Here is a 288207-nt window from a genome sequence, read left to right on the forward strand (position 1 = left end):
CCAACTGCAAACTGATTGAAAACCCAATTCCGCACCAATAACAACGTAGATATTTTCATAGAAAGACGCCGTCCCGAACTAAGAACATAATCAGAGGTCTTAAGCGACTGCACGGAAGCCCAGTCTTGTTTGGTCAAAACTCACCGACGTGTTTTGAAACAAAAGACGAATGTTTGGCTGGCGGTAACATTAGGCTTACTTGATTTTTTTTTACCTTCCAAAAAAGGCTGCTACCACCTACACAGCTTTGTATTGACCTGTTAACACTTTATGGCTGCGCACCCTTAACGCGTACGCCTGAGTTTGCTGCCTTGGAAACCAGATCGTGTGTGCTTGTTCCAATAAAATTGTATCTGGAACTCTTACGGTTACTTGCCTTATACCAGTACTGTCGCACCTGTAAAAGTTCTTCACTATAAAATATGGCCCAAACAAACAATTAGACAAACGAAGGAAAAAAGGAATTTAATACTTCTCGCCTCTGGACCTCACGTCGTTCCTTGGACCAGCAGTTGTGCAGGGAAACTCTTTAAAGAACTCTCGGGTGTGAGGCTAAACGCTTAATCTGTTAAGTGTGGCGCCCCAGGCAGATCGCGTGCGTCCTCCATCATCTCGTATTTTGACTATGGTATGGACTTGTCACATTTAACCAACATTTATGTCACACGAAGGAAAGTCATAAGCACGACCAATCGCTAAGAGATGATAATAGCCGAAGGGAAAGCCGATCGGCACTTTGATCCTAATAACATTTCTACTCATTACAATTTTGACGGCCAATTTGGTTCACCGGCAGGAATGGCACGGGACGTCTCACGATGAATATTTAGGAATCAGCCCGCAGCATATAGCCACCATACATAGTGTGCATATAACAGAACTCTATTTCTGGTTTGCATGGCTGAGATCTTGCAGGCCCGTGCTTTTGTTCCACAGGATATGCACAACGGATTTCCTAGGGAACAAAAGAACTGCCCTGCAAGATGGCTACCACGCAAAGCCTCTATTGTTGCATGGAGTAGGGACACAGGTAATTTCAATTCCTACACTTTTTATGCGGGAAGATTGCATGTACCGTTTTCAGGACTGAGCAGAAGATTTCTTCTCTAGATCTGCATATAGAGCTATTTGTGAAGTCAAGTTTTATGCAGCATCATCTGCAATTTAAAACTGCAGAAAAATGGCTTAGTTTAATTAAATGAAAAGTTGTGTTCGGACAAGCTGGCGCCCTGTTTACTAATTCTGGTACAAGGTTATGCTTTCTGTTTTACTGTTACTGTTTTAAGTCCTTAAAGTTTCGTTTTTTTTCCCCTTGAGTCTCTCCTGAAGAAAAATGACTGATAATGTCTTTCTTTCTACTTTTAAAAATTAACCCAAGAGACACAAAAGTCATCTTCATCTGCCCAAGTGGGAAACAGAGTTCGGCTTGGGATATCATGCGGTCGAATACACTGAAAACTGAATCCTTTGATTCGTTGCCATGCAGATATGGTAGGCCAATAATAATCAACATGAACTCTGCCAACAACTAGACAAGCACGGTCTAGACGTCAGAATCCCAGAAGTTGAGTGACGGGGGAACTTTTTCCCTTGACTTAGTTAGCCAGCTCATTAGAAAGAGCACACAACACAATACTTGTTTAAGCCGTTGGCCTGCGAGACGGTTTGGCATCACGAAGCCAAGTGAGTGACAACCAACGCAAACCTTTAGTCATTATAACTTCTTGTTGGATTAGACAGCATTTGGCCTCAATGAGCCATTGTTTTTTCCCTTCTCAGAAAAGGAGACAGGAAATGAGCAGACGCGTGGGCGGTAAAATCAATTATCTACAAAATGGGTTTTTCAATCAAACACGTTAAGAATGTGATGTGATGTGATGTCTGCAAGGATTAAGAGTTAAGATTAAGGACGAAAATGAAAATGTGCTGTTTCCCGTCGAAAACGATAATTGAAGTCGAATTTAAGTGAATGAAGAATGTTAGGGCAAGACTGCCGGCTATGTATTCTAGTCATACTCGCCCCCGATCGAATAATAACCCCAGTTATCAACATATTTCTTCACTTTGCCGGAGAATGCTCAAATAAAATTTTTTACCCTGAGCAGTCCCTTTAAATAAAAACATTAAGGCTGCCATGAAGATTCACCAACGTTTCACAAACAAAAACTTCGGGCAGCAACTGACTTTGCTAGGTATAATTGAAACATGCGCTGTCGATTCTCAGAACAAAATGTCAATTAATAATTTATGATTTTGTTAGGCATGCAAGCTGCAAACTTACTCCGAACTTTCCTTGTTTTTGTTAACTAACAGACAGTCACCCAAGGACTTGTAGGACTACTTTTTCTGGCTAAACTGAAAAGCAAGGTTGATGTCTGTAAGAAGAATGTTCAGTGGCGCACGAGTAATACTGAAAGGAATATGTTAAAGATAAATTCTTGCCCACGTGAGCACGAACATAACGTCTGTCTGTTAGGCACGCGTATCCACTCGTTATACTTTCTTATCTGTTGCATGGCATCCAAAGTGTATGCTGTAGTTTTTTCACAGTTGACGCTTCCAAATGATGTATAAATTTTCGGGTACTAGGAACGGCAGCAGCAGTGTCCAAAACCACTTACGCTTTCCATCGGTGGTGTGCATTGCAGGGAGGATGGATTACGTGTAGACGAACTGGGTAGGTTTCCTTTCGGTCAACATTATTCGGGCAATCATTATGAACTCATCACCTACCCCTGATTTGCTTGCGTTTCTTATATGTCAATATTCCGTACGCTTGCTCGCTTCTTCGCTCGCACAACGGAAGAACCTCGGTGCTAATTTCATGGCTAACGTATCGTATTTGACCCCATCATTAAACTGCACGCTGTATTTAAGGCTATTTCGTGACGGCACACCTGAACGGGAATTGGCCTTGCTTCAGCGCCACCTACTAAGATCTCTGAAAACATACTATGGCGGACGATTACCCTCTTCTTGGAGGGAAACTTTGCCCGTTTTGTTTATAAACTACCTGAGATACATGTCAAACATGAGTAGTTGTGATGATGAACACAATTCTATGTATTAAATTATTTTATCACCTGCAATGTTTTGTTCAAGCATCAAGGCAGTTTCACTCTTTGCTCCTATGTCTGTTTGTTCTCTATATTGTCTGATTGACAATACATCTGGGGACACAAGCCTATCCCCGTTGCATGTTAATACTCCTAGATTGACAGTTCAGTTCCACTTCACCAGCCTGACCATGGTCTTTATTTACATCGATAATTATCTTGCGGATGTTGGGCCCACTGAACCTAGTGCAATATTCAAATCGACTGCGTTAAGGTGCGTATCTTCAGAAATGAGGGGCTTATATCGTTGCAGCTATTAAATTGGATTCATTGGAAATTGCATGCAATGTTGAACTTGTTCAGAATGACTTTTGTTACGGCTTAGTTTTTGTTCACTGGCCATTGCTTGTCGAGGAAAGATGGTGTCAATATTTTAAAGGGGAAAAAGTTGCTTTCGCTCTCATTAACCCTAAGGGGGCCTGCAAAATTATACCGAAAACCAGCCCTGCTAAGATTAACGTTCTGGTGCAAAGATTTTTAAAGATGGAATTCTGAAGTTAAAGTTGGTTTGTGCTCAGGTAGTTATTGGTATAAAGTTACGCGGTAGGAATATAAGGTACTCCCTTCAATAATGGAAAAATTGAACAACCTGTGGTCAATTTGATGGATGGTCTTGACTTTTGAAACATGATTAATCCAATTTGGTATACTCATCCTATGAGCTTGGAAACTCTATTGAAGCAGTTTAAGAATATGAGAGATGCTTACCCCCGACCTGTAGATGTATACGGGTTTGTTCGAGCCCCGTCTACCAGTCGTCAGCAGATCGTTTACCAAAGATTCCCCCGCTCTGGAATACGTGGGGTACACCTCTACGTCTCTGCCGCCCAAACTCACTCTCCTCCGCCGACCGCTTCACAGTCCACTTGGGAAGAGTTTGGTCCCTGCTGTCTTCCCGCTTCCCAAAGAGGCCAGACTGCTGATTGGCCCAGAGTTGCCGCTTCTCCGGGCTCAGCCAATGGCTGCCGCGCTTACCAAACAATCCAGTCTGAGTGCCCGGTAACCAAGACCTCTTGCTGGCCGCTGAGTATCGGGACTGTAAGCTGTGCTTCAGAGCGGTCAGACCAGCGTGCAATTGCCGCTCTTTCCAGTCCGGGATCTGGGCCTCGTTATCCCCGTCTTCAAACGCCGGCTCGTCTTGCTTGGGTTCGCCCCCTGGCCCGTACTCTGGTGGTCCAGGTTTTGTCTCATCTCCGCTGCTGAAATACACGTGTGCTCGGGTTGACGAAACTCCAAGTAGCAAGAAACACGCGACGAGAAGCATTCTTGTCAATTGTCCATTCAGTGCCATCACTCTGTCGGTCATGCAGGATTCGCGTAGGGCATAAACTTCGATTCTCACCAGAGGCAAATTTACCGCCAACTTCGCACTCCTTTCAATTTTATACACTTTTTAACGCGTGGGGTTCCCAGTCGCCGCGGACGTCATCCACCGAAGTAACGGCAACAAAACTGACTCCTCCCCCTGAAAGTAAACTGGCCAATGGAGTTGCCATTCCGTAGTTGCGGCGTGGTGACTCTGAGTCACGTGCTGCAAGCTGGCGTACCATTGGTCGATGGTGATCAGCACGCATCATAATGCGCACTGACGCATTTGGACTTCAGGCAGTCTCTAATACAATGTAAGCTTTTGTACCTTAGAGACCCTTTCCGGAAGCCGTGGTGGGCAATGATTTCGTTAAAGTTTTTTTTCTTTTAATTGTGGAATAGTGTGACTTGTTGGAGTGTAATTATTTTCCTCCTGTAATGAATGAATGACGCAAAGTTCAATTACAATTTTGCAGCAGTGGTACTTAAGCACTGTTTCTGAAATAGAACGATGGAAAAGGAGATTTTTGTATGACAATTTCACCCCCCTTCTTCCGAGAGCGAGTAAAAAGCCTCCCTAATTAGCCTCGCCCATCTGACAAACCATAAAACTTTACACCAAGAAACTCCCGAATTCCTCCCTCCCAAAAAATAGTTCGGATTCTGTTCTTTTTCACAAATATCTTTCAGTAGTGTTTTTTAAATGTTCCGCCGGCAGAATCTATCTGTAATCCACATGAATCTTCTTGTAATTCCTTCATTTTGTAATCTTTTATTTTTCGTAAACTGGCTTGGATGTTCAATTCAATTGTTTTTTTTTTTTTTTCAAATTGAAGAATTGAAAGGGCCAAACATGTACTTAACAAATCCAGGTTTCGGATACGGGACGGAGTTCGTTATTCAAAATGTAGCCTATTGTTTAGCGTCTTGTCGTGTTTTGCACAGCTTGAGACGTTAAGAACGACGGATATGAAGTTTGCAAACAAATAATATATTGGTTTCTAGTTGCCAGAACTCAATATAAAATATAATTACTACAAAACAATTGGGACGTTTTTTCTTCGAGGGCTCCGTATAAAGAGGCATATGGCTCCCTGAAATAGCACAACCAAAAGTCAATTTCAGGCGTATCGCTAAAACCAAAGGTAACCAGTTCTATGTCGCAAGAAGTGTACACCGCATCCATGAATCCATGTGACACCACATGTATTACTACAGTTATCGTGGCGACAGGGTTGCAACTCCGCACACTGCTTTGGGATGTCAATCTGAAGAGCGCCCTCTCTAAGTATCTTTGTCCATGTCGCCTGATTCTCCACATTTCACAGCAAAGCGATGTACAGTACCTTGTAGCTATGAATTCACATCAGACATGGGGACTGTTGACTTAATTACATGCCAGAACAATGCATCACTGTTTGAATAGCACGGCAAATGTCACAATAACGTGATTAATTCACAGAATTTATTGTTATTTTGAACTTCGCCAAGCATCATTTAAGTCTCTAGTGAATTCAGGAACAGCTTGCTACAGTCCCGCACTGTTTTTTTAAAAGTCATGATAATTCCCCATTGTTCAGACGTACAGTTTTTATAATTAAATTCAATGGACAGGGCAGTGCACACCATTCCTGCAAAGCAGTATAAAAGCTTCTGTACATGCAGCATGACTCTCACTCCTTCGCTGTGTAGTAAAGCTTCAATGTAGCCAATGGTCCACCACTGATTTCAACTAGCAGCCATTTTTTACTTCCACTAAATGTGGGAATAGGATTTGGTGAGGCAGTGTTTGCTCCTTAAGGTGACTATCCCCACGAAAGGACACATTTTCTTAGTATTGGGTATTGTAAATACCCATCTACAACTATTTTGCGGAGTCAAAAAGCGGCCGGAGAAGACCAAGGCTCAATCTTTTCATTTAGGGGTAATTATTTCTATCTTACTTAATTTAACTAAAAAGCAATCCCCTAAAAGTCTACCAACCATGCTAGCAGCAGCAATTCATTCGAAGCTTCATTGTGTGCTTGTGAAACAACTCACAAAGAAACGTTTAGCACCAGTCACGTTAAAGCTTTACTATTTAAAACAAAATATCCAACTAAACAAAATCTATCAGCAAACGAGCTTTGCTTCCCCCCTTGGACTTTTACAAGATGTTGAAATAATTGCTGAAATGGGTTGTCAGGTTCATTTAAGTATTCTTATATTCTTCTCACGGTTGGAAAATGTTTGACACCGGTTACAATGGAAAATCCCGAACTTGGGATTAGGCTAATCAAACGGAGACATTCATACTTAATCAACGACATGCAGTTTGCCTGTTATCTACATTTGGCTGCTGTGTTTTGTAATTCTTAAGTGGCCAATAGCAAATGAATTATGACTCTTGGCTCGAGCGGAAAAGAGTTATCGGAATAAAGCTAATCTTCTGAATTTCTGTACTTCACGAATTCCAGAAAACCATGGACAGTGTCACAGTTATGCTGTGATCAAAATATCCATTATTTTTGTGCCAAGTCACCAACTTCTGTTCACGGTGCAACTAGCTTTTTGTTAATGACGGCTGCCAACAGTAAGCTTTTGAGCGTTGTACCCCGTGAAAGATGGGAAAGGTTTTTACACTTGAAGTTGTTCGCTACTTTACTAGATTGGCAAACCTGTGTGCAAATTTCACAGCAAAGAGACCGACAGACACAGCTACATATTCTCTTTAATCTCAAAATTACTGAATCTTTTATACTTGCGGTAGCTGAAGGAAACCTGCTGGACAGACGCAAAACAAGTTGTTTTTATTCAAATTCACAGATTTTTTGCAAAAGGAGGTATTTTAAGATTCACTGTTTTGTCATAGAAACCGCATAAAATAAACTGGATGGAGATGGACTCTAATAAAAAACATGTTTTATTCATTGGGGCTCACTTGAGGAGGCATTTAGATTAATTGAAAACGATGGAAAAGAGCCTTTCTTTTATGAAGTGTATCTTCGGAGATCACATTTACAAGCACAAGCTGATAACACAAATCTGTAAGGTTTTCTCTGAAATTTAACGGTGCGCAGCGTTTGTTGCGTGAGACGCTTTGGCCCGCCTAAGAAAATCTCTGAAGAATACCTGAGATAAAAGGTGCAAACAGGAACTCGTACAGGAAAAACTGTACGAAATTCTTGCTTCGCTGAAGGGAAAGAGCGCCCTAATATTTAACTACGACATCATGTCCTTATCTCAAAACGTAAAACAAATCAAGTTACATTCTTTTACCACGAGAGGGCCGAGCAATTATCTACAAAAATGAGATTTCTCAGTCACATAATGTTTAGAATGTTTGGAACTGGTGTGTGCAAGGATTAAATGTGATATTTGGAAAGTCTGTCCCCAGATGAAAGGACAAATAATTGGAATAATTTATTGGAATGAATATTTGCAATTTTTTTCATTAAAAAACTGGTCGAGGTTGACTTGAAAGAAAATGTTTGCGCTGGACTGATGTCTATGTTCTCATGTGAACCATGTCACTGCTCTGATAATTTACTACCGTTGTCAACATTTTTCTTAGCCTTAATATAGAATACTCATTAACACTTTACCCTGAATAGTCCCGAAGCATGTGCATCAAGGCCCTCGTTAAGATCTCTCGCTAAACTTTTCACGGTCAAAATTTTGGTCAATAAGGACACTTTCAAGGAGCAACTCAGTGGCTTTGCTGGATGTATAGAAATGTGTATGTTTCTGATTTGTCGACTTGTAAGACAGTTACCTAGTTGACTTAATGGTGGTCTATAATTCTATAAGAAGACTTACAAAGCTGTAGCAGGGAGACTGTACAAACTGTTTCCTCCTTTTGCTAACTCGCACAGATAGCTTGTAATTCAGTACGGATTACATATCTTACGTACGACTTACATCTCGCAAGTCCGATTCATCAATCATTAAACGAGTACGTTCGATTTATATCCCACGCATACAACTTGTGTCGTACGTACGACTTTAAAAAAGTCATGCACAGGAGTTATTTATCGTATGTACGACTTACAAACCTGAACCGTTGGGCATCCTGAGTAAGTTGTCTCTGCCAGCCGGGCCTGCAAAAGCAGCACGAACGAGCAAACCATCACCCGTATGCCGTTTGTGTGTTTGTATTTTTCACGATTCCTTGAATTTCACGCTTTACGGCTCGGTGACTTTGCCCCGTGGGATACGCCTAGTTACACATTTTCTACACACGCTGTACTGGAGCTAACGTATCAAAACACACCTTTCCATATGCGCGTCAACATCGCTCTTGGAGGGAATTCGACGGCTGAACGCAACACACACGTGTGTTATAAATGGAGTCGATTTTTGTGTCCGTGAAAGTGAAACGCATGAACGCATCGTTTACGTAAAACACCCCCAAACGTACATAATTATATGGAAAGGCTCCGTGTATTTTTCAAAGGCTATTAGACAGAAGAATCTTTTTTGTATTCGAATGATTATGACCTATGAAACGACTGGTAATTCATTATAGCGAATCGCGTCTTAAATGGCACATATAGTACGTGATTTGCAGGTAATTTCCTGATTGTTAAGTACAGACATGCCATGTTCCCACATGTCCAAGAAAGAGCTCTCCAAAGACATGGTGGGCACGCCGCACACAGCGAAGAGTGTTGGGCAGATTGTAACTGCCGATGTTCGGTTCACACCCGCCCAATACAGCGCCCTCATTAATTCCACATAATTCAGGAAGAACTGTGTGAGGGCGCTACACACGTTTTAGAGAACCCAAGGCCGAGTTCGGGCGGCTTATTCTCGTATGTTCACGAACAGCTTGATTTTTCGTTCTTGGGTCGGCCGCTCGAATGCCGGGAATGTACAATTGGTCATCACTGGTAGTTAGTGACAAGCAACATGGCGGCGTCGATATCGTAGTAAACTATTCGAGAGTTAATGCTTGGACAACCGGGCTGAATTCTGTTCTTTTTAAACAGGAACCTTCACTTCTGTGTCGTGAAAAATAATTAACGTTAATTTCTATTGTCTCCAACTTTTAAAACCATCTCTCTATTTTTTGCAGCTGTTCAAAAATAAAGATTTCACGAGTTTTTCCGTGTGTTCCTGCAAAACCCTGACGAGGAGGTGGTGTGTGATCCTGTACCGAGACAAGTGTTGTTGAGTCGTGTTCCCGCCGTTCGAGCGCGAGAACAAGAAACCCGTGTCAAGAAACACGGAGCCCGAACTCGACCCAGGAATGTACGCACAACTTAATGGGAACTGGCCGCGGCCACTACCGTAGACTAGTGCGTAATTTTCGGTCGTAGGCAACTGATTCGGACACGGCCCAAGGTGCATAATCTGACATTTTGTAAGTAATTTAGGCTGAAAATGGTTGATCTTATCAAGCTAGGTACGATACGAATTGTGCCATGAGAGTTTATAGCCCCCTAACAGTCTCCTCGATCCTGCAATTTTAATATGATTTTACATACACTCTAGGGGTTAGGGTTCCCCTTAAATATTCCTGTTACTAGAGAAAGGCCCATTTATCTACGAAATGGTATCCAAGCTATTGAATTTTAAAATATAGTAATAATTCGGTGATTTTCACGGTAACCTTGCTTTCAAATTAAATTCCATATTCTTCAAATGAAAACCATTTCTTTTAAAAGACCAAATTGCTTTTGACTCCATCATGATTTCAGAACTTGCAATCATTTAATTTATCACAGATCACTTCTGAAGAAGGTCTTTGTACAGTACATGTATATGCTTCCCTATTGATTTATTGAAACTGACAAATTTCCCGATCGGGAAGAGAAATTCGTGCCAAAAATTGACCTAGGCTTTCACTTCCACAGATTTAAAATACATGACGTCCAGTGTAACTCGGTGTACGCAAATGACAAGTTAGACAATTATTTTTTGGTTTAGTCTTCAAGTAAAAGGTGAGGTAAAAAGAGAGCAAAACAAATTTTAGCAAATAACCTGAAAATTAAAATTCTGAAGTCTTATTCAACTTGACAAGAACTGCATCAGGCAAGCGCCATCGACTGAAGGTAGGTGTTAAAATATTTGGACCCTCGTACATCTCTTTCTGACGAAAGAACATGAAGTGAATACAAACGTGCATAAACAAGGTGACTATATACGAACGTTAAAGCCGGAAGTGAAAGGTCGTGATGAAATTCGTTTTTAACCCGTCTTCACACAGTGACTTTCAAAAATACTATTAGAAAAACACAACTTAATTCTGACATAAGTGTTTCTGTAGAACGTGATTGGGTGGTCTGATGTCCTCATGGATCGTGCAAGGGTTCCGGAATCTCGTTGAGTGAACTTTTTTACTCTCGTTCTCGACTGGCTATCAGTTGAAAAAGAGCCACGTTGGTCGGGAGTGTTCATTTTCGTTGGTAGCTACGCGACTGCAACGGGCGTATTTCATAGTCGTTTGTGAACCAGCGAAGTGCAGTTTCTACGTAAGCGGACTGGTCCCCGTCCTTATTATACATATATAGGAACCGGTAGCTGGCTGCGGTCCAACGTGTTCGATTAGCCCAGTCAATTTGGATGCTGAATATTTAAGGTTTTTTAGGCCAAAGCAATGTTTTAACGTGAATTACGTTTGAACTGTAAGATGAATAACGCACAAGTAACTATCCTGCTAATCATCTGTTGATCACAATTTATTTTTTTCAATGGATATCATCGATAAATAATTTTACGGCAATTTATTTCAAATAAGTAGTTATTTTGTTAAAGTTTCAGATAAAACAATTTCTGGTGAAGTAATTTTGGTAACAAAAAAGAAAAGGCAAAATATTCTATAAGCTCCTGCTTGATTTGTGCATTGAGCAGGCATCGTTTCCTTATTAACATAAAACCGGCAGGATTCCTCCGGTTTTATTACCCGCTGCCAGTCCCTGCCTTCGGTCAACGTCATAAGACGTCTGGAGAATATGTACGGGACGGGAACCAGTCTACTGCCAAACGAACCATCGTTGCGACCTCTCTTGGTCGCGCCCGGGGCCTCGCACATATGCCATCTTCAATAGGTCAAATCCAAATAATGGAAAGTCCTTGCGGACAGTTACACCACACTGGCTTTTCTGGTTGTGCATGGCGCTGGAAAACAACTATCTTTTATTTTCAATGAATAGTGTACACACACGTGCCATTGTCAAGCGAATGTAATTGCTGTAAACCTGCTCCTGTGAAATAGAAAATATCACAATAAGATGTCTTTATAGACCACTCGCATTTTGCCTACAACTTGTATTGACGGCCAGAGGTTGCAGAAATATCACCTTTTGATTTGCTTTCGATTTTACTTCAAATTTGTCCAACACGGACATTTGTCCCATTAATTTTCGATAGGGGTGTACTTTCATTTAGTATTTAGTACCACGTGTATTATTATCTCGTGGTCTGAAAAATGCGTAGGATTTTTAACACTTTGCAAATTATTCTTTTACTGTTAATTTTGCACCGACGGCCAACCATAGCTTTACCAGCCACTTGTGGGAAAACACACGCTACATACAATGTATAACAAAAAATACGACTTATGTGTGTGAGCGATTCGCAAATTCTAATCAACTAGGTTTAAGCTTGGAAATAGTGGGTAAAACTTTACTAGTATCACTGTGCTGAGCAAACTTACGACTGTTTTAATTAAGGCCCAAAAATCTTTCAAGTGGGCCACGCTTCACTTACGTCGACAGCCGTCTGCATAGAGCCTCGCACGTACTGAGCGACAAATAAGGAAATCACGTACTGTTTGCTTAAGCGCGAAATGGACGTGTTCGGCTGTATAATTTAGTTATTTAATTACCGCTGAGCACACTCTAGTGGTCAGTAGAACACAGAATGGCGCAATGTGCGAAGGATAATTGAAATCTTAATCCACTGTAAAGTTTGCCTCAATGCAGCAAATTCTGTTTTCGTTTTATTATGAACATATTTTGTTTCATGTTTAAGGGTTTCTTCGAGTAAAAAGATCGACAACAATTGTTGAAGTTATTAATCCCGTTTAATTGAGTAAGATGAGAGTGCGAAGAAACCAAATACAAAGAGTCCGGATAGCTATTTCAGTTGTTGGGATTATTAGTACACTGCTTACTTAACCTACTTGAAACTGCACCGAAAACCCATATAAAGGCTGGGCGTTTGATGCCATTTACTTCTGACTGTTCGACTCAAATCGGAAATTCGAAATGACGAAAGGTGTTGTCTTCTGCGCTGCAGTGCAGCTCTTCCTGGCCGCTTCCCTGCTACTCGCTCATGCGGACGAGGGAACGGCCGAACGCGACGAGGGCGAGCTGGCAAGACGGTTCACTGGGGGCCACATGAGCCCCCAGTTCCTGGCTGGTCACCACGAGGCGGAGAAGTCGACGGGCCAGCTTAAAGAAGAGCGATGGTGCCCTTGGTCCCCTGCGTTGTGCTCCGCCGGTGGCCTGTTTGGGAAAAGGCAGGAACGGGCCGCCAAGAGCTTGAAGGAGGCTGACCAGAGCCCAGAATAGTAGGGAAACCGCGATCGACGACGACAAAATTCACAGGTGGGTAGTGACAAAGTGTCCAAAAATCCAATCCTCCGATCTAGTTTTGCCCAGATAAACCCAGATAAAGGGCAAACGACTCTTCATAAACATTTAAAAAAAGTAATGATTTCATTGTGGTTTTAATTTTGAATAATTTGTTGTTCCAGCCCTTGTCTGCTAAAGATGCAAAATTTGCGCCCTCGTTTTTTTTTTGGGGGGGGATTAATAAGGCAAAAGGTCCTTTTTATTTGTTCTGCTTGAAGAGCCCAATTTTTTCGCGAACAAAACACTTCTATGTTCATGCTCCTTTAACGCGCGCTTGATGCGTACACCCGTGTCCATGCCAAATCATGCAAGCATTTAACAGAGGGCATGGCACCTTTCCATAGCGCGTTAACACTTGAACCAATCGTTGTGTATCCGTCAAAATCGCTCCCAGGGCGATTTTGACGGCAGAACGCAACGGGCACGATTGTCATGTTAATGAGTCGATTTTTGTGTCCGTAAGAGTGAAACGCATGAACGCATCGTGTACGCAACGCACCCCAAGAACGTACATATGAAACGATCAGCTTGAGCTTCACTTATTAGCATTAAATCCATACCACAGAATACGGGTGATTTATTACACTGCGCCTCCAGGAGTTTGTAACGCGTTGGCCAATCACGATGTACGAAATCTGGCTACATAATGCGCGTTTAGAAAGGGTCGACAGATTTCGCGCGTCGTGATTTGTCAATGCGTGGCAAACTCTTGGAGGCGCACTATCCGGTTCGTAAGTGACTTTGTCACAAAGGCGGAGGCGCCCCGATATGCAGGCTTCCGTTGGACGATCGCTGAAGTTGTGCGTTTACCTCCAGTTACATGGTTCCATGTAAACGGCGATCATTGCATGTAACGCTACTTGTAGTGCACGTGTGCAGTGGGCGTGGTTTAAACTGAAGTGACGTCACACTTACGAATTGGATTATGAATCGCTCGTATTAGGTGATACTACTTTCACGTTCCGCAAGAAAAAGCCTTGTTTTATTATCAGTGGTAAGTTGTTGGACCTGGTGATATTGTCTAGAAGAGAATAAAAACTGTCTAGAACAGAAAAAAAAAAAAAACACCGCACTCAACCACACCAGGTTGCCAGCCGAAGTGTTATGCAATTCCTGCTCATCGCCACTGGTTCGCGGCGAATATCTGTCAAGCGATGTTTCCCTTTGAAAGCAGCTCTGTCCGATGGTGGCCAGATTCTTCTTCCTGTTTTGTTGATCACTTTTTGTTAAACGTGGCCGTATCGTAGTACGATCAACGGGGTAACCTCCTGCCGACAAGCTCATGAAAAAGTCACGCCTGACACATTACGATTTTTCTTTCGAATTTTGCAGAACCGAAGCCTTCATCCAGACAACCAGACATCACTCCCAACGTGTGGCAAACGCCCGTTATACCGATTACTTCGAAAGCTAGAAGATTCTCCACGTTACAAGAATCCACAGCCAGAAACTAGTCAACAAATCCAAAAGAGTCTTCCACGAAAGTTCTCAAGAAATTACCATGTTGTTGCATTTAATTAATGGAACAGTAAACATTAATGCTCAAAGGAAATTGAATGTGAACTGCTTATTTCTACTCCATGATAATTATATTCGAATTCCAATACCATAAGTTTAATCCACAAGGCTAAACGCAACTCGACATGCCTGTACATTAGTGCATTAGTACTCGCAATAGGGTGTTTTTGAAAACAGATTCAGCCTTCGTAATATAGAATATACTTCCAACTTTCTTTGAGCATAACTTTATTCCTTACATAAGATGCCCCGAATTTCACGTAGTTTTCTTAGTCATTTTGATCTGCAAATCGCTCCCTCTGTTTGTGTCTGTCAATACAAACCATAAATATAACTGGAAACAGTATCTATTGCAGCAAATGTAGAAAAAAGTGAGGCAGTATTGTAGCTGTCAAGTTGCTTATAGCTTATATCCAGTTAAAAAAACAGTAAACACCATTTTTTAACGAATGGTGCTATGGGTACCACTTCATCTCGTGTTGTTCCTTTGAAAAGGAGAATTAAAGTTAACAAACAAGCAGTCCCAGTTTTTGTTTCTATTTATATATCCGCTGGTATTTTGTGTCGTTACTCAAATTACATTTTGTCGCCAATTTTTATCCCTACGATGATTTGATTTGCTTTGTGTGGTTTAGTGTCTCCAGGAAGCGTTCGCTCCCTTTGATATTTAATAATCTTCGCTTGGATAACGTTTGCCGACAAAATGCATGATGATGTAATTCTTTTTGTGTTTCTCCTGATTTCTTGCATTACTTCACTTTACGGTGGCGCTGATGGGACATCACAAATCGCAAATAGTTTTGCATTAAACATGCAAAAATATTGTGATGGTTCAAATTTCATTGCAACTATACCTTTGCAAAATACTGAAAATATTACAATTTTTGTACACGTCGCAACGTTGCAAAGTTTATATTTGTACTGCCCCTTCCTCTTTTTAAAAAGAAGCTACGAAATTTTCAGTCTTTAGTTCCAGCCTTCCTTGATTTAGATTTGTATGTGTGAGATTGGTTGGGTGCAGTTTGTGGTTGCTAAGTGCGTGAGTCAATGAAGTGCGTAGACTAAAAAAGGGTACCTAACTACAATTTTACGTGCATATGTTAACGAATATATAGAAGGCTTGAACTTAAACATGAAGCCCTCTAGTTTCTTGAATAATAGCTTGGTGAAATGTGCAAACTATGCGATAACCTTAATTCTCGTAAATGATACTTTAAGTACTTGTCTGCAGTCGGACCTTGATGTTTGTTGATGCTAGGTGCTTGCTGTCTTCCCTCTTCTGAGTTATGTTCTCTGTATAAGGTGTACACTATGGCCGTTTCACAACAGTGCGCCACCAATAGTTTGCAACATGTTGGCTAATCACAATGCGACAAATCTGTCAACCCACTGCGCGTTTGGAAAGGGTCGACAGATTTCGTGCGTGGTAATTGGCCAACGTATTGCAAACTCTGGGTGGTGCACTGCTGTGAATGGCCCGTATTGGATAGGATTTTCATCTTGACCTGTCTTTGAACTGCCTTTTCATGACCACAAGACTTTATACTAACTTGCAAGCATTATTTTCAAATAATCTTCCGGCCATTCACGAATGCTACTCACAAAATCATTAGAGACCTGTTCTCTTCCTGAATGATAACGCAGTATTAAGACTTTGGCCTTCGCAGACATCTGTGGCTTAATTACATTCGAGCATCTGTCGTCACTAAGCCCAAAATGAGCATCCCTGAAAAATGTGTCATCTTACTCTACCTGTAGTCCTCTGTCGGTCCGGAGCATAGACACGCTCAGAGCGGATAAATTCCAGTTCCGTCGCCAACTTATACCCGGAACGGACTGTAAAGCGAATACATTCGTCGAATTCAACCATGTTTAAATTAGCGTTGGCCATCGCATTTCAGCAGAGTGATTGACAGTTTCTGATCTCAGATTCACATGATCACGTTTCATCTGAATTTGTACATGTACGGTTACTTTAGCTTTCCGGCTTGGGATGAGTGGTTCAAGAAATTTCAGTCTCACGTCAACGATGCAACGTAGCCAGACGAGTAGGTTGAACAAGAATACATTCTGGGAAATGGTTCGGTGGCATGTCACAGTATTTCAATAGTTATGGTCACTTTTCATTTTCTTGGTAGCTGTCGCTCAACAGGGGAAATAAACGCATGCGTGCCGATTCATGTACTTTCATGCCTGGTCAAAGTGTTACAATGATACGTCAAATCCAACGTAAACACCATACCGATTCAAGAAGGCCGTGTTTTCAATAGATTTTAGTGTTAAGGTTGTCCAGGCGCATCTCAAGCGTGTAGACAATGTTGTGAGCTAACTAAAATTAAGAACAATGAATAACAATAGGTAAAATAATTAAAAATGAAATATCGAAAAACCTAATGAAATAAAAAAATAACTAAATAAAATGATAAAGAAAAAATACAGAATGAAAAATAAAACAAAATTAGATTTAAATATAAATAAACAAAATAAAACTAAAAATAAAAAATAGAGAAATGGAAATAAAATACAAACAGGAAAACACAAATAATCAATTTGAGGCAAAATAAATTGCAGCTTCAAGTAATTTATCATCACGGGACATTGGATGATCCTTGTCACTAAGTGGGTCAGTAGTGGTCACTCGCGGTTGTTAGAACGATGATTTAATGCCTTTAACTATTTACTGGCGTGACCTTAAGATGCTAGTAGCTTTGGAGTGAACTCCTAGTCAATTTTGCTTGAGCAGCTGTGGCGTTTGTTTAGAGAAGAGATAAATCTGTCTGTTTTTTGCAAAAGCAACTTTACTTTACTAGAGTATGATACCCAGTTTCGATTGCACCAGGCGCGTTTGCCGTCGCGCTCTTGGACAACTATTGATGCCGAACTCTGGCTGATGCTGCTTGGTGCAAACTTTTTGTCGCTACAGCAACGCGAGCGTGCCCCCTCCACTGCCGCCAACCCCTGGTCCGATTTCGGGCCTTGTCGACACCCTGTCGCCGGCGGTGGTCAACCCACATGTAACGATTTCAACCGCGGTCAATGCAATCTCACCATCTGTCGCTTTGCGCATCGCTGCTCCACCTGCAGAGCATTTGGCCACCACGCAACCCCTTGTCTGGGAAACCCCCAGTCTCGCGTCGTTGCACGGGTGCCAGCAGCTGGCGCCAATCTTGGTAAAACTATTAAAGTAGTATGCTCTTTTTTTGCGCGTTTATCCCAATACTCAGGACTCCCACATTTTGCAAGAAGGTTTTTTGCACGGTTTTCGCATAGGTTATTCAGGACCCGTTAGTACGTGTGCTCGTAATTCTGAATTTGCTCACAAACATCCCAACAATCAGCAGTCAAAAATTGATCGTGAAGTTGCTTTGGGTCGCGTTGCTGGCCCGTTTTTGTCCCAGCCTCTTCCTCCTTTCTGTTGTTCACCTGTGGGCCTGGTGCCCAAAGAGACTCCGGGTGAATTTAGGTTAATCCATAATTTGCCATCCCTATCAGCAATTCTGTGAATGATTTCATTGATCCCGCAGACAGCACCGTTTCATACACGAGTTTTGATGAGGCAATAACTATGATTGCAGGTTTACCACGAAGTGCCCTGATGGCCAAGTCGGATATTAAATCAGCCTTTCGTTTACTTCCCGTCCATCCACGCGATTTTGATTTGCTTGGTTTTTCCCATAACGGCCAATTTCTATTTCGATAACTGCATGCCTATGGGCCGTGCAATATCCTGTATTACGTTTGAGCGGTTCAGTACTTTCCTGGAGTACTGTACTCGTAAGGTGGCAGAATCCCCTCACGTTGTCCATTATCTGGATGATTTCCTCTTCGTTGGACTAGTCATACCGAGTGCGCACAGCATTGAAATTGCTGTCCAATCACAGCGTTTGATATTGATAACTAAGGATGGTTGGCACCAAAGATATTGTATACTGGAGTAAATCCTTGTTAATTTGTTCATAAGAATTGGGTAATTTTGCATTCTGTCATTTGTAATTGCCGTTTGAACCTTCATATCGAAGGCTTTGTACCGCACAGGTACATTCCAAAATGATTTACTGCTCCATCTGCTTTGGGTGGAAACAATCGCTGATTGCCACAGTACCAGTTCTTTGTCTAATTGCAGTTCTGCGTCACCGGCTTAGGGCGGGAACAATCTCCGTAATTTTTGCTGAATAGCAATACTTTGCCTCATGGCAATGTAAGTTATTTACAGTTCCGCGTCACCGGTTTCAGGCGGGAACAACCTTAACTGTGTGTCACAGACCTTTTTATTTTGTACATTCCTTTTTCCCTCTTACCTGTAGGAAAATGGTTGAATCTAAACTTTACTTTCCTTTACCCCTGAAAAATGGTCAATTCCAAAGTTTTCTCACCTGTAGTATTCCATTGAGTTTCACATCCAATTTCCTTTTGGCCATGACGAGAAAACGAGATCGGTGAAGGAGCTGTCACCGCAATAACGATAGCAAGTTGATGAATACCCGTACAAAATTTAAGTTATAATCTTTAATTAATTTTTTTTTAATTTATCAATCGACAACGTATCTCTGCGATGACAACTTTGTCTATGGCTTCGCACGCAACGAGATGAAATGGTGAAGAAATCACGTACAATAATTTGCCTAGGTGCAGAGGGTTCGTGGCCGACGCGTTCCTTATATATTTGAGATCACCCCCTCCCCCAATTTTGGTAGATCTACCCTGAAACGAACTCTCCATACGCCCGCTCAGAAATTGCACAATGCTTTCATTACAACTAGAGCCTTCTGTGGATCGTGATGCTTACCCAAGGCAGCGCGTGTATCACCATTATACACGTAATTATTAAAATAATAATTTGTCTTCATGGTATTTGCATTGGCCCTGTTTAGGGAAGATATTATTGCTAGAGCCGCTTAATTTGCCAGCTCTGTTGCTATCAACATTTTCGAATCTCTGCTGGGAGGTAACAGTTGATCCCATTGGTTAAAACACCTGTTAGGCAATAGCGAGGTGGTCAGTAGTAAAATACCACACACCCTTTAATAAGATATCCCGACTCCCCTTTTTGGTTGCTCAAAAGTAATAGTTGCCTTCAGTTCCACATCGTGGAGTTCTGCGAGCTGCTGTACAGGTGGTTGAAATCGCTCTAATTTGTCTCAAGAAAAGATATATTTTGTCATTGTGGCTTTAAAATTTGTGTTTTGTGGAACACAATCTTGCTGTCGTTTTATTTAGGATGTGTAGATGCTAGACCTTGTGTTCTCCAGTTCCTAGACACCATTGCCTAAATGCTACACACCGTCCATCAGGACTAAAAACAGGATTCAAAAGTGTTTGCCGACTGGTAGCAAGAAAGTGTTCAGACAGGTTTTTTAATTGCTATGGCTATACACAGTTGTTGAAGGGATCCGAAGTCATGAGCATTTTGAGATGATCACTGTGGCAGGACGCAGACTTCCTGGATTTTTAGGAGGATGCCATCCTGCTCCGAATCATAATTGGATGCGGACTTATCAAGTTTAAGAAGAGGACATCGCTTTTTGCCAGCAGTCGTCAAACTCCCAGTGGATCAGGCCACTTGCGGAACGATATGCCAGGGTTTAGCAACTTAAAGTTTACCCCTCGAATACAGTAGTGACTTGACGTTTTAAGAAAAACTTATAACGGAAGTGAAAGTAGCAAATATAGCAACCTTGCATTTTACGTCATACTTATATGGCTGTTTAGATATCAAACATTGGCTCACGGACACGCACAATTTCATAAGCTTAAATAAATAAGGAAAATTGATGTGTATATTTTTACCACCTGAGTGTGGTTTCCAAGTTCTGTTCCGATTTTATTGTGAACTGCACGCACATTCCAGAAGTGGTTGAAGCTCTTTGTGTTGGAAATGTTTGCCCTGAAGTCCGTCTTTTTATTCATCTATCGAATTGCTTGAAACTAAGCCAAAAAACCCATATAAAGGCGCGGCGTTTCCTTATGCGTAGGACGTTCGCTCAACATCTGTTTGTTTTGACAATGGCGAAGGGCTTTGTTTTATGTGTTGCAGTCTGCTTATTTCTGACAGCTTCGCTGCTATTCGCTCGCGCTGAGGACAACGATTTGGTTAACAAATTCGAAGCTGTCGCCAAGTTAGCAGCCAGGCGAGCCCTGGGCCGTCTGAGCCCCGGGGCCTTGGCGAGTCTTCAGGAGGCGAAGAAGTCGGAGGACCTGCTCGAATCCGAGCGTGAAGATGACTGTCCGTGGCCCCCTGCGCTGTGTAAAGATGGTGGCATGCATGGAAAAAGAACAGTGCGTGAAGCCATCGAAGAGGTTCAGCAAGCCCCTGAATAGCACCAATCTTGTACGATTAACGAGGACTGACCAACTAAGGTGCGTATGGCCAAAATTATATAATACAACCCTTAAGCTTACCAATAGGCCTACTGCACTTTCGCTTTATTACTAACGTACATACAGCGGTACTTTACACAAATGTCTAAACCAGAAGTATAGCTAGGGAAGGTAAAACAATTACTTGTAAAATTCATGTAATCACACCTGCACATAATTGTGTAAAGATGTCAAAGAAGAGAAGGGTGAACTAAGCCGATCAAATTGGATTACATACGAGTCTCCTTATCTGGCATACCTTGACTTTCTGAAGCTTTTGTCACCCAGAATATTTTTGGGAAAGTGATGCACTAAAACCCGCCCAGCCCAGTTTGACACGATCAACCCCAAAGAAAAGGAAAAACAGTTGGGGCAAAATGTAACCAATTTAAAAAAAGGCCCAATATTTGTCAAACTCTGATTAGCATTACATCGTTGAAACAATATTAGAAAAGGGTGAGATCAAGTCTGGGTTCAACCTCGTATATAACTCGTTATAAAAGTTGAAATGTTGAAGATGAGCGTGTTGAAAGTCCGTCGGCGAGCTTGGGATTGGGTCCATTTTGGTTGCTGAAAAACTAGGGTCAACACCGCCACACAAGCATCGTGTCGTGGGCGCCGACCTATACAGTCGTGCATGCAGGGAATTAATGCACTAAGTGTGAGACTGCACCGCCTATTTAAATATTGGTCACGATGTTGAAGCCTGGTTTCCCCATGGGGCTAACATGCCCGCCTCACTTCTCTCTGGAGTAAGGGCAGCCTTTTTGAGTTGGCGGAACCCACAGGACACATTCAGCTTGGTATAACATCTATCTATACAAACAATATACTGGTCTGCTTGAAATGTTGTAAGACAGAAGCCAAAGATACAACCTTCAGCTGAAGGCCTATCATAGGTGATTTGTATTTAAATAGAAGGGATTTTCAGGTGTGCTCCCTCTTTGACGTGTCGAAAAAAAAATCAATGTTTTTATTTAGATTTCTGTTACACTCTCAAGTTGGTATCAAATGGAAATGTGGCTTTGATTAGTAAAATACACTTGAAAATTCAGTACTAGATGAAAGAAAATCTGTTGATAAAATGTGTGTCCACACCTGTTTTGCTGCGTGCCCAATTGTGAGTAAAAATTATTACAAAAGCCAAAAGTAATTGGTATCAGTTAATAATGTCCATTTACTGTCATTGTAGCAAATCACCAAGGTGGCAAGCAATCTTTGTCTCTGAATCATTACCTTTGTGTAAAAGATCGATAAGCGTATCAGCATCACTCTCTACATCACCTGTTTATAAAGAGTGTTCATTGCAATCAAGAACAATCTAGCAGTAATCAACTCTCAGAATTTTACTTTGTAGTAAATTGAAGTCAGAAGGGGCTATTTTGAGAGACACGGTTTATGCATTATAGGCCTAATTTTAAAGCGTTTCATTGTTCTCGAAAAAAAAATCGTGAAAAACAAAACTTAAAAATTGAGATATACCTAGACCGTAATGGAACTTACGTTAAAGACTATACTATCAGAATTCAGTCTCACTGTGATGGAAACTTTACGTGTAACACTAATTCTGCTTTGTTATTTTTCCCATTGGAAAGTACTCATCTCAAATATTCGTCTCTGAAGTGTTTTCGGCCTCCTGGGGCGTGAGGCAGATATCTGTTTGATTTTTCCGCCTCGGAAAGCGAAATACTCAACTTCTGAGGCCAGAATACTGGCCCACCTATACTGTGAAATCAACAATTGGCCAAACGTGTGTACACGTACCAAAAGCGACGTGTGCTCGTGATTGCGAATTATAACATCTTTCTATGAGAGGATGTCATCTCGAAATCACGTGAAAAGACAGTGTGGGCTTACATGTACGTTATTAGTGGTTAGTGGGGGGGGGGGGGCTCAGCTCATCATCTTGTTCACACACGGTGATTTTTTTCTCTAGAAGCGAAAAATTAATATCAGTGGCCATGCAAGGCAGAACACACGTTAGAAACGTTTTGAGAAAATAGCCTCGAATGACTTTGTGCCCAGCCGAGGCTGATATAACTCTTGTGTTCATGAGGTGGGCTTGTTGGGAACATCAACTTTTCTGGACAATCAAAGATACACAGTAGATACACGTGAATGCTGTTGGCTTAAAAACTGCCATGGTTGCGCCGAGGGAACCAGAGCACTGCATAAATGCTTTGCATACAGGAAATTGTCGTGGTGCTGTAAAGCGCATAGCTTTCTTCTGTTAAGACTTTCTAGTCTTCCACGCTGTATAGTCTTCTGGGTACAGCCGAAAACCATTACATTGAATCAGGGAAGAATTTCATATAACGCAGTATTACAAGCTTCCATACATAGATGAAGTGCTAGATTGTGTTCGAAGAAAACCTATAGAAATTTTGCATACCTAAGTGTACCATACATCTTCAAAGCACATCATGCACGGTTGGTTTTTGCGTTTTGATTTCCGCAGAGCCCGTGCAAGACTCAGACGCACTTGCATTATTTCCAACCGACATCGCCGATGCTGACATCCATACTACAGAGGGGCCCGTCTACACCACCACGGAGTAGTCAACACATTGGACGGCGATTCGCATGAAAGATTCCGAAATCTGATAATAAATAAACTTACACTTTGATTCGAATAGGCCAAGCATATTGTGCGGAACAACAGACCATAACCATGGAGACATTGCTAACTTAAACATAATCTTTAGGTTATTTTCAAAAGTATGTAAATTATTTAGTCGAATATCGTGTTGCCACTTTTCTTCGCACAAATACTGAGATTTTTGTGTTTTATCCATACCTGAATGTCTCGATCAAGTGATTATCACATTTTGCGGTTAATACACTTCGAATACTACGACGTAACGGTCCAAAAGCTGTTCTGTTTCGAACTGAGGAGTACACCTTCCTGTTTTATTGTGTCCACATTTGGGCTCCAAGAACGTCGTCAAAGTATAACGCCAAATTTTTCTCAGCAGAAAATTGACATTTTGACACTAGTTCCCTCTCCATGTAAAAAAAAATTCAAATAAAACTTACCAGCAGAAAAATGGGGTGATCAGATTGACTTTTTTGGCGCAAGAGAATGTGTTTTACTCAGGCTTACTTATTATTCTAATCACATAATTAACTATTAAGGATTTTGAATGTTGGCAACATTTTGCGGGTAAAGTAGCAGCCTTCATCTGAGGTTCCTGCGCTCAAGGCATGTATGATTCTATGTCGCTTGCTGTATTTTTAAAAAATATGCATTTGTAAAGCACCAGAGTAATTATGTGTGGTTATTGGAATAGCTGCTTTGCTCGGTTATTCTTATTCATTACCTGAATATTGAGCATGCGCTGCAGCCCAAAGATGGCTCATCGTTATACTTGAATCACGATCTCGCGTGATAACAATTAAAGACAGCAAGACTTCATTGTTACTGAATATAGCCGCTTTCGTGTTTAGTATCTGCAGTATGAAAGGTTTTTCCCTGTCACTTCGGCCAAATTATCTACATCTAATTACTGTCCATTATTTGACGTTTTTATTTTTCCAAGAGACGCCCAATCGCAAGGAGGGTTCGTGTGGTCATTTAAAAAGTGTTTATTGCGTGCGGTCTCCACGTCCGCGCCTTGTTCATTCCTCCATTTACCTTCAAGGTTATCGGTTTTATAGGGGGGTTTAGCCAAATCACATGCACAAATCGGTGGACAAGTTGGTTGGGAAAGGGCACGCAGTGAAACACAATAATAGATATTGTCGTCCATCGCACCAGAGAGGATGGAGGCCTTAGCGTGGATTCTAATTGTGTCAGCGTTGGCAGGTAGGCGTCAGCACTTAATTCGTTTCAAAACGCCAATCTGAGAAAGTGTGGAAAGGATTGTAGTCGTAACGGTGGTCTGCGAACGGCAATCTCTATACTCTCTTTTCTCAGGCGCCTAGTGTAGTTCGACATACCTTGTGAAGTTAGGATTAAATAATTCAAATCTATCTCTAATAGGCTAAATAGAGTGCAGTAGACCAGGAATTCGCCAGAATGCAACAACAAATTAATTGTAATCAATGTTTTAACACCCGAGGCTAATTTCTGTAGCGTCGTTTTCATTTAGAAGCAGATTAAAACAAAAGTTCATTCTCTGTTTTGCACCCAAATCGTTTATGACATAGGTCTCCCCGTTTTTTTTATACCTTCAGTTTCTGCTGTTGGATTGCCTTTTAGTAGACTCTAAAAATTAGTTTCAAGGTAGCAAAGTGTAACGCAATAACTATCCTGTGTTTTTGCTGCTTGCAAAGAGGTGGTAACGACAACTTTGCTTTATTATTATTGCCAAACCCCGATAAGTGTTGGTTTCCGGTCGTCACGTTTGCTACATTGGATCCGATCGCAACACGCAACCTGGTACCCCGACGCTCCGGTTCTTGACGCACGAAAATCCATGTGAATGTTTCACCATCCGCCTCGCTGGAATGACTGTTTCCGCTTCACCATACTCCGAGGCTCGCTACTATCTGGACGAGCTTATCCTGAGCTCGGATCCTGCCGAAATTCAGACCTACTTCGACTGTTCGCCTAGAGGTAATTTCTTTCAATTATTCCAGTTTAAGAATGATAGTACAACAAACTTACTTTTCAACGAATCCAATTAGGTTTCAGATTTCTCAAAGGCAAAAGAAGAATCAAGAAAGTTGACGATATGGTTCCCAACTGATCGGGTTACAACTTTAAGAACCTAAAGTAGCAGTCCACACGTCATTTTGTCAGCATTACTGGCATATGCATAACGTTCAAATTACAAACACGGCGAAAGCAACACAACAAATTCAGCAGAGGTGGATGTGACAGTCTTGGACGACTCTCACTGTATGCTCAAAATTCAAACGAGGGATAACCGTATTTTGAAGTGCCTGAGCGCTGACCATAGAAATGACTTCATCGTTCAATTTTTACCAACAGTTCAAAGTTCGAGTCCAGAAGCCTCAGATCGAGGGGATGGTGCCACGTCCGACGTTCCGCTTGTTGATCCAAAGGATAGTTTCAAGCTGGACGATCGGGATAGACGAGAGGAGGAAGACTCTTCGGACGAGGATGACTAGCCTCCGTGGCTAGGACGGTTATTGTAGCCAAGGTAGGTATGAAAGGGAAATACCTCACCACGACACACCGCCGCCTACTCAATGCAATACTGCAAAACTGTGCTTTATAAAGCACAGGCTTACTCGAATGAAGTAAATCACTATACAGAGGACTGTACAGGTGAAAAGATGACTCGCTTTTCAAGATGGCCAGCCGACCCCGGCAAGCTCGGTGGTCGAGTAGTTAAGACGTCTGCACTCGTAAGCAGGAGGTCGTGGGTTCGAGTCCCACCCGAGTAAGCTTGTGACTTTTTCGCAAGTTCTCGGACAAGCACTGAAAGCACTGACAAGCAATGAAAATAATATGTACGTTGGGTAAGGGCAAACCCCGTTATATTAATTCAGATAACTCTCATAAAATAACAGTTTCACGATCGTCATCACATTGTAGCGATGTCTGTCGTGGCACATGGTCAGCTTTTAGAAAAAAGTATTATCTAAGGTATAGGCAACAGCATGCACCTATAGTTCGTAACACTTCAATAACACCTTAAGCAGTGTTCATTGGACGATGAAAAAATGGCCAATGAAAGCGAATAGAAAATAGTTTTCATTTGACCTCACTCTGAACGTGTTATGTTTTCTCTCGTGGTTGTCTTTGCTTTTATGTGAAATGTATTGACCTAGGTTACATATTCCCATAATAATGTGCTGAACCAGAACCTATGTTTCGACGGAGAGGGCCAAAAATGTTTTCCGCGGGGGTCCCAAACATAGGATTGCTTTCTATAGCCTATGTATTAAAATTGAAACGGCCTTTCGGAGAGGTTTGGCTACCTTTTGGACATATTTACACGCTTTGCGAAGGAAGGGAAATAAAAGCGCCTGCCCTTCCTTATATTTCAAAACTGGACCCACCAATGATGACAGTGAATCATTATCACCCATAGGATTGCGTTCCGCCAGGAAATTATACTGTTGACTTTCTCACTCTACTCATTGAAATGTCTTCAATATCGCGCGATAATTTTGTTTTTTCCATTTTTGAGATCAAAAATTTAAATTAAGTGAGTCTCTTCGCGCGGCTGTTTCAGTTCGAAGAAAGTTTCGATTTTTTTTTTCAAAATTATCCAAATTGTGGATTGTGCTTTAAGTTTTCACTCTCAGTATCTGTCAGCAGCTTGTAGTCGAGTTTACCACCAGACTTTCTTTCACGGTTCCGATCACAAGTCCTCTAATTCACAAAAGCAGCTGCAAACTAACTGCACTGACGACGACAAAGGAAAGTTTCTGTTACCATATAATGTAGCGTGTGACTATCCTGTGACTTGACTTATTGCGACTGGCCGAATACAGGCGTTTCACAAGTCAGAGTGCACTTCCAAGAGTTTGCAACGCACTGGCCAATCAAAATTCTCACAATCTGTCGACCCAATGCGCGTTTGGAAAGGGTCGACAGATTTCGCACACTGGGATTGGCCAACGCGTTGCAAATTCTTGGAGGCACCAGCCTGTGAATCGCCTGTGAAGGACTTTTGATGGATTTACAGGAACTAGTCACGGACTAGACTACAACATCAATTACACCAGCCGTTCATTTTCCTTTTTATCTGTAAGGTTCCTTCCCTTCCCCTTAGTGTTGCCGATATTCAAATCTGGGTTTGATACGCTTTTGTTCCAGGTATACCTAACCCTAGCACCACGGTAACACCCCTGTTTGAGAGTATGATCACCACAGGAGTTTGTGTTGGAACGAGATATTGCATGGAACACTGTTGCTTGAGTGTCTCCTTTCTGATGAATTTAACATCTGCAGCCCACGACTCACTGCATATAGAAACAATGAAGTTATTAAAGGAGAGTATAATTTACAGTTTACTGTAATGTCGCAAAGAAGACAGGTAGTTCCAATTAAACAGGGTATTTTGCTGTTATTGTTATTTGTGTTTTTCTAGTTTTTTATGCGCTTTGCATCATTCTGGGACACAGGTTTTTCGGCCACCTTCAAGATGACATCTGCTCAGAATGATTAGTATAGGCCTATAAAGAGCACTTTGGCCCATTTGCAAAGCACACTGTCATGCTTGGGATTGTTCTGGTGATAGCGATCACAATAGCTATTTGTAAGTAACATTTGTACCCGACACATGAAACATTGACATGGGCGTCCCTAGGAAGGGGAGGGTTAGCTCTTCCGAATGGGGGAAGATAGTAACAAAAGTAGCAGCAGTAATAAAATAAAAAAATAATAAAACTTAAGATAAAATCAACTGTCAGTTGTTTGGAAGTATTTTTATTGGTGATTTTCACCCCAGTACCCCCCCCCCATTTCGTCCCTTTTTGGTTCTTGCCCTTTTTAAAATCCATATTTCTGGGAGGGGAGAGCACCTCTTGCCCCCTCCCCCGCGGACTGACGGACCATAGATCGCATTGGGATGTCTCTCTGAACGTTATAACGTACATTAATTTCTTGTGCTATGTCTGGAGTGGCAACATTACCAAATTCAGCGATGAAAACCCCGTACTATGTCGTCTCTCCCCAGTCCCCAAGGGTGGTTCCAGAACCATTTTTTTTAATGGGGAGGGAACGGCTTATTTGAGAGGGGGGCCGAGCATTGGACATTTTTCACATAACTTTTATAATCCTGTTTAAGGCTTTAATTCTGAGAGGTGAGGATATTAAATGAAAATTTGTGATGGGGGAAACAGCCCCCCCCCCAATAATTTCTCATTCAACTTTAACTTCAAGAAAGAACTATGCTTCGGGGAGGGGGTATGACCTCCGTTGTGCATCACCCTCTATCTCACTTCCCGGGCCATATGAACCGCAGTCGGCCGGACTCTGATCGGGAAATGCCCATTAAGCCCGTCGCCGATCACAGCAAACAGCCGCTTATTTACGCTACGCACTACCGATTGGTGGCGCTCTGCGTTTGAACAGTATATATACTGTACATGTACAAATCCTGATAGCGCTTGAATGCAGTTCTTCTGTCATAGGAGCCAGTCAAGAGTCGAGTTGTCTGCTTTGAGAAATATGACGGGTGAGTAGGCCTAAACTAATGCCCTGAAATTATTCGTGAAAACGATAGCTTCAGGTAAAGTGCGTTCTCTATTACTGAGCATAGCGTAGGAAGCATAACAGAAAACGGGATAGAATCGATTTAAAATCCGCTGAATGGGTAGATGTTTTTGCTTGTAGCGAGGCCGAATAGGGAACTCGCCCCACAAATACTAGGGCTGTAGTGGCTCGCTTTTACAATCTGTCTCTTATCTGTCGCCACCACAGCCTACTTCAAGGCATGTCTTAAATGCCTGACATGCCTGAAATCCAAACTGCAGGATTGTCACAAACTTTGAATCCCAATATCTTCCGAAATGAGAATGACTCAACAATGTTACTTACACTGGCATAGGCCATGTAGGCCTATTCCTCAGAGTTTGGACTTTTATATGAGCACCCTAAAGCTTTCCAAAACCGTAAATTTTTCCGATGTATGGCGGCTTGAAAAACCCGGCCTGTACTATTATGCTGACCACGGGCGGTGCCATTTTTAAAAACGAAAGCAGCACTACTTTCGTCGAATTTCAAGGCACCCGACAGACGCTCTGGTATACGCGGTACCATACAAAACTGGTTCCCCGTCATACCTTGTATGACAGACGAACAAGGAACCGGTGAAATTTAATTTGAATAACATTAAAATGCATGTCACTGTATCATGCTCCACACACGTGCTGTGGGCGGACTGTACACTAGCAAAGTGCATGCGCAAGTTGTTACCAAGCAATACTGTGACAACATGAATTATGCGTCTACAGTACCTGTCGGGTGCCCTGACGTCCCACGAACGAAGTGCTGCCTTCGTTTTTCTAAATGGCGCCGCCCGCGGTCAGCATGTAATACTACAGGCCGGGTTTTTCAAGGCGCCATACATGTGCATCGGAAAATGAACGATTTTGAAAAGCTTTAGGGTGCTCGTATGAAAGTCCAAACTCTGAGGAATACACCAGTGTAAGTAAAATTGTCGAGTCATTCTCATTTCAGAAAATATTAGGATTCAAAGTTTGTGACAATCCTGCCATTTGGATTTCAGGCATTTAAGACATGCCTTGAAGCAGGGCTGTGGTGGCGACAGATAAGAGACAGATTGTAAAAGCGAGCCACCACAGCCCTATTTGTGGGGCTACTAGGGGACATGCTATGTCTGTCGTTTATTACTAGGCCTAGGCCTGTATTCTTATGTAAAGTCAACAGTATTGGAATGGAAGGCCTTTAGGTCACAGTTATTGAGTTGACTTTTTCTTTTCCTGGCATTTGCTGATTGTTTACTTTGTATAGTCCTTGTTCTTATATATTCTGTCTTTGTGATCTGGTATTGTTTACCTGTATTTAAATAATAATAGGGCCTAATGAAGATTTCGACCATCAATCAAATAGACTTGTCAAGCGTGTGCACGTCGTATCGGGTCAGGGGCTGTTGTTGAAAGCAAGGATTGGGTGAGAGTCACCACCAGGGGAGAGAGGAAGTACTGTACATGTAGGCCTTATTGCTGTATTGCAGAATACCCTGCCATGCAAAAATACACCCTAAAATTCAATGGCTATGCAGTCAATTGAACGACGAAGTCCATTTGCTACGCAGTGGGGGGGGGAAGGGAGACGGAGCAGAGGGTGCTATTTTCCCTTAAGAAAGTTTCCTTGCAGTGTCACAGCATCCGGCTGCGTGGAGCATTTAAGTCATTTTAGAGAACGAAGTAACTATCTATATAATCATACACAGCTGATCTGGGGAAGGTTGAAAAATATGTGGGTTCCGGGAGTGGCTACGGAGATACGGAGTCAGGTGGATTGAGGAGGAATCAACAGAGGGTGCTGTTTTTCCTTAAAAGAAAATCTTCCTAGAGTTTGCATGTGTCTGTGAGTGACCACGCAAGTGAAACTCCGTATCCGTGTATCCGGATACGAGGTGGACTAGGTGAGTGGCAGGGTATTCTGCAATTGTGCCGGAAAGAGTTCCATATCCAGACACCACAAAAGTTGACACCTGGAGCACAGACCCAATGAGTCTGGTCTGAAAAAAAGTGTTTTCTAAGACAAGTTACTGGTTCAACATACTGTATTCAGTGTTAAATTTGGCTTTTTAGGACGTTATTACTTTCTGATGGATAATGAACTACTGAAAGGGAAAATTAATGATACATGTCCATGTACAGAACTCTTCTGGAAATGTGGCTCATTTGCACATTCTGCTTAAAAGAATTAAAACACTTTGAAAAATAAAAGGGATTGCAGCTGCCTGTATTCATTGAAGTACATGTTCATGTAAATCCAACGAAGAGTCAAACTACTAGTCTGGTCAAAAGATTTCACCCCAGCCATGCCAACAACCCACCCAGTGATATTCATATGAACAGGGTGAAATTTTAAGGGGGTGCCTGGGGGTACGCGCATTATTTCAGAGGGGGACAAAAGCTGGCAAACTGCAGCATGCCATGTACATACTGTACATGGACGTACATGTAGGCCTACATGTACATGTAATTGTACTGGTGTACATTTCAAAATTTCAAGATGTGGAGATGGGGGGAGTGGGGGGATGAGGAATGGGAAGCATAGACTTCACGTGCAGACCTGCACGGGGCACAAGCTCCCATATGGTAAAGAGCTTTGTGTAGGGCCAGCGTGTACATGTATTTTAAACCTCATGGCATTTAATAAGAAATTTACAACTCTAGTTAATTTCTTTATGCACATGTGAAGGATTGGCTTTGCTGAGTGGGCCAGAGGACACCCTGCCCTTCATCTGATATCTCTGATGGGCCCGAAGGAGGAATTGATGAAGTCTATTGTTTGTGATGATGATTTATGCATGGCCTTTCTGCAAGCCCTGAGCTGGAGCTATTGGTGAACAAAGGTACTGCAATCTGTGTCCTGAAAGACTGACAAAGTGTATGTGAATTCTCAGAGTCGCCTGACTTGATGTTTGCTATTTGAGCAAGGTACATGTATGTGTACGCGTTGGCCTGGTTTTAGACTTACTCTAGTTTTGGCCTCATGGCAAACTTATTTTCTTTTTAAATCGTGTTTGCATTATTTTGAACAAAAGTGCTCTAATATGGAAAGAGATCAGAGCCTTAAAGTGTTCAGTACTGAAAATGGCCCGTCTGGTAGTAGGGATTATGGAATAGCATCAAACCAATTTGATGATAACATTCGTGAGGTGAAGCACCCCACCAGTGGGCGGCAGCTCTTTGCCTGCAACATCTGCGGCAAAGTGTTCTTCCACCAGCGCTCCATCCGAACCCATCTGGAGATCCACCACAGTGACCGGTCATTCGTCTGCGGGATCTGCGACAAGGCGCTGTCCAGTCACAGCGAACTGGTGAGGCACCGCCGCCTCCACACGGAGGCTCGGCCTCATGTGTGCCAAGATTGCGGCAAATCATTTGCTGACAAGAGCAACCTGGCCCGGCACCAGCTCATCCACAAGGGGGAGAAGCGCTTTGTCTGCGGCATTTGTGGGAAGGCGTTTCTGCGCCGCTGCAATCTCAACCTGCACCACTTCACCCACTCTGCTGAAAAACCGTACACCTGCGAAATTTGCGGGGACGGTTTCACAGTGAAGCGGTCCCTGTTGTTCCACCAGCAAACGCACACCGATGAAGGGCCCTTCGTTTGTAGCGTGTGCGGAGTAAATTTCTCTTCGAAAAGGAGTCTGGTCAAGCATCAGTTCACCAGCCATGCTTATGAGGCAGAAAACAAGGTCCACATCCCTGATATTTGTCAGAAAGTCACTCATGATAACCTTCCTCTGCAAAACCACCCTTTGACTGACACTGGGGCTGAAGAAGCAAAAACTGTAACTTCATCTACAATCCAGAGTTCTCAGACACCCTCAGCTCTGGACAATGCTCAGCCTGGTGAATTTGAGTGCAATGTCAGAGGAAAAGCCTTTGAAGATCCCAGACATCAAGAGAGCCACCAGCAGCAGGCCCACCTTGAAAAGGGACAGCATGATTGTGGTGTGTGCCGAAGGGCGTTTTCTGACAGTAGCACCCTTCAGAGACACCAGCAACTGGTGCACGCCGCGCCACAGTCGCATGCGCACCTTTGCCAAGTGTGCGGCGAGTCCTTTGAAACAGCCACCAATCTGAAGCGCCACGAAACGATCCACAACAGCCGGGACCAGCTGTTTGTCTGCGGCGTCTGCAGCAAGGGCTTCACGCGCATGCAATTTCTGCAGGCCCACCAGCGGGTCCATCAAAGAGAGACTGGGCACAAGTGTAGCGACTGCGGAAAGGTGTTCACCAAAAAGCGCTCTCTGCTGTCCCACCAACGGGGCCACTGCAGTCAGGAGTCATTTACTTACGGCCAGCAATTCAGGTCACAAAATGCTCTTGAATCACAAAGCTCTGTTAGCCAAAGCAGTTCTTAGATGGCACACACTTACAGTAGTTTGTGTTTAGGCTGAATTTGTTATCAAATGTACAGTGTGAGGACACTTATTTGGTACAAGTTGTCCATGTTTTAATCAAACTGTACATTTGAGGTACAATGTACATGTATGTACATGTTCATCTGTTGTTTTTATCTGAAACAATTTGACATCACTCAGACCAGTTAGACACAAAAAACAGTGGTAGATATACATGTACATGTTCTGTGATAAGGGGTTGCCCTTTAAGTGAGTTTTACTAAAAGAGGTTGTTTTGTACATTTACAATGTACTATAACAATATGTTAATAGTCAAACTGATTATGCCAAAAGGACTGGTTTTCATCCAGTGATGGAGAGATCAATTGTCAAATTTCAAATGTACTTTGAAGTCTGGAAAAAGCCAGCTAGGATTATGGCATGACAAAATTACCAGGGGGCTTGACATCATGAAGCGCTGCTGTTTAAGGTGAAAGGGTAACACCATTTTTTTTCTTAGTTTTTCTGCAACTTTATGCTGTTCATGCATGTATACATATATGTACATGTAGGTTTTCTTTGGAGGGCATCATCATTTTGCTCATGAATACGGAAATGCACATAAACCTGAAAAGACAGCAAAATACCCTTCTAACGTAGGAAAACAAAATTGGAAATCAGGTTAACTGAGACATAAACGTGCACTTCAGATACCAGGTGGCGCTGTTCACAGTGGCCTCTTCTGTTTGCCAACTGCCTGTACATGTACATCAGTCTAGAGTATTACCATGCTGGCATAGTGACCTTTCCCTTCTGATTCAGCAATTTTTGTCCAAATTTTATTTTAAACATCTTAAGTTGGCAACAACGAATTTTGAAATATTATCGGCACAAACGTGTTTTAGAAATTCTAGCTTACATGTCTCTGTAGTCAGGTTTTTTCACAGCCAATCAAATTTTTGCAATTGAAATTTTTCATTTAGTGTTTTTGTTACACATGCTGCAAGATTTAAGAAAAGCACCCCGTAACATGGAAACACCAATACAATCCGTGGCAGGCTGCTAGAAGAAGGCTTTTGATTGGTCAGATTGCGCTAGATTTATGACGTAATTTATGAGGTAATACTCTAGACTGTACATGCAACTTTGCCAACAAAAACGACAATATTTTTGCCAACAGCAAAGGCAAATGGCGCTTGATATTTGCCATTATGGGCAAATGGGAGAGATGTGATACCTGCATATCTCCCCCCTACCTGTTTGTAGTGATGTCCTTAACATATGTACATGTACACACCCACGTTGAACAGTACAAGTAGTTCACGAATGTGAGTGTTGAAGAAATTACTTTCAGGACGGTGCATCCCTGTTGAAACTGTTGAGTGAAAAAAACCTAAGCTCCCCGCAGAGAAAATTGTCAGGGCTTAGGAAGGTTAGGGGTAATTATCATACATGTATATGGGCATGATTAACTGCAAGTTTGACCAATTTTATAGTGGACACTTACAAGCTTAAGTTAAGTGCTAAGGTGAATGTCGGGCTTTTAATTTCCTATTATAAAAACATCCTTCAACCAACTAATTCCCCACCAAGAAAAAAATACTACATAGACTCGAACCCTCGGCTTATTGGTTCAAAACATAACGCGCTTATTCTAACCGAGCTCAGCTACTATGCAAGTCGGCCAGAAAAGCAATTTTGTTGTGTCCCATACTTAAAAGTGTGTGTACCCCATTCATGATAATTGCCCCCAACCTTCCTAGACGAAAAAATAATTACAAGCGTGGTCTTTGGGAGTACGGGCATTATTATTCAAGAACTTGAGTATACCAGGCAAGATATGGGACGGAGGGGTACCCCCCTTACCTGTCCAATCCCTATACACACTCTAGAGTAGGCCTATTGTTGCCTAACACACCCCTCCCCCAGAAGACTGTAAAGAATTCCTGAGATTACGATCAAGCAATGATCAACACAAAGGCGGGGGGGGGGTTCTCTCCGTCCCGTATCTTGCTTCAAATGAACTTGAGCGCGTGAAGTATGCTCGGAATTTCTCGGATAAGCCTGCCAGATTCTACAAGATTGATTTTCTGGCACATTTGATGCAACCTGTGGGACAGAGAGACCCCCCCCGCCTTTGTGTTGGTCATTGTTATACTGGTATCTCAAATTCCTTTCAGACATCTGGGGGACATGTTAAGTAGCAATAGGCTGGAGTGTGTATAGGGATTGGACTTGTTTGAGGGATACCCCTCTGTCCCATTTCGTGCCTGGTATATTCTGAAATGTCGTCTCATGTGAATATAGTGCCCTCTATTGGTAGTTGTTCGGATGACCTCGCCAGCGCATGCCATCTGCACAGTGCTCCGGCCAAAACAGTAAAACCAGTCTTGCGGCAAGACTACGCGTACATTACTGGCCGTAATGTGACAGCTCTGAGGCCTGTTTACACGGCGGACGATGAGAGACATTCTGTGCCGAGGAAAAAAATCGAGCACATGCAGTATTTCTTGCGGGGGCTGCCTCCACTGGGAAATGGCAAAATGCCCGGTAACGCGGTGATCTGAACGATTTTTCAAAAAATGGCGTGTTCTCGCCAATCAGCGGTCGCGTTAAAAAGTATGACGTCACGGACTGGCTGGCGTGGTGATCGCTTCCACGTGTCCTTTTTTTCGTCACCTAGTCAAGCTCTTACTATGGAGACACAGTGATTGACATACCAAACAGTGTCTACTTTACGTTTAAGCATAAAACATTGCTCTGTAAACTATTTTCCATCATTGCATTCGGTTACCACTCTTCTCTGTGAATGGGCGCTGTGATACTCTGGGTAGTATTAAAGTTTAGTAGCTTTGCAGCTTGAACATGTATTTCCGTACATACATGTAGTTCAAATATACTTTTCCAGGCCCATCTTGCCACTTTAAATTGCTACTGTATACATTTATAGAAATGCTATTTAAGAATATAGAATGCATGTAGTTTATATTTTGTTTTTTTCCCATACTATTGTTATATTGTGTGTTGTATCTCGATTTGTAGATCTAAACGTAGTGTTGAAAGACACTTTTGCATATTAATTTGCAGTTTATGTATTTGTACTGGATGCACCGTATACAAACTGATGCACTGTGTGTTTGTCTGTTTGCGCTAATTGGGTCACTTTCAATAACGTGTCGCCGTGCTTCAGCGTAATACGGGGGATTCGCAATAGTGCGCCACCAAGCGTTTACAACGCGTTGGCCAATCACAACGCGCGAAATCTGTCGACTCTATGTAAACGCGCATTGGTTGACAGATTTCGCGCACTGTGATTGGCCAACGCGTTGCAAACTCTTGGTGGTGCGCTGTTGTGAAACGCCCGTATTGTTTCCCAGGAGTGGTTTACCTGTGTGTCAAAATGTTGATTGTCCTCCAATAACGCAAGTTCATTTCCTTAGCGTTTCCCCATGGCACCTTTACTAGCATTCCGGAGTCTGTGTGACGTGGTATAAAATATAGAAGCTTCAATAAAGTTGTGCAAATGTGATAACCTTGGTTTCCACTTTCGATGAAAGCGGCCCGTAGCTTGTATATGTGTACTTGGCTCAAACCTTGTGGCACAATTTAAATGGAGAGGGTGTCGTTATCTTAAAAGACTAACTTACAACGAAAGGAGCCTGAATGCATGTATATATTTGCATTTGACGGAGTGACAAGTTCAGAAACGTGATACTAATATCCTCACTTCAGCTGTGGCTATCGTCTCTTTATATTAAAAAAACCACAACTTTGAGCACCCTCTCTATCGAAGGGTTTTTTCAATAACGTATAGGCCCCGTTTTAAAGAGGCTACACGATTCATTTCAAAGTTTTTCACAACTTTGAATGGATGCTCCATTTTGAGCAAGCACAGAGGTCGTGACACAAACCAGTACATGTACGTGTACTTGTTTTGAACTAACGTCCCTCTTTTTAAAGAGGACATGGCCAAAGACAATCGGTTACTATGTAATATATTTGAAATAGTGGTACGTTATAATTACGTGAGATCAGGTTATGGCAAGGTGTATTCAGTCCGAGAGAAGAATACTATATTTAATTGAAATTAGTTGAAAATAACAGAAATGAAAATACAAACCAACGGGGAAATTAAAAACCGGAAACATGAAACCATGCAGTAGCGTGGCTATTTATTTGATAAAATAATTTTCAAAAAGGAAGCAATTCATGAATTCGTGTATAAACAAAATGCAATCATTACAAAAATTAGTTGTGCTGTTAACTGTAATAATTGTCTACAATCACCCAAAATTTGATAAAAATTACATGAAATATTCAATTCAGAAAAATACAGAAATCGTTACATTGACCTGATATGGTGGGATCGAAGCAACTCGAGTAGTTTTTGTCATGCATTGTATGACATGAAAAAGTAGTGCGTCATATCTCACTACAGTCGTAACGTAGAAATTTAAATCAGTTGAACCTTTTCCTTACGCACATTGTAATACATACGGGCGATTCACAGTAGTGCGCCTTCTAAAGTTTGTAACGCGTTGGCCATTGTGTTCATGTATGTAGATAATCCGGCGCGCTATGCAAACCTGGCTGGCGGACTGTAACTGCCATCACATTAGACTAAGATCCGCCAAGAACACAAATTGAACCAGATCCTGTGACTGACAGCATGGGAAAAATACACTGCGTGTATATAGCCAAGAGTTTGGTGGAACAAAGGTCGGCAAGGTTTCATGTCAAAGAGACTATTACGAGACAAAGGGATATTCTTATCAACAGAACTCGTAAAACTTTTCGCGGGTGGCTTCTTAATACAAAATCCACGTACAGAACGACGAATACATATCAGTCTTTACGAAATAATTACACGTACAATTTAAACGTTTAAAATACTAATTATATCCGCAATGTTCGCCGAAGAAGTGTAGTACAGATTAAAATAAAAAAACAACAACTTTTATACAGCAACAAACTTTAAAAAATTAAGAAAGCTCGAAAATAGTTTATCGGCATGCATTTACACTACCCCGAAAATTTTAAATAACATGTTGATGTCGTAGCTTTTCTTGAAGGTTACCACTTCGAGAGGTGTCAAGGTTGTTTCAAATTCACAGCAAGTGAAGTTCATTGTTTTTTAAACAATATTTGAATAGAGTAGCGTGAAATCATGCATGTCTTTTACAAGCTGGACTGCTAGAGAGTGTCCAAATGGCCACATATTGTGCTGCTTTTGATGGATAGTTTATAAGGCTGTAATATGATCATGTTACTTTAATATTTCTGAGAATTTTAATATTTTCCTATTGTACAAGACAACAAGTGCAGTACAATTTTTAGCTTTAAGCACTAACGATAGCTCAAAAATGTAATCAATACCAGAATCAAAACATTTTAAAAGATAGAAGAATTTGACGTTCTACTTTACGCGTCTTGTCATCAAGGGTTCCTCAACACGTTCCCAAACTTTGCTTATGGCTCTCTTGGCATCCTCAGTCTTCTTTCCAGGACCCACGAGGCGATAGATACAAGGCACGTGAGGGCCAAACAGGCAACGGAGAGTTAGTAAGGGCTCAGTAAAGAAAAGCCTCCAGAAATTAGGCTTGGCACCAATTTCAGAGGCAATATAGTCTTCGTAAGATATGGAACCAACGTGATAATGGAATGGTAAGTAGAGCCCTTCCATTCTTTCATCTGACTTTTGCACCTCTGCCTCCATCTCGGGCTGAGCTGGTAGCGTGGCCAACCCGGCGAAGACTCGCGCAGCCCAGCGAGCCTGCAGTTCCAAGCAGGGGATGACTGAGCCCAGAGGTTTAATTGCCCCGTTGACCGACAGCGTGCTATGCCTCATGCCCAGCGGGAACAGAAGCTTATAGAGAGGTACCTTGCCCTGCTTCGTCTCCAAAGCTGGGCAGTCCACTTTAAAGGGAAACTTAAAACGGTAGCCGGTGGCCATGATGACAGCATCGATGTCATCCTCACGGGTGCCGTCTTCGAACTCAAGACCCGTTCTCGTGAACCTTGCCGGTGCTGCTTTAATGATTATAGACCCATTCAAGATACAAGTTGGCAGCTCGTCGTTTACCACAAATTCACAGCTCAGTAGAGGATGGGAAGGTATGATTGATGTTGTGACAAAGTTAAATTGACGCTTAAGTGACATTTGGAAGAGTAAAAATTTCAGCTTGTTAGGGATCCAGAAGTACCGTCGAGTAAGCTGCAAATCAAAAGGAACGCCGTAACCGCCTCTTCGACCAGTCAACCAAGCCCCGCGTTTGGTACTTAGATAAACCTGTAATATTAAAATGTAAAAACTGTATCGGACGAAATCAGACTTCTTGATTTGATACCATGAAAAGAGGTCTAATTATTCTCTCTTCTTAAAAGGGCTTCTACACCTAACTGCCTTATCTTCATCAGCGAGAAACCCTTTCCTAAACTAAATTTATTGTTTTATCACTGCTTACTGACATCATAATAAGCAACCAAACATTATCGTCATCTTTTAGCATCCACTTAACGTGGAGTGGAAAAGGGAATGGCTGTAGAGACTGTAGATAGTAGCCATCTGGCAGGAGAGGCGTTTTGTCCTACAGGAAAATTTTCTCCATTAGCATATCCTGTTGAATAAACGCGCTGGCCTGCAAGATGGCAGCCATGCATACCCTCAGCTAATTGCTAGTGATTAATCCTTACCTGCGATGTCACACGGCTCACATCTGTGGCTGCGTCTACTGCTGAGTTAGCAATCCCAACTACCACTACTCGCTTGCCTTCAAACTCCTCTGGCCTTCGGTAATCCCGGCTGTGCATTACCTTCCCCTGGAACTCATCCAGACCTGGAAACTCTGGGATGTAGGGGTTGTTGTACATCCCTGTACAGATCATAACAGCGTCAAACTCTTGGCTCGTCTCCCCTTCGTTGCCAGCTGCTCCTTCGGGTCGAGTGGTGACGACCCATCGCCCGCTATGCTCGTAGTCTGGAGCCTGAGCCAAGCGGGTGACTCTGGTCATGAAACGAATGTGCTTCTTGAGACCAAACTTGTCAGCGTACATGTCGCAGTACTGCTTTATGTACGAGTTGTGGAGATAATTCGGCCACTCCTTGGGAAAAAGGAAGTCACTGTAGCACATGGTTTCCTTGCTGGTGTTAGTGACAGTCGACCTGGCAACTGAAGCCACCATCTCTCCTTTGTTATTGTCTCGATAGTACCAAAGACCACCGACGCCATCCGATCTCTCAAAACATGTTGGTTGAAGACCTTCCTCCACGCAGCTCTTTACAGCTCCCAGACCGGCCACGCCACAGCCGATAATGGCAACCGTTTTGTTTGTTATCCCCATCTGCAAAAATTAACATAAGTATGGGTGTGCATTTAAAGGTATATAGTGTAATTACCACCATCCGAATTAGAAGCTATTACTGCGGTGGCACAACGCTCGTGGACAGGTAGTACGCCAGCGTTACATGTCTGTTCGACCAATAGGCTGTCGTGATTTGCCAAATGCACGCGCGTGTCAAGCTGAAGAATGTGTGTGTGAGTGCGGTGCCACCGCAATCTTATCGGATTAGTCTAAAGCCGGCTCTTTTATGCCAAAAAACAATTGTGTATCCAGTGTCCCCCTCCACATGTGTACGCCGTAAACATGTCAAGTTGCCAAGGAATCAACGCGGTACTTTCCACTTTCACGGGGGAGGGACGGAGTAATGTTACTTGAATTAATGGATGAAAATATTTCCAATATGTTATTCAGAAGAAAAATCCGTATTTTGCCATCCCCTCCACCAAAACTCAATGTTTACAAGCTATCTTGCTTTAATTTAACTAACGTGAATTGGAAATGCTACTTGTTTGACTTTCATCGTTCAAGATGTTTGCAGAGTGGAAAGACTGGAAGCTGTGTAATTTCAGATCTGTTTCAAAATATTATGTGCATACTCATTTACATACACGTTTTGAACTGTATTTTATGTAAGCCACTAATAAGCGTGAGTGGGATAACAATTCCTTCTCTCCTTATGCCAGGTAATTGCGTGTACGGATAGAAGTCACTGAATAATATATTCTAGAACTGCTAGAAGCGAAGCTGAGTTTGGAAAGTAGGCTCAGAACTTAAAAGTAAGGTTGTTCAATAAACAATTCCGAAATGAGTGTGGGTAAAGTAATTTGGAGTTTAATCTTAAAACTCTAATAAGGGCAAGTATGATCCGAGGCACTGGAAATCCTGAATATTGTGTATGGGGAGCGTTCGTCATCAAGTTGAGCAGAAGAGGACCGAAAAGAGAAGTTCCAGTTTCCGTGTCATTACTCTCACTAAAAGGGGTCACAGAAAAGCAAGATGCTTCAAGCTCCATACTGACGAGCAAGGCCAATCACTGTTGTCCGTGAGGACAATCAACTTTGGAATTTCTGTCAGGCTGATGACAACCGTGTTTCTTTTTCGAAGGAGGTTGATGAAATTAAGCAAGTTGATGTAATCTATGATGTTTTTCTTAATTGTGCTGATGTGTCGAGTGCATTTGATGAAGCTGTCAGTTCAGTCGTTATCCCAGGGAATACAGGCGCGTCACTGTCAGTGATATTAATTGGAGGATGTGTTGTTATGGTCTCAAGAGAGTTTGCCGAATGTCAAAATGTTGATTCAAGGTATTAAGAGTGGTTTTGTCATATTGCATGGGATAAATTGGAAATGTGTTTTATTCACTGGCTCTGTGGTTTTTGGAGCTGTTTCTGGTCTGTTCAACAAAGGTGTTGGGTTTTGCTGTAAAAGGGCGTTGCGGGAGGTAAGAGTTGAGATGTGCTTCCCCTTTTGTCTCGGGTGGACCCGTAGATTAGCAAGAAATTTATTTTTATAAACAGGGTTTATATATAAACAGGGTTCTCCATATGGCGTTGGATTCCCGACGGAATGGATGGCAGTGAAATTACCAATTTTACGTGACACAAGGGACGTGTACCCTGAAACTCACTGTATGGGATTAGATAAATGTATCCGTTGGACCCATTGGATGATCATATGGAGGGTGTTTTAAGCCTTCCTATCCGGCTGACCGAGCTAAACGTATTGTTTAATTGCCACAGGTCAGTTTTAAAGAGCTTGGCTTTTATATTGACTTTATTCCCAATGCCAAATGTCTCAATGAAATGTGTTCAATTGATATATTAATCCTTCACGGAGAGATACATGTATTTACTTGTTTAAATTTTTTTTGTTGGATTTAAGAACCCGACCCATGGTCAGTATGGTGTCAATTAGCACTTCAATTGCACTCGAACACCATCACGCACCCCTATATCTATTTGCCCCGTGTTGTTTACTTTCTTTGCCACTTTGGCTTCTTTCGAGGTTGTACGTATTGTTATGACGATGAACGAGGATGTTATTGCACACAGCACAATGGCCCACTTTTAAGTTACAAGACCTTTGGAACAGTCAATATTTTAAAACGTATATAAAAAAATGGACGGAAGTCAAAGTTTGTCAATTTATTTTACAGCAAAATCATTTCTAAGCGGACAACGTAGGCTATTCAGTGGAACACTGGTTCGTCGCTTTTTCGAGATTGCGGTTGCACGAAGCCCACGATATCGTTTGAGCGGTCTGATCAGTCCAACGAGCTCTGGCCGCGGGGAAATGGCATGATCGTTTCTTGCAGTTTTACTGACATCTGACCTGTTTTAACAATCCTATACCAGTTTGAAGGCAGTTACAACGTTAAGTGTAAGGCGCCCAGCATCATTTGTTTTATTTATTTATTTTTTACATTTAGACATCACACCCGAAGAACGGTAGATTGTAATGTAATAAAAAAACTTTACCCCTTCTACAATAAAAAAGGGAAGTTAAACTGGTTGGAAAGACACCCGGCCGAGATGAAAGCCGGCTACCCCTGTTGGAATTTCTGCATTTACATGTATCTGAGCGCAGTTAGCGTTATAGTATTATCTGATGCTAACAACTTCGTGACGTCATTTTGACCGAATGTATTAAAATCATCCAAATCTTGATCACTAAATGCGCCAAAGTTGTGTTTTTCTCCCACGAAGGGCCGAACTCCATTGATATTGCGTTAAGTGTTGAGTGGCAACCCCTACCCTCACTGAGATTGCCTTTGCTGTTTTTTCAACGAAGATTTGAATTTGGCTCTCGAATGTAGCGAGTCCACATGCTCCTGTCGCGCGCGATGGCATTATTAGAGATGGTGTAGCAGATGCTCTTTTCACAGGGGGACACAATTTTAACGCTCAAAGAGCCAGGTTGTTTTGGTCCATCGTTATCAGCTGGGGGCGGATTTCGTCTCCCCCCCCCAAAAAAAATCGGCTACATGTCAGGCGCGAAACTTTTACCTTGGCCTGCACATAAAGACATTCCTTGACAAATGTAAAGTTTGCACTTAATCAGACATGCGATTTTGTTGTTAAGGTCACCTTGAGTTCAAAGTTACACACCTGCCAGCCTGCGTGCATTGAGCACGGCTGTGGAAAAAACACACATATTGGCTTAACTGTCTCGGGAAAAATAGGTGCTGCACAAGAATGATACCTTCGATTTTCACAAAATTGGTGTCAACAAGACTCCAAAGAGATACTCCTTAAGGCTTAGCTCCTGAAACTTATGCTCTGCGGCGATATCAGAAAAGTGTCGAGGGGGCGGACTTCGCCCCCTGCTCTTTTAGGATTAAGAGACCTTGAAGACTGGACGAAAACGAATGTGAATTTAACGGCCTAGCAGAGCGGTTTCTTGATTTCTCATTTTATCAAACCGGGAGACTCGTTTCGTCATCAATATTCAAATCAACCTTTGCAAAGTTTGATTTCCAGTCTGTGTATCGACAGCCTGAGATCCGCTCTTTTGTGCAATTGAATTCATCACGAACTCCCGCGATTGTCTGGAAAGTTAAGTGTTGCGCTGCAGAGTGAAATTCGTCTTTTCATGAAAAATGCTGACAGGCTAATGCATGGCTATACATATGATTTCTGGTAAAAATGGATTTGTACACTTACGGTCGACATTGAACGTGCTGCGTGAGATAGCATCTTGATCCGTGTGTTTCTCGAGAACAAGTCAAAACGTCGGAATCACCAGTATGCTTGTTGCTGCGGATTGGCTGAAGTAGGGCCCACTAGCTGTTGGCTTTAAACACGAGATGGCCATTTGGGATCATTCCCCATGGCTGAATCCACTTTGTTTAATAAACACTCCAAAATTCGAAAGAGTCTCACTATTGTTGCCATTGATGGTACGTTCGATTTGATTACACGTGTGAGTGACAGATGGATCAGCCATCATATAGCTTATGCTTTGCAGGCAGACGTTTGCATGATGCTGCCCCGGAACGCATGTGCTGTGGAGGGAGCAAAATGGCTCACTATAAAATTCATTCTCGGTAGCCGCAATTAAGCCCTCAGATCTGGAGAGGTACATACCCACATAGACTATATGCACCCATGATGGCAAGGTACTGGGCCCGTCTTTATTTTAGCCCACATAATGGGGTGTAGTATAGGTTATGGACAAGTCTGACCATTATGGTAACATTGACGTGGCGTAGCCAATAAAGTTTGAAAACTAATGGTAAATAAAGGCAGTGACATCAGTTCTAGTAAACAATCGTAAGTTGCCCCCAAAATTCAACTTATTGCAGAAGAGTAACGCTCAGTGAAATGACAATAAATTTCCTCAATTTTCCAAAATTTTCGAAACATAATCCACTCTTCTAATTTCAAAGTCGAAAACCCGAGGCAAGTTCGAGTGACGACTATATGAAAATAGTTAACTTATACAGTCCGCCTTACAACACCGCCCTGAACATGGATGCTCGACCATCATTTGGAACCAAACCTTGAGCAGTGGTCGCACCGCTGGCGATCAATGGTTGATTTTATTTCACTAAGGAACCATTCAAAATAGGTTTCAATGTATGCTACAAGAATTATAGACCTTTTAAACGGGGCCCACACTCTTCCGTCGATACTGGTCGACGAAGGAGTAAACGAAGCAGTGGTGTATCCAGGGGGTGGGGACGGCGGAGGGCAAGTTGCCGCCCTGTTCCCCGCAGGGCAGCAACTTGCCGCCCCCCCCCCGCGGATTTTTTTCAGTGTTTTTGTTTTCCTAAAAAAAAATACTACACGGGTTAATAGAAAAGAAATTAATCGGTATAGTTATTTATCTGATAATTAGCTAGCACCAAAACGCTAACAAGACAACACTATCAAATAAAAGCAAGGATGTCGAAACCGTGAATTAGGCTTTTGATATTTTGTCTCCCCCAACATCACGTTGAATGAACCCGAAGCTGCATTTGTTTGTGAATTTGCCCCATGACACCGAAAGCTGGATACGCCGCTAAGACGAAGGGCCCTATTTATGGGTCGACGAGAAGTGCAACCAACGGTGAAAATGTAACGATGATGTTTTAAGCCCAAACTAGGCTAGATACATTCAAACGGCTCAGTCAGTTTTCTTGTAAGAAAAAAAGAAAAAAAAAGAAAAACGGTACAACAAATGTTCCATTTTGTTGGTCAGAATAAACTAACTAACATAAAAGGTGAAATATTCAGCTGTTATTTTCAGAAAAGTGAAAAACGGAGAAATGAAGAGCAGAATGTTCTTTTTACACACAGGAACTGACCAAGTACTTAGACAAGTTTAATGTAGTTTCCCTGTTTAGACTGGTGCCTGCTGCGATTATTCACACTGTACTTGTTCGTTCAGCCGCCAGAAGGTCGTATTGTCATATCATGCGGTGTACATGGTCACTGGACTGCTGCATTGGGGTACGAGTACGGATACATACTGTACGTGCAGTATCGGGCCTGCTCGTGATACGGTACGTTAGATTTGCAGTTATTTGACTAGTCCCACTAGTGTGGCACGGACTCTCACACCCGCTTCATCCTTAGCCACGCAATTTCGTGTCGGCGTACTGAATATTTTTGGCGCACCCACGTATCATCGTGGGCGCAATTTTGTTTGCAGACGGACATGGTCCTTGACCTTTCCGCTGTGTAAAAACCATTTATTGAATGATTTCACTCTCGTTATTCAGGTATTTTCCAGTCTTTTTGCCTTTATGCATTCAATCTAAAGGGCTCACTCTCTCAGTCGCCATCTTTAAAATAAGGTCGTTGAGCAAACGTCACTTGACCCCTCATCGTCTCGACGGCTGTTCCATGTCAAGATATCTAAACTTCTGCCAAAGCTTTGGAAGAGCCCATTGGCACATGTAGTATCTTATCACTCAGTCCGTGTATTACATATGTCGTGACATTAAACAGTCATCGAGACGATGAGGGGTCAAGTGACGTAATTTTCAAGGACCTTATTTTAAAGATGGCGACCGGGAGAGCCGGCCTGTTAGATTGAATGGATAAAGGCAAAAAGACTGGAAAATACCTGAATAACGTGAGTGAAATCTGTCAATAAATGGTTTTTAGAAAGCGGAAAGGTCAAGGATCATGTCCGTGTGCAAATGAAATGGCGCCCACGATGATAAGTGGGTGCGCCGAAATGTTCAATACGCCGACACGAAATTGCGTATATGGATGTGTGGCTAAGGATGGATCGGGAGTGAGAGTCCGTGCCACACTAGTGGGACTATTGTTTGACCATCCTTCCTCCATGATTTGACCAAATGTACTACCGGTAAGTGGACCAGCTTAATTCACAATCACTCACTGGATTGTCGCGGCACCTAGACTCTATTTTTGACGTCTTAGAGCTTCTTCATTTTTCGTCTTCATTTTCCAGAAATTTGCTCGTTACAATAGCCTGCCTAGGCTGAAGTACAGTAGGCCTATGTAGGCCCCTTGCTTCATGTACATCATCAGATCATGGAGGAAGTAAGAACTAAGATAAATACATATACATGTACATAAAAAGTAATACTACATGTACTCTATCACACGTATGTGTGTGCACTTGTTCATGGGGGTAATATTTTAGATGAACTGTGTCAAGTGTAAGATGCATAAACCTGGATAAGGTCGACAAAATTTCTGGAGAAATAGGCCTAATCAACCAGAGTTGGGCCGAATCCCGGGCCGAAATTGTGGGCAGGTTTTTTTTTAAAAGGAAAATAAAGCCCAAATGTTATAGGAGCCTAATTTCACACGTTTAGTTTTTATGGTTGGTTGACTGTAGATGTCATGCATTGTGCATTGTTGTGAACCGTGATTTGGCTTCATACGTGTGATTGCGTGTATAGATCTCTTTCTACAGTGCCCCGACTTGAACTCTTTCCAGTGCCCAACTGTGGGTGTTCCTACCTTTACTTCAATTCAGCACCCTGTTCCTGTGATGATTAAACAAAGTCCACTGTTACAAAATACATGTATTGACCTTAAGCGTCTGTGTAATCCTAGTCATGTAGCATCTCTAGTTAAGGTAATTTTGACAATATTTACTCGTACGTTATAACCCCACAATGTTATCACCTGTGTTTGGCAAGCAACAACCTCACAGTTGATTCACCACTAGTCTGGTTACCCGATCCAGCCATTGTGAATATACTGAAATTCAACAAGATTCATCAAATATCTTCATCCAGATGAAGGAACCAGATAACCTTTGCTACATGTAATTCGGTTCTGTTCACACATGCTCGTCGCGTCATGCATGCTGCTGTTTTACCCTAAAATTTTCCTCAAAATCAAAGCCCTGTCCCCTTTTCACAGTCACATTCCTTCTGATATAAAAGGGGACATCACAACCAACTTACATGTATGGGTGATTTTGTTTTTTTGCAAAGTAGACTTTGTTTCATTATTATAGGAAGACGCCGCTGAAAGTAATGAACACCCAGTTTTGTTGACAGTCGCAGTTGCTGGCGTGCCAAACTTTGCTGGGTCACGTATTGACATGGTTATTCAGCACTCCATTCACCAGAATGCGTGTATATATAACACTTTTAAAAAAGTGCTGTCCAATCAATAAGCTTGCTTCAATAAGCTTGCAGGCACTGCTTTATCATGACCAATACTATCACCAGTTCTTAAAAAGGTTTTGCCACATGTTTTTATGTCACGGTTAGAGTGATTACTGTTTTATTTAGGATCTATAACTGCCATCACTGCAATTCACACATGCTCTCTGCCTGTTCTTCTCCTCAAATTCTTCTTGCAAGCTGCCATTCTTTAATTTTGTAAATTTTTAAATGCTTAATGTATTTCCGCTTTCCCGTGCTACAAATTGGTGCATTTGAAACAGGAACCAGTCTAACGTACCGTAACTCTAGCAACTCTGTTCTTAGCAATCAGAATCTGCTCAAGGAACAGAAGATGAATAGGAGTTACATGTACATGTAACTCCTATTGTAACTGTAGGGTGTGCTTATAGGTTCAATAATGAATGCTTGAAATACGTGTACACTAGGTAGACAGAGTAGACACATGCACTTCTACGCTCATATCTTTGGGGTACAGTGTACATGTACAGTTGACTCCCGTTTTAGCACGGGGGCCTTGGGACTTGCTAAATGAGCTCGTATTATCCGGACCTCATCTCACGCGAAAGCTGTCGTCGTACTCGACGTACATGTATGTATTCATGTACAGTCCAGTACATGTATCCGAATCAGCATACTGCAATTCTTTCAAAAGTCAAAAATAAGGAAAAATTTTCCAATTAAAAGCATTACATGTACATGTATTGATTTGTTGGCATCTTCCACCGTACAAGCACCATTATGATTGCACAGATGTAGCAGCTGTTTGTCTCGAAATAAAAATTGCTGAATCACGTACACACATATTGAAATAAACTTGCTTATTTTGTAAAATCAAAGCGTCTCAATTTTTGTGATGAGCCCAGTCAAACAAATGTAGTATTCCTTGAAATGCATATGTTTGTGTGTTCCTCTACGTGCACGTGTAGGAGTCAAGCATATAACAGGGCTTGGTTCATACTAATGTTTCAGAACTCTACAGCCCTTAAAAATTAAATACATGTAATTATGTTCTACTTTTACACCAGCATGACTGGTAATATTAAAATCTTTTTGATATTTTTGCATAGGAATTCAAAGTGCAAACCACAGCAGCACTGAAGCTGAACAGTGATGGGGGTGTGACGACACAGTACTGCTGCAGGAACGCGAAAGTCTACATTTACGTACATGTAGTTGGACCTCATGGTCATCGTAGTGTGCTTTGCTCTAAAGAATGATGCACATGTACAAAGTAATCCTAGACACGGTAAAACACTAGCCTGACATGACAAAGGTTGGCAACAACAGTTGGGAAGCGAGAGTATCAATGACTGTCATGTAAGAGGCAGTGGGTCATATAGCACCGGTCTGACAGCTGGAAACAGATGGCAGAAGCTTGGGCAGAACATCCAGTTCAGTCATTTGTTTACCACACTATCCAGAAGGCTGCATGCTTTGAGGTGTGCAAAACTACATGTACAGTACATGTATCTCATTTTCTGTGCTATACATGTACATGGACCTAAAATGGATGAGACATATTCGAAACAAAGCCACTGACTAAAGAAACCTCCTGGAAGATAATGTGTCAAGCAGAAGTCACGAGGAAAGAATTAGAGGAATAACTACCGAACCAGATTCAGACGTCTTGTGCATTCCAGGAGTACTTGAAACTGTACCATCACCTCTTGATCTAGAACCCGTGTTGACCACTGTACAGGTACATGGTATGTACATTGCGAACAATGGAGGACTTGGCGTGCTTCAAATGTAACAGCTACATGTAAAAGTGGTTGTTTGCATCGTATGCTGCAATGCTTTCTCAGACTGATTTCGTCTCAATGAACCATTCTAGTCAGAGTAGTTGTAGTCGGGAAAAAAAGCCTTCTGACAGTGCATTTCCTCAACGTTGCCTAGACCTCTCAATTCCCAAACCGATTCCTGTTTCACTCATTGCTACACGTACTTTAGATCACAGACTTAATATTGCTGGCATCACTGATGAGAGAGTATCGTGCATTGACAGTATTAGTAGTAAAGTTCGGCAAAAAGGCTTGGATCTGTCAGTTCCAAAACAGATTGTGGTTTCTGATAGCCCTAAAGCAAACACTGCAGGTTGCTACCCTGCATCTACTGAAAAGAAACTACCTGACCGTGATGTTACGAGCAGCAGCAGTGTGTCACATAATGACTTAGATCTTTCAGCCCCAACTGAGACTGAAGACAGCAAGAGGCCATTCATTTGTGACATCTGTGGAAAAGGTTTCACCCTGAAAAACAACCTCGCAGCACACAGGAGGATTCATACAGGAGAAAAGCCTTTTGCCTGCAACCTCTGTGGCAGAGCCTTTGCGCAGCAGCAGCACCTGAAGAGGCATCATCGCACTCACACTGATGAGAGGCCCCATGTCTGTGACGTTTGTGGGGAGAGGTCCACTACCAAGAGCAACCTTGACGCCCACAAGCGGATCCACACAGGAGAAAAGCCTTATCTGTGTGGGGTCTGTGGTAAGGCCCTTGCGCAAGCCAGCGATCTGAAGCGGCACCTGCGCACACACACTAAGGAGAAACCGTACCACTGTGACACCTGCGGCAAGTCGTTTGGCTATGCCAGCAGCCTTGCCACCCACCAGCGTATCCACGCCGACCAGAAGCAGTTTGTCTGCGGCCTCTGTGGCAAGGCCTTTGCCTGTCCCAAGTACCTGAGAGTGCATCAGCGCACACACTCCGACGAGAAGCCCTTCAAGTGCAGCACCTGTGGGAAACAGTTTGCCAGCCGGAGCAGCCTAGAGCCACACCAGCGTACCCACACAGGGGAGAAGCCGTATGTGTGCAGTATCTGTGACCGAGCGTTTGCACAGTTGTGCAGCCTGACGAGACATACTTTTACCCACTCCACAGAGCGGCCATTTCGGTGCGACACTTGTGGAAAGGCATTCGCTCAGAAAGGGCACCTGGCTGCCCACAAGCGTATTCACACCTGCGACAAATCGATCAAACCATACAACTGTGTGTGTGGCAAAGCTTTCCTGCATTTCAGCAGTCTTAGAACCCACCAGAAGACTCATGCAGCTGAAACCCAGATTCTACGTGGGACGAGCTCTCTAGACTGTGACTTGATAGAATCGCCAAGTAACTCAGAGTTTAAAGATGCTGGACATTTCTCATAAAAATGTGTACTTAGTGTAAGGATGCAGGATAACTGAATTCGCACTTCCTGTTAGGAATGCACACAACATACAGGGATATGAACATATTCCGTATCAAGTAACTCATTCATTTCAGACTTTCAGAAAACAGAATGGATAGGGTTATTGTGAAGGAAGAATCTGATAAAACGGAATCTGACTTGCCAAATGAAATGTCCTCATATAGTGATGAACAAACTCCCCACAAAAGCCACTTGCATCCATCCGGGGGATGTGAAGTTGGCGGCAGTGAGTTGATGACAAAGTGTGACCTGAAACTACATCAACTCATTCATACTGGCGAGAAGCAATACAAGTGTAAAACTTGCAACAAACTGTTTGTCTCGGAGAGGAACCTGAGGAGACACAAAGGGATCCACACTGGAGAGAAGCCGTTCCGCTGTCAGATCTGCGGCAAGGCTTTCCACCAGGCCATCCAACTAACAAACCACCAAGCGGTGCACTCTTTGGAAAAGCCGTTCCGATGCGACACCTGTGGGAAGTGCTTTGGCACCAAGACCTCACTGAGAGTGCACGAAGTAATTCACACTGAAAAAGGGCGGGTAGTTTGCAACATCTGCGGTAAAGATTTCAACAAGACATACTTATGGACTCACCAGCAGATTCACTCCAACGAAACAAACCACAGCTGCAAGATATGCGGTCGGGGATTCACTCTCCGCTCCCATCTTAAACGCCACCAGGAGTCCCACATCCCGCTAAGTGACCGGGAGAAACCGTACAACTGTGAAATCTGTGGGAAAAGTTATGCCTCCCTCCCCGGCCTGAAGAACCATCTGCAGACTCACTCGGGCGAGAAGCCGTTTGTTTGTGGCGTGTGCGGGAAAGCCTTCTCTCAGAAGGGTAACCTCAGCTACCATCAACACGTACATTCTGACAAGAAGCCATTTCTCTGTGAAATTTGTGGACGGACATTTGCAGTGAAGAGCATTCTACAGAACCATCAACTGGTTCATTCTGAGCGGCCTCAACCTCCATTCGTTTGCAAAATTTGCAACAAAAGTTACAAGTATGCAAAGCGTTTAACTAGACACTCCCAAACACATTCATCAAATTAGGCAGCCATAAGGAAGTGTCTTGTGTACTGAAGATTACATCTATTTTGCTTGTGTAAGGGCAGACTCAATCAGGCTAAAGTATAAAACCCTTGTACATGTCTCTTCTTGGCCGATGTTTGCAAGTAACCTGAAATAACATTGAAGGCACCTTTTGCTCAGTCCAGGAATATTGGAACTGTGCAACCACTGGACCAACAACGTCTTCTCTTTTCTTTTTTTTTTTTTGAGGAGGCGGCGCATTGCTCCCTGGATTCACAGGTGCACTCAACCCGTCTCGCTCTGAAACAAATGCATGCACATAAGCTCGGTGGTCGAGTGGTTAAGACGTCTGCACTAAGCAGAGGGTGATTGGTTTGAGTTCCACACGAGTAAGCTTGTGGGTTTTTTGGCAAGCTCTCGGACAGTGCTGAGCACTGTGTTATGAGTATATGTGTACGTCGTTGTAAGGGCAAAACCCATAATAATAATTTAATACAAATATGCATATACAGACACTATACATACTCAGTAACCTCTATAACTCAAGGAGTACCAAAAAGGATCTTTTTTTTTTATTTGATTCTGCATGAAAATCTGAGAAACCGTTCAGTATTGAACACAATACCTAGTCCTAGTCAGTATAATTGTATTGCCATTTAAAATACATTTTTCGTTCATATCTTGCAAGTATTAATTGATCAAATGTTTGCTGAGGACTTGGCAAATTATGTCTACCGTTTGCTTTTTTCTTGCCGTGACATGCAAGTGTCGCTGCGGAGTTCTTGAGAAGTGGAATCGTGTCAACGTTATTGAATCAGTAAAAATTAATATTCATGTATACAATAAATTTTGAATTGCATCACGTGCAGGCATGTGAACATTGAACAATTGTTAAATACCCTGATGTGGGACATGATGTTTTAACACCCGAGGGGACTGACTCATAGCACGCGAGGCTGTCTTGAATGAGCCAGTTCTGTATTTATTAAATGTAAGCAAAGGTCTTTCAGGACCAGGCGTGCGCGTGAGTCAGTGTATGGCTGTGCTGATAGGACAAACTACGATACTACATGTATCGCGCACGCGCCCTGCTGTATCTGAATAGCCTCGTACCGGGCGTACGCTGTTGGAATATCGAACTATCCCATTCTTTGTAATATTTCTCTTACCTGAAGGTCGCTAATTTGAATAAAACGCAGTCAGGTTTGTTGCTGCACTTTTAGTTTCACCGACTCGATGCATCGTCGTATTGATTTAATTGTGTTGGCCTCACGTGTCTAGCTCGAAAGTAGTATCTTTACATGTGTATTTATTCAAAACTATTTCAGACGAAAAACTGCATGCATCGAATAATCGTCAAGCAAAGGAGACATTATGTTAAGGAACATTTGTGGAGTAATTAACTTCGACAAAATGTGCAGCGGTCCAACAGCGGATCGTATTGTGTCATTTTAATGCTCACTTCCAGGATTTTATCAACTGCATGGTAATATTGTAGCAGATGGTGGTACTAATGAATAGTCCGGTTAATGGTCCCTGTATTGTGGTGTGGACTATGGAGTACATTTATAGGGAATGGTCATTGATATCACGATGTGATATCCACAGGTGAGGGTGACGTACGTTTTTGTTCCCTGGCCACGTGATGAGCCAATAAAAATACAGTGTACGAGTGTGCCATGTTTTTGTTCCATGTGGCAAAGTTGTTGAGTAGTGAGCCGTCTGCAGCACAGATATAAAATGAAGCGCATCCGCGATTTTTCGGGAGGTCTGCTTTGCAGGCCATACGCCGACTCAACACACGTAATTTGTTCTTGAATGACCTTGCTTTTAGAAATACTGAACTGGCTAACTGAAGCAAGGTTGTATTGTAATTCTTGTACCGTAGATACAGCAGTACATGGGAAGATTTCTGATGAAAAATTGAGTGGTGGACAATTAAGGTGCTAGGTGTGTAGATGTTCAGTATTTCAAAAGCTGCCAACTTCAGGTTGTCCGAGCAGAGCATCATGGGCGTCGCTAATTTTTGTTCGGGGGGGGGGGCTCCCAGTGGCAAAGTACTCACCAGCAACGAACTGATAAGGGTCATTCCATGAGGTTGGGGCACAATTTGTGACGGTGTCCATTGTTACATGGGTTCCGTAAAAATGAACAGCTATTTCCCTGCAAGTGGATTCCAAATTGACATTGTTAAACATCTTGCAAGGCTGAATACAGAGGTGTGTGTTGTTTTTACAGAGTAAAATAATGACCTACTCTACAGGTCATGACAGGTGGTAAAAGTTTACCAATGTAACAAGGACACCGTCACAAATTGTGCCCCAACCTCATGGAATTACCCATAACCCAATAACAGTGCTAGGGGTCATTTTGGAGGTTTTTTTAAAAGAAAATTGATGACTTTTCATCCCATTTCACCTCTTTTTCTCATTTCTTTCATATTTTTTGTTACTAAGTTCTTTTTATTTCTTTTTCCAGGGAAAGGGGAAAGTGCCCCTCCCCCTTGGCACAGTTGCACATCAGTATTTGAAATGCTTTCATGCTCAAACTAACACCCTCTAATAATCTGCAGGAATTTATTATAGATATGGCCTACGTGTATTTAATGACTATATAGCATTAATTTTTTTACAAAGACTGGGAGAAAAGTTTCTCCGGGTAATCGTATGCATGCACATTTACGAGTGGGCAGGCAGAACGCAAAGGGAACGAAGGATGTTCCCCTGTTCTCTAGCGGTGGTCTGGGGTTTTTTGTTTTTGCTTCTGTGTTAGTGCCAGAGCTCGAGTCTATGGGACATTCTCATGTCGTAGAAATAGGGAAGGTAACGCCCTCCTTAGTGGTACATGTACTGGTATCATAAAACATGGATACAGTCAAACACAAGGCTCATGGGACTCTACTAATTACCTTGTTATTACAGGTACATTGCATTATCAGTATTAAATGGAAAACAAAAAGTGACTCAAAATTGTCCTTTTGACAATGATATTATTGCTGCGCTTCGTGTCAGTGTTCAACTGTACCTACATGTACTTGCATGTACACTGTGTAAACATACTGTGTTTAAAACATGTAAACTGGATCATAGAGGAATAGACTCTGACATGTTGACCTGTTGGGTGACCTGTGTGCATTGAAGAATGCACACAACGTGTCGCATGCCATTTCTGTGACTCGCATGACATTCTGTGACTCGCATGACATTCTGTGACTCGCATGACATTCTGTGACTCGCATGACATTCTGTGACTCGCATGACATTCTGTGCCCCCATACATTGTGTTATATAAATAAAGTATTACTCAACAGATTACATGTACATGCATCTTCTAAAGCCAGCTTTGAACAAAAGATTGATCGTAGAAGATAGTCCTTAGCCCCTGAAAAATATAAAAAAGAAAGTAGGAAATGTATTTCCCTTGTGACTGTTGAAGTGCTCATTATAATATAAAAAAGAAAGTAGGAAATGTATTTCCCTTGTGACTGTTGAAATGCTCATTATTTACTGCCCGAAATCTGCCATCTTTAAACAAAGGTGAGTCCAATGCAGTGCTGCATGTTTCTATAACATCACCAGTCATCTTTGAAACAAAAACCCTAGTACCGTAGCAAGTGGTCTACTGATAAACGTTTGCGTGTAGATTTGCTTGTGCACAACAGTAAGAAGCACAGACACACCTTTCAGGCAGTCAATCTTCGTGTCTTTATTCACTGCTTTTCACTAGCTAGTGGTAAGTTGAATTAAAAAACTGTGGACTTTGTCGAATCACACTTTAAGTTCACAGGTATCAAGATGGTAAAGTTAAATTCCCTCAAGTGAATTGCTGCCATTGCTGTATATCTTGTTCAACAGCATGCTCGGAATAAAGGTTAAATCTTTGAGGTTTTGCAAATGAAACGGGTTTCTTTCACAGCCAGTTTCGCATTGTACAGGTGTATTAAAGACTGGCACCACTTTTGGGGAACTACAGTGGAATACCGTTATCATAAGGTCCTTGGGACTTTACCAATTACCCTGTTGTAACAAGTAATTTACACTATCAGTAATAGGAAATAAAGACAAAAAACACTTGAGACCTGAAAATTGTCCATGTCATGAACATGAGTTTGTGTTAATAGTGCCCTTATCTGTGTTCAACTTTGCATGTATTATGTATATTTCACACCATGAAAGCAATTACATGTACATGTATATTGTTTGAAGTATACCGGTGTGTCAAAGTTGTACATGTCAATTATGAATTAAAAGCAAGATTGAGCTTTCTTAAGGGTTAACATTGAGTTAATGAAGAACTTTCCTATTGTAAATCGTTTTTTGGGGGGGGAGGGCGGTAGTCTTTTTTACCAGCATTCTGGTAAGTGTTTGCACGAGGGAAACCCGCAGAACAGAATTTTTGACGTGTTAGTCCTTCGTGATGCACCGTTACAGTGCATGACGAAGGACTTGGTCTGTTCATTGCTGGGTGAACTCGGTAAATGCCACTATTCTGGTTGCACTTCATGTGCAGCCATTTACACGTACATGTCGCATGCATTCTTAGGTGCTGTGCATTTGACAACTTGCATGTACATGTAGGAAACACCTAATTCGTTCAAGATGCATTTAACGCACATGTACATTGTACATTTAAGTTACCACTGCAGCAGTGGGTTCTATTTTCGATGCTTGATTAGTCGTAATTTTCATCCTGTACTCTACTGGTGCTATTACAATGATAAAAATTATTGAAAGTACATGTAAAAAGTAATAAAATAAAGATTTCATTCTCATTGACATGTACATGCAGGCAACATCCACATAATTACATTTCATTGGAAATTACTAATACAACTAGGGTAATGGCGAATCACGAAACGTGTGCCGCCCAGACGTTATCGTAAAGACGTGAAAAGCCATCACTTCCGTCCCATATATACTGCGCTGATTCTTTCATGTACAGGCACAGGTGCCCGTCTTGGGTCACTACTATGAAGAATCTGAATCCTACTTTGCTTGTTTTGCATCATGACTTACATAACTGTTCATGTGACGTGTTCTATCTTATAACCAGTGGTTCAGTTGGAGTGAGCCAACAATACCTTCCCTGGCATGGGATTTGTACACCCGGACACCTGCAAGCTTCCTACGAATAGTCGTCCGTACTGGTGATGTGCGTTGTTCAAATGTGCGCTTTCCTGTGGAGTTTCAAAACCCTCAAAAAGGGCTTCCATAGAAAAGTCCATGTGTAAACAATGTGTGTTGTCATCACTGCATATGCCTACTGACGTCGCAGTATTGCTTAAGAAGGCGGCATTCACGTCTCTGTTCTCAAGGCATCAGGATGCATGAGCTACACACAGCAGGAATCGTGTTCACTCATGTTAAATGAGTGTTGCAGTCAAAACCATCGCAAGACCAAACACGAGATGATTCACAAGACCCATCACAAGTAACAGGGTGGGCGGCGACAAAGAATGCTGTTGCTGAAGTGCATTTGAACTGCTTGTGTCTTGAATTCAGACTTGCGATCTTATGTCGGGCTAATGGGGTCTTGTGAGGGCCTTAGAAGGTCATGGCTACAACACTGGCTAGAGACAGCTACCTGGGATCTGTCCAGTTTGGACTTAAAATGACGAGGAGGGCATAGGGGCCCCCTTCCGAAAAACGTTACAAGGAAAACCAGCAGTGGTTATACCCCTCTCAGTTCATTGATTTTCTCCAGGGCCTCGTCCGCATCCTGGCCCGTCTTGACGCGGACCAGGAGTGCCATGGGATCAGGGCTGCAGCCGTTGTCGCAGGCGTTACTGTCCTGTGGCCTGGGGTACTTCTTGTTGCACTTCGGGCAGGTGGTCTCTACCGGCGGGTTGACGGGGGTCACCAGGAGGAGGTTGTTCTTGCCTTGCCGGCTGATGGGTAGTGTGGCGGGGACTGTGATGTTTAGAATGACATTACCTGACGGGAGGAGGGAAGGGATGGGACATTTAAACAAAAACAGTTCCAAATCCGTTTACTGCCCCTTTTAGAGGTTTGACGTTTTGACACAATCTGGTGTTCGTTTTCTATTGTAAACGATGCCCATAAATATAATCTGAATTTTGGAACACGTTACTGCTTGGTGACATCAAAGGAACACCAAGAATTCATCACTGGAATTTTATCTCAACTATCTACATTGTATACAATTTATTGTGTTTAAAGCTTTCGATGACACTGTGGTAAGGGTGGGACGTTTACACGTTTTAGAAAATTTTCTAAACGGTTTTCAAATTAAATGTCAATTTCCACCTCTAGATGAGGAGTTTGTATAGTGTTACTACACTGTACTTGTCGTGTCACGTCGCCAATTGCTGTTCCCACAAAGCTGCCTCAATCATATATTCTTTTTATGAACCCCTCATCTTCTTTGAATACTCTCCTCTCACTTGTGGACACTGCTACATGCAACATTCATTGTGCAACCACCCGTCACCACCGTTGAATTTAGGAGAGATGGGATTAACAGGGGGCTTCAAAGAACGAAGACTGTGCCCGTTGGGTTCCTGCTGGGGTACAGATGCCAGGGAGATTGCAATGGAAAACTTTGAGATGCTCGGTGGCGGTAGTCACAACAATTCTTTTCCGGTTGATTTGGGTAGGCACAGGCACAACTGCGGAAAAGGACCGCTCCGTCTGCTGCCACCATGCATCTCAAAGTCTCCCACTGGTGTACTGCCATGCATAAGCCACTTCACTTACCAAGGTTAGTGTCTGCTCGGACCAGCAGCTGAAGACTGTCGGCCGTTTTCTTCAGATGGAGCATGCCCACCCCTCGGTCCTTGTACCCATCTCCTTTCTTGTAAAACAGCTTACACCTGTCATTGCAATCAGCAAATAACATCAGGGAGAGAGTCCGGTAGAGACAACTATCAAGGCCTAGATGGTCCACAACCCTACATCTCTCAGGAGTTTTCAAACACTCGGCTTTGTCTTCATTTCCAATTTCACGTGATTCATAACCTGCTGGTTTTGAAGCTCTTGGCTCAATAATAAGCCATATTTGTGTCTGGAACGTGAAACTGCATGTATGTATATGCTGCCGACCTAACAATGAGAGTATTTGAAACACTTGATGGCAGCCCCGTCAAGTCCTGCCATGGTGCCTCCAAACTCATTGAGCTTCATGAAGACAGCGTGAGCTGGCCGTGCATGGAACTCTTCGTAATGCACTGTACTGTAGGTTTAACATGCATACATGTAGGTGGATGATCTCATACTGCAACGTATACAAGATGTTCGGACACGTCTGATGTCAGAGACAAAGCCTCAGAGGAAGGCAAAACAATACCACAAGATGGAGAGATTAGTTTGGTACTTCAAGAAGCATGTCAGCTTAGGTCTATTCAGTGTGTGCTTGAAGCGGTGTACAGCTGCACCGATGGGACCCACTCGCCCCGTACTGGTGTTCTTAAAGGACCTCTGACATGCTTCATTATGGGCACGCGCTGTTGATACTTTTTACCAAACAGGCTCACTGCTGTTGAATCCTAGAACATACCCTACGGAAGGACTGATGATGCTTTGCTGGAGGCACAACTTTTATAGAGTACCGAAGTGTGACGTCACTGTGGACCAGAAAGTGCAGTGCACACGAATGGAGTACGCGCGCGTGTTGGTTCACGTGCTGGTTCTCGCGCTAATGCCTTTTACACATTAATTGTGGGCGTGACGTATTCACTTCGGTACTCTATAAACACTATCTGAGGTTGGGTGTTCAGTCTCAGAACTTTTCTCTGAGATCATGCAGTACTTCTGCTTGAGTGTTGTGCCACGAGCTGGAATGTTCTTTTAAGATTACACTTGTCCCTACCTGACAAGTGCACAGACACTTACTTTTTAGAGTAGAGAGAGTCCTTTTCCTGAACCGCCTTGACCTCTACCTTTGGCGGTTCATAGTTGTCATCATTGGCAGTCTTTGAATCTTCAGAAGCTGGAGTAAACAATATTATGAAGCATTTCTTGAGCAGATACTTAACAAGATATTTTTAAACTATTTATATTCACTTCTTTCTTTAGTTCTCTGAGAAATTTAAGATCAATTTTTGAAGCACTCAAACTTGTGATGTTTAATGTTGGCAAGTGGTTGTGATTTACTTATTTCCCTTATTTTTTAACGGAAAGAGGGCTGGGTACCTGTTGTAGCAGCTTCTGACGATGTAGTGACATCTGAGGATTTGCCGACACCAAACGAGAATGGCTTGGCTGATCCAAAGAGTGACCCTGTGGTGGGATTGCCAAATTTTCCAGCAGAAAAACTAGGGGCCACAGGTGTAGTGTCACTTCTGCCGAACGAAAAGCTTGAGGTCTTGGCATCTGTGGTCGCGGCAGGCGCAGTCTTCTTGAAGAAGTCAGCTTTGGGCAGACTGGCACCCTTGCTGTCTGATGAGCCGAACGAGAAGGTGGAAGTCGTGGGAGCGGCCTTTGAAGAGTCAGTTGCTTTTGCAAACTGGTCTGCATCTGAGGACTTTCCGAATGCGCCCTTCCCGTCTGAGGACCCAAACGAGAAGGTAGAAGTTGCAGGACTGGCCTTCATCGAGTCCGACACTTTGGCATCCTGCACAGTGTCTGACGACTTCCCAAAGGAGAAAGTCGAGCTTGTTGAGGGAGCAGATGCCTCCACTTCTGAGGACGTCTCCATCCTCTGAGACCCAGCAACTCCTACATTGCCGGCCCGAAGCTTCTCAATCTCCCGCAGGTGTTTCTTGTAGTCTTCAAAGACTGGGGTCAGATCACAGACTGGATTCTCGCCCACATGTTTCTGGATCCAGGCGCTGACGGAACGGTTCAGGTTCTGCAATTTCTGGGAGTACTGCTGGCTCAATGCAGTAGTGGGTGGCAGCTGTGGTGCCCCACCCGTGGCCACACCCTGGGTTCCGTTCGTGCTGGCTGGGGATGCTGACTGTTTCGTTCCTCCAAAGGAAGACGAGATGCTGCTGGATGGCCCAGAGGAAATGGGGATAGTGTCAGCTTTGGCCAGTGCCGGAGCAACGTCCGAAACAGAGGACTTGAAGCTGAACGAGGGGGCTGTTTGCGTGTCACTCTTTGTAACTTTGAAGCTGAACCCCGCGGATGGTTTATTGGTGCCAAAGGCAAACCCCACAAATGGGCTGGGCTTGGTATCACTATCCTGTTCAAACATATAAATGAAAGCAAAATAACTTCAGAAAACAGCAAGATGGAAATGATCTCCATGTGTTGGTAATTTATCATCTGAGCATAATTCCCTGAAATACAGTATGGTACATGCATCGATAATTGAATTTCCCCATTTACAAGAGGCGTTTACGGAGGCATGCACATTGCGCACAACAAGTGTAATGTTTTCAATCTATTTACTCAAAATGCAGCCAGATGTGTACCTTCAGAAGGGTAAGTCTTCAATGTGAAAGAATTCCATTAGTCCTTGTTCCAATAGTGTCCAAGACACAAAAAAGATGACTGTATGTAAACTCAGCATCAGACTTCTCTCATGTAAACGGTGTCTCTTATCTGCATATCACTTTGGGGTGCATCGCTGCCTTTTGCACAGTACATGTCCCCAGTGTTTTTTTTATTTGTCAACAATAAAGAATCTATGTTCAATGACCTTTTATTCAACATTCTCATAAGGAATCTCTAGACACACAAGGCCTTGACCACCGAGCTTGGCGGGGTCAGCTGGCTGGTCCAAGTCAGCTGCTGCCAGCGGGTACTGCAAACTACAAGATGTAATGGTAAGCTTGTGAATTTTTTCGCAAGCTCTCTGACAAACACTGAGTCTTCAGTGTTACGTGTATGTATACATGTATGTCGGTGTAAGGGCAAAACCCATTCTCAGTAAAAACCAAGACACCCTATCTGCTCCGAGCTGAACAAAAGAGGGTGTATTTTGGGGGGTACTCACCGCATATGCATACCATGACGCACACAAGTATATACGCAGAGCACGCTGAGTACGTGTAAGTAATTTATTCTGGCATGTATGGTCTTTACCTACACGCAGAACCCATGTAAGATCCAACTTGTAACCGCATGTCTTTCTTTCGCCGTTTGGGGATGCACTTAAGCTCAGAACGGATTATGGAAGAGGCAAATGTGTGCTTACGACTTGAATGTGAGCGTAATACAGGTGCAGTAATGTCTTTTGAGTACGTGTATCATCGCAAGATTAGTCCCCACCTACATGTACGTAATGTACATGGCCAATGGGTTTGAGCAAAACTTCAAACACACCTGTCCGCCATCGTTGCCTTCTCCCGCTTGGAATCTGCGCTTGGCTTTCCGGATGACACGCTGGGCTAGGACATCATCACCTGCAGCCTTGAAAGTGCCCGCCTGATTGAAAAGAAAAAAACAAACAGATTTTGCCTGTTGCCCATATCGCAATTTATTAAAACAGACAATGAAATATCTAGTCTTGTTCAAAGCCGTTACAATGTTATCAAACATTGCGGTAAGTTGACTGGCTATCTATTCATGGTTAAAATGTAGCTTTGCCATAGAATCTCATTCAGTGTGAAGTACATGTACATGTACCTTTTACATACACTACAATATACATGTACATCACAATACACATGTACATTTAACCTCTTCAAAGCCACATTTTACATTGTTTTTTCCCAGCTCAATTTCAAGAGACGCAGCCAAAAAGCACCCGCAACAGCAGCATGAAAAAAAAAAAAAGTAAAGCAAAATGTACCCGAAAGTGACATTTGACCTTGTACTGCAAAAGTAACTACCGGTACCTCCTCGGGCACCTCCTCCTCCTCCCAGTTTCTATCGGTCAGTTCAGTCCCCGCCCTCCGCTTCGCCATTACGAGGAGAGTTACAATTCTTCAGCTTCTAACGTTGACCTCTCACTAGCTGTAGACTGGTGTGGCCGTGTTGCACTCTGAGTTCACGTACCTGCAAAAATTAAGCACTAGACATGTATAAATAACACATCCATGTAAAGGTTTGTTTAAGATCATAATCAGAGAGATAAGAGTAAAAACGAGTCATGTACTGTATGGCACCTGATAACACTGTAAGATGTACCCGGACATGTACACGTACAAACATGTACATGAATATGTGTACATGTGTATGTGGGTAGAAACGGGGACGCTAACTTTGATCTCATCAAGTGCAGAGAGTGTGCACTTGTAACTAAATTATAGGTAGGCCAACTTTACTAAGTTTTGAAGCTTACAAAACTCTCCACAGAACACATGAAGGCCCGTAGTAAAAAGTGTACATGTACATGTATTTAAACAATCAAGGCCATGTCCGAAACGGGCCTCCAGAGCTACGGCTAGGTCTATTGTCTGCGCATCTCCACGTACTTTCAATGGAGTGAAGACCTAGACCTAGCTCTAGACAACGGATTCAGACATGTCAGATGCAGCCTGAGTCTGGGATCTGTCAATGCGATGGAGGAAGGGGGCAGGGCAGGGACAACAGATTTTTTTTTTTTTTAACAAAGATAACTTCAGAGGTGAGTGACACAGCTTCTACCTTTTCCTTTTGTTTTCCTCACCCCATAAAAAAAAAGTTGAGCAATGATTGGTCATTGGAATGGAAGCAAATTGGGCCAATCACAGTGCAGCTTTCGTCTGTGGGTGACAGGAATACAAAAGGAAAAAGATAGGAGCTGTGTTGCGATTGGTCAAGCTATCATACAGCTTGACAGTGATTGAGAGTACATGTACATGCTGCTGATTTTCTGTTGAGTGGATGGGAAAAAAGCTCAAGAATGTCACCATTTTAATGAGGATATAAGGTGAATAAACGTCCCCATCAGGCAGCTAACATCACCAAGAAGGCATGTATGAAATTTGGTTGCAAAAATAGCTGTGATGGAAGGTTAGTTGGCACATTCTAAACAGCCAAAATGTGTTCATGGGAGTTTGCACATGGCTATCTATAAGGTTTGTATAAACCTTACAGTTCTGAAAGTACATGTAGTTATACGTAGGCCACATGCAATGTATGCCTGTGTGTTCCAAGCTAAAAGACGAGATTACTACATGTACATGTAGAAGGAAGGCAGACGCTTTCACTACTAGTTTAAGTCAGTGGCATGCATTCTCGCAGTTGGGACGACGTCACTGAGTCTTGATTCTTGTCTCTGATTGGTTCATTGCTGGCTAGGCCTATTCCGTACGTGTAATGCCCACTTGAAAACTCAAAGGAGCAACAATAGTGTTGCAGTCAATGGGGAAAATCTGAATTACTGACTAAACTCTTAACCTTTACATTAAATTTGCCTGAAATTTGACTATGTGCTATGATAAGTATGAATTTATCCCACACTGTATCAAAAAGGTTTCTGTTATTTTTTATTATATTGCAGCAAAAAAGGAGGCAAACATGCAAATCCCTGTAGACTGTAGCTGTACAAAGTGAATGGCGACTTGCATGCATGACCGAATTGGCGATTGTAAATTTGGGGACCCTGTTCCTATAATAGAAGAGAGAGTTACATTTTAACATTTGAATTCACCTTGATAGATGAATGTGACATCATGCTCATTTTAACAGTCGTGACTGTAGGATTGATGTTGTCAAAAAGGGCAGGGTTTTGAGTTTTGAGACGTTTGAGGAAAATTATGAGGGGAAAATGTGAGTGTTTTAACACGTGACACATGAAGAATTCAAATTTGCATGGCTGGTTTATCAACTGGTAAGGAAGTCACGTGTTCTCACAATTTAGGTCTACAATTTGAAACTTCCCAAAAATTGGGTCAGCACAATAAAGAGAGTGTTGCCTTTGTCCTGTGGGGGGACTTACCCATTTTGCAAAATTAAAATGACCACAAAATGGGGGGGGGGTCCTAAAGTATGTTTTATCCCTGTCAATTGTAGGTCAAATTGACTGCACTGTCAGCCCTAAGTGTCAGTGTCACCAGGTCATCGTTCATGTGGTTATGACCTACCCCCAGACATGACGTCCGCCGCGCTGTATCGGAGTGGGGCGGACGTCGGACCCCATAGTTCTGGGGGTAGGCCCAGTTAACTGACCGTCATGCATGCATGTCAGTTTCACCATGGACACGCTGATGGAGGAACTTAAACATGTTAACACTTTGACAACAGGAATTTCTTTCCGAAAGCCGACTCCAAGAATTCCAGCCTCGCGTGGCCACGAAGGCCACCTGCCAAACCGCAAATTCTCGGTTTGTGGCCCTGCGTGCTCTGTACGCTTTGAATTACACAGTGAAAAGGCTCATTGTTCGGTGGCATGCGGCTCTACTCACGCTTCCACATTCCAGTTGCCTCTTTTCAAAGTGGGGACTATTGTGGTGATTATGATGCAAATTTCATCTTTTCATTTCTGGGCTACACACAAAGGCCATTCACCATATTTAAAAGAGCCAGGGTCTTCCTTCTTTTACTGTGTTCGCTCAAGCAGGGACAGGAATAATAGCTGAAAAGCGGGCTGAGGATCTCAAGTTTTACGACGGCTCTTACTGTCTCCTGGCGCGAAGGGGTTAAAGAAAGGAATAGACTGTCCTCTATCATGTCCATGGTCAGGGGGTTTCACTGTCTGTCATCTGGTCATGTGCCACTGCTACTTCGAGAACTCGAAGTCACTACATGTGTAACTCCATGATACTCACATGAAGTATCATGGAGTTAGTGACTTCAAGAATTTAATCCTCCATGCTTCGAGTTCATGTACATGTACTACATCACGTAATGTAGGCCCCTACGTAGCCCCACTAGTGTGGCACGGACTCTCACTCCCGATCCATCCTTAGCCATCCATCTGTATGCGCAATTTCGTGTCGGCGTACTGAACATTTTCGGCACACCCACTTTTCAACATGGGCGCAATTTCTTTTGCACACGAACATGATCCTTGACCTTTCCATTTTCTAAAAACCATTTACATGTATTGAATGATTTCACTCACGTTATTCAGGTATTTTCCAGTCTTTTTTCCTTTATCCATTCAATCTAACAGGCTCGCTCTCTCAGTCGCCATCTTTAAAATAAGGTCGTTGAACAATACGTCACTTGACCCCTCATCGTCTTGACGGCTGTTCCATGTCTAGACATATGTAATACATGGACTGAGCGATAAGATACTACATGTACAATGGGCTCTTCCAAACTTTGGCAGCAGTTTAGATGTCTTGACATGGAACAGTCATCGAGACGATGAGGGGTCAAGTGACGTATCGTTCAACGACCTTATTTTAAAGATGGCGACTGTGAGAGCGAGCCCGTTAGATTGAATGGATAAAGGCAAACAGACTGGAAAATACCTGAATAACGTGAGTGAAATTATTCAATAAATGGTTTTTAGACAGCGGAAAGGTCAAGAATCATGTTCGTGTGCAAAAGAAATTGCGCCCACAATGATAAGTGGGTGCGCAGAAATGTTCAATACACCGCCACGAAATTACGTATACGGATATGTGTGGCTAAGGATGGATCGCGAGTGAGAGTCCGTGCCACACTAGTGGGGCTACTGCCAGTCATGCCATTGCCAGGTTGTGCTGAGGCCTACTCCGTTTTCATGAAATGTAACATAGCTTTTATGAAGGTACCGTCATTTTGTTTACTTACGTGTACAATGCATTTATCAAGGATATGTGGGAATTGAAGTGTACTCCACGCGCACGATTTCGGACAAGAAAAATTGGTGGCACAATACATGTACATGTAATGTCGGAGCAGTGTGGAAATTTTAAAATCTTACAGCAGATGGGACCCAATATACATTGTCGCACCAGAAAGCGTATAATGAATACGGGGTACCTGTTTTTTTGGTGAAGAACAAATCCGATGAGGGCGCACTTATTTGCAAAGGAAAGCGAGGGCGCCCTTTCCGAAACTGATCAGTGAAATTACACGCATGTGCATCGTTTGTGAAGGCTTTGATTAAAAAAAATCGTTCTGGTCGTTCAACAACAATTCGGATTTAAGTCTATTTCACCATCTATTTTTGTTCATTTTTTCCGTGGGCCCAAGTTTGCGCCGTGGTCAACAACTACATGCTCAATGTACTGTGCGTTTGACTGAATTCACACTCTGTTTATTGGCTATTCGTCTAGTGATCATGGTTGGTGTTGTTGATAGTGATTCGCCGTGTGATGGTTTGTCCTGCTGAATAAACTACAGGAAGGTCTTGAAACCAAAACTATCCCGGCCTCCATTCTCTTTGAAGAGTACTTTTCTCGATTTAAACACGGAGGAAGGAAAAGACGAGTTCGATTTTGGAATATATCGTGCTTTACCAGTAGATACGTTCTAGTCAACTCTCAGAAAGAATTGGGATATCTTACAAATCGATGCTTCACATATGCCTTCCCGGAATTCCAGGAGATCCAATCAGCTGTTAAGTTTGAGCCGCGACTTGGGCCCAATATTATGTACATGTTCACTTGATGCAAATGCAGGCACGAAAAACTCCCCGACTTGCCAGTTCTAGTGCCTCCAACCCACACCCCAGGGTATGCCACCGAGTCTCTATTGTTAGTCAGTGGTGTAGCAAGGTTTGAGTGGAAGTGGGCAGTCATATAAGGTCAGTGGACATTTTTGCTGAAAGTATGAATGGGGTTTTTTTCCAGTCAGCTGGCCTCTCTAAAATCAGGACACGGGGAAAGAGTCGGCCGGGATTGGGTGTTCAGCATCTTTATTGGCAGCTTTATTTAAAGCGCTTTTCACAATATTTGTGCCGCATGTCTGACGTTTTGACGTGACAATAGCAAAGGACAGTGCAAAAAGTGCACTCGTGATATGGCACTCGATGCCTTCAGGGAAAGAGAAGTATTATCGGGGGACAAGCTCCGTAGTAAAAGGCCACTAGTGTTATAAAAAAAACTGAAGGCGAATTTAAATACCCCCCCGGCAACTGCAAAACGGCTAACAGGGGACCAGGCCTAATTAGTGCTGTTGGTACTAGAAACTTCAATCATGGAGGTATGTTTCCAACGCCCATACTTCAGTGGACATGATATTTTGCGTATTATTTTGAAGAGAGCTGCGACCGTCTCACTCCACTATCTTTTACAGGCTTATTCACGACGCCTTTGCTCCCATATTTTTCGTGGCCGAAGCTTGCTGTCCACAACCTTGTTACTGAGCTGAATAAGGGTGATTCACAATTATAGTGCGTCTCCAAGAGTATGCAATGCGGTGGCCAATCACAACGCACGAAATTTGTCAACCCTTTCTAAACGCGCATTGGGTCGACAAATTTCGCGCATTGTGATTAGCCAACGCGTTCCAAACTCTTGGAGGCGCACTATTGTGAATTGCCTGTATTGGGTTGATCAATACATCATTTTTGCAAGATAGCCTCTGAACCTGTTCGCGTTTAAAGCAAAATACACTATACTACACAGTGTACACATGTAAACCCATTCTACTGAATAAACGGCTATGTGTTCACAAAAGGAGTTACATGTACTACTTTTTCCAAGACCACCTACAAACTCATGCTTTGCGGGCTGGACACTTGATATAAGCTGCTCCCTCCAGGTATTTGAGGCTATCAGACTTTAGTCCCCGAGGTAGCCAAGGGAACTTTCTAAACTTGAACAGAGCCAATACGCCAGTGCTGTTCACGACGGTGCCTTGATCTAAGATGTCGCTCGGCGATGTTTGTGTATACTAACTTACCTTTTCATGGACAGCTTGTCTCACAATTGCTGGATTGTTGCGCAAGACGGTGATCATGATGGGTCCGTAACTCGGCAGCATCATGTGGCGGACTGTCTTGAAAAAAAAAAAGGTCTGCAGATGTCCCAAAGGAAATAATCCAACGGTGTAAGATCAGGTGACCTACTGCGAGGTTGTAGGAAAAGAGTTCCCTCATCAGTCGGCCAAAGAAATGCAGCTGTCGATGTGAAATTTGTGTGGCTAGGGAAGGCAGGCCTGTCTCGGGTGTTTCTGAATTAAAAGGCACCTGTAGAGCATAATCCTCTTTAGTTCATGAAGGAATGATTATTCTAAAGATATTTATAACTCTTATTTACGTTTTCAATGTCAGAATGCGTAAAAACGTTCAGGTGGGCTTCAGCCCAATTTGGAACAAGGGATGTTTTTACCTAATGATTTATAAATCATGGTGCCCAGTCACTCGTAGTGACTGCAGGGATGTAACACATGGTTAATTAATAGTAGACGTAATTGTTCTACCGTCCCAACAGAGAGCTGAGTAGTGTCAAGGTCGAAGTGCCTCGTGATAACATGTAAACAAGGGTCTGCTTTTTTGTTTTGTTCCGTTTCGTTTTGTTTTGCTTTGTTTGTTTGTTTGTTTGTTTTTTGGTTATCAGTTGGTTGTAAAACAAAAAAAAATTCACTACTTGTTCAACTTAACAATCCCACATTACGAAAACGCCAAATATTAAGCAGTACTCCTAAATACCAATTTATACGACCTTCTTTAAATGGGGTAACTTTTCCAGGTACAATTTGACACAAACAAACTAGGATGATATTTCTGCAGGTGTTGGCCCTCCTGGGAATGGAACATAACGAAAGTGGTCAAGACGAAAGTGTTGCCTTTCTTTGGAGAGATGGAAAGTCTGATTTCTAGCTGTTCTGACTCGCTAATGGAAACACACTTCCGTCCAGAGATGTTAGCGCCCGGGGGAGTTCATTTGGAGTGGATGCTTCCTGGTCCTCATGGCATTCAGTCTGGGTTTGCTATGGGGAGGTGTCGTTGAGTGGATGAGTCTTTTTCTTCCGACTTCAGCGAGATCAGTTTACTACTTCTTCTCGGATCGTTGGGACGATGGTTTCATGCGCCACAGCGGCAGACTGACTAGGTAAGTACATGTACAGCAACCTGGCAAGTGGGGGTGCTACCGCCATCAGTGGTGGGGTATTAAGTGATTGCATTGTAGGCTAGTTCCCTGACCAAAGATTCCCGGACGATGTTTGATAGAAATCTAGGTCAGGTATCACCCACGGATGCAACTGTCATGACTCAACATGTTAAGGGTCACAAGGAAAGCCCTGGGTGTATCCCATGTTTAGATGTTGGCCGTCACTTTGAAAACATGCAGGGAACTAGAAAAAAATGTAGGACGGGAGCAACATTGTGTTGAATGTGCGCAACAAGCAAACGATAGACCTAAATCTCATTATACGAACGGACACAGCCGGAATGATACCCAAACATCAACGATGCTATCCGAATGTGGACGAGACAAGTTCGGAATACTTCGGCTGTATTCGGCAACCGGAGGAATCCCTCCGGCTTCGGCGACGTGGACATTGAGTGATACTGGACCCTTGATTCGACGAGAATAGTAGGAATCATCAGGTCTAGTATCGAGACTAACTGCATTGGGCCATGGCAATTCGTCGTCTTTCACGAGACCCAATTTTGAGGAGGCTACGTATACGAGTGAAGTTCCCGACTTCTTTTCCCCCTAATTAACAAATTAGAAACAATTGAACTCCAACTTCGTAAAAAAAAAATAAACGTGTCACTGTTTGCTATTATGTGACAACTAATATTTGCTAAGCAGTTGGCCTAATAACAGCAGCTTGGAGTCATTTTGATAAATATGGATAAGGTCGTGACCAATGCCCGCGACTGACCGAAAACGTGGTCTGAATGAAAAAGCTTCGGAAACTGATGAAGCACATTTCTTTTATACCCAGCAAGAAATGAGACCGAGGGGTACCCCCCCAACATGTCCAATCCCTATACACATTCCAGACTATTGTTACTTAGCACACACCCCCCAAGATGTCTGAAAGGAATTCCCCAGATTCCTGCGAGACAATGACTAACACAAAGCAGGGGGGGTTCTCTCCGTCTCATACCTTGCTGCATATGGGGTCAAGGCACTGTCTGATTTGCTGTGGTTCCCCTGCTCAACAGCTGGGCAGGTTTCATTGCCATGGATTTGCTGACGCTTTAAGGCCAATGTGTGGAGCAGACGCTACCTGCTGCCCTTGCGGCGGAGATTAAGGTTTCCGTTGTAGGCCCTGAATGCAAGTTTCTTCTGGAAAGTAGAACCGGGGATGAAATCTCATGAGACGCAGTCGGCTTTCATTCCAAGTTTTTCTTCATTGTGCAATGCTAACGGAATCGACGGATAAACGTCCGAGTAAAACCCGATTAATCGATTCAAATTTTGATGTTCCATTTGTTCCTCAAGGTAAGTTGACTGTGTTTCTGGAGGACGCAATAGGCTGCCGAAAGTAGTTTAAGGCGCGTTTGGTGTGGGCATGGGCCTGTTTTGACACCCCAGTGACTGTCTTGAAACATCAAAGAGATCGCTTCCACTGCCCTGATCAGTAAGTGACTTCACCTTGCCTCCATGTACTTCTATGACCAGAGAAATGGTCTAACGAGAAAGAAATGCAAGTTAATTTGACTGTTGTACCGCTGCCGGTAAGCACTGCTTTGGCCAATCCAGGCTATGCATTTTGGCAGCATTGCAACACTCAAGTGAGCCAGTCCAAATGGTATTGTTATGTCCGCCAGCATCCGTTCAGGTAAACCCACTGTTTTTAATAAAATGAGAGAGGCGTTTACAGCCAAATGATATACCGCATTGCACGCATAGGGCCATATAACGCATTACACTGTACGACATACATTGCGTGTATGTGCCAGCGCGCTTAACAAAAATGCCCCATTCGACATTAAATTAGCGTATTTCCTTGAAAAAAAAAGAAAAACTTCAGTTCTTGCCACATGAGTACTGCGCATCACTTCGAGCTGCTATTTCAATGCACTACCGTTAAGCGTGGTTGGATCGGGTGCCATTATTAAAGTTGTGCCAGACATTTGCAGTTCCTCTAAATATGCAGCCAGCATTCCCTCCGTATGTTTGACTTGTTGGTTCTTCCAATATTAACTTTACCGTCTCGTCTTCCCTCGTCTCAGGACCTGGGCCTGGCAAACCCGACGTCCTTTGTATATAATCATGAGCCGAGTTGGCGCGCCACTTTACCAACCGTAACCCTTTGACCAACGCCAGGGCGGTACCACAAGAACCCTTCTTCTTTCTCACGCCAATGATCCAGCTTAAAGTTCCTAAACGCTGGCGGCTGGAGAGAGGCATGTGCTGCTACTGAGCGGCATCACCGTGCATGCTGTAGTGTGCCGCTGCTCTTGTGAAAGACAACAGACCGCAGTTTGAGACCTTGAAAAAACAAGACACTTTCCAAAGACGTATGCAGTAAGGTATGAGACGGAGAGAACCCCCCCGCTTTGTGTTGGTCATTGTCTCGCAGGAATCTGGGGAATTCCTTTCAGACATCTTGGGGGATGTGTTAAGTAACAATAGTCTGGAATGTGTATAGGGATTGGACATGTGGGGGGGGGTACCCCTCGGTCTCATTTCTTGCTGGGTATATCCAAAGAGGTGACAGCCGTTGTGGTGGGGCCCGGCATTCTCTTGGCGACTCTGGATAGCTTGAGATCTGCACATTTTCCATGAGATCTCCTTCTGAATGGTGAATTCTGAAATTTACATTGGAGTAACTCGTCTATACAATGTCTGGCAGTTGTTTACTTCTCATATATAGTCAAGGGTGTCTCGGCTCAGGTGGCTGGCGATCTTTGTTCCGTTGCAGCCGCTAGGTGCTTCTTTGGGGCATTTGTCTAGGCCCCATTCATCGATAAGGACATCTCAAGGCGTCCACTGGGATCTTCCTCATAGTGATCCGGCTTTGGTGTTCTCGTTCCTCTTCAACCCCTTGGTGACTGCAGCCTTTTAGGGATAGCCGGTTATTACTTTCTTGCCCGATCTGTCCTTGTTCATCAATCTCCACGCCGAATGATGTTATTATCTAGGAACTGTTTGAGTATGATCGGCTTACAAGTACTTTCGGATCACTGTGGATGACAAATTTCCTGCCAAGACCTTTTGCTGGCTTTTTAGCGGGTAATCCTTAAAGTGTAGCCGCAAACAAATTCTTGGACACAGTTCTTCTGTAACCGCATATACTCGTCTTCAATGTACGAGAGCAAACGGTAGTTTATATCCCAATTTGGTGCCATTAGACCATTTTTCTATAGAAACTTGGGAGTCAGGTTGGCGTGGTATTTCTTTTGTCATCTTCCACCTCTGGGGCCTGGGTTCGAATTTGGCTCGGTCAACGTGTGGATTGCTTTTTCAGTCCTTACCTTAGCCTGTGGGTTTTCCCCGAAACATTTATCCGGGGTTTTCCTTGAACCTCTATAATTGAGCATTCCTTCATTGTATTACTCATTATCATCCTGTAATTGGCGCTAAATGCGCTGTTGGATGATCAGATATGATAAATAAATAATTAAAAACAATTAAGTTAAAAAAAGCCTTCTAAAATTATCCATGCCTTCACGGACAATTGAGGGCGCTTTCGCTCTGATATATCATCCAGGTAGACATGATTCAGTGGTACACTTCACTATGTGCATTTCGTGGTGTCATTGATAGGATGGGCTTATTAAATATGCCTGATATGATTACTTGAAATGAGCCTTCAAATATTAGCATCAGTCACCTGATTACCATGTGGGATGTAATTTTTTTTTTCTACAGATAGAGGTAGTTTTTCATCAGCAGCCATAACATGTGGAAACACTTACTGATTTGCTCATGGCAGTGATGTATAATAGGACTAAGGAAGGAATAACCCAGTAAGCCGAAAACGGACAAAGTAACTAACCAGCAATTAATAATTCGGGGAAACCATGGTTTCAGATCAAAGAAATCAATGTGCATGCTTTTTGATAACAGTCTAATGTAATTCTAAAATCACAATGAGAGTGGGAATCAAATTAACATGACATTTTTTAAATACAAGTTACAAAATTGGTCGATTCTACCAAAGATAAGGAAAAGAAGGCGCTTGTCTCCTGTAATGCCTAAGAGAATGGGGTAGCCTGTCGTATAATTATTATTGTTATGGTCTCCCGTCGCTCGTTGCAGCCTTGGCCCTCTAGGTCCGCCGGCTGGGCAATCGCTGGCCCACAGTAAACCATTCTAAGTGTATATAGTTTAATAAAATAATTAGTGCTTCGTCGATCAATATAATATATCATAGGTATTATTTACATGAAATATTATTTGTTCAACCAGAAATAAGAAAATGAAAACACAGGCGTTACTGATTCTTTTCAACGGGAAGACCTAGTACGAAACTGGGCTTCTTCAAGTTGCCGCTTCTATGATGCCGACTTTGTAAACCAAACTGAGCTGAACCAGACGGTAGCACTTGGCAGGCCATCACACTGGTACGAAAAAGGTGCCGCGCCGGTGTCCGAATGTAAGCATTTTACGACTTAATTTTAAATATAATCTGGTACACCGAGTTGGCTGATTGCACATAAACAACAATATGAATTCCTCAGACTAAAGATACTGTTGTTATACTTCATGATTCGGGGAAAGTTTTTCCCAAGCGACTGCTATCTTTGGAACGGACTGGTTCCTTTGCACCTTTCGTATCCATTTGGAAATAGTGAGTTGATGCAAGGCGTCTCTTAATATGTAACTAGGCAAAAGTTGCCCCGAATCACGCATTTATGTTCAGGTCAATTTAAAGAAATCAGTGTACCAGGTGTTATTTCAAATGTAACTTGCAAAAGGCTTAATCATGCCGTAGTACAGTAGATTGGCGAAATATCGATGCCTTAAATAAGTTAAGCGCCCAGCGTGTAGAAAGATTTTCACTGAATTGTGGGGGCTAAGTACCGGAATGGATATCAGGCAACAATAGTATTGAAAACTAATGAGACTACAGTATCCAAATCGATGTGAGCACCTTAACAAGTGAATACCAGAGAAACTAAGAGCTCGGCTGCATGTAATTTCTCTCTTTCATGATGTTATATATACCCAAGAAGGTGATTTAGTTTGGTTCAGGGCTCAGTGATTTCGTTTGAATCTGTAAATAAAGAGAATTATTACACGTATCAATGATAACACGTCTCAGTATCTATGGTTAAATGTCTTATGTTTTGTGTTCTTGTTTTTGACGTAAGATTTTAGTGAGTGAATTGCCGAATGGAACACAGTTATCTGTATTTTGATAATGTGGACTCAATGAATTTGAATTTGAGTTCTCTATTATGTGTTTGTTAAAGAACAATTGCATCCTGTTTGCTCATAAGTAAATAACACCGTGTTGTTAATTAATAACAATGCATCACCACATAATGAAATGGAACACACCCAATATCTTTTGAACACTTCAGTCGTTTCAGCCTTGTATAAACTCAGTTACACCTGTCTAATGCAGTAAAAATGTCATTGTTCATTCAAATTCTAAGGACTGCAAACACGTAGATTTTTCATACAGTTCAACGACACCGACTAATCAAACTGGGACCTCGATTTCTTTTAATGCCCAAAATATTTGCCCAGTTCGGTTGGCTCTGCCAAATATGTAGCTTATTACTGATACATGCCGGTTACCTTTACACATGGATCTGTCAGCTGTAAAATTTAAATTTTACCCATTTCCGCCTAGGAAAGCATTTATTTTTGCCTTCTCAATCTATCGTCATGAATCTACACAGCGGTCACGTAAAAAAAGGGTTGCCTTTGTTGGGCACAGATTAACATCACGAGCGAAAACAAGCTATTATTGTGCCAAGCCAGGTCCATTGTCGTTTGCCTCGTGCACAGAATAGTCACTCGTCCCCCTCGTAATTCGAAACAGATTGAGAATTGAGAAAAAAAAAAGTACTTGTCTTTGACATGGAAACCAATTCGCCGGATTACTAAGGGGAGGTTCTTCTTTATTGCGTGAGGTGTCTGAAACTGGTACTTCATCACAAGAGTAGTATGGTGTATAACTCGAGGACGAAAATAATAATACATAGGTCTTCTTATCACATTATAAGAGTATAATTTCGAAAGGCGCTGATTAAATTTGATGTGGTTACATAGTCCATTGGACCGTCACAACAAATTGTCCTGCGTCCTCCATAGTGCCAAGGCTACAGAAATAAGATTAATAGTTTCATTGTTTACACGGAATGTGATCCCCTGAACATGTATGATGATAGCTTGTTGTACGTTGTACAGCACTACATCAGTGTACACTTCACATGCAGGTGCAGGGGTGTGACATTTATTCATTTTTTTTCTAGGTCCGTATCGAACACTCAATTCTCTCCCCCCCCCCAATATTGCATGGTGAGCAGGTAGATAGCCTTTGAATGAAAAATGAATGCAAGGGTGAAAAATATAAAAAAGACCACTTTAAATTTTGCATTTACACAAATTCAGCCGAAACCGGTATAAGAGAGCCATTTATGGCGGAAATGGTGGGATATTTGTCAAGTGTGACACTTCCCTGGGCTCGTCTCTGCATCGTTTTGTCGCGAAGGAAAATGACCTTTATCGTTTGCCTCTTGTCAAATACGGGAGCTGACTCCCTTAACATTGTCACAACACCGCGAAGTAAACGGCCTGCGAGCGGAGCACGCAGGCGTAACTTCCTGCCCCGGCTCATCGATGGAAATTATATTGTCCGATAAACCAAAAAAAAAAAAAAAAAAAAACACGTAAATGTGCTTAGTGCATTGTGAGTGTTAATTAATAAAAACAACAAAGCCTTCGTGCCTGTCTCACGGAAAGGAAATTGCTATTTCGGACACAAAACAACGAACACAAGTCGATATGGAGGTTGGGTAACAGGGTTATTGCTTCTTGGTACGGTGGTGTATGTCGACCAGATTTCAAAGCCCCCGCTGTGTTTGTATTTCTAGTTCCCATTTAAAAATCTGGCATAATAAAAACACTGTTCTTCAACGTTGTACTTATAACCAGTAGTTAATTTTGAGTGAAAGCAGCCAGATAGATTCTAGTATGGCGATTCCACGCGAGGAGCAGTTGGTTCCCAACTGAGCACTTGTGCAGATTTAAGTAGTACCAACTATTAACAGTATCCATTTTTCGCAATGGCGTGTGTGACCACTCACAAATGTGCTAAATGGGCAACCCACATAGCACTTCTTTGTGTGGCCAAACAGAAGCACTAAGTAGGTTGTCGACGGAGCTCTTCCGTTCTGTTGGCCATATGGGCCATTGCGTAAAAGGGAAACAGGCGTGCTGTAGTTGGAATTACTTAAATTTGGAGAGAGCTGCATGCGTTTAAATCGACGTCATTAATGCCTGCCCCCTAATTTTCAGTGATTTTGGGGGGAGCTCAGCTTCATTAGTGCAATTAATTTAGTATTCTTGTTATTACTTGTTTCTGGTAATGAAACCAAGGACAATTTTAGAGGTGGGAGGAAAACCCCAGAGGAATATTCCTGGTAAAACCCACGGAATCAGGCAGCAACTGAAAACCCAATCCACATGTGGACCGAGCCGGAAATCGAAGCCGGACCGCAGAGGTGGAAGGCGAGGAAAGGACCACTACAGCATCTCGACTCCCTGTTTATAACGGTGGATGGGGAAAACCCTACATAAGTTCCTCCCCCCCGAAAAATCTAGGTGGTAGTCCGCCTTGCGGTGTTTCGACAATGAACAAATCCACTGTGTATAGGCTACCCAGCAAGAAATGAGACCGAGGGGTACCCCAACATGTCCAATCGCTATACACACTCTAAACTATTGTTACCTAACACATCCCCCCCCAGATGTCTGGAAAGAATTCCTCAGATTCCATTGAGAAAATGACCAACGCGCCAACACAAGGGGGGTTCTCTCCGTCTCATATCTTGCTTCGTATGAACATATCCCCCAGATGTACCAACCAATTCCTGAGATTCCGGTATAACAATGGCCAACACAAAGGAGGGGGGATTCTCTCCTACTATCTCGCTTCAAAATGTCTCAGCTTTCCCATCAAAATAATAGTCTTCAGACAATGGTATACACGTGAGAATTCATCGTCTTTCATGCCTTCCTGCACTATACCGATTGCGCCCGCTAGGTCACGTGACCTATAGTGGATATAACATCAACCATGGCGGAAGGACGCGGAAGGAGTTTTGCACTGCCCGGCTATGACATCTGGCCAATAACTGCTGTCTGGCATGCCCCGTATGTCCATTGCCAGAGCGCAGCGAACACTTACTACGCACCACGTTGTTTCACAACCACAAGACCCCACTTTGATCATCACCGCAATTTTTCGTTGGTAATCGACATCCTTCAAACTGTTGTACTGACCTATACGACATTAAATATTCAGGCCATCGTTGGTGCCTCCTATGATCCGGGCAACAACATCGAATTTAATGCCGGTGCAGTTGCTTGTATTAGGCTGTGTGCCATAAGTGTTCAAGTGCAGTTGTTGCCCTTTTCGAACGCTTTCTTCCTGTTTAATTTTTGGAGTAAATAGCAAAGCTGTTATAAGATTTTGTGTTTTATTTGAAACAATTTTATAACGGCATTTATACAAAAAGATAATATTATGAGATCTCATGATCACTCTTTGTGATGAAACAGCGCGTTGCGTTTTTCATGAACTTAACTATCCAGTTGTGGTCAACATGTTTTCGGCCAGTCTCAGCCATATTCGTGCAAAGACTTAGAAAACTGATGTTTTGTAGAGAAAAAAAATACAAACATTGCATGGATAATTGAACGGTGTATCAAAATAAAGTTTTTTATTTATTTATTTATTCCTTTATTTATCTGGGGTAGCCTGAATAGCAATAGCGGGTTTTCATTAGGGCCCAGCAATAAAAAAATAAGCTTATTAATAACAGATTTTCAAAACCATAAACATTCTTCCTGTAGCAATTAAGAAAACAAGACAATTATTAAGCAAAAAACTGAAAATGGTAAGAAACATAAAATTCATGATGGCAAAAGTATATCTAATGTTAAAGATTTTCCCTCTCTATTTCCTGGTCACTGCAAGAAGTTGTAGTTAATTGCAAACAAAACACCGCAAATATTGCTAGGATATTACTGGCCCCACTTGACCGGCGAAGCTGCAGGCAGTAATCGGGTATTATTGGATTTTTGTCACTATTATTCGTTTGACCGGGTGGCTATGATCATCGAGCACTTTGAAGTGCCAGCGTTGTATCTCCCCCTGTATTCTTGCTCCATGAATCAACACGGCCTCCGCCAAAAGCAAAGTGTTTCATAAGCATCATTTACCCCAAAAGGCTGACGGTACCGTACTCAGACAGCTGATGTGCTGGGTTCTGTACAGAAAATCGGCTTTATTGTTTGCAGACAACATTCAACATACGCTTTGCTATGGGAGTGATACCCACAATAGGCCACGTGGTTTAGCGGGAGCAATCGGTCTACATTCATACACCTCCGTTGTTCCATAATGTCATGCAGCCTACATTGTTTGATGAAGGAACGAACTGAGCGGCACAGAAACTATCAAGCCTGCCAAATTTATTGTTATCGTCTCAACCCTGTACTCTCTCTCTCTCCTTCAGTGGCTTCAAAACTGATCCTCGATAATGTTTTCTGAATGAGGCCTTGCGTTTTTGAACTACCGAACTGGTGTGACAAACGGGAATATAACACAGGGAAACATGAAACATTTTTTCGGTGTGTGGTTATTGTCCTGTATTTCCGAAGCGAATGGAACATCGTTGTGGTAGCAAAGTTCGTTCAAAGTACCGCTCCCCTTGTAGTCTGTTTCCCAGGCTTGACGATTCTGCCATACCTAGATCACGTAGCTGCCAGTATCGCGTGACCAATGCCTAAGGAATTCCTAACATACGTTTATTACCACGGTCTTGTGGTCCTGCACACGGGTTATTTCGCCTACTACATCTGAAAATACCTTGTTCTTGGCATGTTGTACTTTAAAATATGACGGCTAAATCCTGACAGTTGACCCCGATAGCGTGCTTCTGGAACCCGTAGATAGGAAATATAACGTGCCACAATTTTCCGATGTGTAATATTGTTTCGTTCAGATACTTCTTAAAACTTAAAAAGTCAACACGTATCAATTTTTAGAAACTGGAAAATTACCTGAACTAAAAGAGAAATATCAACCAAAATTGACCTGTCACTGCTGACAATATAAAATACTTCACGACCACTGAGTCCATTGCTGTGGTCTCGTATGCAGATGAACTGTTATCGTATTATACTTTATGGTAGTCTTTCGATAAAGCTACAATAAAAATCAGACCAAAATATTCAATGGATTTCGTACTTTATAAGCTAAGAAACAATTTCCTTTTATGAAAGATTCTAATATTTAACCTAACCTGTGCTGACAAGAACTGCGTCAGGTCAACTCAACGGAATCTAGAACCCATCGACTGCAAGTAGGTAAATCTTTGCAACGTTGTACAATCTCGTTTTCACGTAAGCATGGGGAATGAAAACAAATGTGTATGAACAAGGAGACCTATAGGACCGATATTGCCGGAAGTGAAAGTTCGTTGATGAAATTCGTTCTTTACTCATCCCCAATTGACTTTTCCAAAATATTACTTGAGTAAGACAAAGGAAAGATTCCAACGTGTGTTTCCTGGGGTGGTTCAGTTAGAACTCTTTCTTCCCCAAATTATCGAACATGATATGAGGGCCCCACGTAGAATCCCAATAGGCGGACCGTTCGAGGGTTCCGAAAGCTTGCTGCGTGACCTTCTACTTCCAGACTTTATCCCATGGGACGCCATATCACTGAGGTGACACAACATTCACGCGCGCTTTCTGAAAATCGAGACGTTCGTCCAAGTTGGAAAGTCACAACCTTCACAACACGCAAGTGATCGACGAGGTGTTCATTGCCTGTCCGACACCGCTGCAGCCTTTTACGTCTAGTCACCCGGTTAGTCTGCGCGATTTATCAAGAGACGTCGGAGCTATGAAGGGTCAAATAGGCAGTTTACACCGTGACTACTCGCCAATGCAGTAATGGAAACATTTGGATAACAAGTCTTCATGTCTCATAATGTGATTCAAGACCCGTCTGCTCTCAGTTATTGGCAGTGTGGCAAAAGAATAGTGAGCCAATGCGGTATTGCAATAGCGCTCGCCCAAAATGAAGCGATCCGACGTCTTTGGGAACCGCAGCACTCGGAACATCTGCCCTATTAGATCGGCAATATGCGGACTCGTACGCATGTTTTTTTCTCGGACGGCATTGCCTTTGTGAAATACCGAACTGGCTCATTACTAATATTTGGCAAATATATATTTCAACTGGTGTTTGCCTAGTCGAATAAAAATTGCTCGGTTATGAATAATTCAGTGCCTGTTAAACCTTAAAGTGTCGTGGTTTGGGGGCGTGTGTCACGAGGAATATCGCCTAAATATTGGCCTTGGTGTCGGGTTTCATTGAGGCGTCTTCCTCGCATTAAAAAAATCTGAGGCTATACTAAGCGCAATCCATCTTGATGACATCCCATAGGAAATAGGGCTGCCAGGGTGTCTTTTTTACAGAGAGCGTGCGAAATTTTCTCCTCTGCGCGCGTCAGTCGAACGTTGGTCTGAGACAGCACCTGCTTCAGTCGGTGTCTCATTCCGACGGTTCATTGACGTTGGGAACATACTTACAGATGGCGTAGGGAGATGTCTTGCCTCGTTAAGGCTATCTCATACGGTCATTTTTCGCTTACAATTCAGTAGTGTGTCGATGAGACCAACAACACGTTGTATTCAGTGGTTAATTTTGGATCACTGTCTTGCTTATACTAAGCAAGTCCAGGAATGGTGCATTAGCCAAATCTTCAACGCAACTGAACACATTTCCGTGTTGAATATTGCTGCACTTGGATATCTGCACATATTTGTGGGAGAGATCGTTTCATACGTTTAATACACCAGTCACTCCCCCCTCAGACTTCTCAAAGTCCACATAACCTTCTTGTCGGAAATTTCATTCTGGAAGGGAAGAATGCAAATGCTCATTCAAGCAAGTTTCGTGTTTTGCACTAAAAATGCTTAGATTAGACTTTGATCCAATTGAGGTTGAAAACTGGTTTCGGCAACCCATTCTTGGGGGTAAGAATGAGTTTCTGTGTTGCAGCCCGTGGTTTTAAAGTTGAATCATTTTACTTTTTTTATTTCCTTGATACACGCTGGATTTCCTTGGTAAAATATTTTGGTTTGTTTCATTATTACACAAGGGAGATAACGAGTCTTACCTGAATTGTTTTGTTAAGTTGTGAAATATAGCAATTTCCTCTATAAGAACCTGGGGGAAAATTAAATCCGGAAAAATATTTAGGAAAGCCCAACAGGACAATTGCTGCTTGGAATATCTAAATATGTACAATTTAATGCCACTGTATCTTTACCAAATTTTTATTCAAGGGTTTCTGTTTTCAATACTGATTAAAAAAAAAATCGAATTTTGGACATGGCAAATAAACCAAAGAGCCAAGAGGACTGAAGCTTTTAAAAAATGGAGCTACGATTCTTTTGTTTCATAAATGTCACTGTATTGTTGAGATGCTCTATCAAGGATCTCTATTTGATGTTAATATGAAAATAATACATTTCGAAAAATAATAACTTGCTCCTTGCCCCCATCCCCCCACCCGCTGGGTATGCCATTACACGCCCCCTGGTGTAACTGAGTGGAAACTGTTTTTCATGAGGGTGATCGGCAAATAGGACAAAAAAAGATAACACAACATTAAAAAAAAATCTAAAATCATCAATTCGAAAGGAGCAGGTGACCATGCCACGTATAACCTTTAGCTTGTTTTGTGCAATGGGTTTAATGATCTAATAATGCCGACACTGAGTATCACCTGAGCGCCAGGGTCTTTGTACCGTCGTGAGTGGTTCGGTTTGCTGCCTGAAATCAGCGACGCTGGCTCACACTTTCGATCTCAGTTTAACTGCATCTTTCTTACACCAGAGCGTCGGAAATGCACTCTCCTCGGACTTGCGTAGTGACCAGCCGTCGGGGACTGGAGTTCAGGCGAGCTTTGATATATTAGCAGTTGTTTATCCCCGTTAGATGTTCCACATCGCCATTGAGGCAGCCCATCGATCAAAAACTGCAAATTTCTCAGCCCCCCCCCCCCCCCAAAAAAATCACCTCTTCATTCCCGCTCTGGCGGTTGCTATTTGCTTTCTTCTCCCACACCTCAACAGGATGATGGTCAAACCGAATTTAACTGGGTCATGATCATACGTTATTTTTGACGACAGTAGCACAGCGACCGTGTGCAAGATAGTACGACAGTTTTACCAGAGTGTTAAACTTTATCCTCGAAGTCATGTAAATGCGTTTTATGCAGTGTCTACGGATGCATACAAGGGTGTCTGCATCCTTGAGGCCACAGTAAATCTCTCAGGAAAGTCAACGTGAACATAGATGAGAATCAACCTTTCAAAGGTAAAACGAAAAGTACCGCGATTCTCCAAAAGCATTTATAAGTTAAAATATATATATATTTATAATTATATCCTGGACCAGGACAGTGAGCTAACTTTGTGAAAGTATTTACATACAGAGGCAGTTTCGACAACCCAGCTGTATACTTCAAACAATACAGCAATTCAGAATCAACTAAAGCATTCTGGTATTGGTTCTTAAAAAACGGCATTAAGGCCTATACAAAATTCATGAAAATTACTCACCTCATTTGATATTCCATTAAACTCAGGACACATGCCTGACAAAATTTCAAAATATTCATAAAACACCAAACAGAAAAAAGTCCAGAAAAAACGTGCACTTAATTTAATTTTTAAAAATTCAGTGCAGTTTTTAAAACAGGAAAACACATTAGTGTCGAACATTCAACTCCGTAATTTCACAGTCTGTTCTGAGGTCTACAATTGCTTTTTAAACTAATTGCCTGGGTTGTTTGCTGAGTGGCATTGCCTTTCTCTTTCTTTAATGCGAAAATTAGATAAGAGCAAAAGTAGAAGAAAAGGCAACTGATAGAAAAAATGTTGGCAAATTTATACACTGCGTTATATTTTGTCCATTGTGATTCACATTTCAACGTTGTTTGCTGTTTTCTTCTTATAAGCTTCTGCTGTGTGGGAAATGCTCTCTAGTTTTATTTCCTCAGCATGCCGTGCTTCATGTTTCCTTGATTACAGGCCTACACATAGCTTTCTAACATAATACAACAGATCCATCTTTTTAAACGTGCTCATGCAGTTGCAGCCTCATTGGCGCCTATTTTGCAATGGTTATCACACAATAGCGTTTCACTAGCAACAAAATTATGCCCAGAAAGTTGCCATCGGCTATAAGTCCTTTAGAATCGTAGGTGTAACCGTTGACAGTTTAAACGACAATTTCCTTGCTTTACAGAATCAAATCAAAGCAGGTAAATTAGTTCCCGGTGTGTCGAGTTGTTTGTGTATCACCGGAGATTTAGCTTTTCGTCTCTTAATTATTAACCTTTTTAGCATATAAATGAATCTCAAAATTGTACCGCGATATTAAAACCAACGGCACACTTCCAAGAAGACCAAGGTACATGGTCTAGTGAGACGCGAAAAAGTCAAAATCTTGGAAATGAATTTTAAAAATATTTACAGGGATACTGTCGTATTGACTTGAAACCACTTTGGACATGTGCTACCAAAAAAAGAATCATCATTGTGTTTGTGGGTGTGGGCATTTCAATTCATTATTGGCCCACTCACTTCAGTTTGTTCACGTGAAGGCACTGGGCTATCTGTTTGATGGGTTCATCCCACCCAATCAGACTGGGTAAACTTTTTTCAGACATCATTCCGGTGGAACCTGGCAGTGGGCAATTTCTGCTGTGCGCTGTCACATCCGAGTGACGCTGATGTGGCAACTGAAAAGTGTACGTATATACGCGATGTCGTGCTCACTGAAATTTGCCGCGCTGCGCAGTTGATCGTGCAATTACGAGACCATAACTTGACAGGCTGTCCAATCGGTCCGTCAGTGGTCCCTGTCATAACGTCACTGGCTCAGCCCATGAGGGCACGTACCAGTTAACCACGCGCGCAAGCACTTATATACATATGCGTTATCACTCTCGCTTCAGAGCGGACGTTCGCACGACTCACTCTGCTGCCACAGTTTCGGGATTGCATTGGCGACCAGTCAAAGGAAGAGCGGGGGAAGAGAAAACACGAGAAGCCTGGTTCAGGTTCATTGGCACGTACCGGTCGTGTTACACCAGGCGGTCGGCAGAGAATTGGCAGGAAAATACACTTTTATTCGTTGGCAAGCAGGAGACGAAGGAAGTGCAGGGATTTTGGCGCTCGGGGGAAGGGAGTTCGGGTTTTAGGTATCGCGAGTGACGGAGAGAAGAACCATGCGGCGTGTCGTGGTAGTGTTGCTTCTCTGGCTATGCTCAGCCTGCGTGTTAACAACAGGTAAGCACCCTTTCTTTGCAGTTTCCCCCTCCCTTTTAATTACAGTGATGTTGCTTGGCGCACCCCGAAAACTGTTGTTTGGAAACGCACCAATGTTATTGCGAGAGGGGAAAAGAACGATGAGTCAAACTTGAATGTTTTTGCGGGAGGGTGCGTGATACGGCGTAGTAACCCAGCAACCCTATGCTTGAACTTCCAAATATCAGATAGAGTTACGACTGTACTTTTTCAGTTTATCAAGCGAGGAAAGAAAGTTACTTAAAAGTGTGATTAAAATTGCCTGGCAGAACGAATACTAAACACATTATATCCACCGACAGATATGCTCCAAGAATAATAAGCTTTTCGCTGGAGCTTCAGTGTTGAGTATTTTAAGTTGTGCTTTTGGTAATAATTAGATGGGTATGTCAGAAAATGTCTGTTTTTCTTTATCCCTTGACCATTCGTGTATAGCTTCTGTGGAGGTATCTAACATGTTGACAGACAAATTTAATTGTTAGACACTGCAACCAAGAGACACAGAGGGCAAAAAAAATCCCAAACCAGACGTCATACATTTTGTGTTAAGGGTAACGTAACGGAAGGAAATATAGATGATTTTTTGGAGATAAATGAATGCAAACGTCGCGTTCTTTCCGTGTGCCGGAACCCAGAATTCGAGTTTCCAACAATGAGGCATGGCATGGCTGTGGTGAGGATTATTCGAGATGTTTCTTAGCGTTACAGCGTCATACCAAACACAAGACAAAAGAAACGGAATGGCTTTTGGTTATTCAGTGTGCACGTGCTTCGGCAAGGAATGTGGGTCTCCATTGAAAGATCTCCATAAAGAATTTCCGCCCCGCTTTGTTAAATAAGCACAGCGCTCAATCGTTCCTTTGTTTTGGCCCTGCCGGCACTGATAAGAGAAAAGCATCATTTGCCAAATTGTTGTGGCTATGTTTAGCCGCTGTCTGCAGTTGTTAAATTTTAAAGTCTCCCTAGACTGTGGAATGCGGTATTTATTCTTCGGTGAAAGATAAAGCACCTCGTTTGATAAGATGTTAGGTCGTAGTGAAACTTTTCACTCTTTGACTTCAGAAAATGGTATCGTTCATGTCATGGAGCGAATCACTCGATACGGTCTACTTTTTTAAACGTTGCACTTTCTCGTTATCAACCTGATTTTGGCGTTGCTGGTCAGTATTAAAATTTAACAAAAATTCTTGCATAGAATTGCTACGTATCCGATGTGACAACTGAGCAAAAAAAAAATTAATTATGAGACTTGAGATTAATGCAGTAAAATTACTTAAAAACGCAACATTTCTAGCAGGTTTTTTCCGGAAGTACTTGTTAATGACTCTCCGCTGTAAGTTTCAACTCATTTCTGTCTTTAGCAGGCATACAGAGGGGGCAGTGGTGGCTCCTTTTTTTTCAAAGAACAAAATCCTTTAATTAGGCACCCTGTGTACATAGCTTTGCATGGCAAACATACTGTCAGGTATACTAATTATTGTCGCACTTACACATGTCGAAGACAATGTTTACGTAATAGTGGACAAGAAAATTCTGGAAGTTACATTTGATCAACATTTTCGTTTCCCAACGGGGGGTCTTGATGGTTTCACCTCTTAACAGCTTAGAGGCAGTTTCTCTTCGGCTAGCAGTAACATACCCACAACCGATGCCAATCATCCTTGCCTTGCGCATCTCTTGCTGTTACATCGACCGTGTTCCGGGCCATCTAACACCCGATCGATCGACACAATCAACGGCAGATTTTGTTTGCTTGGACCTGTTTTAGGCCACATTTTAAAGATGCTCACGCCCGAGTCTGGCCCGCGGGGGACTTTGGCATTTCTCTATAAATTCCAACCGAGCCTATATGGCTATGCTGTTTGATAGTTCCTAACATTTTACTACATCTTTACTCTGCCCTTTGCAAAATTTCGTTCGGATTCTATTTCCACCACACCACCTATGAACCCCTACTCTGACGTGCAACAGACACAGTCAATTTTATGATTTTCACAGAACTGCAAAGACACCCGATCTGGGACCCGGTTCAGGACCACGAGACTCGGAGAGTAAGAAAATTCTCTAATCTTAGAAGTGTTAATTGCTAAATAATTGACCAATAACTGTGCATATATTTGGGAAAACAACTTTGAAAGTGGGAAGAGTTAATACAGATGGGACAGCCTCTTTAATGAGGATTTAGTTTTAAGGCGGTGAATCTCTGTCGAGAAATGTTGATTGATTATAATCCAAGTGTATTGCATATCAGGTGACAGGTGGCTCAACGTGTGCACCGTCTTCTGTTCCCTGTCTCAAGTGACCCATATTTAGTACGCGTAGCCTCATTCAGTGGACTTGTGGTGTTTGTGTCACAAAGATTTATCGATACTTTATACGTGTGTCTTCTTTTATATATCAAATCTCTGACGAAAAGGGGAATTACGCTATTTTGAGTAAATATCGATTTATTTAAGTACGGAATGTTGGATAGATTGTATAACATTGAACACATTGGGCTTATTAAAGTGTTTACGTAATTTTAGGATGTTTGGCTCCAGATTGCTTCATGGCAGAGTTTGATTTCTTGAATGGAAACTAATAAACGGAAAGTTTTTTGGTCATTCAATATTAAGTACAAATGGCAACCCTTTCATAATTTTGTTACCAAGTATTTTGGTATGGTGTTCCATCTTTCCATACACGCAGGGCAGTCTGTCGTTTTTTGTTAGCAACTCGTTTTGGAAATTGGAAGTTTAAATGTCTGATCTATTGCTAAGACCTGAACTCAATGGTAGACCTAATGTTGAAATCTTTTGCCGCCTATCCTATTGAAATACCTTCTTCACAGGGAAGCAATTTTGGATTTTGTTCCCGGAATCTGTTATGCTTAATTTATTCTGTTGAGTGAGGCGGTGCACGACTATTCTGGATTCCAAGCCTCATTATCAGTTTTTTTTTAATGTACCGGTATCTTTGCACATTTAGATATGATTCATCAAAATCTTTCTAACTTATTCTGTATTAAATATTTTAGATTAGTCTAAACTGCCATTAATTTGTAAGGAACTTTTATTTCTTTGCTCTTGTATTCTAAGGTCCCCCAAATGAAAAGTAAAATCACTTTCAATTCCAGATTTTCGACTCATAAATACAGTCAATTTTAATTGTACCGTATTTATCAGTTATTATGTTGTTTCTCTCCTGCAATGTTTTTACATTCTTTATCATCCAATAACTTGGGTGACCATTTGTAATTCTTTTTTCGACATCAACTGCCTTAGTAATGACTACGCACGCCTGAGTGTACACGAGACCGCTTGTCTCGACCTCGCGCTGGGACTTGCGCCATTTGTCCAAGAAGGGGAAATATGCGGCGAAGTGTGAAGCACCTCGCAACGGCTAATTTGATTAGCTGGATAGTCACCCGCCCCAGACCCATTCACCCTCTCTTTTAATTTTCCAATCTGTTGTTTTCCGATTCCTCCATATTCTCCACTTCAGCACGCATGAATAGACAACCGTGACTGATAAAACATCAAGGTTAGTATACTCATGTTTCTCTGCTGAAGAGGAGATAGCATGATGTAGCTTCGGAGAGAGCTTTTATGAGCATTTACATTGTTTGAGGTCCTAGACGCCGGCAAGTAAGGCGTTACATATCACAGGAAATTACTTAACCTTCTGGCTCTGTGATGTCTGGCTGGTCGAATATTCTACAGACCTATTATATCTACATGACTGTGTACGTGCCTAGCGAGGCAAAGTTATCAATGCCAACCAGATTGGTACGTCACGCCACGACTCTTTATAAATTAAACATGGCAAACCTTTTAAAAAGGGAAACATTATATTCAACGGCCGCCTATCTATAAACGTTTGGTAGCCTTTTTCATAGAAAGTATCGGGTGTGCCTCCTCGGAGGGGTACAGATAGTAGACTCAATTCCAGCCTGACTTGCCAATAATTGTAAACACCATATTTTGTCGTATATAGGAGGCTTAACATTTTTAGCTTTCAACTGAATCGATTGCCACAGACTTTTTCAGATTCAAGTATCAACAAAGGTATCTAGGACCTACATAAAATAGGTTTGCGAACTTAAAGCCTTGCAGTGACATTTACTAACACCACCAGAACCATCTGCCTAGTTTATATCAGATAGTCGTGTGGTAACACCAAATGAAAGTTTCATCAATACTTATTAAAGGCCAGCTGGACCGTGTGCAGCAAGTGACTTACAGAGTTGATCTACCTCGAGGTATTAAAGACAATAAGGATTATAATAACCTGACGTCCTATGTCAAAAAAAATCAAGTGACCCTGGATGTCACAGTCTTGTGGTGCTTACATTTCCATCGAGATCTTTTGACTTAAAATCTTGAGACCTAGAACTGTTTGAGATATTACATTTTTTTGTGCGAAGAACGTCATAATTGCAACGCATGACATGTTCTTCATAAACATTATAAGCCACAAACGGAAACATTATCAAAAATTCATTGATTATTCGACGGTACAGTTGCACCACTTCGTACTCAATTTTATTTGTCAAAATGTTCGCTTTCAGTTCCACATTTCTGTGGTGATAATATCACGTAGTGCGCTTGTCGAATGAAAACCAGAAAATAGAAAAATCAATTTTTAAACGCAATTTACTTAAAAGCTGTACCGTAGTAACGCCGGATACTCCGAGACTGCAGAACCGCATACAGTTTCTTGTATAACGTAATTCACTTTGTTGCATTATCTGTAGTGATAGAAGGAATGGCCGTAACACCAAGATTAAATTGCTTTCTCTGAGGTTATCACACGGTAAAACTGCTTCTTTGACAAAATAAGACGGAACATGTACCGTTTGTACTGGACAGCGCACCATTTTTGAATATTCCAAACAAAGCGAACTAGTATGCAACGGCGCATTTTAAATTTTATTACTTTTTGAAAATATGAAGCAGAAATGTACACAAATGTAATTTTCTCCAAGCCAATTCTTTTTAGTTAACAAATGGACAGGCTTTGGGCAAAAAGAAGCAAACGCAAATAGACTGTGGGCCGGCGGGAAAAAGGCCGGCACCACAAGCCCGTAGTGAGCCGGGAATACACGCTCCGGCCTAATTGTATTGACATTACCAAAGTCGACATCACAACCCTGTGAGGCAATCCGCGTTGTTACAGTAGGGTTTATGGCAATGCTATTGAGGTGGGCGGAATCTAAGTCTAAATCAAACGAGTACCCAGCATGAACGCATGTATTTGACGTTGTAGCATTGCTGAATAAAGTGGAAAAGCTCCCAAAGTCATTGCATTAGAATTACTTGATAAATTATATTTCTGGTTCTTTATAAACATACGTCTACTATGGCATTATCAATTGAAGACATTTCTCAGTCCATATTGGCACGTGCCTCTGTTATACCTTTCGCTTTTTCTCATACTAAAAGGAAGAATCGGAGTATAATGCTACTTTTTCGTCAGTTTTTTCCCAGAGTTTTTGTTTTGATCCGTGTTAAATTAGTGCTTGCTGACGTTAGATGAGATCTATGAGTGCTTTTGAAGTTTAAGCGAAATCGCGTGTCCTGTTGAATGATCTCTGTACGCTCATAGACGCGGACAGGTCTACCCACTTAAGTTTGATTGAAGATGCGAGGAACGTACGGTAACCGGAAAGAAATAGGTACCGATAGAGTTTCTCTGTTGATCGGTATTGCATTGCTCTTGATCCCAACGCATTTAGCATTTAACTGTCGCTTTTGAAACCTGACATTTGTCTTTCTGACAAACAAGACTTGAAGTTTGATTTTCCAGTAAGAAACAAATTCTGAATGTTTAGATTTGATAAATTTATAAGACGTAAATCAACCTCAACTTAGCATGAAAGAAATACCTGGCTTATTTGTTTGCAGAATCTCTTACATTTTTTACAAATACACTAAATATGTTTTCTTTCAGCCTCTGAGAGTTTAAATTAAAAGAATTGAAAGAAATATAGCAGAACAGAATGCAATCGAAACGAAAAGTCAACTTACGTTTTTCTTCAGTGAGTCGATGACGTAGTTTTTCCATATTTAGAAAGTTGTATAGTTAATTCTTCCTTCACATTTAGGAATGCAGGAAGTAATCTTCAATATCCAGCCATTTCATATTTGATTGGTTCATTTTTAGTATGCTTGTGACCATTTGCGGAACTCTAGGCTTCGAGTAGAATAATCAGCTACGTGCCCTCTGATTAATTTACAAACTCCTGTTATTTGTTCAGGCTACAAGTACCCATTTGCTAGCTTGGTTGTCTCATTCGGGCTACTCCAGCGTGATACGTTGTACAGCTATACCTAAGTAATCTGTAATCTTTGGGAGATCAAACGGGGCTGAGTAAAATCTGGCGTGACAACAGCGATGCACGTTTGGCACGATGGATCAATTTTTATAATTAGATCGAGAGGGGATCGGTTGGTATAAATGGCAAGTACAATTACGTCACATTGGACAGAGAAATCGGCAAATCGATTCCTGCGTGTATGCTCGGACGACAGCGAGCGTAAACGTCGTCACACCCACCCACTTAAGTTTCCAACCATTTGCTTAATGAGTATAGCACTACTGACTGTTCAGGAAAAGTCAGAAAAGTTGAGACGGATAACATCGCAATACAGTTGCATTGGGAAGATATGTGACCTCGCTCAGATTAATAAGGTACAAAAGTTAAAATAGAAGTTGTTATAACAAAAAAAGGCCACTGGGGGTCCCCGACAGGTGCTGCTTATGTAAATTTAGACAAGTGTTCTATTTGCCTCGTGGATCTGAGAACAAAAGATGTCCTTACAACGCATGCTGATTGAGACATTGTGTGCACTTGCGGAGGCCCACGTAATGTATTTCATATCTGCGAGAAACAGTATTTTTGGTATTTGGGCGTCGGCATTGTGGCAAAAGGAACCGTCAAAAAGCAGCGCAAAATATTGTTCACAGTGCCTGGGTAATAAGTAGTTTCATCGAGTTTTCCTAGCCTTTCGGAAAAGAGGATGCCCACACTAGGTATAACGCCAATGTGAGTGGGGTGGAATGTATACACAGCAGTGATGTTTCTTGAAATCTGGCGGCCTAATAACGGTGGGACGGTACTATATCATGCGTCGAATTTCACAATCTCAATCTTCAGCAACGTTAAGGATTAACTTCCTGTTAGGAGGCCAATTTCTTAATTTCTTTGCCCGTTAAACAGAGCCTTCGAACCACCTTTGAACCCCAGCGTAGTAATGAATGCATTTGTTCAGTTGTCTATATGAAAAGAAAATATTTACTTAAAAGGACAGAGAATTATATTTTAGAAGGCGTAATTGGACAAGCACAATTTTCCAGTGCCACTACTTGCTTGTAAACGTAATCTATAAAGTACCTTTGTGGTTATTCATTTTTTTTTCATCGCTATCATGACCGCAAAAAGAGTGCTTTTTTCTGAACGTCCTTCCCCGACGTATGAACTGAAGAATTCCTGGACCCCCATTCACAGAGTACAGTCTAGGAACAGAGATTATTTCCCTGCTTGGCATTATTCTTTTTATTCTTATTATTTTTACGCTTACACGTCCTCCAACCGCCCCCAGCGTAAGGCTTTCACGGCAGGGAAAATGACTGTGTTTGTAAATACAGCCCGTGCGCCCGTACATGCATTATGCACGTGCGTTGTCTCCGTAAAATATTGACAAAAATCGAGTTTACCCGTGTTTATTTGATAGTTTGCATTGTATTCATCGACTGGCGGCCTACGTACCTCTGCCTGCGCTTGTCATAAGTATACCAACCGATATCCGATTATTTGTACCTTGAAATTTTTCCATAAAGCACATAGGGCATTTGCGGTAGAAATGGAAAATATTCCCGACAATGTTCATGAATTACTTTCTTGCGTGCTCTGTCTCTTTTATGCGATCGATAATATTGACCGTTGACCTGTTCTTTTAATTAATCTGCGTTGATTTTTAGCAAGTGTCCTAAATATATAGAGTTAGAGCACACAAATGAAAATTAAACCTGTGTCTTACCACTTCACCGTAATGAAATTAGAATTAGCATGACACATGGGTCGCATTTGAACATTGCTAAACACCTGTGAAAGGGTGGGCAAGTAAATGGCGATGGACCGGACGAGGAGGCGACAGTAGCTCCTACGTGTTCAATTACTCAAAAGGCCACCGCCCAGGAAGGTCAAAATGTTGCAATTTGCCGCTCATTTTGCGGGATCGCCCGTAGAAATAGGTGTGCAAACAGCAATGTGATCCGGTACCCGTGCAGAGCTGCTCCGCCAAGAGCCATAATGGCCACTGAGCGCGCATCAAACTAGGTAATCCCTGTGAAGAGAACAGAACTGGGAGATTCGATCAGATCCTCAAAAGGCTAAGAGGAGAATTTGAACGGTTATAGAACGCCGCTACGCGCGTTGCGTCGTAAGGGGATATACCCGCCGTGTTTGTAGTAGCAGCCCCCTTTTGGAGCGTCCTCAAGCAAGAGCCCGCCTTTTCAGTAAAAACCAATTAAAACGTGTTTTCAAGCAGTGGGTATTCAATTCAACAATGGAAGGGGACATCTCTTTAGGGCTGGTTTCTTCAGAGAGGACAGAGAAATCGATCAAGAGGAATGTACGAGTGCGTTCATCATATTTCCGCCCAGGCTGTATTTTCTTAAGGTAAAGAATGACTACTAACTTGCCTGTCTCTGCTAGGGGGTTGGAGAAAATGGTTCAGATCTCGAACCAAACAAATCGATGATTTGAGCGATGCTTCGATTAGCTTTCAAAAGGAAAGTTTGAGTGGGCGGTTACCTGGAACTGACCATTATATTTTAGGGGAAGAGTAAGGTGACACTTTGGACTGCCATAAGTTATTAAATTTGCCAAGTAAAATAGGAGTATTGTGCGAAAATTTAGAATAACGAACTTCTATCGACAGTACAGCGTTCAGATTTCTATAATTTGTTTCTCGTATGATATTTTGTCAGGATTTTAACTTCAGAAAGATATTAGGATGTACATCGTTTTCGATGATAATCTAAACTCCACGACTATCCAAATACGAACCAACGCGTCTTGCCCAATTACCAAACATCGCAGAAGCTGCACTTAATACAATAGTATTACAAAAATTGCTTTGTTATGCAAGTTGGAGGTCATCCACGTATGTGTAACTGTTGTTCAAGAAGGGTTGGACCATACGCGGAAAGATATATACTTCCTCATCGATGAACAAAAGGATGGGTCAACCGTCAGCTTTCGGCCTCTGTAATTAGCGTTTCGTATAATGGTGGAATCATGAGCATTCTTCCATCTCCTCTGTTATAGAATGTGCATGAAACAAAGACCAGTATGCGTCAATCTATGCCGAGTACCCATGTCGTCAGGCGGATTCTTCCCTAAGACAGTCGTTGCCAGGTGGCAATTGGCGCTCTTCTCCTTCACGTGTGGAGAACGAGACACAAGGTGGACACCTGGACAGCTTGGACACCTGGGATCATGAATTCGGGACCGACTCGAATTCATGGAAATGGAAACAACTTTTTGAAATCAATGAAACGCAGAGAGTTGGATTATGCTTCGTGGCGAAGCCAATTCCGAAGCAAAAGTACGCCTGCTGGGCGGTGTTTGCCTTAATTTCTCAGGTTCCAGTAGAGAGTGCTCCTTACTCATGCAAAGTGAGGCGTCAAGAATCGTCAAGGATTGTGGTTGTCAGAAGTTACAGATTTCACCTGTCTTTGTAGGTGTCGAATGATTTCTGATGGAGCTGCGCAACGATCTGGAAGAATAGGTATTTCAGAATGGCGTAATTGCCAACAGCTGTTTTGCACGTCGCATACGCTGCTCGATGAATGGTGATTCTTGACCTTTTGTTCTGTGTGGCATCTCAATACGGCAGACATAGGGCCTCTTTCTATACGGGTTTGCATGCTGAAAGAGAGCTTCTTATTCGGGCATCACATCCTTCACTAACTGACAAAGCAAGATAATGTTCCCAGACCGTTAAGCGTCCTCGCCAGCCTAGAGATGATTGTGGCCTCCTTTTCCGATACCTGTTAGACCCGAGATAGCAGCGAAGCAAAGGTGATTCAAAGACACCGAGTCAGGTAACCCGATCAACCTCTGAGATAGGCGAGTTCATGAAGTAGAAGTGAGGTTTTTATCGATGTTTGAAATCCATTTAAGGCGACGTAACCATAGACTTTGTTGTGGATGCTGCAATAAAGGAAGCGTATACCGATCATGATGAACCTAGGAAGAACTGTGAACCTTATATTATCTAATTAATTGCTTCATCACCGTAAACGACCTAGGATATTACTGACTTCAAATGGGATATTGAATTTGCATCAAGACCTGGCACGGTGACCATGATAAAGAGAGCCGGAACAAGTGTGCTAAAGCCATTAAATCACCGGCTAAGAAAAATTTTCCCCTTCAACAAGTTTTTTAATGAACGAAAATTCACTGTTTAGCGGTTCATGGGCCATTTTGGACGCGATTCATGCCGCCGCTTTCTGTGTAACCGGAAATCCGCTGGTACCGCAACCGCAACTACTCCGGTGTGGTTTGCACCGGAAGACGGACTTTCCTTGCAGTAAACAAGGGTGTGTCTATCTCTTAAGGTCCGGCTCCCACTGGATCATTTTCGAATGTCACTGCGGGAGTATTCCAGTTCTTGCTGAATGCCTTAAATGCCGCAATCTCTTCTAATAATCCAATACGAGAGACAACAAAAGTCCTTTCTGCTTTGTCGTCCTCACAGGGGAAAAAGGTGCCGAAAAAACGAATGCCCTCACATGCGCGCCGAGCGGACCTAATGCGAGATGGAAATGTATACTCGCCACTCGCTAATATCGCTTTACGAATACGCGTGCTCGCCGGCATTACCATGCGATTACGAATCTCGATCGCCGGGCGGCTCGTCTTGTGATCCGTTCCCCCCACGGGACAAGTGCTGTATGGTCGCGCTTGAGTGAGTGACACTCATCACGGACGACTCCTAATTTAATACGGTGCGGCATTGCACCATCCTGGGACGGTTGTGATTTGCTAACATCTTGGGGCATGTTTTAAAGCTCGCCCTTGTCAAAAATGGACGTTTAATCATTTTAAAATCTCAGCAGGGTTGCTTGAGAAGACCATTCTTTCTAAACAGTATCCTAGTTTATATGTGTAATTGGGCTTCAGTGGAGCTGTATTTAGTACGTAAGAATGTGTAAATTTGTAGAATATATTTTCGTCCCTAAACCACTGCTAAAATAGGCTACACAAATATCGGGAAAACTGCATTTCATAAAAAATAAATGTGCAATTAATGTGGAATTAAACCGTTGTTTACAAATTGTAGACACTACAAAATGAAAGTTAAACGGGTCACATGTATGTAAAAAAAAGTCTGTTTCGCCCGTGTCCTTCTATGTTTTAAAGGTATTTTGCATATCCCTAATAGCTAGAAGTGATACACACCCTCCGTCTTATATTTTATGCTTTCCTTTGTGTTACGGTCAGGGGGCCTGATAATTTTCCGCTGTTTGCCATCGCCAGTGTCTGACGCGTTTAACCGAGTGCGTTTTACACGCTTCACCTGCATGTAGTCTTAATCCGAATAAGTATTGTGTAATCTAGCCAGGTTACCACCACTCGTAATTTCATTATGCTAAAGCGTCCCCACTGAAATCAATAGCACTGGAGAGGACTACTCACTAGTTTGAACAGGGGACTGCGTTTCATTCGTAACATAAATTGCAGCTTCACTAGGGAACCTTGGATATCAAAGATCAAACATTGTGGAAATGTTTCTATCCTTTGAAGGTTTTTGCTTTTAGTGTGAACAATTCGGATAAAACATAAAGGTGCCCCACAAAAGAAACATGTATGAGGTTTAAGTGCAATATAAACAACGTGTTCAACCGTAAGTTGCTGTTTTGGCATCCATGTACTTTTCAACTTGTGTACAAGGGCTAATTTGGACTCGGAAAGAGTCAGTTCAGGATCAACGGCGCCTGGACTCTCTGTCAATTTGACCCAGGAGGTTTTTTTAGCATAGCATCAAATTACAGGTTACTGTGACATAGCTAATCGTTAGAACTAATAAGTCGGTATCCAAAAAGCCCCTGTTGACAAGGCTCAAACTTACGTTAGGTCACAGCTGCCTTCTGTGCCACTAACATTCATTTTATTAGGGATTAGCTGATGAACGCTTTTGTTACGTTCATAAACTTGGCTCGTAAGGATAAGACGTCTGTCGAGTCGATTCTGCATGATTTCATATTTCCGTTGACGCTGCAAATTTCGAACAGGTGCACCCATAAATTGAAGCCCATAGTAATTGTGCTTCTTGTGTAAGGGTAACACCAATTCGCTTTAATTGTTGGACGCTCAGTGCGACGAGAGGCGACATGCTTCGCTTGTGCAAAATTGCTACAACCTGTCACCATCGAGTTATGCATGCATCTTTTCTTCTTTTCCCTTTTTCTGTATCTGGCTTCAGCATTTGTACCAACGGCAGCTGGTGCAACTAGGACGTGTCGATGGGAGACGTACTTTACAAAATGGAAACGATTCTTTCATGAAACATGACTGAACTCGGGGACACGAATCCGACACAATTCGTCCGCGCGATCCCCTGATTTCCTGGCAGGCTCTTATTTCTTCGCCGCCTTTCCGCCCCTGCTCCTCTGCGCACTCTGCAAAGTCAAAAAGTGCCCTGGCCGTTTAGGCGAGGTTGTGTCAACACGAAATCCAAGCGTAATTGGGTAATGGGGAAGGAAGTACATTATGCAGACCCCTACAATCCATGGTTGTGAGACCGATGGAGGTCGTGGACCCTTTATAAAGAGTGCGCTGTGTAAGATTTAGAAAAAAAATCAGATTAACTGGAGTTATTTACACTCGGACGAAAAACATTCCAACCGAGATATGACTGAATTGTTCATATGAATTTTTCGTCATTCGGTCGTTTTTTCGAATATTCGAATACACGTTTTTGAAATGGAACATTGGAAAATGAAAAATCAGTGAAATAATGGTGGAAAGAAACACACTTGAAGTTGTTACAACTAAAAATAAAGCAGCTTAGTACATATGCCTAGCTTTACGGCCAAACATTGCTATTCCTTCAATTTTTTTTCCTCCTTTGTTTTTTGTTAAAACCATTTTGTTTCCGCTTTGCAGGTATTTGATACAACTGAATATTAAAAGATTCGACCATATGGAGGGTCAGATGTACTGGAATATTGAGTTATTTGATTTGACTCGTCCTTTAACAATGGTATACCTTGCTGTCGCCATTTGCCAACAGTTCCAGACAATCTTATTCGCTTGAACGAGACAGAAGCCCATTTATACGATTCGGCACAGAAGGAAGAATACCACTCGATCACCAAGTCTATAGATTTGATTGTGCCAATGATTTTCTAGTTGCCCGACTCTCCTGATGCTCGCTAAAAATTAGTGGCTTTAAATATCAACCCACTTGCACCTTTTTACCTTACTTTTGACCCGACCTGTTCTCTGATTTAATTTAGTTAGGAGAGATTATATTAAGAGAAATTTTTGTAGCAATTTCATGCACTAAAGTCAAAGAACTCTTCGAAGATGTTATGACGGACACATATATCGTACGCGAATGGCTATTCGTTATGAACTTTGATTTGTTCCTTTTACTTGAGCGATATTGCAAAAGACGTACTGTGTACCAAAAAAAGTGTCAACACTTTCATGGCTTGACGAGAGTGTAGCCTTTTGTTTTATGGCAACACTCAAAATCGCATTCCTGTTATGTTGTAGTGATCTACATATAATGGCGGTTGTGACGCCCACATGAAGGGTTTGTGTTTTGGTCGCCTGCCTTCAGAGGTTGTCTTAATTAAATTGATACGGTGGGGAAAGGAGCACAGACGATTTATGTACAAACAGTTTGTCACTCGAGTTGAGGGTGGCTGGATTTTGTTAGGTGCGTTGCGTATCATCAAGGTTGTCTCGCATTCAATCAGACCAGAGACAGTGCGATATACGATGCATTGCCTAAATGTTTTGATTTGTTGCTGCGATTTTGTTTATGAACATCAGTCTACGTGCACACAAGTGAATCTACCAGAGTGCAGCATGCAGAGGTGTCGTTTATTTTAAGAAGGGCTCCAAACAACAGTCATATTAAATTTGTGCCCAATTTGCCAAATGAATTGGTTCGAAATTCTAAACGGTCGTGAGTAAGTGCGTCAGCTTGTGGCGTTTACCCTTTATGCTTGACAGCTATATTCAAATGGGATAATTAATTGTGCTTTCCAACAAAGTGCCAAAAGGCTTGGGGTTATAATTCATTAAAATAGCCTAACGGCTAATTAATAATTACTGATGAAAGTTTACAGCGAAGAGTTTGTGGTTGGATAAATCTAGCAAAGAATTTGTTTGCCGTGAAGGGGTGCCTTCATTTTCATGAAACCCATCCATCTGTTCACGCCTCCGTCATCGCACGAACAGTAACAGTATTAATGCACGTTATGACGTCACAGTTGGCAACGGCCCCGCCGTTGGCCAATCAAATTCCAGCGTTGGTCGGCTCCCTTTTAGAGGATTACACGACGAAAGCGAACTCACTGAAAATGCAAATCCGCGTGAAGAGTGAAGAGCTGGGTAAGTGAACCTTGCTGGCAGCCCAACGCTGATTGGTCAACCTTCGTTAAGTCTGTGTAAGCTTGGATTTAGTTAATTTCAAAGATGTGTTCTTCCATTTATTTGGTCACTGATTTCTAAGCGCATTGCATACCTTCTGTCCACGAAGTGACTAAGCTTTGACTATATATAGCATTCTAATTTTCGAAAAGGCTTTACATCGGTATTTCTATAGTTGCAATGCTCAGCCAGTGCTCATTTCCAGCATATTACTAGCATTGTAACTCGGCGCAAAGCACACGACAACCGTAAAAATAATGTTGAAGTATTCTTGCAACAGCTACCACGTATATAGTGATAAGTGATTTTTGATAAAGATGTATGGAGTCTGAACTGTGATAACTGACATTGAAACATTTTTGCATCGTTTTGAAAAGTGCAACATGAGTGTAAATATTAAGAAACCTACTCCCTTTTCAGTTTAATTTTCGTGTCGTATATTTGGCCCATTTGTAATTTCTTGAAAATCTGCCCATGCGCCGCCACATCCAAGAGGACAGATTTTTCTTAGCAACCTCCACTAAAACAGCAGTAATACCGGTATTACTGTGACATCTTAGTTTGACTTTGCATTCGATAAGTATTGAAAATAATTCGCAAGCTGTGCGATCTGCCACTGTGAATCCCAACTACCCTTACGTCAAATGTGTATCACAATTGCCTTCCCACCTGTGTCTCATTTTAACTCAGGGGAATTACCTGGGTCCCACATACATTCTACTATAATTTAGAATGCTTTTGACTGTCTCCATTAAAAAGCCTATTTTTACTGGCCTGGCACACTGCGCTCAGTAGCTTGATATATTTGCAGATCTTTTAATTTCCGATTGAATAGGCTTTCACATTTTTAGTGATCCTTTCTCATACTCCCTGCTCTCCTTCCTTTGCCAATTCAAAATAGTATTTGCTTCATTGTGTGGAGTTTCCACTTACCTTTTCTCATCGGTAGGGAATTCAAAAGTTCAATTTTTGATAAAACAAATGCCGTGTATTTGTTTTTGAATCAATGTTTAGCAAAGAAAACAATTTTCTGTTGAACAATGTTCGATTTGTCTTTTGGACTGTAAACAAGAAAAATCTTATTGCCATTTTCCAGTAGTAGGTTACTTCATATTATTTATTTCTTTGTTATCATGGGAGATTTGCTTTAGGTAATATTTCAGTGGTTGCTATGTAAGCGAATTCCGCAGCGTTTTAACGATCTGACCTCCTTGTCATTTCATTGTTCGGGGAATGGTTAATCGGTATGCCGAACGAGCACTACAGCGAAGGCTACTGCCTTCTGGCCCGAAATTAATTCCCCGCATCCACGTAGTCAACTCACGAAAAAAGCTGGCACAATTGTTGGAAGCCGGTTTACAAAACTGTTTACTCATAGGCGAGAGTCTCTGTGAAAGAAAACCGGTAAATAGCAAGCGGCCAAGGTAGACAACAAGACGAGAGGGACTTGAGATGACAAAAACATACGCAAATATGGACTGGAAAAGCGATGTGCACAGTCTGTTTTCTGTTGCTCACAGCGTAAGTGGCTTGTTTGCCGAAGTGCGATCAGGGCGACTCGGAGCACCGAAAAACAGGCCTGCTAGAAGTGCTATCTTTGGACCATTCGGGGTCTAGTCAGAGTCCTTGTTTTTTGACTATCAGCTGCGCCGTCGATGGAAAACCGCAAAGTACTAAAGAAGAAGACAAGCTCCTAAAACACTAAGTAATAAAAAGAGTTGCTAAACACGAAATAAAGCACCTTCCTTCTCATTAAATACTATTGAAGCACACTTGTACTTGGTAGCAAAAGGTTTTGATAACCACGGATAACATTTATGCAAGCTGCAGACGTTCTTATGAAATGGCTCTCAGTTTTGTAATCGGAAGGAATTATGGGAAAATCATTGAATAGTGTGGTCAAAAAGCACTCAGATATCAATTGCTGAATTGAACTCAGACTTTTTTGTTCTCATACGCTTCATGGTTATAATCTGCACCTTGATCGCCTTCCCCTTGCTGGTAAAATCTCCGCGAGAGGCAATATGAAATTCAGTTGTCCTTGAAGCAAGCTTTTGGGGAAAGGATCGTTTCTCTAATGTTGTGCCCAACTCTTTGCACATCTGACTCAGGCATCAGAGTGTTATTTAGAAAATGTATACCGTGCAAACTATGACTTTACCCCGCAATAATGCGCGCTTAATCCACATGGAAACCCAGCTTCCCACGCAGCTCCATTTCTAGTTCATTTTGACCAGACGAAACTGTACATAGAGGAACATTGTTCTTTTTAAAGCACTGATAGCGATACATCCGAACCACCCTTGGCGTCATGCTTGCCAGTTTACCGACATGCGTCCTTTTTGTTACTTGAACTCATAACTATTGCCCACTTCAGTGTTCACATTTTAAAACCCCTCCGTATTTCAAGTGGTACACATATATTGGAAAGAGTAGTTGGCGTACTAGCGGTCGAAAGTCTGTTCGACGTTACAGAGACATACCAATTTGTAAACAAGTATCATATAACAAGTTTCGAACCAAGCATTATTCTCAAGGGAAAAGAGACCTACGCTACAGCATGACACGTATTTTATTAAATGCCAGAATGACCAAAACGTTCGTTTGTATACAGTTATCTAGTAAAAGGTGCTGTAAATTATACATGGAGTTTCGGGGGAGAACAAAGTTATCTCCCCAACTTATACACAAAAACACAGAAATTGTACCATAGCCCATTCATTACATGTTTTCGCAAACAATGCTTACACACCCCTCCGTTCGCAAAGGCGACTACTGCTCCTGTCGCTGAAAACGCTGAATAAGTCAAAATGACTCCACTTTGGTTCTTGCCAAACCTTAAGTCGTTTAAAGTGAGGCGGTTGTCGCTTTACGTTGAGACACGCCATTACTTACACATTGCTCGTGGTAGACCACTAATGTAGATTTTTGCCTCAAGTGACCGATTGGATGTAACAACCGGAGCAAGCGCAAAGCCCAAAACATGCCTGAAATAAATGATGTCTGAGTGTAATCATTTCCATTCCCGCCTTGGACGTCATTGTGGCCTCCTTGTTGCAGCCGTTAAGAGTCGGTAAAATATAGAACTGGCTGCGGATTTTCAATTTGGCTGGACAGTTCTACCGTATATATAAGGCAATCATTGAAAATTGTACCAAAGCCTAGAAACGCATGTTATTGTCCATTAAAGAAGAACTGTTAGTAGTTTTAGCCGGAAAAATAAAAGTGTGGACAGTCAAATTTGAAGTTTTGGCAAACACTTTTCGAAACCAATTTAATGTTATTGAGAGAACCATTGCTTTAGTGCACATAAATATCTCGTTTGATCATGCGTTCACACAATTCCTTTTTAAATAAAACCCCGTATGATGTCTTCGGCTTTCGGTTGTTTTATGGACTTTCCGCAACGTTTTTGATAAATTTTTGCCACATATATCACTTGTAGTACAATGCCGACCACGCAGCATAACAAACTGTGGAATTGGAGTCACAGTGCCCTCGGAGTTTCTCTGCGGCCAAATAAAATAATTTTTCTTGCACAAGCTTTTAAGATAGCAAAGCGGTTTCTACCTAACAGCTCTTTCATAACCAAGGTTTTGTGCTGGTGAGCTCCTGCCTGAGATTTGTAATTCTCCAACGTTTCATTCATTTCACTGTAAAGCAGGCCCCGAGGGAGAGAAATTCCGCTCAGTATGAAAAAAAATTGAACAATGAGTAGAGTGTTCGGCTTCGTAAAAAAGATTTCGAACTACAGGCGCAACCCTATGCGCACAATTCACTGTAGTTATAGACCTTATTCTAGAGGATGCCATTTTTGATCATGTTCCCTGAATCTGTCTAATTCAGTGTGTTCTGTCAAATGGGATAGTGCCAGAGTAATTTGGGTACCATATTTCTTCAAATTGTTGCTTGAAGCATTTAAATATAATAAATCTCAAATTTAGCATTGTGCATCATAGTAAATTAATCTCTAACGAACTTTTATTTCATTGCTCTCCTTTTCATTCTTACGTTGCCAAAATAAAACAAGTTGACCTCACTTTTAATTCAATATGGACGACCTGGTAATAGGGTCAGTTGAGATGAACTGGGATGACTTATCTGTAGGCGGTGCTGTAATTTTATAATCAGAAATGTATTCGGCGTTCTATACCTGGGATTTGTAAGTCGGCACAAGATGCAGAGAGTGGGACCTGTTAGACAATCAAAATACCGCGATTAAGAGTCAATGGTGTAATTTGTCATTTGGTTAACCTGAAAAAAGAAGGGAAACCAAAGTCAGCTGTACCCCCCACTGTTGTTCAAGGTGTTGCCTTATGGAGCGTCCTGAAGCAAATGCATAGACGAGCAAACATTCCAAAAATTAGGCCTATATGTAGCCGCCATTGAGCGCCTTGTGCAATAGCTCCTCCGCGATGACAAGGAGAGAGAAGCACCTAAAGATCCTTGCATCCGGCACCTATACTGAGTGATGTAATCGGCTGGTTCTCCTTAGAAGAAACGTATACTACATCATGGGTGTACAAGTACTTAACTACAGGGATACACATTGAAAATGATTCAAAATCTTTTCCTGTCCTTAGTCGGAGTCCTGGACCCAATTCCGTCTATTAGGGTAAATCTCTGTACTTAGTCTATGGAAGAGCACTACTTTGCAAAAACCGTAAGAATCACAATGCAAATTAATATGGTCCTATATGGTGTTGGGAAATACGATCTGTCAACAAACGTGCGTTCACAGGCTGCCGCGTATAGCTATGCAGCCGCTTCACCAGATGCCGTTTCTTGGGAACAAGGCGCCCTCTCTCGCTTCAGCACACGGTCAGTAAATTGGTTTTAGTGACCCTCGTATCAGTGCTCTCTTCACAGGCTCTTGGCTAGCCTGCGAAAATGGTCATCAAATCACAAACCTTCACCCATTTCAAACTAGTGGTTGCTTCATTTCATTTGGTTACCGGAATGCTTGATATGTGTCGAACCTTTTTTACTTACGTCTCAAAATCTTAATTTAAAAAAGTAACACGCAAAAAGCTGAAACACAAATGTGACACTATTTTGTAGCAAAATGTGCGCATTTTACGTCTTTCAATTTCGCTTTAATTTCAATGCAAATCTCTTTTGTGCATATACGCTGCGCTAGCTTTGGGTTGCGCTTTCTTTAGTCAACATTGACACGGTCACAATGAGCGGCAAAATGCCGGAGCATCGGACGCTCACCAAGGTATTTAATTAGTTTCCAATTGTGCTGCCCTCTGAAAATTGTCAGTTGAGCAAACATTGCGCAAGCAGGGACGATTACTCCAGAAAGGATGGTTGAATTTGCAGTGCCGCCACTCTTAGGCCTTTAATTGACATGTGGGGGGGGGGACTTTGCCCACTTTAGGCTGCCTTATTTTAAATGAAACTTAGTTACAATTTTTCCAACGCAATAGCTTGACTTCTCGAAGCAAATAAGCCCCTTTCCTGTTGTCCTTCATTGTGCAAAATGCTTCTTGATTGAACATTGATATCCACAACTGAAAAAATGAAGCATATCAATGAAATGAGCTCCCTCCACGTCCTTCCAAAAGCAACATCAATATTTAAGTTAAAAAAAAAAGTGAGGGGACATTCGTGCAGGGATTCTTGCCGAGATATTTCGCTCTGAGTTAATAAAAATCTTAAAGATAATTTGCTAAATCCCGTTGATCATTTGCATTGAAGCTCCAAACTGAGAATTTTTGTCTTCAAAGGTGGGAGGGGAATGGATAGGAGCCTGCCGTAGTGTAGGGCTAGTTTGATTTGGTAGTTTCTGGTCCTCTAAAGTGTTTTTGAATTATGTTTGTCAGGTTTATCTAACTTGGCATGAAATCTTTGGATCTTTGAATATAAATTTGGTAGCATAATTTATAAAAGATTTGCGGAGCGGAGGTTATTCTTTTCCTGCTGATCTGAGAGAAGCAAGTTAAATATTCATGGTACAGAATTCACTCTCAGTGCCTTCTATCATCATGAGAGCTCTCTCGATGGGATGTGAGACGTTGTGGACCTGGGCTCCGTCTAGAACGGATAAAAAGACTACAAACCGAGGGTCAATTCTCCTTGTGGAATATTTCCCAAGAGGTCCATGAAAAATAACTACCTCCGTCGGAACCACGCCGGAACTAAATTGACATTTCTGAGCATGATATGACTTTTTCCCTGGGAATGGGACAGGTAATTGACGTACCGGCATGTAGTCAGCCGTAATATACCTGGACAGGTAATTACAGTCGATTCCACTATACAAAGCAAGATGGGTTGCAATCGTATTGGGAATTTGCCCATTGAACCTACGATAGTGGTAATACATACTTTGCTTAACGTATGGCAGTATTACCACTAACTGCTTAATGTCTTTATGGCCGGCTGGAACCAAAATGTTTCAAATTTTGGTTAAATGTACAATGTACAGAGTTTTCCACCATGCATCTGAAAGACACAATACGTGAAACAATTTCTGGTATGGAAATTAAGTACATTTCTATGTACATAGACAAGAAGTTACACTGATCGGGTTCTTCTGAAGAAGGCAAGCATCATTAGACGTGGAGAAGAAAATATAAGCCAATACTTGACTGCTACTGCAGTGCCAAGAAAAAAACCGGTTAAATCAAGCACCTGCTTTCATTTATGGTTGTAATCTATGCAACTGAATGTCGACCACAAGGCGTCTAGAATGGTCAACTACCACCTGTTCATACACGGAGCTGTTTGCCCTCGATAAAGGGGACACCCGTTTTTAACGAGAAGCTCGTTATACGGTAGACCTACCTGATTTGCGGCTAGGATATATTCTGAACAAGTCGCAAAGATCCACGAGAAACCCATTACTAACCATCTTTACCTTTTGCAATACTTTGACAGTTTGCTAGTTAAACGCAAAGCCAGTTTCAGCGTTGAACTCCACGCATGTAAAGGAAGCAAGGATGCGTCTGGCTGATTTCGCGGATGTCTGGCAGCATTTCGTGCGTGAGAGTGGAAGTTTTGCTTGCAGGACTGGAATAATCGCATTTTAAGTGGCGCCCTGTCACATATCTCTGTATTGCGTAATTCGCAAGCATTACCATCATGCATGTTTCTCATGTGCAGCGTTGGAGTTACCGTGTACTTTTCTATTTCTTGTTCTCTTACCTTTGAGCCTAACAAATCTCTCTAAAAATTGCAGTCATGTTTGAAACTGCACTGTCCGCAACACATCCTCACATTGTTTTTATATTATTTATATTTTTAGTTTGCTTTTTATAAGGGTGCAGTTCGTGTGAGTAACGTCACGGGCGAAATAAGCAGTCTTTGATGCAGTACAGCCTTGAAAGTATGATTTTAAGTGAGTGAAGAGCACATATTTCTAGAGTTTTAAACTTGATTTAGAGATATGCATGCAATTTTGACAAAACGTCCATTGAAAACAGCAAGCTAGTTGTTAAACGGGGAATAAGAGTAAACGAAGACAAAACTTATTAGATATTTTGAAACAACATATTCTATGGAAGTGGTTGAAGTTCAGGAACCTTTGATGACAGTGACTTGAAATTAAGCAAAAATTTCGCGCCTAGACTTGGAATCGCCGTTACAAGTTTGCGTAGAGCTCCTTGCACCAATATACTATGAGCCATGAAAATTTACATTAAACGTCAAACGTCGAAAAACCATCTATTGGAACGCCTGAAATTGCATCACAGTGTGCTCAAATTGCTAACTCTATGAACCAAACATGATTTTGCTTTATACACTTAAAGGTGCACTTGTTTTAGCAAAGGAAAGAGGCTTCAAGCAATGGATCAAAACTTAAAACGTTGGAAATGTTGTAGCACTAATGTGATTTTCCAGCGGACAAACACACGAGGACCTTTTTTCTCTACGCACTCGCACTTTTTTGCTTGGCTAAGAAGAGAAAATGTCAACTGTATGACCGAAGTGCTGAAACTATGGACAATTCGACACTCGAAGCGTACGGTACTTCATTTTAAAGGTTTCTGCATGGACGTTTAGACCAAACTGATACCAAGTTGAACGATAAATTCAAGTTACATTTTTGCTTTGCATATTTTATTCTCCAGCTAGTTTGTAGAGGTCTGCCTTCACTTGTCTTGCGATTTTCTCGCTGGTAGTTTCAACTCTTCGAGGATAACCTCGGAATCCAAGTCCAAAAAAAATAAAACACATTTATCTCTTCCCTCGTCTACTTTACAAGGAAAAAGATCGTTATAATAAAGAAGCCAATTATTTGTGATCAAACAACTTCCTTGTGAAGTCATTTTTATTGATATGATAATGTGTCATTTCCTTCTCGAGTGTTCATTTTATCCAAGAATGAAAGTATGGATCGTCAATTTCTGTCTTTATGTCACGTGGAAGAACAATTTAGCTGCTGAAACGTCAAACTAAGGAACTACCTACAGCGTTAAAGTTTTAAGATAATTTCCCCGATGATTCTCTTATCAGTTTAATGCCTCCACCACTTCAGAGGCGCGTTTTAGTGTGCAGATGTTAAGTAAAAGAGAAACCTGAATAACAAGTCGGCACCTCGTGCGTCACAATTACTGTTACCGACAGTATCAAATGCCAATCCTGTCACATGATAACTACTGTAATACGTTACGTCTTTTCCCGAAGTTGGACCCGTCAGCCAGGTGTTCCTCCATGATACCAAAAAGTACATTGTCAGTGGCCAAAAAGTGCAGTGACTTTTAGAAACAGTTTCCAAACAGAGGTCTTCCTCCCAGAGTTATCCATTTTTAAAGAGTAGCTTCTGAATTAATCAGAAGACCTTGACGCGAAGTGAAGAGGTGCTGGTGGGAGCGGAGGTTGAAGAAGGAGACAGGACTTGCAAAATTCATGTTTCAAATAGCGAATGTGAAATTTCAGACACTGCTTTATAATTGGGTCGTGATGGTAATGGTAATGAAGGTTTGTCTTTCCAGGGAGGGACCTGCTTGTACCAGAATATAAATTGCAAAGGCTTCCATTAATTGCCCTAGTTTTGACCACGAGGAGTAACCTGATTTGAGTTGGGACCGACAGTTTGATCCAAAATGCCCTCGCAAAATAATGATGAATCAACGAAATTACGTAGCTTGCCAAATGCCTCGTTTTCTCAGAAAAGGCTAGCTCTTATAGCAACCCAATGAAGCAAAACGAGGACGGAAGGAAATTAAGATGTTGGACTGTTGAAGCCATCACAGGGCATTTGCCAAAATTGCTTCCAGATATACATCCTTCAACTCGGTGGAGTTAATTGCAGTGCTGGCTATTATTCAAAAGTTCATGGGGACATCACGTTATCGTAGCTGGTCTTGAGCAAACAATATTAATGCACGTATATATATTTCAGCAGGCTGTTTTCGTCTAACCTTCAGCAAAAATTGCTGCTGTCTTTTGTTGTGTAGAAAAGCTCTTCCACTTAATTTGTATCCATGGAGTATTAATATCCATCGAAATTCTGAACCAGTCAAACGCTCTAACTTGTGGTGCTTAGTGTAGTTTGTTGTGATAGTCCCTCAAATGCGTCAGGAAGTGCAGTCCTACATGTAATGTTTATCGCAAAAACTTTTGTCCTGTTTGCCGCCCTTGAAAAACAGTTTGAAATTGAAGGAACCTGATAAAATCAGGAATAACTTTGAGACCTCTGGACGAGTGAATCCAAGATAGCATGTTTGTGCACATGGTAGGCTACACACTGGCCGCTATATCAGTGTATCTTCTAGACTGTTTACGGTGAGTGGCCTTGGGACATAGATTGCTAGTATTACTACTCTTACCGTCACCAATTACTAGGAGCCACGGTTCTGTCTGGACCACGGCTAAACTCTCTCAGGAGTTCAACACGCACTCCCAAATAGCTTCTTGGTTGTATAGGCCCTATCGCTGACCGTCAAGGCACTTTTTGCAGTGATACGGCAGCATGCGCTCCATTAGTTTGATTGCTGCGGTTTCCCCTACACTTTCATTTGTTCGCAACGCTATTGATAGTATCTCTTTACCAATACACTATGGCAAGTCCACTCTTGTTCGGCCTTGAGAGGGAATTTCACTGCGATATTTCCTTCGAGTTATCCCTTTCGAAGCGCCATTAAGTACTTTTCGCTGACAAGCAAAATGCACATCCACGCGCCATCTTTGCCTGGAAAAGCAAATGCGCTTAAACAGATAACGGGGATTAACATCATTATAAAGTCCTATAGGTAAGCATTTTGTAACTGAGTCGTTTGCCTTGATGGACAAGGTGCACTCGTAGCCTTTTTCCGGGTCATCAAATACAACCCGAAAGGGGGTCTTTTTTCTTTTTCTCAGAAAAGGGTCACATCGAGTGGGACCCAATATTTGGTCGATCTGACCCGGGAGGTTTTAGAGTGTCCAGTATCAAGTGCGCGTGCTCCTGGTTGTGCTAAAATATTTCGATTGTTACCATTTGAGCGAATACTTCTCTGAAGATTCGGCAAAGTTGCATTGTAGACGTGATTTATAGTTATACGTATTTATTTTGAATTGTAATGGGCACATGCAGTTCTATTCTACAGTGCTGTGCGTTAGAAAGGCAGTATTGTCACCATTATTCGGCAATCTCTGGCTTTTCTAAATGCTGTTCATTCGATAGCACGTAGGCCTAAAGCCTTGTAGCATGCAAGTATGTGTCTGGGTCCATTTGTAGTTTGGGAACATGAGTGAGGGTCTACAATCATTTTCTACGGGTAAGGGGTGAGATTTAGACCAACAAAGTGAAAGGTTCCGCCGGGCTATCAGGAGTTGTTTCGAAGCTCATCCGTCCACTGTTAGGTGCGAATGCGTGCATTTATCATCCCAATTCGCATTATGGAGCAGAGAGATTGGTGCCTTTTTTTGGCGTCAAGTGACGTGAACCGCCGATTGAGGCAGTGATTCTTGTCCTAAATTGATAAAGGGAACCCAGCTATTAAGTATGTTTTCGTGAATTTATTTAACTAAAACCCCACCTCAGAGCGTGAAACAATGGATCTATTGGGCGCACGTAACATCACTGCAGACGCAAAAAAAAATCGAGCGGAGTGTAAATGACGTCAGTCTGTGCCGCTTGCGTGACCATTGATCTGCTGACATATGCGATGTGTCTTTGTGGTCGTATGATTATGTAGGCTATTTAATTAAGTTATTAAAAATGAAACTTTCATACTAGCCCTCTTGACTCCGCCAGTACGTATTACATGAAACGCTATGACAGACATTTCGGAACCAAAGGGTCCATAACTTTTCTGTACCTCTCATTTTCTGTTAAAGCGTCTCGGCACAAAACACCGAGTAGAAGTCACAGATTTCATTGCTGTCCATCTTTACTAAGTCTGTAATGCACTTGGATTTCCATGGTTTTGTTATTTAAACACTATACGTTCAATACGCTAAACGGAAGCTGATCACAGTGATTATGGACCATTTTATCGGTTTTATCCCTAGTTCTTGGTCGGAAATGACTGAGAATGTAATTTTATTTCCCCTTGAGGGGATGCAGATCGTAGCTGGGTAGCTCCCTTGGCCTCTACCGGAACATTAACCTGCAGGGAAAGAGATAAATAGGGTTGAAGCGATATGCCAAAAGGTTATACAGGCAGTTGTTGGATTCGAACCCCTGACTCTGAAAATGCATCAAAAATTAACTCTGTATCCACTTGGCCGCCCCCTCCTTCCAATGTTGAAGAGAGTAGTAATATACATGTATATCTAAACTATGACGCCATCAGCTCGGCGGTGTTTCATGCTATACACGTTTAACGAATAGCAATGAGAGAAATAATAGTGTACAATCTGAAAAGCAAAGGGAGAGATGGCGTGAATTTTCAATGGCTTCTATTTCACCTCAGTAGAGGCTTTGCATGGTTACCATATTGCAGGGCAGTTGTTTTGTTCCACAGGGAAATTTCCTTTGTGCATACCCAGGACAAATTTACTGGCCTGCCAGATGGCAGCCATGCACACCATCTATATTGGTGAAATGGTGCACTGTCATTCAGTTTTGAAACTCTAAAAACCTGACAGATTTCCAAAGCAAATTTGACTCGAGGTCCAATCCATTGCCTAGAGAAATTCCAGCGGGTTTCCAGCCTCCCCTCTGTAGCCTATCGATCCAGCGCTATCAGCAGCCGTAACAATCAATTAAACCCCCTTGGCGAGATGTAATGATTGTGTGACGTTCGCATCCCGCGCGCGGCGGCCTTCGTCTCTTTTGCGTGTTTGACTGGCATGGCGGGGCGTGCATTCCTTACATTAGACCGGCGCGTTGTTTGAACATACCGGCATTCCCACGCAGTTTCCTGGTGCGTATTTGCTTTTGGCTTGCTCCCAGTTGGACCATTCGGCTGCCTTGATTCACTCTTGATTGTTTCTGGAGGGCTTCGGAAGGACATAAGATCTACGCCGCTGATAATACAAAGGCACATTTCCTTTATAGTCGGTATACCTTCTATTAAATGCATTTTATAAGGCATTTTAAAACCCGCTTGCAGTAGCGTATTTGCAATATATCGAGTTTCCCACCCTAAATTGAAAGCTCTGACGTTTCCAAAATATTTGTGCCTTTAAACATAAAGTGTAATGCGAATTTTGCACGAAATGTTTTCACCAGTGGCTCTTACCATGCACATATCACTTGTTTAAAACCACGTCTGCAGATCTTACCAGTGTTGTGACGTATCAAAAGCCATACCTTGATATATTGACATTTATTTTTAAAGGGCGGTATGTGTATCATTGGTGCTGACGAAGTTAGGTTTCTTAAGTGCCATTTAAAGGAAAACTCTAGAGTCCCTGTCAGTCCTTTGCAGATAGAGCATAAAAGTGAAAGGTCACGAGACAAGAATCTGGGACCCTCGCACGGCCTGCCTATTGGGGTTTTTGCAGTGGGTCGCCCTTAGAATTAATTACAATCGAAGTCACCGGAGAAGAGAGAAACTTCAGAGTTTTACCTTTTTGTTTCGTCAGATGACATAATGGAAAACTAGCCAGAAATGGGTTAAAACGTTTTCATGTATAGCCTGTCACATGCGGCATGAAGAACAGCACAAGTAGTAGTTGTTCGGAAGTGAGAGATCAATTTTTGGAGCAGTATTTCCCTTACAGGTTGGGCAGTTTTCAGTTTCCATGAATTTTATTAATGGAAATGAAATTGGCTTTTGGGGAGGTGTTTTTTGTTTTCTTATGAGGCGACAAAAAAATGTAAATTCAAAAATTTTTTGAAATTTTTTTGTAATCATGGGTTCCAGAAGCGCGCCATTGAGGTTCAAGTTTCAGGCGCTACATATGCAAAAACAACACCAGCGATTAACAAAACAGAAAAGCCAGCCGTTTCTGGGACACACTTTTACTAATTCATCCCTCCCGGACCACCCTCTGAGAAAGTTGCCATCTGTTTCCGGACATAACCCGACAGTGTATGCTTCTGCACAAAAGGATACAAGGTATTTTCTATTTGATTGCATTCAGTGTTTAAGACACGAGGCTTCACCTTTTGAGTGCCGCGCGTCAGCAATGAACTTAGATGAAAGTGTGTGGGAAGGTTTAATTATGCAGGAATTCGCCCGGAAAGATAAAAAGAAGCCGGTGACGTTTGTCGGCAAATTGTGTACGGAATCTTAATTTGTTCGAGCACGTGTAGAGGCTGAGGAGACTACTCATAAGCCTTTTATAGGCTCTACTAGGGCTTGGGCGGGGTTAGCCCCAGGAGCGATCAAGTGGGCCCATTTATCTGAAATCCTCTCCACGGAAAAAGAATTAACAGGTGTTATGTGTTAGTCCTCAGTTACTACCAGACTAATCAAGGTTTTTTGCTACTTTACAAATCGGTCGTTTTTAAAGTGGTCTCATTTTAAATAATTTTACTGGGTTTTAATTGCAGGGGGCTGTGAACTGGCGTAAGGTGTTTACCCGAGAACCTAGATAGTCGTTCATTTCAAAAAGCGCTGGGGCTCCGCCGTGTCTGGGATCTCTTGTTTATTCATTGGCCCACAATTTGCTTGTAATGAAGTTCACGACATAAGCCGTCTACGAATCACGAACCCTTTGGGGCTTCATGTATTACGGCCAGAAGATTGGTGCAGAGTCCAGTAATCTAATAAAATACAGCTAAGCGAGAAATTCAGTTCGCGTTGGATGCGATGAATGACACAAATTGCAATGTTTCGCCTGTGATTCAGTCTTGGGAAAAAAACTGAGCTCACATTCAGGCAATTTCAATCACCACTAAGTGATGTTCGTCTGGTGAGATATTTGCTATAATTACTGTCGACATAATACATTGGGAATGAACAGTCTTGTACTCTAGCATAAACAAGTTGCCAAATGTTGATTTGTAAACTCATGTGCATGCGTTTATGAGACTCAGTAGACCTTCCTGTAATTCAGATGCGACAGACAAGATTATCATGGAAAGGTAGAGTAGCATTCTTAATGACACGTCACCAACCTAGAATTTGTGACCAATTACAAACACAAAAATATTATGGTTTATAGTATTGGTTTCCAAAGCAAATGACCCATTCTTCATGTCCTCCCCCCCCGAACGAGAGGAGACGTCATTGTTAATGTCGATGAAAAGGGCGAGCTTTTAAATTTTGCATTTTATCAAAGATAATTCAAAACTACTTTGAAGCTAGGCGATAGGCGCAAATTGCAGCCTGCATAATACATGATTGTAATGTACGACCCGTGAAGCAACGCTCAAAACTTACGGAGTTGAACTTTGTACGGCGCGCAGTGATCGATCAAAACAGCTATCTCCAAAAGCGAGGATGGGACATTGATGTACGTCAGCGAGCTGGACAGAATCTAGACTTCAGCTATAGAGGGATCCCAATACAACGCTTTTAGCGTCGATCTGCGCACTTCCACGTTTGAAAACGAAGCTGTGTGTGTCAGCTTCAATTCTTAATTCGATCAGACGATTGAAAGTAAGGAGTCAAGACACAAAATACATAAAGGTATGTTAAATTCAGACTTTTCAGGCTGCAATTTTTTTGGAAGAGTCTTTCGGGATGACTCGACACGTGAAGTCAAAAGAATAAATAATGGCAATTTACCGCGAACTAACGTACCTGTGATGGTCGTTTATCTTGTGTAGTGGGCGTGGTTTAACTGAAGTGGCAGCAAACACTTACGAACCGGATACTACATGTACTGTGTCGACTCCGCGGGCGCGCGCGAAGAAATTCAACAATGAGAGCCTCGGTTTCGATGTGGACATGCGCAGACGGCGCTAATGTGAATCCATCTATTGGACTTCGAGCTGCAGGGTAGCTAATGGACTGTGTCTTTTTAGGAGTTCGGTTTGCACGAGTGTGCACCAACGGGCGATAAGAACAGTGGAGAATAAGTATACATCGATACTGGTGGGTCGGTGAAGGAAAACAAATAAACAATTGTAGATACAAACCTTTTGGGATTTTCAGGTATAATGTTGCTTTCTGGGGAGAGAAGACTCGCTTCCGAAGGCGAACAATACACTTATCAGTGAAAAACCCTATATATTGCAAGTACAAAGGGTAGGAACATGTACGGCTATTATAATGAACCACTTAATTCTTTCAATTTTCGAATGCGCATCTTTAATTTATATCAATAGTTCAGGTTTTAGGGTTTGAGCTGGGATCCCTTGGCGGACCAAAGTTTACAAAACTTGTCCACTGAATGTTTAAAGAAGGCCACTGTATGGATGCCACATTGAGGATCAATCTTTTGATATAATAATGCAGAATAAGTGTACGGATTCGGAAGAGAGTGACCGTCAAAAGTGTCCCTTTTTTTAACCAAGTCGCTACCGCCTCCTGCTACGTACACATTCCATGCTTCTTCGGCGCTAGATTTACTTTTCTTAACAAAACCTATTTTTCTTTGTTTGCTAAGCCGCTCAATGTCTGCGTGTACCTCGGGGGCGATATTTTATCTAATCGCACGCATCCTCCCCACACCGTGCCTAATAAGCCTGGAAAATATGAGTCTCCCAGTATCCTGGGCCGATGGCAAAAACCGATAAGTGCTGCGCGTCACACGTGCGTTCCGGAACGCTTCAAGAAGCCACGTACGAAGGAGACTCCGTGCTGTAACTTTGTATTTGCTTATGTAGCGCTCAGTCCAAAGGCACGCCCCCCCCTCCCCGCCGTAATGCGACTAGTCCAGTTTCACAAACACCGCAGGACAGGAGTCATCCCCTTAGTTCGTGTGGTCGAGAAAACTGCAGCAGTACCGATCTACACTGATAGACAGTATTCCTTCCGGTTATGCTGCCCTGTAAATGGATTGTCACTGATGATGTTTCTCCCAGGGGAAGTTATTAAAATGAAACGGTTCCAGAGAGGTGTACGGTGTGTTGTTAAAGGCTTTTACGCAATGGCGCCATGTAATGATTTCACTCGAAAATTTTGCTGATGGTGTCATTATACTTTTTTGTTATCTAGAAAGGGACCAAACGATCAAGAGAATTGTTTTTTTTACACGTCTTCTTCGCTTTCTTTATCCAACAGTGTTTTTCGTCTTTCATCAATATCGGTACGTTTTCTGTTCACAGAGTGGACAGTGTAAGGCATAAACAGAGTACATGTACACGGTCACATGACTTGCGTGATGTTTTGCGCAGTATGCCTTTTTTTAAAGAAAAGGCCTAGCGAAACGTTGTAAAACACAGCGACAAGTACTTTGTACCGCCTTCTGGTCACTTTACGCTTTTCTTTCTGCACTCGTGATATTGAGATACCACGGATGTTAGAATGGCCCACATTAATAACACATGGATTGCAGAGAAACTTAAATAACGTTAAGAAATAACCCCGTAATACCAAAGATCAATTAGTAGTCTGTAATCATGGATACCACTTTCGGTGTGATGGATCGGGTACGCCTCTTGCACATCGTTGCTACAGCTGACAGAGCCAGCTCTTTGACAAAAAAAAAACCCAAGTGTTTTCGAGTGTTGTTAATATTTGCCAATTATACATGTAAACAATGGAGTGCTTTGATAAATACAGGCCATATGGATCGATATTTTGTTGAATTAAGGCTGGCGTAGCAGAAAAGAAATGCGGTTTTAGCATTCATTTTGCAAAGTTACTTGCCATCTAAGGATGAATGCGTTCACTAAGGAGGACCACGTTTGGGGGAAATATCTGTAGAATGAGAGTCACGTTGAAGCCAGAGCCCCGCACCTGTGGTTTTTCTCTTTATAGTGCATCCAAAATACCATTTAATGACATTGAAAGGATTCGAGAACTATACTAAGGGGCATATCACGCTTTTCTGCAAATAACTTTTATTAATACGTCTTTCAAGAATACTGGTTCCTTTATGCCAGACGGTTAATATTACGTAATAAAGTTTCTGAATGGGGAAGTCTTAGTAAGCTAAAACTGAGGTATTCAAAATCATATGGACCAGGTATTTCTTTTGTTGTTGTTTCATTGGATCCATTATTATGAAGTTTATTACGTGATATTGGAAATTTAAAAATATAATTTGAAAATTTAACCTCACATGTGTTATAAGTGTATATTGTTGAAAGACTGTCGAGTAACTATAAGAAATCGGTCTTCAAGTGGAAGTTATTGCAGCAGGTATTGACCTTTCAACATTTACACGGTTATGGTAGTCCTGTAAGAGTAAGCCGTGTCAGTTATAATTGTAATGATTTTTCATTGATCACATTGAAATCAGCATATGTATCTTTAATAAAATAAATTCCAGTAAATTTAAAAACCAAGGATATATAGTGATTGACGGCTGATAATACGTGCACATCCTCGTGCATTTAGCAATCAAATTTAACTCGAATCCCTCTCTTTTAATTGCAAACTGCTCGCTCTTCCAAATATGCACACGGTTCATAGCAGGATTGACTCGTGACGACGACGAGTGATTTGGCAGAGTTCTGTCACCCCTAAAATAGACCAGCCCTGCGTATGACTAGGAAACGTGCAGCCTACCTTGGTATTTGCAAATGATATTACGCCTGTTTGCAGTCAAGGCCCGCTACTGTGAAGCGTAGAATCATAATAGGTCATTTGTAGATTTTCTGGGGTCTTAGTATACACTTTCAGCCTTTTATGGGGTCTCTGCACTGTATAGAAGTGGCTTTTTGAGAGTTCATGAATTAAATCTCACTAAAAAAATCAACATAAATGGATTGCCAATGCCGAGTTGTAGAGACGGCATATCAGTTCATCATAACATTTTTAATGAGATAAACAAAACACGAATGAGCATGGGCAACACCCCTGCACGTGCGTTTCACTGTATGGTTTTCTTCACTGAATAGAACTTCGTGTAAGAGATTTCAAATAAATGTTAAACGTTACCATATTACCACGTTAAAATAGGTTAAGATAACTCTAAGAAGTAGGGTGCATGTGTATTGGTCAAGATATGATTTCGAACAGAGTTTCCGTCAACGTGCAAAGAAATTTTATTTCCTATACCAAGAAAGGAACTTTCGAAAACCTAGTAATAACACATAATAACACACAGTAACACATAGTAATAAATATTTATTTTTATTTTGCAAAAATTCAATAGTCTCCTGTAGCTTTCAAAAGACAACAAGCACTTTTATCTGTCTTTAAACAAAATCATAATAAAGAGCACGAATAAAACCAAGCAGTTTTGAGCAGTTAGGTTGTAGGATAAATGTTTTGTAGTCGACTTTCGTAATGTAGGAAAGGTATAATGCAGTTCTTGTGATGAGATTTTGGTGCATGAATCATTGCCCTGTATATGCCTACATTTCAACCAAGTGGGCAACTGTGAGTTAACAAGACCGACAGTTACCACAGTTGGTATCGCGAACCCCTCCCTCACGTTAATTCGTGAAATGTCAACCAACAAGTTTTACCGACTATTGCAGTAATCATCTACAAGTTGCGTCACAGCACAACCCCATATCGCCACTTCAAAATATATACAACGTTGTGTGCTTTTGAGCGGATTCCGTAATTTTTATGAGAGAAAATGATTTTAGAATAAAAAAACAGTCATAGTTTTAAGTATTGTAGAAGTTATTGCAAAAGATTTTACCCAAAACAAACTGGAAATCGTGTCTTTTAGCCTGCCTAGCTAACATAATTACTCTTCTGTTATTTATCAAGCATCCTGCTTATTACATGTACTTGGCGTACGTGCTGATAGAACACGTTTGTGGAATGAGACCCTAGTCTGCTATGACTGGACGGCCTCCATGCCCCTCCAGGACGAGCAGATTAAGCGGGACAACTTTGGCGCAAACTTGATCAGTGTAGTTTCTGGGTAATCGTCCCCTGTAGTCTGTAGGTTTGCCTCCAGGATCAGTAAGACCTATCCGAGTAACTGACCCCCCAACCCCCGGGAGTTTAATCGCCACATGAATCGTGACGTCAGTGCTCTGCATACCTTTTATTGAATGACTTTGGCGTGTGCAGGTGACACTGAAACGTGTGTAGCAGTGTGGTTGTTTATGTATGAGATGATGAAGTTCCATTACACGCGGGATAACGGAAGAGATCCGATAATTTCTAAACGATAACTCCCTTTTAAGGAATTTTCCCCCTCACGAGACAAAGCCATCAGTTGTTGTTGAATTAATATCAAATGGCTCGTGCTTTGCACTTTGCAAGAGGGGCTGGCCAAAAATGCATTAGGAATGCATGGGTCGGCAAAGCAGACTACAAAAAATGGAGGAGAAATCATTTCAGCAGAGATATATACCAGCGGTGCGGGAAGCCTTTGAAGACAGCGCATGATTTTGACTCTAAGGGAATTTTTCAAAGTACACTAATTCTACGGGGAACCCTTCCACTTTGTTTCAATTAATAAGCAAACAATGCTTATTTTACTTGACGGGCATGATGAGTCTATAATAATGTGTGTGGGGGGAGGGGGTGCAACGTGGGCGCCGCTAGCATTTTTCGGAGGGGGAATTGTTTTTTTCTCCAGGAGAGGGGGTAATTACAAAGGGGGAAAAGCACTTTCCAACTTTAAATTATAATTAAGGAGGGGGTAAATTTTTAGGCTTTATCCAACAAATAAGTAATTTTATCTTTTCTATTTTTTCTTTTCTTTTTTTTTTTCTTCTATTTTGTTCCTACTGTACACTCTAAAAGCTTCCGGGTCAGATTGACCCAGAAATGGTCCCATTCGGTGTGACCCTTTTCTGGGTCAAAATTTGACCCCCTTTCGGGTCATATTTGACCCTTTCGGGTCATATTTGACCCTTTCATGGTCATAATTTGACCCGGAAGAGGGTTATACCGAATGGGACCCTCTGGGTGAATTTGACCTAGACGTTTTTGGAGTGTATTTTTCATTTGTTTCGGGAGCGGGGCAAACACTCCCCCACGAGCCCATCGGGGCTAAGTAGTCAAGCGTTTCTTCAAACCCGTAAATGTGATTTGTTCTTCATTGTTTACATTCATCTCCGTTTTTTCCCTGCCGAAATAGCCATGGGCCACCTCAATTCGGCAAGAAAGTTTAATTTAAAACAGATTCCTTATAAATTGATGAATTAAAAATGGCTTCACTGTTATTTTGTTTTCCTTTGTTGCTTTTATCGGCATTTTTAGAGTTTACGAGACCCAAGCCATTTAATATATGGTACATGTTAAACTTTTTTCTACATTGGTTTTGTTTAATATTTTTCTACTGTGTCCGATTTATTGTAATGTAATTCAATGAAAACGTACTCTTCAATTGCACCCAACCGTTAGTGGAGTGTCGGGTCTTTGGGAAAAATGTTTAAATTTGCTTTTCGTTCCCTGTGCCCAACTCTGTGGTATTTTAATGGCATGAAAAAACTGAATAAGTAATTATAACAATAATTTATGTAAGAAATCCATCCGTAAAAACCAACCACGAAATCAATAAACGTTATTAATTTAAAAGAGATCGCATTCTTTCGCGTGTCCGTTGGAATTTCCTTGTTCCAGTGCATTTGAAGAGTTAGTAAGTCCAGTTTTTGAGTCATGCTGCCGCATGTAAGCTGTAACTTGGCGATGACGAAGCACATGCATACTTGCATTCGTGCGAACTGGTAGCATCTGTGTCAAGTTCGACGACGTCATTCTTCGACGGAACGATAGAAAACCTATGCGCCCACGCAAAACCAAACTAGGAAACTCCTCGATTGAATCCCTGCAACAAAGGATGTGCAATGCCATGCCACACAGGATTTCAACTGGCCAGCTCAATGTCTGACTTCCACTGCTGATGATATTTTAACATTGAATGAGAAAGAGAAACATGGATGCTGACCAGACTTTTGTTTTCCACGAAAACGGTCCCCGGAATAAAACAAGGTGGACGCTGGCAAATTGTTTATTAGGATGTGGGGCCTAGCTGTAGCAATCAACAGGAAATTTGGAAATCATAGCCAAAGTTTTAAAAAGCCCGGGAACGCCCCAATTTTGTTTTTCCAATAAATACAGATGAGTCCGTTTGGTCTGAAATTTTTCCTTTAAACAATATCTGGTCAAAGACTGAGGAAACACTGGCATCGTCTAATCGATTCCATCATTTTATGACACTCCCATCATTCATCGCACTGGGCATCTTCACCTAGAGAGAAAAAAAGTGGACCTTTCAAAACCTAATAAACGGATATGTAGAAAAGCAACCGCGGAATAGCAGTTCATATTGATTGCCACTTCTCTCTCAGAGATATATCTTGTAAAATATAATGATGGGCCGTACGTAAACCATGAAAGGGGTCTTATTGTTCTCCTGTGTGAAAGGTTACCTTTGGGGGGATCAAATAGCGGGAAATTAACAGGAACAAATGTACGCCAGTTGCCATAGCTACGGGGACCCTCCGCCAATTAAAATTACTGGAATTCATGTTGAATTATGCAGGGTTAACGACTCATGGATTGCCAGACAAAGAGTCACGGAGACAAAACATGAATGTTAGAAAAACACTTCTAATGGTCGGGAAAATGGAAAACCTTGTACACAATGTTCACATCAAAATAAATTAACGTTTTGCGCTGACTTGCGATCCGTTCTGGCTTCTTAACTGCAGACCAGGAATTCCACTCGACAATATTTTACTTATCAAGATAAGGTTCGGCTTGTAAAAAAACCTGGAACACATGTACTACCTTTTGACTTTTTACAATATAAATATAGAAAATCCCATTTTCATTCTTGCACCCCTGTGGTCGTGCAGTCAACAAATAAAGGTTGTATCTCCTGTTGTGTGTAAATTTATCAGTTATAACACTGTCCTTGTCACGTACAAAATACACGTGCATTTTATGTAACTTTGCTATTAGTTTGGGCTTCTTTTGCTAATTTATTGTAACAAATCATTATTTCAAAAGGGAGAAAAGAGCTTAACATCAAGCAAAAGACACCAAGCACTTTGTCATTTTGTTAGATATAAACCAATTTTATAAGGTGAAAAGTTTGAGCTATACACAAAAGGCCGACTTACAATATGCCAAAACAGTTGCGCTGTCTGTGAGGCAAAAATCAGCCATGCCCATTAAAGTAACTGATCCACTCGAACAAGAAAATCGTGTGCGCAGGTGTCCATCCCAATCCCCCTGATTTGCTTCTTCGGACATGGCTAAATTTTGGCAGTGTATCTCCTCCAGGATGGACCTCTGGCTTTCGCAATTTTTAATCCTATATCGTTTACTTTATCGCTCTTTGTACCTGCTTTTTGGCCACACCACCGCAGCCGCACATCACCCTACAAAGGTGATAAATGTCGCCAGTGCTGGTCACCATTTCCAGCGTTGAAGCCTCCAAATATCACGCTTGCCGTGAAAAAGCTAGATCGGTCCTTTGCACCTGGCCGCTGCTCAATAATTCACTTGATTCGTTATTGAGGGTGTTGAACCTACAGACGATCGGTTCCGAGAAAAGGCAAGAGCTATTATAAACCTGTCGCGCCAGGTGAAAGCATGTTTTCCTTGCGGTTTAGACCTTCCTTCAAAATCACGTCCCGAGAGGGACCTCGTGTTCATGCTGAATAACAGCGTTCTGAACTTAACATTACTCAGAGGCCTTGTAACAAGTATTAATGCCCTCGAGACTGAAGTGAATCTAAACTTGCAATTTCACTCCCAACATGCTAATTCTGTGTGTATATAACTTGAACAAAATGAAATAAAAAGTCTTCGAAATGTTAGTGGAGAAATCTGCAGTAAGGTAAAAGTGATTCTAATCGACGGAGACATGTCGTGATTTATTATCTTCCCTCCGTATTTCAAAAACACCCTGCGGAGCGCCGTCAATTTTCCAAACGTCATCGACATCACTTTCGCCATCAGTCGATCGCTTAAAATCCCGATTTTTTTCTCATTCCGAAGTCCAATTTATTACATTTCCATTAAATATCTGTCCGGAGGCCCGAGACTGTGAAGCGTCAGACCAAAGTTCAAAAGAGCGCGAAAAACGAGGAAAAAAGTGGCGGGAAAAGGCTTGGAGAAGGATATCGCTGGCACACAAGTGTTCATTTCTTCCGGTCTGCTGTGTTTCCGTTTCCACACATTGCGTGCTACAGATTACTGGAGTGAAGCCCTAAGGGGCAGACTAATTTTTCGTCTTTGCCTTTTTTTTTTCTTCTCAGTTTGCTCTATAGCTAGAATCCGAATGTTCCATGTATCTCTCCAAAAGTACCTCAAAGTTGGACGAAGGCAAAATTTCGGTTCACAGGTTATAATGATTGAATTGTACCTTTAGAGGATGGAAATTGAAGTAACATGCAGGTGTGTGGGTAAATGTTAAACCATTTTGCTCTTACTAAACTGAGCTCTACCACAGATCGTCTTCTACTCACAACATTGTCTTGACATTGTTGGGTGAGTTGGATTGGATATTATTCAGGCTTTTAATGGAGAGGTAATGCATCCGGCGGTGGCTATTAAAGATCCTATACAAAGGGTTTGCCACTGGGATCCGGCAACTGTTTCGTGAACCGTTGTCGATGACGAGACGGTTCCAAACAATTTGAACACGATCCTGAGCTTCCGGTCAAGTCAAGTCTCGAAGCACGTCTCTTCCTCAAATTGTATGAGGGATAATTTGCCGTGCCATGGGTGAAATCATACCCAACTTCCACGGGTCAGCCGCGGCTGTGTTGTGTCCAGGTTTGGATAGACGGTTGCGGTAATTCCCTCGAAAGACAGATAATTTACGCAATTTTATAATTTTTAGTGGAGGCTATGCCATGTCTGATGTACGGTTGATATTGTGCTTTATACTTTTCACCACAATCCCCGAAGACGTGCAACTCATTTTGCACCTAAACTCAATTTCTAGCAAGTACGACTTTCCACACATACATCTGTGATTGTTTGGGAGACTTCAGCTGTAACTGTAATCAAACAAAACAAACAAAACAAAAACCTAACGCCAACTGCTGATAGAGGTCTGTAGAGGTGTGTTGAGTTTGATAAAAAAAATCGTAAACCGGAAGGCAAATTGAATACTGTAAAGCAGTATGGCGTAAGACCCCTCCCAAAAAACTAATAATAAAAATAGTGTGCATTTGAGACAGTCTAAGCCTTGATGAATTCCATGATTTGGATTCCTTTAAGTGCAGTTCATTTACACTGCATGAATCTCACTGCGAGACAAAACATCAGGTACTAGGGAGTAAAAAAGCATTACACAAACGAAATAAACATAAGCCAGTAATGTGGGAGGGCAAATCCATTCCATCCAGTCATATCCTAACCATGTCACCCCTTCCGATCTTGTTGAAGCTTCGAGCCCATTTCAGTTGTGCGTTATACTAGTGTAATCAACCTTGGCATCAAAAGTCGTAATTAATTTGCAAGGATTCTTCAGAATATTAGCATGTCCAGACACCCTACGTGCTTCTGCATTTCGCTACCATAGGCTAGAACAAAGACGCGGAGCAATCGATTGTCAACTACCATTTCTTTGGCATTTGCAATATGCTTTTTTTCCTTTTTATACGATTTTAGTATGCCGCAATGCCTCGAGTGACATTCGTGACCAAATCCCTCAAAACGAGTGGCGGAGTCGCTCGAACAAGTTTTAAATTACAGACCCTTGGACACGGTCGGTAGATTGGAAACCCGATAAGAATCATCCAAAAAATATGTCTTGCTCATATAAAAAAAAATATCAAATGTGATTTGAAGGTTTGCTTGTCGGACGAAGCACCGGGACGAAGCTTTTGCGGGGGACAACGAGGACGATTTTTATGATTTTGAGATGATCTGGAGAGAACTGGTGTCATCGACGATTGGGAAAGTAGGCCTATGAACTACCAATCGACAGGAGACACAAAATTATTGTCCAAATATAGGAATTTAGAGATGAGTTCGGAGTGTGTCTGAAAACTCACAGTTTAGAAAAGTAAGCAGTTTATAGGGTCTCTAACAATTGATGTGTAATAAGCATCAATAGAACAGAGAACAGTCATCGTCTAACGGCCAATGACAGTCTTAGATTTTACTGAAGACGGTACCGTAACTTTTGAAGCTAACTCGACTTTTCACCTCTCATCTCTAATGGAGTGAAATACCTTAAAACAAGGAAAGAATAATGTCAATTGCCGTTTGATTCTCGTAATTTGGGTCTGATAGGTAGAACTGGCCTCACATTTGGTAACCCGAATCCAGAAAAAAAAATGAAAATTCGACGTCCATGGTATTTCTTTCATTACATTAGTATTTAACTCCCGTTATAAGGGTCAGGTAGTTTGATAAATGTATTTTTTTCTCAACCATTCAAACTGTCTGCCATTCCAAAGTGGACATCGGCTCGTTATTACCAATCACGATCGTCAGAGACTTCTTTAATTAAACGATCTGCCCTTGGCAGAAGCACCCTCTTATAAAAAGAGCCACCTTGGTCGGGAGTGTTGATTTGTTGGTAGCGATGCCGCCGTAACGTGTGCGGCCCTGGTTCAAATCTTACCAAGGTCCGCATGTGTATTCGGTTTTCAGTCCCTGGCTGATTCCGTGGATTTCCCTGGATAAATTTAATCCCGTGTTTCCCTCCCTCCCCTAAAACTGAACATTTCCTCATTGTTTTCGTCGTCGCTAAGGCCCCAAAATTCATGGTCGGCACTCGCTGGATGGGTTACCCTCGCTGACGATGGTGATAAATAAAGTAACAACCAGATTTCCTGGGACTACATTTTTGTCAATTAGTTGACAGAGCTTAAAAGTGCTAAGACTATTGTTTCCGCTTTGGCAGACGCTGAGCGACCAGTTAGAACCTACATACATGTATTAACTGTTTAGGCCTAATACTTGGCTTATCCCAAATCCAAAAATTTCCAGCCGCGTTTTCACCACAACAGAAACTAACTGGAAAAAAAAGTTCCCTTGATATTCCGTCACGATGACGGAGAGCCCGTATTACAGTGCCAGCCATTATACTTATTACTCTCTGTAGCGCACAGATTGACCGTTAATGATGATGATTTGTAGCAAACACCTGGCGTTCCATACATATTTTCATAACATCATATCAAAAGGAGGATTTAATGCCTGAGACCCAGTTTTGCCATACTGAACACAATAAACTGCCATTGCATAATGAGGCCTTGATCTAAATGGCTATTAAAAAATTAAAGCACGGCCTCCCAGTGACGACCGACCCGCACGTGAACCACCATCCGTATTTGCTGTGACACTCGTGCAACAATGATTTCTGATGTGTCATCTCGAATCCAGCTCAACGCTGCTTTTGAACTGTGGTTTTGCACAGTTATTTTGATTGTTGACAGTATTGGGCCAAAACACAGAATGCTACTGAAAATGGCTGCAGGAGAACCGAAATGAAGCAATGTGAGCACAAAAGAACAACATTTGCGATATGTGCGCAAGCGGGTTAGGTCGGACGGATACACGAACTTAATTTATAGATTAAGTAATGTATAGAGTAAGGAGAACGCGATGAGTGTGACTGATTTTATCAAACAAAACATAAAATGTATGCTTTGGCAACTAATTACTAAATTCTAACGCAGTGGAACCCATACCCCAACTTTATGACGGTAAAGCACTGCCCATCTGACCGTATATACATATTACCAAGAGTGGACGTCCAATCACGCTGTATTGGATTCTGTTGAGCCAAGCATATTCGTTATGAATTAATTAACATGGAATTTGATATATCTACGTACGTACGAGAGAGCGGAAGATAACTTGAAGCCCTTGACTAATAATGCACGAATGTCACCTATATGCACGTGCCCATACTTATTAAGAATTGAAAAGTATTTGGTAGACCGTTTTGTATACAACAACTGTTTTTCAATCATTTGAAGACAGCACTTACTTTTCTTCCGAGCTGGGAATCATTACGTTTGCCCGACACGAAAGGCAATAGCGCCCTTAAGCTCGCTACCACAGGAAGTGACGTTCGGCGTTCTCGGACAGAACCCCCCCCCCATACACGCGCGCACACTCCGCTTTGCATGCACTGGATGCGCTATTGCTAGAACAGACTGAACCCATGTACAAACCTCTCCACCCGTACAAATGTTGTGCTGTGATACTGGGTAGCTTCTTGGTCGTGTCCAATATTGCCCTCGCTTGCTGATATGCTGATATAAATGGATTGCATTTCCAAGTGGAAGGTATAGTGTGCGACTTGAACAGCGAATATTTTCATCGAAGAAAACGACTGCTGTACCTTATGAAGAGGTTTTTGGTAACCCTTACAAAAATGTGATTAAACCTACGGATGATTTAACTTGTGTAAGGAATGAAAAAGAAATATACGTTGGGTAAGGGCAAACCCGTTATATATAATTAACATCTCCCCAACGCAAAAATACATCTTGATAATAGTTCGCGGTACCCGCTGCTTCATTTGACTCGGACCGGCCAGCCGACCCCGGCAAGCTCGGTGGTCGAGTGGTTAAGACATCTGCACTAGTAAGCAGGAGGTCGTGGGTTCGAGTCCCACCCGAGTAAGCTTGTGAGGTTTTTTCGCAAGCTCTCGGACAAGCACTGAGCATACAGTGCTTATAAATATACGTTGGGTAAGGGCAAACCCGTTATATATAATTATATATAATGAAAAAGATGCCCCCGGTAACAACAGTAATGTTTCCTGCAAGTGAGGTAACTGATTCGTCGACAGAATGAGAATGTAATCTTTCCAAAGTGACGTTTCTACCCCTTGCGTGTAGTCTGTCGAGATTAACAGTGCCAGTCATGAATCCTTCTATTTCGGTAGAATTCTTCACATACCCAAAGTAATCCAGAATTACGTGTACCGTCACGACGTCACTTTACATTCAATAACAGTTCGTCTTCACTATGTTCATTTTCTGTCCTTTGTGGCCATGTCACGCTTAATCATCAGCTCTGCAACATCAGCCTGTTTGGCACCGGGGAAAGTGAACCATAGCTGCGCTCTGATATTAATCAGCGTTTTGCTTTGCAACGATAACAACTCTAACTCTAACCCATCTTCGTATGAAAAAGCTGAAATCTGGCGAGAGATGGTCCTTTTATACCGATGACATGAAAACCCCTCAAGTAAAGTGCCCTTATTTCCCCCAAGATTTCTTAAAGGAATGAACATTATGTTACTAGGAAAGAACTTTATCACACCTTGCCAGTGTACCGAAGACTTAACACCAAAAATGATATACTTCATCGAGCTTTGTCGTGTCAGTGGAAAGTCAAGTGTTGCTTACATTTGAAACAATTTTGAAGCTGTCCTTTCAAGGAGTGTTGTTTGTGCGATTGTCATCACCAAGTTGACCTTGCAGCTTAAATTAAGAGCAAACGACGTCTCGGGAAAAAAGATCCACATGAAACTCCGCCCAAAAGGGAATTCAACGCAGATCAGGAAGTTAATTTCTGACGTCAGAAAGATTATTGCGCTCGTTCCCTTGCCCACGCAAGTGCTGTTATTTCTTGATGCAATACTCTGGCTCAAGAATTGAGCCAAACGGTAACAAAATTACCTCTCATTGGCTTATTGATGTCCCTTTGTCCGCTTATATACCATGCCTTACAATAGAATGATAAGTTGGTTACCAAATTTCACTCGAAAGAAACGGTGCACAGTTTTTTTTTTTTATTATTTTGGCTTATAAATCACATCACCGCTTGCCCGTCATAGAATGATCTATTACGCCGTATCCTTTGTGATTAATAATCATCTTAGAGTTGTGTCGAGCACAACGAGGTCTGACATATCGCGAGCACCATGACGACAACGTGGGATTACCATCGGAGACAAGGCCATCCAACATCACCCATTACACACAAACTCACGCAAAGTGACAGGTGGAGGTTGAAGAATTTTTCTGGAAATTGCCGGCAATGTGGAACTCAAGTAATAGCCGAAGCAAGGCAAACAGTTTGACCGGCCGTTGTGTCAGGTTGAGAGGTGACTTGTTTGCTCTCCCCACATCCTTCTTCATTGAGAAAAAAACTCTTTCAAGGAACGATGCTTCGGAAGGACCGGACGAAAACAACACGGGATCCTGAAAATGCAGCTATCCCGGGGCGAATCAGATATTTTGCATGGTTGGGTAGAGGAAAGTGGGCACGTCGGGAATTTTTAGGGCACAGAAAACTTAAACAGGTAGAGACAAAATCTCCCCCCTCCCCAAAATACTTTTGTTTTGAACAGGAAAACCAGTCATTCATTAAGTTAATCACTGACATTTGGACAAATTTAAGCCATAGCCACTTCTTCGAAATTCCTGGAAGGGGAAAATACCAGATCATCACGTTTAACGAGTGTTTCGTCCCCTGAAACTGGAGAAACAATTGGAAAGAGGTATTAGTTGGATACGTCATTGACTCCAGGAAAAGGCATGTGTTCATTCAGCTGCCGTAAAATGTATCTACAATTGGCGTCAGGTTAGCTACACAACTGAAATGCAGCCTTCTTGAATGTTTTAGAGTGTCCAGTTTATTTGATACTCCACTTGCTTTGTGTGTTCGTTTGGGGGGACGTGGGAGAATTGACTCAAATAATGTATCGCTGGGTGTGCAAGGCGTCTTGTTTTAGGAAGACGGACGACGCCCGTGCCGGCTCCATGGAATTCAAGCCCCGAGAGAAATGGGCACTGCGCCAACTTTTATTCATTTATACAGACGTAGGTTGTCGAAGATCAAATAACTACGTGTATCTGAAGCAATGCAATATGCAACATAACGTCGAGTAGCACTCCACACTTCGGATGTCATGGGGCAGTGTTATCCGTATACATCTAAAGGCTCCTCTGCAATTGGTAAGCACAAAATAATGGTTTGATCTGAAACCCACCAGCGCTTCTTTCCTTATCCCCTCTAGAAAATTCAACTTGGGCGCCTAGCAAATTTGGAGTTGTAGAACGGGATATCTGTTTGTTTCTTTTTTTCATTTTTCCCACCAATGTTTATGATCGTGTAGTCGCCATGTCGCCACTTACTGTGAAAACCAACCAGACTTGACAATAGGGGCGGAATTAGGGAGCTGGTGACTATACGGTCACAGAAGTTAGTGCTCGAAAGTTTGGAGAACTTTTTGACTGCTGAAAACATAAAACATCACTTACTCTAAAATGTTTAATGCAGAGTTAGATCAAGTCGAGACCACCAGGCAGATTGAGTCCGCCCGATGGTCTTGTTTTAATTTCAGATGAAACATCTTTATAAACTTTTGGCGGGAATGAGCCACAGTTACAAGGAGTTCTTTGAAATTGTTTTGAGTAATTCTGTAATAGAATTCGTCTGCAAATTCGAAGTCTGCACTTTTCCAAGCCACATGTACTGCCGACAGAAAGACCTTTCCAGACTACTCAGACAGCATTATTGACCCATTGTTAGCCTGGTCTCTGCATAGCAACCCTTTTCGGAAGTTTCCTCGAAAAAAAAATTACAAATATTGACGGCCGTTTAGGCAGACAGCCGTTATTTTCGCGCCCAAATCGCCGATGACGTCACGGGGCAGGTGGTTTGCCGATGGCATTGTGTGAAGAGCACTCTAGCTCGTGTGGACTGGGAAAATGCAATGTTTAACAATTTGATGTGGTTTGGTAGAAACGCCAGGACCACAGTTGGACCTGGATGTTAAGGTTTGGTAGCAAGTGTACCCATACTGCTTGAATATTTAGCCCCTTTAAATGATTCGATACCTTTTGACAAACGCAGCCAGAGATCGAAGGCAATGGCGTGTCAAGTGTCCAATTTACATAGAAACTTTTGCCTCAAGTTATCAACGGTGTCACAAACGATTCTGGTTATAGTTTCGAATTAAACAATTCGCTCTTGTCGACTTTGAAGTCAGAGCAGGTTATAATATCTGACATAAACGACAACCTGTCCCTCGTAATACAAGTTAAGTGAGACGGGATAATTTCTGTAAGATGAAAAAAGATAAACATGATCCTGTATCCTGGTCATTGATAAGGGTGCTGTGAGTATCATATGATTATTTCAACTATGATGGCCTTCATATCTGGTATTTTATATACCCAGTAGCATATTCAAGTCTTAGTTGGGGGTTTGTTTACGAAAACCACCTTTCTTTAAGACAGCAGGTTTTTACATATTACATATTACGTTCCTGCTCACCACGTTAAGAGACATTTCATCGCACGGTATGTACTGATAGCTCCGTTACCACACCATTTTAATTTTATAAACGGAATTTTCAAGTCTGCCATTTAGCGTGTAGGAAGGAGTCGAGCCAGACGACTTGATCTCGAGGGCGAAACTCATCACACAAAGTCGCCTGGACTTAAAGCAATAGCGACAAATTCGGCACCCAGCTAATTGCATTCAACTGCGGAATGACGTATCCTTATGATCTCACCATTAAGCCACACTGTAATTGACTTAACCGGGACTGGGCTAATCTTTTTAAAGTCTCTGCCTATAAACATCCTTGACATTATAAAAACTACACTAATGTGTGTGCGTGTGACAACATCGATTCTATTTAACCTACATATCAATTTAAATTGATATCTGGCTCTGACTGTAAAGGCAGAAAACTGCGTTTAAGATTTTTTGTTGGGGGCGTGTCCACACGGCACTTTTTCTGTTTTTTCCCACTGGTGCTGCATAGTACGTATTTTAACTTCGTAGGTGCAATACGCCTATACATTTTTAAGGTGATTTAGTTTGCCTGATCAAATTTTGATGTTATTTAACTTTGAGTATGCATGCGGCTTTCGTTCCATCACAGGAAGCCAGTGAGACCTGTATTTTTTCCCCAGGCACCAAATCGATGTGTTCTATCTATTTACTGGTCTGTGTTGATTTGAGCCTCCGTTTTGTGTGTGTGCTGTTGAGTCTCAAATCGACTAAAATATGAAAAAGCCCCCTCTACCAAGTTGATCAAGCGTCTGGAATCAGCAAAGACGAAATGTTTGCCAGCCTTGCGGAAATATTTAACTGCACTCAAAGCCGAATTCCTCTAGTCCCTCGTGGAGGGAGAAAACGATAATTTGATTTTACCTTTCACAGGCCCCACCTTTAAGACAACAAGGTTTCCCTCAAGCTGGTATTGATTTTCTTTCTCTTGCTACTCGCTGAAATTCTTTTCATCGTGTTTTTTCGGGAGCCGGGGGAGGTTATAATTGGCAATAATTAGAATTCCGTACAAGTTCAGCAGGGTAGTAAACTGTGCTGAACCCTTGCGGTTTCCTATTGTGATGCCAGCCCAAACGGTGGTTAGATACATCTTTTCAAAGAATATATTATGATGTAATAGGGCATAGAATCTGAAAACCTGAGGACAACAGTGGAAAAAATGAAAGGGTTTGATTTCTACTTATGTTAGAAGCCAAGGCCATTACAAATAAGGAAAAAATGCATTAGATGCGTTAAAAGCGTCCATATTTACAGACAAGCATGCGTAGCTTGAGGGGGTATTAAACAAGTAAAACAAACCCCCAAATCAAAACAGAAAGCCAGAATCCATAACAAAACAACTGTCAGCAGGTCGTACCCCGATTAACCGAAAACGCAATGCAAGAACAAGCTAGCTTTGATGTTTGTCAGCTGAAGGGAGTAACAGACAACAGGGCAGAACAGAACGAATCCCTGCGTTCCTTGGTCGAGAACGGAAACCTCCAGCTTCATGTTTCATGGGAGGAACACAATCTAAACTTTGTCGAGAAATCTGAAACTATTGTAGTCTCCGCTGTGACCTCGACAATCCCCGTGCTCAAATTTGCATGTTGGATTTGAAATGAAAAACTTCATTAAACTGCGGGGTAAACCTACGTAAAGGGTGGCCCATGCCTCCAATGTTTTATATTAATGAGAGTCCATCCATTGCTTGATAGCTCGAAAGGAATTAAGACTTTTCTTTTGTAGATCAACAGTCCTTGTCAAAGGGATGCACATATGCCATCGCACTTTAATAATGCCACATTTTTTCCCACTGTTACATTCTCTTTTAGTTTTTGGTGGGAGCACAAAGCCAGTCGAACTTGCACCCAATCGGACTACCCACCGCTGTTAATAACGGGGCTTGTAATGGCAAACTGCCATTCACTATTGGGCGTGCCGGTAATACACTATAATGGACACCGGGATTGCGTAAGAGCATCGACATTATTATATTGGGTTGTGGCACAATCGAAGGAAAGAGGGTTCGGTCGAGCTAGCTTGCATAGTGCAGGAACTGGATTAACGTCGACGATGTCCGTGGTTTCAATCCCAAGGGGTACTTTTTTTCTCTTTTCATTTTCTTCAGTCTGTTTCGTTTTAGAAAAATATCAATTTTGAAAGGTTACCGGTATCCTATTGACTGCCCCGATTTGTAGCCCTGAAGTTTGCTTCAGTTCAAGGAAAAAACAAATCACTTCAACGCGTCATCGACTTGAGCCTGATTGATGCTCTTATTGCATAATACGAGGGATAATATATTACTTCCACGTTCCAAATTTTGGCATTTGCTGTAAAAGCCTCACCAATTAACACCATGGGTATTCGTAGTTCACCAGTCAATCAAGGCAATACTGTTGGCTATTTTTACATACTTTCAGATGTAAAGTGTCACGACAGTTACTGGTTTGTGGAATGCGATTGGCCTCCACCTGCTTTTGCGGAGAGGTTACTATTCGCCGGCAATGTCGGGCTCTCCTTGTGCATGTATGTCCCTTGAAAATCTGTCCACAGTCGTCTTCATGAGCGCCGACCTGTTCTGGAAATCTTCATATTACTAGTTCTTCTCTTTGGCAGCTGTTGCGACTGGTTCAACGACCAGATGACACCACAACGTTTCACCAGCCCCGCTCGCCTTCCAAAAAAAAGTCGTCATCCAGAGCTGTTGACAGCCGGGACACTACGTCCCACGTCACAGTGACTACAAGATCAATATAATCGGGCAGTCGAGAGGACTCCCGGCAAACAACCCCCCCCCCCCCCACTGACTCGGAACCCCGCTGATAGCAATCTGTTGCCGATGACATATTTCTTCTGCCAGACCTGTGCACGTCGAAATCAAAGCTCCGGCATCCCCCTGCGCTTTGATTTATTTGCCGGAAAGCTTCATCTTGGAACCAAATTGAGAGCCCTCCTGTTGAACCAGGAGGGTGCTTCGCTTAATGATCAGCCGCGTCAGTTCTCCAGCCGCTCACTCTCTCCCATATTTTCTTATTTTCTTTATTTTGTTCTTCTCTCTCAGGAAAAGCGGTGTGTTAAGCAAATTTGCTTCATCAAGTAGAGCGACTTTTTGATCTCAAGAGCCTAAGGGAGGCATGAGTGCCGGCTTTAGTTCCCAAACATCCCCGGCATGTTATTAATTAAACGCAGTTGAGTGACATATTAATTAAAAAGAGAGGGGGTTTTGCCGCTTACAGAATCCACGAGGCCCATAACTTAAGCAATTAACCCAACTGCTTTTTGTATCACACCTATTGTTTAAATTACCCGCTGGATATTTTAACGTGAGATGCGTTTGGGAACTTGATTGTCAACTGGGTAAACCTGATTTTCTTTTTCAGGCGTATCGATATCCATTCACAGAAACGATGTGAAGATCATGTAGGCCTACACAGTTTTTTCCTTTGGTCGTACAAGAAACAGCGACTGATTTAACTTGAACTTAAAAAAGAATTAAGTATATTATCGACACTTATGTAAGAACAGCGGGACACACAGTGTACGGTCACGTATCTGAGCAAGTACAGTAAAAGTTTACATATATTTTAAACGGGGGGGATAACAATAGTGTACCGATTTTGGAGGCTATTGAATTAATGCTGCTCAGCTTATCAGCTAGAACAGTCATTCAATATGCATGAACCTGACAATAGAGTATGAAGGTACAGGAGATGTTCTGGTTGATTAGCTAGGTAGTTGCTGGGAATAGATATGAAAAGACAAATTGTTATTAAATGCTTACTCTCCGTATGTGTACGTAAACTGTCAACCATAACTGTATCTGTCGCCTTAGGTTTATAATAAAGTCAATTTAAACTTGTTCACAAGCCTGATAGACGTCTTATATCGGGCACTTGGCGTACGTTGCTGATGGCGTTAATGTACTTGCAACATTTTGTTCTTGGTCATGGGCCAGTCCATTGCCGAGTTGAAAACCTGGAGGCATTTTGAAACCCAACGACAGTTGGAAATGCTGTAGCGTTGACAGTTCATAACAACACGTGGTTAGCTTAATATCTCCTCAAAGGCCCATCACTTGTCACATGAATCTACCTATTCAAAGAGAGTTTTGACACGATCAATGAGGAGACGAAGAAGAAGTGAACAAGAACTGACGGGATGAAAAATAAAGCCGAGAGATTTTGGAACATTTTCGTACTCTGCCGTGCTTAGAATTCAATGAGCTTGTCAGCGCTCCGGAAACAGGCCCTCATCTTCTCGGTAGCAATTACGTTTTGAGGGATTTCGTCGATCGGCTGCCACTCGGGTTAATATCGATATCATCAGGGATGTATACGGCGCGTCAAATGCTGCAACGTGGGGATGTCAATCTTTATAGGGACAGGTGGACAGAGGCTATAATTATTCAGAGGCAATCATCTTCCTTCTCTCTCTCTCCCGGTATTAGCGTTGATTTTGTGGCACAAACGTGGTGACGTATGAAATTACAAAGAAAATGGAAACTCTAGTCAGCTGCACAAAATTGTTTTATTCAACTGGATCACAAAAGGGAGATTTGTGACCGGGCGATTTTTTTGTGGGGGGGGGAGGTGGGGTGTAAGGGGTTACCTGGGTGCACACCAGTGTATCCTGGTATGTCATGCCATTGGATTGGTCAATTGACTGATACAGCTACCCAGCTTTCCAAAAAATCTGAGAGCATGCGCCGGTGCAATGAAGTTCTTGCTTGTTTGTTTAGCTGCTTGTTTGTTTTAATGTTTAGTTACACTGGGTCAAATTTATACAACTTCGGTGACACTTTCTTTAGTAAGAAATGATCATTTCGACGGGAATAAATCTTCCAGTCTAGCTGTCTTCTTCGGAGTCACGATCGGAAACAGTCACATCATGGATTGATGCGATTACTCTCCTGCCTCCCGTCTGGCCTGCGCGTTACACTTAATTGCCTTTTTGATAAATGTCATTACACTTTCATTATCTCGTCGATGTGCGTATCACATGTGATCCGTTGCTGTAGCAGGGCACTTTTCCATCGAGTGCTTAATGGCAAAATTGCGGTAAAAATGGAGTCATTATGGCGTTTTACTGCCTTTTATTTTATTGCTCCGTGGTGTAATGATCCCGTAGAAGTGCATATTCACTGGTCATGGCTTTCACCTGTTCCCCCTCCATCATTATGATGTACATTGATGATTTATTTTTGACATCTGCACTCCAACAAAACGGTTTTTCCATCAATGAAAAGGCAGCCATTCAGGATTTGTAGATACCCCTTTTTAATAACAATACATTATAAGACATCTGCGTTTGTCGAGAGAGTAGTTCTTTGCAAGCAGTCATCAGTGGATTGCATTTGTATATCTACTTGGTATTCTGTATTTATTAAAGTCTGTATGGTATAGGTAGAGGGATATGTTTTTGTTCAAGTATGTTAGAAATAGTTTGAGGTAACTAAAGTACGTCTGTGAAGTATTTCAGGGGTACATTTCTGACATATCGTTTATAGGCCTACCCTCATTACTCAATGGTATGTGCGTACTCGGAGAGCAATGAACTGCACGGGTGATTTGTACTGAGTCCGTTTTTGTATCATTTCTTGGGGGGGGTTAGGGGTAGAGCCTTGCTCTGTTGTGTGCAAGCATGATCACAAATGACTTGTAATTCGTTTGGGATTTTCGTGTGGCCTGCACACGGCAATTTTAGGCGCGATCTGTAGATCTGCATGACCGCTTGGTCCCACCTACCTACGTCGATCGTCTGTCTTACTGGCACGGTTGTGGACAGTTTTTTTTTCAAAGACGGGAGTGAAGCCTGAGATTCCGCACAAGATCGGCGACAGTGCAGCGCAATCGGTCGAAAGAAAAGACCCCTCTTTCGAGCCCAAGGTGTATTACAGTTGGTTTTCAGCATAAACATCTGAAACTTTTTTTCCTCCGGTTTTACCTACAGTTCTCGGTAGATCGTTGCCTTGGCTCAAAGACACTGCTCAAAAACGTGGAAGGCAGGTAAGAATATGATCATTTTTCACGAAGTGAATATAGGGTAATGATTGACGAATTTAGATAATATAAATCAATCTTGAGGTTACTACTCTGCAACTAAATCAATTTTGAGGTTACTACTTTGCAACTTAAGGGAAGATGAAATACCATTGATATGTTTGATACAGATATAGATTGTGTTTTTGTTATTTACTATTGAACAACAACATGAATGTCTACTGAACATTTTAGTGTTTTTTTAATGTAACTGTCCTCTTTTCCTTCAATGCTGACGCGGCTGATACACAGATCGATATAGTAAGTAACCTATTTTTCCCAGTTTGTTAACAATAATTTGATGAATCTCGACCTTGTATAAAAGAACCCATATGGTTAACTTTGCATGGACAGTATCGAGTGGTTCATAAGACTTCAAAGGAAACACAAATACAGATTAAACCTTATTTCTGAGGTTGGACCTTATTTGTAAAATGATGTTGAAATGCCGCTCGTTCTTCGAGAAACTGCCCATATGTTGACACACACATCGGTCGCGAAAAAAAATCTACCCACGCGGAGTAAACGAAACGTGACCGCTTTAGCCAATTTTTATCTTTAATTTACTATTAAGGCGAAGAGGTGCTGGGTTAATTACGCGCATGCACGCTCAGTGCAACAGCGATCTCTGACCTTGCCTCAAATGAAAGTAATCACCCGGAAATTCTGAGAGTAACCTTGATCTTAAGTAAGTGGCTATGGAAAAAATGGATAAGAGTATGACTGGTTCACGTGCGTTGGGGAAACTGTTGCTCTGTTGAAACGCCACCAAATCGATACAACGGAAGAACACAATGGCCGTCGCGTGAGTTGGCTCTGACTGTCATAACTATAGACCTTTTTTCATTGCTGTCACGATCGTGTTGGACCTATAATGTGTTGTGATGGTAATGAGTGCATAGTGCGGTGATGGTAATCTACCGATTCTAGATAAACTCATGAAGTGCTCACACGTGCGGTTGCATGTGGGGGAAGCTGCCCGTAGGAATATATGCGAACGTTGTGGCCAAGGAGGCAGTGCACATGTGGTGGTATTGTTTACATTTAGTCACGTGGGGAAAAAAGGTCTGTAGCAGTTAACTTCTGACGACAAATTTTCGTTGAAACTGCGCGCAGACCCTGGGCTAAGTTAGCTGTGCATGATAAAAGTCATTGGAAGTCACTGTGGAGCTGCATTCGAAATCGAGACATTTTCGTATCAGATTCGTGTTAATGCACCGTCGCAAGCAACGCTTGTTTTATTTAAGAATGTCGGGTCTGTTTTCAAAGTTTTGCTTAGTGTTGCTTCCCACAGCGTGCATTTTTGTTCGAATTATTTTTAATGTGCTAAGGTATGTCGTTACCTCTGAGACTGTTTGCAGTTTCTTGGAGAGTATCGAAAGAGTTTTAGGTTTGTGTTAGATTTCTTGATAGCCCTGAAATTGATCAAAGTGCTATTGCTGCGGGAGAAGGCTTTGGGTCTGTACTGTACGATAGATATACCCCTAAGCGCCGGTAAGCCTGCTTCACGCCCGTTGGTCTTTCAGCGTAAATTCCCTCGGTATACAGTAGTTCCTACTGGAGACTAGAGCGTTAACTTTAATTCCCGCGCAGAAACGGGGGCCATTGTTTGGCCAGGGACCGCGTAACTACGGGATGTAAATTGCAAGAATATAATCATGACGGTTAGAGAGTAACAAAAATTAGTTTGTCTGGCAGGCGTCAAACTAACGTTAGAACAAACTAACGCCTCCCCAAAAGAAAAGGAACAGTGAGCCTTGGTTTCACTGATAACAAAATAAAGAAAACCAAAAGTGGCCTTTTAAACCTGCCACCAGCGTCGGTGACACTAGTTCCTGCGGTTTTCCAATAAATTATGGTTGAATTTGGGTTTCCTTTATTTTGATACACCCTGCATATCCACGTGTAACAAACATTCTGTGCTTTTATTTTGCTGTGCCTCTTGACAGGGTGGTCGGGTAAGATTCAATTTCAAATTGCTATAATCTCTTATCGACGCATGGTTTTATCAAAAGAAATATGTTGTTCTTTTGCCAGTGTTCAAAGATGTATTTTTGTGGGAGTGGTTAAGAAATTGTCTCACGTTTTCACATCCATGGTAGTTGTTGCTTCAGGGGTTTTCTCAACCAAATGTGCCAAATAATATTTAAATTCATTCCTAGGTGGCCTAGTTAAAGTGAGTTAACTGACTTCTGTGGCATTTTGGTTCATATTAGATTTCAGGCATTGAAATCCGTTTTCAGTTGGGACAGTTTCATTTTGAATAGTCCTAAGGCGATGTTGTGATATTTGTTTCGTGTGGTTGGTTAATATTGTGGTCGGCTGACTTAACTTGCATGTAATTGTGTGTTTTTCTTCTTGTGCTTTGTATTTGTATGTTTTATATTCAAATGTATGTAAATGAATGAAATATGTTAATAGATCATTTTATATCTCTTTTTCTGAGTATTTAATATCATGCATGTTAATTAAGTTTAATTTTAGTTTCAGCACACCGCTAATTTGTCATTTTTCTGTGCACAAGTAAGTTCAGCAATTGCTTTACGTATAATTTGCACTTGTAATTCATTACTTATTAGTTCCAAGGACGAGTGCTCATCATCAAGTTTGGCGGTCAACCCTGTTAAATTGGCAAGGAGAACCCGTGTTACAAGCCGCCGCTGCTTCAAATTACCGTTTTATTATGTTATCTAGAGAAATCTGACAAAGTTTCTCAAGGCTTCAATGGCTTAACGTTGCTCTTGTTTGCATGTTGACATTAACGTCATTTCTTGTTTGAACTGATGAACATGGCGACTGGATGCTTTTTCATAGAAAAAATTGGATAATTTTGAGACGCTTGGTGGCAGCAAACATGACAGTCCTTTTCTATTTGTTTGCGTCATGCCTAAGCTGGTTTGTGCATGTTCAAAATGAGGCAAACAATAGACAACTACTGCCACAGTTGCTGGCGGCAAAAGGGTTTCACACGTCAATAAGTCCACTTCATCAAATTGTTTTATTGATGCCCTTTTCGCAGTATTGTAACAAGGGAGCGGCCTTGCAAATGTTAAATGTTTTACGTCTGTAAGGACTTTGCATTGTTGTTCTTGTCAGTGGAGCTGATAGTAAAGGTGGTGTTATTTTGAATGATGCAGTTTGTTGACTCAGTGCTAAAAGGTTATTGAAGCGAAAAAGTAATTTTTAAAAATATTCTAAGGGCCTCACTGTGAGCATGAAAGAAATAGTATATTGAAATTGACTGCATTTATTTTACTTATACTTATTAAACTAGTATTTTTGGGCCAACATGAATGAATTTCGGAAAACCTTTTTGACCAATTTCAACTTTTTCAATAAGGACCTTTAGGTGCAATTTTTCAATAAGGACCTTAAAGTACTGACACGTTTGGTGAAATCGTTAGGTAGCTTCCACCAGAAAAGTTTTTAACGACATTTCATTGGAATCTTTTCATTTTCTTCCTTGCTTGTGGAATGTTGGACGTAACAGAGGGTAAGCATCAAACTTATTTTAATTTTGGTCAGACCTTTTATTTTCATCAGTGGCTAAAGAGGCTTTATTTCCGAAAAAGTACAGCTTTAAATGCAGAGCATTAGGCTAAATATACACACTACTGGAACATTTTGTTTCTAAAACGTTGGGCTGCTGTGTATGGGGATTACACTGACTGATCAGAAAAAAAAGCTGTAAATTATAGTGCGCTGAAGTGACATGACTGTCGACACACCAGAATCAGGCGATTGATTGGCCGGTGTGTAAACACCCATGCGGACTTTTGAACCGAAATGGCTTCTAATTTTCCATTATCACAAGTCACATGGGGGCGCTCTTTACTTTCACTGGCCGGCCACACTTGTTTGGGAAAATGTAATTTGGCAAGAAGCAAACATGGACATTGGCACAAAAGGAAAAGGTCGCTGAAAAAACCAGCAGAAAAAAGTAAAATTCACTTTTTTATTGCCTACATTTTGTCTAAAAATTTGAAAAGTACCACGACCTTGACAAAGGTAGTTTGAGCGATATTAGCTGGCGATTACAATGAATATTAACAAACATAGAAAGCATTTTTGAGATTATGATAAAGTGTTTGAAGGGATGAAAAGCACTAATAAGCTCACTCATTTGTATGTTTTTCCTTGCATTAAGGGAGAGAACGCTCAATCAACATAGCCCCAATAATTTGATATTTGTGATAGACAATTGATACACGTGTTAATGATAGCGACAAAACTCAAGGAATAAAAGGAATTGAATTATTTCCACTGTTGTTTTTCTTTGCAATGCATTTGTTATTTTCAGAAAATTTATTTGTCTCCATCGTTGTACTTTACATTTTTCTTTAACGCTGCTGCACCTGTACACCGGTAAAGCAATGCGAGGTGAGCTGTAAGCAATTTCCTTAAGAGAAAGTTTTAAGTAATTATGTCAGCTTTTGCCTCTACAGGTTGTCCCAGCTTCTACTTATCGGAGACCCTTATACATTGTAATCATATCTCATGGTTTTGGCATATTAACCCCTTTCCTCAGGGTTTGGTTTTTTCTGGGACACCCTGTATATATTTAATACATTGTGCAACCTTAGCCGATTTTATTGGCAGACTAACGATAGACAGATATCTCAAGATATCAATCTGTCCACTTACTGTGGGAAGACGTATTTTTATTTCATTTTACTATCTGTACTTGACAACACGTATTTGAAGCAGAACGTGTGCTGTGACCACGAAGCCTGCACACACATCTATCTCGTCTTAACCATTGCAATGTTTCGGTTCTCATTTCATGCACTCGTTGATTCGTCCATGACTCTTATCATAGTTGGATATCAGGGTAAGTGTGATTACCAAACACCAAGGCGAAATCTGTGATCATTTAATCGGAGCATGTGTTTTTAAACGGCCCTAAACCATTGATTCCGATAAAAATCAGATATACCTAGAACCATGCTACTTCTTGTTTATTGTCACTCTTGTTTTAAAAGCTAGTGCGTCGTATTAGGAAAGGCCTATATTAGTTTATTTGGAGACTAACTTTGAACTGACCCGTGCCAGTTTAAGAATGTTTAAGGTTAAAAATTTAGCTTTCTCTCCACATAATGTCATTGAAAATTTATTACTTTCTGACATGTGTCACATCTCTGTACTTCAATAACACCTTTGAATGTTGTCTTTTCACCATTTCCTGTTGTGTTGGCTTTGATCTGAAGAACTGCGACAGAACCACCGTAAGTGAAATGTTGATTTAACGTTTATTAAAACATTAAAACGTGTACACTGTCATTTTTATCTAAGATGCAACGATTTGTAAATACTTAGGAGCAAATCGGGTTTTATTTTTTTACAATTAAAAAACATTGTTGTGTCCATCAATTTCAATGGTTATGAACCACAAGCATACATTTATAGTGTACAATGAAACCAAAATCGATTTGTTTGACTTTTCATTACAGCTGTGTTTTGGGTAGTTCTTGTTATGCAATAATTGTTATCAGCTTTTACTGGAACAGTTATGCACCTTCGTAGTATGTGGTTCTTTGGACACTGCATTACTGTCCTTGTCTATTTACTTACTATTCTATGTCGTTATTCCTTCAAAATTTGCGCTTCCAGGACTGGAGGGAATGGCATAAAGTAAGTAAAAACTGTTTTACCAGGGTGAAAGAATATATTAATCTAGCAGTATACATAGGCTAAGATTTGGTAACACTCGACTGAGGTTAACAGTTTTTTGTTTAGTTTAAAGGGGCTAGATCTCTGTGAAGATATGATCATATCTGTAGCTATTTTTCGCTACGGATCAACTTGAAATAGATGGCTATGCTTGTTGTTGCGTTTTTGATATTGCACCGTCGGTCAGAGTATGATAGATGGCGCGATCCATTGATCTCGTACTTTTTCACTCTCTGCAGGCTAATGATGCCAGCAGATCCAGACAAAGAGATCGGATACGCTATCAAAACCTCAACAAAAGACGGCTTACGGACATTCTACAACGGAAAGAGCAGGAACTCCAGGATGGTCTGGACCAGAATCGCAGGTAATCGAAGCGAATCATTTCTGCCAGCTCATATATATCTCGGCATAATACTGTTAAATTCCCTGTTTAACGAATAATGGGAGAGTTTGAGACGGTGGTGGCACCAAACGTGCCATTTTTTTCGCACATGCTCAGAACATACGTGCGCCTGCTCAGAACTAATAGAAAGGCCTGGTATGTTTGCCGCCACCGAGCGTCTCAAAGTGGTCGTTGCAGTGTCTAATGTGAGGCCAACGACTTGAATGTTTCAAACAGATTACAGAGCTCAAGACGAAACCACGATAGTGGACAAATCCGATCCGGGATTTGTTTAGGTCTTGATAGCCTTGATGTGGACGGGAAAACGATTTGGACAGCCATTTCGTAAGACTCCATAACTGGTGAATGGTCGTAAGAAGAGTCTCCCCTTCGTTTCTTGACAGCTTCCCATCTCGAAACTAATTTACAAAAGTCTTGTACAACAATGTATTCTTACACTGCAGCTGTCCCCAGAACTGTTTCAATGTTTACCGTGGGGCACATTGTATAAAACGCGGAGCTTCTGATTATGAAGCAAATGCACGGCTTTCCTTGTGAACACTCCTGGGAGATGCACCTGCTAATCAGGGGACAGGGAACATCGGTGGCACGTCATGGATTGTTAGGACTGCAGATATATAAATTTGGAAATAAAATTAACGCTGAAAATGAGATTGCAGTTGCCATTGAGGATTAAAGAGTTGGTTGCCTTTTCAGAACGCAAGATACTCGCATCAAGGGAGTTTATATCTCCCGCTGCCTTTTTTCAGTTACAAACAGCCTCAAATAATCATCACCTGGTATTACTTTCGTTTTTGTGCTCCAGGCGCTAAGTACACCATGGACCTTCACTCAGCTGTTCCGTTTTCTTTGATTATTCCCACACTGCTCTTGGTATAAAGGCAAATGTCTCCATCTTCACCCTCACCGTCTCAGCGAAGGTTATTTCAGATGCTATCAGTAAAGCCAACTTCAAAGTGCTTCGCGACTTCATCTGAATCTGTGTTCAACCAGGTATCATAACACACATGTGTCTAAGCAATACCATGCCGTGTGACTTATTAAGTCTCTAAACACAATAGAGTGGTAAAAGCAAGTTGATTTTAAAAAGCACTTTTAAAGCGAGATAAAAGGGAAGGAAAATGTCACTGACTCGGATATTAGCCAAATTCTTAAGCACAGATTAAGTAACCGGCTTGTTACTTACGTTGATTTATCTTGTTCTATGTTTACCGGGTGCATAATAAGTGAATTTTAATTAACAAAGAATGCACTCATATGTACAGATACTTCTTTTTCGAACTACTCACTCGTTTATACAAATTAGACAGTCGTGTAAGATTATTTGGTCCGAAGATTTTGATCGTATTGCAAAGTAGTTTACCTCCAAAGTAGCTCTGAAGCTGGATACACAACGTACTGGCCTTTTGCGAAAGAGTTGAAGGGGATATTTGGGGTGTTTCTACTGAATTACTATGTGAACGTTGATGTATTTACTTTGATGCGCCGGGATGCTCTGAGTTGGGACCGGTCGGCCCTGGTGATTTATTCCTGCATGATGAACAACACGTAGCCCGGCTTAACATGAAGTTGCGTCACCTTTCCTTAAAACCCACTACGACCAACCTCTGTAAAATAAATGATAGAAAAATTCATTTTAGCCTTCGGAACAGCTTTTCGGGGACTTTTACTTTTTGTGGTCACCTGTGTATCCCAGGAACCCTGGGGTATCAGAGGAGTATCAGCGGGACGACCGGGGAAGGTGGCGCATTTTAGAAACAGTAGGCATACTACCACTTCGTCGCAGGCAGTCAAGATTGTTGGAACTAGGAAAAAATGGATAGTCATTTATATAAAACAAACATACCATTTGGCCAGCACCCGAAGATCTTGGAAAGTCACTTGTGGGCTGTCATCAGCATGTCACGTAAATATTAATTAACACTCGCTATGGTTTTCAATTGTTTGAAAGAAATATTGATTCCATGCTTCTGATGAAAGATATCTAGACAAACATAGTCGGAGAAAACTGCACTTCTGTAGATTTGAAAAGTAGACTGACCCTTTCCTAAGCCGAATTTGTCAATATAAATTAAACTGATACCTTGACAAGTTTTGTTTAGCCAGATTTGAAAGGTGCCCTTAACAGATCAAGACAAATAGTCTTAAGGCAATACCAGCAGAAGTCGCGATGCAGTTAGAATACTGCTGCCCTAAAATCGGCCTCAGTGAAAATTACTGCATTTTATGTGTTGTATTTGTGCAAAGAAAGAGCAAAGAACTCAGCATTGCTATTCACTCTAAGAGTTGTCACTTACGCAGCACTCTAAATGCATTGTGAACTTAAGGTGTAGATCCCTTGTGAATATAAATGGGTTATATAAAGAAACCTGATTATTACAGAGCTCAAGGGCTTGTGTACCCCCCCCAGGAAAAGTACCCGCCGTTCAACAACATTTCAGGTCGCGCTTTGGAGGGTACATTCATCAAACACTAAGTGTAGGATATTGAGTCCCACGGATGAACTGAAAATATTTTTGACTAACTGGGTCTTTTTATGAATGAGAATCGGTAATTTTTTTGAAAACTGGAAAACTACAACCTGAAAACTAAAACCAAATAACTGTGTAACGAGAAGAGGACCGTGTTGTCTATAAACGTCAGGTTTAGCTTTGTATTTTATCTTGGATGAAAATTCACAGAGTATTGTAAATCATTCGCAATGCTGTTTATTTTTCCCTACAACTGTAGATATAATGTTAGGTATATTTGCTTACAGTGCCTATTACACATGTTCGCACCTGCAGCTGGCAAACAGAAGTTGTAGAATGAATTCGCTTTATTGTACAGCACAAAACGTTAATTACTTAGTACTTAGAGTACAGTGTGTAATGTGTAACATTCCTTTGTGACGAAATCTGACACGGGACATTTATATCTTACTCAACAGTGACACACAAAAGGACAAGACAGAGAAAAACTAATAATTAGAACAATAAAAATGCGTAATACAATCCATGTAGTTACATTCTGTTGCTTAGAAACAGTGACAAGTATAAGTCATACAATGTTGAACGTGTCAAATGCGTTAGTATTGGCCCCTGAAATGTCACCTGCTTAGTAGTCCTCAGGTTGGCAAAGTAACAGGGCTGTGTTCGTAAAACTGTGAGACACATTTGCTGGAAAGTTGTCAAAATCAAACAGATGATGTCTGAGCTAACTGATGCAAGCTCCCATTCCGAAATCCCAAACTGCCTTTGAAATCTATAAATAAATAAATGAAACCACTTTCAATTTAGAGAAAATTTGTAAGAAGGAAATACCTCCAATGGAACTTTAGGGAATGATCATTTCGTGTGAGGAGATTCCCCTCGTTCATCTTGTCCTTGCTTTCAATCAGAATGGGGGATAAATCGTCACTGGAATAGATGAATGAATTTTCATTCGGCAGAATGTATTGATTAGTTTAATTATAACCTTTTGAGTCTTAACCCCAAACATTATCTTCAATTAGACCCACACTGCAGATAAAAATGGGAACCCCTGTTCTATGACCGCCCGCCCATAATATATTTTAGACAGTGATTTCTGCAGTGTATGATTATTGAAAATCGAAATCTGGATATTTTTTCAAGAAACTTATATTGTCGGATAAAAGATAATTGTCCCTGCTGTTTTGACAAACATGCTAGTGTCACAATTACGGAAAGGGAGCTAGTGTAATTGTTTTTAGAATCTACTTCTTGGGTAATTGAATTACAATCACAAATTAAACAAATAGCTATTCACTCCAATGTATACCCACAAAGTCATAGATTGAATTATTAAATAAAAGTGTCAAACTGCAAAATAACCCAAAACAACAAAACAGCCAACAACTGTTAAGTATGTAAGACGTCGTAATTATTAATAAAAAATCAACCACTTGAGTCAAAAAACCTATTCAGATATCAATCACTGTAAATCCGTTTATCTGTGATTACAGGGAGAAAGTACACACGAAGTCACAGCTATAAAACATTTTCTCCTTACTGTAAGAAGGAATAAAATTCTAAAATTCAAGAGAAAGTGCCGCTCATATTCGTGTGAAGTTGCTAGGCTACACATCTGAACCCACAACTTCATCACCCAAACTGCCCCAAAGCTAGATTTAACATTTATACATGTCGACATTAATACCAAGCTATCCCAACGCCTTCTTCAAGGGAACTGAAAACTTTTGGCTGGGTCACAAGATTTGTAAATAAAGTGAACTTTAAACAAGAAAGCTTAAATAAAGTATTATATTGAACCGTAACACTCTGTCATGCTTCTTCTTAGAGTATTGTCCCTGTTAAGTATCTAGATATTTAACTATGTACTTTACTGAGAATGTGAGGACATTAGTGTTCATCATACACGTTTTCCTGTGATTTGGTCTTCCTCGTATAGGGGCGATTCTCACACTACAGTGCGCCACCAAGAGGTTGTGACGGAGAGACCGTTTCGCCGAAAGCACAAAATGGGACAGAAGGGTACCCCCAACAAGTCCAATTCCTATACACACTCCATCCTATTGTCGCGTAATACATTCCTGCAGGTGTCTTAAAAGAATGCCCGAGATACCAGTTTACAATGACCAACACAAACGGGGATAATCGCTGTCCCATAGTTTTCTTCGTATGAAAAGCACAGCCTCTTTGTCACGATTTGTATTGACGTGCATTTCCGTGGACAACTTCGAGAACGGTTTGTTAGATTGAGACATTTCACGCCATAGCTGAAGAAAGGATCAATTAAAACTTCTCAAAGAAACAAAACGAATCTTCTGCCCTGACAAATAAAGATCTGGAGTAATTCAAGTTTCCGCGTACATCTGGTGGAAAGAACTTCTCGCCCATTTCTCAACTGCACTGGGAGAAAAGGGCCATTTCGTGCCATGGCAACCTCTGTGTGTCACATTGTGAATCGCCTGTATTCGGGCTTACATATTGAAAATAGCCAGGATCTCGTCCTCCCATGCTGAGGTAAGGCATTTCCCAGGTAAGTGGCCGAAGACTAGTTTAGCCCAGTTTAGCGCGTCTGCATGGTAGCTGAGGTTAAATATAGGTGATTTAGAACTGCATGCACCTACCAGGAGCTTGCTCGGGAGAGAGGTCAGTTTTCAGTATTTAGGGTCCCCAAAACATGACATTAATCTTTGGATATCCGTGAGATTTTGAACAAAAAAAGGAGCAAACGTTGCACCTTTGTCCTTCCCACAATGCCTTTCTACCATCGTGCAAAATCACCCATGAAGTATTTGCAAATAATCTTATTGACAACGTTTGTACGCAGAGGTACGATTTCATTTTTGTGGTCTAAATTGTTTGGGTCTATGGTACCCCTGTGTCCATTGTGCCGGGTAAAGGTATTACATTTGAAGCAAAATATGGGACGGAGAGAACCCCCCCCCCTTTTTGGTCATTGTTATACCGGAATTTCAGGAATTCCTTTTAGATACCTGGGGGGTTGTGTTAGGTTGCAGTAAGAGCGTTTAGAGGATTCGGACATATGGGGGATACCTACCCTTCCGTCCAAAATCCTGCAGTGCCGGGTATACCTGCTTCCCTATAGTCTAGGCCTACGGTTAGTTCCTGCTGGGAATTGAAGCAACTTTTTGTTTCTGGTACCAAAGGCAAGCTGTACTGGCAGACGATGTGTGATATACATTATGTTAATTTGGCACTACTTTGCACAAATCGGTCCGCGCTGGCGGCCAGCCCCAAGTGTATAAAAGGAGAAGTGTAGGCTGAATAATTTTTGTTCTACCTATCAGACTAGGTTTCTGCGTTCCTGTCATTCTGTTTGTTGAGTTGTGCTCATTCCTTTCTATTGAGTTCGAACATCCGATACAATAGGATACTGTCCGTGTCCGCAACTTTATAAATTCAGAGGGGCATATAACATTTTATTTGTCGTTATGCAGTTTTAAAAGTTGGTGTCAGAAACTTCTCTGACGTGATATTTCTGTGGGTAAAGGAATTTCGTTTAAAATCTGATTCAGGGGAATGTGAATCAATGCTGTAGTAACCTTGCTCGTGCCTGTGACAAATGCATATAAAGTGCCTACATTTGACTGAAGGGTGCCTCCTAATACTACACGAATATTGGCATCGTCATATCACTCGGATAGGCTGGAATAAACCTTTTGTGTAATCGTTGTAACTAAATTGAAATAACAAAAATAGCCTCCCAGACACCCTGGAGATATACCAGGCAAGATATGGGACGGAGGGGTACCCCCCCTTAACTGTCTAATCCCTATACACACTCTAGACTATTGTTACTTAACACACACCCCTAGAAGTCTGCAAAGAATTCCTGAGATTCCGATCAAACAATGACCAACACAAAGGCGGGGGGGGGGGGGTTCTCTCCGTCCTATATCTTGCTTCAAATGCCTGGAGACGCCAGCAACGCAAAACCTGTATAGGTGAATTAATGTCATTTCCCATTGGGCACACTCTTTTCCTAACCATGCGAAACGATTGGCGCTTTACGCGTTTGTGTGTATGTAGCCAGAATCAAATCAACTTTAGATTGATTCTCAGTGTGGATCGGCCAAGGGAGTTTTCCTCTCGATATTAAACATACAAGAAAAACGCCGCTGAAGCTAGAGGGCGTTATTCATCGGGGCTAAAGTTACTCGACTAATTGAGACATCATGCACCGGAGGACATGAGGGCTCTATCTGTCTTTGTACTGTTAGCATGCCTTGCTCTTGATTCTGCCGAATCTATATTACTTCCACTGTTTCCACTTCTTCAGCACAGGCATGGAGTGTGTTATGATGCTCTAAAATGGTCAAAGTATTAGGTGTACCAGGGACGGATCAAGGATTTTTTTAAGGTGGGATGGAAAAATAAAAATAGTAGTGGAGGTTGGTAAAGCTATTTGAATTTCTCTTCTACATAATCCTCAACCGTACACGCAAAATAGACCTTTACATAGCTTATGCCTTTTAGTTGGTCCTCTAACCTTTAGACGTAGGCCTAGGCCCCTTAAAAGAAATTTAAAAAACTAAACATTGGCTCTGAAAGTTTTGAAGGCCTTTGGGTGGATCCACCTTCAATACTGTTTTCGCCTTTTCGTCTCGGACGATCGCAATGATGGGCCAATTCTCTGTGGTCCTTCGTTCGCATGCGTAATGAACCGTCCAAGTACTCTCTAAATTATGAAGAGTGAAAATTCAATCCCTCCGATTGAAAATAAGGACCAGACGAATTGGAGTGAAATTTCCTCACTCCAAAAGATTGACATTTCACCTTTTTCAGTCTAAATTCAGAGTGATTTTCACTCTAAAACGTCTTGTCTCTAATTTCACTCTTTCCAATGTAGAGAGTATAGGTACATATACCAGTAACAGTTCCACGTTGTGGGGGCATACGCTCGTTATTACACTGATTTTGTTAGGACAGGTTTTTGTGGACAGAGAAATGTCCCTTTAATTCGGTCCTATTTTACATAACCACGAAAACGTCCCAAGACGGAGTGCAGGCCTACCCACACCGATCCGCACTCGTGGCCCGTCGAATGCGGTGTTTGTTAACCATTAACTGGAATCGCACACGCGCATGTGCTAATCAGCTCCATCCAGCTGTCTTAATTTGAATTAATAATGGAGGCAGCGATTACCCACGAATGGAAGGGATTCAGATTTGATTGACAAGGTGGTTCATCCTAGGATTCGATCTCATCTCGCCGTGGAACATGCTCGTCGTTGCGCGTAAGATATCCTACACCGTCTGGCCACGAACCTTGCATGCAATTGCAAAGAGCTGTCCTGCCACGTTTCCAAATGAGCAGTCATCTGGCAATAGAGCAGCAACTCGAGCAACAGTAGGCGCTGTTTACGATATTTGATCATGGTTGGCTTGAAAAGGGAGTCCTGTGCTTGCAAGAGTCGGTTTCCCGGATGGGCTGCTTAGTGTAATATTTTTGGACGAGAGTAGTAAGAACCAAAGAGTTTGTTTTTGCCGTGGGCGTAAATCCTAGGAACCGGGGGTATACATGTATATCCCCTCGTACTTTTTGACGAGGGAGGAATGGGTCATTTATTCATCCCCCTTCCCCACTTTTGTGGTGAGCAAACATTAAAACGGATTATAACGGATGGTCTGGACTTCCAGCAACTAAAAGGCTTTGAATAGGCCTGTTAATTTTGAAAAGGAAAAACAATTTTTAACAGCCATAAATTATAATTGTCATTTTGAATACATATTTATAGATATACATCAACATCATGAATTTCGGCCTCTATATTGAGTCATATAGTGTCATTCCCCTACCTTTCCCCATCCGGCACCCCCCCCCCATTTCTGGCACAAATTTACGTCACTGGGACTTGTTTTTTGCAAGTGCAGCCTCATTTTCATCTAAAGCGTTTTAATATGTATCCTGTAGAAATAGGAGAAAGCACCCGGTGTCTGAAGGGGGAATGAACCACCGTTAAGATGTTTCTACCTCTAAGCCAACTCAATAGCAGGTCTTTCTACATTTCACGCCGTGCATGTTTGAACCGTCATATTCAAGTATTGATCGGGAAATGACTTGCTGCAGGGCTTGGTTTCTCAACATTGTTATTGGTCGGCGGCAAACGAAATCGTTCATTGTGGTGGGGTGAATTCTGATCAAAATTCATGTACTGTCTCCGAGTGACTCTGGATGGTCAATCTGGAACCTATCCATGTATGAGTGTCGGGCTCGGTAACGGTCTTTATGCTGAGAAAGTAGAAAAAGGAGACACGGTAATGAGCAAAACAGTAACCACAACTTCTACGCGAGAGGTACTTTTAACCCATTTAATTGCTTTTCTACCATCAAGGGCATCATCAATTGTAATATAAAACAAAATATAACTTTAGTTACGTACGCAAGAAACCTCTACTTACATTTCCCCCAATTTGTGTGTTGAAAGAGAATAATGTGATGTGGAGTCAAAACAAAAGCAGAGTTATTTTAACGCCATTCACAAAGCGCGGGCGTCCACACAAAAGGAATGTAATTTTAAACTTGGTCACACGGATGTCATCGAGCACTAGCCCAATGAAATCCCATACCCACACTCGTGTATGTGGTCATTTGCCAGCGCTGGGAATTTCTTTCTTCCTTTTGTCTGCGTGGGTTGAATGTAGGTTTCAGGAAAACAAAACATTCCGCGCATAGATGTCACCTGCAATGGCAACGAAGAAGAATCTCTGTCGATCTTATGCAATATATAAAGCCTAAGTATCCTGGTCGTCTGAAACAACGCGGGAAGATCAGTAAAACCTGTTACACAGTAAGACTTGAAGCACAAGCCATACGTGCGGAGACACTATCATCATCACATCTCCATTGACGTGTCGCAGAAAATTTGTACACAACAGTTGATCAGGTACGTTTTTATGTTTCACCAAGTAGCATTTCTGCTGACATTATTATAATAACTATTGCTTTTGGTGCAACGGTATCATTTCCGACGAGGTATAAATAAAAAATGCACACAAAAACACATACCCACACGGTGTCTTATAGCATCTCGTAATTGTGACGTAAAGAAAACCGGATAAAGGCACACTCCATTGGTGGGTTCGATTGGCTTTCATGAGTTAACGCGGATTTAACCTCGTCCCCACCCATCTCGCTTGTTTGACACAGCACACGGCCATTTCCCCGCCAGGATTGCCCTGTGTAAGCTAATAGAACGCACCCCAACCTTGCTTGAGCAGCAACCGTTACCTATGAGCTCGGTTTTCCCTTCGGTTTTAGTTTTTGTCAGGTGATCGAGTGTAGAGAAGCGCTTGGGATGTGCATAGCCCGTGATGGGATCCTCGAATTGGGCGGGATCCTGTGAACTTATACCGTGAATTTCAAAATTCTCTATCCATAGAGATATCAGGGATCTCTAGGTGGTAGGTCTGTAGCCCACAAACCTTTTGATTATTCGCTCTATAAATTTTGTCCACGTGGAGATTTCAACCTGGAAAGAAACCAAAATGAAGATACGACTTTGGCGACGCTCAGTATACATTTTTAGGGCGCCATTTACGTGGGCAAACAGTATGTGTCAGTGTTTGCCGAATAAATCTGGTTAAAGCGATTGAATAACTTTTTTCAACGTAACAAACCAATGAGAAACGTCTCCAATGCGTTTATGTTAATGCCAAGCACCAACGTCGGCGGGCATTAATGACTGCCCGTACCTGACTCTGTTGTAACAGCGCACTTCGTCAAGATAGCTGTCAAGGGAGTGTGTGCGGAGAGACGACACTTTTGACATAAAGGTGGTTATCTAGTCAATTCGGCTTCGGCGATGTACCCGTTCCTGTTTCTCCTCGCAGGGGCTGCAGCCTTTGGCCTCACGGGGGCCAACCAGACGAGGCCTCTGTACATTGGGGGTCTCTTCCCGCTATCGGAAGAGGATGGATGGAGTCGATACTTCGGGTGGGCGAGTCTAAAGGCCACCGAGAGAGCCATTGCCGACATCAACAACTCATCGGAAGTCCTTCCCGACTACGAAGTAGTCTTGATTTATAATGATACAGAGGTAAGTGGTATTTTCAGCTAATTACGCCTTTCTTAGCTTATCTGTCATTGGTAAGCTACCTTACTTATTCACCATATTGTGGCGGACGTTGACTTTCAAACTGTTCAAAAAGCCCGAAAGTACGTCGCCAGAGCTCTGTGCTAGAGGGTAAAAAGGCCAAGGACAAAAGACGGTGGAATCAACGCAAGCTGGAATAGTATGGGAACGGTCAGTGTGAAAGTAGAGACCCATTAAGAATTTCAGAAGACGGCAAGACCTATATACAGACGGAATTCCAGTCAAAAGCAACATCTATTGACCGCTCTCATTTTGCCTGCGACTTGCATGGGCGGCCAAAGTATGCAGGTATATCACCGTTTGGTTGGTTTTCGACCTCTGAAAGGGATATTAACTCTTTGTGATTATTCTTTAACATTTGTGCTGATGGTCAACAATAGCTTTAAAAGCAGCCAATTCACTTGCAGGAAAAAAAAGAACAGAAAGGGCGCCAGGTTTGGTTGAACTGCATGACTCTTCACCCATTTTATCTTGTTTGGTCTGGTGACTTGTCTTGTGATTGTTGCGACCACAATACTTGCAAAGGTGTTTTGGGAGAGAGTTTTTTGTGAATTCTACCTAGCAATTTCTTTAAATCCCCATGAGAACTCGCGACATATAATTTATTTGTAACTTCCTGACTACCTAAAGCTAGACCAAAACAGAAATGAGCAAATCATGTAACCGAAAATACAGCCTCATTCCCTGTGTCAAAGAGGTCTTGGCCGAATAGGTAACTTGTTAGCCATTTCATCGCAGGTTACGGTAACACATCGCTGTTTATGATAGCATGTTTTCAGAAACATGATATTACCAACACTGTAAAGACATTGGAAATTATAATTGCCAGTGGCATAAATTTGTGCCGGACGGGGGGGGGTGGGGAATTGGAAAAGGTTGGGGATGACTTGCCTCGGCATGAAAATTTGAAAAGTGGGGTGGGGGGTGACACCATATGAATCTGTATTGAAGTCGATGTTCATGATATCAGATTTATATTTGTAACGTGTTACATCTGTGCAAAATCGTACGTCAAATGGGCGTTATTATGGCTGTTTGTTTTCCCTTTGTAATTGATGTTAATGTATTTTAGTCGTTGGAAGTCCAAAAACTCAGCACAATCCGCTTTATATTTCCGTTCACCACAAACAAGTGTGGGGGAATGTGGGGGGTGGATGCTTCAATAGCCCACGCCAAACCTAAAAGAAGTAAGGGGTGCAGACCCTTACCCCCGGGAATTGCACTGGACATGCGTTCCTTTATCTTCCATTATTTAAGGAAACAAAAAGTAGATAGTTGGAACCTTGTAGTTTGTATTGAAACCCTGGAAGAGAGACATTTGCTTAGCAAACCTAAAGAAGATAGTCTTGTAGAAAATACATTTGATCTTAGGCCATAAAAGAGTCTCTGGTTTCTGGTCAGCGTGCGTCGCAATACACCTGCGCGTCTCGCAAAATAAAAAAGTTGTTGAATTATTTGGTATAAAACGATGTCTAAAACCTGCCAAACTACCTTGCTTAATCGACTGTAATCCTGCTACTGCGTATAAATTTTAATGTGTTTTTGATGGGGGTGCGGTTGAGTAATATAGTTCCCAGTACAGCTAGCCGTGCACTCGTTTTCAGATGACACCATTTCTGTACCATATATTTACATCTGGCAACCAGACAAACGAGGTGGTCTTATGAACTGTGTACGTGTACAAGCTGAAAATACTTTTAAACAGTAGAAATGCGGGGGCCAGTCTATTTTAGTGTTGGTAGCGGTCGGTGTTACGAGCGCATGTAGCCGCGATGGACATCGCGCGTTATACGTGCATTATTTCCAGGAAAAAAAAGAAGGGCCAAAAAAAGGCTGCATCGCCCCCACCACTTTTGGAGCCATCTCCCGACCAGAAATCGGAGAGTTTGGGCCTTAAAGTAAAACATACAGCCTGAGCATGGCACAAAACGTCATTCAAAATTAGCGCTTAGTTCAATATCTCAGTGTAGCTATTGTGACGCTAGATAAAAGACTTAAAGGCGAAAAATCATTTGACAAAATGTGGAATGACAACTTAATTTTAAGGACAACCGCTCATGCACCGTCATCTAGACACTAGGTAAAGGTATGAATAAAGGGGAATGTTTTGGCCTAACGGCACTTAAGTGGTTATTTCTACCACATTTACATGTTCGAATTGTTTTCTGTGGTTGGTTGCCTTGTCTTAGGTTTTTGAAATCTAATTTGGCTGCAAGGTTTGAAGCCAGGTTGCAATGATTTAGTTGCAGGATTTTTTTATAAATCCTGTTGGATGATTGCATCCAGGTCGGTAGATCGGTCGTCTTGGTTCGCTATTTCCATGCTTGCATTGTGGTGATAACATAACCAAAATATTGTGAGCCTGGGTCTGCAGTATATTTTCTGAAAGTGCGCTGGTAAATGTTAAGATTTGTTACTAAATTCTTGGTCTTGATGCAATCCGGACTGATATCCATAAACATTGAAATGCGAACTCTCAAAAAGTCCCCATTTTCTGACGACTGGCGTTTTCATAATCGAAATATTTCTTTTAGCTAAGAAAATGTGACAGCTTTGTAGATTTAAACTGGAATATTGACCGCTGAATAGAGCGTAAATTGCGATTACAAAACTGTACGCTCTTTTCCTAAAAACATGTTCCTTGGAGAAATTGGATTACTGCATTAGGCCTATGTACGAAATTTACAAAAAAAGTTACAAAATGAGCTTTTAAGTGCGTCCTTGAAAAGACAAACCGAAGTCTTCTGCAAGCATTTATGTCACCGACAAACATTTTAGAAAGCAAAGTGTTTGCACAACAATGACTGTGAAGCAGGGGACAAACCATAAGAGCGCGATTCATCCAATTTAGCTGAATGGTCCATTCAAAGCAATTAATTCCGTTTGAAGGCATCTGCGTTGTTAGGAACGGTGGATCCAACAGAGAACTGTTAAGTCACATTTTCAGTCCGCACATTGTCACGCGCTGTCATCTCGTTCCATTTTCCGCGATCTAATTTGAGATGTAACATTCGGGCATACAATACCCGTCGTGATGAATTGGGAACGGCCTTGAGCGTTCTGGAGTTTTCTCCTTTAATGTTGCCCTCGATTATTATGCTTGGGTGTGACGTTTTCTGGCCTTTTTATTATATACCCAGTATTGCTTTACATAATTTAAAAACCTATGAATCATCGTTGTGGCACTCATTGTGAAAATTACATTATTAAAGACTTTTCTTGTAAGTAGAAGTGCAAGGGCTTTCAGAGAAAGGTGCGTGTTTCGACGACGCAGGCACAATTGTATCAATAGCATGCACCATCATGTTGCAAGATCGATGTACATGTAACGTCTACTTAATATGAAGCACCGACATACTCGAAAATGATGCTCATTATGAAACATATTTGGCTTATGGTTCTCAAGCCAATGTGGTAAGGCTGAGTTCATCTAAGTTTTCTAAGTTGAGGGGAAAGTTGAGCAGGCCGGTCACGTTTTCAGCAGGAGATCTTGAGTTTACAGCGCGATAGCTTTTGTTTGTTTATTTTTGGTTTCGCTTGTTCTCAACGGATAAAAATGGCACAAAGGAACCTGTCCATTCCAAAGATGGTGGTCAATATGCAAAAGCTTGCCCCGAATCACGAGGTATAGCAACAGTGTCTTTAATCTGGGAAATTCAAATTGTTACGTTTCTGTGCAATCAGATAACACAGTGTACCATATTTTATTCAAATTTAACTCGCAAGTGGCTTATTCTTAAATCTCAAAAACCAAAACTGACGCAGAAAGCTTTAATTGCAACCAATCGACAATACGGTGTCCCAAAACGGACAAAAGTTAGCATCGCATAGTTCAATAATCAAACGCAATTGCACACTTTTCTACGAGGTACTTAGTTTTAAGCGAGCTTCGTTTCGCTTCCCTTCGTTTTAATCAACTCGGTCCTAATTCGTGTTGATGCAGGTGGACTTTGTCCCTTGAAATGTGTAACTGCCCCCGTCCTATCCTCTCGAGGGAAATAGTCTGCGTGCCAGGAAGTGAGAGATGTCGAGTTTGATCGGGAGCAGCTTATAAAAAAACTTCAGGTAGAGGACTCTCTATATTTGAGGTTGGGGGAGGATTTTTAAACACTGGTAACCGTGACAACCCAATAGTCCTTACTCCCTAGGGTGTGTAAAAAAATCATATTAAGAAGACGCCCTCCAGAGAACGTGTGTCCCCTTTCCAGTGTTCACTAGATTCAGAGGACAAGAGGCAGTAAGTTAACACTAAAGAACAGACATAGTGCCTTTTCATGTGGTTTTGCCAAGCGCTCTTTCATAAAGCATAAATAAAGTAAATATATACATGGGGCATATCTCCAGAAAAACTCCTCTAAGATATGTTTTCAATGGCTTATGTTGCGCGCTATGCGTATACTGTGTTGGCAACACGCCGTGTTGCGTCTCCATGTGAGAACACAACATCCACTAGTATCGAATACGGGCTGTGATTCTTCACTGTCTGATCAAACTTCGAAGCTGTAGTCGCAGGAGAGGCGACTAGAACACCGCTCACCCGTCATACGCGACCCCATACTAACCCATGCACTAACCCATGCACACCGGCAGCGGTGGGTGAACATAAGTGTGCGCAGTCTGCAGAGTACCTTAAAAAGGAAATGGGTTGACAGGAGCTTGGTTTTTGAATCTACACAACTAATGTCATGCGTAATTGACCGTCAAAGAAAACTTCATTGAATACTTTTTAGGTTGGGGTTACTTACATTTTTGTCAAGAAACTATAGGTATACCTATGTCGTTATCTTATTTTTCGTGATCAGCATCGCGAAAGTTAAAGTCTCATCATAATATACAACCTGTTTAAAAGGAGACAGAGACTTTAATTTTTTTAGTGTTTTCCTCAAATTCGTAAGCTTTTTTTCTGCATTTAATGGACGTGCTAATTAAAACCATTCGCAGGAATTGAGTAAAGGGATCAGGGGTCTCATAAAGGCACAAAATGAGAAACAACCGCTTTAAATAGTTCAAGTGAAACAGCTTCGTGGGGTCTTGCCGAGTCGATAAGCTCAGAATAATTTCTTTCCAACTTTTGGTGTGACTAGAATTATGGTTTTTGTTTTTTCGGGCACAGAAGCCATCTAAACGGGGTGCTGAACTAGTTCCTCGGTTTTCCTTGGTTTTTCAAGCTTTTCCAAACCTTGATTAATCACCTTCCATAATCATTCACTATTGCAGGAACCGGAACATAATTAGTAATACGGTCCAAACCTGCGTCTTATTTTGGTGAAGCATGTACTTTAACCCTAACAGTCCCCAATCCTTCACCTGTTGGAGGACTGAGGATTGTTAGGGATAATGGAGCTAAGTCGCAGGCCTCTACTGGCTGTCTATTCCTTTCATCTCGGGTTCATAAATCAAGTCGTTACTGTACACTCAATCTCATTACTTCAGCATCATTCAGCGGCTGATACAAAGTTCGGAATCCTTAGAACGCTGCGCAAGGAACAAGACATTCTCATCTATTCTCGTTCCACTTCCTTACTTCCCCTTCCCCCTAAATTACCTCCCGTTATTTCTCTGAGGCCCCGCAAAATTTAGCTACTGTCATCGGAAACCGCTTTATATAGCTGCAGGGCGAGTGGAGCAGCCAATATAGTTAATCTATTGTTTTCCAGAGTGCTTTTGACTTCCTCCCCCTCGACAAGTCCCCAGGCTGTAAGTGAAATCTGTTCTCACTCCCTGCAGGGGGATAAGGTGACTGCACTGAACATGCTGTACGATCATATCTACACGCCACCCGTCAAAGTAGCGCTGATGGGATCGGTGTTGTCCTCGGTGACGGAAAGCGTCGGGGAGGTTGCCAGCCGCTGGAAACTTGTGGAGGTGAGACACAGTGACTTGCACACAAGATGTTTGTTCACTCTAATTCACTTCATTTGTTTCCACTGAAACATCTCAGAAACAGCTACAATTGAACAATTAGGGAAATCTTACATAACCAAAGGTAGAACTTAGTGAATCTTTGTAAACCTGATATCCTCATTATTCTGTGTATATGGGCTGTACACGGAAATTGGTTTCTCCAGACATAGTGACGATGTGCCTATGCTATAGGCCTATCTTGTAGAGAGTCTGGGTCATTAAAAATTAAGTCAAATGAAGTTGGAAGTTCACGTTGTATTAAGGCATTTCAAAACGGTAGGACTTTGAGTGTCGAATGCAGCCTTTCTACAAGAACCGCTTGGCGCAGTGTGACTTTTGGCAAATGCCGAAAAGAAAGACACTCCTAAATATCTTCGCAGGTCATATCGAGCACGCGTTGTCGAGGCAGATTTATACCAATGTAAGTTATACAAATGATATATACCTCCAGATTTTCCATCTTTGCCGTAAATCATGGTATGTTGTTTTGTGTCACTCGTCAAATGCCAAGAATCGTCACCTTTTCAGAGCGCAGATTTCACTAAGCTTCCATCGCTCTACACACTTTGAGCAATAAAATTTGCGTATATTACATTCACCTGTGTGAGTCCTTTTGCCGACCTATCATTTTACTACACCCACTTAAGGCCTTTTTGCAGTTTCCCGTTGTCTGAACTGCATCGGAAGAAAACCTATAGAATATTCACCTCAAGTGAAGTATTAGCCATATTGGCCGCCGGTAAATGTCCTTTTTGTTCAGTCGTTCCAAACGAAGTCTGTGATATGGATTAAATTCACACTCTCTTAATAATAAGAAACAAAATTTGGGGTGGAAGGTAGCCTCTGCAAAGTGCAACATTTAGGGGAGACACTGTATACATGTTCAACACTCTTTCTGCCCTTTTGCTACGGCATTAATCTGCCCGATGCTCAAATACCTTTTTATTGCATCTATAACTAGCTGAATAAGTCGTGGTGCTGTATCAAATCAAATGCCCTGCGTGTATTATTCATCATTGAGATTATGTTGCATGTATTAAATAGGAAGTGTATGTGGAAACCACCTGACATACAGAGACTCTGAGGAGTCACCGTTAAGCCGTTAACTCTGCCATTCACTCGTTGATTCCGTTTTTGTGCTGGCATCACGATGAAAAATATCGCTGACAGGTTGAAACTCGCTAAAAGCGCTCAGTCCTGTCACGCAGATCTCCCTCAGATTAGATATCGAAATCTAAATCGTACTGGTTGTCATCATAACTCGAAGGAATAGGCCTAACTAAATTATTTCAATAATGGACTGGATATTGTATTTTAAATAAATGCCCATGGAAGTAACAGTGGATAACAGTAAGTTTTAAATTACCTGTCAGACCGATAATTTGACCATTAAAATAATACAAGTTGAGTTATGTATCTCGCTTGATGTACAAATGGTGGTTGAGGGTTCATAATTGTGTATACGAATACGTTTACAGTGACAAGGAAAGACATTGGGGACCACTTGGAATAGTGAGGCTGTACGAGACACGAATGTTTCCCCGTTATACGGCTGTTTCAGGAAACCTTCATTTATGTACACAGTAGAATGTTGGTGTGAGATGCTCACGGCTTAAGTTTGTCGGATAAAATATATCACATTTGAAGCAAGAGCGGAGAGCACCCCTCCCTCCAAACACACTTTTGTGTTGGTCATTGCTTGATTAGAATCTGAGGAAGTCTTTTCAGACACCTAGGATGGTGTGTTAAGTAACAATAGTTAGAGTGTGTATTTGGATCAGACAAGTAAGGGGGGTACCCCTCCGTCCCATATCTTGCTGGGTGTAACCTAGTTTCATTCGAGGCGTTTATGTGTTCTGTAACCCTACCGTTCCAAATGTCCGCTAACAGTTCATATACCCCTAGTTATGCGCCGCCGTCTTTTTCCTCATAAATTCTGAATGCACTGTTTCAGCACGCTTAAGACACACTCTCTCAATTCTACTGCCATCCTTGGCCGTGCATTAGTCACTTAATGCAAGCGTCAACATAAGAACCACGATCCATTTGTCGGGCCATTTTAGCCTTTATTTATTCATGATTTTGAAAATAACTAGACATAACGCATAACGAAATTGAGTTTGTTTGCTGGTTTACATCATTTTTCGATAATGGTGCTCGCCAATGGGGGGGGGGGGCAGTGGCAGCAATGCCTGGTATCTCACGGCAACTCTCCAAGAAACGATCAGGTCTCTGCGGCAGTTTAATCTCCATTGTTGTGACAAGTAAAAACCACTCCGCCTTCAAAACGAAAAAGCCAATTAGAGCAGAATGCATCGCAAAATTTGCTGCAAGGAGATGACACGTACTTGGAAGGAAATTCACGAGCAGACGCGCAATTATGGAGTGACGATTAGAATCTGGAGTTACAGCAACGTCAACTTGCAGATTAACTTTAAATTGCAGTCTCAAGGTTTTGGTGCTCCTCGCTCCTTCAAGATCACCATCATTCGAGGAAAATGAAAAATCTTATTTTGTGTGCCACATGAAGCAAACAATAGTGATCAAAAAAAGGGGGCAGAAGAAGGCACAAATTGGGATTTCCAGCACATGCTCTCTGAGGACATTTGTAAACAAACCCACAAACCAGACAAGAAATAACAGTTATTTCAACTTGGCGTCTCCAACCGTTGAAAAAGAAGAATGTTATCAGGATATCCATGTGCATCAGCCTTTGTAATAAAATCACTCTCAAGGATGTTATTGAAATAAAGCGCATAGCATGCAGATACGTAGACTATTACCAAGGACTTTACGTGATTCATGTCGAAATTTCATAAAACAGAAGCAATTCCAATATCGTGCTGCAGACCTTGGCACCCCAGCCACGAACTGCGCCGACTTACTGCAGCTGTAAATTTCGCAAACATTCCTTTTGCATTTATATTTCCATGGACAGGTTAAATTACGGACGAGCAAATGGAAAAGGGACATTCTATTTAATCGGAACCTTCCCGGATAATATTGACACAAGGCTTTATCAACAACACTTTTCCACTACGTCGGACGAAGATTGCATTCTTGTGATTAGAATTTAATACCAATTGCAATAATGCTTTTGAAGAACTCGAACATTGCACCTGTTCCATTTCGCAGCTCACAATACGCCAGTCGATTTGACGTGATTTTTCTCCTATCCAATGTGCGTAGCCTTCCGTTTTTCCATCCTGAATAAAAAATATTTTGTATTGGAGACAGACAGAAATAAATTTCACGTGAAGCGCTTTCTTGTAAATGTTACATAAGCACTAAGAATTACAGGCTAGATAGTCGTGTATGTTTTTTAATCTTGGTAACGTTGTGTCTGGGAGGATCTTAATAAAAAAGGGGCTGCATTCCCTCTAATGCGTTGATGAAACGAACTAGTCATCTGTGGAGAGGTGGCCTTCGGTTGCAAATCTGAGGACCTGGTCCCATCTGGCGCTCTGAATTCAGTAGCACTGAGTACCAATTTTCATTTCCCAGTCTTGTTTCTTTTTACACTTCTGACGGGCTCATTGTATTTGTGAACCTGGGTATATTTTAATGTACGTACTGCGACAGAATAAAGCCTGTGTGGAATCTTGTGGACTTGTTTAAGGTGTTTGTACCCTAAGGAATCTTTTTCCTGGACTGTCCAACCCGTCAAGCATTCAGTAGACCGAAGCTTTTGATCTTTTATCTGCATTTTACGTTGTTGGGATACTCTAATACAGTTACGATGTATGAAGAGTATACCATGAATTACAATCATTTCATGTTCGACCAAATTGCCGGGCTCTAAAGCGGAACGGCTTGTACACTTCCCAACTTTTATACAGTCATTGATTTTCTCCGCCGTTTGAAGAGCTAAGTGTACGGACGTGCTTTTCTTAACTTAACTACGGCTCGCCGGCTACAAGTTGTCCTCATTTGTCATGTTCTTGCGAGGCAGTTGGGTGGCCTTCGGTGGCATTGTTACAGACCTCGAGTGCCCCTCTTCACCATACTCCGGCCCCCACTTCAAAAAGAAAATGCGGGAGAGCATATTAAAGACGACGAAAATGGACTCCTAGATGTAGACATACGAAGTCCAAATTGTCAAATGTGATAAAGCAAGTCTTAGAAAAAAGAAAACAAAAGAAAACCATAGTATTTTATCACGATATGAAATTTGGTTTACAGTTATTCAAGCCCAATCGTGCAGTAAAGAACAAATACCATACGGTTTCATTTTAGCAAACCATAACGGAAATCTCAGAAGTGGTCTGCTAAAAAAGGCGTATACCGTCAAGGTATACCTACTTATCACCACTACAAACTATGAATAATAAATAAAACGTATACTCTGTGTCTTTCAGGTCAGATGTTTTAGACATGACTTACTCTAGTCAACTTACAGGTCGGCATGTACACTTATTCTGAGATGAGGAAAAGGGCATGTTGTGCACGGACATTGGTTATCTGTCCCACAAAGGCTGTCTGGACGATGCAGATCCGCCCAATAAATTTCTGCTCGCCTGATCCACAATTTAATAGCGCGGCTTACTTTGCCATGTCATTTCACTTCCACCGCTCCATCATTCAACTGCATGCCCGGCACATTACTGCCCTTGAATCACACGCCCATGTGTTGTGCAGTGTTCAGCAAAGTTCGGCGCGTGTTAAACATAATCAAACAAAGGGTGTTGTGTGCTGAACATGCCAAAGCCCGACGATGATCACTACATCGCTGAGCGCATAATTTGCTTTCTTTCCGCAAACAGCGTTTGAGTCTATTCACTTTGGAATTCATCATCTGCTTTCCTACAGTTGTGTGAATCACAAGGTGGAGATCTGGAAGAGAAATTGAAGATTTACCTTATGACAGTCTGTAAAAGATTACACATCCAAGCATTGCGTGCTGATCACTAATGTTTCATAATTAAGCACTATCAAAATCCTCTCAACATGTCTACAATGTGATGTATTTAAAGAAAAGAGTTCAGAAAAATGCAGGTTTACACGTTACAATAAGCTATTTTACGTCAAAACGAAAATGGCAAAATGTTGACTCTGGATAATAAGTACAGAAATATTTTTACAAACACACTCGATGAATTGGAATTTATTTTGGTACGAAGCATCATTATATTGAACTTCCGTTCAAGATATTCTAGTTTCTACGCCGATTGCGCAAGGCATTGCTGTTTTTCATACTTAGTTATTGAACAGTCACTTGAAAGTAAGAATTATTATCTCGCCGTTAAAAGCTATTTGTTACAATCAAAATTTAATACAATGTGATGATATTTCTTCGTTTGTAGCAAAACCTAAAAATAGTTGCCACTTCGCCAAGAGACCGAATGTGTCAAGGAAGTGTCACTCCGCCGGTATAGCATGCCTCGACTGAAAACGGTCACAAGTGACGTATTGCTGACCAATCCCTAGTCGTTATTCTTTCCAGGAATTCCCCCAATGTTCTACGCAACAATGTGCTTTGAATAATCCAAATCTATAAAGTTGGCTTGCACGGTCCCAGTCATTTCCCAGGACTAAAAAAGCCAAAAGAAATTAATCCATCCAATCAAATTCTCCAGACGAAAATTCTCGTCCGAAGGTCCCTTCAATTACTCGGGTACAGCGTCAGAGCTATACTCACCATAACCAACAGGGAAATATTGTGAAATACGTCAGATGGATTGTAAGTCGACGAAGTGGCAATCCCAGGTGAGTTCTGACTTTCACAGACCGCATACCCGCTTTCCACATATCCATTAATTTCAGTAATGCGTTTTCTAAGGCCCTCAATGATTTCCGTTGAGCTTTCATTTTTGGCATCAGCAGCGACTTTTGAATGATCTGAGTGACAGTGGGCAGTTAATGATAGACCCATTTACGTGCATCGCTTGGATTGCATTGTAACGATATGTAGGCCTACATGGATTACCGGTAACCTTGCATTATTTTCGTTGATGCGATGATAACTGTTTATATTTTGGACTTTGTGTCTTAGACAGATTATGCGTGATCTCCTAACAAGGAAGATGTTGAATAATAAAATGGGAATGGAATGGGATAAAATGAAATGAAATGAAATGCCAAAATGTTTCAAATACTTTTTTAGAACTTTTAAAGGATTTCTCTGTCATAAATGTTGGTTTCCATTACAGACCCAATCTGGTGCCAGATTTCCGAACGACCTCCCCAAAAGCTAATGTAGGAAATAATTACGCTCCATGCGGCATTCAAATAGTACACCGTGAACAATGTTAAATTTTCCCACCACCCGTTTCACCTCGAATGAATAATCATATCCATGGTCGGGTTTGTCTTAAAGAATTCGAGCAACGCAATGGCTAATCTGATGTTTCTGAAATCGAAACCACCAACGTTTGCGGTTTCTCGATGCGTAGACAATTACTTTTGTTTTCATTGTTGACATTGTGTTCGGTCTCTCATTCATTGCCAACTGAAAACAGGGGAGAAAATAAAATTATTGGATGAGGTCAGCTGCTGATGCATATCCGCAGAGTGTTGTTTAATTGAGTAAACCGGAATTTTTTTATCACGATATGAAATTTGGTTTACAGTTATTCAAGCCCAATCGTGCAGTAAAGAACAAATACCATACGGTTTCATTTTAGCAAACCATAACGGAAATCTCAGAAGTGGTCTGCTAAAAAAGGCGTATACCGTCAAGGTATACCTACTTATCACCACTACAAACTATGAATAATAAATCCCCAAAAGCTAATGTAGGAATTTTCCCAAAACTCTGCAGTAAAAAGAGAACCGATGACCCGCCCCTGCCTACACTACGATGTCCAAAAGTATAATGCAACAGATCCATCCAATTTAAAATTTGAAAAAAAGGAAGCATCATTCAAGAGTTCCTGATTGAAGATCTATCACAACAATGAATTTTATTAATTGAACAATAGTCATACAATTCAACACGGGGAGTTTGGTTTTCTCACTAATAATTTCTTGTGCGGCCGAAGGCATAAACTTGACTGGCATACCGCGCAATAACATTGAGCTCCTTAATGGACTCAAATGAGGTTTGCCATCAGCCGTGCTGGAGAAGGCATTTTCTGTCACGGCCGTATACATGCAGATAAACTTCACAAATCTCCGTTTGGTGACATTAACATTGCCGGGCTTTGAAGAAAAACACCTAATCGTCGCCACATCTCGAGGGGTGAAATTACCGTCTGTTGCAGATGTATGAAGGTAACAACATAATGAAAGGCGGTGTAAATTCTTTTTCAGTCATGAAATGCAGTGATTTCTCATTTTTTTCAAATGCCAACCTCGTTTTGGAAACTTCTTTTCAGTTTAGCACTTGCCCTAAAGTAAACCTAGAGAGTGCATCCCTACTCTTGGTCAGTGCTTCACCTATCTCCATGGTAACTAGAGACACTGTATTTCGTTATTTTGCTCAGTGCGGCAATACACTAGAGGCCTTCGTAAAAGAATATTTTCTCCCTCTTTGGCACTCCCTTTTTGGTACTCAAGTACTGCATTTACCAAAGTAAACAACAGGCGAGCACGCGTGCACTTTCATCTTTAGAGTCAGAACAGCACGGGGCCATATACAGTCTCGAAAGATCATTACAGACATTTGAAGAGCTAGATTCGGTGGAAATGGAAGTAGCAATCGTTTTAAGTTAGTCACATCTTGAGTCTCATAATCAAATTGTTGCAAGCTAAGTGCACTCACCCTGGTCAAAAAAAATCCAGAGAAGAGATGATTGCATATATAATGTCACCCATAATGAAATTATTACGCGTAAGCAATTTATCTTCGTGAACGGATTAAAAATGAAATATGCCTGCCCTCTGAGTCCAAAGTACTCGTAACATCTCACAGCGTGAATTTCAAGGATGACCTGAAGAGCTCGATGAGTTGGTTAGATACTCATTATCTCCGAAATAAGAAGGCAATTGCTTCCAATGTCCACATTAGGCAGACACATAATCTGTCTTTAAAATGATGTTGATTTCTTTTTTATTCTTGCCGTTCGCAGTCTCGCTTGATTCCTAAGCCTGTGTCAAGCTCAATTTGCCTTCGACAACAGAGAATCGATGTAGAGATAAAAATCTGTTGACATGAAATGCGTGAAACAGCTGAAGATTGACCTGCCCGGGACTTCGTCAGTGACGAGGCTTGACTTGGCGCACATCGATTACAATTTAATACAAAGTAGATACCACGCTCGACACCATCTGCTCCCCATCGCGTGCTCTCCCTCTCTTCTGTCCCAACGGCTCGTTGGATAACCACTTTCCGGTGTATCAGTACTGACGCCTCCAAGGTTAAGATGAGACAAGAGTGGATACGCGCAGACGCTGACACCTCATAGTGCGCTCAGGGGTGCGTCTTGGCCTGTCGCCGCTGAATCAGTCTGAGAGACTGCTTCTGACTTTTAACCGTTCCTCGCAGCCAGCTTTACCCAGAGTCGGCATTTCCATCTTGATACCACGCCTGCCGTATCCTCGTCAAAAAGCAATTCAACAAACAGACAAACACCCCAACACCCCAACAAACAAACAAACAAACATACATACATGCAAACAAAACCAAGAGAAATCTTAGGGAAGTTAAATAATGTCGGATAACTAGTTTGCACCCTGACCGGTATGCTCATGAGACTCCAGTGTCCGTGCAGTGTTGTCTGAAATATAAGCTGTCCTTTAAAAAAAAAATTCCAAATCGGAATGTATAGAGAAAGCGTTTGCCATTTATCATTACATTATGTGAAACATTCAGTGACACACCTTGAAGTTTGTGTTTTCTTGGGACGATATTCATGCACCTGCATGCATCTGTACAACTCAGGGCGCCATCCAGCTTCTTGCAGCCGATTACCCCCTGGATTTGGGGATTATTTTTGACGATAGTGATGTGTATCAAACCAGATCGACGTTACCCCAACTTAGCAAGAACTGAAATTTCCCAATTGCCAGATCAGGTTGCCACAGCCGGCACGTAGACAGGGCTCCATTACAAAATAGCCTTTTTAAACCCGTTTTGGCTAAATTACAAAATTAGACCGGAACACAGAAGTAAGACAACAAGTTAGGAATAATTTCCTGTTTGTGTCGTCCGTTTCCACCATCCTGGTTTTGAGTAGCCTCTTTATAATCACAAAAGCCTTCCCGAGGAGGGGGAGGGGGAGGGGGAGAGAGAGAGAGAGAGAGAGAGAGAGAGAGAGAGAGAATATGAATATGTATTTTCATTTCCGGCTCCAAAAATGAAAAAATAACCCTTTGGATAAGCAACACGAGCTTACTCTAAACTGTCAATTTCTAATGCGCAGTTCACTGTCGGCATTCTAAACATGCATGTATCATGCGCTTCCTTTAGACTTACCACTGTACGAGTGTTTAAAGTGATCACTGTCACTTGTGGTGTCGTAACTACTTTTTGTTGCCAATTAGGTCTCCACTGCCGGCTCCTCCCCGGTGCTAAGTGACCGTGTCCGCTACCCGTACATCTACCGGGTGCTGACGTCAGCCGCCGGGTTCTCCCATGCCGAAATGGCGATCATTCACCGGTTTGGCTGGATAAAGATCGCCACACTACACGAGACTGTCGAGCCTCACGTCGGGGTAAAACCACACCTCACATACCTAGCATGTTCTTTGCACATTAATTGGTGATTGAACTTACATGTGCAGTTTATTAATCAAGTTTCTCCTATTTTACTGGGGTACTGGCCATGTTTCACAGCGCACAAGACCCTAAAAGTTTGAGTTCATGAGTTATGTTAACTCACTTTAATTAAAAGGCTCCTTTTTGTTCTTCAAGGAAGGAACATGGTAGTATAGTAGCCGCGATTAAAGGTAACAGTTTGGGAATCATTTGGTTTTTACTGACATCAGGAATTAGTCTTTAATTAAAAAACACAGGTGATATCTCTTGTTTTGCATGACAGTAGTTTTCAGCTTGCTTGGTTTCTTTGTTGAGAAGGCCGATGCTTGAAGTAACCTCGTTGAAAGGCGTGCAACAAACCTAAACTACATGGTCTCTATTATTGGATTTTAGGGTTATTTTGATATGTCAAAATATATTTCTTACTTGTTTCCTTTTAATAGAGGTTTTGACAGCTCACGACAAAGGTAGTAAACCGCACTTGTTTTTATCTATTATACGAATAGACTACAATCGAGATGCAGAGATTAGCTGAAAGCAATAATGTGAATGTTATTGCTGCCGAGAGCTTTCTGAGTAATCCGTATGACGCTGTCCAGCGCTTAAAGGTATGTTTTAAACCAACACATAACTATAACACCCAAAAATTTCTTATTTAATTAATCAGAGTATTTTCGTCGAACAAGTTAAGGCAAGCTGTCTCAAGCGAGTACTCTTGATTTATTATAGCTGGATGTAGCCAAATTCAGTTATTCTTTCATTGGTCACGAACGGAGGGAGTAGTCGGCGCTCGTGTGTCGCTACCAAATTTCCCCTTGGAGTGATCTGACACGCACGAATAGGAAGGAGAGGGACCTGAGAATGTTGTTCTGTAGATCACATACTACTCCTCACCACATGCGGGATATTGAGGCGAGACATACCTGCAGGTGGCCATTTTTTTGTGCTTATCTGCATGAGTAAAAGCGTCGATTTGTGTAAAATTTTAAGATGGTCGGTGTTGTTGGTGTGGCACAAGTATCGATTTGTGTAAAATCCTGACTGTTCGAAACTTTGAACGTCTTGTAGCCCTGTGTTGTTCTTGCACTTGGTAATAATTTGATTTGACTATAACTCAAAACAAAATGATAGGTATCATCGACTTGGTGATTAAGCAAAAGAATGGTGTGTTGATATAGCATTCTTTAGTAGATTAAAAATGAATCCTATCAAAGAATCGAAACATACCAAAGAGCATATAATTCAATAAGAATCTGCGTCATAACTTAGGTCGCAGACTCATTTATACGTCACGATCACGTGCTCTTTTTGTTTTTATTGTATCAAAACTGTCTTAGTTTCTAGTAAAAGTTTGTTTACCAATTGATTTTGTTTTTACTCAAATAATCTATGAAATACGCAAATAATAATCGAAAGTATACACCACTTTCTCCCTCCCCGTATCAACCCAAAGATTCGGAGCCTCCTTGTTGCCGACCAGCTATTTCATATTTGAAGTATAACGTCCAGAAACTACCAGGTTATCACAGGATGGATTGCTGGATACGTGCATTTCTTTAGCCCCTTGTCTACCACACGCATGATCAATATAAGTATAATCAGAGGGAGATCCCGTCTGAAGCAGCAACAAAAACACCTAGATATCAAATTAAAGGTATGGCGTTCACGGGACAGAGTGAAATTGTATTAGAATTCCACATGGACCAAGACAATTTAATTTTTATTTCACAGGACAAAGACGCCAGGATTATAGCTGCAAATTTCTACGAAGGTCGGGTGCGAAAGGTGTTTTGTAGCGTAAGTATTTATTGCCTCTGGTGTATTCCCTCTAAATGTTTCTTTTGGTCACTGGTAAATTACAAGGTTCATTTGAACTTCAAGTGGGCGGACGAAGGTCACTCAGTGAGCGGAAACTTCTGTATCGTTTTGAGCGGAAGCCGTCTGAATTACTTTGGTTACAACCCAAGCCAGTGGGGAAATAAACCAAGAAATATTTTCTTTGTCTCGGGCTTTAATGGCAGAGCACGTACTCTAAAACTGGAATTAACAAGAATAGGTCATATTGGCAGGATGCCAGAAAAGGGTGGAAACGACTTGGTTCAGTTGAAGCAAGATTATGGACGGAGAGAGCCCCCCCACACACACACTTGCACACACACCTTTGTGCTGGTTTTATTTGATCGGAATCTCAGGAATTCTTTTCAGATAGGCTATCTAGGAGGATGTTTAGGTAACACGTGGGCATGTAGGGTGGGGTACCCCTCTGTCCCGCTTCTTGCTTGGTATAACTTGGTGAATAGTTTGGGGTTGCTGGAATGGAAGGGGAAGAACTTTGCACCTTAATCCTCACCCACTTGGGACAGATGCTACCTTTAGCGTAGTCTATAAACCTTTTCCTGTGATGTCATGATTGTGCTTAGTGCATAGTGTTGTGATGGTAATTTACCTATTCAAGACGAACTAGTCAAGCATGCAACGTTTGCACGGGCGCTTGCATTTCGTTAAAGCTGCCCGTAGGAATATATGCGATCATCGTGGCCAAGGCAGTTCACACATGATTGTTTACATTTAGTCAAGTGTGTGAAAAGGGTCTACAGGTAACAAGGTTCATGTGACCAATATCCAGTAACCCCTCAGTTATCCGAATTGAGCCTTATCAAAAGCCTGCCGGTCGGTACCCTTGTCTAGGCATACCGGTTAGGTCTGTACGGGCCACGTTACGTGTGGATGCTGCCCGGCTACTACGCCGATGGCTGGTGGAAGGTACCTGAGGAGGGCGTCACCTGCACGCCCGAGGAGCTAAAGAAGGCAAGCGAGGGCTACCTAACGATCATGTGGAGCCAGTTTGGACGGGAGGAAGTCAACACCATTGCAGGAATAGTAAGTCAGAAATAAGCACGTTACCTTTTGGTATAATATTAAGATTGCTCCTTGATGGGTAGTATCATATTTTGTTTCTTATTTTTATATAGTGTAATTTGACAACCAGAATTAGAAGCAATCATTGCGGTGGCACAACAACGCTTGCGGATACGGAGTACGCGCGCGTTACTTTGCCTGTTTCTGTCGTGATTCAGTAACAAATGCACGCGCACCAAGCTGAAGAATGTGCGTGTGACTGCAGTGCCACCGCAGCTATATGCTGCTAGACAGTCAAGGGCAGACCGTTCTTTTCAAACCGTTGAGCTGTCCCAAACCAAGCGATGAACGGAACGAAGGAGGATTAACACCAACCGTTAAACTGTTTCTAAACCGTCTGTATTTTGACCTTAAGCCTACAATCTCAGCTTGATGCTCTTTCATATTTGATATTCATCGGATTCTGCTGATGGCAATCTGACGTTAAATTTAGCTCCTCGCTCTCACGCGTGCGTGGTAGGCTACTGCATCGTGAGTTAAGGGTGAATCTGAGTTCTGGCGAATGATAGTCGTGCCACAAGGTGTGTGCCTCTTTTGAGATGGACATTTATTTAAAAATACCTGATGCACCAACAGATCTTGGTGCTGAAGGAGTAACAACATTGTTGTATCTTCTTGGAATGACATTACGCTTTTTGCCAAACATCGCAAGTAGGCAAATGTAGTATTGCCCAGAGGGCACCAAAATGCTGATAAAATGGCAGGAAAAGTGAAAACGAGTTTATAATAAGTGGGACGCAGAGAGCTGTTCGTGTTCACAGCATTTCATGGACTTGTCTGGGTATATCTCTGAATAATATAGTTGAGGCGCTGTAAACAAAACAGGAGCAGAGAAGGTGAGTGACAGTTGGCGCCCAAATATTGACACTTTTCAGAAAATGAAACCCGGTGCCTCAGTCAAATTACGCATATTTTCTTAACCGCTCAACGACACATCAGAGATAACTCCGCGCGCCCCTGATATGTTGCTTCTGAATTCAGGAAAGCTCTGTAATTGGAGTTCTTGATCGGAATATTCGGCCCCGTGTTTGCTCTTGGGAAAACATTTTCACCGATAGCGTTGACATAGCGGACAGTATTGAGGTGTAATATTTGCCGAGCGTTTCAATGTGTCGTTTGTTTTACGGTTCGTTTATTTTTGCAGTCACTGCTACAGAAAAGTTTCCTGGAACATATTCCTTGTGACATATTTATTAACATGACGCAAAGACTAATAAAAATGAATTACGTTTCTCACAGACATGTCCATAAGATTTACCCTGAGATTGACAGATCCAGGGTTGCTGCATTTTTTTTTATCAAAGACTGGACGACTTTTGGTACAGTTTTATTTCCTTTTTCCTCAACGAAGTTAGCCTTACACATCAGGAAGACCGTTAAGATTATATGAAGAAATAAAAGAGGGTGTTGAATTCCCTTGTTATCTAACCCATGGAAATTCGGTTCTGGTTTTCACCTCTTGCTGAGCCGGGTTGAACCGCATAGTTTTTGTGTTACTAGATGAAACTGGAGTAGATTAATGGAGCTGCGTGAAAGGTAGCTGCTTTCCAATTCATTGGACAGTAGTGCCATTGATTGAAATAGAGAGAGGAACTAACCACTTTTGCAATCCAAAGGGTACAACGTTTCTCGTTTGATTGCTGGACAGAATTTGAGATGTTGCACCCAAATTGGTTTTGGCAGGGAAATTGTAATTTCAAAGCGACGGAATCGTGTACCTCGTGGCAGAGACCAATTGCCTACGAACACCCTGGCTTCCTTTGTGTCACGAAAACATAAAAAGCATGCAACCCATCCAAGCCAAGAGACCTCCTGCAAAACTGCAAAATCTCTGATGTACAAAAAAAACACTTAAGTTTGGTGTGATCAGATGACCACACAGAAATATGTTAATTTCAAATCTCTGGCGTTACTTTATACAAGTATTACATTGCACCCGAGGGTGTTAAAAGTACATGTATATACCAACAATTTTGATATAACGGCAAAAGTTTTAACACCGGTCAAAAGTGTTAAAATCTGATAAAACAGGTTTATTGCAGTGAACTCATTATGCTTGGCATTTATGGATGACGTCGTCGACTCGGAGTTAAATTATTTAATGGAACTTCATTCCATTATGTTATTTTAATTGGTTACAATGTTAGACTCCCGCAGAATACCGGCGGCAAATGGAACCCGTGGTCGGTTGGAACCTGTCCGTGTCAGGTCGTGGCCTGACCGCCACTGCCTATGATGGGATGTGGGCGCTGGCCCTCGGCTTACACGACGCCCAACAAGAGCTGGGCCGGCCGCTGGATTCCTTCGCTTACGGCGATAAGGAGTACGCGGACATCGTTAGCCGCAACGTCCAAAGCCAGAAATTTCAAGGCGTCTCGGTAAGTCGGGAGCTTACTGACATTTATAATGTAAAATGCTGACAGATTAATTAAACTGTGTCACTTGAATGCACAGAATTGCATAAGAGTATAAAAGCCATGTTCGGCGGGTTTCAGTCGCTCTTTCCCCCAATGTTTTGGTTTGTTTTGAATTTCACTTATTTTGGGGGTATGCAGTCCATTCCTGTCAACGAAAAATACCTTTAGCAACCTTTCTAAAGAATGGCTTTAACATTTTAACTACTATTTAAACAGGATTTTAATGCTAATTGCCATTTGCACTAAAAATTGACACATACAAATAAGATTCGTCTTGTGTATCATCATTGCTACCGCGATCTGAAACGTTATTGAATGTGTACAAACAGCGGCGCTCCGAGTGATAAAGACAGTGTGTAAACGACGACAGTACCATCAGTGATTAATGTTGACCATCCTGTTTGTAAAACTCTGTTATTGATTGCATTTATTTTATCACTGATTTTTTCGATAGGGTCCGTTTGGTTTTTCTGAGCTTGGTGATAGAGTTGGAACCCTTCTCATTGAGCAAAACAAAAGTGAGTCTCTTTGAGAAGAGCATTGACGTTGTTAAGGGGCGTGGGTGGTGTGGTGATGTATTTGAGAATTTGAGTAAAGAAAGCATCTCTTTTTTTTAATTTCAAACTATAAAAGTATAAATTGAGTCATCCCTGATTGAGTCATAGTTATAGAATGAAACGGACGTGGCAATATGGATCTCGGTTGCGCCACCCAACATGTTATTTTGATCTGTGAACCTCAAAAATATCGGTTTTTGATTTCAAGAAAGAGAAAATCACAAAGTGTAGAGAATGAAGGTAGGAAGATTATAGTTCACAACAAAAACAAACCATTAAGCCTTCACTGGTTGCATTAAATTATATCCCAGTATTTACTGGCGTGCATGTGCCAAACCTTGCTTTCTGCCCTGCCGCCGACTTCATCCCTTGCTGTCCGGGATACAATCACGAAGAGGTATTACTATTTTCAAAACAGGCGTTCACTCATGTTTGGCTTATTGTTGTGACATTTAGAGGCCATGAAGGGAAAATATACATGGAGTCAAATCATAAAGTCGTGGACCTCCAAGTCCAAATAATCTTGATTTGAAGCGATACCCGTAGGCGATATACACAGAGGTAAACGTTTTCCAGCCTAATACTTGAACTCGTTTTTGGACTTTCAGACGGAGTAGAGGAGGTAATAGGCACCTACGACATAGACAATAACGTAATTTCCTGGCTGCTCAACACCAGTGACATTTGGTATTATGCAGGTAAGGCTGCAAGCCACAACGAAGACCAGGTAGGCCTCTGCATGTAATTGAATTATAGCAGAGACCCTGACCGCGCATAGTGAAGCTAAACTTTGCTCACACATACCACAAAAGCTCTGCACTTTATCTCTCGGCATTTTTATGTTGTTAAATGATAATTGTATTGAAAAATCGAAATGTGAATTATGCCCATTGAAAAAAAACAACAAAGCGAGGAGCGAACAGGCTTCCGGTTCCAAAGGCTGCTTCCACAATGTAAGAATCCCCTGAGACAGGGGTTTCTTTCTTCTTCTGTTTTTAAGCTTCTTACATAGTCACTGGTATTACGGGTTGTATATAATTATGCAAGATTCCTATTATTGTAAGTGCCCTTTAAAATGTGATACTCATAATCACGTAAAAGGAAGTTGTACGATAGGAACTTGTGTCGCAAAAGGGACGTCTGGTAGACCGTCACAGTTTTGATGGTATTATTTTAGCATGTTATCGCTTTTATTTTTGTTCATGACGCTGACTCTTCTCGGAGTGTTTTTTGCCTTTTCTTTGCCGTCGCTGCCAACCCTAGGTAATAATCTACCTCTCGAAAATCTGGGCATCAAATTATTATTAATGGCTGTGGTGTACACTTTCAAAACACCTGGGTCGAGCTGGCCATGAATCTGGGTCCCATGGGGCCTGACCCATTTCCGGGTAAAGTTATGATCCCGTGGTGGGTCATATTTGACCCTTTCTGGGTCCAATATAGCCCGGAATAGGTCATAATTTGACCCGGAAAAAGGTCAGGACTCATGGGACCCAGATTCTGGGTCAGCCTGACCCTGGTGTTTTTAGAGTGTATGCAGGAAGCAAGGGCTCGCAAAAAACTATGAATACAGTTGTAGAGGGTGTTGGTGTTTTATGGCAACTTGACAATTAAAATAAATGGATCCAGGGTATTCTTTTGAATTTCTTTCCCAAGGGTATCACTGGGGTCATAGGGCGCTTGACCCCCTTGAAAACAAAACAGAAGTGGGAAAAAAGGACAGAATTAAATGCTGAAAAAGGGGGAAAAGAGAGGAGAAAGGAGACGAAAATTACCAGCTTTATCTCAAAATTAACCTACCCTAGCTCCGTCTGCTGTTGTTGTTTTTGCTGGTGAGTGCTTTGCAGTTCCCACCCTAAAGCCTGGATTTTAAAATCCTGGCGACGCCCATGACCTTTCCATACTTTTCCCCACACCTGTTCCGTCCCCACAGGCGGCAAGGCTCCGTTTGATTCTGACAACACCGAGACACAAGAGCTGCTACAGTCCACACCCATCGCTATCCTGGTGACAGTCTGGGTCTTGTGTGGTCTCGGAACCATCTTTGCCATTTCCTTCATAGCTTTCAATGTTTGGAAACGGCAGAATAGGTAAATAGGCCTGTTCTTGAAAAGAAAAACAAGTACACATTCAATACCTCGAAGGTTAATGGATTTTATACTTGGTAACTCAAAAAAAAACTTCTGTGGGACCCGTTATTAATGTTGAAGCATACATCTGTTCAAATTAAATGAGAAAAAAACCCCGAAATTCAGTTTTTTTTGCATTGCAGATTCCAGAATCGAATCATTATCATTGACTTGATTTATGCTATTTTGCACGACTCATTTCTGAAACTTCAAGGTTTCTTACATGCAAGCAAATAGGCATCATGGTTAATCTAATATTTGTAGTCAGAAATACGACTTTCATATCGAGTTTCACCTCTGGCTGTATCCCTATTGTGAGCTTGTTTTCCATTCTTCGCGTGTCTCTTATGCGTGGGACGACGACTACAGCAATTGAATATGAAATTTGCGTATCGAGACTCTTCAATTTATATTTTGCTTTAAAATTGTTAACTTCAAATTCTTTCTGCTCAAAAACGTGCGTTAGCTTTTAAAATGACAACCCCGGCAACGAAGAATCAATTAAGGCCTGCCGAGGGACTAGGCATGCTTGCCTCACCCTACATTTTGCCCAATGCAAATAGACCTTTTCCCCGTGATTTCACGATCTGGACCTTGATGTGTTGTCATGGTAATGAGCGCATACTGTTGTGATAGTAATCTACCTATTCAAGATAAACCAGTCAAACATGCAGCGTTCACACGTGCGCTTGCACGTGGTTGAATCTGCCGGTAGGAATATAATGCGATCACCGTGGCCACGGCGGTCCGCACATGGTGGCATTGTTTACATTTAGCGCAATCCAGTCACGTGGGTGAAAAAGGTCCATAGCACATTTTCTGATTCTCTTTTTCAGTTTGCTCGATCTATGCACGACAATTACATTCTTATGTGAAGCCTGTATCATCCATTCTGGTCTGTATGTGGCGCAACTCAATTAAAAAAATATAAGTCAGAAAAAAGGTCCCATCCACTTGATTGGTTACCGGCAGGATAGCCTTGACCATATAGGACATTTACTATCAGCATTGGAATCTTTTTTTTTTATTCTCCCGCCTTTCCTTGCGGATTTTATTCTAAAGGCAAGTGAAGATGTCCAGCCCCAACGTTAACAATCTGATATCCGTTGGTATCATTTTGGCTTACCTCTGCGTGGCTCTCATGGGAGTTGATCGCTCCTTGGTCGAGGACAAAGCGTTCCAGATTCTCTGCACGGTAAGCCCTCCTAACTATTTTGCCAGTGAGCAGCATTGGCACCAAGTCATTCCAGTGCCAGTTCAATTCAAGTCACATGTCATTTGGTCCCAAGTCATTTGGTTACAGGTCAGATGGAGTCAAGTCACAAGCCATTTTGATCTGAGAGCATGGCAAAACCCCGGTCTCGTACAAGTCAAAGGTCTCGTACAAGTCAAGTCGCACTTAATTTTGTCAATAATCAGCAAATAGGGCAAAGCATCATGAGCGTTACAAGCTTTGGACTACGCGCCTCAAGATTTTGTTTCGTTTTGTTTTTGTGTTCCTCTGGGAACAAGCTTCGAACCCCATCCATGCATGGCCAAAGGTGGATTATATCTAACCCGCTGGGCTCCCCTAACCTCTTTTGGCTTACGGGCTCCCCGTGTCATCGTGCTTTTATAAGGGATGGGCAAACTCAGCCTCATCTATGGCATGATTGCAGTTCTTAAAGGGATGGAGTCGTTTGTTCTGCATTGAATTTGCTTTATTTTTGAAGTCTGAAAGGAGTTTGCAACAGTAACACGTACCGCCGATTTTTATATTTGCACCCGATTCAAGGCTATAGCTGGCCTTGACAAGCGGCGGTTGCAATTCGATGTTTAGAGTAACACATTAAGAAATATTTTGGATTTAGATTGATTGCCCAAGAGTACCTCGGTGAAATGGAAGGAAATTATAGCTTTTAACATCGATTTCCAAATTAACAGTGGCGTACCCACGGGGGGGGGAGCAGGGGGCAGATTTTTTTTCCAGAAAAGATGAGTAGGAAAGAAAGTATAGGTATGCTTATTTATCAAGTATTAGCACCAAATCCTTAAGAAAACAACACCGGCAAATAAAAGCAAGGATGTCGGGACCGTAAGGCTTTTAATTTTTTTTCTCCACAACATTAAGCAAAATGCCAACCCCCCCAACACCAAAAGCTGGATACGCCACTGCAAATTAAGCTGATGGCCACAACGACCTTCTGTCAAAAGATGTAACGACGACACAAGGACTTGACGATTGCTTAGACCTTTAACCAAAAAAATCGTCAGCTTTATGCTCTTCAAAATCAACATAAATGCTCTACCAAAACAAAAGCGAGCGCACAGTGCTTTTAGGCTTGCGTGTGCGATGTTGGGGTGATTATCAGAGGATGCACTTGTCCAACGGTCTTTGAGACTCTACAAAAGCCTCCACTGAGACTGAGGACAATATCTAAGACACAGAAAGCTTACTTCCTCTTCTCTTTTGAAGAGATCTTGGATTGAAAATGTGTCTCGTCCATGGTTTTTGGTAATTTGCAGTTAATTTAGTAGAGAATGTGAAAAGGAACAGAGGGAGTGTGCAGAGCAGATCTGCAGGTGTTGTGCAGATTCATAGCTCATTGACTGACCATCAAGGAAACTCTAACAACTGTGAAGTCCCAAATGAGAGCAGGTTTTTTGTATAAAAAGTAATGGGGAAGACAGGAGACATTGGCTTCACGATGTACAGTGACAAACCTCCGTGTTGGCACCTGGATTTTTTTTTTTCAGGTTCGATCCTGGGGATTGGCCTTGGCGTTTACCATTGCATTTGGGGGGATGTTCACCAAGATGTGGCGAGTGTACAGCATTGTCATCCACAACAAAACCAAACGAAAGGTGAATTACAGTACGGATACCTTAAACGACACAAACCAACTGGTGAATGTCATTTACATATTGAGTGCTTCAAATGGTGTAGTAAAACTTGTTCCCCTCCTGGGACGTGCGGGGGGGGGCACACCATCCCCCTCATAAAGCGTCGGTCGGCAAATGAATCCAAAATTGGTACATAAGCGATATATGTTGACCGTCAGCATTTCCTGTGAAGCATGAAATGTAGCGTACCACGGATTTCCATATTCTTCACTATGTGAATTCTACAGGACACGACGTTGGCGAACAAGTTACAAGTCGGCAGAGTGACTCTGGCACAGCCCCCCCCCCCCAAAAAAATGCCTTCCCGACGCCCCTGGTAATCCATTGAGCATTCCCTTTTCCTGAGATGAAGCTAAGGCAAATACAATGCTCCATGGATCACCAAGTGAGGCTCATTTTACTTTACGCCACAAGATAAAGTGCTCAGTATTTCTGTTATAACAACTTTCATTCAAATTTTGTTTGATTTAAAGCGTTAACTGAATAATTTGATGCAAATACATGTATAAAGCACAGCGTTTTGACAGAGGAATTTGTTGGAAAGTACCACTTTTCCTAAATAATCTCTTCACGAAATGTTTTGAACCCCCTCTTCAGCTTTGGAATGCGCACAGCGCACGCCAATTGTGTGTTTTACACACAATGCCGGTGCTCACGCGTGCAATCTCTGTGTATGCTGTAGTTCTTTTGGCCTTGAAAAGTAAGATACCAAATGGAGCGAATAAGTGCCAAAATGCCAGCTCACAGCCAGTCAAAACGCAGAACCTATGGCTGAAAACGAAGGAACATATGTAAACACTATCGTGCCGTTCAATCTAGTTTCCTACTGGGTAGTGTTTAAGTTCGAGGACCGGTGGTAAATCCAGAATAAGAAGTAGGTCTTCTGCTCGTGCATTGGACACAAATGGTACCTGTTTATATAAACAACGACATCCACTTCCAAAATTGATTGAAATTACAAATCAAGCAAGGATAACTTACACTGTGAGCCTCCAATGTTTTAGTCTGTCACGAAGCCTCAAATCAGTTTCCCTTCCTGGAGATGAATGTCCTCTCAGGAGAACATTTTAATGACTCTGACTCAATGAACTATCGTCTTCGGGGACGAATAATGAATCTTTACTGCATCCCGGAAATTTGTTCCCTCCCTACTCCGGCAGGTTATCAAAGACCACCATCTCTTCATTATCATCGGTGTACTGCTTCTTGTCGATCTGGCTATCCTTATTCCCTGGCAGATCAGCGACCCAATGCAGGTCGTGACAGAAAAGGTTGCCGTTCCGCAGGTATGATGAACGAAAGATAGTCCGATTTGTCAAGATTTATCTCTCAAAATGATTTGAACCCAATTTCTTAAAAGCAGCATGTAGCAGTAATATCTCCCTGCATGGTGTTACTTATCCGCTTGCTGTTATTCCCGATAACCGAGCTGCGACATCAAAATGATCATGCTCAGAAGACAATTATGCAGACTTTTTTGTCCTGATGAATTTGTGTAGTTGCGTAAGTAAGCCATAACTTAGTTGCGGTTTCTAAATCTGTCCGGCAATATCAAATGGGCTTCTCTGCCTATTCACAGTTTGATCGCATGCCGGCCACTGGCACTTCTTTTTGTGTCTTGACACCAGGGCTGTCGATTTTTCCGTCACAAGTCCGTTCATTTCTAAAGTTATTTACGAACTGCGGGTCATACGTAGTGACACCAGCAGTAACATACAACGTACGTAGCCAATACTCGCGCCTTGGCTTGGCCGGATGATCTGCAGTGGACGCCGGCGTGTTCACAGGGACTTGCCATTGGCTAGACCTATATTCAGCCCAACTTGGTATGTTTTATCAAATTGTCGGCTCTGGTGCAAAGTTTTGTTCGACAGACTATTACATCATCAACAATGGCCAGGTGAAGCATTCGATACGCGTTAGGGAGGCGCGCAAGTGGTCCATCCTACAGCGCACTAGTTACCAGCACCTATTTCATAGGGGCTGGTCAGCGATGCGGTCTTGCATTTCACAGCGCTAAACTGTGCTAAGCGGGGCATTGGCTCGTGTGAATTAAGCTTCCCTTAAATCGAAAAAATCAAAGAAACACACTGAATTTAACGTTAAAAAGCCTAATATGTATTTTGGCACTTGTGGCATTTTGGTGAGCAAACTAGGACTCAAATATTTGATTGGTTCCTTAATGTTACGGTAGGCCCTACGTAGTACCTACAGTGGTCACTGGATAACTCATCCCTGCTTTCACAATAAGCGACTATCACCGTAAGTCTTGTGCTTGTTTTATGCCCGCAGACGGACGAGGACGTAGCCTTGTACAGGAAGTTCGTAGAGTTACACGTCAAATGCACCTCCACCTATGACACCATATGGACTATGGCCTTGATCATTTACAAGGCCTTTGTCGTCGTCTTTGGCGCCTTCTTGGCGTGGTCAACAAGGTAAGCCCATTTTCTATTTCCTCCCCTGGTCTTTCCCTGACGTTTGTTTTATTCTGGCTTTCTTTAGAAATGTTTAGGCCACCACGACCACCTCAGATGTTTCTCGTTTTACCTTTTGCAAAGGTTTTTGTAAAAGTGGCAATGTCCAAGTCCATGTTTGCAACAGATGAAAAAAACCGAAGGAAAGATGGCAGAATCATGCGGCATGCAGGGAAATATCCAAAACATCATCACACACAAAAAATCACAAAAATTTTGATTTTAGTTATAATCGATAACGGGAGGAATTCTTTCTGTTTTTGGTCACTTGACAGCTACGGCTAACGGACCTGCAGTGGGTTAATTTGACTCCAGGAACATGACTATGGGTGTCTGTGTAAATTAACATAAAATCTTACCTCCCTTTTGATTTTCCCCAAGAAAAAAAAGGCCTCGACACCATGTATCTTAGTCGAATAGAAGCATTTACCGGACATTAAATTGTCGAAATGTCTGTAGGTAATGTACAAGACTCCTTCCAGTAATCTTGCTGGCTTTATCGATTGGCCGATAAAGTATCAACCATTTCCATGACGTTATCATCATCAAGAAACATTTATCTTCCAACGGACAGAAATGTGAATGTTCCTGGCCTGAACGACAGTTACTACGTGGGTCTGTCCATATACAACACAGTTATATGCTGCGTGGTTGTCGTACCCTTGTCCATTTTGAACGTATCCTCTATGGGCGTGACCTACGCCCTGGTGGCTGGTTTCCTGCTCCTCTGCACGACTATGAGTCTGTGCATGCTCTTTATACCAAAGGTGAGCTTGACTTTTATAAAGGTACAATATCCGTCCTCATAGTGGTAATAGCAATAAGGTAGGCATAGTGTTCTGCGATTTACTTCCAGATGTCTCAGTCAACAACGGAGCCCTTCTTTATGCACAGCTGCGCCTTGGAGTAATTTCCTTTGTTACCTTGATGTAGTTACAACGAATGCATAAAGGTTTAATAGACCGATTACGCCAGCTAAGTCACGTGACCTATGGCAGGCGTCACACATCAACAAAAATGGCGTCCTTCCATATCAAAGTGTGTCACAAGTGTTTTTTATCAAAAACTGCCGGTTTTCGGTATAGTGATCGTCGTTTATTTATTTGTTTTTTTGTAAACGACACATATGAAACCCTTGCTATTGGAGCACACTTTTTGCTGACGTTTGATATCCATTACAGGTCACATGACTTAGCAGGCGCAATCGGTCTATCGAGCCTATCTAGGCCCGTGCCCTCCAACTCAGCTTCACACATTACTCTGATCATTTACGCTGTACTCTGGGCCATGAGATCAGTTTTGCAACAGTTCGGTGATTAGTGAAATACGCTCTATATCCCCACAAGACGCTGAATTAAAGTGTCTCATCCAGAGAGAACAAGCACCGTGGCTTCCATGCCATCGCACCAGGGACAAACATTCAACCCGCGTGAATACAATATTCTCCTTTGCTCTTTTGACGTCACAGTTCTGTTTTTCCTACAAGTGGCTGCGAAAACTATAGTGTGCCGTCAGTACAAAAGTAAAAAGATAATTCAATGGATGTTAAATTCCCCCCCCCCGCTATCAGAACACCAGATAATAATACACGTACTACTAAATACTAAATTAAAATACAACCCTTCTTAAAATCTATGAGACAAATTTGAATTTTGGACGAAATGAGGTAATTGAAAATCAAATCAAAGGATGATATTTCTGCAAACTTTGGCCGCCCATATAGGTTGTTGGCAAAATGAGAGTGGTCTATAGTAACTCTAGCTCCAAGTGTCTGACCTCTCCCATTCAACACCACAGATTTTTGCGGGTGGCCGTAAACAATGACCAGCCGTCAGTGCAAATGCAAATGAAATAAAACTTGCATGTAATGGGGCGAATGTAGAGTACAAGGGCAAACCTGATACAAACTAAGGGTGACCTTTCTGCAGCCCATACGATCAAGAAACAGGAGAGAAGTCTGAAAAATCTCGTATTATGCTCCTCTTCGTGAACTGCAGATCATAGCGGTGTTCCGCAAGAATGCCGTCTCGGATCAGGTCAACTTCACCGGTAACAGGGTCGGGGCCAGCAGCCGCCCCAACCCAGGAGAACCCCCCAGCCAGCAAGCACTGTGTAGCACCATTCCCACGGACAGCAAGGGGAACTCCAGCGCCACCGGATGAAACAATGGCCAAGCTGGCCTAGACCAACTTTTTGTTGAAGTTGGGGGTTTTAAAAGAAGAATCCCCCCCAAAGATAATTGCCATTTTGGTCCTGAATTTCCTCTACTTGTAATTGCTTCTAGTTAGTTTGTAGGGTTTTACTTATTGAGTATCCAGTCAAAATAGTGAAAAATGACATTTAGGGAGACAGTGTCAGCTCTTTTTGTTCTTACCAAAATTTTCAATAATTGTGGAAACATTGCTCAATATTTGAATGGTGTAAATCTCATTTTGGAATGAAACCCTTTAAGTACTACATAGACTTTGTAAATCTAAAACCCACTTGAGACTCTATAAGCCCCCCCCCCAAGAATAGTTTGTCTCTGGACAGACCGATGTCGATACCACGACGTGGCTTTTTTCCCCTTTTCCTCTTATCTTGGGTTGTATAGATAATTGCATACACACGTAGGTGAGTCATGGGACTAGACGAGCATTATTATGATTATAAGCTGGCAAATTACTTCCTATCTATAGTCTGCTATCATTGTTCAGCATCAATCTCGTCAAGATCTATCGCCCTTAGTAAAAGATCGAGCTGCCAAAAAAAAAAATTACGGTGAGGCAGTGTGGCACTAGAGGGCGCTGTTGCATGTCTCGCAGAGAGAAAAAAGGATTGAGGCGTGCATGCTAGAAAACGACACGCGCGCTGACCAGAGACGAAAGACTTTCTTGGCCTAAGATGTCACGTCCTTTAAGAACACAAGACTTAGTTTAGGGATTAAAACTAAGGATGTTAAAAACAAACAAACTTTGTGACTGGATTAAAAGGCACCGTCCATGCGAAGTATAAACAGGGACTTCTGTCTGTGTCCTGTTATTAGAAAGAAAAATAGATTGAAATGTCGTATGACGATGAAAATTAGCTTTCTACATTAACCATTGGACAATGATTCAGTCATGAGAAAAAAAACAGATCTATCATTGAAATTTAAGGTTTGTCGTTTTAAATCTTGAGTTCCGAAGCATATTCCTGATCATTTACGCCGTTTTTACAGCTGCACTTCTAAGTCCCCTAAATCTTTGAAAAATGTAAATATTTCTTGTAATAGTCAACGTTTGTAAAACATTAGATTCGATGCAACTTCTGTCATTTTGTGCACTGTAGATGGTCCCAAGGATAAAAACAACATTCCGCTCCCCCAAACTGGATTCCTGAACTTGGTTCTGGCTATCTTACGATGAGGTGTTGAAGTTGACTCTGTTATCTCGAAATGGCCAGCTGCCAACAAATCTTACTGCTCTCTCACACACAAAGTATGGTTAGGAGCTTCCATTTGGCTTTCATGTTGTGTACGTTTCGCTGTGCTGAAATTATTTCCGTGTTTACAAAACGAGAATTTTTTGCGGGACTCCACATGGAAATTATACATCCCGCCTCCAGATATGCAGCATTGAGAATGCATTCTTGACAAGCAGTTGAAACCCCGTTGAGACTGTGTTCCATTTGCTCGCCTTTCCTGTCATCTTCTAGTGATAGAATCTCGATTCATCTTCGTGTATAATTGATTAAATTACAGATATGAAAGGAGTCTCATTGTTTTTGAATAAGTTTAATTGGCAGGTAATTATCAAACTTTTCGCTGGAGGAGCAAGCTGAGAGTATAGTGGCAACTTCAAGTTTGACAGCAAACAAAGTGTGTAAACTACAGCTCTAAATGATTAAAGGAACCAGGATATGGATTTTTCTAGAATCACTTTTTTGTGTATCTCTGTACTCTTCCTCCATGTATGAAGACTATTTGACATCTTGTTGAGTTTCGTGAACTGGACAGTGCACTTTTTCAAACATTAAAAATTGACAAAGCATTTCTGGACAAGTGAGGGCGCTTTTACTCTGACGTAAATCCAGGAAAACACGGTTCAGGTTGCACGTGTTCGTGTTCAAATTGTGAATCCGGAAACATGCTATCTGGGAACATTTCTGAAGGATTTTAGCAATACATTGCCAAAGAAAATAAAATCTGGCATTGCAGTGGTTAAATGCGAATAGAAATTTCACTTCTACATGGAATTTGGGGAAAAAATGGAAGGGTTAGCCTTGCAAAAACATTAAATTTGGGCAAAAAACTGACTTTTCTGTCAATTTAATACTCAGAACTACTTTCGGAATGAAATCCAAGATATTATGAAGGCCATAAAGTTGTGTAGATCTAAATTTTAATGAAAATAGAAATTTCATATTTTGAAAAAAAATGCAAGGGTAAGCCTGGCAAAATGATCAAATTTAGGCCAAAATTTGACTTTTCTGTAAATCACTCAGAACTACATTTTGAATGAATTCCAAAATATTTTGAAGGTCATTGAGTGATGTCCATCTAAATTTAAAAAAAAACCACGTCCACTCTAGATATGTAAGGTAAGTGTGAGTTAAGTAAGGAAAAAGTTAAACGGGTTGTCATTATTTGTAGGGGATTCCCCAGACGGTAGAACAAGCCGTCGACTGGTGGAATGAAGTCACGAGAGGGCGCAATAGAAACCGGAGCGCGTACGGTGGTCACTTTAAATTAAAGTTTAATCCGTTTAATAATTTATTTTCGCGACTTCGTGTATCATCAAGAAATTAGTCTTCGAAGAATTGCTGACGCACCTACGTGATGACATTAATGGAGTAAGTACAATGGATTTTGCTTTTATTATTCCACGCTTTACAGGAATAAAATTCATAGGCCTAGTTCTTCAGCTCAGTTGAGAGTGATGAGACGAAAGCCCTAACGATAGTACCGTGGATCATGGAGAAAGGAAAAGGCCATGTTGAGACTAATCCTATGATGTAGGACTGGATCAACCATGGATCATGGAAAATGACATCAGTAACTTTAGAAGGCCTGTATGCCAACTAAGATTTTGCACAGATCTTGGAAATTGTTTATCCCTCAAGTCGTTGGGCCTGATGTGCTCCCGGATCCCCCATACTACCACACGTAGGCCGTCCCATATTATGATAAACCTAACAAGCCCCACTTCACTTTGGCATGCTGTGCATACATGTATTTAAATTCTTTAACTTTATTTTACTGCACAAGACTGGTGGCCTATGTGTTAATATGTCCGTGGTGCTGCAAGCATGCACAAAATGGGAAAACAGGTCACAGCAAGGTTTGGAACACTCCTTGACATGTACATGTACATGCACAGTATGTTTATAAAGTTACATGTAGGCTAATTGTCCACAGACTGTACAAAGGGGTTTGCATGGAATCATGCAAATACATTTTGTTTGTGGAATTTTGAAAGTTTCCATGATTGACTTAGTAGTTAACAGTTAAATGAGTTGAAGTACCAATATGTAGTGGGACACGTTTCTCTTTGCCAGAAGTCATGGAGCCTGTCATGTGTCTGTGCTACAATGTAGGTCCAATGCGCATGAGTAGGGCAGGTGTCAGACCCTCAGTTCTGGGAGTGGATAAGGGATTCAAATTCCACTTTTTTCAAACAAATTTTCCCTTTAGAATGAGAGCAATCATTAAGTTTGAGGTACCCAGGCTAAAGGAGGATTTACACCAAAAATCACAGAGGGTTTCCTCGTCATTCTTCCGTTTTCTTCCCAACGATCGCACCGTACCGTACATTTTGTGTGCATCATCACACAGTGCACATGCTGCGACAGCAAAGGACCAATATAGCTGAGCTAGTTCCATTACGGCGGTGTCAATTCGACTTTTTTTGGAGGTGGCAGTGTTTAACCTGTGACAGCTAGCATAGCACTGGGCCTGATGGTATCATTCCAGTCACATACATGTAGCTCAGGGGCCACTCATTTGATAATAAGATTTTACCCCTTCATGGATATATGGACAAATTGACCTTGCTAAAGCCGTATAACTGACCCGTATAAACAAACATGGCCACAACTCCCACAGATTTAGTGACTTTAGAACATCCTGTAGGCATAACCCACAGTTCTTGGGGTAAACCTCCTAAACATGGCGAATATCTTTTCTCCATCAATCATGTTCTTATTCTCAGCCTGGGCCTGTCACCTAGCCCAGATTGGATGGCACTTCCGGTCTCTTCAGTTAGGGTTGTACATGTATGAGACCTGGGTGGGACCATGGCGCAATTTTAACGGAGGCTCCTTTGGTGGGAACTGCACCGCAGGAGACTATGAAGTACACGCATCATGGTTGAGTCACTACCAGTAAATGAACTCTCCCCACCAACATGACATGGCTCTTTTTGTCCAATGAGGGGGTGCTTCATCTGTGCAAGGTGGATTGACCTACATTCTTTTAGAAGAATTCCATGATGTATGATGATATATACTTCCCCAGGCTTTTCTTCTCCCCTCTAAAGCTGAACATCTCTTCATTGTCTTCTTCACTCATTATAATCTTCTAATTGGCGCTAAATGCGCTGTCAGACGATCAGACAAATAAATAAAATAAATGTAATATGGATGTGGCCTGACACCCTTTGTACAAATGGACCATGGGGGAAGAAACCTTACGACACTGGTCTGAAATGTTCAAGTGTTTTCGAGGTGAATATCAGCAACATTTCAACTGCTAAATTTTGACTTTTTAGGACACTTTTTTGTTACTTTGATATGGCTGGTAGTGCCTACATGTACATGTATGCATACTAATAATGTTATAAGTCACTGTAGGGAAGTATTAGTGCCATCAGTAATGGATTTCTTTCCATACATGTACAATGTAGGCCTTCAGCTCGACTAACATTGAGGATATCAGGTAATCGTGCCATTGGATCTTGACTGTTATTGTTCCCTCATGTGGCGCACTTGAAAAAAACACCAAAAACCCCGCGTAAACATTTGAGAAGTCGTGTAAACTTGATAATTTCTATCATTACAAATGTACAAGTTTGGCCTCGCAGAAAATTATGAAGATACTCTGATGTTAGCCGTACCAGAGACAACGAAGGTACTGTACATGTAAGTACATGTACTTTGTCCAAAGACTGTGCTTGAAAAGGCCCTAGATCATGTAGATATCAGAAACAAAATGAACAAATCTATACAAAACCTTTGTACCGTGACTTCCTTTGTCCAACAAATTCGACAATTCAATGCAGCTTTCCACCAAGGAAAGATACTGCTTACATTTTGTGTTCATTTTTTCAATTTTTCTGATGAAGTCACCACTCTGTTTTCACTGCTTAAGTTAAAACCTAGAGTCAGTGATGACATCTGTATTTTATCTCCTTTTTGTTCTTCTCAAGAAGCGGGCTCAAGACTCAAGTTCCAGTGAGGCCCCAAGTGACAGCCACTCTGACAGTGATGAGGAGCAAGAACAGTGGATGGACAAAACAGCAGGTACAGTACATGTAGAAAAGCTGTCACTTGTCAGTCATATTTGCCATCCGTGAAGAAATCATTTTTTGCAGGTAGATTTGGCCCTGGTACTTCCTAATTCTTAACCCTAAAAGAGCTTGGATACATTGGACCACCTCACAACCTGCGGCAATCCCCCAAGAATTGGGCTGTCCAATGCTGGATTTTTGTACAAACTTCACATGCATGATTTTCCTTCCCAATACAAATATTGAAGTTTTATCTCGATCTGTCATACGGTTTGACAGTCACTTGGAAGTTGGGACTGGCAGTGGAAAAGTATTCATTCTTGGTTGACCTCTCTCAGAAAAAAGGTGCTGCGCGAGAATGGTACTGTATGTTGGATTTTCCCAAAATGGTGTCGGAATGACCAAAAAGAGTTATTCAAAAATTCCAGAAGGCTTCTTGAAAATGTGTTAAAGGGAGGTAGATTCCCCCTCCCCTCCCCAGCTCTTTTGTCTTTAGGGTAAAATTCAGAGGCTCTTCCAGAAATTTCCATTCACACAGCCAGAGTTTTCACAATTTGTTAAGTTTGCTCATTTGGGGAAAACATTATTACAGTGTGACTGAAAAACCTTGGGTGACCTTTTCTTGTTTTTTTTTGCCGTTTTTCCATGTTTGGATTTGGGAAGGCTTGTTGCCAGGTGAATGCACATGTACATGTACTGCCATGGCTGCCTACACGAATGTCGAGGATGGCTAGCGTCATGGAGCGAGTCGACTGACCGATGATATCTCCAAAGTGAAGATGCAGGTTACGTCATACCGGTAAGTAGCACAGGTAAGAGTCCTGTGTTTCATATCATTGCTGGCTTTCTGCAAGGATGAATCCGGGAAAGGGGGGAGAGGCCAAATTTGGGTCACGACCAAAACAGCAGCAAAATAGTTGTCATTTGAAAACGTGAAAGGATCTTTTTGGTCTATTTAATTTCCCTTCTTTTGAAAAGTGGAAATTTAGCCTAACCCCTGGAACAACTTTCTAATTTAAAACATTTTGAACCCCAGAATCAAATTTGTCCCCACTTCCCCCCAAAAAGAAATTGGGTTCTGGATCCACCCTTGGGTGCTTGTGGCTAGCTTTTATGGCAACCTTGACCTATGGATGGTTGTGTGCATTGTTTTAACCAAGCAAGACAAAAGGGATGAGGTTAAACCCCTCGTAACCAGGGCAGTTGAATGCACCCACTATACTGGAATTGTTCACAGTGCTCCTGTTCCTTCATGGTTCATTTCTGTTTCATGACAAATTACCATTGATCAATGGTCCACATTTCCTGAGACATATTCAACATGTTCAAGGAGCAATTTGGGTTTCATAGTTTTAATAGAAAACTCATGAAATGAAGCGTCTAATCAAAGACATAAAATACTTTTAGACCGACAACAGCAGGGGCAGAATTTAAGGAAAGTCTCCATTTTCAATAACCATGAGCAAATGGCTGCCTTGTCCCCGGGGGTTTCATGATTTGCTGCGCGCACTGCTCTACATCAAAGAAATTCCTGGCATCCCTGTTGTTTTGTAAATATTTTGACTAGCAAATTTAATATATTTTCTCAAATTTTATCTGATAGGGCACTGAGAACTGTGTTTGCAAAACATTTCAAAATAAGTCTAAAAATTAAAATCACATACATTATGGGGATTTGTTCAGGCTTTTTGAAGGTAAGCAATGAATATGGACAGAAATTGTTTTCAGAGCTCTTATTTAAAGAAGGACCTACCTTAATTTTGACAAACATTGAACCAAAACACAAAAAGGGACCACGCTGGAAACAGCAGTTTTTCAGTCACAATCCAAAATTTTTGATATTAACTCAACAGGCTTGTGCACACTGTTGAAATATTTCTGCCCACACCTTCGGGATCAATCTTTGATTTCTGTCGGAGCTGTTGGTATTTAGATATTTTACACACATGTAGGTTTGTGGTCTTCCCTGATTGACATTACAGTGTTGCTGTAAAACAGCGCCCTCACTTGTTAAGAAAAGGGAAGGACAATTTTAAGTGTTTAAAAATGTCACTTTTTGATTCTCTAAACAGTAAAGGGGTGTCTGGAAAAATATTTTTAACAAGTACAAATCACAAATGCTTTCAGAAGTAATAAAATGGGTCAGCAGTGTCAACGGAATCCTCTTGTCAGTTCATTTTCTGACATGAAACTGGAGGAAAAGCAATAGACACGAACAGTTTTTTAATGAAATAAAAGGTGTAAAAATAAGGAGCGTACAAGGATCCTGTAATTTGTGAAGAAATGTCTCAATTTCTGCTGCAACTTAGTTCCTTTGTCATTAATTTCTTCCCCAGACCTCCTCATGTGAAAACTGTGGGTATGCCCCAGGAGAAGCAGACCATGATGCTGATGAGAAGAGCGCCCTCGCCTCCTTCAACCTGGAGAGAAGGAAGATGGAGGACAAGATCCCATGGGACTTCACCGAGATGATTCATGAGAATGTCAAGGAGAGGAAGTAACTCAGATAGATGCCAGTCCTCGCCTCCATCACTGAGGAGGAAGAGTTTCCAAGATTGCATGAGGGATCCTCGTCAGAATCTTAGGCATTGATTCACAAAAAGGCAAGGAAAGGGCTCAATCTTGTCAGAGATGCTGTTCCTTGCTTCCACCTTAGCGATGGAGCAAGTCTATCTGCATTTGTACACTACTCAAAGGATCAAAGGATCATACGTAGTGATTAATGATTCAAACAAATGATATTCTCATCACAAAAACATGAGCGTCATTTAATTTGGCTATTTTCTGGCATCAAAACAAGAAACTTCCGCTACAGATTACTGAAGTCTCACGACACTGAAAAAAAACCTCTGGTCAGCACCTTTTCCAGGTCTTTTACGGCCCTGAAAATGATGTATAAAAAATTGAGTTCTAACCAAGTAATGTGAGGGCGCTGTTTCTGAGTTAGAATGATATCACAGTAATGTGAGGGCGCTATTTATGAGTTAGAATGATATCGCAGTAATGTGAGGGTGCTATTTATTAGTTAGAATGATATCACAGTAATGTGAAGAAACTGTTTATGAGTATATTCTGGTAAGTGAGGGCACTATTTGTGATTCTGAATCACAGAAATGAAGTACTTTGAAGACGTATCTCAGCATGAAAAAAATGAAATGTAACTATGTGGAGACCCTTTTATTCAGAAAAATAATGCAATGTCTGACATGTATCTGTTTGCAAATCTTCCCCAAATCACTTACTTTTTATAATTATCTGTAAAAATGATGATTGATACCAAAAAAATCAAATTTCTGGTTGTCAGGACATTAAAGAAAACATCTTTACAGTTTACCCAAACCTAAACACAAAATGGTAAGAGGTCCAATGTTTCAGTCTTTTTTTTTCAAATGTCCTGAAATGAGACACATACTTGTGCATCATTTTACCACAATAGGGTTGTATAGTGCTGGCCAGTCTCATTCACGTCATTGTAACACCCCCCAGCTCTATGAGACACTCCCAGTCTCTCGCACCCTTGCCTCAGAGTCATTCCATGTGCAAAGAGAGTGACAGGTGACCATTTTGAAGTTGTGCAATACCCAAGCAATAAACATCGGCCAATGCTTTTTGACCCATCCAGCTAATTGGGCTCTGAAACATGACTAATTAATCGCATTGTCTCACATTCTGTGGTGCTCAACCAAGCATGAACATAATGTAAGCTTCAGTGTACAATAAGTCAAGTCAATGAGGTACACACCTGACGAACGTCTGATCCTTTAATTTTTTTGAGTAGTGTACATGAATATGTATACAGTACAATGCTGCTATAATGAACAGGGCAGGATCCATACGCAATGCTTGGTGTAGCATACCTCCCCAACTACAGTATTGCGAATTCATTGGTACTGCTCCAATGGTTGCATTTTCATAGGCCTAAAAATCAAAATGTTCCGATTTCCATGAAAAAGGGGAAAGGTCTTGGAAAAGAGGGCGCTATTTGCCAAAACAGAGGTGCCATTTCCAGAAAAAAAATAGGGTGCCATTTCCTATGTTGAAATGTCAGTTGTTTTACATCAAGTGTATTCCAATTTCCTGTTCATGTAAAACAGATTTTCTTGTGCGGCTGCTTATTTTGCTACATGTACATGTATGGGCTCATAACATGGCCTTTCCAGTTTTGAAGTTTGTTGACATCTCAACTTTTGAGTCACTGTCATCAGTCATAAATTTTTTTCTTTAATTTAAAGCAAATTTGTGATGTTCAGTAAAAGTGCGCAGAAAATTTGGGAGCAAAGAGGCCTTTCAAGTTTCGTTTGCCGAATTGTTCAGTATAATGACGTTGTACTGTACTCGCATCCAAATTATTCATGACTTAAGAGGTACTCTTTAAATTGAATGGACAATTGGTCAGTTTGCTTTTGAAGAAAGACTGTTGTTAGCCTTTAATTTGTTCCTTTTCATCGTAACGCATTAACTCATTAATGCACATTTAAAAACATTCATGTCTACATTTAAGTTATCAAGATGCTGTACATGTACTTCAAAATTGGCAAATAATTACCATTTTGGAAAGACTCTAGACACTTTGATACTACTTCTTCTGAGGACTAAAAGTTCGTAACTATTGCATGCTTTTAAAAAAGGGTGTTCCCATTCAGGCAGCCAAAATACCAGCACTGTTCAATCAACCCAATGGCTGTTCTGAATCTCACTTTTAACAAGTTCGCCTCCCAAACAGAGATATTGACAAATGGGAAGCACCACCAACATAGGGCTGGATAGCTCAGTGGGTAGAGCACTGGTAGGGTGTTCCAGAGGTCGCAGGTTCAAATTCCGCTTCAGTCAATTTTCTTTGTTCATCTTTACAAGTTTTTTCTTGGACAAAATTCTATGTGCATTTTGTATTTTCCAAGTTGTACATCCACATTGCCAGAGCATTAGAAAAAAGTCTCTCACTTAAAATTATCACAAAACTGGAAATTGTTGGCTCAGTGCTGAAAAGTCATTAATGCAAACATTTAATTTTTGAAAAAACTTTAAGGGCCTTACTCTATGCACGAAAGAAATGTTTGATTTAAATAGTGTTTTCATTTTTTAGTCACAAAACTAGTTTTTTTGTGGCCAACACGTTTAAATTTTAACCCATTCTGTTTCCCAAATTAATGTCTAAAACAATATTTTCCACTAAAATTTTTCACTGACATGAAATTTGTTCCCTTTGAAAATATTACCTTGCAAAAATGCTTTGTGTGTATATCAAACAATCGCCATTTATTTCTATAACCAGCTAATTTCTATTTGCAAGTGAAATAAATGCTCATTTATTTAAACCAGCAGAACAACTTGTTTGTACATGTATATCTATTTGTAAAACTGTAGTACTTTGCCACTTGACCCTTCTCCTAATCTGGACCATTTTACACTGCCACAGTTTAAGGTACATCTGTTTCCATCTTTAGATTTTACATTACAGCTTCATCCCACATGGCAGCCCTGCCAGTCTTGAACATCTTCCAAGGCTCCTTATATAAAGTTCCCTCTTGGAGCCTTTTAGTCTCAATTTTATAAGGGCTACAATAAACCCAATAGCAGTATGGAACATTAATAAGCTACATCCTTCAACCCCATGGGATCCTCAGAGCTGTAATACTGATAGTCCCAAGCCCTCAGCCATCCACTCTACCCTTCCTATCAGCTCTCAGACTCCCAGCCCCTAGGACTGCTACCCTTGCCTATCTCCAGTACACAGTTTTGGCTGAAAAATATTCTAAGTCCAAACAATGGAAGGTTTAACATTTAGAAACGAGCACATTTCTTCAAGAAAGTGCTGTGGCATAGCGGTTAAGGACACTAACTGCTATGCACAAGGACCTGGGTTCAATTCCAGGTGGGCATGCACAATTTTGTTAAAAAACTTAGTAAAAAAAAAAAAAAAAAAAAAAAAAAAAAACTTCCTTTTCCGGGGACCCCGGGTTTTGAACCAGGGTCCCTTGGCCTGGCAGCCAGCTAGCTAACCACCAGGCCACAGGCCTCTTGATAGATATAAATTCGGAACTTATATTTAAAGGTTAGGATTGCGCAATTTCAAAAAAGGTCAAAGGGCACAGACATTTGCATGCATTTAAATAAGAAAAACAGAAATTTCAATATGTTAATTAAAAGACAGAAAATACAAAAAATATTCAGACCTTGTAGTTCAGGATATCTTAGGTCAAATATTTATTTGCAAACCTTTCTATATTTACACTTCAAAATGTTCAGTGTGATAAATGTATCATGTACGTGTCAATAAAAATTCAACTGTATTGGTTGAAACTTGATCAGAAAAAGATTTTGTTAGGATTGAAACGTCAGGTCATCTGAATTTTTCAATTTAGAGAATATTTCACAATTTTCGGTATCTTGCTATAAACTTTAAACTTTGTCAGCTTTTCTGAATGAGTGGGGCACTACAGCTGTGATGTAAATCAGGGAATTCAGGCAAAGTTCAGTTCTTTTTTTCCTCGTTCCATTACCACTGTGCCGATAAGGCAGCGTTCAGTTCTTTTTTTCCTCTTTCCATTACCACTGTGCCATTAAGGCAGTGTTCAGTTCTTTTTTTCCTCTTTCCATTACCACTGTGCCATTAAGGCAGTGTTCAGTTCTTTTTTCCTCTTTCCATTACCACTGTGCCATTAAGGCAGTGTTCAGTTCTTTTTTTCCTCTTTCCATTACCACTGTGCCATTAAGGCAGTGTTCAGTTCTTTTTTTCCTCTTTCCATTACCACTGTGCCATTCAGGCAGTGTTCAGTTCTTTTTTCCTCTTTCCATTACCACTGTGCCATTAAGGCAGTGTTCAGTTCTTTTTTCCTCTTTCCATTACCACTGTGCCATTAAGGCAGTGTTCAGTTCTTTTTTTCCTCTTTCCATTACCACTGTGCCATTCAGGCAGTGTTCAGTTCTTTTTTCCTCTTTCCATTACCACTGTGCCATTAAGGCAGTGTTCAGTTTTCTTTTCCTCTTTCCATTACCATTGTGCCATTCAGGCAGTGTTCAGTTCTCTTTTCCTCTTTCCATTACCACTGTGCCATTCAGGCAGTGTTCAGTTCTTTTTTTCCTCTTTCCATTACCACTGTGCCATTAAGGCAGTGTTCAGTTCTCTTTTCCTCTTTCCATTACCACTGTGCCATTCAGGCAGTGTTCAGTTCTTTTTTCCTCTTTCCATCACCATTGTGCCATTAAGGCAGTGTTCAGTTCTTTTTTCCTCTTTCCATTACCACTGTGCCATTAAGGCAGTGTTCAGTTCTTTCTTTCCTCTTTCCATTACCACTGTGCCATTAAGGCAGTGTTCAGTTCTTTTTTTCCTCTTTCCATTACCACTGTGCCATTAAGGCAGTGTTCAGTTCTTTTTTTCCTCTTTCCATTACCACTGTGCCATTAAGGCAGTGTTCAGTTCTTTTTTCCTCTTTCCATTACCATTGTGCCATTCAGGCAGTGTTCAGTTCTTTTTTCCTCTTTCCGTTACCATTGTGCCATTAAGGCAGTGTTCAGTTCTTTTTTTCCTCTTTCCATTACCATTGTGTGATGTAGTAGGCTTCATGGAATGGTAGAAGCGCCCTCTATAGTTGGTCGGTATTTTATAGCAGAGCCTCTGATGCAGCAAACACAACAGAAATTCCTCCTGCCAGGATTGCTAGGAGAAACCAATCAATGTCATCAAGTTCTGTCAATTTTATGATGAGAATGATGTCATATCCAGACTTACATGTACATGTACATGTCTCCATCATCCAGTCATCTCTTAACTGATTGCCAGCTGCCAGGTCTTAACTAATTGCCAGCTGCCAGGTCTTAACTGATTGCCAGCTGCCAGGTCTTAACTGATTGCCAGCTGCCAGGTCTTAACTGATTGCCAGCTGCCAGGTCTTAACTGATTGCCAGCTGCCAGGTCTTAACTGATTGCCAGCTGCCAGGTCTTAACTGATTGCCAGCTGCCAGGTCTTAACTGATTTTATAGCAGAGCCTCTGATGCAGCAAACACAACAGAAATTCCTCCTGCCAGGATTGCTAGGAGAAACCAATCAATGTCATCAAGTTCTGTCAATTTTATTCCAGTGTTAACCTTGAAGTTGCTGGGTTATTTTGTACCATCTCACAGCTGAGATCTTGACCGTCCCAAGCCCGATTTTTTTCAACACTCAGCGTGCATCTAAAACACTCCTTATCAATACAAATGTAGAGTTTCAAATCAATCTGACATAGCCACTTCAACGTAATAGTTGATACGGTCATTTGAACTTGAAGGTTACACGCGTACCAGCCACCGTGTGCACTTAGCATAGCAGTTGAAAGTGCAGGTACGTTTTTTTGGTTGGCCTGTTTCGGGAAAGTGGGTGCTGCATGAGAACAGCGTGTGTGATTTTCACAGAACGCTTTCAAAGTGACTGTAAAAAGCTGCTATCTGAAACTAAAAGCTTGGCTTGTAAAAAAATGGAAAAGTATGGCTGACCTCTTTCATGTGGGCAAGTGGTTAGGATCGAAGGTTTCCAATCATAGGGTTGAAGGCTCGAATCCAACTGCTGGCAGTATGTTGGGGTCCTTGGCAAGCATCTTCATCCCTGCTTGCCTCTCTCCACCCTGGAGTATAAATGGGTACCAGCATTAGCTGGGGAAGCAACCCGCGATGGACTGGCATCCTATCCAGGGGGGAATAGAAATATTATCAGTCGTTTCATGCCAAGGAAACCGGAGATAAACACCGGCCTGATGAGCCAAATTGGCTTTTCTATTTCTTTTGGCTTTTTCTTTCAGGAAAAAGGGGTGCTTGTAACGAGAAAGGTACATGTATGTGCAATTTTCACAGAATAGGTGTCAAAAAGACCACAAAAGAGTTACTGAAAAACTCCTGAAGGCTCAACTACTCTGCTGTGGCGATATCAGAAAAAAATCTTGAGGGGGCAGGTTCTATCTACTCCCTGGTCCTTTTGGGTCAAATGAACACACATAATTAACTGCACAATGGTGATTGTCAAGCCTGTCAAACCTGAAAGTGATTTGGTTCAGGTAATATCTTAGGACCCTAATTGGCTTGAGTGTCTGTATTTGAAATCTTCAATACTGCCTTGACATTACTTTGTGCATCTCTCTGTGACATCAATGTATGGCCTCAACATCATCTCCAATACTTATAAAGACAACTTACAGTCACTGCAGAAGACAGACTTCTCCTGGATGGACAGCACAGGTTTCTTCCACTCTCACTACCATCTCTGCTTCTATCCACTTGCCAACAAGTGCCCTAACAATAAAGAAAAAGTTAACTGGACTGGAGAAATAGAAAGGCCTCATTTCTGTCAATTAGTCTGAATGATTCCAAAGCCAGTTTCATAAATAAAACAAGCACAATATATAACCCTAACTGTTCAGGGTTGTTTGGCCAGACACATCAGTCTGCATCATTTGTCAAAGTAATTCGTTTGCCCTACATGTAGGTAACAAGATCCTACAGGTCAACTCTTCTTGAGGCCAAAAGCCTGGGAGTCTGTGGTTGCCAGTCACCACAAGATCCAACAGTGTCATTGTTCAATGAGACCAGCTCCCTCAACATGACTAGTTTGTTTGGAGTGCACCCATTGGACATTTTCTGGTTAACTTACTGCGACGAGTTTGTAGAATTACAAAATTAAATCCAATGGGAACACACGGTAAACTAACGTCCCTGTCAACTTACCGCGCTCGCAATGTAAAACTAACAGGCCAAAAAGTCACAGCCAGGGTAAGTTAGCAGGGGCGCAAAAAGTCCAATGGGAACAGTTCCCATACAATGCAGATCGACTGGAACCACGTTAAACATACAAACCAGACTCCTGCCTACACAGAGAAAATGGTTGTCGCCAGCCTCCAGCTCCATGTGTGCAGTACAGCAGTAGAGCAGCCTGACACAGCGAAGAAACATTCCGTTACGGTTAGAAAAAAGTCCACGTGGGAATGCGCGGTAGATTGACATGAAGGAATGTCGCAGTAGGTTTTCCTGTGCCTGCGGAAAAAAGTCCAATGGGAACACGGCTATGGTGCATCAGACTTTTACTTCTGCTGCAGTATGCTGCATCTGGCGGGGTTAGGGCCAAGATCACTATTTGCAAAGTGATACATGCAGTTTTCATCCTTTTTTTAAAACTTCTTCTAGAGGTTGCAGACTGCTGGCCCTCGTTGATTCCACAATTTGACCGCCTTGCTTGGACCTTCATCAATGTTCCAAGAGCAGATATTATGACAGTAAGGGCTTGATCTGTGAAATTAAAATAATCATAAAATTACTGAACTAATTCACCCATTTATAATAAAACATTTTCTTTTTACAAGACAAACATTCACTTTCATGTTGCTATTTTTAAGGAGCTGCAAAAAACTGTTCAGAGATTCAACATTGTGGCTTCCATCAGTAAATTTTTTGGGAAATTACGTGTATACTCCAAGACAGGTTTACCGTCGGTTATGATCTCAAATTTTTGTCATCACGTCTACAAAGTGTGTAACATCAGGCACTGTGCAGTCTCTTTAGTTTTTAGTTTAGTTCTCTAAGACAACAGAAATTAACACAGAACCGTACATTTCTTTTGATGGCTGCACCAAGTGGCAACTTCAACTTTATTTTAAATAAGAAAAGATTTTCAGCTGAAGCAGATACTTAATTCAATTTATGCCTGATTTCCTGACCCTATCTCCCCCCTCCCACACACACAGTGACATGACACCTTCCATTGCTTTCCACCCCACACAGCCCCCCTCCCCCCTTCAAAAAATGTCTTCTCCCCTTTTTTCCCTTTAATGGGTGGAGGGTGAAGCCACTAGTACAGCTGGCTAACTGCGATCAAATCAGAAGGGTTAGCAGGTGTCATTTACAGAATGATGTCATATCCAGACTTACATGCCTCCATTGTCCAGTCATCTCTTAACTGACTGCCAGTTGCCAGGTGTGTATGCAGGTGTGGGGTCCAACATCAAAGTGTGCCAATGCAATGCAGGCATATACCGGTAGGGTGCGTTAGATTACTAGGCAGACCTGCAACATGGCAAGCTATTACAATAAGAGAAACTCAGACTAACTGAAGAATGTTCAACGGCAAAGTTGCAGGGAACTGAATCAATAGGGACTCACACAACAATTCTACACTGTATATGTACCAAACCCCCCAAAACTGATCAACCCTTAAAAATAAAATGACCAAGCTGAAAAATTAAATAATACTTGAAAACCACAAACAAAAAGTTCAACCAAAAAAGAGCTGGAGGGGGGGGGCTGTGGAATCACACATCAGCCAAAACTTTATACTTCGCCACTGCTGTGCTCAATGTACATGTACATCTAGGCGGGCCGGCACATACAGCGTGTGCGGTCTTGACTTCGGACCATCATAACAAAACAATATGTTAGATTGAGTGCACCTAATTTTTACAAAATGAAGCATGGGACGGCTGAGTCACACTGCCAGCTGTGACAAGTCACATGGTCCGAAATAACCCGGCTTTGTTAGCATTTACCAGCACTGTGTGTCAAACAGAACTTATAAGAATACATGTACATGTACACTCAGACTTACATCATTGACTTTAGCACAGGACTCCAGCAGAAAACCACACTCCAGTTACGTGGGACAATAAGTTGACTTGTCTCTTCTGACACATGTATCTGCTTCACCGAGTATCATAGCCACACGACACGTACGGTGTACATGTATGTGGCCCAAAAAATGGAAGGAATTTGCAAAAGTTTAAGACCACCTGGAATTTTATTGGTATTTCTGTCACTGGGCCTGCATTACATTGTCTCGTTGACTGGTGCATAACATCACTGTAGCAGTGCTATCTGTATACCCATTTTATAATGAATGTTGTAAGGTTCTTGTACGATATTTTGTCTGTACGGCAGCATGGGTAAAAAAGTAATCGGAATAAAGTCTAAGTAATCACAGAAAAGGAGGACGCACTAAACATTAAACTTTTAACATTTCAAATCATGGAAATGCAGTCAAATAACTGTTTAACCAAGATATGAAGGTTACATACTGAAAATAAACATAAGTTGCCATGATTGATTGGTTTAAGTTTTTTTTCAGGTTGACGCATTTTGCATGAGTGGTTCTAAACTTTTGCAATGACTGTACTGGTATACTGCATACTTTTACAGGCATGAAAGCCTAAGGGGAGCTACTCTTATGTTAAAAATAGATTCATTCAAACACTTGGTAGATGATAGTTGAATGCACCTGATGTGGTGTGCAGTAATTAACGTTCTCAGAGATCTCCACAACTGTTGGTGTCTGGAGTTGTACATGTTCACTGCCAGTGAAGATCTTGAGCAGATCACAGTTGTAACAAAATTATGGTATCGAGATGACATATAATGCACAAACAGGCATGATGGCCAGGAATTTGCCATTTGGGCAAATTGAACATGACAAACTGCTGGGTGAATTAATCAAAAAGGCTGAGAAATACTTATATGCGGTTGATACCGTTCACAGCCAGGGAGCTTTATCCCAGTGTTTGTTTCTAGTTTAGGAGTAGGGCCACGTATACGGAGGTATAGTCCCTTAACCTGGCCCTAATGAAGTTGAGTCTCTAACGTGCCATTCTTCAACGTTTCCTTGACTTTCCTCATGCATCACTGCCAAACCTCTTTGCTGAAAAACTTTGGATTCATTAAGTAACAGTAAATTATAACCTTTAAAATACATGCTACTGCTCACCTCTGTGAACGATTTTGCTGTCATGAAATTTAAAAACCTGAAATTTAAAGATGACAGCATCCAGAAATGGGCCCAAAGTCAGCCGACTGCTCCCTACATGTATTTGTGGAACACTTGCATAAATAGACCCACATCCCACATAAGAAGTTCTTCAAAGTTCTAGAACAATGTTACCCCTAAATGTTTGTGTCCTTCCTCCATCCATGTACAAATTTTAATATTTCAGAAAAGTAGGCTTATTATGTAACGTTAGTAGTTACTTGAATCTTCACTGTGGGTACATTTTCAAAGCGTCCATTTGCACTTTAAAAAAAATGGAATCATACAATACGTCACTGATGCAAAGGCTTTGGAACTCAGTACACAGTGACAGTAGCAAGTGTGTGAACTCAAGAATTTTGTTATGTATGCATAGGCCTGCATGATCATGGATTAAGGCCTACGGCAAGGTTGCAGGGCGGCCGGCTGGCCGGACGTATACTCCTCCGTCATATACTGGGCCCTGTCCCGATTCCTAGACTTTATCCAGGATGTCCGGGGGCATAGGCCTAACTAAACATCCGCTTGATTTTATGAACTGAAACTGCACTGGTATGTTCACTACTTACATGTATATATGGGGTAGACTATCCGCCAGGTTAATAGCAGAAAACTTGCCTTTTCCTCAACCATGTCAAGTTGTCAACATGGTCCTTAGCCTCAACATATGGTCTTTTCCTTTCTCCATCACAATGGTCTCAAGGACTACATGATGTACATGTAGGCCAATGAATTTCATTCCTGTAAAGTATAAGTGTGGAATAATAAAAGCAAAAAACATTGTACCTACTCCATACGTCCTTCCTGCATGCTCCATATCACGAACTCACGTAGGTACTAGGTGTGCTTGTCAGTCATTCCTCAGGGACTAATTTCTTACACGTAGGGCCTACAGTCATGACAGTCAGACAGTACGTGTTGTCGTCTTGATACACAAAGTCGTGAAAATAAATGGATTAATGCGACCACCAGCGCTCAGTATTATTTTTACCTCCACGTGCACGTGTGCCACCGTACAAAAAGCCTTCTTGTTTTTAAACGAATCAAAGAGGCCTTTATCAATATTGGACTATCACGTCAAGAAGGATCCCACGCTTTCTACAGTCCACACTAGCAACGGTGACAAGTGATTTAATACGCCACACGGCCGTTTCACAATTGTGCGACACCAAGAGTTTGCAACACGTTGGCCAATCACAATGCACGGAATTTGTCGACCCTTTGCACATTTGGGGTGCACCACTACAAATAAATTCCCATAGACTGCAATGATAAATCCCCACACTTTGCAATAATTTTAAAAATACTCACAACTCTCAGAGGTGTCCAGGCTGCACAGAAATACGATGATCGACATATCATGTCCCCTTTCATTTTCCTTTCATTTTCGGGGGGTTGACAAATGAATTTTTGAGAAATTTTCACCAGAAGCAGACCACCCCTAAAATGAAGAAAATGTCCCTGCCCAGAAAAGTAGCCATTTTGAAAAACCATCCCTCCGTCTGCAAAACAGCCAAATAGTGCCATTTTCGGACCCAACTGCATCCAAATTACTCAGAATTTGAAGCCCAGAGTCCGGGCCAGGGGTTCAGTGCCATATTTCTAAAATTCCTCAATTTCATGGCTCTCAGGACTCTCTAACATAGAATATTTTGTGTGTATAACTTTTATTAATGAGCTCGGCGGACATATTTAGGGCCTTTTGCGAGGGTGCACCCTTTGGAAAGGGTCGACAAATTTCGCGCCAATGTGTTGCAAACTCTTGGTGGCGCACTATTGCGAATCGCTCGTATTCATAGACGTCCCCCAACAAACCGAAGTCTTGGCCCAAAGACCCCGGTCCTCGATAACAGATGATCGTTCACAGTGCGCCATCTAACGCCCTCCAATCGACTGAGGCGCTTGCTCGCACCAAGGTCATGTGCAAAGATACGGTTAAGAAAAGGCGCCGCTTCGCGGCGCTATACGATCTTTGGTCATGTCTTGGCAGCGGTTTAACTTTTTCCCAGTTTTCTCCGTGGGCTTTTCTAAACAAAACCAACCAGCGATCCCCGGATGAGTTATCGTCAGTCACGCAAAGGTAGAAAACATACGCGCAACATTCAGAACAGGATAGGAGGCTGTTCTGCCGTAGGGTTCAGCTTTGCTGCGAACGACTGATACATAATTAGTCTCATCCTAAAGGAATACAAAGTTCATGCCCGATATTTGCACTTTTAGTACAGCAGTGGTTTCATTAGTAACTTGCAAGAAACCCTGCAATTCATGTCAAAGGAAGGAGAGGCGTCTCGATTCCTGGTCCAGCCTGGACCTCTGAACTTTTATTGCCCCCAACTCTAAAACTGTGCCCGGTGCACACGTGCGCAGAGAACACCGTTTGAAGGTACACCGTGGGCAAAGTCTCTTTTGCACTGGGAAGCAGCCTGCTCATCAGTGGCGTAAATTTCGTGCCGGGGATGGGGAAGTGACTTACCCGGCCATTGAAACGAGAAATCGGAGGGGTGGATGACACTATGTGACACACTACCTATACTTGTGATACTGATGTGCATTTATGCATTATATTCATGCAGAATCTTACGTAGGAAAGGCAAACGTGCATTTATGGCTTTATAAAAATGCTTTTCTTTTTTGAGTGACATTGAAATTAAATGCATTCTTGTCGCTGGGAAGCCCAAAAATTATTTTTGCTTATTTATTATTAATTATTTATTTTGCTTTCCCTGATAACTGGGGCGATTCAATGGTCCACCCCTAATATATGAGGGGGGTATATACCCCATACCACTGTAGCGGACTACTTTGCATATTACGTTTACCTCATTTACATATTAGATGGGTGGCCTTTGACTTTGTGTCGTAAGGAATGCTGGGAGTACGGCGCTTCCTGCAACATGGCGCCGAGTCAATTGTTTGTTTGTTTATTGTGTGTCCATGGTGACAAGAAGAATAAAGCCTAATCCGGTTATATCTTTCCAATCATGAGTTCCTGTGTAGGCAGTTCCTTAAAGTATTAACTTGGCCCGTTACACCACGTTGTGGATTGGACTATTTGCTCCTATTGAACGCCCCCCCCCCCAAATGGACAGAGCACACTGCTCGCTGCTTTGAGACGTTCCCCACAGAGATCGTACCAACTACTGTATGTACCCACAAACAATGTTCTCCTTTCTTCGTATTCAAGAACAATCAGACACGGACAGGCAGATTTTTAAACTGGCATAACATTAGTTCAGACATATCGTACATTACCGTGACAGTGAAACGGTTGAAATCAAAGATGGTTTATTATGATTCCATATCTACTACGTTGCATTGCTGTAGCAGAAACCAATGAGACGCACTGGACCCGTCTTGTCTTATAACGCTTTTCACAACTATACAGGCTGAGGGATGATGAACACCTTTCAGAAGGAGGGGTGTAAACTGAAATTGAATTTCATTCACAGGCTCCTATATAGCCAATCAACAAGTTTAATCATCACATTGAACTAGTTTGTGCTACATGAAACTTCAGAGCGGACAGCAAGCAGCAAGCGTGGACCTTACGGCTATGCATTCTTTGGTTAATCCATGTGTTTTTATTCCTCCATGGTTAATCTATAATCAGAAAGATTTTTCTTTCACTGGTATATCGTTTAGTTCCAGGAGAGTGCGCAGTATTAAAGGGTAGCTGCAATCAATTTGTTGTACGACAACCTTCGAAATGCACCTTCGTGTCTGAGTTAATCTTGCTTCACTAATTCAAACGTGTATTTGACTACATTATTGTTTTTATGCCGAGTAATATCCATATTCATGAGCAAAACGGTGACGTAATTTCAGGACGAAATCCTCAATGTTACATTGGTTTGTGAACAAAAGTCCTGCAATTCGTAGACTTTGCTGAACTAAGTTACTGAACAGATCAGTTGTTATTTATGTGCACAGAAATAAGCAAGTATCAACCCCTTTCTCAGAAATGTTTTTGGTAAGTTAATCCTTGCTTTACAATTTGAAGCGAAAAATCTATGCAGTGAAATATGTCTTCCCAGCATGACAAGGCAACAGCGCCCTCAATTGTCTGGAAGAAGAGCGTGGATAATTTGAAGTTTTTACGAAAGTGCGCTTTTCAATACATTTAATTAAAGAGGAATGTGACAGAGTTTCATTCAATAAGGAAAAGTACAAAGTTGCAGGGAAAAAATGTCTAAGAAAAAGATGCATACGTAAACATGCACGTGTACGCTTGTGTGAGATAAAGTCTATTACGTTGGAACAGAGGCTAGTAATGAACTCCTTGAAGCTGATCGAAGAATATAACAATTTTAGGAACGGTTAGTACTGCTGACAAAAATTTCCTGCATAACATTCACTCTATCAGTCACTGCCCCCTTCTGGCACTTTGAATTTCCAACGTAAAGAAAACAATGTTCCAGTCCTAATCCCCCTTTCCTCCAAACAAAATGTAGTTCCTTCCATGATGGGTATTACCCCCGGTTGAACTGCGTCTTCGAGGTCCAGTGCGTAAGAGTTTCGGGACACTCGTGTTGGTAACGGCAAACATTCCCGTCCCAGGCAACTGCTCCACTATTTCTTTGCGTCACGTTCGAGCTAATGAGCGCTTGTCAAAATGACGCAAGCAATGGTGGGTCAGTGACGGGGTGCGGCCGGTATTAGTTCGCCGCCATCGAGGGTCCCGAAGTATAGTTAATAAGACTAATATTTTATATTGAAACGTTGTGAAAAATATTTAAAAATTTAAAAGAAGACCGTGAGTATGCTACCACAATGACAGTTTTCATGCATAAACGGCAATGTCTGAAGTCAAGCTAATAGAAAAGCAGCGCCGCTGTCAACAGGGAGAACACAGTAAGAGGCACGCTGAATCCGACGGTGCCCTGACCGTTGCACAGCGCCCCATCGCAACACCAAATCGATGAAGTTGAGGATGCAAACTTAAACCCTTCCACTTCCACACACGGTTCACCTGGCTTGACACAAGTGCGTGTCGTCGAGGTCCCAGCGGGAGTGTACTGTGAAGCTTTGAAAGCCACTTCTATTTTCTAAAATGGCGGTAAAACAGGAATAGATAAAAGCAAATGTAAAGGATGAAGGATATGGAAATAAAGAACAGTGCTTAAAGAGCAACTCTAAGGAAAACATTTTTTTTCTGATTTTTATCTGCTCAAGTAAATTGGAAACATCCGAATCGAACGCAGTGTCATTTGTTTTCAGAGCTCAACTATAACAAGCTAAAAAGGGTTTTTTTCATGTTCATGCCAAGATGCAAATTCTGAACATGCTGAATGTAGATTGCGTCATCCTGAGAAACAGAGAAAACGAGGGGGAACCCTCGCCCTGTGTTCATAGTGGATAAACCCTTGGCCATTGTTTGGCGTGCCCAAGAGAATTATCCACTACCAACACAAGGTGAGGGTTCCCCTCGCTTTATATGTTTTCTAAGAATGACGCAATCTACATTCAGAATTCGCATCTTGGCATGAACAGAAAAAAACACTTTTTAGCTTGTTATAGTTGTGAGCTCTGAAGACAAATGGCACTCCGTTCGATTTCTATGCTTCCCTATTTATTTGAACAGATAAATTCTGAGAAAACATATTTTCCTTAGAGTTGCTCTTTAACATTTAGTTGAGCCTAGTTTTCGACCCTACTGGGTCTTCGCCATGGTGTGGAATGCTGGTTTGAATGTGGAGAATTCCACATTCAAACCAACAGGTGTCAGCCTCCCCAGTCTAAGATGGCGCCAATAAACTCCAAGCTGACCGCATCATGATGACCTCCCACATCTTCCGAACTCGACCATTTTGGGCGTTCTGCAGTGGTCGCAGCCTTGAGAAAATGTCTTGTAGCTCCACCCTCCACCCAGTCTCGCCTACTCCCAGTCCAGGAAACCATTCCTGCCATTGTCCCCACTGTGCCACCTGCAATTACCTACACAACCCCCCTCTTCGTCGTCGGCTCCATGCCCCCCCCCACCACCAGAAAGCAATTAATAGGACAATAAAAAGGTATAAAGTAAACTCCGAGAATCTAAGAGAGCAGGCCCTATACCATGCATGATGGCTGCACCCGTTTGGTGTATTTTCATGAGTCACTTACACTCTTTGCCACCATTCTCCTCTACGCGCATGCGTGCATAATTTTGATTTTTCGTCAGGGAAAGGTTACGCATGTAGCTGTGCAACTTACCATGCACTGGCCGCTGCATGGTACCTGGTCGATACCACTCGGCATGAACGGGTCGATGCACCCCTTTGGACCGGAGGTCACTTGACCAAAGTCGGCGTATGTGCAGTTGTAGCACTGCGCATTTACTCCACACCTGCCGAGAACTATCAGGAGAAATCATAATGGATGACTTGAAAGGCAAAACAACAAAAATTAATTCAGAACTGATAACTGGCTAAGAAATTTCCGCAATTCCTATTGGTCAAGAACCCGTCACGTGGCCAGCCTTAAAGGGTTGAAGCACTGTCTGACTAATTTTAAACACTTTTGGGATGTTATATGAAACCTCGGCTCGAGTTAATAAGCAGCAACCCGGTCTTGTTACCTATTTATTTTTGTTCGTTTAAATCTTTCTTTTCAAACATTTTTTTCACCGTTTTTACGTATGAACTTGAAACTCTATAATGGGTGCGTTCGATTAGCTTCCCTGAATACACCAGTTTTATACTCAAGGGAAGCCTCGAAATGAGGCTATAATCGAACGCTGCAGTGTATTCGCCAAGGCTTTCTGGGAAAAAGGTCAAGTCCCCGCAACGTTCCATCATGTCCACGCATGAACAGTCCATCCGTGACGTAATTACACTCGGGCAGCCTCCAGAGACCGGCTCGCCAGCCGGGGTAGTGGTGGCTAACACCAGGGCAGGCACGAAGATCAAGTGATGGCTAAACGAACGCTCTGTGTAAGTTTGACTTACACGAATAAGCTAATCGAACGCACCCGATAACCCGATCCATTGTGACGTCACCAGGTATCGAATTGCAAGCAATACATTTTCTTATACTTTTGAATCTCTGTAAAATCAACCAAGAGATACCTTATATCCCATTTTGATTGTAAAAAAATTAAGTCTTTATTTAAAGTTACCTGACCCGTGTTTCCGGTCGGAGACAGAAGTGCCTTGTAATTCAAAATAATTGGTAATTGACAAGAATTGCTTTCAACGATGATATCTGTGAGAAGTTTGATTTAAGTAGTCGAAAAATTGAAGATACATTGACCTCCACGCAGACAATGCATGTGTGAATTTTGAAACTGATGACGTCTCAGACTGGAAGCTAAAATGATAAAATCTTTAATTTTTCAAAAATCTCTACAGTTTCAATCCTGAGTGATATAATCTTGAAGTGCCCTTTATGATGATATAATAAATATTAGCCGTGACAAAGGCGTTTGGGTTATTTTCTTCCACCAGGCCATGAAACGCACCTGATTTTTCTATCATCTTGTGGCAACCACTTTGAAACCAGATGAAAATTCACATGTGCATAGTTCGAACTATGAAAAATTCACCAGTTGATGTTGGTATTGTGCCAAAAGGGTACGAAAGGCAAGGGGAGAAATCCGGCTTTAAATTCGTCGTATTTTGTACACAACTCAATGCATTTCCTTTTTTCGGCCAGGACTTTTCAACACAAGAGGGCGCATATCAAAGTTTGGTTCAAAGACTTATCATACTCCCCGGCTCTTTTCCTAAATTTCTAACAGGGCACATTCTACCAAATCGTTGGATTTCTGAGCGCGAGCTCGTTAGTATTTTGTGATCCCACGTGTTGTTAGAATAAAACAGGCACAACCAGTAGAAATCATAGAAACATTTCTATAAATTCCGACATTGGAACTGGTAGTTTTCAGTTCGGAGTATTTCTTTCAAAAAAAAGCCCAAAACTGCAGGCTTATTTGGGATAGAGGCGGGAGGCTACATTAAGAGCTGAGCGCATGGTTTTACTAATTATTTTGGGGTATCTAAGTTTGGGGAAAGGCAAATAAAAAAATGATTCACTTGGTTAGCCCCCATAAAACTGAAACGAAAAGTGATATTCTGGCCATAATCTTGAATTTCCAGTGGAAAAAACAGAGGCCAGCCTTTTCCGAGAGTCAACAGGCGGCGCTGTTTCAGTCTGATTTAGCACAGACTGTTTTCTTTGGGCGCATACTCTGGTGTAGGGGAACCATCAACCACTCAAAACAGACTAGAAATCCGAAGAACAAGAGGGATGTTGTTTACATGCACAAACTGTGTATCGATTGTTAAAAAAAATGGAGCGTGTCCGAGTAAGGTAAATCCGAATTAGTGTCCCTGAATGTGAAAAAATGAAGATCGTGCCATTGTCTATTGAGAAGAGGTGGAAAGTTTCGGACTACGGACAATACATGTATAAAGGAGCGTTGTCTTGCAGACAAGTGTAGTGAGTAAATCAGCAGATAGGCTGACAGGCAAGTTGCAAGTGTCGGGCATGTCGATCGGAGAGTAGACCCACACGTATGGCTGCGTGACGGCTCTCTTTCTGTGTTTAATATATGTATTAATTTTTGTCAAATTTCTGCCTAGATGAATGATTTTTCTCTAGTATGATCCTGATCCTTTCTTGTCTTACTTCCACTTTAGCATGCGTGGCAATGAATCTGGAACTGCAAGAACAAAAAAAGGCGGGACGGGATCCATTCTGAGTCAAGTGATGGAGGTTGGTGGGCATGTAGAATCGAACCCGTCATCAATATTACATGTATGTGAAAAAAAGGTGGAATCACAATGTAGCATTCTTTTCAAAGTGTGCAGACCTAGATATTGAGATTTACTACCATCATGATATTGGAACTTAAAAGAATACGGCTTATAATAGACAAAGAAGAAAAACATGGTTTCGAATTCTATTTGTATTTTAGATTCTTTTTTTCTTTTGTATAAAACTGACAAACGAGAAGACTGAACATTGATTGAATTTTTTTTTTAATTTATTTGAAATAATGGGTGGAAATAAATTGAGGAAATAATTGATCCCAATTGATAGGACACAAGATTAGCTTTTCGAAAGTCATTGCAAGTTATTGCCTCTGAATGAACTTTGAGGCCCCTGAATGAACTTTAGAAGAACATTATTTTAAAAACTGCTGCACAGTGCTTGGCGGCTGCAGTAACCTAAAATACAAACAAAACAACCTGCAGGGCCTTATGTTTCGATCCCAGCAGGATCTTTCTCAATGGCAATGGTTATACATGCACATGCACCTGACAATGTACATGTACAGCATGACTCCCCAAAGCATAGCTGGAGGCAGCCGGTAGGCACAATCATGGTCAAGCCTTAGGCCCCAAAATGTCATGGGTTTCTGATCAGGAATTGGTTCTGAAACTGGTGCGGCGACGTGGTTTTGGCTCATTTTTTCTTAGAAATGACGTCCACTTGCTCGACATGTTTGCCTTAGAAAGAGCCACGTGTTTATTTTCAGAGATTGATCTTGCTAGGCCTACATTTATACATCGCAAATTCACGCAGGCCTTTTAACGCATGCCAATGGGCACATCATGTGTCGATTCGCTGTAGTCTGGTTCAAAGATGAGAAGATCCCTGACGACCCCATAATAAGATCGGAGGGGAATAGTTAGATCCATCAGGTTTGGTAACCAGAATTAGGCCTACATCGTTGACGCACGAGAATATTTTTACCGTAGGTGGGTGACGTGATCAAATACGTGAATTGATTTTTTGCAGGAACGCAAACCGTCAGCTAGTATTATTCATGTCAGAAAATGTCAACTATCGTGAAATACTGAAAATTCAGTTTTGCATTTCTTTGCCTGTACGTGTATTATTAAACTTATTTTACTTTTTATGCGGTTGCAGTACGATATGAATGGTATACATGATGTGTGTGCATGTACCGTGTTTCTTGGCTTAACTTCGCGAACGAAGATCATGAAGGTAGCGGTCCACGTCGACAGCAAGCACGTATGGGATCCGCACGTCTGGCTGCAGTGGCAGCAAGGGGAAATCTGGTCGGGGTTAGCACTGTAGTAAACTGCATTTCATCTCGTTTCAGAACCGTGTGCATTAAATTAAAGCGCTTCCTGTTCTATTATAGTTCTGCATCTCACCATTCATATTAGCTGTTGTCAAGGATCGGGTTAAAAATATATGTATGCTTTGTCCTCTTCAAATGTGGATTTTCCAATATGCATAATTGTTAAAAGTCTCTTTACTGATGTGTCAAAATTGGATATCATTAGTACAAAGGAATTGACGATCATGCAAACCAAACTCCGGTGCATATAAACTATTCAGAAACTGGTGAGGACACTATGTTCCTATGATAATTGAGTTGATTTTAACAGAGAAGGAAATTGACCTTGGGACTTGTTTTTAGATAAAAAACGAAAAAAGTACAATATATTTACCAAAATTAATAAATGCTCGTCGACTTCAAGGAACAGTACACACTTTGTAACTATCCAACATGTAACCAACAAAGTTATTGTTCAAACTTAATTAGATTTTATTCTCAGCGTATGAAGCATTCACAGAACAAAACTTCACGTGATCGAATCGCGGTCATGGTGCCAGGGTTGTATAGTCGAGACAATCAAAAGACCACACACAGGACCAGACACGAGACCATGCACAAGACCAGTGTGAACAATTAACTAAAGAAATGAATTTGTTGCGGTGCATTTGCATAGCTTGTGACTTAAATTTAAAAAAATTACAAACGATTTAATAGGATTCTCTGAACTGAACAAAGTCAGAAAATGATCATCGAAGTCATACCCGGCTCGCTCTCACTTCCTGCCGCCAAGACCATTTGTGCGCGCATGGGTGCATAGTTATGATTTTATTAGTGCAAGGTCTACTGGAGTACGGTTAAGCAGTAGGCCTCATGAATAATTCATGTTTTGGACTCACCCACCGACGGACAAAATTCGCTTGCCGGCGGCGGCGCCGCACCGTTCCTACGCAGGTAAAAATACGCTACGGTGCCTATAGAATGTGCAACGGTGCACACACAAAAAAGTCAGAATTCACCCTTTTGTACCCTCTTGTCGAAATGACAACGCTTATCACTGGATTCCCCTTGTTTCAAACTATACGTTAGCTAGTTTTTGTGTGGTTCTGAGTCGGGTGTCGTGGAGATCATTTTTAAGCGGAGTTTAGGGTTGCGTTTGATGGTCTACATGTAATAAAGTCGAATCGCAGATTCTGGAAAAAAACACTTACAGTGGTTCGTCGCATGGCCCCTTATGGCAAGCATTTTGTTTAAATAGTGGATCGCGAACAAAACAGGAAATTCTTGCAGAGGTGGATGACGGCAAAATAATACATAAAACTCTAAACTTGAACTTAGTCGATTCCTTTTTTCAAAACACAAAAAACCTCTGATGAATAAAATGTAATTTCTTTCATTGTTCTTTTTCTTAAAAATAAAACAATAAAATAAAAAAATAAAACCAACCGTTGGAATCGGTTGGTTCTTAATTCAGTCACTATAAAATTACCCTGTTACTTTGTCATCTGTGTACGAGTATACGTGAATTTCAGATTTGGGGAAATGGGTCAATTCTAGGCACGATAAGCTTATTTCTCTTTCAGGTTAGGCAATCTTTCCCCTTCCATACGTAAATATGTTTATAATTTAAAAACTCACCAGGACCGTCTTATAGACGCAGACAACTTGCAAAACGAGCAAATGAACGAAAAAGAATCGCAAATTCTTAAATTCTATAAAGGCAGGTCATTTCTCCCCTTGATTGGCTCTGGCGGCACGCCAGAAGGTTGTATATACCTGTCCCCTGACCTACGTATTTGGATGCCTTCGACTACGGTAAATAAGGAACAGTGCACGGAATCCTTTTTACTGCAAGTGCAAAATAACTATTTCACAAAAACGGAGGGACCCCCCCCGAAACCAACTGTGCCACGCTCAATATTTGAAGGTCAAGTCTACGTACACGAGTGCGATCCCCCGTGCACTGAGCATGGTAGTTAACAAAATGTACCGGTACGTTTTGGGCTGCTCTGTCTCGTAAATATGAGCACTGTGCGAGAACAATATAATGTTGATTTTCAAAACATTGGTATCAAAAGGACAGCAAAGAGCAACTTACCGGTATTCTAAGAAAGTCTTAAAGGCTCAGTACCTTAAAAAGTGTTGTTACGATCCGAAAAACTCCAAACTATTTATGAACAGTAATTATTCCAAAGCTGGAATTTTCTCCGATGCAACAACGAAATCAAACAAGATCACATTGATACAAGGAACAAATAAACAAGTATGATTTAATGAGAATGTTACACTTAAAAATAGTAACAAAGAAAAATGTTGATGGAAACTAGTTTACAATGATGAGGAATATCTCATATAAACAAGGTGTTCTTACGGGCGAGAACTTGGTAAGGCGCTAACAGTGAAGAACGCTGGACTCCACAGATGGCGAAAAGCAGTTCAGTTCTTGATTGTGCAACAATAAGCTGTTACGGGGACGCAGACCACGTCCGGCGTGATGACTACGAAGCAAAATTAGAGTCAAAAAGATCGGAATATGTTTTCCATGAAATGTAATGTAATGTTTAATTTTGAATTCCTTTTTTCAAAACCGAATGAAATTTTCGTACCTAACATGCCTTTTTTGAATGAATTTTTTTAACCCAACATGTTTTTAAGATTCGAATAAAATTTTGTAGGCCTGACATGTTTTTAAGATACGAATAAACTTTTTTGGCCCTAACAGTTAATTAATTCATTAATCGTTAATTACGATAATTTGGCTAAGTTTCTGTTTTTCTTCTAAACACGTTCGAGATGAATTCTCCATTCATACAGGCACCAACAACTTGATGGACGGTTGAATTATCGACCAAGAAAGGCAAAGCCAAACTGCATGGCAAGACAAACAGCGTTTAGTACATACAAGTACAGTACTGTAAGGCCAAAGTGCACGTGCATGAGCCGACCACATCCCCGCATGCCAATAACATGCAGGTGGTGGGAATATGATAGGTCTACCTGCAAGTTACGTGTCTTGAACCATACAGTTCGCATTTCATGGCCGTTGAAATAGTTGGCTTGAAAATTGGGGTGCTGTATCATCGGTTGTTATCATTGGCGGTGGCTAGATCGCGTAGAAAACTGCTGGCACTTTCAATTTGTCAATATTGATTCTAATAATATGAGCGATAATTTTTTTTCGGTCAATATAGGACTTTCATGAGGACAAAATTATGATCCCGTGTATAGTTAAGATGAGCTTTTATAACAGCACCTAATCTGAAAAAAAAGCTCTTAAATTCTGGGAAATTCATGACACCAAAAGCTGCATATGCATCGTGGCTTTCGCCGGGAAGGGGGGCAGACATGACTTTGTAGCAACAACATCAGGAACAAACCCGGGAACGACCATGCACGGTCACTGTGTATACGGTCTGAAAACGATTGAATAACTCGGCTCTGTGGACTTTTAATTCACACCTTCTCAACCATTCGTCGTATTAATTCGTACGCTTTAATATGAAGTTGAGTCCACCAAATGTGACTTGAATAGTAGCCAAGTCAGGGATGACCAATCAGAGGAAACTGCGGACTTCACTGGCGTTTGGGGGCTCGGGCATGTCTTGGATTCCCTGGACTTTTTTGGGGGGGGGGGGTCGGGCGATACTCCGTCGCAGCTAAAGATGTGCCCGAAGTACTCGACGCGGCTCTTGCTGAATTGGCACTTGTCCTTGTTCAGCGCGAGGTTTCGCTCGCGGAGGCAAGCTTTGAGTCGCGTGTCGTGTTCTTGCTGGGTGCTGCCGTATACAAGGGTATCATCGCTGATGTTCAGAACTCCCTCGAGCCCTTGCAGCGTGGTATTGATGATGTTCTGGAACACCGGCAGCTGAACAAACGCCAAAGTTGAGGCGTTTGTAGCGGTAGAGTCCAACATGTGTCGAAAAGGCATTGAGGTGACGGGACTCTGGGGACAAATCCACTTGATGGTTGCCTGTATTGAGATCAAGCTTACTAAATACAGTAGAGCCGTTGACATCTGCGATGATGTCATCCATGGTGGGGGTCACATGTCGTTCACGCTTGATGGCTTTGTTGACATTACACATATCGACACACATGCATGTCCAAGTCAAGTAGTTTGCGTAACTCAGCCTCGACTTTTTTCCAGACTTGTCCTCATGGACTTTGCACTGGCAGCCTTTGAGTTTACCGATACCAACGAAACGATCAGAGTACAGTTCAAGCAACTTATGTATCTGTGGCGAGTCGGCAGGTTGGATGTTATGTGCGACATGAATGGCCAAGCTCTGCTGCTGTAGTGAAACTGACAAGTGTGTCCCCCAGCTGCTTTGTCACAAAGAATGTGGACTTGACAATGACATTAGACGAATTGTTGGCTACTGTGGCATCAAACAGGTCTACGACTTCAAGGGGGGTGGTACTGCTGTACACGAAGACTTTTGTGTTCGTATGTCTGCGCAGTGTCCGAATATCTCGGGTGTTGTAGGTAGCGACAGCTAGACATGTTGTTCACAGATGCACCAGAGTCGATGACGGCTGTGACCGGCATCTTGTTGATGTGAACAGTCACAACAGGTTGTTTAGAACGAGCGCGTGCCTTCACACCAAAAACATACCCGTCCTCGGAGCTAGTGCAGCATGGTCGACAGCATGTACTCTGGCCTTGCGAAATGGTGTATTGTTACGCGGGCGGCCACGACTCATGCAATGTTTTGCGAAGTGGTTCAACATTCCACGTGTGACACGTTACGCCTTTGGCGGGACACTGTTTCTTGTGCGGGAATGTTCCACCACAATTACGACAGGTTGTGGTGAGTTGAGGTTTGGCCATGTGCGTACCCAGTGGGCACGAGACGTCGTTATGACGTCTTAAAGACGTCTAATATTGACGTCTTATTTATGTCTTTTTTGAGTCGTATATGCAAAGCCAAAAGACGTCAGCATCCTGACAAGTAAACGACGTCAGTTGTCCGACTAGAAAAAGACGTCAGCGTTATGACGAGTAAAAGACGTCAACATCGCGACTAACAAAAGACGTCAACATCGAGACTAATAAAAGACGTCAACATTGAGACTAATAAAAGACGTCAACATTGAGACTGATAAAAGACGTCAACATTGCGACTAATAAAAGACGTCAACATTGCGACTAATAAAAGACGTCAGCATATTGAGCAGTAAAAGACGTCAGCATTAAGACGTCTTTTATCCATCAAATATCAAGGAAAAAAGACATCTGCATTGAACGAGTCATTTTTTTTTTACTTTTTTATGATAAAAAGAAGTTCACATGCCTTAACACGCTGCCTGGCTATAAAATAAATTTTGACTGAAGCGACTGTTTACAACTAAACAATTTTTTTTATTTAACTCTGATTCTTCATATTATAATAACCTGTTAGCACACTTTGCTGAAAATGATGGTCTACACAAATATTATGTACCAATAATATTTCTGGTAAATTCAATGGCTTTGGACAGACCACTACAATTGCACCCAGCACGATCAAAGTGACGATGAAACAAGGTACACTTGTGTTTACACTTCCTGGATAAAAGCAGTTAAAAGGTTTTACTTTTACGGACAAGGCAAGAATGGGAAACATTAAGCACACAGTACATGTACATGTAGTATAAGCCATGTAACTGAATATTTGGCAGAACAAAACATTTCCAACCAGGCAAGACTTAGTAAAATACGTTTTAGATGTACATGTAATGGCATTTATGAGAGGTAGAAAAACAGACATCAGTTGGTGAAAAGATGTATGCTTGTACTAATAAGACAATTCAAATCGAGTTGGCTTAGAATTTAAAAAAATGGAAATATTGAACACTTTTTGGACAACATTTTGTCTCATGCAGTGGTTTGTCAAATTTTTAGAAAACAGACTATCCTGGAACAGGATGATCTCGTCAGTTACAATTTAAATTACTGTACGTGTTTTAATCCTGCAAACAATTTTACCCATGCCCCCCCCAAAAAAAACCGATCAGACGTGTAATTTTGTTATAACCGTACTTTAAACAGCCTTCATTGCTTCAACCTGAGGAAATAAACCTGAAGAAACAATGTTCATATTTTACTCGAACAACAAAAGGTTTAAAGTTTCAAATAAGACCAATACAAAAATAGGCTTTATGCTCATTAGTTAAATATCACCGAAATATATGAAACAGCCAGGAAACAGGTCATCTGATGCACTAGACTGGTCGCACAGTTATCCGGTGGGCATGCCTGCTGAATTACTCAGGGCTCTTGGTTTGTCTCTGGTAGGAATACTAAGCTTTAAGTCCTTCGCTATTCGTTGTCTTACTGCAGACACTGTTGTGCCGCGTGATGCAACACTTCCTGCAAATGTTAGACAAATAAGACAATTTATTTTTGTAAAAACTTTAAGGACTTTGGTGGCAGTAAATAAACCAGTCCTCTACCATTGTTTACACCACGTCTGAGCTGAAGTGCGCATATATGTTCATTGTGATTGAGAATGAAAAAGAATTTTTCTGCCACCAACTGTCTCGAGCATGTCTACATCGAGTGGCCAATATTGTACATTGCATCACATAAATGTACTGCCATTACATTTTCACAGTTTAGTCTCACCAATACAATGGTATAACATTTAATCTTAAAAGGGTAAATTAGACTTATTGACACTGTTAGTATTTGCCATATTTGATGACGCTGAAGTATGGGCACTGTGGCAAGCCCAGATGCTCCTTACTGCACTACGACTGCGAGTCTACGTACGACTACGAATAAACACTGTCTGTGGTCCACCCATGGAGGTAGGAAACAACCGTGGCCAACCCGGTTGACTGTTGAGGATTAAAATTATTGCGTTTAAGCCTGACCTCTGCTTCACCAACAATGCCCATACGTAACAGAATTACAGTTTATAAGCACTTACCTTTTAAGGAAGGGCCTAACCTGTCTTTCTCTTCTTTAAACGGACAAGCTGCTTGCAGCGATACTTGTACATGTACATGTACTCGAGCTCTCTTAATTCAAAATTATGAAGAAGTCTGGTTCCCTGACCTGAAGATCTTTATTCCATTTGAAATACGTGTAGACGCCAAAGTCAATAGACCTAACCGTAGTTCTGGAAGCCCGTTTTGACTTTTGGACATGACCTCAGTCTTTGCCATCGCTGGTTCCAGTCGGCATGCTCAGAGTCTCCTCGGAAGGCTGGAACCAGCTAAGACTAAGCCAGAGCCACTATAGTAGGGCGGTGCACACGCTCGAAGCCAGTCGTTGCTTGCGAGCAAGCAGGCAATGAAAGAAAATAGCCTCATCCATTCTAAATGTAGGGATATTTTAATGTCGTGTTATTTTAAATCAGACGAGGGGGTTGAGGGTCAGTTCCACTGCAAATAATAATAAATCACAAGCAGGTGTACTAAACCACACTCGCAATTCCTCTAGTGTTAAAATTTCCCTGTAAGGACATTCGCACTATTGCTATCCCACACATCCCTCTTCACGAATAGATGAGAACAGTCAAACAGAACAGTCACCTGCGGCCGCAGGCGGGATTTCGCAATACACTGTATGCCATTGCTCTGTCGGACCTTCCGCGGTGAAACCGAGTGAGAACCGGCAAAATCCGAGACAAACCAAAAGTCACCGTGCAAAATCTTCATAAAGTAATCTAAATCTTTTTCTGTTGTATGTTGACGATTTGATAACGACTGTAAAATGACGTCGTAAAGACGTCGTGTGTTTCATGTATTGCTTGTTGAAGAAAACAATTCAAACAGAGAGGAAAAAAAGACGTCGTTAAGACGTCGTTTTCTCCTTTCACTGTATGTGTGGTACCGATGATTTGATAACGACTGCAAAACGACGTCTTAAAGACGTCATGTTTTTTTGTGGTCATGGTTGCTGAAGCAATGTTTCTAACCGAGGATAAAAGACGTCTTTAAGACGTCGTTTTTTTGTCACGACCACTTTACGACACACGACCACATAACGACCACAAAAAGACGTCTTTCACGCGTCGTGTGCCCACTGGGTAGATGTGGCTGTTTGGAAGTGTGTACTTTATGCACTGTTTCCGTACTGGTGCCAGGGTGTTGTTCCATGCTTTGGGCCTGACTGTCTGCGAGCTCATAGGCGCGTGCAGTGGTAAGCAATTTGGAGAGAGAAAACTCTGCTTCACGTAGGGCAGAGCGGCGAAGCTTGGAGGATGAACAACCACGAACGACTAGCGACTTGACTTCGGAGTTCCGGTCATGGAACTCGCATTTGTGTGCCAGCTGTTGGAGTCGGGTGTGAAAATCACCAACTGTTTCTTTCAGAGCTTATTTGGATTCTCGGAACACAACTCATATTCGATGTTGCGTTCAGGAGAAAGGGACTTGTCAAGTCGATCTTTAGCCGTCGGGAAGTCAGACTCAGTGTCAGGGAGTGTCTCAAAGATGTCCATAACTTCTTGGCCTGCATAGTGCAGTAGCAATCCCCGTTGCTGTGTGTCATCCACGATATTGAAAGCAATAAGTAGATTTTCGAGTCACTTTATTTACTTGCGCCATCTGAGGCCGACTGTGGAGGGCTCTGTGTGTGGCTGAAAAGTTGTTAAGGCTGGCGGGTAAATTTGGCGTAGCCATTGTGATCGGTGTACCGCAGAAAATGACACAGTTCAGCGTGAAAGCAATGCACACGGTGCGTAGACCAGTAGGCCTATACAACGTTGAACGGACATGCGACAACACGCACTGTCAATTCTAACGGTTAGAACGATGCTCAAAACTTACTCAGTTTTATGCGATCGCGACTTTTTGTCAGCCACAAGATGCTCGGATAAACAGATCCTGGCCATCTTCGTCGTCAGTTGTGGAATCTCGAGTGTCTAATTCGGTGTTCTACATAATACTATGAGCTGAGCCCGACTTGAGGATAGGAACCTGTCATGCAACACTAATTATGTATTCCCTGCAACCACGTTTCTGACCTTTGACCTATGGTATGCGGACTACAGGGCGCCTTACATTACAGAATTAGGGGTGGTCCCTTGGAGAACGAATGACTCTGAATACTACATTATCATATCACACGAGGAAAAAGATGAAGAAAACAGTTTTGTTCAAAGGTCATTAATAGAAGTACGTGCACAAAGCTTCTTTTCGGTCTTATATGCCACACTGTGAAAGATTAGGACACAATCTGAGACCCTCATTTATTTCCTGTTTAAAACCAGTGTATAAAAACGTTAAATAGTCATCATCTCAAAGTTAGGTTCATAAGGTAATGTAGCCTATGTTTGCATCCAAGTGCAGTTTTAGGACCTCTATACTATGTTAAACACATTTTGTGAGCTGCTGTGGTAATGAATAAGCCTTGTTTGGGATATCATTAAATTGTAGTCCGTGCAGTAAAAATAAAATGGAATGTGTGCAGAACAGAAGAAAAGCCTGCAGGCCTATGGGGCCTATTTTCTGAGAAATATTGCTTTCTGTCTACTATCTATCTGTCAATCATGTTATATTTATGAAGCAAATTAAAGTAGTGCCCGACATTTAGTCTAGTCTTAAAGTGTAATGTACAAGTGGAATCACCAGGTTTCAATGTCAAGTATAGGTCTGGCCCTGGGGTCTACACGACTGCACATTGAGGCATTCCATTACGATGTACATTTGTCCAAGCATAGAGCAAACAACGTACAAGGATCGTCATCGGATTCTCCTAACATTTTCACTTTTTCAGATTAAACAGAACCAAGCACGTGGGCCAACCTCGTTAGTATCAAAGAAGCACATGTAATCTTAATTAGGGCTCTTCAAATATGGTAACGATTATATTCCTGGCAGTGGGCTCGCAGTTCTTGCGTGTCCGGTGCCATTTCTACACGGGCATCGGCTTGACTGTTTACAATTTTTGACCTTTCCAACATGGCCGCCGTTCCAGCAACGAGTGACGTGTGGACCTGCCTTTGGAAAGAAAACGGACGCGCGGTGAGCGCGTCTTTCAGTTTTCTTATATGTCTATGACATCGACATCCTGAGATTCCTGACTGCTACTGCGTACCCATTCATGGACAGTCCAATTGCTAACTTTGTGCAATGGTAAAATAACCACGAGGCTGCAGAAAGTGATATATCATCAGAAAATTCAAGTGAAAACAGCCCGGCATGTCACGGAGAACACAATCGGATTCGGCAACAAAATACGACAGATAGTATCTCAACACTGATTATTTGTGTGTCAAACGAGAGATAAACCACGAGAATAAATAAAAAGTGAGAAAATAATCATAGGCCTATATAACAATGTCGGCACAGCAGAGCAAGTTAAGTTTGCTGTAATTACGTACACATTTCATCATGTATCCCGTGACTTCATGACCAGGGATCGAACTTCCTTTTTAATAACTCAAAGTCCAGACGACTTGACTTTTTTTATTTACTTTTCGACGTGTGAGCACGTGCTCCCGGTTGTGCTACACGGACGGCCGAGTACGCGTCTGGACTTTATAGCATAGACCTAGAGTACCGCGGCACCAAATGTTTTGTGTACAATGTAGGCCTACTGTTGTCTGCAGTCCCAGAGGACGGCCCATTGCAGCGGCCTTGTGATGCCGTTTCATATGCATTTATTTTATAAGAATCTGACTTTGCAAAGTAAAGAGCTTTGTGACCAGAATCATTTTACATGCTTTCTATGGTTCTCGGCGCCGAATCATCGTGAGCGTTATATTCCGAAAAGCATTGTAAACGGGAGTGCTATAACCACATAAAAAAGGTACACAGTGAATGGGCGTGCAGTTGGGGAAAGGACAACAGAGCGTAACATCGGCCCGGGTGAGGGAGCGCGCTGTAACAGGAATCTACTTCCTTCTCACACTAAAATAAGGAGTAAACCGTAACGCATCTTCTGAAGAAACCTTAAGCTGATTTGGACGAACTTTACCATGGAAACAGCGCTAAGAGCAGCGCCGTTGGATTGACGCTTTTCCCTTGCTGCACATCGCGGGTTTTCTCCGCGGTACTTGTCTAATAAATTTTCCCTCTCAGAACTCGTTAGAAAAGTATTATTGTATATGGTTAGAAAACGTAGGTATAGGTAATTCTTGTCATGTATATTTTAGGACGAAATACAATAAGAAAGGGCTGTAATGATTGTGTAAACAACTGCATAGCCTCGGTAGTGTGACCAAGACACAATGGCTCTCCAAACTCGCCGGACGCTACCATTTTTAGTGTCGGTAAATATATGTACATGTATGTACGCCTACGTCCGAGTAATTGGTGGAAATCGTCGTAGAGGATTGTTAAAAAACCCACAAAAATACAAAATCAAGCAAGAGAAGTAGACCTACGCCCTTAAATGCATGTATATTCTTGTATTTTATGCACTTCCTCTTAGTAAGTTTGTACCGTACACCCTATTTATAAATTGGACTTGTTCCACTATGGATGCACATCACACACACACAATAGCGTGCACTAGTTCAAGGTCAAATCCCACCTGGTGTACATGTACATGTACAGTCCCTATAATGACTGTATTCTATGGAGTTACCATATTGACGGTAATCTGTGGAGTGATGCACTTGTCTTCATGTACATGTACATGTATGTTATGAAGATTTTTTATTCAACTTGAGCGGAAATTTGTGAGAAAAGAATTGTTTTTTTATGCCCCTTTTTTCTGAGGGATCATTTCTAAGCACTCATCAGCTCAAAACGACAATAAGCAAGCGGGAGAGGGCCAGAGAAGAAATGTTTCAAGAAAATTGATGGTTTTTTTTTATTAATAACCTCTTTAATTCCACTGTTTAGTTTCGCCCATAATTCTTTTTGTGATTGATTTTTTTTCCCAGGAGAGAATACAAGCTATATCCCCTTGCCTTTCCACCTCCGGGACGTCCATGAAATACAGACGTGGCAAAAGGCTTAACATACACCTGGCAGAACAAAAACAGTTTCCTGAAATTTCACAACTTCACCCATTCCTACCAACTTTTCTTTTCATGAGGACTGACAACATGGTCTCTGCTTAATGTAACTGGTGTATGCGTCAGGTAAAAACACCTAGAGATGTTTATATTTACAAAACAAGTTAAATTTTTACTAATATCGAGTGCCACTTTCTGTATGTGGGGTCAATATTATTGTCACCGAGTATTTTAAGTTGAAGTGACCACATAAAAAAAGTTGGCAATTTTTTTTTTAAACAGTGAAAAGTTGAGGAAAGCTGTTTTTTCTACCAAGTGTATGTAATCCTTTTGCCCCAACTGTATACTGGTCATTAATATAGACCAATAATCCGTTCAGTGCATACACTTACCCACGGCAGATAGAATCACAGTCAGGATGATGTTCATGGCTGATCCAAGCTGGCTGATCCAAAATCCGCGATTAATTTTATCTGCAGTACATAGGCAGAGCATTTGAGAAAACCTAGTTAAGAGAATGTCTATAAACACGGCTGTATTGCGAATTCAAAAGTTTGGACAGGAAGCGTATATTTTGCATAAGCTGATACAAAAAGGTTCATCAAAAAAGTGATTTTTATATTCAAGCATAAAAACACCGTGCAGAATAAGCATCTATCGCTGTCTTTCACACTGGGTATTTACGATATAATTTCGACGTTCACTGGAAGTTGGAACGAAACATGTCTGCAAAGCAGGTTCAAAAATATCGGTATATGTTGTGGACTTCCTTCCTCGTTTGGTCGACGATAAAAACACAGCTTCAAGCCATACCCCACAGAACCCTACCGCCATGCTAGAACAACGATAGTAACGATTCCACAAGAGGAGATCACCCCTAGCCAACGACCGCATTAGGTCAAGACATTTACGTAGAGCAGCACACCAGCCCCGGACAAAGATACAACCCAAAACAAGGATCATTATGTTAAAACGATATAGGGCGTCTGAAAACACATGCGAAAGGTGAAACTTACAGATCTAGCTTGCAGAGTTTCGCTCGCGTCAGCAATGTGTCGGCAATGTACAGTATATATGTAGGCAGCTTGAGAAATGGCATTTATGCTCAGCACTATATGACGTATACATGAAGATGTACAGGCACTTTATGTTCGTGGCTGTGCGCAGCACCTTTGGGGTGTCGTCCAGCATCATATTTTTTACACAGCACGCTGGGGGAACTCGACTTGAATAAAGGCTATGATTGTGGCTCTGGAGGAAGTCATCTTCCCTTTCCTCCCAAGTGAAGTCTGGCATTTCAAAAGGGGAAGCTTTCACCAGGCGGGAAAGACTAGTCTCTTTTCAAAACTGCCAATTAAAGCATTTTTCCATATTTCCGAATAATGTATGATAAAAAAAAAACATTACCGTCCGGTGGGGCGTTGTCGACGCATGCGCACGTAATGCAGCTTTATGTTTGGTTGAATTAACATTCACGTTAGGCTATAACTCATTCCCATCACGTGAAATCTAAGTATGCTGTGCGTGCAATCAAAAACAAATCTTGCTCACTTGTCTGCTATATAGAATACTAATCAACGTCAAGCCCAACAAAAAATATCAGATTGCAAATATCATTCCACATTTGCTTGGAAAAATAGTTTAGAAATTAAGGCTTGAATACAATCTGCAGCATCGCTATTTCAAATGGAAAGAAAACCAAAAGGTGAACGTTACTTAAATGGCAACATAAGAAAATCATCATGTAGAAATCTGAGAATAGAAAAACAGGACGGCATATTAACCATAGAAATTTATAGATTTCCACTGCAGGGTCGAACAAAGGAGTACGCTCCGGCTGGACGGCAACATAATTGCCAAAAAGGGTAGCAGAACTAATTTTTCTCAGACACATTTTGGTTGCATAAAACTCTTCTTGTTTGTTTTACATTGCAAGGATAAAACCTACTCTCCTTCCAAAAATGGTTCCCTGGTCTTGGTTCTATCTGACAATGAACTATTGATGTTGACTCTATATTACGTCGAAATGGTCAACTGCCAATACATTATTTCTCTCCCAAACAAAGAATACCATTTTGCTCTCGTGTTGTGTCGTGTCGCCGTGCTGAAATTTTTTTCCGAGTTTCCAAAACGATATGATTTTTGTGGGACTTCATAGCGTAATGTTATACCGTGACCTCCGTCGCCACCACAAGGCGGAGCCAGAATGGAGAATACTGGGGTAGATCTTAGCTGTTATTTGACTCCAGTCGTTTCCATGTCAGAATTATAGTAGTGTGGCGGTTTCTCCTCCGTAGTCCGCGAACCCTTGGCTCGCCGGGCCACTCAGCCCGGTCGCGGCGCCGCTCACGCGTGATTTGGCCAGGGCCTGGGTCCGTTTGGGTGGAAATATACCGCCCGGACAAAGGACTCTGAACGAAATGGCACGCCTGGAAAAGATATGTGTGATACCATCTACTTCTAGCAGGTTTATTCACTTCCACTCACTTCCTCAATGCGTGAGGTACCCTAACAAACTAATGTTGAACATTTACAAACGGCAAGGAGGGGGCATGAGGACCCATCGCACACCCCGTCGCCCTGCCGAGATATCCTGTCGCAAAAGTAAGTAAAGGTACAGTACCGGCTCATGTACTCACATGAATTAATTACAAACGTCCCGTCAGTACCCAGTCCTTATGCACAATCCAAGATAAACTAACGATTCAGTCACAATCGTCTACACATTACCTAAATTCCGGTGCCAAAGTTGTCAGTCGATCCAATCTGAACTCCTCAGCAGCTCGGCTTAGACTGACTAATTTTTCCCATTCTGACATTATTTAATTCCCTCCCCTGTTTTCCACAGTCGTGAAAACATCTTTGCGCAATGAAGCAAAACAATGGTCCACAATACCCATTTCAACCTTTCTTCCATTTGCTTATTTTTATCATACTCCGGATATTGTCAAATCCCCCCCCCGTTTTCCATCATGGCAGTCTTATCAGTTCAGTTTCCCACTTTCCACAACATAATTTACTCTCTGAAAACACGTTGTCAAATCCCCTGACAGTTACACCAATACCCCCTTTGTTCCATACCCCCTGACTTGACATACTTGACGGCCCCCGGTTTCCAAACTCCCGGACCTAACCCGAAACCTAATTAAGCGCATCACCGGTCAACCCCATTGCCATTCCTCTGGAGTTTAAAGGGTCACCAGACATTCGCGTTACAGTAGATTAAATTTACGGATATCACAGGTATCTCAGTTGAAGTTGAATATCGGACTAAGTTGTTACGTGTTAAAATACACTATATATTGTGTTATTGGGTACATTGTTTACGATTCCCCACTTGGTGATAGTTCACCATGGACATGTAAAAATAAACCAGTGTCGGGACTGTATACAGATATAGCCCCGTCTCCCTTATTTCTGCTACCACAAATTACACGGTACATGTACATGTACGTGTACCGTACAAAGTTCACGATCGAGCACAACGTGCCAAGCCGACTGCATACATTAGGCAAATGACAGTCATCATGTAAATCACTAGGAGCACCAACATGACCCCAGCCAGCTCGCCACTGGATAGTCTGATCCCTGGTGTTTTTGTGTAAATAAAGTGCACAGTGTATACAAGGTCAGAGGTCATTCATAACAAAATCGCGTCCACAGAACGCTCGGGGTGCACGACTAGAAACAAATCCCCATAGACAGCAATGATAAATCCCCATACTTTACAAATACTTAAAAATACAACTCTCACAGGTGTTCAGGCTGCACAGAAAAATGATGTTCCACATGTCCCCTTTCATTTTCCTTTCAATTATCGGGGGGTTAACCGATGAATTCTTGAGAAATTTTCACCAGAAGCAGACCACCCCTAAAATACAGAAAACGTCCCTGTCAAGAAAAGCAGCCATTAAAAAAAAACCCCTTTGCAAAATGGCTCAAATAGTGCCACTTTCGGACCCGATTGCATCCAAATTGCTCAGAACTGGAAGCCCTGAGTCCGGCCCAGAGGTTCAGTCTCATATTTCTTCAATTCCCCAGTTCCATGGCTCCTAACTTTTATTAATGAGCTCGGCGGACATATTTCTGGCCTAAATACGAGGGTGCACCCCAGCTCGCATGATGTCAGCCTAGTGCAGCTGTCTCATTCCTCCTGTTCGCTAACACAACATATTGGCAGTGGTGATGAAGAATCGGAGTCCAACTAACGGCCTAATGTACAGGAACTGTAACCGGTTTTCTGACACTACCACAGGTCTGTCTCCACCAAACACTAACGAGAAACGTCAAAGCGGCAGGGGACCACGTCACCTACAACGGCGAGTCAACGGCGCACCTGGCGTCCACCATTACCTGCATACACCGCACACGCGCATCGTATGTTGCGTGTTGAGCTGTACCCTGGCTGTGGACCACGTGTGAAGCGAAAGTGCTATCAGCTGAGGCGACCGTTATTGCGGAATATTTTGGCCATCGTTCCATATTTCAGCATCGTTGGACCACCAAAGTAAACGAAAGATTACTCCAAGTGTCTGGAACCCACTGACAATCCCATTCCCACGGACTGCAATTTTTGCAACCTCGTCGGACACCCGCCGCGCAACCTTCACTCCTGCCGTCGGCCAGTGGCAGAATTCCATTCACTTCATGCATGCCCCATGTCAACGAAAGCCCTGATCTCGTGTCCTGAGATTCCGTTTCAAGGCAAGCAAGCAGACGGCATCACCGGTGTTTTCAGATGCGAAGACAGAACCAGCAAGGCTGACTGGTTTGGTGTTCACCCGTTCTAGTCAATGCTAGATCTAGTATTCACCGGAGCACCACAAGGTTCCCTGCCCAGTGGCCTGCAGACTAGCCGTGAGTGTCAGCAGCACAGGAACAGACTTTGCCTTATAATATGTATGACGCTACGTATTAATCAGTTCTGACTGTTGTTTTTTTTTCGAATTGTTACGACTGTTGATAATTTTTCCATGGAAAGTTTGGACTAGATATACACCATAAAAGTTTGTGACATCATTACATTTTGTGATATTATATGTACTTCTGTTAAGCCTCGTCTGATACTGAAACTTTTCTAACTCTTGCTTAGAGCTTGGTCTAGGTCTTCGCTCCATCTGAAACGCGTGCAGACGCGCAGACAATAGACCTAGCTGTAGCTTTGGAAGCCCGTTTCGGACACGGCCTAAGTTAGGGCAACAGTAATCCCTATCACTTTACGACCTTTATTAATACACCGTATCTTGTATCAGATTATTGAATTTCACTCAAAGGCAGGGCAAAATGGCCAAATTCCCCGAAATGTACTGGCAGGCGAAGGACCTGTCAGAGGAGTTCAAACTTTTCAAGCAGCGTGTAATATTGTGCATTCAAGACAGTAACATTACTCAGCCTGACAAGCAGGCAATCAAGATAAAGATTGCTGTTGGCAGTGAGGGTCTAAGACGACTTAATAAATCAGGCCTGTCTGATTAAGATCAGAATGACCCATGGTCCATTTTTGAAGATCAGTTGAAGATCAATGTTAGTTTCCGCATTCATAAACTACAGCTCACGCGTTTTAGGCAGAAGCAGAACGAAACTTTGGACGAATTCACAAATAGGTGCAGAGACAAAGCGGGTCATTGCATGTTCTCGCTGGATGAACTCAACGAGCAAGTTGTTGAGCTCGTACGCCATAGCCTCAAAAAGCCTAGCGGGTGCTGTGATGAAAACAAGTGCGCCCTTACTTGACAGGCGCATTTTCCCGCGCACACTAGCTGTCGCACTCAGCCTAGCTGAATCATTCCATCTAGCGAATCATTCAATCTTGCATAATCAACAGCATCGTCAAAAAGACATCAAACAGTTTGTTAAGTGCCAGCTACTCTAACCACCCAGGACTTTCTGTTAATAAACGACGAGTGAATAAACCGGTTTGGTGGTCAAGTTCAAGTTGTGTCCTTGGGTTGACTGCTGCAAGTCTGTCTCCTAGACGTTGTCCGAAGCGGGAGTCATCTCCCATCTGTTGGGGCTCACACTCCAACAAACCCTGGGGCCGGCTGCGCAAGTAGCTACCATCACATTACAAAGTAAGCAAAAAGGAGGGGTGCCGCCATGAGGCTGTTGCTACGAGCACTCGTTGCTTGCAAACTCTTGCAATTGAAGCAAAATAATTAAGTCCGACGCGAATACCCCCGCGACCACACAGCAAGCTGTGCAAGCAATCCGTTCTGCGGACCGTACATATGGTAACTGCGGCTTATCTCACAAACCGCGCAAGTGCCCTGCTTATTTTGATATATGCAAGGCATGCGGAAATATGGGTCACTGGGCAAAATTTTGCCGAAAAACTAGAGCTCGAAGGCGCTTATCAAGTAGGTCCCGTGGCGGCCGCCGTCGACGCGTGTGCAGTTCTTCAAAGAAGACTGGCAACCGTACCGTAGCCCAGGCCGCAGTGGTTCAAAGGGTAGCAACCCCAAGCCTGCCACCGAAGAGCACAACTTCATCGCAGACCAGTCGTTGGAGCCGTCATCTTCTGAGATGTTCAGTGTCATTACAGTGTCCGATCTGTGCACTGATGCTGTAAATCGCGGTGGATCAGCTTAGCGTTCACAGTGCTCGACTTGATTTGCCCTGACCGTCTGCGTATTTTTTCCCAGCATGGTAAAGGCCGCTTTTAACATTTGCGCATACTGCTGTTGGTTGAAATTTGCCTCACGATGGTGAATTATTCATGAGTTGAGCGTTGGCAGCATTTGTGCCACATAACAGCACTTCCACACGTGAACTCCGAGACTGCATTCACTAGGCTTCGCGTGTGTCGCAAATATTTAGTCACGGGACGAGACCGTATAATTTTTTATTTTCGCTTAGCGGGAATCGAGATTTTTTACAAGAATCTTATCATGATCAGTTCAAAGGACAAGGTTGAGTCACTTTCACCATGGAGTGTGACTGTGAACGTCTCACTCTAGATGGATGTTCTTCTTTGAAAGTAAGAGTCGCTGGGGTTTATGCCATGGTAAAAGTGGGGAAATAATCAATTCGATTTTGAAATAAAAGGTTTTTGCGCTGGCATGATTTGCCGATAATCCGACCATCGTCAGACTCCTGTTCTGTCAAGTTTGCAGTCGTATGGAAGTTGTTTTGAGAACCAGGAGTGATATTGCTATCAACTATATTACCGACAGAAAGCGAGACAAGATTATGCGGTTATGTCCATCATGTGTTACAGTGCTGGCATACACGCGTGCCCAATTGGATTGCTTTAAGTGGGCAAAAACGTGTATAATGGTTGAAAATACTTCGCTCACTGTTGTGAAAAGTTTAGCTTAGGTGCGAAGGGCGCCACCGTGCGATGACAACAAAAAGCCACTGTCATGCGCCCACCTCTCCATTGGACCGTTTTGGTCGTCATCCCATGAGTCTCCAAGCCCCCTCTCCGTTGGGCACCAGACTCACACCGACGACTTCCCTTATTGCGCCCCTACCATGTTCACCAGTGCCTGTGAGAGCCCCACCAACTTCTTTGGCCGGTCTTTCCAGTGGCCCGTGTGTAGATTCTATTTCCAGTGGTAAGTCATTTCCAGAGACCTAACATCCAGTTTCCCAGCAAATGATGCTGAGTTCCATGTTGGTAGCCTCTGCTGGGGGGATCAATGTCGAAGTCCCAAACTTTAGTGGGGGTGATCCTTCTGAGTACCGATGCTTTGAAACCATGATCAATGGCTGTATTAAGCCTCTGATTCACTTGAGCTTCAGAAATACTTCATAGTAAAGTCCAAACTTAGTGGACAACCAAAGAAGGATATTTTGGGAATGGAACATGATCCGACCCCCTTCACGAAGGCTATGTCAACGCTCCAGCGCCTGTATGGTGAAATAGGTGCTCTCATCAGGGCAAAGATAGAGAAACTCACAGTGTGGCCGAGAGTTGCAGCAAATGATGCCAAAGGTCTAGTTGAATTTGCTTCCGCTGTCTCTGCCCTTGTCACTCAACTTGAAAATGCTAAAGAGGGGGAGGCTGATCTTCGAGCAAATTCCACTGCATGTGTTTTGCATGCCCGACTTTCGAGTCAGCACCAAGATGCATTCTTGAAACAGATGGAATTAAAGGGTATCCGTACTTTCTCCTTGGTTGACTTCAACCGCTGGTTGAAGGAATCTGCCACCGTTGCCCGCAAAAAGGTACAGCTTGAGGACAGCCTGCAGGTTGGCCCAAAGGGCAAACAAGACCACCGTAGACGAGGCATATCTGCATACCACAATGTGGGTGGAGGCAGAAGCCAAAGTCAGTCACTAGGGAAAAATACCAATGACCAGATTGCTTCAGTCAACAAGTAAGCAGGCAGTGGAAAGAAGCCATTTCAGAAGGTTTGTCCTTACTGCAAAGATGACCACTGGCCGTCTCGCTGTAGTGAGTTCGGCAAGCTTACCACCGAGGAGAAAATTAAATGGCTCAAAGATGGTCGTCGTTGCTGGCAGTGTGCACGTCTGCACCGGGAAGGGCAAAACTGTAATCTGAAGAAGGCCTGCGGAGAGTGTGATCAATTCTATCTAACCGTCCTTCACAATCTCATCAAGCGACCGGGCTATGGAGTCTATTACTCCAGTTTCAATCCAAATCTCTCTGCCTTCTATGAAGATGGGAATCCATGGTGCCCAAGCCAAGTAGGCATGAAGATTGTACCTGTTATTCTATACGGCAATGGATCTCAACTTAAGACTCATTGTCTCCTTGATGATGCAGCAAACTTCTCAATGATGCTGCCAGAGGCTGTCAAGGCCCTCAATCTCAACGGGAAGAAAACTGATCGCAACAGCTCCAGAAGAATGTACCCCCTGTAGAGAGACCGTGCTGAATCTTGAGATGGCGCCCGAGAGTGACCCAAATAATAGAATCGAGGTATCCCAGGTCTTTTCGTCCCCTATGCTGAGGCTGTCCGAGCATTCGGTCCCTGCAACAGAGCTTCAGCGAAGGCGGCCCCATCTCAGAGGTCTCCCACTAGCCGATTGTAAAGATGTTCACCCTGTCATGTTAATTGGCAGTGACAGGGCAGACCTTATTGTCCCAATCGAGAGCCACTTTGGCCCAGAGGGAGCGCCAGTCGCTGTAAGAACCAAATTAGGTTAGGCAGTGCAGGGCCCGGTGCTCACCCACCGATGTAAAGGGGAGGTGAACCACCTGCAAGGGCTTACTAGCCGTGAAGCCGATGAGGTTTTGCATGAATGCATCTGCAGGATGTGGCAGAACGATGTACAGATGTACAGCGAGCGGAAACAGGTCACCAGGTCCAAACAGGATCAAAGAGCAATAGATCTTTTGGAATCTATGTCAACGTATGTCGAGGTTTAACGGTGTCCGATGAGTGGCAACACCACTCTTGTGGAGATGAGAGGAAGACAAACTCTTCAGTCCAGCTTCCTCAGTTTTGCCAGCCTTGCGAAGAAATGAACAGCGCCTCAAGAACAACCCCGATCTTGCCGAAGTCAATGACAAGAAGAGACAAGAATTGAGAGAAGTCCGACTTGTTAGTGCTGAGAAAAAGGTGAGCTCCATCCAGCGCCAGTGGTATATCCCATATCACGTTGTTAAGCAGAACAGCAAACACCGCCTTGTGTTTAACAGCGCTTTCCAATACCAGGGCAAATCCCTAAATGGCCGTCTGCTACCTGGTCCCAGCCTCGGATCCACTCTGGTTGGGGTACTGTTGAGGTTTCGTCGACATCCTGTTGCTGTCCCTGGAGACATAAAGACAATGTTTCACTGTGTTCAAACCCGCAAAGAGGACCGTTCAGTACTCCGTTTCCTGTGGAGGGACCTTGGGTCTGAGGCCGAACCAACTGAGTTTGAATGGAACGTGTTGCCCTTCGGGACAACCTGCAGCCCTTGCTGCGCCACATACGCTCCCCAGAAGCATGTGAAGGATAACGCTGAAGATCGTGATGTAGTCAGAAGTGTGCTTGAAGCCTTCTACGTCGATAATTGTCTGGATGGAAAACCGACCGCCAAAGAGGCAAAGGTGTTGGTGGAGAAGTTAGTCCATTCCCTGAGGACTGGGGGCTCCCAATAGTTAAGTGGGCCAGCAATGTCCCGTCTGTAGTGAGCGAACTCCCACTTGAAGCTCGCTCCACCAATGCAGATTGTTGGATTAGCCTGAATGGCAGATCCCCCGAGGAGGCTGCCCTAGGTCCCCGGTGGAACTTTCAGGATGATGCATTAAACTACCAGATAGTTTTCATAGACAACCTGATTCCGACCAGAAGAACCATACTCAGCGGTGTTATGCAGTGCGCAGGGAAGGACCCCCTTGGTTACCCAATGCCTTATGATTTCAGGGGTAAGATGTTGCTGCAAGAGCTATGGAGACAGCCTCTGAATTGGGGTGACGAGATTTCCGATGTAGGGGATGAAGGGCTGCGAGCAAAACACCTCCGATGGCGAGAGGAACTTGCAGACCTACGCAGGATTAGCTTCCCCCGGTGCTACATCCCAAATCACTTCATGCCTGGTAATGCCAAATGTGAACTGCATGTGTTCACCGATGCCTCGGAGAAGGCCTATGGTGCCATGGCCTATTTAAGAGCCACAGTTTCCCCCTCTGATATCAGTGTGAGGTTTGTGATGTCTCGTTCAAGGCTTACTCCAAAGCGTGTCCAAACTATGCCCCGCCTAGAACTCCAAGCAGCCGCGAGTGGAGCTGAATTAGCAGACTTGTTGGGGGATGGAATGAAAATGGAAATGCCGATTATTTGTTGGAGTGATCGTACAACAGTGTTGTCGTGGATCAAGTCTGAATCCTGTCGGTACAACCGATACGTTGGAGCCCGCATTGCTGAAATCCAGAGACTTACTGACCACACAGTTTGCAGATATGTCGATTCAGGAAACAATCCAGCCGGCAATCTTACTGGAGGTCTAAGACTTGATCAGTTGGGCAAGAGCAGCTGTTGGCATTCCCCGCCGTTCCTGCTTCTTCCAAGGGAGCGATGGCCAGTCTTGCCAGACCAGAGCAAACGAGAAGAGGTGGAAGTGGAACTCAAACATCAAAGGTTTGCTGCACATACTGTCGCCTTTGCGGAGCCACAACCGAATGTCGACTTCACGAAATACGCCTCCTGGGAAGACCTAGTTGAAGGTTATGCTGCTGCCGTTTCTGAGTCTAAGGGAAACCCGAAGCCCAACTTTCTTACCGAAGATGATCGTTTGAAAACGGGGGAACTCCTGCACCGACGAGTGCAAGCTGACAGCTTCCCCGAAGATGTTGCGGCACTTTGCCAACAAAGATGTGTCCCGGAGGAATCGTCTTGCCAGCCTGGTCCCAGAGCTAGATACCTCATGCCAAGTTATCCGGGTGGGAGGAAGGCTCCGTCGATCCCAATCGATGGATGAGACAATGAAGCACCTGATTGTCTTGGATCCCAAGCATCCCATTACTCGCCTTCTTATTCAGGAGGAAGACAGTCGTCTTGGACATTGTGGAACTGGAACAGCTCTAGCTGATCTTCGCCGCCGATTTTGGGTGTTGCGAAGCCTCCAGGCTATTGGCAGCTTGCAGAGTCGCTGCTTGGGCTGCCTGAGGAAAAGAGAGCGTCCATCAGTGCCCAGGATGGCAGATCTTCCAGTTGCTCGTCTTAGGATCGGAAAGCCTGCATTTTACTCCACTGGTGTAGACTGTTGTGGGCCGTTTTCCGTCTCTTTTGGAAGACGTCACGAACAGCGTTGGGGAATTATATGGGAATGTCTCACCACACGGGCTGTCTATCGTGACATTTTAGAGTCTCTTGACTCTGACGCTTTCCTCCTTGCTTTCAGTCGTTTCCACTCCAGACGAGGAACCCCTCGTGAGGTCCTTTGCAATAACGGCACAAACTTCAAGGAAGGCCAGACCGAGATGACAAACGCCTTTGAGGCTGTGACTCCCAGCCTCCAGGAGAAGCTCGCTAAGCATCGGGTGCACTTCAAGTTTAATCCCCCCATTGCACCTCAATTTGGTGGCACGTGGGAGAGGGAGGTAAGATCTGTTAGGTCGGCACTCTATGCGATCCTTGGCAATCAGACAGTTCCCCTCAGTCTTGTACACCAGCCTCACCGAAGTCGAGGCACTTCTGAACTCGAAGCCGCTAAGCTATATCTCCTCCGATGTAGCAGACCCAGATCCGATAACATCGTTTATGTTGCTTATGGAGCGGCTGGACCATGCACCTCCTCTGTTGGTATATCTGGGTAAGGATGTATTCAGTCGCCGCCGTTGGTGGTAGTGCCAGGCCTTAATGCAGAGGTTCTGGAAAGAATTCATACAGTCCTACTTACCCGCCATGCAGGCGCGACAGAAGTGAACGGATGAGGCAGATAATCTGAAGGCTGGTGATGTTGTCCTCATGTTTGACCCTCAGCAGGTGCGTGCCTCGTGGCCAGTGGCATGGGTCATTGAGGCCCTGCCGGGGAGATGGCCGGGTCCGAAATGTCAATCCGCAGACTGGTGGTCGAGAATACATTCGGCCAGTTGCCTGCCTCATCCTTATGCCGGCAGAACCAGATGCTGACTCCTCAGATGATCCAAACCCCTAACCCAGGAGGGTTCAACTGACTTCACGACCCTCATGCTTTATATTGACCATCGTGTAAAGCTGTTTCTAAACATTGCCCTTTGCAAAAGCTGTGGCACACTTTTTACTTGTTGTTGAACTACTCTTTATAAACAAGGAACTTTTCTGGTGTTTTTGTAAACTACTCCTCGCAGTTAAGGGGCGGCTGTGTTGCGAAAAGTTTAACTAAGATGCGAAGGGCGCCACCGCGCGATGACAACAAAAAGCCTGCAAGCCACTGTCATGCCGCTCACACACGGAGCGTAAATATCCATACCAGATAATGGCCAGATAAAGAACGAATTGGCTTCCCACGCATGAACCTAGATGAAGATTATCTATGCAGAGATAATAAACATAACCATGACCGAGTACCATCCCCAGTGTCTCCACCGGACATCCCTTTGGCAGTCCCACACCGCGTCAATCCACAACACTCACATTATAAAAATAAACAAGATTGTCTGCCAGTCGCCGTGCAGCCTTAAGCCTATTTTGAAGTAGTTTATTAGCAACCAATACATTTTGAAAAAATTAGGGAAGTTAACTTTTCTTTACAAGCATTTAGTAAATGGCAAAATGAGCGGAACGCCGTGTGGTTATTAATATTATATGAAGGTTTTAGTGAATTGGACCGCGCTAATTGTTGCCGCACCGAATAATTTATTCATCAGGACTTTCTACCCGAGGGATATGACTACAAAGTATGTGGCTACGAGGAGACACGGAGCAATCAATTTAAGGCAGTTGTCGGACTACCACTCTCAGGCAGGAGAGATACCAGGGGGTACTAGGAGGACGAATGACCACAGAGTGAGTAGCCTAATAATACTGACCCAATATAATAAAAAAGACAGTGAACATGTTGGGTTAGTTATAAGATAAATCTGATCAGATACCTGTGATCAAAATACCTATGATCACATTTGAAATCTTGCAAGTAAGGATTTTGAGTATGATTTATTGTTTATTGTATTGGTGGAACCCATGGAGAACCTAAATGAGTATAAACAATACGAGTAAAATAGCTCTAATAGGAAAGCAGAGAGACAGCAAGTTAGATACCAGAAGGATTGCTGAAGTGATGAAATGTATAGTAGGGAGGTCAGACCAATAGGGGTTTCAAGTCGTTATAAATCAACTGGTTGTGGTGTGACTCAAGGGCAAGTGATTTGCCTACTAAAACTAAGTACCAGAACCTGAAACCTCTGTACCTGTTAGCAGAAAAAAAAGTAGAAGGACGAAAGCACATTAAAAATCATGGTTTTTGTGAAATTGGAAAAATTGGTACTTAATATTTCAAACATTAATTTAAATAATACAATAAAAGGCTGAATATAAAAATGGAACAGTAATCGATTACTACACTAACAAGCCAGAATTGGTATTGAGTGGTCAAGATTTCAGTTTCAAACAATTTTATCTGATCATTCCAGGTTGACCACAGGTGTCGACAAAACACACGGCCAAGACCAGCAACTGCAGACAAAAGAGCTGGCTCGAAAAATACTTCATGCCCTGGAAGCGTTTCTTTGGTGGCCAAAAGGTGTGGAGATAAAAGGGGAAGAATTAGGTAATAAAAATATTGCGTCTTATTTGATGCTCAGGACCTTGTGCATTTTTTCTTTTATGAACAACTTCCTAGTAATTTGTTGATTTTTTTTTTGCAAACATGCTCCATCTTATCATATCTCATGCATTGGGCTTAAATCCTGGAGGGAGTATTCATGGTGTGTATATATCGCCTTCCACTTTTTACCACAGCCTATTGAATCATATCCTGACATTTTTGTGTTGAAAAAATAATTAGAGTGGATTTGGAGATTTTATTTTGAATTCTCAACAATCAAACTATATTAAAAAGAATTAACAGATGGGATACAAAGTTTACAAGCGTATAAAGATAATGATTCAGTCCCCATCACAATTTTACGCCACTGACAATTCTCTTTTTTTGTGATTCCTTTTACATCATCAGATCCTCATATCAAAGCTGGATCTGTTTCCATTTGTACCATAAAGAATTACCATAATTACTAGCAAAGGAGTGCTGATGCTTTAAGAAGGCGTGATGTCTCAGAGGCGGCAAAAGGAAAACTGATCAGCCCCTTCAAATCGGGTCATTCCCCAACGACAGCACTCGACACATTGAAGTATGACTAACAGGAAGAGAATGAGAAGTCATATTCGCAACCCTCAGCAGACCGATCAATATGTCCAGATGTTCAATACTGCTACAGGTGAACGTACTTTGCTTCAACATAATATCAATTAAATACGTGTAGTGTGAATTGATATTATAAATTCGCCAATACCTTAATTGTTTTGAAGGTGAACTTGTATTGTTGACAGACAAAACTTCCCGAAGATAATTATGGAAATGTGAAAAAAGTTGAAGTGAAATTGATGGTAACAGAATTTTCGAGAGAGAAGTCTTCGAAGAACGTGTAGGGTTTGTAATGGCAAACAGATCAAGTTCTTCATTACTCCTGTAGCCTGGGTGCCAGTATAGTTACAATCTGATGTTATATATTCCGGTTATCCAATGTTATTACTGGTGTTTCGTTTGGTATTTTTAATTTCAGGCTGTACTACTCCATCTTTCAGTAAGAGAATGGTAAACCCAGTGGAGAAAAGATGATGTTAGATCTGGAGTCAAAGTTTAAAATATGTAATGTAAAGCAAGGAGAAGAATATGCAAAAGTTGGAACAACGGAGGATGGACAAACGGTCGTAGCTATAAGTACTCTTTTAATGAAGAGGATCCACACACAATGGTCATACAGTGCATTACGTGCTTCATAGATTCAGTGGATGGACACAATTGCAGGGTATTTCTTCTCCTTACTCACAGCCCTGTTGGAGATTTACTCCTTGGAGTCATTGTAACTTCATCAGAATCTGAAAGTACCATCAAGTATATGGACTTGACTTGTTAGAGAAAATATCTTCAAAAGTCATCGGTTAAGCCTCTGAAAAGGAAAATGAAAGATGAGGAAGTGAGCTTTAACTTGATCTGTGTCTTGAACACCTATGGAACTTGTGAGTATTTTTCCTGATTTTTGAAGTAGGGATATTTATCAATGTTGTCTATGGCACCTGATTTACTGGTCTGGACCCCTAGACAATGGAGTATTTACTTGTTGATGACTACGATCTTAACGAAGATACCAATAGGTCACTCAAACAATAACACTCTTGTCTTTTGTTGAAGAATATATTAGCAGAACAAGAAATCCCCAAAACTATATGTGTGGCCACAACTTCAAAATTTAAACTTTCCGCGATTTCAGTGGCAACTGGAATTTCAAAAGCATCTCCACATCCCCCAGATATCCAACGTCTAATGTATTCATAGAAAGAAACATACAAACAAATAATAAAACACCCCATCAGAAAGGCAAAACTATCAAATATCAATGTAAAAAAGCCCTAGTTATTCAATAGAGCCACCCCCGTCAATCATCATCTCGAATCATCAGCCGATTTGTTATACATACATGTACGGTAGAACTTAGAACAACACTACCTACAAAGACACACGACAACGCAACAAACAGGGATGAAATACACCAGAGACTTCAAACTAGACAAGAGCAACCGAAACGCCACTCCAACAAGAACGCCCACAAACTAGCACCACTACATAATGGACAACCTGTTCATGTCCGTGACAAGTTAGAGAAAGAAAGGATCCCCGACTCAGAACCGCATTCATGCATGGCTCAAACAGAAAGTGGTCAATTGTTAAGAAGAAACCGCCCAATGCTAAAGGAAAGTGGAAAGCAAAGAGTTACATTTGAACTTGGAGACTTCATAGAAACCATGCAACAACAAACAGAGAACCCATAGCTCAGGCAAACAGCAAATAGCTCAGCAACTCAATCATGTATAACAAGATCTGGACGCACAGTTATCGAGCCACCAGATTAGACCTGTAGACGCACTGTTACTACCAAAATTGAGATTCACATTCATTACACTCATGAGTTTGTATCTGCATTCAATTGGGGACCCTGAACAATAGAGGACAATAAGGTCCCCGATTGACAGAGGGTCCCCGATTGACAACTGTGTACAAAACATATGGGTGGTCTTGTAAAAAATTTGAAGTACAAACAAAAGAGGAACAATAGGGGGTCCCCAGTTGCAGGCAAATACACACTTGTATGCGTATGCAGGTAATGTTAGTTGTTAGGGTGAGCAGTTTAAGACAAGTTATTTCTGCTCAAGTGCACGGTTCTTAATTTCAATTAAAGTAAGTCCTCGTGAGCAATGCTGAGTTAAAGTTAAAGTAATTGATATTAAAGTTTGTAACCTAAAGTCCCAGCTCACTAAGTATAAGCAAACCATATTAAACGCAAAGTACAATATGACACCACCGTAAAAAAGCTTTCCTTTTTAAATAAAAGAATGGGACCAAGTTGTTACGCGTTATAAATCCGTATATAGTGTTATTGGGCACATTGTTTACGATTTCCCAATTGGTGATAGCTCACCATGGACACGTAAAACTAAGCCAGCATCGGGACCACAGATATCTCCTGTGTCCTTTTCCACAACCATAACTTATTTGCGGGTAAGTGTAACTGGTAGAGTTTTTTATTTGACAGTTCGCTACAGGGGCAGGTATTGTGTGAAGTGGCACCTTCAACCTTTGACAGAAAAGACAATTTATAATTCTACAGCTTTGAATGATGCAACAGTTGTTTTTTTTTTCTGTAAGCTTAACGTAACGAAGAATCCCACCATTTCTACCATCCACACTGGCAACCAGTGACAAGTGATTCATGTAAACGTCTCCCAACAAACCTAGTCTTGGCCCAAAGACGCCCGTCCTCGAAAATGATCGTTCACAGTGTGGCCTCTAACGCCCTCCATTCGACCGGGGCACTTGCTCGCACTAAGGTCATGTATTGGGAAACTTGTGGGAGAATTTTGCCTGTTAGTTTTCTCTACGAGCTTTGCTGTACAGAACCAAACAGCAATCCTGAAAAGTTTCATTGTCAGTCTTTCTTTCAAATATAATGTTAACCCTTTTTTCTGTATGTTATTTTTTATCTTTTTACCTGGCATTTTGGCTTGGCTTCCTACGATACATGCCCAATTAATGATTATTTTGTGGTATAACTCTTTGTCTATCTTTTAAAATGTAGCGTTTTTTTTTTTATTGCTGTCTTATGGTCTTTTACTTTGTTTGGAACTGTTTGCCTTTTGGCAATAGTGGTTATAAATACATTCATGCAGAATCTTACATCAGAATGGTGTCAATTGGCTTTTTATTTATTTTTTTTCTTTTTGAGTCATATTGAGTACATTTTAGTCGCTGGGAAGCCCCCCAAATTCCATGACTACGATCAGCCTTTGGGGTTTTTGTGTTTGTTTGTTTGTTTTATTTTTTTCCTTACCACAAACAGTGGCAGATGATTTACTAGTCCATCTCCCCCTTAAAAAGCAGGGGATGTATATTCCCCAGTCCCGTCCCCAGGAGTTACGCCCACGGTGTTGACTCTGACCTTGGCCGATGGAGAGAGAGCTCTCTTCCCCCTTTGTGCGCCCCCTCGAGACGGACAAACCAGAGAACACTACTCGACACTTCCAGACGTTTTTCATAGTGGTCGTACCAATGAAGTACCATTGTATTATGTTCTCCTTAAATCTAGGTATTCAACAAAATCAGACATACCAGTTAGATTGAAATCTGAAAAATTAGGCCTATGATACTACCTACATTAGGGGCCTACATTACTAGAGCAGAAACGAAGGAGACACACTGGACCTGTCTTGTCTTGACGCTGTTTGCGACCGTAACCATGACTTTTTACATGCTTGGGGTAGTAAAAACCTTTCAGATGGTGGGTGAAAACTTTTCTTAACACTGAAATTGCAATTAATTTGGAGACATGGGAAATCAACACTTAAGCACAATACTACGCACTAACCTGAAGGTTCAGAGTGCAAAGCAAGCAGTAAGCATGGAATTACATGTACCTTGCACGTCATGGCTATACATATTTCTTCCTGGTTAAGTTATCGACATAGAGATACATGTATGATTTTCCCTGATTTACTGCTCAATTGCAGGAAAGTGTACAGCACGTAATAAGAAGGGTAGTTGCAATCAATTTTTTGTACAAATCTTCGGAAGTTACCTGCCACCTTGGTGTCCCGGCTAACCGTATTTCAAACGTCTGTTTCACTATTTCAACCGGTAATTTTCTGCCCTTTTAGTTTTTTTACGCTGTTTCCAAATACATATTATTTCATTGTCGTTTATGCACACATCTTCAAGAAAGCACCAATCCCGTTCTTCAAAATGTGTTCAGTATTAAACTAAATTTCTGGTTCCAAATTTTAAACGAAAAGAGCATGTGCATTAACTGTGTCTTCTCTGGACGAAATCAACAGCGCCCTCAGCTTGGGAAAACATGGATAAGTTTTAGTCCTTATGAAAGTGTCCTTTCCAATGTACTTAATCAATTGGGAAATTGGCAGAGATTTCTTACAATAAAGAAGAGGGCAAAGCTGCAGAGAAAATGTAAGAAAAAGTCACTGCAGCTACACTTTAAACCATGCGAATGCACACGTATGAATGCTCGTGTGAGGTGTGTTGGAGTTTACTTTGAGTCAGAGGCTAGTATAATCTTCTTGAAGCTTTCTTCATAAAGCTTATTCTGAATATTAACAATTTTGGGACGGTTACTACTGCAGACAAAAGTTCCCGTATAAAATTGACTCTATCAGTCACTACCCCCGTTTGGTGTTTTGAATATCCAACAAGAATTTTAAAAAATGTTCCCGTGTGAAGTCCCCTTTCCTCGGAACAAAATGTAGTTCCTTCCATGACGTGCGACCCGCTTAACTGCGTCTTCGAGGTCCAGTGCGTAAGACTTTTGAGACGCTTGTGTTGGTAACAGCAAATAGTCCCGTCCAAGGCAACTGCTCCACAATTTCTTTGCGTCACGCTCGAGCTACTGTGCGCTTGTCAAAGTGACGCAAGCAATGGTGGGTCAGTCACGGGGTGCGGCCGGTATTCATTCGCTGCCCATCAAGACTCTCGAAGGTCTGCCATAATATTTGAAGATGCGAATAATTATGTTAACACACTGACAGTTTTCATCCATAAACTTCAATGGCAGAAGTCCTTGGAGCAGCCAAGGACTATACTACCTCAAGAAGCTAACGAAAAAATAGCGCCGCTGTCAACAGGGAGCACACAGTGAGAGGCCCGCTGAATCCGAGGTTGCCTTGACCGTTGCACAGCGCCCCGTTGCAGCACCAAATCGACAAGGTCCCCCCGTCTACCTGAACTCCTTCCACAGCAACGCACGGGAAATCTGATGAGGAACACGAGCGCACTGTCGCGGTGATAGCTGGAATCAAACCTGAGGCTTCGGAAACGACTCTTGACTTCTAAAATGACATTGAAACAGAAACGGTTACAAAACAATAGTACATCATCTATATCTATTTTCACTCAAACGACTGTTGTCGTGCGTGAGGAAAAAAAGCCATTTTCGTTCTTCATTTGGGATAAATCACACCAGCAGAGGCACAGATGGAGTACATTTTTCAGGGAAAGATGCGGCACACTTGGACTTCATTTTGTTGAGGGGGCAAACAGGGGATTGGTCAAAGTACACTAACCACGACAAGACTATAAACAGATTCGTTTGAAATTCCTTCTCTAAATTCTGAGTGGGAGGCAGGGTAGAGACCTAGAGCGGGGGGAGGGATGTGCCCGGATATCTCCCTCATGCCAGAAAATGATAGGTATGACATTATCAAACAATGTACATGAACTGAAGAAAACTCCGAGGAAGCTACGAGAAAATTGCAATGGATGACGTTGGTAACCGTTTTGTTTATTTGCGTTAAGCCACTCACGCTCTTTGCCACCATTCCTCGTATGCGCATGCGCGCAAAATTATAATTTTTGGTCTACTGAACAGGTCCATTGTATGGTGTACTATTTGCGACACACATTTCTGTCTCTCTAAGCGACGTATCTACACGTACGACGCGACGGCAGAACGGTTTCCTGACATTCTGCCGTCGCGTCGCGGTCTTTTTACCATTACGTTTGTACGCACGCGTCGCGTATCGCGTCTGTCCGTTGCCTTTCGCGTCGTGCTGTCCTGCGTCCTTTCCATCTTTTGTTTCCATATTTGTCTGCCTAAACGTCGCTCCATCCGTCGCCTGTCTAGTCTTGTTGTCGTGCGTCTCGTTGTAAGTTGTATAGTGCGTCGCGTATTACGTCATCTGAAGCATTGCAACGTACGACACGACGCGTCATGTTCTGTCGCCCTTTGCTTCATTGTCTTTATAGAGGGCGCCTTTACTGTTCTCTTCCATTTCCGTCGCCCATGCTTGCATAGTACATGCTCTAGGTAGCAGGCCTTGATTCTGTTTAAATCAAATGCAATTTGAACGTTCGTCGCGTCAAACCATCAGTATTGTCTCCAGGAAATGAATAACATTAACGTCAGCCACAACAATGTTCTAGCTTCTCCTGCTCTAATTCTGATCTTTATCACAATTATTTGTAAAATCCGTTTTAAGATGCAATACATCAATCATTATTACGTGCTTGCTTATGCAACGTGTGGATCTGACGAGATATTATTTGCGTGGCCAATCAGGCTTGAAGAAAACACACCGTCACAATGATAATAGGGTCTACAGTATTTCATTCAGAAAAATGAATGACTAATATCATTGAAGTTGTGGTGCTGATAAAGTTAATGGGGAAGACTGAAGGAAGATTGAAGACATATATTCAGAGGGTGATTATATAGCGTGGGGTGAAGGCTGGGTGGTAACTGCCTAAACCTGAGGTTAAACCTGCGGTCGTACAATACGGGCGATTATGCACCATCAGCCTCGGCAGATTTCGCGCCTCGTGATTGGTCAACCCTTCGCAAACTCTTGGAGGCGCACTATTGTAAAATGCCCATGTCGTAGACAAGAGTGGAGTACTACCTGGAAACTGCTGGGATGGACTACAGAGAAAAACTCTATAATGTTACAATTCTAGCAGAAATGGAAACTTCACCAAGAAGTTCAACAGAAGTTGGAACAAGAATCGGCCAGGTAATTAAATTCTTGGCTTATGCTATGTGACAGCAGTTCTACGCAGAATTTTCTGCTTACACTTTTTTCATTTTTTAAAGTAAAATATGACAAAAACTAATTCCAATTAATGAATGAATAAAAAAACAAGAAAAAATCAAGGCCTGCGGCTCATTTTGCAAGAGCCGAAGAAGAAAGTGAAAAAAAAACCAGTGATTGCGCCCTCTGTAAACACCATGAAGCAAAAGGCTATACACCACACGACACGTTGCGTCGTGCCTCAGGCGACTAATACGTGACCAGACGCACGACACAACATACGACGCAACGCACGACGATGCAACGCGACGGGCTACGGAAGGAGCGACATTTAGGCTGAAAAAATACGCAAAATGCAAAGGACGTCAGACAATACGACGCGATGGGCGACGGCAAGACGCGACGTGTGTGTGCAAACGTAATGACAAGAAGGCAACGGCGTGCCTTCGCCTCGTATAGCTGCGTCACCTGAAGAGAGGCTAGAGAGATTGAAATGTGCGTCATAAATAGTACACAATCCCATTGGACCATGACAGTGACAATCGCACATTATGCAGCTGTACGACTTACCACGCACTGGCCGCTGCACGGTATCTGCTGGATACCATCGGCGATGAACGGGTCAGCACATCCTGCCGGACTGTCGGACAATTGACCCAAATCAAGGTATGTGCAGTTGTAGCACTGTGCTTCTACTTCGTACGCGCCGAGAACTATGAGGAAATAATATAACAATTGAAGAATTTATAGGTAAAATAAAACGTATTGCGTACTAATAGTTAATAGGTCTGACATCTAAGCCATCCCTACTGGTCAAGAGCCAGCGATGTATCTATAGCATTTACTGTCAGGGGAAGGGGGCAAATTCCAAACTTGTGGCTAATTCGAGCACATTCAACATGCAGTGATGTTTGGGGGGGAATCAAAACCTTACTTGCGGTCCTATCCTTGCTTTTATTTTGTGGTGCTGTTTTCTTAGGGTTTTGGTACTAATATTAGATAAGTAAATTACCGATTACTTGAAATGCCCTTCATGGTCATAGACTGATTACTACTACCGGACACGTCCATTTTCCCATTCTACCGGGTCGGAGGAGAAAAAAAATGACTTTAGTCAATTTTTCAAACACTATAAAAACACAGTTGGGAATGAAATGTCAATTTTTCATTTTTTTCCCCTAAAATTGCATTATTCAGAGTAGGCGGGTTCTCAGAATGATTGTGTAAAACATGTCCTCTGTGTCCGCTACACTGAGTACTGTTGAACACATCTTCGTTTATTTAGGGAAGAGGTCAATTTGAGGCACGATATGTCAGGAAATCTTTCCTCTTCCATAAATTTATATGTTGGCAATTAAATAATTCACAAGGACCGTCCCAGGAGACAATTTTGTGAAACAAGCAAAAAAGCAAAAGAATCGCAAATTCTATGGCAGGTTATTTCTCCCATTCAAAAGTTCTGGAAGCTCGCCATGTTTCAGGGTTCACCCCGAGCCTGAAGGTCGTATATCCCCGTAGGCTGCATGCACAGTGACCCAAGTATTTGCTTGTCATATAGTGAATAAGGATTTCCGTTGTTTATGACTAGATGCATTAACCCCCCCAGTATCCTGTGGACCTACGGTTTGGGTTTCTTCTCGATTCCTTTTTTTTTTTTCTCGACCAGGAAATTCCGAGGGAAAGTCAACTTGGCTGTACAAGACCATGACAAGACGGAGTGTTGAGTGTACAATGTCACGGTAAAGGCTGGGCCGACCACATTTACTGTGAATCAATAACATCCGGGAACGTGCATGGAGGGACTATGTGACACCGCTGTAATCATTGCGACATAAGGTTGTGCGCATGCGGAACCTAGATAATTTGATATGGCGCCCTCTTGTGACCATCCCTGACTTTTCCCTTCCCAGTTTGTAGCACTGTGTAGCAGTGAGTTGGTGCACAAGTCAATGGTGTAGCGCTTTTTGCTACAGATTGCCATGCCCACGTACGCTTATCTGTTTCCATTCGTGTTTGCTTGTGCGTCCAGTCTAGTCGGCGGCAAGGGGGTTGGTCTAGTTCCTGGGTACCATTATAACCATATTGCGTATCTAAGTCCAAGCCTATGAAGGTACCTGAAATTTCATAGGCTCGTACTGTAGCATGTAGCACTGCTACACGACATGCCTGGGAGATTTGTTCGTCCCATTTCATGCCATGCCTGGTATACTTGTGACGGCTGGACAGCACGCGTGACCGTTGCAAAAGATCATTCAAACTGCGATATGAATAGGCCTACATTGTGCAATTTTATCTTTTTCCAAAGAAACTAATCATGAATAATTCGTTAAAGGTCACGAATGTTATTCGAACATGGCAGCCAGTCTGTGAATAAGATAAGCGATACTATTTTAGTGCGAAGTTTGTCTCCTAAATCAATGTACATTTGCTGCTATTATAGGAGTGTCTCTGGATATGAAGAAATTGATTTTCAAGGTTTTTCAGGACATTTTTATCCACCTATCATGACTTTTTTGACTGCCATTTCAACCGTGTCAGCAGTGATAAACTCATCAGGACACAGTTACACACAAAGGCGAGTGAGCAATTTGGATTGATCATCGTATGTATGTATTTCAAAACTGATCAAATTGTCGCCCAGTACGCCATTTTCAGCATTATAGATGGAGCAAACATTGGGGATTACATAGCACCTGTTCCACTTTGGTGTAAAAGGCACTTTTTGAGGTATACTTTCAATTTCTTTGTGACTATTGCTCCATGCTGAGACCATGGAAGAAGGAATGCTGAGACTCAATTATAAAAAAAAATTAAGCATCAAGAGAATTTCGTCATTGACATAGGGGTAGTTCTTGTAATAAAGATAATTGAATAACAAATGAATTAAATATTGACATGTAAAACTTTGAATCTGTAGTGGACAAATTGTTTATTGCAATGTTCGATTTAAGATGATAGTATCTAGGCCTACAATTTTGTAATTAAAGTGTTAGCTTCATGTAAACATTGAGGCCTAGGCCTGTATTTTTCTGATAATAAAAATTCCTTCGAAATGAATATTTTTCATTGGTGCCTTTTTTAGAAAACCCCACAATATGGATCAAATATGGTGAAGAAACCTTCCCTCCCTTTCCCGTTTTTAGTGCAAATATTGTGAACTACGGAATTCGGGTTGTATGGGATGCCCGTTGTAATTGTACATGTATATAGCCCTGTGTACATGTACACGTAAGCGGAGTAATGCGCTGTGCGTACGTGTGAGTATTCATTTCTCGTACATTTCGTCGTAATATTCGCTGGGGAATCCCACCGTTTTATAAAAAAAACTACACATATTGCCCATTTGAAAAGCTGCTATTTTATAGAAGCAAACTTAGTTATTATATCCATACCTTCAAAATGTTATAACTAAGTCAACTTCATGGTGAAAAACGCCCCACGAAACTTGAAAATTTCCAAGCAAATTGATGCTTTTCAACCTGTTTCATTGTTTGTTTTTTTCTTTCGCCTCTTTCCCTTTTTTTTTTTTTTTTTTTTTGGTGATTGCATTGTTTTTCTGGGAGAGAAAGCGGCTTTCTCCTTGCCTGCCCGCTGGCTCCTTTCCCGCCCTCCCCCCTCCGTGACGCCCATGACATATAGGCCAGTATGTAAGACAGATAATCTTTCCATTCAGTGCATACTTACACACAGCAGATAGGATCACGGTGTGAATGATGTTCATGGCTGATCCAAGCTGGCTGATCCAAAATCCGCGATTAATTCTGCGGTATATGGGCAGAACATTTTGAGAGAACCTCGTCAAGAGAATGTCTATACAATGCTGCCTGCATCGCAAATTAACAAACTTGGGCAAGAAGTGTACATTTTGCATCAGCTGATATAAAAAGCATGTAGATATTTTTCTCAATCAATACAAGGAGTTGGAATTTCCAAGCGTAAAAACATCGCGCAGAAATGAATGCATATATCACTACCGTTTACCCTGGGCATTACTACCGTATTATACTATTTCGCTGGAAGGTGTCTCAGAAATTATCACGTTTGAGCTCCCAGGATGAATCTCCGTCCATCTTTTTTAAAAGTTTCCATTAAATGCATGGAATCCCTTGTTTCGGAGACCGCCAGAAACGCCTTATAGAAATGGCAGCCGCACACGACACACGGAAATAAACAAAATGACATTGACTCGAAGCAATGCATGTCTGCCAAGACAGGTTTACAAAGTATCGGCAGGCCTGTATGTATTAGATGCCCCTCTTTAGTTCGGCAATAAAAACGCTGTTTCATAGCCCCCCCATAACCCCGAGACAACGGCTAGAACCTTACACCTCCCTGCTAGAACAATTTCTTGGTTCCACACGTATGTTCACTCCCATGCTCTTGTGCACCACTTAGTTGAGAGCTAGCGCATGCGTACTCGAGCACTTCATGCGAGGCAGGAGACGTCATGTCAAATATCGTCCCGACATTTCTTTTCGTGGATGAAGATCATAATTATTTTTAACAAAACTCAAACAGATGAAGTTCACGCAGATCATCTGATAAGTAAAAATGGATTAGACAACATTAAACCACCGCATTATATGAACCCAGTTGCACAAAATTTGAAACAAATTTTGAAAAAGTGATTTTTACAAAAAATAAACACAATCAGATTGGAAAGAAAATACATCCACGGTCTTTTTCGTTTTAAAACAACTTCTCCAATAATAAAAACATCGGTAGTATTTTCAAGTTATTGCAAATTTAATATCTCGCACGAGAATCATTTGTACGTAGTAGTTTAATGCGTGCGTTGATGGAGTACATGTACATTGTACATGCACAGTACATGTACATGAACTTGCACATGTGCACACTTAAACCATGGCCGACCGGTCGACAGAGAGCCAAAACTGAAATTGATCAAACTAACACAGGACAATTCGCTATAGCTTAACATAACCGGCATGGTAACCTTTTTCAAACACTCTTTCAGTTATGAGGATATGCAGCATGTGTGGAATAACTGGGGAACAATTCAAATTTTCAAGTTTAAAATACCCTTTTTATGTTCAGAAATGTAACGGTAAAATACATCTTTCACCCCATTTTCTCCCAAATGTCTCTTTTGATTAACGGGAAACACATCACAAAATGAAATCTGAAGCCTGATTATACTTTCTCTGGTATAAATTCAGGAGACGTTTACACAGTGCGGAAGATCTCGGCGGATAGATTTTGGTGTAGCCATTTGCTGGATGGCGTCGCCATTTGCACAAGCTGCAGAAAATGACTCGACTTTGCCGAATTTTAGCACATGCGTACAAACTAAGTGGAAGAGGTGAACATACGTGGATCCGCAAAGAAAGCAGCCTACACCATCAGGACAACAGCATTGTCTGTTTCACCAAGCTCAAGAGGATATGAAGCCACAAACCAGCCCCGAACATATAGATGCAACCCAAACAGAGAGTTTGGCATATAATAGGGTGCGAGTGGCCACTTCAATGTAAAGCTGAAAACAGCTAGCAAAAATGCCAAGTGTAAAAATGCAGTTACCAATCTTATGTACAGGCCAGATGAACAAAGGAAAATGAAATTCAGGGTCAATAGATAAACAGAAACAGCTAAATTCACTATTCTCGCACCTCGGCATATGCTAGAACGGAAGACCTTACGAAATTTGCTGTGAAAGATGCTACTTACACGGTCACGGGTATGAGTCTCGCAGATTTTCCTTTTTACGTGTCGGCAATGTGTCGGCAACTTGAATTTACAACAGCGCTCAGTTCTCAGCACTTCTGTGACGAATCACGACCTACGCCCAACATAACATGTACATGTACAGTAGATGGCTGTGCGCAGTCACTTCTAGGTCGCCTGGTCTCAGTTTTTTTTTAGACAGCACGCTTAGGGAAACGCGACTTGATTAAAGCCTAAAGGTGACAATCGGGGCTGTGGAGAATGCATCCACCACCAAAGCGACCATTTCAAATGCAGGGAAGCTTTGCGTACAGCACTACACATACCCAGCGCGAAGACTAGTCTCTACTCGAGTGGAAATAAAAAGCATATTGCGATAGGATAGTGCATGGCATATTCCCCGAACCGCTGTGCAGTAAAACATAATCGCCGTCCGGCTGGGCGTTGTTTCAACGCATGCGCACGCAATACAGCGGCATGTTTGGGCAACATTAAGGTTCTGACCCATAAACCCCCGCGAAGTGAACTTTCAAGGCAAGTAAAGATCAAAGTGTACACCACATACTAACTCGAAAAATCTGACTCAGTAGCCAGTTGCAGTGTACTGAAACAACGCCAAACCCAACAGAAAAAAATCCAGACGGCGATATTATCAAATATTCTGGGCAAAAATGGTTCAGAGATTGCGTGAATAAGGCCGGCTAAATATACAAAGAAAATGTGACGAAGAAATTAAATGGGAAGGTGCATTGACCGGGGAGGACTGAGGGCTGTATGGTGCGATAGCGTTGTGCAGGCGAAGCATACATAGTGTGGACCTCTGCACAAAAAAGTCCACATAATGTAGGGTGCGATGGCGTTGTGTGGACTCGCACACTTCCACTCAATTAAATGTTTTCCCCTCTCTGAAAAACAGTTTCAAAGGTATTTTGGGGTCAAGGTTATCTGTGGCAAAATGAAGAGGAACGGTCCGGGGAATCATCATCTAAAATCCAGCTCGAAGGAGTTGTCCTATAGTTTGAGAAAAAGGAACATTTTCCTCAAGTTTCCTTAACCACAGGAGAACAAAGGAATGTCCACACTTCCTTCCTCATCTTGCCAAGGTATATGTGACACAAATTTATTCAGCCATGGGATTGTATGAGGCGGCGCGTGACAGGGGTAGCCATAATCCGATCCTGTCTCCTGCGATACGGCTTCGAATTTCGATCAAAAGAAGCAGCGCTCGGTGAAGAGCCGTAGCCAGTGTTCGATATTTGTACACGTCGGTAGTCTCACCGCGTGTTGCTAACATAGAGTACTACGTACACCGTCGTTGGGGTTTTCTGGAAGATGTACCCCAAAATAAATTTGCAATGGACGTTAGTAATAATACACATGATAAAGCCTAGAGTAGAAGAGTTTTTAAAGTGATAATGAGCCATTTTATGCAACATCGCTATTAGAAGCCAGTATAGACGCTTGATATCACACACTAATTTTTATCTACACCATTAAACACTGCTAAATTCTAAGCTATTCGAGTATCAAGTGAACTTTCGGTTACGCAATGAATTGCTGTGACAGAATAGAATCACAGTAAACCACATTTTTAATTAAGTTCTTAAATCTGGTTTTTAAAAACCTTTCGAAGCTAATGACCATTTGGGTGGCCTTTAGTTCAACGCTGGCTTCATATTGATGTGTTTCACATTGTTGTGAAAACTGCGGTTGCGAGAATATGTTGATTTCTTTTGATTTCATAAGATCTTTGACCAACAAAATCATCCATCAGACGTCTCGTTTCCATCACAAAAGCTCACTGGCATTCCAGTGTACGACCCTGAACAATAGGCATGCTAAATTGAAGAAGGAAACGCGTGTGTACATTTAGCGCAATCCAGTGACGTAGGTGAAACGAACTTCCTCAGACTGCATGGTTTTTAGTCAGACTGTATCCAAAACGTTTTCGTTCAAACGTACGACCAGCTAGCCCATTTGAAGCAAGACATGGGACGGAGAGAACCCCCCGCCTTTGTGTTGGTCATTGTTTGATCAGCATCTCAGGAATTCTTTACAGACTTCTGGGGGGGGGGGGTGTTAGGTAACAATAGTCTAAAGTGTGTATAGGGATTGGATAGGTAAGGGGGGTACCCCTCCGTCCCATATCTTGCCTAGTATAAGCTAGCCTTGAGTTTTCAAACCACAAGCATGTTTACTTCCTCAACTTAGGTTTGCTTATAGAGGGATTTCACATTAGCGCCGTCTGCGCATATCTGCATCGAAACCGAGGCTCTCTGTGTAGAACTTCTTAAGAAGTATTAAGAATTGAAGCTGACACATACAGTCTCGTTTTCAAACGCGGAAGTGCGCAGACCGACGCTAAAGGCGTCGTATTGGGATCCATCTATTGTTCAGCAGCGTACATGCACTGAACATCAGCGAGCTGCATGCATGCTTGACTATAGTTTTTCTAGACTAAGTAACATCAGCATCACAACACTATGCATCATTACCATCACAACACATCGCGGTCCTGTACGATCGTGACATCCCAGGAAAAAGGTCCATATGAAATGTATGAATATACATGTAGACTACCCAGGACCATGGAGTACATGCAGCAGATACGGTTCACCAACAAGGAGGCATTATTTAAACACTGTATGGTTTCGAAAAAACAAACGTTAAAGATGACACATTTCATTGGGCAGGTACCTCTTCTTTTATACATATTGTTCTAACGCGGACGCAGGGCCTACGTCATAAAAGCTGGACCCATCATATGCAGCATGCGTGATACGAACGTCGTTGAAGCTTCCGGTAGCCATTGTTGTTGTACCCTTAAGTAATCTTATAATGCCGCAGTACTAGTATTGGGCTACAAGGGAAATTGGGACAGGGGAGAATTAAAAGCCTTTGGCTTCTCCAGACCCCTACGCTGGCATTTCCGATGTTGCCATTGTCAAGTAAGTTTAACCGACAGTAATATCACACTTATCTTTTTTTCTCGTCAGTTGCTTGTTAATTCTCTATTCATACCAATGTACAGTTACACTTTTTTAGTTATTACTATGTTTGTGATATCTCAACTATTGTCGTTAATGTCGATGTCTGCATGAATGAATGGATACAAATTAAAGAGAAGTCGAATATCGCATAAACAATGGTAACAGTGTGTCTTAATAGCAGTTTCTGAGTAGTGGTTTTAATACTAATGCGCTCTTCCAATCCTACATATCCACTTTTTCTATCTTTCTTTTACAAATGTAAGTTCCCTTCGTCAGCAGCACAATAAACGGAAGGCGTGTCTACTCGTCAACTATTAGACACTGCTCTTCAATCGAGACGCAAAAGAGGCCATCAAATAAAATTTTGTCAATACATTGTATTTCAGTCATATTAAGCTGGACAATAGTACTGAATACAGTAGTGCTAGGATGGAGCAAAAAGGTTCGAATCCTTATACTGATCTACTAAACAATTTTTTCCAGAGGGCAAAATATTTCCCAAGAGGAGAAACCATAGGGGACAGACTGAGAAAACCATTATCCGTGGAAAGGGGTCCATTCTAAAATATTTTCAAGCAGTTTGGTGATTTCCCCACCTGTTTCCTCCCCCCCCCGTAATACCCCCCAAACGTGCAACTTTTCACCCATGGGACATGAGCCACAGGAGTATTCGCAAAGGACTCATCCCTATGTTTGTGGCATCAAAGTTTATACCCTAAAAATTTCTCAGCCTACCACATGCGAGTCCCATAAAAAATCGGTTCACCTGATGATGATACAGAATTCCCCGGACGTCCCCGAGCTCAGAGAACAGCACCATATCTTTGTGTAACAAAATCGCTGTTACGGATGTGCCCAGGTTTCAGGTTCCAGGTTTCAGTTATTCAGGTTTCGTAAGACAGTCAGTAAACGGATCATCATGTTTACCAAACAATGGATATGCCTGAACAACAGATCTTTCCTGTTGGCCGACAGGAAATCTGGCTCCGTCAGAAAATTCCGAGATCTTTCCTGCGGTTCACTCCATGCGTATTTCAATACAACATTTGGTCTATATCATCAGGCACGCAATCTCTTATTTGACTTTGGGGAAAACAAGGATAGTGCTGACTTATTGCAAAGAAAAAGGTCATACTAGGGCAAATCCGATCTGCTACGAGTTGTCAACCAATGGTCAATTCTGGCTAGTAACTATGCATGAAATTTATGCCGGGCACCGGGCAAAATCAACCAACGGTTACCAAGTCAACTTACCCTGGTGTACTTGCGACACTACATTGATTGTGAGCACTATTGGGCCATTTTTCCCCACTTTGCTAGTGCCCGGAACAGTTTCAAAAGTCAGTTAGCTTGAGGGGGGGTTCCTTGGTAACCTTGTAATTTGACAACCTCCCCACCACACATTCAAACAGAATGATATCACATGATATCAATTTTACACATACACTAAAAAAAATCATAACAACCTTTGAGCTAGTTGATACAGTGCTCCAAGATTTCATCTTGGATTGACATTTTGCCTGCCCAATTATGCCAGCAACGTTTTTGAAACTGTCATCCCAAATGGAGCTATCTGAGACCACATTTCAGTTGTACCCTGTGCTCATGACGGAGTAATATGAAAAATATGAAATGTATCCACAAGTGTTAGAGATTTTTGAAATAAATGGAGGTTTGTTAATTTTGCTCAAGCAAAAACTGCCTGTCTTGAATAAATTTTGTCTGACCTCAGGACAAGTGGAAAGATGGCTTGGTGGGGCACTGCAGTGTTACCATTACCTACAGCTCCTTAGAAATAAGCCGGGCAATGTTACGCCCACTGACGACAGCTATCTCCATCTGCGACGCCACGCTCTCCAGCCCGTTCAGATAGTACAAGCCGTCGGCCAGTATAATGCTCTGGTACCCATCGGACCCCCTGACTGGCGGGCACACCGGGTGGACGTAGTCCCACCGCTCGCTCTTAAAATCTCGGACCCCTTCAAAGAGCTGGTCCAGGAAGCCTTCTTCGGCAATGTCCTCGGAGTGAAATATACTGTAGGAGTTGTACCCCTCGCTGGAGTCCCTGCTCCGGAGGGCCACCCAGGGCTGGGAGGCGTCGGATGTGGTGTATATGCATGAGGGATTGTCCGGAGAGAGGGAGACGCCCTTGAAGTAGCTCTTACGGATGGACTTGGCGGCGACTTTACTCACGTACATGTACACACGTTCCCACTCCCGTTTTGGCTGCACAATGGCCGGGATAAACCCTTCGAACTCAATGCCTGTGCAAGGAAAACAATCGTACACACTCTGTCATTCTAAAGTGCAGTTTTACACCTGTATGTGTGCTTGTTCTTGTCGACCATCTAGATCCATGGAAAATATTAAACGTTTCGGGAGAACTTTGGACTGACCAGGAAGAGTAATTAAAAGGGGAGGGGAGGAATTCGAGACTCACTGATGAGATAGGTGTGGACAGAGTGTCATGGAAACATGGAAAGGGAATTTGAGACTCACTGATGAGATAGGTGTGGACAGAGTGTCATGGAAAGGGAATTTGAGACTCACTGATGAGATAGGTGTGGACAGAGTGTCATGGAAACATGGAAAGGGAATTTGAGACTAACTGATGAAATAGGTGTGGACAGAGTGTCATGGAAACATGGAAAGGGAATTCGAGACTCACTGATGAGATAGGTGTGGACAGAGTGTCATGGAAACATGGAAAGGGAATTTGAGACTCACTGATGAGATAGGTGTGGACAGAGTGTCATGGAAACATGGAAAGGGAATTTGAGACTCACTGATGAAATAGGTGTGGACAGAGTGTCATGGAAACATGGAAAGGGAATTTGAGACTCACTGATGAGATAGGTGTGGACAGAGTGTCATGGAAACATGGAAAGGGAATTCGAGACTCACTGATGAGATAGGTGTAGACAGAGTGTCATGGAAACATAGAAAGAGAATTCGAGACTCACTGATGAGATAGGTGTGGACAGAGTGTCATGGAAACATGGAAAGGGAATTCGAGACTCATTGATGAGATAGGTGTGGACAGAGTGTCATGGAAACTCCTGAGGATGAGACGCTACGGAGTACCACGGAAAATCGTCAATATGACACAGCACAGCTATGTTGGGCTGAGCCCTGCAGAGTTGTGTTTGAGAGACAGCTCACACGACAGTTCCAGATCAAGACCGGAGTGAGACAAGGGTGTCCTCTGTCTCCATTCCTTTTTTTTTCTGATTATTGACTGGTCGATGAAGACAACAACCGCCCAGAAGAGGAATGGTATACGATGGACACTTTGGTCTCGGCTAGAGGACCTGGACTTTGCTGATGATTTGGCTCTACAGTCCCACAAACACCGGCAGAAGCAGGACAAGACAGCCAGACTCCAGGACTCCTCAGCACAAGTAGGACTGAACATCTATCCAAAGAAGGCCAAAGTCATGAGGATGAACACTAAGTGTACTCACACAGTGGTGCTACATGGAAATGAGGAAGTATCATCAATAGGGAGGGAGGGACAGATGCAGAGGTTAAGGTCAGGATTGGAAAGGGTCGAGCAGCCTTTCTACAGTTAAAAGAGTATGGAACTCAAGGAAACTTTCAACAAAAACAAAAATCAGGAATTTCAGTACTCCTGCACGGATCAGAAACATGGAGGATGACAGAAACTACTCTTCAAAGGCTAGGATCCAAACCTTTAGTAAACGGCTGTCTCAGGAAGATTTTGGGGATACACCAGCCGGAGGGGATCAGCAACATCGACCTCTGGGACAGAACAGAGCCAACGTCAATGAAATATGAAAAGGAGGAAATTTAGATGGCTGGGGCACACACTTAAGAAATCAACAAGTACAACACGACAAGCGCTCACTTGGAACCCCCAGGGGAAAAGGAAAAGATGAGCCCGGCCAAGGAACACCTGGCAACGAGCCCTCCAGGCAGACACTAAGAAGCTGGGCATCACCTGGAGACAACTTGAGGCAAGGGCACAGGAAACAGCTCTTTGGAAGTCTCTCACAGACGGCCTTCATCCCGGGAATTAAGGGTCCAAGGCGTTAGGTGAGTAAATCTCTGCAGGCCACTTCTAGCTTGCAAGCTAAATACAGTTCCACATGGGTGCTATACCTGACGTAACACAACGGGCAAAGTCATTTCAGAGAGCATACCATGTCGGTGGAGGCACATGCACTTTCGAATCTGAGAATTTCTGTTGGCAATTTCATGCAGATACTGTGAGAATGACGAGAGACTTCAAAGACGCGCGCGCTTCCAAGCACACCTTTGTAAATTGAACGCTGCCTGTCAAAAATCATGCGACAGAAAATCCTCCATACAGGAATCCTCAAAGGTTTAACAAGAAACATATTCATAAATGCCTCAGTTAGTGCACCCATTTCTGTTGGTAGAGAGCCCATCACAAGGGTCGTTTAATGCAGATTCTGAAAGTTTACATGTATTTCTAGTTTTTGACCGATTTCCCAGGTTCATATGAAATTTTGACTCCTTTTTCATAGATTCTAACCATCATACATGACAATCATCATTGTCACGTAAACATGTGCATAAAACCAATGATGAGACTGCATATCATAACAGTATGAAGGTTCATTATCCATCACATTACGTAACACGCGCTGCATGCATCCAGTTTCACATAAGGAGACACCTGTACTCGGGCTGTGCCGTAAATGTGAATATCCAATCCATGATCGAATATTCGAATATTACTTTCCAAATTTGAATATTTGACTACAAAATTCATGAAAAGCAGGGGAGACTTTTATTTTAAGAGAAAAACTGCACTACGGAGGCTTGTTTCAAGCAGTTTCAAATGAAAAGCGAACAATCTTACAACAATTCAAAAAGTAAACTGTTCACTGAAAAATTTGAAAGGAATAGAAATTTTCAACAGGATTGTTTGTCTCTTAAATCTTGCTAAATCATGGCTGGAGATACTCCTAGATGTGAGAAGCTGTTATGCTATTATATTGATTATAATGTACAATTGTGTGTGTTATCGCAACTGATTTTGTGTACGGTTTGTTCATCAACAATCTGCCGAACGGTACGATCGAATATTGGAATATTCGATCGAATTGAAGGTCGAATATTCGAATAGTGAATTATTCGAATCGACTCAGCCCTAACTTGTACTGCAGGCATTATGAGGCAAGTACCATAGATACAACAGCGGGGTATTCCACAAGAACAGGGTAAACTTGATGAGCAAATTCATAGGAAAAATAAGAATTTTTAACTTATAATAATGACAACATTAAATACGTACCTGCCCACTCAAGAGGTGATGCAATGACAATAGTGTCGGCACTTATCTTAAGCTTCGGCTCGGCCTCTCTCTGGCTGTACCACACCTCAAACTGGTCCTCCATTTTCCGGACTAGAGAGACAGATGAGTTGAGATGGAGGTTGCAACCCGAGGATTCGATCAGGGTCTTCACCAGCTGACTCATTCCGCCCTCTGTCTTGAAGGCTGCAACAGCAGAGGGAGGTTCAAATCATGGGCTTTGCCAAGATTTTTTTTTTAGGGGGGACAAATCCACTTGTTCCTATGGGGGAATTTTTAGGAAGGGCAGGCAAAACACTTGTCAGCTTGAAAAGAATGGGTAATGTTAACACCACAGACTGCAAATTTCTTTGCATGGAACTAAATTCTCCCGATTGGCCTTTCCAAGATTTGCCAACTTGCACACACTGCACTCTGAAGATACGAATAGGAAGTTACTGGAAATACCTCAGGAAAATTTGAGAAAAATTACCTTGGTAACCAAAATATGCTGGTATTCAGTCAAGACAAATTTCTCTTTGAACAATACTTGTTTAGGTCACTGTGCAGAGTAATACATGCCTTCCATTTACAACGCTGCCATTGGCAGTCTCTAATAAGCCCTATAGCAACGTATCACTGGACCTCACCAACAAATTTCTCGTGCCATTGTTGTCAACCTTTAATCCCAGCAAAGGCAATGACTAACTGAGCCACCTACCATCCTGATAGACCCCCGCTAGGCAAATCATGGCCAGAGCCACGCTGGATTCCAACCCCTGGCCGAAGAACTCACGCATCACTGTCTCGATAACATACTTTTGGACCCTTTTGCTAACCGGCGTGTCGCAAAAGAACTCCTCCACAGACTGACGGGTGTAAGCCTCCAGTCCCCCTGCCGCCAGAAATTCCGGGATGGAGCGGAAGGTTCCATTGTCGTACTTCTGGTAGGTGGCCTCCAGGGCAGACAGGAATTCCTTTAAGCTCTGCCGCATTTTTGCGTCTGCTTCTGGTTCGATGGACAAGAGTTTGCCAGTCTGCACGATCTCACGGCCATCCCAGATGGTGTTGTCAGGAAAGTCACCACTGCGTTTAAAGCAGTGAATCTTCAGGTTCAACTCCTTGGCCAATGCAGCAATATTCCTGTCGATGTAATAAGACACCAATGAACTTTTGGGCAAGTACTTTTAACACAATGGGATTCACATTACGGATCAGTTGTGTCTGGTAAATTGTTGGCCGATCAGCAATGCAATTAATGCCACGTTGCCAGCATCCTGCACATAGGGTACACTTGCCACAGGCTCCCCTCATGCACAAAAACAAGGGTTGTACTGAACCCTGCTTCCATCCACCTACGTGTATGGCTAATAACCTGGACCCAACTGTACGGAGTTGCTTAACAGTTAGCAGGAAAGTCCTGCTTACTTTAGCAGCGAATTTTGCTTGCATTGCTTTGGCGTGCTTGTGCTCATGCATAAGCACACACAGAGATTCCCACTGTTGCATCTCAAAGGTAACCGAATCTTTCCTGTGAAGAAAATGTGCATTCTTAAGTGCCATGAAATACATGTACTTGGAACCCGTTCAAGTAAAATCTTATGCTTAGCAGCGCTATGAAATTGGGCCCACATCTCGGGCTTTTGTACATTGTGGGGCAGCTGGGGTCATCGACCTCCATGTATTACTTAGGGTCATTAATATTTTTCTTGCCTCATCACCTCTGCTCAGTGTTGAATAAAGCTGCTCCCATATTTACAGTACTTCCCCAGAAAGTTATATCTTTGGTGCGTCCACCTTGGGAAGAGAAATACATGAGTTACATGTACTACTTACTTTACGATCATGTACTGAGCCCGAGGGTAAGTCTGGGTGCTAGTTTGGCCACTGGTCAAATGCACCTGCACAAGAACAACCCTGGTCAAGATATCTGCAACATCCTATCGTCACTCACATTTTGCCATCGCTTGCAGTTACGCTTGTGGTCTGGCATCTTGTACAATTACTGTCAGATCAATAGACCCCATCACAAAAAAGCTACTGACAACCGGCAGTGCAACCATACCCCAGGGGGCCTGGTTCCAAACGGTTCAGATGTTCGGTCTCTGAATACAGTCTGGGAGCATGCACAAATCCGGTTATTAACCCTAACTCCCTAGGGTGTGTGCAAAATCGTATTAAAATTGGAGGATTCAGGGCTGTTAGGGTTAAAAAAACACTTTCTGCCCTCCTGGCTCTTCTTGGCCGGTGAAGGGGGTACGGGTAGCTAATGTCCCCTCAGAGCAGAATATCAGATCTCCTCAGGTAGGTTCACCAAGAAATCCCCCCCTTCCCTCCTTCCCCAGCATGCCTCAGCCACACACGAGCATAGATAGGTCACAATTGTTGGAAACAAAATGGTAGGTGTATGCGCCAGTGCACATGGGCAGTTGGTATACATAAGCCATATGGTCTGAGGCACATGTAACAGTCAACCATTTTGTTTCTAACAGAGGCTTTGCATGGTAGCCATCTTGCAGGGCAATTTCTTTTGTTCCATGGGGAAACCTCCTTTGTTTACACCCTTTGGAACAACAAGCACTGGCCTACAAGATGGCAGCCATGCAAACCCTCAATATCTGAAGCTGGCAAGCTACTCTCTCTATAGCTATTGCCTCAACATGTGCTCCTTTCTCACCGACTCTGTCCCGAGCCTCTAGCACAGTGACGGTGACCCCCTGGCAATTCCTTCCTGAGGTAGTAGGCGCAAGTCGCACCCCCCATACCGGCCCCTACAATCACCACATGAGGAGATCCACTCATCGTGCTGTCTGTCTCCACGACGAGGGTGTGGCCATGCAAACTTCTGCTCTGCTTCAATCTCCTAAAATAGACCTGTTCAACAAAGACAAGGTCAATTTAAAGACTAGGTATGTATTTTTCTGGCACCAGTCACACATATTATTGTTGGTTTGAAAGCCACCATTCACCCAGTGTCATGTAACTGCCATGTTCTGGGAAAGCTTCAGCTTTTTCCCAATCCGAATCGGTCCCAATGTTTTCCCTGAATGTTTTAAATTGAATTCCAGATTAACCTGCAGGATTTTCCACTTTGTCTTCCAGTGATCTGTGGCTTTGAGCGATTTTTTAATGGGAAATGAACTCCGAAATTGCTTTAGGATTCTGTCTTAATTGGGAACATAAATTCAATAACATGTAAAAATGATTGGTCGAGATAAAATAACGTCCGAGCTTCCAAAACTGTTTAATGCACATTTTACATGTTCATCAGCCATGCTGGCAAAAACCAGTATCAAATACACCCTCATTTAAGTCATAGGCCACACAGTCAAATATCCATAGCCTCAAAAAGCTGTACATTTCAGATTGGATACAACTTCTGCATAATTACATTAAAACCAATTCCAACAGTAGGCATACATGTATGTGCTGATTATATACATTGGTAGGTAGGTCCTATATATACAGCACAGTCCAACTGCAACATAAAAATGTTACAGCCGAGGCTCATAAATATGCATGATTGTGGTCCGCTACACAACTTTGAATATAAAGACATATGAAATAAATACTATATTTGAAAACAAAAACTATTACTGCCATTTCTGATGACTGACTGCAACATAATTCCACAAGAGCCAGGCTAGCGGAAGGCCTACTTGCAGCATTTTTATCCCCTATGCATCGTGGCATAGGGAAAAATTCTCTTCGTAAGTTCGTGTACATTATAGCCTATGTCATTAAAATGTCCATCTAATTCCAAGACCCAGCATGGGGGAAGTCTGGGAGTCCAAAGGATACAGACAGACGGAGGTATTCCAGTGGACTGGCCCTATTCTGGGGATAGATAACTTCATTTTCAAAATTTACTTATGTAAACTGACCGCTGGAACACTACTTAGTCCTACCAACTTACGTTTATGCGGATCGGAAACTGCAATCATTCATATTCAAGTCACACTCACAGTGTCAGCTGGCTGCAGTCTACCGCATGAGGGCGTATCACATGCTGATTTCCAAGCTTTGAGCGCGATTCAAGGTCCATCGGCTTCATCGCGCGCTTCACATATAGTACAGTTTTTAAAAACTCGTCAGCAAGGACCGTGACGTAGAATTCCCGTAGACCACCAGGGCGATTGAGGAAGAGTTTTGCCAAGCAGGCAATCGAACTTTGCACTGTCTCACAGCTACAAAATTAAACAACATTTAGAGATTACCTCGTGTAACGTCTAATTTTTCCAGACTTTTATTTGAACAAGTTTCGACATTATTCTAACAACGTGTGGTGGTAAGACTGGGTGATATCATAAACTATTTATCTTCCTGTTCTCTAAATTTGTCAAAAACTCATTACAACTGAGAAATGTTCAGTACCGAATCCCTTGTTTCAGAGGTTGAAGGTATAGAGTATAATGATGCTTGACGCATATAGACCTACTTAAAGAAATCTGTGTTTTATTACTCAAGAATCATTAGCTGAAAATTGCAGGGTAGTTATAGGAAAGTGCTTCACCAGCCGAAGCGGCCCTCAGCACAAGAGATAACAACAACAATAATAATAATAATTTCTTGTATAGCACTAATTCCGCCTAAATCGACGCTCTATAGGCGCTTTACATAATCAAATCGTTAAAATGATCAAATGCCAGCCCATTTAAAGAACATGGCATATAAATTCAATTTTTTTTAAGCATTGCTGCTCTAAATGGTTAGACGGGGAGACCGTTGTTCCTCTTATGGTTTATTAAAAGCAATCCATGATTCTCTTCTTCTTAATCGGGATCGCTCCCAGGTAGATGATAAGAAGGCCGCTGACGCGATGCCTATTTTATAGTGTACGACACTGACTGATTAATTTGGTTTACACAACTTATACCGCCGTGGTTCCGCTTTCGAAGAAAGCTCACATCCTTGTTGAGAACGCTGAGGAATTAACAGGGAAAAAGGGTTGTCGTGGAGACCATAAAACGTCCGAAGCACAATGGCTCGTGTCCACGATTTTACATTGAGCATGTGCGAATGCAGGAGACAGTGCACATAACCTCTTCCCTGCCTTGTCACCTTTCAAGCGGGATCGAGGCCCTACACGGAATTCGTGCGGGGATGCTCGCACGAGTTGACATTCTTCAGGCTTGAAATGCTGAGTAGGCTCTGTCTTGCAACTGGCTGTTTTTAAAGAGCAGCGTTTACATACCAGCTACACCGGATCAACGTTAAACTGTTCTACGCACACTACTGCAGCAATATTCAAACACCCGCTTCGGATTTCTGAATTTGACGGTACCGCTCACTTGTGACCCAGCTGTACTTTGCATTGGACATTTTTCACTCTCTTCAAAGCCGGTTTGCCTGTACCAAAGAAGAGTTTGATCTAGGCCTAGTCAACGGCTTCAGTTACATTGTGCTTTCATTTGTCGTGTGGCTCGCTAAAACTGCACCGCTTCACAAGCAACATTATTGTGGCAAAACGAATGCGTGCATGGCTACCTACCTGATGAAGCAAGCGCGAGCCAGCAGGTGAGTATTGCTTTATTTCATTTCTTGATATAATTTGTGCTGTACGTGCATTTTTCTGTGAAAAAAAATGTCGCTTCCCAGTCGAACATTAAACGATGACATTAAGGAGAACATGACTTTATCAATTTTTAACCAGAGTTCCATCATCTTAGTGGCAGTCGTGTTTGATATGTTTGCAATCTAAAGTCGCCCCCTTGACCAAGCATAATATAAACGATGACGTTGTCACCCTGGGTAGTATACCTCTGATGAAAGTCTAAAATTAATTTTTGACTCCATTTGCGATGGAGGGTATGATAAATTTAGGGAAGATCGTTTTGTTTTTTTTGTAAAGGATTAATTCATTCTGAACGAAATCGTGATTCAATCTATCAAAACATCGTCGTCGACATGTTATGTTTGGGATGACCGTCACTTGGTTCTGCTTTACTCAGTTTAAAGAAAGTGCCGGTTGACTCGAACATAACTTCGTTCTTTGAGATCTTTATTGTTTTTTTCCTGAACGTTGATGAGGATAAGGAAAAACAGGTACAATTCTATAGCGTCTAGGTTTCAAGACATTGTAATAATCAAGGGGTAAACATGCAAAGTTACAAGAGAAATTTAACGTTTTGTTGAGGCGCAGATTTAGAATTATGTTTGTACCCAGCCGCGTGTTACTTTTGCGTGGGCGCGGTTCTAGAAACATATTGTGTGTGGGGGGGGGGGCTTAGACCCTTCACAAGTGACGTCACCTTTTCGCTTTCGCTACTGCTTTTCCATCATCTTTTTCATTTTTGCAAAGGAGGCTAGACAAACGTTTCGGCAGAATACAGCCCCCTAGCCCTTCCCCTGTACCTGCCTGCGTTTGCGTCGCATTTAGGCCAATCTGATTATTTCAGACATAGATTGATGTAATTGTAATTTAGAATTAAAAGGAAAAGCCAGGCGACGAGCGGCGAGACAGTTGGAACAGAAAACTAAACTCCTATCCAAACACGATCGTGCGTGAATGATTGACCTTTAATGAGGTGAGTCTTCCTCTTCACGTCGTGTCTCCTGTTGCGCCTTCCAATTTTCCTGTTTCTTGATTAAGCCCTGCTGTTATTTGTTAGAACATCAATCTACTCTTAAAAATGGATCCTTAATCAACACATCTGAGTAGTTGTGGAAAACACATTTCAGTCTACTTCTGTACGTATTTCCGCATCGATTCCAGATTCTCCACAATTTGGGGCTGTATTGAATGCTAATAGTTTGATTTTTTTTCAAGTGTTAAAATATTCTTTAAATCTGATCCCAACAGTTTCCAGCTGATAAGGAAAGCGTCAGCGTGAGGAGTGCATGGTTTAAATTCAAGCGCTGGTTTCAATGGTGTTAACATTACTGACAATGAACGGCACTACACGGACAGACACTGACCCTCATAGTCTTGGGCCAGAGGGAGACTTTCCACTGGTGGCCCTGAAAGCTATCTATGCCCTCATAGGAATTGGCGGTTTCCTGGGCAACGGACTGGTGTGCGTCGTCCTCCGGACCCAGAAACGGTCCTTCCGGTCGGTGACCAACCTGCTGATCCTGAACCAGTCCGTCCTCGACCTGTTCAGCACCGCCATTTTCCTTCTCCTCCGCCTTCCCCCCGCCATCGACCGTCTCCCGGACACGCTGCTCGGGGAGTTGGTCTGCCGGCTGTGGGTGTCGGAGTACTGCATGTGGTCTCTCATCATCGCTTCGACAGTCAACCTGGTGCTGGTGTCCCTGGAAAGGTACTTCGCCACCTGCTTCCCCGTCAGGCACCGGTTCCACTTCACCGCCCGCAAAGCCAAGGCGGGCATGGCTTTTTCCTGGCTCTGGGGCTTCACCTACCAGCTGTATTGGCTGATCATCCGGGACTTCAGGGGTGGGGTGTGTGACGTGTCGTGGTCCAGCCCCACCCTTCAGATGGCCATGGGCGTGGTTTTCTTCGTGCTTGAGTACCTCCTGCCCCTGAGCATCATGACGTTGGCATACACGAGCATCATCTTATTGCTTCGGCGCCGCCGCAGACTGGGCGGAATTGTTGTCTGCAACGTTTTCCAGCGCGCCAAACGCAACGTGACAGTTACGTTGTGTTTAGTGTTCATCTTCTACGTGTTGTGCTGGACACCAACGTCGGTGACGTACCTGCTATACAACTTGGGCTTTCCGTACGATTTCAACAGCACAATGCACATGGTGGTGACGGTTATCGTGATCTTGAATGCGTGCGTCAATCCCATCATCTACACGTTAAAATATGAGCAATTCCAAAGACAGCTGAAGATCATTTTCTGCTCGAGGTCATGCAAGAGAAACCGTGTCGGTGCACTCTCGGCAGATGACGATGCTCGACCAAGGAACCAATTAAGAAACATCTCACAACATGTGCCTAATTAGCTTTCCAACTCTGCCTGATCAGGGTTTTTTTTTGGGGGGGGGGAGGTGTCCTCGGCATTGGATGAAAAAAACCTTGACTTTTTTTCTGTTCTGTACGAGTTGCTATGTATGTAGAGCATAATAATGGCATCTTCAGCAAGGTTTATAGGAGAAACTATAACAAAATGTTTATGTACATTTAGTGCAGATTGCAAGAAACATGTCTCAGTTCCCTTGACAGAAAAAAATAGACCTTCAAAACCAATTTAATCCTTCAAGAAAGCTCCACAAAATTGGTTTGTTAAGTATGTGAATTTGGAAACAGATTACAAGACAACAACGAGGATCAAGAGCTTTCGAAAGAAACATGATCCGAAGCAATCTGTGGAGAGATTATAAGGATCAGATGAGGAGACCGGAACTGGCGCATGAAATAGAGCAAACCGTAATCACGGGCAGAGATATGATCGGAGAATTTGTAGCAAACGAAGGCGGGGAAATAAGATGGCTTTGTGGCCTATCTTGCTTTCTGATCAGCCCTGAGTGCTTAGATCTACGCATCGTTGTTGTTCGTCTACGTGTTAAGAGCCGGTTGTTTTCTTTAGTGTTCGGATCAATTGTGATGCCGTCAGCGTATAGCAATTCCTGTCAGCTTACCGCATAACGCGATGCATTTCAACCTTTAGTAGAGGAAGAAATAAAAAAAAAATTTTTTGTCGTAGCATGCAAATGTACAAATACATTTCCTTGCCTAAGAAATTGACTGCTTTGAATTCAGAGTTCGCCATGGTAGAATGATTTCAATGGCCTTACAACTAAAAACGTCCAACCTTGGATGCTTGAAAGTTAGGACTTATCGAAAAACAAATTCACAGTTTACACAAATGGAGCCTTGCCGCGGTGTCATTCATGTTCAAACTGTAAAAAGGCCGTTTTGAAGTATGGATCATCCGAATTTGCTACACCCCTTCAAAGTTTCCGCACAGCTATATAGACAAATCGTCTCTACACTAACCTCGGCTCTATTGACCGTCCCCCTCGAGCATTCGACAGGAAATTAATGAATGACAATTGTGTAAAGAAATTTGACAGTTAAAGTCCAAGGAGGGCTGCTTCCTTTTTTCGCTAAGTGTGGAAAGGCAAGGTTTTCTATTCCCTTCATCGGAAATTAGACATTACAGACGAAGAGTCCTGTCAGATCGTTGAAAATGGTTGCAGAAATTCATTTGGGCAATATGTCGTTCTAAACATTCGTGACGGCTACAAAGGCTTCGATGAAGAGAAATTGATTTTCAGTAACATCTTTAATCTGGGTACGGGTACCACCCCCTTCGCACCATGTGTATGCGTGTGAGCGACGTGTGAATGACGGCGACGGCCAGCCGATTTTCAAGGGTCACGTGATATATTTTCAACTGTGAATATCGGTTCCAATCCAAATGACGTCAAGATATCTGCATACCTTCAGCATATGCGTGAAGATTGTATCTTTCAAATTATTGGGCAAACAAATCATTAAAATATTTATTGTAACATTCAAGGCAAAGCATCAATGTACTTCAAGTATCAGACGTGTTCCTTTGGTGACATCAATTTCAATAACATTGAAAGACCTTTTAAATTCACCGCGTGTGACTGTATTTGCATGGCAGTCGATTTTGGTCCGCGTGGTCTCGAACTGCACGGAGTTCAATGACCTGACAGCGAGATGTATCTGCTTCTGAGCCCTATTACCTAAAAATAGGACAAAAATTGAAAATCTATGCAGATGTGCAGGCTTTGCTAAACGGTACTGTTTCCAAGCAAGCAGCCGCCAGAGGGAAGAGTTCAGGAAATTCAGTAAATGCGCCACGAGCCACTTACAAATTTAGCAACTCCAGATAACATTGATGGTTGAACACATTGTCTCATCGCCGGTGACCATTTCGCTTTTTGGCTGAGATTGCCACCTTTCTAAACTTATCTAGTGGTTGGTCCATTTGTTACACTCCACAACTGCTTGAGCCAATAGTGGTTTAATGTCAATCATAGAATACGAAATGTGCCAAGTTATATGTTTACCAGACGTGGACGGTCCTTTTACCCCAGCGCTGCAGCAAGAAACCTCTCGCTGCTCCTGGGTGCATGCATTTTGCTTGGACCAATTATGATTGATCAGCGAACAGCCATGCGAGAGTGTCCGTAGGGTAATACATGTATACTGTTGGGTGTTGTTCCCCCGCTAATTGCTCGAGACACAAGAGGAGAAGTGTCCTCAATCTCCTCTCGTTATGTTAATCAACATGGTAAGTGACGTAGTTTGTTTTTCATCTTGTTGTCAATGAAGCTAATATGAAGCGTCTGCGACAGGATGATCTATCCGTGCCGTTTCAACATTTCAAATTCGAACCATAAACAGTTATACAACCAGCCGTGCGATCATTGCTGTTTTTTTTTTTTTTGGTTTTTTTGTTTTTTTTTGGAAAATTTTCCCTCTGTATGCTAGGAAGGTCTCTGAAACTGCTTCAGAAAACAAACAAGCAAACTCCCCAACTCTCCAACAATCCACATACAAACAAGCAAAAACAATAGACTGGTATATGAAAAGGGTTGCCCGTAGTGTGCCATTGCCAAGGGGGCAAGATACCGCAATTCAAATCGTCCACTTTGTAAAATGTGTTGGTGTAATTTGGCGTTTCTTGCGACAACTGCCGAGTGACTGTGCAGTGACGCAATTTAAAAAAAAGAAAGAAAAAAAAGTATATCAAGGGGTCATCGCAACTTGCACGCAAAGTAGATCGGGATCTTTTCTGGTGACCCTTCGCCAAGCTTGGTATATTCATAATTCACATTTTCATAACCAGTTTTTCTGTTATGTGGCTATTACATAATCAAAAAGGTTAAACACTCTCCTTTCCCCACTGGATTGAAGCAACTGATCAGCCGCATCGACAATAACATCACGTCACAGACAGAAGATGAAAAAGGCACGTTTCCGATTGCCTGCTGACTCCCTCCGGCGCCTCCGTTTCATTAATAGATAAGTGTGTATTTCACCCGCCATAAGCATTGCCACTATGAGACGAAATCTGACTTGTCATTTTTCACGAGGACCGCCGCTGGTATTCTGTGTACAGTAAAAGCAGGCAAGTAGCGTGCGTGATGTGCGCTTGTAATGTCCACAACAGAAGTGAAGGCCTCTGGGGTTTTGCATTTAGCAGACCTTACCGAGTTACGAAGGAAGAAAGGCCCCGATCCACTGTGAGTGATGGTATGCTTGATAAAAGGAATTTGGAAACCTGTCCTGCATTCATAAATGACTCGAATGTAATACGTAAGTACAAGGAGCTCTTTACAGGGACAGCAGTTAAGGTAGCCTTAAGGTACATCGTCTGAAGCAACAAAGGTGCTCAAAATCGAGGGGTACGAAAAAGCTGTTCCGATGACGTTTTAGCTCAGTGAATGATATTCCGAGATAGCCAGTGTTCTAGGATCTTGATTTCAAATCAATAATTGGTCGAGAGTTGTAGACTCGAGTCACTTGACTTGGACTTCAGTCGGACTCTGGTCGCTATTGTTGTAACTCGTGAACTGACTTGTAACTATCGGTTTATGACTGTGACTTGACTGGACTTGTAAAAAAATTGACTTGAGACTTGACTTGAAGTTGACTTGACTTGGAGTTGACTTGACTTGACTTGTAAAAAAAATGACTTGTGACTTGACTTGGACTTGCACATTATGACTTTGTTAACGCAAGTCAGAAAACTATGCAATCAAACCCATTAGATTTACGTTACATCTGAATCACAGGGTCATTGTAGTCTTGCAAATTTGTTCGGCGGTTATTTTCCTCGACTTTCCGAAGGAGCTAGTCAACAGCTTCATTAATTTTGAGCCTTGTCTTGAATTATTTATATCAACTCATGGCGTCACTCAACCTAGAATTGAAAACAAAAATTGCGTCCGAAGTTCGAAGGCCGAAACTTTCCGCGTAAAATGCCGCGTTTAGGTGCTTGTAACATGCCTTCAAGACCAGCTAATAGATTATTTTTTATAACAAAAACCCATATACCCATATTGTAACATTTCTTGAGCATCGATCCGGTAAATTTCCAGTTTGGGAAGAAATGGGCCAAATTTGCGGTACTAAAGCGAGCATATGTATTGTACATGTTGACCGTATACCCGTGCAACAAATGTGCGACACGACAACATTGAATTAGACCTTTTTCCTGTGAAGTCACGATCGTGCTGGACCTATGATGCGTTGTGATGGTAATAGGGGCATAGTGTTGTGATGGTAATCTACCTATTCAAGATAAACTAATCAAGCATGCAGCGTTCACACGTGCACTTGCACGTGGTTGAAGCTGCCCGTAGGAATATAGGCGATCACCGCGGCCAAGGCGGTCCGCACATGGTGGTATTGTTTACATTTAGTTATGTGGGTGAAAAAGGTCTGTTGCTCAAATATTTTGGTTATCTGCGCTCATGGCAAGTTTTTTGGCTACTGTTCCAGACTATAGAAGGATATAATGTGAGTGCTGAACTCAACGTATCTTTAACAAAATGTTAAACATGATGTCGGTCGATGTTTCAGTTGGAAAACGTTATTCGTGAACGTGAAGCGTATTCAAGGGTTGAAGGATTTGGCATAACTTTCGCCAATCAACATGGACTGGTCCCCGTCCCTATTTATAGATGGACCGATAGCTAACTGCAGTTTAACATGTGCGATTAGCCCTCTCAATTTGGATGCTGAATATTCACATTTTTGTCAGGCCAGTAGCGATGCTTAGCATGAATTACGTTTCAGCGGTAAGGCGAATAAATCGCAAGTACCTGTCCTTTCTAATCCTCTGTTGATCAAAGTGTGGTAATTATTTTTTCAGTGAACATCATCTATAAATTATTTTACGGTAATTTATTTCCAATCAGTGATTGTTACAGTAAATTTTTAAATACAATTTATGGCGAAGTTATTCTAAGTAACGAAGAAGAAAAGATGACATATTCTTTCCGATCCTGCTTGATTTATATGTATTCGTCTCCTCATTTACATAAAACCGGTAAGATTCGTCCAGTTTCATTACCTGCTACTAGTCTTTACGTTCAGAAGACGTCTGGAAACTACGTACGGGACGGGAACTAGTCTACGGTCATCACTCAAGTGATATGAAGAATGCTTGGACTTGTGACTCGACCACATGGCTTGTTAGCTTGGCTTAGACTTGCAAAAAATGACTTATACCACCTCTGAAAATTACCGAGTCATATTGTTATTGCGCCTAAATCCAGGGTCCAGTAAAGGGTCTCATCCAGCTGAGTGCTGCTACGCGATGTCACCCACTGAACCGGCGAATTAATGCACGTCCGCATGGTGTCAACGTTTGCCTGCGCCTCGCCAATTTAAACTAAGAACGAACAAATGTTGACAGGAATTTCCAAAGACGGGTGTTTGGAGATGGCCTTCGGTCGTAGTTTTCATTTAAATGACAGCTTTCAAGAAGGAATATTTTCTCAGGGTGTTTAATCCTATCCCGGTAATTGTCTTAAACGAAGTATGCTTTGCAATGATAATATCGTTAATTACTTTTTCGATTACTGCAAATGAAGGACTATACCTGCCACTCAAGGATACTAAACGTGTGAGCACCGGTCTCCACGAGTATTGAGAGTAGTAGGCCTAAGCAGTTTTCTTCCAAATGTGCACAAATAGTGTCTTCGGAGAGGAAGGAATCTGAGCATGGCGTCACAAGCATCTCTCACGTACAGCTCACCATAAAGCTTAGACACTCGATCTGTCTTTTCTAAGCGTGATTAAGACTAATACATGGTGAAACCTCCAGCTGTGGCCCCTACTCCAAGCCTCTACCAGGTTAGATTGGAACGTTAAACTGCATTAATGGTCTGGTATATAGTTACCCCTTTTTGATAATACTTTATTACATTTTGTTGGAGCAGTATGAATTTGGCCCTGTAGATTGCCGGAAGGTGCGCGTCAACCCTGTTGAGTAAACAGAACATGAAATAAATACTGGAGAAGATAGTGAATGTGGGACTCCCTTGTATTTTCTTTTCAGATTATCCTGTGCAGATCGTGTATCGTGCTCCAGGGGAAATCGGTGCCGAGCTAATATTATTGCACGCGCGAAAACTGATACACAGCCTGGCAACGAAAACGTAGACTGAGTATATACATAGGCACGAGAGTGGCAGAAGAGGCTTGAATTCAAGCAGAAAGAGAGAAAATACGAATAAACATTGGTGTCTGACGATGAGTGACACGACTGAGTTGAATTACTTACCGTGCGAAGACAAATGTAATGCCGGCAATATATTTTATTTGTGCTGAAAGGGTACTGTGTCGGCTTAAATGTCAGGCTTTGTGCACGGAACACCTGTCTTCGCAGGTTCATGAAAGTCCCCTTACTCTTGCTCGTTAAGGTGAAAAGACATCTTCAAAACTGATAATTTTTCTAAAGCCATTGAAACAAATAATTTTGACGCATATTTCTGTTAACAGAATTTCTGTGCTTACTTTCACTTTATCTGACTCGTGTATATGCCTCTGGGAAATTGGGAAATCGTTCAAAACACGACAAGATGCCTTCTTTCGTTGTTTTTGTTATTGTTTAGACAAGTATGACGTGGTTTTCAAAAATAAAGCTTGGGAAAATAACAGGGACAAAAATTAGGTACACTGAAGCATCGGTTGCCAAAGTGTATTTGACAACAGGCATTTGTAAAAGTTGTATAACAGGCTCCTTCTCACTAAAAATACAAACTAAGAATAAAATATTGCTCAGTTGATAAAACCGGACTGATAGCCTTCCAATTTCGTATCTGGCTGGCAGGCATCAGCCGTCCCAAAACCTCCTCCTCCAGGCGTTGAGCGTACATTCCTCCGGTACCCTTCGCCATCATCTCGCCGCTGTGGCGTCATCAAGTTCTTACGGGGCTGATCTGCCCCGGCATAGTTTTCATTTGGCTAATTGAAGGGGACAGAGAACGTAGTGCAAGGTGTGCCAACTAAAACACAGCTGGCCAGGTGAGTTGGGGACGGGGATTAGTTTAATTGGATATGAGGGATTATAGGAGTTTTAGGTGCGTTCTCATAATAGCCCATAAAAGGCAAACGAATATAGCCTCTGGTGCAGGAGCCTATAGTCTTCACACCCTGTATAAAACCAAATCGTGTGTGCGCACGTACGTCGTGATGATAGCATATTCATAAATATTGCAAATGTTAGTATTACTTTGTTCGTTGACGTGTGGCAGAGAATTTCGCTACCCCGTCTCTGGATTTCAAATTGCTCAATTTGAAGTCGCTAAACCTCATGTACTGTGCCGAGTTGTACGGCCTTTGTTTTTCTTGAAAGTGCCATGAAGCATAAGAATATTGCCGGTTGACGGAACACAACACTTTGCTAGCTCAAGGTTTGCTGTGGACGCAACAGGAAATTAGAAATCGGCGAGAAAAACCGAACTGCAAAATTTCCGGGCTCTGTTTCTGATATTACCTTAGCGACGTTATCCTGACGAAGGTAATCTGCGGCCTTGAACGAGGATATTATGTACACATTAACAGAGCTTGAACATTCACTAATGTGCGTCCTTGCACAAAGCATAATTCATACAAATCATAAGCCAAGTGATATTCAACAAAGCATGTTTCGCTGACTGCGTATGGAATTATTGTTGGAATATTGCGGTATTAAGGTAACGCTGATGGAACATATTATTTAATCATTTCTTGTGGATTTGTGTTTACCTTCCTTTAATTAAGAAAAGAAGGGCTTTGGTGCATGAATATATGAATCGGTGATTCGCCTTTAGAATTTGACCTAAAGCAAGAATTTAGAATTACAATAGTAAACGTGATTTGAGTCCCTCAACATAGCCATTTGCAATTAAGACATTGCGCAAAGTGTTATTTTAACTCGGTGTTGCTGTGACAAATTACGTAATAGCACACACGTAAGCCAGGATCAATCCCCCATTACCAAAGAGCTATGAACTGTAAATGGCAATTTTATTAACAGAGACAACCATTTCCCCTCCAAAAACCGATGCATCGCGTGAGAAGGTAAAAAGAAATTTAACAGCAACGGGCATGTCGTAGTTTGTGTTAAGTTGGTGGTCAAGCCGTCACTATTTTGTCTTTTGGACCAACGCCAACATCAATAATAGTAATTTGAGTAACTAAGTTTCAACAGCCTTAGCATCTCACCCCAAAGCTATGCAAACATTAAGTAAACGAAGTGACCACCGTGGTCTACGACCGTCCAGCCCAGATCGAATTTTCTCGAAGCACTGATTCAAATTTAGATCAGTGGAAATCATTATAATTGACAATCTCCGGCGGAATGCCCTAAACATCCCGTTATTTGTTGTGAAAACAAATTATCTTCCAGTAGGGTTCAGGTATTTGCACTTTGGCAAGCTAAACCTAGGTCATTGCTCTGGATAAAGTGGGTACTTCATTGGCTGGTAATCATTCATGTAAGGCATATACAGAAAACACAACTGTGATAAAATATCAAACTTATGTGGAGCGCACAGCCTCTTTGAACACACTCGGGCGCTGGAACCAAACTGATATTGCCATTGCTTCCCTAACGAGGATTTGGACAAGGACGTCAACATAATGAGTGCATTCGAGTTTGTTTCTGCATTTAATTGGGGACCCTGTATAATGGAGGACAATAAGGTCCCCGGTTGACAGAGGGTCCCCGGTTGACAACTGGGTACCAAACATATGGGTGGTCTTCTAAAAAAGTTGAAGTACAGACAAAAGAGGAACAATAGGGGGTGCCCAGTTGCAGGCAAATACACACTTGCAAGTCTAGGTAAATGTATGACGGTATCCCGTAACAGATACGAGTAGCTAACAATGCCTCCGATTATGGAACGCTTTTTACTGGTTCTAGGTACTGGAAAGAACATCGGTATTACTGTTTTAATTGTATTTACAGCTCATTCAATAAATATACACAGTCGTTTGCGGTGAACTGTGTTTCGCTGGTTTAATACAATTTTGGATAATAAAGCGGTCCACTGTATGATAATTTAGAGTGCACTGCTCTGTAAAACACACGCGTGGAACTATAGTAGGCCTACTTGCAGGTGTCACTGAGTCTACGTAGAATGTTTGGACGCAATGTAAAAAAAAAGATATACTTTTAAGGAGATTCCCAATTGAATGCCTTTTCTTGAAATTCCAAGGGGGGAAAACGAATCGTGCAGATGTTTCTGTGCTTTGAAATTATGTTGACCTTTCACAACCGGAAAAAAATGGGCTGTGGGTCTGAACACCCTCCAGCTCGTCCCAGTGACACGATTAAGGAATGGGTTCCCTGCAGTACCTGAGACCGGTAAATAGCGTTCTGGTGTGGGGAGCCGTGTCTGCAGCTCGCGGGTGCCGCGCGAAGCCTCTCGTGCGAGTTGAGTGCCTCCCTTGTCGTACTTGAACTTTACTCGAGAACCGATGACGAGTTCTGTGCCCAATGCTCTGTTCATTGAGCTTTTAATACAACAGTTTATGACCCCCAAATTATTGTTTTTATGGAACTATCTGGAGCACGATTGGCAACTCTGCAACACACGTTCATTGTGTTGTAGATTCCGCAAGATGAAACCATTTCTTTGAGTACTATAATCGTAGGTGTGAATACCAAGCTATATTGAAAGAAAACTATTCTCTAATGTGCTTCGTATTTTAGTACAATACAAGCCCAACGATCCCTTTTTCCCGATGATTCAGAGAGCAAACAGATCGAAGGTCAGGTAAGAAAGTACATGGTCATCAATTTCATATAAATCGTTTCTTCTGTCGCCGTTTAGTGTTTTCCACGGCTTAGCTATTAGGGTCCGTTGATTTATACTATAATATTTCATCTTCGATGTGTCAGATTCGCGTCTATGGCTGCTCTGATTCAACAGTACGGAACTTTAGAATTTCGGAGCTGTGAAACTCCATTGCGTTTGTCTCAATTTCGTCAATTTATCCGTCTCTGAACTTGACAAACCAAAGTCTTTCTCCTGGTTTGATGAAGACCAGACACATGAAGTGATCTGGAAGCTGCCGTCAATATCAATCATAGCAAGACTCCAAAAAAGAAAAAAAATAAGCCACACGAAACATTTACAAAATGCCCCAACTTTTGTTCCGTTCAGATGCGACCATATATCTGTCTAAGTCACGAGGTGCAAAGTGCTCTCTGATGTCAATTTGGAGGTGTTTTACTTTATAGGGGGGGTCATGTATACAATTACTATAACACACGTTCCTCCAGATGAAATGGTCGTTAATGATATGAGAACAAATACCTGACTCCATCGAGCCCACGGATTGGTTTATCCGCACGTAGTGTCTTCGATGAAAGGCGACACCATCTCCAGATTTCCCCTCTGTTAGCAACGATTATTATTTTCTTGAAATGGTGATTTCTTGACAACAGGAAGCCTGACCCACTTAAGTCACGATTCGTTGAGGAGGGCGTTCAGACGGAGAGTCCGATAAATAGCTGAGACGGCACGTGGCTCTAATTGGGGCGTTTACACAGTATGTTTGATCAGTCACATGGCGGGCAGTTGTATTTGAATGCTTACACAATCGACTTATCCGGCAGGCTGGCTGCTTGTTTCTTCTGAGTTTTCGTTTTCAGCTGAAAAGCGTGCGCTGACTTCCAGTGGAAGAATGAAACAATAAGCCCAGAGACTGGCAAACTCACTGAAGTGCGTGAGCAAGTGTTTGGCTTATAACATAAATTGAACCGTTTTCTTGACGGCACTGAGAAAAAAGTGTCCCTAGCATGATACGAAACCTCACACTTAACTTCTGTCCATGAGGAGTTCTTTAAGGAGTAGCGAAGATATTTTTAAAAAACTACCCCAGAACTGTGAGGACCATGCAAATAGCAGTAATTTTATGTAGCAGGACTGGTTCCACATGCACGTATTATGCCTCTGTTGTTTTCTTTGGAGAAAAGTACGTTGGTGTTGAGCAGTTTCGTTCTGTTTTCAGTTGGTTTTTCGAGGTAATGTGTTTGGCCCAATACCCAAGTAATCGACGTTTAGAAGTCAAGAATAGGAAATCGTTTTCCCCCCTTATAAGCTGGGAAGCCAATCTGTGAGTATTTTATTTCTGTGCCTCGTCGCCGGCCGCCATCGATCGAGCGCAGCTCGCCGTGAACGCAAAACAGGTCGCATTGCCACCAAAAGGCTTGTCCGCGGAGTAATTAAAAAGGCTAGCCCCCCTTGGGCCCGGCTCAAGATCCTATCCGTCTATTGACCCAAGCTACACCCTATCATCAGGGAATCTGGAACAACACTTCGGGTGGACGGACGATCATCGATTTGACTAATAGCCCACCAGCGCTGGAAGTTTTTTTTTCTGCAATGCTGAACCGTAACGCGGCATTTTTTTCCGGAGGAGGTGTCCTATAGGCTAAAGGTGTTGACCAAGCTCATTTCTGTTTGTAGCCGTTCAAAGTTAAAATTTTAGTCCTTTTGCGCAATCTTAATCTGTAATTTTGTTACTTCCCTCGCGCGACCGTCCCATCTTATTCGAGTACGCAATATCCGTATCCGTATGGCGACAAAGAACCGAACTCACCAAAGTACACGCACACCGCCATTTCTGTTTTTTCCCATTCAAGAGCGCTATCCACGCAATACTGCTGTCCAATTTTCTAGCATTTACTTTATCAGTGTATGGCAACGACACCTTTTTTTCGAAATGATTTGATAAATTCTGGGTTGCGTGCGACCATTTAACAGCTGAGTTTTAACTCACCCACAAAATGATGAAATAGCCCAAGCTTTTTTTTTCTTAAGTTGAGTAATCTTCCCTTCTTTATCCGGTATGTCTCTTCATTTTTTTTAGCGTCTTGAACTTAAACGTCGACAACTTTTGGTAATTTGAAAAGTTTTAGTGATCACCTTGGAATTTAAAGAAAGATAACGAAAAAACTCGCCTTCTCTATTTTGCACAATTATGGTTGCAAAACATGCTTTAGTTTAATATGTTACTTTGTTTTGAATTTTATTTGGCCTATTGCAAGGCAGTATACGAGGTCCTCTGTAATTTGGTATTGTGGATCGTTCTGTGGCTTGCACTTAGCTAAAATCAATGTTTGTTTCAGTTCAATGGCGCAAATCATGGCGTGTGGACATTGGGAGTTTTTTGGCAGTTGCATGGAATAGGCGTTCACTTGATATTTTTCGCTTCGCCTGGGAAATTTAGAATGACATTGAATGACACTCATATCTACTTTTATGTGCATTCGCTTTTGATTTGGGGGATGACTGTAATATGATAGCAAATGATGGTTGTGCAAAAGCAACCAAGCATAACTGTATGGATAATTTTGGGAAAATGATTTTTGCTTGGGAGGGAAAGAAGAGGATTTCAAAATTTTCTTCTGTGATGCGATTTGCAGCATCTTGAATATCTGGAGCTAAAAGTCAAACAAGTTTGGCACCACCTGCCCAATACACAGACTGTTGTTCGTCTTGTCTGGGTAAACAAGCAATCACAGACGCTGGTAATCCAATGAAGAAAGAGATCCAGGTGTCTCGGCCATATTCGCATCACCCTGACTTGTTCCCCCTAATTGGGAAACCGAGTACATTCAGTGTGGTCAAAACAAATGCTCCAATGTTGGCTTCTTTCCTGGAATGTTGCAAGCCTGTTCCGTGGTGTGTGCTGAAGTCCGTATGCATATTTGCCTCGAGAAACATAAGTCGAAATAACTCATAGCTGAAGTATTAATTTTTTTCAAACTTGCACCGGTTCGCCATTTGCCCAGGAGTTCGAATTATTTACGTAGGGTGGACCCTCGGATTCCGTTTCACGGCACCGGGCTCTTGGTGGAGATGTGGTCGTATCAGTTGTACCCCGGGCATTCTTCCTAATTAAATAGACCTTTGCGGTGGTGCCATGCGCAAAACTCTAATAAACCAGGTGTCGGAGTTCCCTCGTGAAATGCATGTTTGTTCTCAATCTGGAGAATGTTTTACGGCACATATTAATCCCAACAGCCCTGGAACCGCGAGAGGCTGAAACTTTTCTAACCGTACAAGGAGTCTTTGCAACCGCACTGGTACTTTGCAACCGCACTGGTACTTTGTTTTTCATTGCTGCTGTGCTCAGTAATAGCACCTTCTAATTCCTTCTTTTTCAGTTTCTAGACTGCTACAGTGAGACAGTGAGTCCATACAGACCTCCGGTCAGTTGTCTTTACCGGACTGTGATATCAATTCTGAACATGACACCAGGAATTAGCTGTGACCGAAACCAATGATCCAGTTAAAGTCTACGAATGCGAACGAGTCAGCGTCGTGACTGAAATTGATCATTTTCCGAGCAGTTGACGAAGACAATGCAATGACTGTTCACGGTCGGGAACCAGCCAGGCGTGTTATAGGACGCTCACAACCTGGGCATTTTTCCCACGGGTATCCGGCACCTCCTCCCAAGCCTAGTCAAGCGAGTCACTGAACTCCTCGCAGTGTGTGAGCAGCTCAGAGGCGCACGTGATCAACGCTTTCGCCTCGGCCCAAGATCTTCGTGTGCAAACACATGGAGCTGCATCATCTCGGCATACTGAGACATTCTCGCCACGCGCCAGTCATTAGTCAGTTCGGCTTTTGGTGCCATTCAACACCGACCTCTGCTAGAGCTTTAACAGTTTGTGTTCCTACGATGCGCTCAAGCCGCTCGCTGTTGATTTTTATCTCCTCTCCTCGAGCACTGGGCACTTCAGACTATGGAGAATGCGTCCGCACCAACCGGTTAAGTCAGTTGGCCTAGTTGATTCAAGGACCGCTTCGTCTCTTGATAAGCTTTAAAACCATCTCAGTGAGTGTTCACTGGAAACGATAGATGGGGGAGCATTGACGGATTAATTAACCCACTGGCAGAGTGTTTGCTGTTTTTAGATGTTGTCTAACTCCGAAGCTGGATGGTGGTCAGTGTTATCAAACGCATCTTACAAGGACTGCAGTGGTAAGGATAAATTTCGACTACGGACTTTTTGTAAAATGCGCCTTGATGGGTCACAGTGTTTTTCATGAGGTTGAATTTTGCTCAGAAATATTTGAAAAACAAACTAGGACTGAAGCTTGATTGGAACAAGCAAACAAACAAACAAAACTGCAATATGGAGATCATGGGAGATTGGATATCAATAAACTGAATCTCACGATTAGTCCAATCCCGATTTGCGAAATGTCATAGTTTTTTGCTGAGAGACACATTTGGCTGAAAGGAAATGGCGATCGTCAAGGACCATTTGTTTCGTTGTTTTCGTTCTATTACTCACTTATCTTTTTATTTCTCAAATTTATGACACATTTAACGTAATTATAGGCCTACGAAAGATGGTAAAATTATATGTGCAATACAGTCATTTGTAGGTTTAGGACCACGCATACAAAATGCATTAACTTGAAAAAAAAACCAAACTTAAACCCATCAATCATTGTAATTTATGTTCATTTTCAATCTGAACCTTAGTATATTGGTTATAACAGCCATTTGACTATATTTCCATGATTTGAAATGGTAACAGCCTAATATTTAGTGTGCCCTACATTATTTTTGATTACTTAAACTGGCTTTTTTTTACCCATGTGGCCTTACAGACAAAATGTTGTACAAGACCTGCCTTTGCAAAAAAAAAAATCATTGAAATGGATAGCACTTCACTGATGTTATGCGCCACTGTAAAAAAATGTTGGGTATTCATACAAACAGACAATATACTTGCAGGCCAAGCGACAGAAATACCAATAAATTCCAGGTTGTCTTAAAGTGTTGGACATGACTGTAGGCTGTCTCTGGCACAAATCGGCCGAGTTCAACTACCAAATCACAAAGAGGAGAATACGGAAAAACAGGCTTTGATTGCACGTCAGTTTGGATGGACAAGGTGGATGTTTTGAATATGCAGTTAGTGTAGCAAATCGGCGGAAAGCTTTACTGTTAGAGCGACTCAATTTCTGAAAGAGATCTCACGGAGGGCAAACCTTCCGGCTTATAAAATCAAATTCTTGGGCAGGCAATCAAAGCACGCACAACCACTGAACACATTGAAGAGCGCAATCATGACACGGGCATCCATCCGCGTTTCGATCAGGAAATCTTGAGGGAAAACGACAAAAGGTTGTCACGACCCACGCTTTCATGCTGCGTATATAGTTTTCCCCTGTTTTCATTTTTTTTGTTGTTTTACGTTCAAAATTGAAAGAGTATTTCATTTAGAAGGATATACGAATCACGGAGTCCCTGACATGGTTATGATTTCCTGCCGAAATCAAGTCCAATTTGGCTGCAGTAGTTCAAGAAATCATTTTTAAAAAAAATAACGTGGTTATGGAATGCAGGCATTGTCAGCGTGGACTCGCAATGTAGATTTTGACGAAAGGGGATTTAATTTTGCGAGTATTTGTTGTTATGTTAGCCATGATTTACTTTAATTTAACGTAGTTTTCATCTTTCAGCTTTTGCTTTGTACACAAGTATTTAAGTCCCAGCTTAATAGTCTGCTTTACATGTTCTGGTAAAACCAAGATACGTGTCTTGCTCAATACCTCATCACGAATGCAAGAACAGACTTCTTTCTTCATTGGGGGTTAATGTGCTCTGTCCGAGTATCCCCTTAGTTATTTAAAAATGGCATGCACTTTTTTGTGCTGACAAAACATGATTTATTACCTCAGAAAATTAACCCTCAGAAAATTGAATTAAATTAAAGTTAGGTGGTTGTTTTTAAATGAAAGTACCAACTGGTTTAGACTCTCACCCGGTTGAATATAAAATGGTGACCTATTCTTTGGACTCTAACCCTCTTAACTGACAAGTATAATCATGATGTGCATTTGCAGAGTTGGAATTTCGCTCTTCATGTAGAGATCAGTGCTGCACATAGCTCAGCTGGCGCTGTGTTCTGCGTCACACTGCGCGCGCAGCACGAACCGCAGGCATTCGCTCGGGAAGCACGGCATAATTAACTTTCGACTTACTTTAAATTTTTGCCCACCGAAAGGGAATTTGTGAACGGGGCGAAAGGTGCGCTGAGTTGGTTTTTAAACAGATGGAAGTTTTAACATTGTCACACTTTTAGTGCCTGATTCATAAATACCCAACACATAAGCGACCTCTATTTGCCGAGAACGCGTCTCGTGATCGGTCTCAAACTAGGCGAGTACGCACCATCTGTAGGCTGTGTTCCATGGACCGCGCGCACTACGAGCCGTGCGCAATCTCCTATCTGTTATAAGAACGCCCACGACTACCCGCATAACAAAATAACATAGCATGGCTATGGGGATGTTTGCATAAAGATGACTTGAAATTATTGAAGACAGTCGTTGGAAATTCTGTAATTGAATAACTTGGAATGACTTCCTGACACAATGTATTTATATATGGGAACAAATATATGCTTTTCCAGGATTTAAATGTTCCTTTAATGGGTGGAAAATGGCCCAGCACCCTCCGGATGCATGGCTGCAATCAAATAAGCGCCCTCCTGACCGGTCTTAAAAGAACGTTTAAGACCGACAAAGCACATATTTATTCCCTTAATTAGTATTCGCCTGAGGGCGTCTTTGGGAGTGTCTCTGCCTGTCTGGCTTGCTTACACGAACATGTATTGTACAAATATTGACTGCTTTGTCTCGTGATGTCTTCAAACTAGCCTCCCGAAAACCGAGGTGATCAGTGGAGCATTCCATTTTTTCGAGAAAAGCATGGAACCGCGAGAAAAGCAGTCAATATCAGTTTTATATTACTTCCCACAAATTCTGCTTCATTTTAGGCCCAAGTGATGACTGATTAATTTAATCTAAACGAATAAAAGGCGAGTCAAGTGAAATTTGTTCAACACTTTCTGAACCACACCTTTCCACGAGATGTTTGAGCCCAACACTGTAGCGTTTACGAGCGACGCAGATTTACGCGTGCGTGCGTGACGTGCAAGAGAATACATGTACGTAGGCACAAGCGCGCAGCTTTTGAGATGCGCACTCGACTGACTTTACCGCGTCATGTATATTCATCCTGAATAGCCAATCAGCGTCATTTTCGTATTCTACACGACGAGGGGCTGGTGAAGGAACGCGCACGCTGCCCATGGAGTCAAGGATGGTCATTTTCATTTAAAAGACACCCATCTTTTGTTCCTGCTGCTCAGTCTGGGCACGGTCCGTAACAATACTTTTCACAGCATAACATACGCATGCGTACAATCAACGATAAAAACCAGAGGGTATGCCATTACTGCCATGCGTATTGCACTGTTTAGCGCACCTCACTAATTAGTGGCGGTCATGCATATAGAAAGTTGTTTGGTTGCTACGGGTATTGTAGACAGCAAAAACGGCGAATGTCATGTGACTAGCTCTCGGCCAGTCGAGATACAGAATCGTTAGTGAGGTGTTATGATAATGTTTACTTTGTCATTGGGCGCTGGGAGGTAACTGCGTTGGGAGGACGTCTCAATCGCGTGGATGATTTGTGACGCGGAATATGACACCTATGGCGCGTCATCGGAACCGGCATTCTCTTTGTGTCCGGAACCGACTAGTCAATCACCTGCTGCGCTAAATCGCTTGTCACAAGTTCATTAAACGTAGGGTTCATTTACTGCGGAAAGACAAACGGATATTGTGTGTGTGTGCATGTTTAGCGAAAGCTTTATTTACTGAGCTGTTATTTCCTACGCAAACTCAGCCGACCCGGACTTGGATTTCGTATTATTTGGGGGGGCCGTGCTTGAAAATCACTCGGCGCAGGTAAGCAAGGGACCTAAAGATGAAACGATGATTGTTGACCACAAAACTCGATACCTCGCAAAACGTCAGCATTTTTGTTGTATGGAGGGGATACAATGACTGAATGGGTAACACTTTACGTCTGAAAAGGAGTTGGTATTATTTGAACAGTTATTCTTTTTCCGGTGCTGGTCTCTTTCTGTTTGTGTCAAATTTTGTGACATTCTTTTTACGACATAAATGTAATTATTTACGTAACGAATTTAATTCTTCACGTGATTAGAATGTCGAAAAATCTTTTAAGCTGTTTATAGTTTCGTTTGGGAATGCTGTCGTGGTCTGCAGCACTCTGCAACATTTCTTTCTTAAATTTCTTTAATTAAGCAATACAGTGCGCCACCAAGAGGTTGTAATGCAAAGGCAATTTACCCTGCGCATTGTGGGAAATGTTCGACAAACTTTATTCGCCGGCTGCGTGCGGGAAACTTAAATCATTCCCTGCGTTTGTCAGGAAAAAAATCGTAAAAAGAGTATTCTGAGCAGCAGTTTGATCCTTTTTTCTTTCTGTTAGACGGAATTTCCTAATTTATCAAAAAGCTTTAAAAATGGCCTCTCACTGACAACCTCTTGCTGGCGCACTTTATTGTGTTTCGCTCTATTTAAAATCATTCTTTCAAGTTAAGCATTTACACACGACCAGAGTGACTCATTTTATTTGTCAGAATGGTGTTCTTACACTCTGGTCGTATGAACAGCAAACATGCCACTGTTTTCCATATTCAAGGTTGCTTGATTTCTCAACGCGGCCGGCAAGTCATGCCCTTGGGCACGGTCAACTTTACAAATTTATTTTTCACCTTCTGCCAAGCGGGTCCAGATTATTGATTCCGCACTCAGAATCGTTTGTCGGGCCTTGGTATTTCCTCTTTCAACTTCGTGTACCAATATCAAACCATTCCGTGGGCTGAACACCATAATAGGTAAGCAACTTCAAAAAGCCTGAAAGTTTCACTTCGGGCCAGACGGTCTACGACTGCGTGCCCATGAACATAGTTCTTGGCTTGACAACAGCAAACGACTGTGGCAAACAGTCGTTTCGAATTAAAGTTATATTTAACGTGTCAGTATGCAGGGGGAGTTGTGTAATGGCAGATAATGTGACTGAAACGTAACCTGGAAACTTATTTCCTTTCTGTTGGCAGATCACAGCCCCACCGATGGCACAAACTGCTCGTTAAAGATTGATAGGCCAAGTCTTACATCAAGTGCGTGTCAATTA

At 42.1% G+C, this 288207-nt stretch overlaps 13 protein-coding genes, 3 long non-coding RNA genes and 1 pseudogene across 33 annotated transcripts in view; 9 read left to right on the plus strand and 8 right to left on the minus strand.

The window, feature by feature from the left end:
* LOC110974938 (uncharacterized) overlaps nucleotides 1-4494 on the minus strand; it is a 22977-nt gene extending 18483 nt beyond the window's left edge. Inside the window, exon 1 of the mRNA XM_022226927.2 lies at nucleotides 3825-4494. Within this exon, the coding sequence (XP_022082619.1) occupies nucleotides 3865-4422 (558 nt within the window). The 5' untranslated portion in view covers nucleotides 4423-4494 and the 3' untranslated portion in view covers nucleotides 3825-3864. The remainder of the gene's footprint in view (nucleotides 1-3824) is intronic.
* Nucleotides 4495-12573: 8079 nt separating this feature from the next.
* Nucleotides 12574-15023, plus strand: LOC110974928 (uncharacterized). Its single transcript, XM_087130873.1, has 2 exons — nucleotides 12574-12958; nucleotides 14318-15023. The coding sequence occupies exon 1, from the start codon at nucleotides 12617-12619 to the stop codon at nucleotides 12920-12922; it is 306 nt and encodes a 101-aa protein (XP_086986999.1). The 5' UTR covers nucleotides 12574-12616; the 3' UTR covers nucleotides 12923-12958; nucleotides 14318-15023.
* Nucleotides 15024-20433: 5410 nt separating this feature from the next.
* On the plus strand, nucleotides 20434-28142 carry LOC110974926 (uncharacterized). The gene is made up of 5 exons (XM_087130851.1): nucleotides 20434-20860; nucleotides 23319-24665; nucleotides 25185-25418; nucleotides 25797-25968; nucleotides 27597-28142. The coding sequence occupies exons 2-4, from the start codon at nucleotides 24623-24625 to the stop codon at nucleotides 25934-25936; spliced, it is 417 nt and encodes a 138-aa protein (XP_086986977.1). The 5' UTR covers nucleotides 20434-20860; nucleotides 23319-24622; the 3' UTR covers nucleotides 25937-25968; nucleotides 27597-28142.
* Nucleotides 28143-28873: 731 nt separating this feature from the next.
* Nucleotides 28874-36865, plus strand: LOC147795884 (uncharacterized). The gene is made up of 2 exons (XM_022226938.2): nucleotides 28874-28959; nucleotides 31680-36865. The coding sequence occupies exon 2, from the start codon at nucleotides 31927-31929 to the stop codon at nucleotides 33352-33354; it is 1428 nt and encodes a 475-aa protein (XP_022082630.2). The 5' UTR covers nucleotides 28874-28959; nucleotides 31680-31926; the 3' UTR covers nucleotides 33355-36865.
* Nucleotides 36866-37464: 599 nt separating this feature from the next.
* LOC110974943 (flavin-containing monooxygenase 5-like) lies at nucleotides 37465-47691 on the minus strand. 2 transcript variants are annotated; one of them, XM_087130299.1, is made up of 3 exons: nucleotides 47601-47691; nucleotides 40027-40674; nucleotides 37465-39622 (listed from the first exon to the last, which is right to left on the minus strand). In XM_087130299.1, exons 2-3 carry the CDS (start codon nucleotides 40672-40674, stop codon nucleotides 38750-38752), a joined length of 1521 nt encoding a protein of 506 aa, XP_086986425.1. In that variant the 5' UTR covers nucleotides 47601-47691; the 3' UTR covers nucleotides 37465-38749. The 2 variants fall into 2 exon arrangements, with proteins under 2 accessions (XP_086986425.1, XP_022082629.2); XM_022226937.2 differs by lacking the exon at nucleotides 47601-47691 and adding an exon at nucleotides 44337-45398.
* LOC110974944 (uncharacterized) lies at nucleotides 45856-51439 on the plus strand. Of its 4 annotated transcripts, none has more exons than XM_022226941.2 (2): nucleotides 45856-46162; nucleotides 49348-51439. In XM_022226941.2, the coding sequence occupies exon 2, from the start codon at nucleotides 50074-50076 to the stop codon at nucleotides 51427-51429; it is 1356 nt and encodes a 451-aa protein (XP_022082633.2). In that variant the 5' UTR covers nucleotides 45856-46162; nucleotides 49348-50073; the 3' UTR covers nucleotides 51430-51439. The 4 variants fall into 4 exon arrangements, with proteins under 4 accessions (XP_022082633.2, XP_022082634.2, XP_022082632.2 ...); XM_022226942.2 differs by lacking the exon at nucleotides 45856-46162 and adding an exon at nucleotides 46636-46737; XM_022226940.2 differs by lacking the exon at nucleotides 45856-46162 and adding an exon at nucleotides 46744-46977.
* A 121-nt stretch (nucleotides 51440-51560) lies between these two features.
* On the plus strand, nucleotides 51561-56590 carry LOC110974945 (uncharacterized). Its single transcript, XM_022226943.2, has one exon. It carries the CDS (start codon nucleotides 51561-51563, stop codon nucleotides 52524-52526), a length of 966 nt encoding a protein of 321 aa, XP_022082635.2. The 3' UTR covers nucleotides 52527-56590.
* On the minus strand, nucleotides 56186-67224 carry LOC110974942 (nuclear pore complex protein Nup50-like). Of its 3 annotated transcripts, none has more exons than XM_022226934.2 (7): nucleotides 67061-67224; nucleotides 63250-63409; nucleotides 62735-62836; nucleotides 60656-61649; nucleotides 60356-60452; nucleotides 59222-59337; nucleotides 56186-58438 (listed from the first exon to the last, which is right to left on the minus strand). In XM_022226934.2, exons 2-7 carry the CDS (start codon nucleotides 63316-63318, stop codon nucleotides 58176-58178), a joined length of 1641 nt encoding a protein of 546 aa, XP_022082626.2. In that variant the 5' UTR covers nucleotides 63319-63409; nucleotides 67061-67224; the 3' UTR covers nucleotides 56186-58175. The 3 variants fall into 3 exon arrangements, with proteins under 3 accessions (XP_022082626.2, XP_086986423.1, XP_086986424.1); XM_087130297.1 differs by having other exon boundaries at nucleotides 63244-63409; XM_087130298.1 differs by lacking the exon at nucleotides 67061-67224 and adding an exon at nucleotides 66402-66527 and having other exon boundaries at nucleotides 63244-63409.
* A 17975-nt stretch (nucleotides 67225-85199) lies between these two features.
* LOC110974908 (uncharacterized) lies at nucleotides 85200-148273 on the plus strand. Of its 2 annotated transcripts, XR_015423488.1 has the most exons (7): nucleotides 85200-85680; nucleotides 137833-137888; nucleotides 138174-142752; nucleotides 143129-143146; nucleotides 143532-143552; nucleotides 143831-143958; nucleotides 144803-148273. It is a non-coding gene; the product is annotated as an uncharacterized LOC110974908 (long non-coding RNA). The 2 variants fall into 2 exon arrangements; XR_015423487.1 differs by lacking the exons at nucleotides 85200-85680; nucleotides 137833-137888; nucleotides 138174-142752 and having other exon boundaries at nucleotides 142773-143146.
* Nucleotides 148274-152402: 4129 nt separating this feature from the next.
* On the plus strand, nucleotides 152403-186260 carry LOC110974934 (gamma-aminobutyric acid type B receptor subunit 2-like). Of its 3 annotated transcripts, XM_087130707.1 has the most exons (17): nucleotides 152403-153373; nucleotides 154320-154525; nucleotides 160310-160447; nucleotides 169910-170080; nucleotides 170630-170731; nucleotides 171855-171920; nucleotides 172812-173003; nucleotides 175190-175420; nucleotides 175914-175977; nucleotides 176625-176714; nucleotides 177950-178106; nucleotides 179208-179340; nucleotides 180882-180989; nucleotides 182189-182314; nucleotides 183321-183466; nucleotides 184080-184272; nucleotides 185503-186260. In XM_087130707.1, exons 3-17 carry the CDS (start codon nucleotides 160334-160336, stop codon nucleotides 185665-185667), a joined length of 2058 nt encoding a protein of 685 aa, XP_086986833.1. In that variant the 5' UTR covers nucleotides 152403-153373; nucleotides 154320-154525; nucleotides 160310-160333; the 3' UTR covers nucleotides 185668-186260. The 3 variants fall into 3 exon arrangements, with proteins under 3 accessions (XP_086986833.1, XP_022082608.1, XP_022082611.1); XM_022226916.2 differs by lacking the exon at nucleotides 152403-153373 and having other exon boundaries at nucleotides 153415-154525; XM_022226919.2 differs by lacking the exons at nucleotides 152403-153373; nucleotides 154320-154525 and adding an exon at nucleotides 158537-158647.
* A 4620-nt stretch (nucleotides 186261-190880) lies between these two features.
* Nucleotides 190881-193690, plus strand: LOC110974920 (uncharacterized). 2 transcript variants are annotated; one of them, XR_002597643.2, is made up of 3 exons: nucleotides 190881-190984; nucleotides 191635-191770; nucleotides 193308-193690. It is a non-coding gene; the product is annotated as an uncharacterized LOC110974920 (long non-coding RNA). The 2 variants fall into 2 exon arrangements; XR_015423517.1 differs by having other exon boundaries at nucleotides 191647-191770.
* Nucleotides 193691-195367: 1677 nt separating this feature from the next.
* LOC110974869 (uncharacterized) lies at nucleotides 195368-204710 on the minus strand. Of its 7 annotated transcripts, none has more exons than XR_015423513.1 (5): nucleotides 204514-204710; nucleotides 200795-200971; nucleotides 200138-200233; nucleotides 199445-199631; nucleotides 195368-198628 (listed from the first exon to the last, which is right to left on the minus strand). XR_015423513.1 is itself a non-coding variant. In XM_087130626.1 (4 exons), the coding sequence occupies exons 1-4, from the start codon at nucleotides 204538-204540 to the stop codon at nucleotides 198937-198939; spliced, it is 366 nt and encodes a 121-aa protein (XP_086986752.1). In that variant the 5' UTR covers nucleotides 204541-204710; the 3' UTR covers nucleotides 195368-198936. The 7 variants fall into 7 exon arrangements, 2 of the variants coding, with proteins under 2 accessions (XP_086986752.1, XP_086986751.1); XR_015423512.1 differs by having other exon boundaries at nucleotides 195368-199002; XR_015423514.1 differs by adding an exon at nucleotides 201863-201997 and having other exon boundaries at nucleotides 195368-199631; nucleotides 200138-201223.
* Nucleotides 204711-206991: 2281 nt separating this feature from the next.
* LOC110974941 (uncharacterized) lies at nucleotides 206992-227077 on the minus strand. Its single transcript, XM_087130515.1, has 4 exons — nucleotides 227043-227077; nucleotides 226028-226108; nucleotides 209916-210058; nucleotides 206992-208768 (listed from the first exon to the last, which is right to left on the minus strand). The coding sequence occupies exons 2-4, from the start codon at nucleotides 226062-226064 to the stop codon at nucleotides 208535-208537; spliced, it is 414 nt and encodes a 137-aa protein (XP_086986641.1). The 5' UTR covers nucleotides 226065-226108; nucleotides 227043-227077; the 3' UTR covers nucleotides 206992-208534.
* On the minus strand, nucleotides 219077-220756 carry LOC147795885 (uncharacterized). The gene is made up of 2 exons (XR_015423543.1): nucleotides 220650-220756; nucleotides 219077-220087 (listed from the first exon to the last, which is right to left on the minus strand). It is a non-coding gene; the product is annotated as an uncharacterized LOC147795885 (long non-coding RNA).
* Nucleotides 227078-243810: 16733 nt separating the features above from the next.
* On the minus strand, nucleotides 243811-253954 carry LOC110989095 (uncharacterized). The gene is made up of 4 exons (XM_087130513.1): nucleotides 253005-253954; nucleotides 251001-251077; nucleotides 247887-248029; nucleotides 243811-245618 (listed from the first exon to the last, which is right to left on the minus strand). The coding sequence occupies exons 2-4, from the start codon at nucleotides 251035-251037 to the stop codon at nucleotides 245385-245387; spliced, it is 414 nt and encodes a 137-aa protein (XP_086986639.1). The 5' UTR covers nucleotides 251038-251077; nucleotides 253005-253954; the 3' UTR covers nucleotides 243811-245384.
* Nucleotides 253955-254091: 137 nt separating this feature from the next.
* Nucleotides 254092-265174, minus strand: LOC110989094 (uncharacterized; annotated as a pseudogene). The gene is made up of 6 exons (XR_015423475.1): nucleotides 265157-265174; nucleotides 263950-264146; nucleotides 262994-263069; nucleotides 261994-262415; nucleotides 261276-261479; nucleotides 254092-258255 (listed from the first exon to the last, which is right to left on the minus strand). The product of XR_015423475.1 is annotated as an uncharacterized LOC110989094 (transcript).
* A 3304-nt stretch (nucleotides 265175-268478) lies between these two features.
* Nucleotides 268479-269183, plus strand: LOC110989098 (galanin receptor 2b-like). Its single transcript, XM_022253225.2, has one exon. It carries the CDS (start codon nucleotides 268479-268481, stop codon nucleotides 269181-269183), a length of 705 nt encoding a protein of 234 aa, XP_022108917.2.
* Nucleotides 269184-288207: the final 19024 nt, after the last annotated feature.

This window comes from Acanthaster planci, linkage group LG20 (genome assembly GCF_054643075.1).
Source record: "Acanthaster planci isolate LZ-2023a linkage group LG20, COTS_SCS, whole genome shotgun sequence".
NCBI classification, from domain to species: Eukaryota; Metazoa; Echinodermata; class Asteroidea; order Valvatida; family Acanthasteridae; genus Acanthaster; species Acanthaster planci.

What these genes read in the sequence shown, in the direction of transcription:
- LOC110974928 (XM_087130873.1), top strand. Translation starts at nt 12,617, where the DNA reads ATGACGAAAGGTGTTGTCTTCTGCGCTGCAGTGCAGCTCTTCCTGGCC.
- LOC110974926 (XM_087130851.1), top strand. Translation starts at nt 24,623, where the DNA reads ATGGAGGCCTTAGCGTGGATTCTAATTGTGTCAGCGTTGGCAG. An exon ending in AATTGTGTCAGCGTTGGCAG is followed by an intron (nt 24,666 to 25,184) that starts GTAGGCGTCAGC and finishes AACCCCGATAAG; the next exon opens with TGTTGGTTTCCGGTCGTCAC. An exon ending in CTTCGACTGTTCGCCTAGAG is followed by an intron (nt 25,419 to 25,796) that starts GTAATTTCTTTC and finishes TTTTACCAACAG; the next exon opens with TTCAAAGTTCGAGTCCAGAA.
- LOC147795884 (XM_022226938.2), top strand. Translation starts at nt 31,927, where the DNA reads ATGTGTACGCGTTGGCCTGGTTTTAGACTTACTCTAGTTTTGGCCTCA.
- LOC110974943 (XM_022226937.2), bottom strand. Translation starts at nt 44,369, where the DNA reads ATGCTATCTCACGCAGCACGTTCAATGTCGACC. An exon ending in CAGCACGTTCAATGTCGACC is followed by an intron (nt 40,675 to 44,336) that starts GTAAGTGTACAA and finishes TAATTTTTGCAG; the next exon opens with ATGGGGATAACAAACAAAAC. An exon ending in TGAGCCGTGTGACATCGCAG is followed by an intron (nt 39,623 to 40,026) that starts GTAAGGATTAAT and finishes TTAATATTACAG; the next exon opens with GTTTATCTAAGTACCAAACG.
- LOC110974944 (XM_022226941.2), top strand. Translation starts at nt 50,074, where the DNA reads ATGCTTTCTCAGACTGATTTCGTCTCAATGAACCATTCTAGTCAGAGT.
- LOC110974945 (XM_022226943.2), top strand. Translation starts at nt 51,561, where the DNA reads ATGGATAGGGTTATTGTGAAGGAAGAATCTGATAAAACGGAATCTGAC.
- LOC110974942 (XM_087130297.1), bottom strand. Translation starts at nt 63,318, where the DNA reads ATGGCGAAGCGGAGGGCGGGGACTGAACTGACCGATAGAAACTGGGAG. An exon ending in AGGTGCCCGAGGAGGTACCG is followed by an intron (nt 62,837 to 63,243) that starts GTAGTTACTTTT and finishes CTTTTCAATCAG; the next exon opens with GCGGGCACTTTCAAGGCTGC. An exon ending in AAGGCAACGATGGCGGACAG is followed by an intron (nt 61,650 to 62,734) that starts GTGTGTTTGAAG and finishes ATGTTTGAACAG; the next exon opens with GATAGTGATACCAAGCCCAG.
- LOC110974934 (XM_022226916.2), top strand. Translation starts at nt 154,292, where the DNA reads ATGTACCCGTTCCTGTTTCTCCTCGCAGGGGCTGCAGCCTTTGGCCTC. An exon ending in GCCGCTGGAAACTTGTGGAG is followed by an intron (nt 160,448 to 169,909) that starts GTGAGACACAGT and finishes GTTGCCAATTAG; the next exon opens with GTCTCCACTGCCGGCTCCTC. An exon ending in AGAAATTTCAAGGCGTCTCG is followed by an intron (nt 175,421 to 175,913) that starts GTAAGTCGGGAG and finishes TTTTTTCGATAG; the next exon opens with GGTCCGTTTGGTTTTTCTGA.
- LOC110974869 (XM_087130625.1), bottom strand. Translation starts at nt 204,540, where the DNA reads ATGGAGCATGCAGGAAGGACGTATGGA. An exon ending in ATGCAGGAAGGACGTATGGA is followed by an intron (nt 200,972 to 204,513) that starts GTAGGTACAATG and finishes TTTTTTCCGCAG; the next exon opens with GCACAGGAAAACCTACTGCG. An exon ending in GTCTGTCTTCTGCAGTGACT is followed by an intron (nt 199,632 to 200,137) that starts GTAAGTTGTCTT and finishes CCCCCTGGATAG; the next exon opens with GATGCCAGTCCATCGCGGGT.
- LOC110974941 (XM_087130515.1), bottom strand. Translation starts at nt 226,064, where the DNA reads ATGAACATCATCCTGACTGTGATTCTATCTGCCGTGG. An exon ending in TGTGATTCTATCTGCCGTGG is followed by an intron (nt 210,059 to 226,027) that starts GTAAGTGTATGC and finishes TTCTCCTGATAG; the next exon opens with TTCTCGGCAGGTGTGGAGTA. An exon ending in CATGCAGCGGCCAGTGCATG is followed by an intron (nt 208,769 to 209,915) that starts GTAAGTTGCACA and finishes CCGCCATTTTAG; the next exon opens with AAAATAGAAGTGGCTTTCAA.
- LOC110989095 (XM_087130513.1), bottom strand. Translation starts at nt 251,037, where the DNA reads ATGAACATCATTCACACCGTGATCCTATCTGCTGTGT. An exon ending in CGTGATCCTATCTGCTGTGT is followed by an intron (nt 248,030 to 251,000) that starts GTAAGTATGCAC and finishes ATTTCCTCATAG; the next exon opens with TTCTCGGCGCGTACGAAGTA. An exon ending in CGTGCAGCGGCCAGTGCGTG is followed by an intron (nt 245,619 to 247,886) that starts GTAAGTCGTACA and finishes ATGTCATTTTAG; the next exon opens with AAGTCAAGAGTCGTTTCCGA.
- LOC110989098 (XM_022253225.2), top strand. Translation starts at nt 268,479, where the DNA reads ATGTGGTCTCTCATCATCGCTTCGACAGTCAACCTGGTGCTGGTGTCC.